The sequence below is a fragment of the Asterias rubens genome, chromosome 20 (genome assembly GCF_902459465.1).
Source record: "Asterias rubens chromosome 20, eAstRub1.3, whole genome shotgun sequence".
NCBI classification, from domain to species: Eukaryota; Metazoa; Echinodermata; class Asteroidea; order Forcipulatida; family Asteriidae; genus Asterias; species Asterias rubens.
In genome coordinates, this window is record NC_047081.1 from 1,970,336 (window position 1) to 2,187,972 (window position 217,637).

A 217,637-nucleotide genomic window follows, 5' to 3' on the forward strand; every position below is an offset into this window, starting at 1 on the left:
CGCACACAACTTTACAAGCTCCGGTTTCCACAAGAAATACATTAATTCTAAACTTACTTTTTGCATTTGCTTTGTGAGGACATGTCTTGCATTTCATAACTACCGTTTCTTTTTCAGGAAACGGTAAAATGGAGCCAAATTGCGGGCAAAATTCTCTTGAAGAAGCAAATGACTCCTCTCCGTCCATGTTTTTGAGAAATTCTAATCCAGCATGCGTTTCTGAATGGGCCGCGCGTGATTTGTCAAGCTGGACTTCATCCGAAAATTCAGCGTTGAATTTGGTTTAGGGTATCTGACTAGGTATTAAAATAGGAATCGCGTCCTCTGTTGGCGGATTGTAGAGTCTCCCGCGATCAATGTAGCCTGAACACCCGACGTCACACTAGCACACTCGTGTATGATAAAGACAGGGGACCAGTCTAATTAAAACCTGCAAGCCACCCCGTGACTACTTTGATATTCACTGCTCATGAATATTCATATTAGAATATCATAGTTCAAGTCAATGTATTTTACGCTTTGGGGATGGTTCAATTTTAAAATACAAATAAAATTCAACAATATGGAATTTAATGTTTGGAATGTTTGCACCCTTTTTCAGGCAAAACTGAAAAAGTACACATTTTCAGGCAAAATTTGATACACAAGGTTTCTAGTATATTTTGGGGGCAAAATTTGATAAAAATGCAATGCTATTTGTGTTTGCTAACTATTGTCAAAGACCATTATTCACACTTGGTGTGTCCCAACATATGCATCAAACAACAAACCTGTGAAAATTTGAACTCAATTGGTCATTGAAGTTGCAAGAAAATGATGAAAACACCCGTTGTACAAAATAGTGTGCTTTCAGATAGGAATAAAAGGCTTCTGGTCAGAAGTGTTTTCATTATTTTAGTGAGAAATTATCTCTTTCTCAAAAACTACGTTACTTCAGAGGGACAATGTTTGATACTATCAACAGCTCTCCTTTGCTCGCAACCAAGTAAGGTTTTATGCTAACATTTATTTTGATTAATTACCACTAGTGTCCACTGCCTTTAACACGTCTAGACTGATTTGGACATGGTCCCTAACTAAACTATTGGTTGCCAGTTAATTGATACCTCAAATTCTTCGGTCTGTGGGATTACATAAGCCCCCTTAAGTCAGATGGTCATTCAGTGAGACAAGTTAAAAATACTACAGACACTCCTACAAAAAAATCAAGTCAACACTTTAAACTTGTCATCTTCAACGTGGTCTTTATTTAGTCCTCATACTGACCCAGAATTACTATTACCTTTAACAATTTGAACGAACTTTGACCTTTCCAAGATCAAATCATAAGAATAAATTTGCATAATTCAGATAAAATAGCTATGTCTGATACAATAATGTGAACAATTTGTATTTTTTAAGATAACAAAATTATCAATGTTAAATTGATCAATAGTTTTTTAAATCTCACAAACTTATTTTTGTGATCTGTCAAGATATTGATTTTTAGGGTTATTGTCAAAGACCAGTATTCTCACTTGGTGTATCCCAACATATGCATAAAATAACAAACCTGTGAAAATTTGAATTCATTTTGTCGCCGAAGTTGCATGAAAATGTTGAAAGTAAAGACATCCTTGTTGCATAGAGTTGTTTGTGTTTGCCCGAGAAAGATTCAAATTTGTGGGTGAAAAGTTACCTCTTTCTCTAAAACTACATTACTTCTTTGTTAGAATCGGGCCTAATGCATGTGATCCTTTGTTCCTGTCGGGGCAAGGCAGTTTTCCTTAGCTTACTGGAACATTTCAAGGGGCATCAAGGCAATGACTGGGCATGGGGGCAATTGCCTCCAGGGCCTAATTTCATAGAGCTGCTAAACACAAAAATTTGCTTAGCATGACATGTCTTCCTCGATAAAAACAGGATTACCAACCAATTGCTTGTAACTGCTTATCCTGAGAATCACGTGAAAACTTGGGTGGTAATCTTGTTCTTATCAAGATAAAAATTTCATGCTAAACAAATTATTGTGCTAAGCAGCTCTTTGAAATTGGGCCCAGGAGGTATGCGAAATGCCCTGAGGTGTGCTGCACTTGTATAGGGAGAGGATCCCTTAACAAAGAAATCTCTCAAGTTTATCAACAAAATATTGGTGGCAGGTGCAATTCTTACGCAAGGCCGAATACTATGTGGGAGCACAAGACCAAAGAACAGAGTTACGGAGACATTCCAACAATCTCTGCTACTGTTGCTCAACGCAGAGTCCGCTTTGCTAGCCACTGCCATCCTGCTAAAGACCAGGTCATACCCGACATGTTATATTAGAGACTTCCGCGACCTAATAGAGGACGTAGACCTCTCAACTACATCGGCGTAGTTGATAGAGATATGGAGTCTGATATGAGGACTTTCCAACCATGATGAGGGATAAACACCTCTGGCTTGACATTGTGAATGGAATCTTGGTTGCGACCGCTAAATGATGACGATGATAAGGTTATCAGGTCGAATTGTCCAATCCAATAAGAACGCTACAAGCATTCTGACTTTTGAGACGCTCCCGTTGTTGTCTCCAATGTTTCATTTTGAAGCTGCTCCGGTGAGTTGTCTCCAATTGTTTTATTTCGAAGTTGCGGAAGTTCCTGGGAGGTGGAACTCTGGGTTATCAAAGATGAGCGATCGTTTCGGTGGTGAGCTCTCTTTCTCAGCTGTAAAGGCATCATGGTTAAGGGAAATGCACCAAGTCGCTTTTCACTGCATAGTCATTAACACTAAAGATTTATTAGGCTAAAGCCTGGTTCATACTTCCTACAAAACAAAATCCATGCAAATGCGCTACAAATTTTGACGTCACCCCCAACTGACCCACTCCACAAGCAGGGCACTGGGAGCTGACCTGGGTGAGCCCCTGGAATGACATCAAAGCTATTCGAACGCACCGACCGGGGGCAGACCAGGGTCGACCCAGGAAAGCTAATCGAACGCACCCAGTGTAAAGACTCTGCTAGGGTCAAAAACAAGTATAATTTTAGATAGAAGTCTGAGATTTCTCATCCCTCCTTTTTTTGACCATTGCGTACCTAATTTTGAGTTCAACGTCAGACCAGGGGTTGATTTCACAAAGCAATAAAATTCATCGCAAGACAATTGTCCGTATTACCATAGTGATTGGTATTGTGACATCACACTTTATCTAGCAACTACGATTGATTTGCAGTTAAATTCAATCTTAGCTCCTGGTTAAATCGACCCCAGAGCCATAAAATACTGTAAATAAATTTAAAGAAGACTTAGAAGAATCAAAGGATATTTATGAAGTAGTTTGAAGATTCCAGTCCCAATATTCATTGGAATTCCCATGATGATGCACTCACTAACACCTAGGATAAAAAAAACAAAACAAAATTAAGTCACTTTGACCGAGATAAATGTTACATTTAACTCAGAGCGTCAAAACACATTTATTGAAGAGCAGCTTGAACGAAAAATGGCTTGGATTAACGTGTCGGCGCTCTACCAACTGAGCTACATGTATCTAGCGTCAATGCTGCCAGTCTTCCTATTTTGTTAATCTTTGTTCAGGGTTGCTAGTCAGAAGCCATACAACTGTAACTGTCGCATAGCCAGGGATCAAACCCCAGTTAATGATACAAACTAAGATTGCACCAGCCTATGTGGGGTGTCATGGCCGAGAGGTTAAGAGCACCGAATTCAAACTCTGGTGTTTCTGATAAGTAGACGGTTGGTTTGAGTCCCAGCCCTGACACCTGTGACCTTAAGCGAGACACTTAACCAAGATGATTCGTCCTTCGGATGGGACGTGAAGCTGTTTGTCCCGTGTCTAGTGTAAAGAGAAGGGGTTCGTCCTGGTGTTCCTGGTTTGATTGGCAGCATATTGCGCGACAGTACCTTGTAAACCATTACATGGTGCTTTGTTAAGCAGTAGATCTCATAAATCAAAACAAAGTCCTAATTACCTTGCAGGAAAATACTTTATGTTAAATCGCCTTGAGCGTCATTGAGTGATGGATATGCACGCTATATAAGAAGCCAAATGTATTACTAGGACATTTTTTTTACTTACCACAAATGGAGTCTTTTTGTCCGTGATACGCTGCATCAAACAAATGATCAGCAGTTTTCTCAAACTATTCCACCAAAGACAACAATATCATAAAATTAGATTAAAAAATTCAATATTTTCAAAAGAGAATCAATCTGGAATATCAAACAAAAAATTTAATTAATAACCCCACCCCCCCATATTTTTTTCAACAAAGAAATATCTTAAAAACTTAAACTATCACCTGGGATAAAGAATATTATTTGGTGTTAACCCTACCCCCTTGCCCATCATCTCTGGCGACCCTGGTTCGAATCCAACCTCAGATCAGAGCCTGGCATGTGGATTGGGTTTCAGTCCATACCTGATGGCCTGGGTTTTCCCCTTTGGAGTTTTCCTCCCACATCTTTAAGAAACTAAACATTTCTTCTCAATTCCTATTCATCCTTGTGCTATTGGATGTGTTATCAATAAAAAAATATAAAAAATAAGTTATCAAAACCCCTTACCAAGAGTGGCTTCTAGCCGTGTTTGAGGCGAACTTGCATACAACAAAATCTAGAATCAAAGTTAGGTCTTACCGAAGCAAGCATCAGAACACTCTCTTTCATCTTAGCCAGACCGAAGCGCGTTATCCCAAGAACTTCACCCTGAAAGTACGGAAAAATAAAAGAAATGCAAACTAATTTATTAAAACCATAATTCTCAAGTATATTTGGCAAGAGAAGCCTTCCATACTATCACAAATATCCCAACTCTATAAGAACCAAACATAATATAATGTTGAACGCACAAGATGGGGATTTGGAGATCTAACTACTGCTGGATCGTGAAATTGGTGTCATGGCCATGGTTTAGAGCATCGGATGACAGTTGGATTTGGGTCGACAGCCCAAAACAAGTGTAGCCCTCACTTTAAGTGGCCATCCGGCCTTGTGATGGAGGCAATTTCTCCATAAAAGTTGTTTTAAAAAACTAGTGGAAATCGGTGCTCAAATAATAACACGGGAAACAGACTGGGAAAACATTTAATGATTTGGGGCTGAATAAAGAATGTTTATTTTTGTATGAAACTTCAAGGCAGACTCTGCTAGGGTTGAAATGAAACATCAGGCCATTAACTATTTTTTGGAAAGAAAAAAATTATAGAGCGGAATTTCAACTATCTACCTCCATAAAAACACTGAACTTGAGAGTTTGATTTGATATCCATACCTTGTAGGTCATGAGGTCAGCGAGTAGCATCACATGACGATGGTCAATACTCATTCCGTGACTCACCATCGTATACTCAATCTGCTCAATAATTGTACGCCTGTCAAAACAAAACGCAAATATTTTACACTCAAACTCAATAAATAACAGAGTCAACAACATACAACAACCATACCATTGCTTTACTTCGTCCTTCAGATGGGACATAAAGCCGTTGGTCCCATGTATTGTGTTAACCATGTAAAACAACCCAGTGCACTTAACGAAAAGAGAAGGGGTTCGCCCTGGTGTTCCTGTCTGTGGCTGCTGTATGTGCCGTAGCACCTTGTAAACCATTATAAGGTGCTAAATAATTGGGTCTAAGAATTCATCACTGCAATAACTTATCTTTCTTCTCAGCGCCTTGAGTACCTTGTTTGGTAGATATGTGCGCTATATAAGACTTCGATATTATAATTAAAAGCAGTCAAGTGGAAATAGATGAAAGAGATAAAAGTACACAGATAAAAAATTAACTATAAACAAAAATAGCAAGCTTGTGGGTACAACCAAGACCATTTTAGAGAATTTTTGTCAATAACTTACCGCGCTGCTTCTATACCTAATGTCTTCTCCATTTCATACGTGTTGTTGGACGTTGTAGAAGTTCCTTTCACACCTAAAATTAAATTTAACAAATTGATTTTTAGAAGAGTTTATTCCGAGAATTAATAATAATTATAACAGTGGCCTCTTATATAGCACTCAAATCTGTCACCCAGTGAGGCTTATGGCGCTCCAACGATATTTCCTTGGGTCACTGGGCCATTTATTTCATTTCTTAAACCATCTCAGCTCTCTTGGGAGTATACAGTCTGTGCTGCCAAACATGTAGCGCACCAAGCTTAATCAATCACAAGAATCACCTCTGTCCTTACAGGTCCCCATCATTTACCCCTGGGTGATAAGAAGCAATTATAGTTAAGTGTCGTGCTCAAGGGCATAAGTGTCATGACCGGGATTCGAACCAGAATTTGAGTCAATCAATCAACGCAGAGACAGCAAGGGTCCGTCGTGCCAATCTCCTATGTCCACGTCCGACAGCCTCACGCCATACGTGGTCGATTTTGCTAGGTCAGACAAGTTGTTGGGCCCAGGAAGATCGAGGGACGCCTCTCTGTCTCTTCTATCCAGGGGCCGGTGCTATGCCTCCCCTGGAGAATTTGAGTCCGATGCACTAATCCCGTCACCGCAACATGCATATTCATTACACAAAGTGGGACCGAACCTGGGACATGAAAGAGAATGTTGAAGTGTCTCACCCCTTGTTGCCACCACCGCTTGTAGATTGTCGCCCTCTACCAGTAACTTGTAGAGAGTTTTACTGCCTTTTTCATCGATGTGTATCACAGCACGAGAAACACTTGCTATACCCTAAGTAAATATAAAACATGTTCGTAGGAAGATTAAGATGTGATATAATGAAGCAATAAACAAACAGTGTTACACAAACATTCAAAAGTAATAATGAATTTGTTGTAAACAAAACAACCAATCATGGGATGTATTTTTCAAAGTGATATATTTCTCAAAACGCTTAATACTATCAAAAGCTGCTGTAAGTTTCTTACCAAAAGTTTTCAATGCCTTTGATTTTAAAGGTGATTACCAAAACGTATCCGCCTCTCTTAATATTCATGCTTGACGTCACCATTCTAACGCAAAACGAGGCCATCAGCGTAGCCACTGCAATCTGGATTGAGTAGTTGGTACTGGCTGATGGCCTCATTTTGGGTTAGAATGGTGCATAAGGAATGAATATTAAGAGAGGCATAAACCTTTCCGTTAATTAAGATCCAAACATCTTACCTGAATGACGACATCGGTTAGATTGTTCTTGAGGAACTGCAGAGCATAGTACATTGAGCTTTTACTAGTCTCCTGTGGAGTCACTGTTAGCATACTGGATGATAACACTTGCACGTTCTGAAAAAAAAACACAATCACACCAAGATTTGTTTTAATTTTTTTACACACCCAACAGCAAAAATAGCCCCAATAGATGGGTTGCAATACGCGTCATTGACTGCTATCTTTGATGTAAAACAATGGAAAATTGCACGGGTGTACGCGCTGCTCGTGACCCTTAGTCAATGGTAGCTCTTCACGCGTGCACAATTGATCAAATATTGCAGCTAATGACGCCTATTGCAATCCATCTATAGCAGAATGATTAGGAAACGAGAGTAGGTGTGCAGTTACTCATAGGTGAACAAAGAAAATATTACTTGAATCTTACCTGTGGTTTAACCTTGAGTCTGGAGGCACAGATGGACATACTGACAGAGTCAACGTTTACTTCAAGCTGTCGACAAAAGATATTAACAATCAACCAAACCAATCTAATTATACTTTTGGGAGATCTGGGTTAGACTTCATAAAGCTTGCTAAGCTGACATTTTCTGCTTAAAGCGGCCATTCAAAGAGTTTCTAGTTGTAGAAATACAACATAGCAAATCGAGTGACGACAAGTCCTTCACACTTGTTAGTGCATATAACAAAACAATTCTGTATTTAGGACTGAAACTTACCGGAAATGTTCACAAAAATGAGAATATAAGTTTTTGTTTCCAAAAATTGTGAATTTTGTTTTATGAGCGATGATCTCTTCTCTCTGGTGGTTGCTTGAGTTCTTTTTCAAGAATATTTTATGACTGAAGGAGATTTTTATCAAAATCCTGAAGTCAGGAAAAAAAAACACATGCATGAAATACATGTATGTATTTACCTTTAGTAGATTAATTCGATCCAGGTCTAGCTTGATGAGAATGAAGCAATCATCTGGGAGGAACACCTCTTCAATAAACTCAGACACCTGACAATCAAAACACAGCAGCAATCATAAAACCAGTAACATACATAGAGCAGTTAAACAAACTTAATGGCATTTAACTTCATGCCTGATGTGGTCGAGCGGTTTGCCGCCTCCGACTCAAGTTTTGATAACCGAGTGCATATATTGCTGTATTATTTGTATACATGTAGATTTGACTGTGAATCTCCATTTGAAATGAGGTCAAAGGTACATTAATACTGATCCTGACAAACGCTCAAGGCTGGTATCTGGAAAAATTTGAGAGCTTCGAAGTGTGACGCCAGATGTTCATCGTGGGTGCACTTGGGTTCCCTACATTTCAACACTATAGTTCAATTCCACATTTCTGACACAAGTTTGAGACAGGATTTGAACCTCGGCTCACAAAGTTACCACGTTCGTCTTACCTCTCCAAGTCTAGTCTTCTCCATCCGCCCCTTGACCAGCCTAGCAAAGTCGGCATTGTCCTCCACGTCAAGCAGGGCAGTGATGATTGGTGTGCTGATGTTTTTAGATGCGTTGATGATCTCTTTGATGCGGGGGACTCCCAAAGTGATATGTGTGCCGTGGTTAAGGAAAAATGCACCGGAAGGTTTGTAATTTGTTTCTGACCAGAGTCTCGCTGGAAGGGCTGCAGCAGCTCATGGAAATGTTATCCCCCTTTCCGGAGAAGATATTCTCTTTCGAAAATAATAATAATAAATAATAATTACAACATTTATAGAGCGCTAAATATGTTTCTAAGCGTTAATATAAAAGCTACCAGTTCATATTGAAAAAGTAATCTCATAATTCTGGGAAAAGCAAAAGTTAAGAATTTGTTTTAGTACGCGAAGCTTATGGTTTTATTGAACAGGAGATGCAACTACATAACAATTATTTTACCAAAAGTATACCCTGCCTTTTAGGCAGGATACAAGTTACACAGGATAAGAGTTACAAAAGGTACTTGTGGAATGTTGTGTTTTGGTAATAGTGTTCTTTAAGATATTTTGCCTACAGCTATTATTTAGGTTGATGAAGTAGTGTAAAAAGAACAGATTAATAACTGTGATTAATCTCTGTAAATATTATTGATTGATTCTTGTTATTTGTTAATGAATATAAAAAGAGAGAAAAAAAAGTGTTCAAAATGGCAAAGGTTTCAAATCAAAATCAGCAGAAAGTCTTGTAACTGTTTCAGAAAAAAAAAGTTTTTTTTAAAAGGATATTCATGGAGGCGACTCCGGCAAAATGAAAGGTCTTGAGTGTCATCTGAGTGCCCGGTTCCCCGATGCTCTGGGCACCAACCGCACCTACCGCCGTGCCTGGCTCAATACGCGCCCTCATGTGCTTCAATCTGCACATGCTCAGAAACTCCTTCACCTGGATTGGTGTGATGCGCTCGAGCTGGTACAAAACTGCAACGATCAAGAGCAACCAGATTCAAGATTAAAGGCAGTGGATACTATTGGTAATTACCCAAAATAGTTATTATCATATAATCTTACTTGATTACGAGTAATGGGGAGAGGTTGGTAGTTTAAAATATTGTGAGAAAAAGCTCCCTCTGAAGTGACGTAGTTTTCGAGAAAGAAATAATTGTCCATGAATTAGATTTTGAGACCTCAGATTTGATTTGTATGATTCCCCCATTCCCTTTGATAAAACAAGTTAACCAATCAATAAAACGAGCCAAATAACATAAAGTTGTTACCATTTCTCTCTTTCTGTACTTCACTCAGTCCGCACTGGAACCGACTGGTCCGAATGTTCTCACAAACTTTGTCAATGTAATCCCTGCAAACCAAAAAAAAAAACGTTTTTTAAAATAAAATACATATGGTTGGAACAATGTTTTAAAAGTAGAATACAATGATCCACACAAATTTGCCTAGAAATTGGGTGGTTTTCCTTTTACTGTGCGAACTAACACGGTCGTCCATTTATGGGAGTAAAAAATTTGACCCCCATAAATGGCCGACCGTGTTAGTCGACGAGGTAAAAGGAAAACCGTGCAATTTCGAGGTATGTTTGTGTAAATCATTGTATTCTACTTTTACAACATCTTTCTACCCATGTGCATTTTATAACAAGCGGTTACAAACCCTTTGCCAAGACCAACTCGACCGATCCAAGGCAACATGTTCCTTTAAGATCCTACTCTTCTTCAGGTAGAGTTTTCTTCTTGGAGTTGTCTGCAAGAAACTTCTCTCAATATTTGGCTCATACCAAAGCAAGACTATTCCTTAAATCTCAACCCCTTTAAGATGTTCTGGCCATGGCCCTCTCTCTCTCTGCAGGTGTTATAGCTTTAATAGAAACATTTCTAAAAAGCAGGAATATGATTTTTAGAAATGATAAATTTAAATGGTGAAGATACACCGTTTGATATCAAATATGTTTCCAACAAAATGTATAAAAATTACTTACTTGAGTTCTTGTCTGAATTCTGGACTGCACTTCTGAAACTCTTTGGAGTTGATGGTTTCATACGCTACAGATCGTAATGCACCACTGCTCATTGTAAAATTACCACGATCTGAGAACTTACTCTGTGTCAAAAATAAAACAAAGTTTAGGTCTTGCATTTCTTGTAAGTCCCATCCTCCTCTTTACCCTGATGTGATGTATCTCTCTATCAAAGTCAGCTTGTTTTTAGCATCCCTCCCTCAAGCCCAACCCCTCCCCTTCCTTACCCTGATGTGATGTAGCACCCTTTAGCCCTTTACATCCCCCAAGCCCAACCCATCCCTTCCCCAACCTGATGTGATATAGCACCAAATAGCCCTTCACATCCCACCCTCAAGCCCCACCCCTCCCTTACCCTGATGTGGTGCAGCACCCATTAGCCTTTTCCATCCCTCCCTCAAGCCCCACCCCCTCCCCTTCCTCACCCTGATGTGGTGTAGCATCCATTAGCCCTTTACATCTCTCCCCAAGCTCCACCCCTCCCCTCCCTTAACCTGATGTTGTGTAGCACCCATTACATCCCTCCCTCATGCCCCACCCCTCCCCTCCCTCACCCTGATGTGGTGTAGCACTTTATCAAACTCAGCTTGCTGAGCTTCCATGAGGGTACACCATTAGCCCTTAACATCCTTCCCCAAGCTCCACCCGTCCCCTCCCTTACCCTGATGTGATGTAGCACCCTATCAAAGTCAGCGGGCTTGTCCTTGGCTTCCATCATGGCTGGATCCAGTCCGTCGGCTCCATATACAAACTGGATGACGTCACTCATGGAGTTGCGCACAGTCGAGTCATAATGGGAGCACAGATCTTCCAAAGACTGTCAATAACAAAACAAAAATGAATAAATTAATGGTTTGGGCCAAAAACAAAAGAAGGCTGGACAGAGATATTTAGATCGAGTTCGGGCGGTGTGTTCTTGGATGCTCAAGAACACATAGGATCACTGTTCATATGAGCGATGATAATGTAGCGCCTTTTTGTTTGTTCTCGACTGATCCCTGCTGAAAGGTAGTGTGTGATGTGGTTCCGAGTGTATTATTCTCAGGTCATGTTCTCATCAATAGCGCACTCGGGCCAAGAACACACCGACAGAACTCACCCATAGTGTTTAGTGTTATTTCAGAGGGCACGAAGGGCAGTCATTATCAATAAGTCTTAATACAAAAGGCCCAATAGGTGACAGTATTTATCAGTTTCAAAAGGCTCAACAGAGGGCAGTATTTACCTTGACCAGCCTTCTCTGCATGTAGCCAGTCTCTGCAGTTTTAACAGCGGTATCCACCAGACCTAAATCAAAACAATTGAAATCTCTTATTCTCAATTTAATGAACATTTCACTTAACTTCCATAGATTTTGGGTTACTTTTTTATCTGCCCTTTTTTGTACCTAATCTTGCATCCACACCGAAGAGCACTTTTGTGCATACCGGCGCTACAGAAGACATCATTGTTCTTTTATTATTTGATGAGCAAATAAGACCAGCTTTGAGTTTTGGCAAACTGTCTCTAGTTTGTTGATGCCCCACAGAAACTCGTCTCTCACACCTCTGCTCACAATTTCGAACAGGGATCGATCCTACGTGAAAAGAGGTAATAGGAGTTGACTGGAGGCTATTTGAGACGCAGAGAATACGCAACATTTTGAGGGGCGGGAAGTGTGACTCAATCTCAATGCGTCTCACCATCCAATTCATTCACAATCCTTTGAGCCCCCAGAAATATAAAAAATTGAAATGAGACTTATAATAGATGTTAAAATTTGCATCGGGGATAATGAATATTCATTTATTTTTTTACTAATACACCGATGTGTTTTAGCAATGTAACCTCAGTACTTTCCCAAGTCCTGTGAAAAAATATAACAAGCATATTCTCGGGTGAGTTTCAAACCCAGGACCCTTGCAATTCTGAGATTGCCCGGTTATAAAAAATATTATTTTTTTGAATTTTTTATATTCTTTATCCCTGATGCAAATTTAACATCTATTATATTGTTGCGGTAACCGCTGCCAATACATAGGATTCAAACTGCCTCTAGCTAGCTACCGGCAATCTCAATACAGTGCACAAATGAGACTGATCTCTACTTACCTTCTCGTCCACCCATGGTATGAAAGAAAAACTCAGTTGGCGTCAGACCAGTGTAGAAGCTATTCTTGACAAAACCTTTAGCTGCCGGGATTTTAGCTGAAAAGATAATTCAAACAAAGTAACCATTAGTTTCATCTGCATAAAATACTTCTGGTTCAACAAAAAGAGACTTTCAGACACTTGGTAGCAGCAAAAATGAAAAAAATCAGGTTGTGTTTTATTTTTACGTTACGAAAGAGCTCCATTAAAGAAAGAAGCTAAAACCAAAACATCCTTTTCATCTGACAACTCACACCTGTTATCTCCATGTAATTCCTTTTCCAAACAGTGGACTAATAATTAGATCATGCACAAACCAATGGTGCTGCTGAATGCCCCAGGCAAATTATCCATTGAGTTTAATGACCCAAGTAATTCAATGTAAACACACTCACTGAAAGGAACGTTTACTTTCCGATTTTTCCTGGCCAAACTCGAAAACTCTTTAAAGAATGGAATACTTACAATGACGTTTGAAATGAGGTAGAGCCCGATCTTCAAATCCATTGGGAATTCGGTGACCACTAATGGCCTGCTGACCCACACAAGCAATCATCTGGGAAATATTGATGAATGACCCTAAAAAATAAATTAAAAAATAAACACATCATTCAGAAATATCCAAATCAATCTGCCTTTTCTTTTTGTATTACTTGTATCAGTTCAACATTGATGAGTAATCCTGAAAACAGCTGAATACTGTGTCTAGTTGTCGAGAAAACAGCAAAATCAACGTTGTGGTATTTTCACAAAAGCATTGAATCCATCCACACACAATAAAAGTCACCTGTGAAAGCTTCAGATGAATACAGAGTCTACTTGTTTACACAATACCTGTACTGGTATTTTCACAAGAACATCAAATCCATCCAGAAAGGTGACAGCTGGTACAATTGTATCTGTGGTCGCAGCATTCGCAGTGGACACCCACCGCTCAGCAATCTGAGAATTGATTCATGCATGAATTGTTTCTCAGATACAAATGTTGTTTTGGTTCTTTAATCAAATTACTTCAGATGAAATGATTTCACAGGATGCTTGCTACCGTTACAATCTTTGTAAGAAGTTTTACGACAAGGTGACAAAGTTAAATAATTTTGGAGTGATTTCTCGTTACCTTTTAGATCCACAGACGACCATAGTAAGAGGACTGTTACATGAATCCTTTCTCAGATTCAAGTGTTGTTATTGTTTTTAATCAAACTATTAAAATCAGAAGTAATTTCACATGATGCTTGCTACTATAACCATATTATATTTTAAGTTTTGTGATGTCAGAGAAATAGATTCAAAGTGATTTCTAGCTACCTTTGGATCCACAGACAGCCATGGTGAGTGGACTATTACTCTTATGGAGTTCTTTTAGGCAAGCGTTTCCGGCGTGGTCTCGAATCACAGATAGTTCCTTTAAAATCATCGCCTGTCAGATTGAGAATAATATTTGAATCTTTATAAACTAGAGTTAACTGGTCCTCGGTCTGGGAAGGTGATTGTGAAAGGCGATTAACTGGATAATTTGCCTACACAGATAAATATTAATAAATACAAATTTTAAATATAATACATGTGCATGTATGCATAATTAATGTAAGGTGCCCAATCAAACGTTTCAAAAGACTTTAAGATTTTTATGAATGAAAATGGCCTTGCCCTCTCAGAGATGACATTCCTGTCCTGGGCCCAATTTCATAGAGCTGCTAAGCACACAAATTTGCTTAGCATGAAATTTCTTCCTCGATAAAAACAGGATTACCAACCGAATTTCCACATGATTTTCAGGATAAGCAAACAACAGCTGAATACCGCTAACAAGCAATATGCAACAAACGGAAATTTGGTTGGTTATCCTGTTTTTATCAAAGAAGAAATTTTATGCTAAGCAAATTTGTGTGCTTAGCAACTCTATGAAATTGGGCCCTGTATGGAACAGACAACTTACCTCTAGTGTTTCTTCAGCCGTACAGCCTGCCTGAGTCTGTAAGTTCCCCTTCTCCAAATTGCTGATATACTCGTCACACATGGAGTATCTAGAGTGTAAACATAAACAACAACAGTAAACAAGAATGGTGTGTTGACAAACACAAACGGCCCGCTGACATTCATTCATCTTGAGATATTGTCAGACTCAGACAACATTTCTTTTGTTTTAGTTTGTTCCATTGTGTAAAAGACCCCACAAGGCCCCTTCGTTTTACCAGTTTGGAGGATTTGTTATTTTTTGGAACAGATTTGAAAAAGTGTTTTATGTTTTATTGTTTTAACATCGGGGGTGGGGGAAGGCAGGGTTCTCAAGAAGAAGTGTTTTTCCGCACCCCTCCGAAATTCTTAAAATACAAAATGCCCCGCTCAAAAATGTCTCGTTCAAAATCATCGAGCGCTCGGGCAAAATCGAGGAGCCCCAGGACAAAACTTCTTCATTAAAATTGCTAGTATTAATGGAAGATCGATCTTTGCTATGAAATAGTGTACAGCGGCTGGTACCCAGAAGTTACCTATTTTGTAATGGCATTTGTACTGGACAAACTTTAACCCTGTGGTAGCCCTTGCAGGGGGAAGTATTCGGACTCACCCTGCTTTGAGTAGATCCATCTTAGCACTAACCAACCCTTCCCCAGGGGTAACATCACCGATGCCGATGGAAAAACCACGATTACCTACAAAATGAAAAATAAATCTATAGTCACATCAAGAGTTACACCCCGATCACAGAGACACATTTGATATTATTAAACCCCCAAAAAGTTTCCTTTGTGGTTTATTACTTGAGATAAGAGATTTGTAACTTTTTCCCCACTTTTATGATGACTCAATCTATTCTCGACAGGTTTGCACCGTTAGAACATTTGAGCTGTTTGAGACTGCACTTTTGCTCCCAAGTCTTCACCAGGCCTTTAATAAGTAACAAACTCCCACTGAGCTAATTCTGATAAGACATTATACAAACAAGATCCACTGGTCCCACAAAAGCTTGCCCTGAATCATGTGAAATAGAAACTGTTTCTATAGACCGAAGAACTCAAGCATGTTATTGTACTAGACAATATCAAAATCAAACAAGCATATGGCTTTGACATCGGAGACCCTGTTCAACAAGTCGATTGCCCGTCACAGCTTACTGAGGAAGTATGGGCACAGCCTAGCCAATCGACTCATAGCATTGGCAGCGTAAGATTCCCCATAATCCCTCAAGAGGATGTAGAAGATGTTATTCTTGGATCCAGACCCAAGGACGCTCTTATCCATAGCTCCACACATCAGCTGACTATTATGGATCACAACGTCTGATAACAAAACAAAAATAACATCAGATAACAAAGTATGAAAACGAAGCACAGCCAAAGATCGAAAAAGGTTTGACTTTTTAGGAGGGAGGAAAACTGGAGGGTCCGGAGAAAAACCCTTGTGGCATAAGAGAACACCAACGCACAACTCTACTCAAATAGCCTTAGCGTGTTGTGGCAAGGCAGATAAGAACACCGGACTCCCGCTCTGGTGTTTCTGATCAGCAGAGTGTGGGTTCGAGTCAAAGTTGTGACACTTGTGTCCTTGAGCAAGACACCTAACTATTATTGCTACCCCTTTTGATGAGGATAAAGCCAAAGGCCCCATGTGTTTCCAGTGTTTCAGGTTTGATCGGCAGCATTAAGTGCCATGGCGCCTATACATGGTGCTATAAAGGAATTTTCAAAGCGTAGCTCGACAAACCTTGCAGGAAAAAAACTCTGAGCACTTTGATATAGAAACCCAGTATTATTAAACAAAGGCCACTTTGGAGAGAAGTTGCGCCATACGCACTAGCCACCAATGCCACTCAAAACAATCAGTATGAAACCGACGCACAGCCGTTAATCTTAGTAAAGCAAATAAACTAGTGGAGCAAGTGTAGGAAATCGGGTTTTCACTATTAAGGATTAGAGCTTACAGGAATCGTTGTAGCAGAGGTCCAACCCAATGCCGCAATAATTCTTGGCTTTGCTTCGTAGATTCATAATAATTCCACAGGCGTCGTTGGGTTTGATGATAGTGCTGAAGATCTGCTTGCCAGTCCACAGACATCTCGGCTGGAAGTAGACAATTTCATCAAGGTTTAAATGCACTGGAAAGTATTGGTAATTACTCAAAATAGTTGTTAGAATAAAAACTTACTTGGTAACGAGCATTGGAGAGCTGTTGATTGTGAGAAAAGGCTCCCTCTGAAGTAATGTAGCTTTTGAGAAGGAGGTAATTTCTCATTAAAATATTAAAAGACTTCAGGCCTGAAGCCATTTTTTAGGCATCTGAAAGTGCACAAATTTGTGCAACAAGGGTGTTTCTACTTTTACTATTCAGTGAGTTGCTTGTCGTGGCTGAGCAGTCTAGTTCACCGGAACCAAGCTTTGGAGCTGTCAGCAGCAGAGCTTTGGGCTCGAATCCCAGACAGCACACTTGGGCCTCTGAGCAAGGCACTTAACCATAATTGCTTCGTGGTAGATTCTGCTGTACCAGCCAGGCTCCTAGTGGATGCCTACATCCTTAAATGCACTGTGAAGGGGGTAACCCCGTTTCAGCCTCTGAGCAAGGCACTTAACCATAATTGCTTCACGGTAGATTCTGCTGTACCAGCCAGGCTCCTAGTGGATGCCTACATCCTTAAATGCACTGTGAAGGGGGTAACCCCGTTTCAGCCTCTGAGCAAGGCACTTAACCATAATTGCTTCGTGGTAGATTCTGCTGTACCAGCCAGGCTCCTAGTGGATGCCTACATCCTTAAATGCACCGTGAAGAGGATAACCCTGTTTCAGCCCCAGGAGTAGATGGGATTGTGCCCCTGGTGGCAATAGATTTGGGTCAACAGCCTAAATCAGTTAAGGGTAGCCCTCAACTTCAATTGGCCGACTGGCCTTGTGAGTTAGGCGATAGCTCATAAAAAAAAATAAAAATAATAATAATTGACACTGTGAACTAAAAATTCCTCTGTAAGGTTACCTTGAGAATAGCTGGAGCGGGTAGTTTAATGGATAGGTTCTCATCATCCTGGGATAGCATGCTGGCAATAATCTGACATGCTCTACTCCGATCAAAGAACACATCCTTCTGAGTCAACAGGTACGACCCTAAAAGAAAAAAAAAACAAATAACAATATTTAACAAGACGCCTTCAACAGCATATCTAGGATGGGCAAGGATAAAAACATCATTGTTAAATTTGAGTATTTCTGGAATTTTATATTAATTTTCTGAGAAAAAAGGAGTATTTTTTGATGAGATTTGTTTCTTACCTGTAATGAAGTCTTGTATAGCAGCAATCAGCGGCTCGCCATTTCTTGGTGTGACCAAATTGGACTTGACCTTTTTATATAGAAAAATATTTACAAAGATATTGACAAAATAGGGACACTGCTAATATACATGTAGGGCAAGATAGCTCAGTTGGTAGAGCGCTGGCACGTTAATCCGGAGGTCGTTGGTTCGAATCCCACTCTAGTCAACTCTTTGTTCAACCCCCAAAATCATTTAAAAATATCTGTGCGTAACTTACACCCATCCCCCCATGAGTATGAGTGCCTTTTTGAGGTCATTGAACCAATGTGAGTAAACAAATATATGTGAGTAACTTACAATCATGAGTTTGAGTACATATGTGAGTTAACTTAATTTATAACTTAAAGCAATGTGAATACAATTTCCAGTGACTAAATACACCCATCATCCATGAGTATGAGTGCCTTTTTGAGTAATGCAAGACTTGTGAGTAACTTACACCCATGAGTATGAGCGCCTCAGCTTTAGCCTCTTCAGTCTGTGGTAGATGTAAATTCATCTCATCTCCATCAAAGTCAGCATTGTAGGGAGTACAGACGCACTCATTGAAGCGGAATGTCCGATGGGGTTTCACACGAGCCTACAGGGAGTAGTAAAGGTCAGGTTAACTTTTTAAAACACCTTTTGGTGAAAACGATCCTAAGACAGATCTTACTTTACATTACAGAAAAACTCCACAAAACATTTTCCAAGTTTCACCTACAAAAACTCGGAAACTAAACATTCTTTTTCATCAGTTGGTGTGTTTACATTGGGTCCTGAAAATCGCTGAGCAGTTAGTCTGCCCTGATCAGTCAGTAGCCCTACTGGTTTGTGCATGACCCAATTAAATCCACTACGTGGAAGAGGAATTACATTGAGATAACAGGTGTTAGTTGCAAGATGAAAAGAGTGTTGTTGTTCAAGCCTCTTTCTTCAATGGAGCTTTCCTGTATTGGATGTCCTCCCTTACTCGATATAAGTAAAAACTTGACTTACAAAATGAGCCATGATGCTGAGTTTATGAAGGGAAGGCTGACGATTGAACAAGACGACGTCTCCATCCATCAAGTGACGCTCAACTGTATCACCATACTTCAAAAAGAAGAAAAAAAAGAGAAAAGAAATCACCAAAACAATTTCATGGTTGAAATTTGTGTTTATGTTGAAAATGCATGACATCGTTTAGGCTTGCCTTTATACTATTGCATTTATAGACATGCAGATAAGAACATTTGACTCTAGCTCTGGTGTTTCTGATCAGTGGGTTTAAATCCCGATGTTGACACTTGTTTTATAGATTTCAATTTGGTTGTAGAGTGTTTTTTGTTTACTACAAATTATTTTTTTGCAAACAAGTAAATGAAGTGATGTATGCCTATCTACTTGAAAAACTGAAGTATTTTAAATCCTTGTTTAATAAAGTTCTAGATACGGTATTTGAGTAATGAACAATTTTGAAGGCATGCTTGATTTGGTTTCAACTCGTTTCATTCCCTGATGGAACCAAAATTATTTTTCTGAATAATGTACCTTTAGTTCCTGAGCTGTCTTTTGTCTGTTTCCATACTTCAGAAATCTGGAAAGTTAAAACAGTGAAAGAGATAAGAACAGAAAGTTCAGATGATTAAACTTTTACGAATGATTTACACATGTGATGCGATCAGGCTATATGAGTCGTTTGTCCGAAATGTAAAAACATGATGTATGTGAAATGGAGTCACTTCAAAATAATACAAAATAAAACTAAATAACGAGCGTGCACTCAAAGGGAGCTAATCAAATTTTGTTTCTCAGTACATCCCTACCAGGGGTTAGTGACTAGAGGCATCAATACGGCTCGCTGCCCATGGTGGCAAGGCTGGCACCAGTCTGAACCAAGCCTCACTTTGGTTTTCGGTTTTCATAGATAAGTGTACTACAAAACCACATGAGTACCAGTCAGAACCAAGCCTCACTTTGGTTTTCATAGATTAATGTACTACAAAACCATATGAGTACCAAACCTAAACCGAGGCTTACTTTGATATCCATAGATTAATAGTATGCTACAAATCCGAATGAGCACCAAACCAAAACCAAGCCCCACTTTGGTTTCCAAAGAATAGTGTACTACGAAACCATATCAGTACCAAACCAAAAACGAGCCTCACTTTGATTTCCATAGATTAGTATGCTACAAATCCACATGAGCACCAGTCTGAACCAAGCCTCACTTTGGTTTCCATAGATAAGTGTACTACGAAGCAACAAGAGCACCAAACCAAAACCAAGCCTCACTTTGATTTCCATAGATTAGTATGCTACAAATCCACATGAGCACCAGTCTGAACCAAGCCTCACTTTGGTTTCCATAGATTAGTGTACTACAAATCCAAGATGGCAACTAAGACATACCTCTTATTGTTAGTGTGTCTTTGCTGGATGAGCACCAGTCTGAACCAAGCCTCACTTTGGTTTCCATAGATTAGTGTACTACAAATCCAAGATGGCAACTAAGACATACCTCTTATTGTTAGTGTGTCTTTGCTGGATGAAGTTTGCACCTGGATGGATGTCACAGCCGTTGATGACCAACTTCCTCATCAGACTCATATTGGCTCTGGTAACCTGCAGTAATTCATCATATCATTCTCATCAAATTATTATCATCACTAAAGGGTCTGGGTACTTAACACCAAGATTGACAGTCACTAGAAAAAAAAACTTTAAGACTACAAATACAATAGACAATAAAAAACATTACCTTCTCTGGATAAGTTAAAACCTTCGCTACATGTATAGGAACTGCAACCTACACAAAAAAGAGAACAAAAATTAAGACATTAAGTTTTTACGATGATGTGATGTTAAAGGAAAACACATTGTTTGAAAATCTCCCCAAAATTTGATACTTGGAGTTACTCCTTATCCTTTTTGAGAATTGTTCATGAACTAAACACACTTACAGGGGGTCAAGTCATCAGGGTGTGTGTACATATCAAACCATATTCATTTGGTCATGGCCGAGTGGTTAAAAGCATCGAATTCAAGTTCTGGTGCAGTCACCGGAGTGTGGGTTCAAATCTCGGTCGTGACACTTGTGTCCTTGAGCAAGATACTTTACTATAATTGCTTCTCTTCACCCAGGGGTAAATGGGTACCTGCGAGGGTAGAGGTCGTTAATGTGTATGAAAAAGCAACAAGCGCCTAAAAGGCAACTCAGGGCTGTATACTCCCAAGGGAGCTGAAAAACATTACAGGGATGTTATTGGCCCTATGACCAGGGCACTAATGTAAAGCGCATTGATACGGTTATTGTGAAGTGCACTATATAAGAATTTGTTGTTATTATTATTATTATTATTATTTAATAACAAACACACTTTTTTTAATGCACAATGCCTGAAGACACACAAGGCCTGTTGGCCACTGCAAGATGTGAGCTAAATTAACTATTTTACCAGAACCCATTGTCGCCTACTCCTGGGGCTGAAACAGCTCATACATATGTAGGCTTGGGTATCATCCACCAGAAGCCTGGCTGGTAGAGCAGAAAGCACTACCTCCCCAACTTAACAAAGCAATCATGGTTAAGTGTCTTGCTTCAGTGTCATGACCGGGACTCGAACCCACTCTCTCCTGATCAAACATCAGAGATTGAATACGGTGCTCTAAACCGCTAGGCCGTGGCACACCACAATCCAAAGGCAATGTGCCCCGTTACATTTTTTTTTCTAAATGATCTCTCGAAACTTTAGAATTCAAGGTTGCCGGTCCATTACCTCATCAATTCTAAGGTTAGGATCAGGCGAGATGACAGTTCGACTGGAGAAGTCAACTCTCTTTCCTGATAAGTTGCCGCGGAATCGTCCTTGCTTGCCTTTCAACCTTTGACAGAAGCCTCTCGTAGCTTTCTTGGGCTTAGAAATAAAAAGAAAAAAAAGTGAAACATTATGAACTGAAAACCAGATGACCTGTGACGTTGCTTCCTGTCAAATTCCGCACTTGCTGTCATCATTCTTCGTTTATTGACCCTTGCACGCTCGTCACATTAGGCAACGCTCACCATTTTGGTGGGCAAGAGGTTTACATGTAACTGCTGCGTTGTCTAAATAATGAACTTCACTGAATAACGCACAGACATTGCCAACCTGTCCTTTAGGTCTGTCTGTCTGTCTGTCTGGTTGTCTCGTTTTCTTGTCTGTCTAGCTTTTTTTTTTACAAGCTTATGCTTACCAAAAACGGCCCCATACTCGTATTTATTTATTAATGTTTACTCTTACTTAAAGAAATGTTTTGCTTTACTCCGTAAAACATGTATCTGTTGCTATTCTTTTTCTGAGAGTATGGAAATAAATGTATTTGAAAAAAAAAAAAAAATGTGGCGCATCCGAGATTATTCTGACGAGTACGTCAGGTGAATTGGGTAAACAGAGCAAGCACTAGAGAGGGATTTTCAGCACAATCTAAAAAAAAATACAATTTTTTTTTTTTTTTCCTTTTTTTTTTACATCTACATTTATAGACAGGCATACAACTGTGACTTCACCAAAAATGAGGAAATTACAAAATTTCAACGAGTTTGTTTAGTATTTTTAATTTTGAATGGTAAAACTGAGATTACCAAAAAAAAGGAAATCAGCTGATCCGAGGACAAGTTGCATGCCTGTAAATAGGGTGGAAACAGTTGAATGGCTCAAAATACCAAAGGTATACTTTGCCTTTAATCTATCATAAATTTCTCAGGAAACGGACAACAAAGTCTGGTTTTTCGTTTCTACCTGCATATTGACTGGAATCCCTGATGTTTCACTGTTAATGTACAAAGCACACTGGAGCTGCAAGAAGTCCCAATCTTCCTGTCAGATAAATGAGAAAAAAGAAAAAAAAAAATATTATGTGAAACGTTTAATAATAATAATAACATGCATTTATATAGTGCTTAGTACCATGTTCTAAGCGCTGCAACAAGAAGTGTATGGGGGAAAAAAAAAAAAGGAAAAAAAAAAAAAAAAAAAGACATGGGGGGGGGGGGGAATAATATGCTGAGGTTTGAGGTAGCACCATGGGTAAATCTCTTTTGAGTAGTGTTTTCTGAAATAAACCGGTGGTTGATACCTCAACACTTTGATCAGTATGCTCCGATTGTCTTCAGGAGAATGCTGGACTCTGTTACTAGATGCTGCTTAAAGGCAGTGGACACTATTGGTAATTACTCAAAATAATTATCAGCATAAAACCTCACTTGGTAACTAGTAATGGGGAGAGGTTGATAATATAAAACATTGTGAGAAACGGCTCCCTCTGAAGTAACAGAGTTTTCGAGAAAGAAGTAATTTTCCACGAATTGACTCCGAGACCTCAAGTTTAGAATTTGAGGTCTCGAAATCAAGCATCTGAAAGCACACAACTTCGGGTTGACAAGGGTGTTTTTTCTTTCATAGTTATCTCGCAACTCCGACGACCAATCAAGCTCAAATTTTGACAGGCTTGTTATTTTATGCAAATGTTGAGATACACTAACTGTGAAGGCTAGTCTTTGACAATTACCACTGCCTTGGATATAAACTGATGGTTTTCTCTTGTGATTTATTACTTGTTCTTAAATCAACAATGACTTTTTTGAACAGTGTGATATCGAACAGAAAAAAGTCTTGTATCTTGACTTCGCATAGGAGCTTCCTTACCATGATCATGGACATCTTAGCACCAGCTTGTTGATGTTTCTTGATGACATCGTTCAGGAAGATTATTTCTGTTAGTTTGACTGTCAGATCATCTTCGTTTCTAGTACCGAAAATAACCATAAATTTGAAATTAGAAACACACAAAAAAGCGGAACACAACACACAGGACCAACAGCTTCTTGTCATATCTCAAGGTTTATCAAGCAATAAAGGTTAAGTGTCTTGCTCAAGGACTGAAGTGTCCAGACAGGGACTCGAACACACACTCTGAAGATCAGAAAAACCAGAGCTTGAGTCCAATATGCTTGACCTCTCGGCACTGACACGCCAATTTAGATACATTGATAATTCTGAATCTGCTCTTAAAGGCACTGGACATCACTGTCATTGAAGTTGCAAGAAAAAGGAAGAAATAAAAATACACCCTTGTTTCTCAAAAACTACGTAACTTTACAGAGAGTCCTTTCTTACAAGGTTTTATACTTTCAACAGCTCTCCGTTGCTCATTACCACGTAAGGGTAACTACCCAAAGTGTCCAGTGTTTTTAAGTGCACATTTAAAAACCAGGAGGGCATTCTACAGTCATGACAGAAGAAAATATACAACTACTGATCAATTCTGCATTACCCAAAAAAGTTCTCACTTACGTTCCTGACTTGAGTTCCGATATGACGGAAGGTCTAATACACAGAGGTGGAACCAGTAGACGAGTCAAGATTAAATCTTGCGGACGACTACTGTCACTTTCCATCACCAACATTGGAATATCCTGCAGAGGAAAAGTAAACCCAGTCTCAAAATTAGTCAGCTCCGTCCTTTTTATTTGGCATGTTTATCCGGAGGACACAGGTTCAAATCCCACTCAAGCAGATTTTTCTTTCTTCAACCTTGAGTTCACCCGATCATTTTCCACTGCGGTTTATTATCTCTTGATTTACCTCTTGTGGGATTCTCTTGAAAAGGTTGAACACAGTCAGCGGATTCAAGCATTCCTGTGAGAAATAAGATAGGAACAAAATATTTAAAGTTACATATTATGTATACATGTATATAATGAGTAGGGTAGATGGCCTTAGCTTTCGATCCAAACCTGACCTTCTTCAGAGGCATAAAACAAGTAAAAACAAATACATATCCATTTATAGAAAAAGAGAGGGGAAAGGGATTAAGGGAAGGATCCAGAAAAAAAGCAGGAAAATTACAGCCAATCGAAGTTTCTATTTCAGAAACAATTGGTGGCTATGAACCAATAGGAGTAAAGTGTTGAGGACAAAGGATGTTTAGTATGAAAGGATGGATGTATATACAAAATCAAAATATCTTAATCTGGACCAGCCAGCCCGCAAGAAATAAGCAAAGGCAAAACAATAATAATAAAACTTATAAGAATAATAATAATTGATATTTATTTTGTGTACCGTCTGAACGTTACAAAAACATTGTAGTCGAGTGATTAATGTGTTTGTTCAATTAAAGAGAAGGCCATGGTGTCCACGGTACTTGAGAAGCTTGTGGTTCAATCATTAGGCTATCAAATTGCTACATAGCTGATCATTCATGATGCAATCAAGCAATATGGGTCATTTGTAAAATGTAATTTGTAATTTCTTCATTCATTTAAAAGGAGCATATTTTATACTTATATATAGTTCAGACCCCATATTGATATCACTTGATTCAAAAGTAGAAATAGTACGAGATAAAGGGGTTTTAGGTTGAGTTGTTTCCTGAAAAACGTTCACATTCGTTTCATTTCTAACTTCAACCCCTGCTTTTTCTAGTTATTAAATGAGCAAAGAAAATGTCAATATAAAATAAGCTATATTCTTGCATACAACATTACCACAGAAACATGTTTGTAGAACATTTCATTTAGTAAAAAAAGAAAGAAAAAAGAAAGAAAACATAATCATTTGAGAAAGGACAAGTTGGGGTTTATTGTGTACAATTAGTCCGACCTTATGGATAACGTACCATATTGTGGTTTTTATTTCTTGTCTGGTGAATCAATCATCGTTAAGATATGTCCATATGGTCCGACAAACTCATTAAAGTCTTTCACTGTGCATTGCTGAAATGCCATGCAAGCAATTTAGCAAACTCCTATCAAGCTTGCAGCAATTAAAGGGACATGTTGCCTTGAATCGGGTGATTTGGTCTATGAAAAAACTGTTGAAACCGTAATTATAAAATGCACGGTTCAAAAGATGTTTTAAAAGATAAAATATAATGATCCACATAAATATGCCACGACATTGCTTGGTTCTTCTTTCACTTTATGGTCCGCCTATTTGTGGAGTAACAAATTTGACTCCACAAATTGGCGTGCCATGTTAGTTCATAAGTGACGAGAGTACGCCACACGTATAAGGAAAACCATGCAGTCTCGAGGCATATTTGTGTGGACCATTACATTCTAGTTTTTAAACATCTTTCAAACCATACGTATTTCATAACAAACAGTTTCGAAACGCTTTTCAAAGACCAACTCGCCCGATCCAAGGCAACCTGTCCCTTTAAGCTGGCAGAAATTAATATTTCCAAGGTGAGCATTGCTGAATGAAATTGCAAAAGTGCACATTTGTATGAAGCGTTTTAATATAACACAAGGGGGATTCAAAGCACTAATTATTTCACCAACAATATCAAGAGCTATTCTGGCTTATTGAACCAATCCTGCACTTTTGACTTTAACTTTGAACTTAGCGAACCAGCACCCTTGAATGACATTTTTTTTGTCATTATTATTTGTATTATTATTATGTTCGTCTGAAGGATTGCTACTTGTAATTGCTTTATAATCTGTAATAAAAATAACAACAATGATAAGTTTTTATATGGCGCTTTTCACCCTCGCAGAGGGTCTCAAAGCATTTTCAACATCATTACCCCTAGTCACAGGGCTTAATTCATTCCTTAAACCATCTCAGCTTTCTGGGGAGTATACAGCCTGTGCAACATTTATGTGCCCTTCTCAGCTAAATTATAAAGATTTTAGACTCTACTGAGAACTGTTCCTTGTAGACCAATGCAGGGTGTACAAGGAGTAGGTCTCATACTTCAAATATAGTTTAACATACCTCGCAGGAAAATACTGAATGTTAAAGCGCCTTGAGCGTCAATGAGTGACGAATTTGAGCACTATTGACCATCTTCACCTGACGTCATCATGAATAATCTTGGAACCACCATACTGGTGGGCAACGTCACTGTATGTTATTTAGTGAAGTGCGCATTTTAGACGACGCGGCATTTACACGCTTACCTATTGACCACCAAAATGGTGAGCGTGGCACAGTTGCCGCATGTGTCGTGCATGCAAGGGATCATGTAAGAAGCCACTATTATTCTTCTTATTATTATTATTATAACATCAACTCTCTTACCTGGGCTTTGGACAGAAGTGGCTCAATGTCTTTATTATGTTTCTTCGCTGTACCAAGATCTGCTTGAAGTTGAACCAGGGCTGATTCCCTCCCTCGTCGAGTACTCTTAAATTTCTCATGGACTATCTTCAAGGTGCCACACTTCTTGACCTGACCTGTAATGAATATTCATGCAGGGTAATCTTATTAACATATATCGGTGTATGGGTAAAAACACAATCATATTCTTTACATGCTGCTAAAATTTAAAGTGCCTCTAGCCACAGGCTAGCTTGGTGGTTGAATGGTAGGACATCTTCTCCAGTATGGCAAAGGTTGTTGGTTCAAATCCCACCTGAGTAATATGAACGTAGATTTTCATTCACAGGACTCAGGTGAAAGTTCCGAGTATGCTCACCCACCAAGGTTTCACATGAAGCTTGACCAATAATTCATCAAATGATTTTAAAGGCCACCAAGGGTGAGCGGATCCACAAAATTGTTCATGTTTAAATATGGGGCCAATTGCTGAAAACTGCAAACTTCAGAATTTCAGAATGCCAGGTTTCCAAACTGTTTTGTGTTATCGGGGCAATTGCAATAACTTTGACATTGTTCTTCCTCTCTGTGACATTTGATACCCCTTATCATTAGCTGTGTCTCAGCTCAATGCACAGTGGACAATATTTTGATTGATTCTAGCGGAAATCTGTGCTGGGCGGCACAATTTTGCTCTGAGTGCTGGGCAAAAATTGTGAGTCCTGGACAGGCCCGCCTAGCACCGCCCACTGCGGCTACAAAACTGCCACCCACACATACACACAAACAAGGGAAATCGTAAGTGCCCCTTCGTCGGCAGGGCATAATTAACAATTTCAGAGTTTTTTTGGTACAAGCAACAAGTTATATTTCCGCTCACCATTAAACATTCCACATTTGAGGCAGATCTGCTGTTTGCGACACTTCTCGTTAATCTTCTTCCTTAATCCTTTACGCTGGAGATAAGTCAGCGTTGGCCTCCTCAGGGCATCGAGGAATGTCTGTCGTTCCGCTTGAGAGAGGAGACAACTCCCGCAACCCTAAAGATTTATAACAGAGACAGCAATCAAAATAAGTCATCTGAACTTGATGGGGAGTCAAAAGCTATTTCCTTGAGACAGAAATATTTCTCTGCAGGATTAGTAATAATTTGAAATTTACCATCAGTAAGCTCAATTCATGTACTTCCTGCGAGGGCGATTTTAATGTGGATGTCACAGCAAATGAACCGCAAGAGTTGAGCACAAGTCAATTGATGTGAGTTATTTGTTGCAAATTTGTGACGCAAAAATTTGTATTGCAGTCGTATTGGCAGGAAGTATGAACCAGGCTTTAGTTATTCAAGTTAAAGGCGTGTCATGGCCAAGCATATCGGCATTGGACTCAGCCCTTGGCCCATCTTCATAAAGCTGTTAAGCAGAAAATACCGCTTCAAGAATTTCTTTGCTTAGCAAACATTGAGTGGGGCACCAGTATCAACAATGTAAACTTCATGTAATTTTGGCTGGTACCTTTTTTCTGCTTACAGGCTTTATGAAATTTGGCCAATGTGTTTTTGATCAGCAGAGTCTTTGTCCTGGCTCTTGCGTCCTTGTTTTTGTTTTGACCTTTGTCTGTAAGCTCAGTCATGAACCTCACCTTACAAATGCATTGCAGAATACTGATAATCGACCTGAAGTATCCAATGTGGAACACTGGTAATTCAAGGTCAACGTAACCATAATGACCGAGGCAGTCTGCTAGCGGCTTGTGGCAGGTCAAACAAGGGTTGTCTTTCTCACTAGTTCCCTAAAAGAACAAACAAACAAATAAAGTTTAAACTGATGAGGTCTTTAGTCTCTAAAGGCACTGGACACTATTGGTAATTACTCAAGGTAATTGTTAGCATAAAAACTTACTTTGGTAACGAGCAATTTAGAGGTGTTTATAATGTAAAACATTGTGAGAAACGGCTCCCTCTGAAGTAATGAAGCTTTTGAGAAAGGTGTAATTTCTCACTCAAATAGAAGACTTTAGGCCCTTTTTAGGCATCTGAAAGCACACAAAAGGAAGCGGGCGGGGACGCTAATAACATGTTTTTTTGTTTACTTGGCCTTGTAATACAATGGAATTTTGTGGGTGTAGTGCAGAAATGTGAAGGGTAAACATAACTAGTTTACTTACCATGCGATGGTCTAGTACCCCGAACGGTATAGGTGTCCTTGTAGCATTCTCTGGCTGGTACAGATTCTTACTGACTACATGAATATGAGCTTGCTGACGGATCTGTTCCGGGGACATCAACCCAAAACAAACCTTGCCTCTGTGCGTGGAAAAGTTAATGTGGTAATCAATTGTTTGCGTCACTAATAAACCTATTTTTGTTTGATCTATGAATAAGAAATTGTCTAAAGACCAACAGATTAAAGGCAGTGGACACTATTGGTAATTGTCAAAGACCAGTCTTCTCACTTGGTGTATCTCAACATATACATAAAATAACAAACCTGTGAAAATTTGAGCTCAATCAGTCGTCGAAGTTGCGAGATAATAATGAAAGAAAATACACCCTTGTCACACGAAGTTGTGTGCTTTTAGATGGTTGATTTCGAGACCTCAAATTCTAAACTTGAAATCAAATTCAAGGAAAATTACGTCTTTCTCGAAAAACTATGTTGCTTCAGAGGGAGCCGTTTCTCACAATGTTTTTTACCATCAACCCTCTCCCCATTACTCATTACCAAGTAAAGTTTTATGCTAATAATTATTTTGAGTAATTACCAATAGTGTCCACTGCCTTTAAAGGATTCCTTGCTACCTCGTTCAACTAATTTAGAATTTTAAAATTTTAAGCTGAAGTGACTGTAGTTACGAATCGTAAACCTTGCATCATTCATTACTTAGAGAAGTTGGCGATAGCCATAACCTGAGATCCACCCGACTGTTGTAACGGCTTGCCCTTAAAGGCAGTGGACACTATTGGTAATTACTCAAAATAATTATTAGCATAAAACCTTTCTTGGTGACAAGTTAGGGGGGGAGGTTGGTGGTATAAAACATTGTGAGAAACAGCTCCCTCTGAAGTGCCATAGTTTTAGAGAAAGACGTAATTTTCCACGAATTTGATTTCAAGACATTTTTGAGGTCTCGAAATCAACCATCTAAACGCACACAACTTCGTGTGACAAGGGTGTTTTCTTCTTTAATTATTATCTCGCAACTTTGATGACCGATTGAGCTCAAATTTTCACAGGTTTGTTATTTTATGCATATGTTGAGATACAACAACTAATAGTGTCCACTGCCCTTAACCATTTTTAGTAACCAGCCAGCAGGATCAGGTTGGTTTTCTTATAAATGTTTTTCATCGTTCATACAGGATGCGATTCCACACTGAATTAGCCAACTGGACCACTTCATTGGAGGTAATTTTGACAGGTCTGCGGATGTTTTAACTAGCAATTGGATGGCCAGTGGACCCCAGTAAAGGGAGAGCTCTGCAAGTTGTAGTTCCGGATAACTTTCCGTATACCGCCAACACTTTTTCACTCATTTATACAAAAAGAGCTTTCTCATTGAGGTAATATAGATACTAGTTTATTATTTTATAGCGAATAAAAAAGTGGTGCCGCCATACAGAAACTTTTCCTAATCCGCACTTTGCCTATTTTGTTGCCCCTTTAAAAGCAATTTTAAAATGTAAAGCTTATATTATAATAATAAACTGTAAAGTTATATTTTTATTACTTAATTTAAATTTGCAATAGATGCCAAATTTGCCTACTTCAGTCTTCACTCGGAAAAGTTTCTGTAACTGTATCCGGTCACAAGTTTTTCTAAAGTTCGTTTTCAATATCATTATCAATCATGCATGAAATAAATAAACTCAAATTTACTCAAAACCAAATCAAATGAATGAGATACTTCTTTTATTAATTTTATTTTAGTAAAAATAGGTAAAAAGTGATGGCAGGATATTGACTCGGTAGTCACTGGGGATGACGCGCTGTGTAGTCGAAGTTGTTTATTTATTTATGATATTATTTTGTGCGTATCGTCATCATCGTGCGTTTCATCATCAACCATCCAAGTTCCCGTCCGTCACACACATTCACAATCGCATGTGATGTGTCACCTGTTTTTTGCTGCAAATTAAAAACAAGCAGATCAACTTACATTTTTTTGGCAACGTCTGTCTCTCTGAATTGTTCTTTCACCATGTTGCTTTCTTGTCTATCTCACAACACCATACAAATGAATGAAAAACGATGTTTATTGTGCTAAATGAAATCATTTTACAGCCTGCTGCACACAGGGGGCTGCCATGTTTTTTACAACTCAGTTGGTGACACGGTGTTAAATGTATATGTGTTTACACACGTTTCAAGGGTACCAGCGAAGTAAAGATAACTCAGTCTGGTACCCATCAACTTAAACTATACAAGCACATAAGAGTACGACTAGGTTGTATACACACACTTATTTAGTGATAATAAATCAGGATGCTGCGCTTCATGCGGCACGTTCTAAATCGAACTAAAAAGGGAAATTTTTGAGGATGGCAATTCAAAAAATTGCCGTCGGGGATACTAAAGAAAGGCGGAGAATGATATAAACTACAACCCCTTTGAAGATTCCCACTTTTGACAGCTTTGAACAATAAATTTATTGAGATCAATCACCGTCCCTCTCTGAAATTTTGCGTCTGCCTAATGCTCTTATGACGTTGGCTAGCCAATTGTGTTTGTAAGCATGTGTAAAAGCAAATTTTATCAAAAAGTCTATCATGATTTCAATACTCCGTTTGAAATTAACTGGCAGTCTATAACCACCAGAGGAAATAACATGAAACTCCTCGTTCCATCAACCCGCACAAGCTTACTGAAAGGCTCCCTCTTCAACTCTGGACGGCTTCAAGACCAGACTGAACAGTGTCACCTTCAGTTAGTTATCAAGCCCCCACACAAAATGCTTAAATGCTTTTACTTGCACAGAATGCGTATCTTTTTATGCCTTGAGTTTATGTCTGTACCTGCTAAGTTGCACCTCAACCAATGTGCGAGTATACTCCAGAGGAGGTTTCTGCACAGTATAGGAAGATGATGATGATGATGAACCAGCCCTTGAAGGTACTGGACACATTGGGTACAATTGCCATGGCAGTTCACTTGGTGTGTGTATACGTGTCCCACCACCAACATTATACATCCCATCACACATCCGTGAAAAAAAGATTTTGACTAAATTGGTCATCGAAGTTGGAAAGAGAACAACGAAAAAAAACCTTGATGCATAAATTATTCATGTGCTTTCAGATGCCTAATAAGAGGTTTCAGTCCCGAATTCTTTTAAAATTTTGAGTGAGAATTTACCTCATTGTCAAAAAACAAACAACAAATTTTTGATTTTGGGGTTTTATTGAAATTAGGATCCCACCCCTGGGCAAGGTAAATCATGATGCACCTTCAGAGGAAGCTGTTTCTTACAATGTTTTATATTAACAGCTATCCACATGTTGCCGACTGTCATCTCCTACCGATGGTGTATGCATGGAGGTAGATTCTACCTCCATGGTGTATGTATGTTGCTAATTGTTTTAATGTTTCTCTTACGTTTATTGGTTAATCTATAATTTATGCATAATGTCATATAAGGTCTTGTTTAGGGTGTGGCAGTTTTTATGCTAAGATTTTTTTTGAGGAATAAACAATAGTGTCCAGTGCCTTTAAACTTGAGTCATTTTTTTTGACAAGCAGTCCGGAACCTTCAAATAGTTACACTAAAAGAGTTTGAAGGCAGGGGTAGTAACCTCGTCCCGTCTTCTCCATACGACCTATTAGCTTTTACCGAGGCAGAACTCCAACAGTTTGTAAAAAATTGATTCGCCCGGCAGGTGGGCCAGCTGAGGATGATCTTTATTATTCAAACACGATTACTTCACTCCAAAAACAAGGACATCAATGACATTATCAAAGATATCCTTGTAACTTGAATACATTAGTTGGATACAAATGCTGTTATATTACCTCCCCCGATATTCAATTGAAAAAGATGTCATAATTCCGAGTGAGTGGTTTCTACATTCGACTGAGTAAGCTTTCAGGTATTCAAGGAGAAAAGCTCACATAAGGTTTTATTGTCCATCGTTGTTTCTGTGTAAACGGCTCGGCTGACCATAAGGCAGATGGCGAATGTAATTTAAGGTCACACTGCATTAGTTTATTATTGTTGTCTGATTTTCTGTTTTTAATGATGGTTTTTTTTTTTTTTTTTTTTTTTTTTTTAATTTTGACAGGTTGCTGTTTAAAAACGAAAAACGTAAAACAAGTTTTTGAATTTGAATCTTAATATCAAATAGTGACCTTAGGCTTCATGGATGATATGAAGTCACAATTTAGAGGGGACTCTAGCGGTCACGTTTATGAACAAGACGATTAGAATGTGTGCAATTTACATGGGCACATTTCTTATCGCTACATAACGGTGAGCAATTTTTCGTGCTAGCTATAACCGAGACAACTTTTTCTGATAAGGTTAAGTTTATTTCGGATAAAGTCAGCAATAAAATAGGGCAGCCAGCTTGCGCAGTCATCAATTATTTGGACTTACAAATTCATTTTAGCACAAACAGTAAGGTTGCATGCATTTTCGTGGTTTATGGTCTATGAAATGAACATCGCACTAAGCACAATATCAGCCGCTAAGCAGCTCTATGAAATTGCAACCCTGGAGCTAGTTCTGTACCAACTGATGTAATTTTATTGGGCTCCATAACCGCCTTATTCGGCGCTTCGTTGCAACTACTGTAATCAGATCACGTGTACACGTCTCCAATATATAAAGGTGTTTGGCTCGAGCTCCAATTCAAACTGCACTGAACATGAAAGCATGTAAATAATTTACGACTCCAAAACAACCAGTGATTCTTGTTTACATGTTGGTTATCGATTTCGGCCAGGGCATGCACACTTATAGCAGACAATCAAAATTAAAATTTAAAATAGTTTAAAACGAAAAATTCGAAAACTACTCCTGATACAAAGAACCTGTTACGATTTAGGCGTATCCGCTTCTAAAAAAGGACTGAATATATTAAAATAAATGTTTTATTTAACTAGAACTAAAACATGGGAGGTCGTATAATTCCGAAAGCACTCGTCTTTGGTCTGCTACTGAAGATAGCAATCGATTCCGATGAACTACGTGGAGTCCGAGGTGATGTGGCCACTCACCGTGACCCGGCAGGACGTCGTCGTCCCGTGTACATCGGCGGATTCTTCCCGATTGAGGTGCCCTACTTCGCCTCCCTCCCGTCGACTGTAGAAGCGGCCATAACTCACGTGAATAATTTGACGGGAATTCTGGATGGTTTTGAGCTAAGAATGCGATGGAATTGGACGCAGGTTAGAGTTTTATGTTAGAATTAGTTTTAAATAATTTTAAAGAGCAGTTCTACTTTCGTATGTTAGTTTTTTTTTTTAAGTGAAATTAAATCAACTGGTGGATTTAATCGACAAGGGTTTGCGCTCAATTAATTCCATGGCAATAACATGTTCATTGGAGATTCTTGTCACGGGGACATGGTGCTTGAGGGATGAGGTTGCATTTTACCACAGTACATTTCTATTTTGGTATACCGAAATACCAATTATCTCGCCTGGTGTATCTCAACATGCATAAAAAACAACCTGTGAAAAAATTGACTCAATTCAAAACTGCAAGAAAGAAGCGAAACATGATGAACAACAACAACAGAAAGTCTGGGGAAATGTGATGAACTGTGTTTTTCACCAGGAGCTCTGGTGAAATGGCGCCATTTCGCCCGAAGCCTTTCTCAAAATATTTGTGTGGGTGTGTGGAAAACTACATCTTCTCTAAAACTATACATTACTTCAAAGGGTGTCGTTTCTAACAACGTTACAACTCTCTAGAGCTTTTGGAGTAGAACTGCAACAGGGTAATACCCTCCCTTTAATAGACCATTCCGAGTAGGCCTTGTCCTGTTTGTTTAATCTTTCACAAACAATGTTAGTATAATTATAACAAAACAATGTTGGTGCAAAATAAACCACCTGGAATTGCAAGAGGGCTTTGGTGTAATATGTTACTGTATGGTTATACAGTATTATATAACACCCAAGCGGATCCTTGCCATTTGATTGGAGGATTGTCCGTCACGTGATAGCAAATAAAAGTACCATTGCACGCTGAGTCACTCGCCGTGCTTTTTCGTTCCATCCGAAAAGTACCATTGCACGCTGGCACGCTGCCAGCGTGCAATGGTACTTTTCGGATGGAACGAAAAAGCTGAGTAAAAACATCACTGCGTGCGCGTGTCTTTGGTAACGCAGCAGGTGTTACTGCAAGAAGGCATAGTAAAATTACTAGCATTCGGCTTCTACAGTTGAAATTGTTTGTTTTGAAAGTTGTTTCTTTCAATCAAAATGACAAAGTTCTACTTGGATGTTATATAAAACAAATAATGAATGTTTTTCATTCGTGCAATGGTGCGAATATGTTCATTCGTTGAAAGCTGGAATGTTCCATTCAACTCGGCTCCGCCTCGTTGAATAGAACATTCCATCTTTCAACTCATGAACATATTCGCACCATTGCACTCATAAACATTCATTATGTGTATATTAGCGAACCTTGTACGTACTCAAATAGACAGTGAATGTTAAAAGGGGATGGGGAGGGAGAAGACGAAAGTAATGATCACATTATACAACCACCACGGTTTCTAATAAATCAAATAAAGTACCGTTTCCTGTATTGGAACTCGGTAAAATGTTTCACTTGAACTTCATTCTGGTGCTATTTTGGGTGATGGAAATTAGATTGGCACGTGATTAAAAATTTTCAGGAACACAGTGCCTTGGAGCGTTTGTAACCGTTTGTTATAAAATGCATATGGTTAGAAATATATTGTAAATTCAAGTAGAATACAATGATCCACACTTAATATGCCTCAAAATTGCACAGTTTTCCTTTTACCTCGTCGACTAACACGGTCGGCTATTATTATGGGAGTCAAATTGTTGACACCCATAAATGCACATTGTTGACTCCCATAAATGGCCGACCATGTTTAGTTCGCAAAGTAAAAGAAAAACTACGCAATTTCGAGGCAAATTTGTGTGGATCATTGTATTCTACTTTTAAAATATTTTCCCAATCATATACATTTTATAACAAACGGTTACAAACACTTTTTATAGACCAACTCGTCCGATCCAAGGCAACGTTTTCCTTTAAAGGCAGTGGACAGCATTGGTAATTACTCAAAATAATTGTTAGCATAAAACCTTACTTGGTAATGAGTAATGGGGAGAGGTTGGTAATATAAAACATTGTGAGAAACGGCTCCCTCTGCAGTGGAGTAGATTTCGAGAAAGAAGTAATTTTTCACGAATTTGATTTCGAGACCTCAGATTTAGAATTTGAGGTCTCGAAATCAAGCATCTGAAAACGCACAACTTCGTGTGACAAGGGTGTTTATCTCGCAACTTCGTGTGACAAGGGTGTTTATCTCGCAACTTCGCTGACCGATTGAGCTCAAATTTGCACAGGTTTGTTTTTTATGCATATGTTGGAATATATACCAAGTGAGAAGACCGGTCTTTGAAAATTACCAATAGGGTCCAGTGTCTTTAAAGAGCAGACAAAAATACAATACAAACTCTTTTTCTCGCAGTTACTTCGGCCGGTCCAAAGACGGCACTGTCAAATGAATATATGAAGAGAATGTTCGGAATGAACAAATTCAGTTTCAAATCTCTTAGAACATTGTGTTATGAGATAAAACAACATAAAATGCTTTAACATGCACATGGACAAAATGATATTTGTTTATTAGGCACATCATGAATTTTTGTTTATTAACAGGTAACATGATTCTCTTTTTAAAACCCTCCAATTTAAAAACACTCATTGACACTGTCTCTCATCATGTTGCCGGTGGCTCCACCATCTTTTAATACAACCAAAATACAATGTGAAACTGCAGTTTGATTGCTTGATAATTGCTTGCAATTCGTTATTGACCTCATCCCTTCAACATTTCATGGTTGTGGCGCTATGAAGTGAGACAATGTCCCCATTTGCTAAGGACCTTTAACGAATCAAGTGAGTTCGGCTGCTGCTTATAATGTTGGCCTTTTGCATTACACTACCTTTGTGTCGTGCACTATATAGGGTGGGCACCCAATATTTATACCGAACATCTGCGCGTTCATACTTGGGCCTAGTTTCATGGAGCTGTGCCCAATTTCATAGAATTACTTAACGGTAAGCAGATTTTCGTGCTTACTGTAGCAAGCGTATTTCACAGGTTAGCAAGAAATTAGGCGGCCATCTTGCACTTACGTACCTGACGTGAACAAAATGGTTACTTCACGTTTGCTTAAAACGTGAGTTTTTTACAACATTTTCTGACGTTCACGTTTACGTTTTTGCTCACGTAACGTGCAGTTAAAACCCCTTCCTAATCATTGATAACGAACGTCATTATTTTTCTCTAAATCTCCAGGGTAAACCCGCCAACGCTCTACGGATTCTAAACGACTTTGTTCAAGATGGTCCACCAGTCTCGATTACTTGGGGCCCGATGTTTTCCAGCGTGGCTGTGGTGGTCAATGAAGTGTTACCGCGATATGATATCGTGCAGGTAAGATAACAAACCATAATAGGAGTGTATAGGCAGAACCGTCGGGCTAATTTCCCCTATATACAAGAAGACCACACTGTTCAATTTCATGATTCCAAGCCACGTATTTCGAAAAAATCAGAAACTCAGGGCATGTGAGGAAGGGCCACATAATTGAAATCTTTTCAAAACAAACTATACGAAACTGTAAAGGGACATGGAGAATTTCATTTTCTTTTTTTCCAAACGCGTACGTACGCCATATTACCGCACACTACGCCTCGTGTAACCCGTGCGTACACACCCTCCGACCCGTGCGTACGCCGTATGCTAGAGTTGACTCAAGTCCCAATCCCGTGCCATCCCCAGGAAACTACTGTGTTGTGATGCTCTGCATCCCCAAACCTGTGCCGCATTCTCGGGCCCACATTTTGACGGCGAGCGTACCCGTATGCTACGGGTTGTTTCAGTTGGAGTGGTAGCTTAGGGACCTCTCATACGAGAGGTGGGCTTGAATCAAGTCTAGCCGTATGTCAATCCATTAGGCACACATTAATTCTACCGCGTAGTACACGTATATACGCATAACCCGGGTTAATAATTATGGATGTTTAGCTGCACGTTACGCGAGCAAAACGTGAACGTGAACATCAGAAAATGTTGTTGTTGTCACCACTTTGGGCTTATTAGGGACTCTTCGTTTTCGGCGACGGATGGTTCTGCGACGGTTGTTCAGCGAAACGTTGTCGTTTTCAGCACAACGAAGATTCATCCCAAGTACTGTCGTAGAAATTGAGGGACGACCGTCCTCAAAGCCGACGCATGCGCAGATGACGCCAAATGTCATCTTTACCGTCGCAGAACCATCCGTCGTCGAAAACGAAAAGTCCCTATTTTATGCTCACGTACGACGTCTGCACATACGGGTTACATTGGGTGCGTTCGTTTAGCTTCCCTGGGTCGACCCCGATGTGTGGCGGTTTTTTTTTTCAGGACGAACAGGACGAATTATCTGCACACGATCGTCCTGGGAAAAAAAAACCGCCACACACCGGGGTCGACCCGGGGGAGCTAAACGAATGCACCCATTAAGAGTAGGCCTACGTATAGGCTACATTATTAGTTGGGCATGTCCTATGCAGCTTCGGTATACAGACTGAATCAATTCCGTAACATACATGTCTAAGGCAACGACATATTGTGAATTGCGGCTCATATCATGAGTTTTGTATAATTAATGTACTTTTCCCTGCTTGGCCCCAGTGCAGTAAATAAATAAATAAACCAGAATAATAATATCCAGTACGGACTTGTGATCATAAAAAGCCCTTTATCACGATTGTTTGTACAGACAGTAATCGCCTCTTCAGCTACGCTCAAAGACCGCTCCCGTTACCCATTAACAGTTCAAGTATCCGTCGACGAAGATCTCTTGAATCCCGGTAGAGTTGCGTTCATAAAACGGATGGGCTGGAAGAGGGTGGCCTTGATATTTGAAGACAACGAGTATTTCAGACAGGTATGAAGCCCTGACTGCTGTCACGGGCAGATTTCACAAAGCAACAAAATCCATTAGACAAATTGTTAGTATCACCATAGTAACTTGTACTGTGACATCACAATGCAGCAACTACGATTAATTTGCAGTTACGAACAATCTATTAGCTCCCTGTGAAATCCACCCAAGGTCTCTAATTTGCGAAGTGTAGAATAGTGGAAGTTTTGGTGATATAATAAGAACACTTGCTGAGTGTTTACGGTGGTTTTCGGCAGAACAGTTTAGTTATCGGTCGCCGAATCACGGCAGTAAGGTTCGATATAATTAAAAACGAAGCCACTTGACACAATTGGTAATTGGCAATGACCAGTTTTCTCACTTAGTGTATCCCAACATATTCCAAAAATAACATTTTATTATCTGTGAAAAAGTTGACTCAAGTGGTCATCGAAGTTGCAAGAGAATGATACAAAAATTAAAACAACCCTATTGCACAAAATGCGTGTGCTTTCAGATGCATAAAAAAGGCTTCGGGCCTGAAGTATTTTATTATGTGAGTGGTAAATTACCTCTTTCTCAAAAACTACTTCAAAGGGAGTAATGTTTTATACCAGAAACAGCTTCGCTCATTACCAAGCAAGTTTCTATGCTAATAATTATTTTGAGTTTAGTATCCATTGCCTTTTATGATGATGTTTTATGACTGTTTTCTGTTAGAACATGGCGAAGTTGACGGAGTTGTTAAAGATTAATAATATAACCGTCTTGGCTACGGAGGCTGTGACTGATGCAGACCGACCTGATGAACAGATCGAGAGCTTGCGGGTAATTCAGCATCTTATAATGATAATAATAATATCGAAGTCTTATATAGCGCACGTATCTACCGAACAAGGTACTCAAGGCGCTGAGTATATCCCTTTAGTCCCTGCACCGCCCGAGTTTGCTGAAAACCAATTTCTCAAGATTCTTGCAGTAAATTACTGGAATCGTAGTTCAAATTTTAAAAGATAGCCATGGCTTAATATGTATGCACAATTGTTTACCCTTTCGGTAATATTTGTATAAAAGTACAAGTTCTCATGGGAACAATAAATGCCTCTCGTTAATAACTGCGATATCATAGCCACATTGGCTGACAGGGGCACAGTGCCCATCCTTGGCCGTCTTGGCCCCTCAGGGTTCTACCTGAGAAATCACATCAAGAAATAACTTTGACGTAACATAAATTATACATTATGAAATTGTCAAATTTAGGCCTCTTCTTCAAACAACACGATAGCCACAGTGGCTCTCCAGGGCGAAAGCCCTACGTTGCCCTCATGGCACTTTAGAAAACGTTAGGATTTAATTTGAAATTTATTCTTACAATAACAAAGATTATCTTCTTGTTACAACATTATGAATTCCTTATCATATCACCATTATGGAATTTACATGAACTCAGCTTATCACAGCTTTTGACACTTCGAGACGTTTACTAATGTCCCTCTTCACATACCGATTTTTTGCGTTAACGGTCTTCCAACGACCATGTTGCAGTATTAAATCTTCAGAGATATTGTTTTGGGACAATCGGGTGGGCCCTCCCGGGTCAACCCCGCAGTGCTCACTCGGGTGAGCCCCTGACAGGAGAGCTAATCGAACGATCACACTCGCCCTCTCGTGGTGACGGCATGCTCCTCAGGTCACCCGAGTCACCCTCTAATTAGTGCACTGGGGGCTGACCCGAGTGAGCCCCGTCAAAACTGTTCCGACGTACCGGGGAGACCGGGGTCGACCCAGGGAAGCTAAACGAACGCACCCACAATATCAACTTCTACCCACGCAGGTACACATGCATACCCCTGGGTGAAGAGAAGCAATTAGAGTAAATTGCGCAAGGAGACACCTTTCGATTGAATCTATAAACCAACATATATGGCCCTACCTTCAATCATGGAGGAAGTTTCTTCCTCCATGATTTCAATACAACACAATGCAACAGAGCAATGGATGGGCTGAGTCACACGCGGCAACTGATGCCACGCTCACCATGTTGGTGGGCAGTTAGGTTTACTTTTATTAACCATTTAGCCGCTGGACCGCTAGCTTGTGTTTGTATAGAACAAAAGGAACATCAAAAGAATCCTCGATAGTCATTATAAAGCTAATGAAGCTCATGATGATGAAATAATTTAGCTATTACCCCAACAAAACGCTCATTAGTAAACACAAAGACACTGTATTTATATATCATTCATGATAATATTGTCGAAACTCACGCCTTCGCATGTAATTAGTATAATCATTGAGTCAGATAAAAGCCTTGAAAAGCTATTGTGTCCATTTTATCCTTACAAACAAATATTCGCCATAAAAATTACCGTAGCCGTTTAACGAGAGACATTTATTGTTTTCATGTGAACTTGGACTTTTATACAAATATCAAGGTTCAAATGGTGCATAAAAATTAAGCTGTGGCTATCTTTTAAAATTTGAACTACGATTCCAGTAATTAACTGCAAGAATCTTGAAATACTAGTTTTCAGCAAACTCGGGCGGTGCAGGGACTAGAGGGTTAACGCCGCGTCGCCTAAAATGCACACCTCACTGCATAACGCACGGCATAGAGTTGTTATATGAAAACGCACAGTGAAATTACCCACCAGTATGGCGCATTCAAGATTTTTTCTGATGATGACGTCAGGCGAAATGGGTCAATACTCAAAACCTAGCAGGATGGAGGCATAAAATTAAATTTCTTCAAACTTCAACTCGGTGCCTGACTATTCCAAAAACCCATTAGTCGTTGGTTGATGGGGCACAATTTCAGCGACTTAAAATATTAATATGACAAATATAAATTACAAGGGATTTTATTTTTTTTTACCTATGAAAGCCGCTGTACAACTTGTCTTCAGGCTAAGAAGCTTTCCCTTAATCCGAGGGCAAGAATGGGAAATTGCTTTTTGGACAAAACCCCTGCAAGATATTTTTTTTCTGAAATGGCATGAGCACTTAAATGCAGGGACATTAGTTGATTTGTGTCAACCTAATGCCGAGTCTAAATGCACAACTATAAAGAAAGCTTCAATAAAAGTCACATGTGAACAATTGACCTAAAAACAGTTTGTTAAGACTTCATAAAACAGCAAAACAAGGTCAAGGGTTTTATACAAGAACTTTGAATCGACCACGCGGTGTAATGTAAGGTAGCAGCATCCATATGTCGCAGCATTATTTGCGAACGGACAACAACCTTGCATTTTGTTTTGTTCGAGAAACGATTCATGCATGAGTTAATTGTTTCAGAGACTCAATATGTGTTTGGGTCCAAACAAACTATATTATTTTGAAGGGAATCTTGTCTACTAAAATGTAAATATGGAGGTTTCGTCATTATGACGTCATACGCTACTCTATTCGCTATCCGTTATACGTGCAGGCGACAGTGATATTCTGCTTGCTAACTCGTAAAGTAGGAAACGGAGATATCTAAACGTATGCGTATGCGTATCCGTTCGCGTGCGAAACCTCCCGTTCATATACAAACTGCTGCATACAGCCTGTCTTTAAAGCCATTGGACCCTTTCGGTAAACAGTATTGTCCAAGGCCCACACTTCGTGTACCACAACTTCTATATCAAATAACAAACCTGTGAAAATTTAGGCTCAATCGGTCATCGGAGTCGGGAGAAAATAACGGGAAAACCCACCCTTGTTTCCGCGCGTTTCGCCGTGTCATGACATGTGTTTAAAATAAATCCATAAAGAGAATTGATATTGTTTTGCTGTTTTCTCAAAAAGTAACGCATTTCATGGAATAATATTTCAAGAGAAGTCTTTCACCACTACCTTCTGCAAACCCTATAAGCTATTTGTAAATCTGTGAACTTTTTTTTGTCCTGAACCGAAAGGGTCCAATGGCTTTAACCAAGAGCCTGTCTTTTACCAAGTAATTGTTTTTGGTATTTTTTGGAGTATTTACATTCGTGAAGTTTCTGTCATTTTGTCTTAATGTTTGTCGTTTACTGTTTCTTGTACCCTAAGCCTATGATATAAAACTGTTAGTTTGTTAACAAATTTTGCCAGTGGAAATCGAATTTGTATCTATTATTAAAATGTGGACCAGGAGCCTTCCCCAGAGGTAAGGAAGATATGGTGCGATAATTATCATCAAATAAGTAGTTAATACTAGATAGAGCTGGAATGGGAAAATCACATGTGGGAGGGTCTTCACAAGCAGGGACATCAGCAGAGAAAACTGAAGTAAAATAAGTATTAAAAGCACAAGCTATTTCATGGGGTTGACTAGTGTATGGGCATCATGTTTAAAAGACAATAATATGGGGTAGGTGATCGTTTTCCAATTACGAACAAAAGATAAAAAACGTTTTTTGTTGTTGTTATCCTTTGATGAAAATAAAAGCAATCGAAATCGAATCTAACCATTACCTTTAAAATCTCGGGGGGATTTAACGCCGAGGAAACAAGTAGCAACCTAAGATTTATGATATCTTCGTTGGTTCCCAGAGGCATGATGCTAGAGTGATCTTCACGGGCTTCTACCCCGAAGTAGCCGTCAAGCTATTTTGTAAGGTAATCCTCCTTTTAGATCAATTCAGTCAATTAAATAGTTCACACCCTGGAGACATGAAACTGTCTACTCTAAAAACTCTACACGGATTTAGATCCCGTGTGGCCTACACATTTCTGTGTCAGGTCAGTTTCACAAAAGAACGATGTCAAAAAAATCCAGAAATAATTTAAACTGACGCAACAGAATCGTAGCAAAAGTCTCAGTTTGACCAGTTTCCTGGCAGCCTGACCCCAAAATGGTCAGCCCCACTGGGACCCGAGTTCTGTGTTTGTTCTCCTGTGTGATTCTTGTGAGTAGAGGCCATTTCCGAACTAGCGGCTACGTCTTCAATTGCAGCCGCCAATTAGTAAGCGGCCTTTGGTAGTATACTATCAGTTACTAGTCAGAACCCTTTTTTTGATAGTGATGTTCAATGATGATTATAATCATGCAGACAGGAAACATGACACAGAGGGTGGTACATCTCTTTGTAAAGATACATTCACTTTACGTGTATACGTTTGTGTTCATTCAAACCTACTTTATTTTCACAAAACAGCAAAAGAGACATACATGTTTTCAGCCCCTTTTTTATACTGCTTCGGGTTTAAATGTACAGCCCACATTTTCAACACAGGTGCCAAAGTTCATCTTCAGTTTCGCTGGGACAAATTTCGGCTAACACCCCTCCTCGCGGGTCGATTCCTCCCTTTTCAATACCAGGTTTTCAAAGCTAATCTCTACGGAGAAAAATACGTATGGATCTTACTGGGCTGGTACCCTGACGGCTGGTGGAGTGATGCATCCGACGTGCCTTGTACCAATGAGGAATTCCTATCGACGTTGGATCTGCATATCTCTTTTGACGGGGACCAGGCTATTGATGACGTAGCACTCATTGACTTCAACGGTGTGGTGAGTTTTGTTCTGTAATTTTCATACAATGAGATAACAGTTATAGTTTAGACGATGTGACCTCTGACGTCACACGGAAACCATAACATGATTCGCGCGCATACCGCCGGGCAAAACTCTTGTGTTTTGGCAGCCACCTAAAAAGTGTTATGCAATCTTACTATGACTACGTGTCTTTTTGCCCGGCGAAACATGACGTTTACAGTGTTTTTTCAACAGAGGGCGGTTTGAATGTAAACATAGGTCACATCGTCTGTAGAGATTTATTTAACTGCTAAATTTATTCCATGTTGAGCTTATTGGTACAAACTTCTTTCTTTTGTAATAAATTGAAACATACTAGGCCCTTTTCGAAACTCCGGCTACGGATTTTGGATTCGGCTCCAGGCTACCTGCTCTCGTTTGAAGCCCTGGGCACGTACGCAAATCACGCACCATAATAATTGTGAAAACAACCGCGGGGCCAAGCTAGCCTGAGCCGAATCTGGAGCGAAAGCCATGGTTTCGAAAAGGGCTTTTTATAGGCTGAGTGGTTTAAATGGTCTGGCCCATCTTACTGCAGTGTGAATCAGTACAAATCATGCGAATGAAGAAGAGAACGCGACAACATATTTTTGTTTTCTTTTTTAAATATTTTTTATTATTTTAGAAACCCTACCCGGAGCAGCTTCAATACCTGGAAGCCCTACATAACATGGAGGATAACTCACGTGACATCTACGCCTACGACTGTTTGATGACAATGGCTCTGGCACTCAATGCATCAATAGCTGATCTGGAGAAGCTGACTCCACCCAGAGGACTGGACGAGTTTAGCTACGGAGATGACGAAATGGCGGGAATTCTGTTGAGGAACGTTTTGAAGACAGAGTTTAATGGACTCACAGTAAGAATCGAAATGTATAACGTTGGCACTATTAACGCATGAGCATAGTTTCTCCAAATGAGTATAATTGAGTTACTCTCGGATCAACTGGGTCCTCTTGAGTTAAACACTCTCAAAACTCCTTGGTCAGAATTGACCTTAATTCCAGGGGATCTAATCCATGGCTGGGTCAGAATTGACCCGGGTCCCAAGAGATCTGACCCATGGCTGAGTCAGGCTGACCGGAAACAGATTGACAAAATTGGACAAAATTTGACAAATTTCCTTGAAATAATGACACATCAGAATCCGGGTTATGTTGAAACACAACAAAGGCGGACCTAATTGGGAATTAGGGTCAAATTTTTAAGGTGACGCCTGAACGAACCCGGTGGTGTCGCAATTCGACGTTTCAATCAATGTACTCTGAATGTCTTCCGGAGAAAAGTAGTATGTTTTTTTTCGCAGTTTGGATGTAAACAAGTAACTGTTTTGTACCCCATGAAGCACCGCAGAGAGTTTTGATTTTAACAATGATTTCAATGTTTTCATCCGGCCAGGATCACGTTGTGATTGGCGAAGAGGGGGTGCGTCACAGCATAGTTTACGTCGAACAATTCCAAGGTTTGTGCAAGGCTTCATTCAAAAAGGATCAAATGAAATTCGTTTCCATTGTGAAAAAGATTGTCTGTTTTGAAGAGACATATTGCATTCTGCAACTTCGATTACAAAATCGCCCCTTTACAAAGTCACCCCTTCGAAAGTCAACCCCTTGCAAAGTCACCCCCCTTACAAAGTCACCCCCTTACAAAGTCGCCCCCATGACAAAGTCACCAACTTACAAAGTCACCCCCTTACAAAGTCACCACTTCGAATTGAGCCCAAGTCTTCACAAGTTTGTTATTTTATATCATGGCATACACCAAATGAGAATACTGAACATTGACAATAATATTACAAAAGATGTCCCGTGCCTTAAATTGTCATTCTCATTCTAATTTCAGTTGGTCGACCAGTGCGAATCGCTATCCACAATGCCGAAGATGGTGAATATATCGAAGTCACCGACACGAACATTATCTGGAAAGGTTGAACTTTAATTATTCTCACAATACGGTAGCTCTGTAATAGACTTGTTCACGATGTGGCCATTTTGATTGTACTCCATTCCAACCAAGCTGAGGCTGGACGAAATAATAGTCTGGTGCCATGTTTGCGCGACGAATGTTAGCATTTTATTACTGTTATGGAAACAGTGAACATGACCAAGATGGTGACAGCGTGATGAAAGTCTATTAGCCTTGTCAGCAGTCAATAATGTTTTCAAAAATGATACCGCGGGTGTCATGGCCGAGTGATTTCATGGTCATGAGCAGCCGATGAAATTGGGCCCCGGTGGTTAAGTCTTCGGAGTGTGGGTTCGAATCCTGGTCGTGACACATGTGTACTTGAGCAAGCAATTCACTATTGTTTCACTGCACCAGAGGTATAAATGGGTATCTGCGAGGGTAGTTACTGATAATTATTGTGTATGAAAGGCATTTGGGCGACGCAACAGCCCGTTGCAGTGTCTTCCCCAGGGAGCTGAGAAAGATTTAAACAATGATATTGGACCAAGCAAAGGGCCATATACAAATGTCAGTGCATTGATATTTTATTGTATTAATGCGCTATATTAGAACTAGGTATTATTGTTATTATATGGAGACTGAATTTAAAATATTTGTTAACAAAAACAAAAGACTGTCATTTGTAATCTGAACAGACAAGAGAATCAACTCTGATATTTCAGCGGCATAAATAAATAAATAATAAAGTCTAGTTTAATCAGGTTCTTTAATCAATTAAATTTTTTAAGCCCACACGCAGGTCCAATATTGCCTTTTAATTTTGAGGGATGACTAAATAAAACGCAGTTTTCAAGCGAGTAATTCAAGGTAAAGATAGAATTTCTAAACATCATAAAAAAATTATTTAAAAAAACAGTTGTATTGTATATTTTTTCAAGGTCCTAACCGACCGGTTGATGGAAAGACGGAACTGCCGGAGATCGTTCGGATTTCGACCCCTTTCAAGGTTGCGATTTTCACCGTGGCTGGCGGAGGAGTTTTCCTTGCCTTGCTGTTTCTTGTGCTTAATGTAGCTTTACGAAATCGAAGGTTTGTTGAAACCCGTCCAAAATTACAATTTTGTTTGACTTGTGTTTGGGTTAAAATGTGCATTGTACCGTCTAGTCGAAACAATTCAGGGGATGTTCTCTTTGTGAGCATCAGTTATCAGAAGTTCAGTTTGCTTGTTTAAAACTAAATTTTATACCCTTACTCGTGTGAGCAGATGAGTACATAATTATTATGTTTGCTGACTTGATTACATTTTCTTTCAAAGGGCTGTGAAGATTTCAAGTCCACAGATCAACAATCTGATCGTCTTGGGCTGTCTTCTCCTCTATTCTTCGGTTTTTGTGTCTGGTGTGGACACACATGCCTTTTCAGACACAGTCTTTCTGATTCTTTGCCACGTAAGTAAAATCTAAACTTGTCAAGGTATCGTACGGTGTCTGTAAAGGCATGGGACATTAGTGGTAATATTACTCAAAATAGTTGTTAGCATAAAACCTAATTACTTGCTAATGTGTATTGGAGAGCTGTTGATAGTATAAACCATTGTGAGAATCGACTCCCTCTGAAGTATGGTAGTTTTCGAGAAAGAGGTAAGTTTCCACGAATTTAATTTCGGGAGACCTCAGATTTGAGGTCCCGTTATCAAGCATCTGAAAGCACACAACTTCGTATGACAAGGGTGTTTTTCTTTTTTTGTTATTATCTCGTAACTTCGACGACCAATTGAGTTCAAATTTTCGTAGGTTTATTATTTTGTGCAGATTTGAGATACACCAAGTGAGAAGACTGGTAATTGACAATTACCAAAGGTGTCCAGTGTCTTTAAAGAACACTTTAGAACGTTTATGCACTCTGATTGGTCGAAGACTAGTTAAGTGATATGTACTGTCCAATACGTTACCAACACCTTTAGTTTGAAAACTTACCCAAGTTGATGCATTAGGCCTGTCAGTACTAGTCCCGAGAGATTGCACCTTCCGGAAACAGCGCCACTTTGCCAGCCTGGAATTTGTAGTTTTCACAAAGCGAAGTTTTCACAAAATTAAAACAATGTTTTTTGGTTTTTACAGTTGAAAGTGGTGCTGGTGTGTGTTGGTATCTCCTTGTCATTTGGCTCGCTTCTTATGAAGACCTACCGAATCTTCGCCATCTTCCAGAAGGCTGTGGCGAAATTCAAGCAAATTGTGAGTGAAATTATTAGACCTTTATCATGGTGCAGCCATCTTGAATTTCTTCCGTTGATATCATTGTTATCGAACCGAGGCTGGAAGACTAATAAAATAGCCTGGTTCCTATTTGCAAAATAATTATAGCATTGATTATTGTTATTCGATACCAGGAACATGACCAAACTAGGAGGCAGCATGATAAAGGTCTATTAAACATTAACGGGAATTACGACAATAGAGGGCGCTAAATGGCTTTCAAGGGACGAAAACACCAGAGATATCAGAAATAACTGTCACCAAACTCACATTTTGAATAATGGAGTCTTCATCATAACTTTTGTATGTAAATCATTATTTTACAGGATCTGCCAGATAAAAAGTTGATAGGATTTGTAATGCTGCTAGTGTTGTTAGATGGCGTCATCATGACGTTATGGGCTGTCTTTGGACAGTTGACGGTGAATACGTTTCTGCTCGAACCAAAGGTAAGTTCTGCTGGTGTGGCAGGAGAGTCTGTTCCCCAGGAAATTCTGCCCCCCCCCCCATCCCCACCCATAGGGCAAACTGTGTACATTCTGATAGCGTCCTCTTTTGAATCATCCTACCCAGCCCATAGATTATTGTAAACATTATAGTAATTAACACACGATTCATAGCTTCAATTGCCGAATCCTTCTTTCAGCTCTCAGAAACCGCCAGTCCACAGAGTGAAATTTTCATCGTACCAAAATTGCGCCAGTGTGGCTCCGTGTACGACATCTATTTCAGTAGCGCCCTGTACGGCGTTAAGGGCTTTCTACTCGTCTTCGGTATTTTCTTGGCGTGGGAGACTAAGAATGTGAACGTTAAAGGACTGGATGACAGTAAGATTTGATTTTTGTTTTTAGAGCAGAGAGTTTTTATGATTGAATGCACCCACGAGGTGAAATAATAAATACAAAGTAATATTCTTATTGAAAATGTTCACATCATGGTGATTATTAATTGACTTTAGAAAATCTGTTAAATAAATTCAAGGAACATTCTCTTGCGTTCAAATGCCAATATTTTCCGAGTTTTTTTGTTTTGTTATGGTGTCGAGTAAAGAGGTATGTAATCTACAAAAGGAAAAAAGTGGGGCGGGCGTCTAAAGATTAAGTCCTGCCTGATTTCCCCCGATTTTATCAGCGTGTCTATGACCGTCTTGGGTCATTTGAAAGGGATGGTGTTCCCAACAAAAATGCACTACACGCTAAAAGTAAAACGGTCAGGAGACATCCGACGGTGTACGTTTGTGATTTTGTTTATTGCGTCACGGAAAAAAACAAAAAAAAAACAGCATTCACAATAATTGTTTGTAAACACTTTGTTAATCTGTTTTCAGGTAAATACATCGCCCTTTCAGTTTACGTGGTGGGTTTAACCATTGTCTTAGCTGTACCAACCCTACAAGTCTTCATTAACAATACGGACATACATTTCTGCATCTACGGAACCGCCGTAGTGTTCGCCAATACCGTCGTCTTGTGTTTGGTCTTTGTCCCCAAGGTATGACAATTTTTGCCCATTTCTATTTAGCTGTTCAGCTTGTTCAGCCTTGGAGAAAGACATTGCTAGGCTCAAAACGTCAGGCCATTTGCATTTTAACATTAAATTCTGGTTGATAATGGGAGACTTTGGGACGCTAGGTGGCAGCAGACTTACCAGGTAAGTTTCCATTGTTTATGTAGTTCTGCGCTTGCGCGCATGACCGAGAACAGTGGATTTTACTTGGTAAGTCTGCTGCCACCAAGTGTGCCAAAAGTCTCCCATTGTATACCAGCTGCAAATTAATGTGCATTTTATACTGAGTTGACCTTTCTCTTTGTCTTTCTATGTCATCATCAGTTTGCCCTTTGCTACACATCACGTGGGAGTCAGCTACGCATCAGCATGATGGACACAGCAGGCAGCAGCAGCGCCCATCAGTCTACCAATCTATCTTTGTATGCCTCTACCAGGGAGGACAGGAACCGCCTTGCCGACCTCCAGCGGACACTTGCAGAGGTATACAAATTATATGATACCAGAGTAATGTATCAATAGTGAAATAAAAAAACAATGCCATAAGGACTTGAAAGGTTTGTTTTCGGAAAACGTGACTTATTTTTGAAATCATTTATCACTTTCAGTAAAACTTACTGAAGCATTGTTATGTTAATTTGCTTTGTTTTGCAGAAGAGAGCGAGTCTTTCCAAGCTACTCCTCGAGTACCACGCATGCGCGAAATAACTACCACACACGTCCTAGTACCACACCACGCCCTCTGTTGATTATGCACCCGTAACAGTTTGAGAAACAACGTTCGTTGATAGGGATGCTGATGACGATCTGCAGTTTGGGATTTTTTTATGACCACGATCCTGCCATAACATTCTCATTAGATAATTAAAAGTCAATTATCAGGCAAACTATATGCAAATTGTATGCAGATTACAGTGTTTGTAAAACAGTTATAGTGTATAATCTCTTTCACAATTAAAGTCTGGACACTATTGGTAATTGTCAACGACTAGCCTTCACAGTTTGTGTATCTCAACATATGCATAAAAATAACAAACCTGTGAAAATTTGAGCTCAATCGGTCATCGAACTTGCGAGATAATAATGAAAGAAAAAACACCCTTGTCACTCAAAGTTGTGTGCGTTAATTAGATGGGTGATTTCGAGACCTCAAGTTCTAAATCTGAGGTCTCAAATGGTCATAATTTTATTTTCTTCCATATTTTAAATTATTAACAATTTCCATATTCTCCCATCCACTTCCATATTTCCAGATCCCTACTCACACAGAGCAATGCAAAAAACCCAACACACTATCTCAAACAAACCACGCCCACCCCAACACAAATTCAAAAAATATCTGTCATAACGCCATGGCCCATGGTCTAAAAACAGTTCACACTGTCACAGCTAGCTCGTCGGGCTCGTGCGTGTATTTCGAATTCACCGCCACGCCGGACGTTCAGTATTAACTGGACAGAAGTTTTGCTTTATTTGTACCGTTTTGAAAAGCCAGGAAGTCTTCTAGTGATGCTATAACTACTTATCAACTCACCTTAATCATTTTGCCGTCTTTTGTCCGCCAAAATTACCTTACAAATGCAGAAAACGGCAGAGCAAACACAAAGTCTTGGGCGGTCAGCCATTTTGTTTGTCATGTGGACATGCGCCAGGCACAGCCATAATAAATGGACACTCTGTATGGGGGAATTATTTGTTGTGTGTGAAGCAAAATAAAAAATAAAACAAATTTGTTGACGAGTTTGCATAACTTTTCGGGTTTAAATAATTGATTTGAATGATCTCTTCAAGATTGAAGACTTTGAAATGATGGTTGGGGAAAAAGTAGCTTTAAGATTCACTCGGCCCTTAGATGAACACCCCGTCAAAGAATGGAAGATACAACTCTTTCCTCCTCAGAGGAAAGGTCAGAGGTTGTGATAAATCAGTAATGTTATGTGAAGGGTTGCCCGGGAGAGCAGCAGGGGTTACTTTGGACAGGGAGTAGGGGCGTGCCCTTACCTTTGTGGGGTCGGACAACAACATAACAATAGGAGACTTTCCAACGCTAGGTGGCAGCAGACATACCGGGTAAATTTCCATTGTTTACGTAGTTCTGAACATGCGCATAATTCTGAGAACAATGGATTTACCCGGTAAGTCTGCTGCCCTCTATCGTCCCAGAAAGTCTCCCATTGAGCCACACAAAGCCAAGAACAAAGGACCCACAATGAAGGTCCTTAGAAAAGGGACCATAGGTTGCCCAATGCAGCCATGAATCCACAAACCCGATTTGCCGGTGTTTTTTTACTGTTGGGGCAGGGGATATTATTGTTATAGAAATACTGTGTTTATAATCATTCGACACTATAGAGCCCCAATTCATATAAAGCTGTTGTCGCTTAGCAAGAAGTGTGGTACCAATCACAGCAATGTAAACTGTCATATGATGTATTTTGGGTAGTAACCTCAGTATTTCTACTAAGCATATATATGTCTGTGCTTAATAGCAAGTGTTTATCTTAGATGGTTAAACAAATTGGGCCATGGTCGTGATTGAACCATAAGATTGTGTTTTACCAACGGAACCATTTTTAACCACTGGTCCCAAATTCAAATAAGCAGAAAATATTCCATAACAATGTTCAGCTAAGCGAACATGAGCAGGATACCAGTCACAAACTGTACATGTGACAATTAGGTATTTTGACTGGTAATCTTATTGAGCATAATTATGAAATTGGGTCGAGGTCTTGGAGCATTTTTGTTCCTATTAATGTTGTTGTTTTTATAATCATCATGTTCTGATTGGTTTAAACTTGATGACGTGTGGTGCTACAAAATATCAACGCCTCTCTCTGACTCAAAAGTAAATTATCACAAGTTTTACGCATAATTATACGTTAATATTGATGATCAGTCATCAATATCATTTATTCATGTACACATTGACTCCGCCCAAGATGAGGTATTCAACTCACTCACAGGCAAGATAAAAAACATTAAGCAAATACATTATTCATGAGCACCTTATAAATATGTATATGTTATTTGCATAATGGTACAGCTTTGCATAAGTCTGAACATCAGAAACAAAAACCTTAAAAAATACAAATTTCACTTCAGGGAACCCAGGGTCATTTCAAAGAGACTTAAACCTGCATTGCAGACTTACAAAATAAATACTGCCACAAAGTTCTTGCAGCTTGTTATGAAGTAAAATCCAATTTGACCCCCACCCCTAAAAAACACCCAGATATATAAAACAAAAACTTGTTACCAAATGTTAACTATTGAATGGAAAATTTGAAGGCAAACTTTAAGGATTTCCAACAAAATATTTTCTTTCCATCATAAAGGAAACAAATGGAAAAGAGCTCCCCCTCCCCCCCCAAAAAAAAAAATAAATAAATAAAAAAAAATAAAGAAAGAAAGAAAGAAATATTAATAAAAAATAAAAATAAAATAATAATAAATTAAATAAAAAAATAATAATAAAAAAGTAAAATGTTTAATTCTGATTATGTGCAAAGTTGGCATTAATCTCAATTCATATCGGGCATCATTTTCTGTATTTTTCATATCTTTACTACATGCAAAAATGGTCAATGTAATATACATGATACTATATGTATGTAAGTAATACACAATTATCTATACATATGTACATGTTCATACAAAGCCTACTGTTTTATAAATGATGCATAAAAGTTAATTTTATAGCATGATTTTAATAATATTAAAAATGACAACGGTCTTGCATTGGGGGTAATTTCAAAAATCCTCATTTGAAAACTTGGATTTCCGAACTAAAGTATCTATCTTCAAATGAAAATGTGACTTTCCCTTAAACTTCAGGCCCTTAAGAAAGTTTCAGTAAATAACAAACCAATTGTTTGCCATGCCACCAGTTATAAATAAAAAACTCTACAACAATAAATACGTTTACAGCCTCGTGCCCTGTAGCTACTATTTATATATTGAACGGCTGACTACAGAACAAATTATGATTGGAAACAAATTTCAGAAGTTTTCTCTTTTACGAAAATTGTTTTTTAAACGAATACTTCATACAAATTCCTGTGCATAAATATTTACAGCTTTATTATTGTCTATTAAAACAGATTTGTTTTTTAAAAATGTATTTAGCATTTTCATGATTTGCATTTTCAGTGTGGTAGCTGCATGCATCATATAGTCAAGTAAAACCTTGCTATCAATATTCATTGAAAAGCAGTGACCAATCCAATCATCCCTTTCCTCTTTTGAATATTCATGAGCAAATTTCAGCCAATAACAACATTGAAATTCATGTCATTGAGCGATCTGTTGTTCTTTCTATTTACACATTTTCCTAGGTCAGCTAAAACATATTCCAGATGGATATATAAGACACTAAAACAAGTCACCCTCTCCAGTTTAATTTCTACAATTAATTAAAAACAATCGATTAAAAAATAATAATACTTATTTGTTTACCCTTGCCAACAAAGAAGGCCGCAGAAACAACACTTGAAGACATTCTCGAACTGTCGATTCCCATTAACACAATAAAAGTTATAGAAACAGAAAACATAGCAAGGTGATTCAAACTTGTTTCAAAACTATCTTTAGACTCAGTATTTAGGGGATATAAAGAAAAACATTCATAATGGCCGTGGAAAACTCTAAAATTCCACACCAATCGACCAAATTGTTTTGATTAATAATTTGGGGCTAATATACCCAAAAGGGCCAAATTGCAAGGAGCTCCCCAGCAAGCTAGCGTGCCCTTTTCCTTGCTTATTACGCGGTTAGCAGTGTTTATAACATTTCTGCTTATGGCCACTTCGTAGGCAGAACAAATTCTGCATACAGGCTTTACACAATTGACCCACAACCAAGTAAAATTTACTTGGTCTTTAATGACAAGTCTTTCCCAACTGAAGCTTACAGACAAATGAGGTAAGTAGGTATGAGAGAAGCTGTGTCCAAAGATAAAATATGATTTCCCACATTTTTAACCTTCACAATTCAACTCTAAAAATTCCGGACTTCTCCCTCTTTCACACAACCAGGAAACGTCTCTCTCCGAATAGAATACAATAAAAAATATATAAACTTTTCATTATAAGTATTTTTTGTAATGGTTTTAAAAATTTTGTTTGTTTTTTACACTTTAATCTTAATATATCTGCTATATGTACAAATCCATATGGTATAGTACTAAAATGACGACTCTGGGACTTTTCTTGTTGCGTCGTGATCTTTTAAAATAAAATAGAGTATGCTCGATGACTTAACCCTAAGAAATAGTCCAGTTGTTTGTCCGTCAAGTGATTTCGTTTCCTACTATGGTTGGTAAAAGCAGCATTCTGGCAGAGGTAACCCGTTGGAACCCTACAAAAAACAAAAATATTTGAAATGACTTAAGAAAGATGGAAACACGTACATCGTAAGCATTTATGGTCACATTAAGTATGAACAGTTTGACATGCAAATTTGGAAAGATAATGTATGAACTAGAGATGTAAGCTTCTATTTCGAGGTTATTTTTTAAAAGTTTTCTTCAACTTAGCTCGGAGGCCAAGGCAGGGTCCTCCAAACCCGTAACAGAAATTGCCAAGTTGACAAGGCAAGGTATGGACTTGTCTGTGCTTATGGGAGCAAAGAAATCCACAGTAAACGCAATGGTTATTTAGCAAACCAGCTATCTTTACAGGGGCTGCCACATTTCGCTTGAGCACACACATACTTAGCCCCTTTCACACTACTGTATTCCCCACCCAGGGGAAAGCCCTGGGAATACTGATTGGCCCATTCACACTTGGATTGCTTGACCCATGATCTACCCCAGCAAAGGGCTTTGCTGATATTATTTTATTTGGTCTTTTTGTTTTGCCTTTTTAGTTTTTTATTGTTAGGAACACTGAGCAATCTTTGATTGATAATGCGCCTTATAAATGCTGTTTATTATTATTATTATTATTATTATTATACACCCAGGCAATAACCACCCCTGCCCTGGAGTAGGGGCAAGTGTTAAAAAAGACCTTGGGTATTCTCTTGAAACACGCAACTGAAACCTTGTGGAATAAGGATCTAGGAGAGGAAAGTGTGAAAGTGCCCGGATGTAACTCACAGGGCTAAGTATAGTTTGAAAAGAGCTCTTCATGTTTCTTATAGAAATTTGGCGCTAATCCTAAAAAGTAGAGAGTAGTGACCAAAAGCAAAGAATTATGCAGAAAGCAGAGTTATGAAATGTTGCCCTTTATCTACGGAGAGAAGGGAAAAGACAAATCAGAGGAGATTTCAATATGTGTTCATGCATGAGAGAGAGAAAGACTAAGTAACAGTGGCAGCCCAACATGTATGTAAAGAAAATGTTGTCAATGAACACTGTACATTGATGTCATTCCGCCTTGGTCTTAGAGGAAAAAGGATGATAGAACAATGGAAACGCGCAGCTATGTCTACACAGCGCACAGCATGGAGGCCTATCCTCCTGTTACCTGTAAGTGAGGGCGCCCTACTCGAATGACATCATATGCATCAGGGTTAAATTTCACAAAGCACTTAAGATTCAACGTAAGATGAATGGTCAATATCAACATCGTGATTTCTTTTTTGACACCGCAGTTTTCTTAACAATGACTCACCTCAGACAAATCTTTGCTCTTTGTAAAATTAAAACCTGCCACCGTTTTTCACGAAAACATACGCAATTGCTTAAGTCCCTTGCACAACATTTATTGCTTAGGTTTGTTTGTTTGTTTGTTTGTTTGTTTAGACGATCTTCCCAACAAGGGAACTAAGCAAACTCTCACAAGGGAATAAAAACACCAAGCTGGCACCAGCCAATCTCACTCATAATAGACATTGGTTTAACGTCTATGATTATGAAGTGCACAAATCAAGAAATTGTCATTCAGTAACTAAACGACGGTGCAAATGGACTTATGCAGTTGCATGAAGTTTCATAAAATCGGACACAGCCTTAAGGACAAGTCACATTGCAGTGCTAACAAAAACGATAACGATCACGACGCAAAGAGAACGCATTCTATTGGTTGAATGAGCGTGTGCGTATTCTGCGTGGAGCAATTCAACCAATAGAATGCGTTCTATTTGCGTCGTGATCATTATCGCTTTTGTTATCGCTGCAGTGTGACTCGGCCTTTAGAATGTATGAATTCCCTATCCCATCACCAGACTATAAATGAGGTAGTCACCAGACTGACAGGAGTACATACAACAAGAACAGAGAATGAAGGCTCAACAATGACAGTTAGTACAAAAGAGTTGATAGAGGTTTTTTGTTTTATGTGAAGTCACTAAACGGATCTGCCATATTGCCAGCCAGAGTTTGATCTTAATTGAATCTGATGAAACTAAACTGAAACTTTGATACTTAAAAGCAGTGGACACTATTGGTAATTGTCAAAGACTAGCCTTCACAGTTGTGTATCTCAATATAAGTATAAAATAACAAACCTGTGAAAATTTGAGCTCAATCGGTCATCGAACTTGCGAGATAATAACCAAAGAAAAAAAACACCCTTGTCACACGAAGTTGTGTGCGTTTAGATGGTTGATTTCGAGACCTCAAGTTCTAAATCTGAGGTCTCAAAAATCAAATTCGTGGCAAATCACTTCTTTCTCGAAAACTATGTCACTTCAAAGGGAGCTGTTTCTCACAATGTTAAAAATGGTTTGTGTAAAATGATAACTTGGCTGGTTACCTTATACTGGTAAGCATCATCGTGGTGTGCTTAGTGTGCTCTATGATTTTGAGCAGAGTGCGATTCGCAGGGAACTAAACAATGCTCAAGTGCAGCATGCGTATGGTTACATTTGTATTACCATTGTACCCAATGGTTTTAAAAAAAGATTTCAAACCGCCTCCTGTCACATGTTGTTCTCTAATAACCAGCTTTGGCGAGTAAAATAACTTCACTAAGGCTGTGGCTGATGCAGTAATCATACACTAGCCACAGCCGAACAAGATTGGCTGACAATATGGCATCTAAATGTTATTCCCACTTAGTGAGTTAAAAGTTTCTCTAAAAGTTTTTCATAGAGATTTGCCCTCAACCAGTGTCTACTTTACACGAAAAAAAATGTGCACAGCTCTAATTTTCTGGATTGTCACTTTGTTTAAAGTCCTCACAACTGTCACTGTAGATAACCCCCACTTCATCTGGTCCTGAGGCAACACTGCAGTGCGGAAACGCCTGGCCCACTCACCACAGGGACTGGAGCGTCCAGGCCGGGCGGTCCGGGGTCCCCAGGGGATCCCTTATACCCCCGCTTGCCTCGCCTTCCTTGTTCACCCTGGGGAGCAACAAGACAAAGGAGGAGAAAAGTTAAGCAAATGCTTAGAGAAAGAACAACAAGAATAATGGATTGGTAATCAAGGACAGGGGAAAAGAAAGGAAAAGAGGTGGACAGAGAAGAAGATGGAAAGGTGACTCCAGGGTATATGCAGGAGCAACATGGACCAGAACTGCAAGAGTTTAAAATGATTAGAGCCTAAGTGATGATGATGCAGAGAATGAAACCTTAACCTTCAGAGGCTATAAAGATGGAGAATAATCACAAAAAAACAAGACGACAGTGGTTTTTATTTGAGCTCTTTGTGAAAGTGCCCATCCCCTCCCATTTTGATGTAAACTAAACTGAAGAAATTTGTATGCCAGTTTGCCCGAAATAAGGCTAAGAGCCATTCTTGAGGGGCTACAAGAAGAATTTAAAGGCAGTGGACACTATTGGCATACTACTCAAAATAACTGTTAGCATAAAACCTCATTTGGTAACGAGTAATGAGGAGTGGTTGATAGTATAAAACAGTGTGAGAAACGACTCCCTCTGAAGTGACCTAGTTTTCGTGAAAGTATTTTTCCACGAATTTGATTTCGAGACCTCAAGTTTAGAATTTGAGGTCTCGAAAGCAAGCTTCTGAAAGCACAACACTTCAAGGGTGTTTTTTTCTTTCATAGTTATCTATTGCAACTCTGATGACCAATCAAGCTCAAATTTTCACAGGTTTGTTGTTTAAAGCTCATGTTTAGAGGTACCAAGTGAGAAGACTGGTCTTTGACAATTACCAATAGTGTCCAGTGTCTTTAAGTAACTGAGGGGAGCTGAAGGTTGGATTTCATATTCCCTTTAAAACAGTCTCGATAGTAGGTTGGAGGGAAACTTGCACGAGAGCAAGTAGAGAGTCTTGTTTTGAACTCATGGTGTCTTTGGTAAAAACACCATAAAAACTTCAACAAAAAGTTGAACTCATACATCTATTGGTTTAGCCTTCGAGAAAGACTCTGCTAGGGTTGAAACGTCAGGCCATTAACTACTTTTTTGCATCTGTTTGTTTATTTACCTTTTCACCTTCCGTCCCATCATCACCTCTGTCTCCCTTGGGACCCAACAATCCAGTAAAACCTGTATCACCCTATAACATAACACGACATCAATACAATAACGGAAATCAATACAAGAAAAAAATATCAAAATAAACACATTGTGACATTTTACTTCTTGAAGGTAGGGTCACACTTTGGTAAAGAGCACCCCCCTTCCAAAAGAAGGAGGTATTTTTTTCCAAAAGCTTACTTGTTATGAAGATGGTACAGTTGTATGTATCATACAAAACTATTTTATCTGAGAAAACCCTGTCGATTAGAAATCAATAACACCATTTGAATCTGAGAAATGATTCATGGGTGAATCAGTTCTCAGATAGCTGAGGGTTTGTGTTCATTTACGAATTCTGCCGACAGAGATGTGGTTGGAACCTGCTGTCACCTCGCTAAACATGACCTGATTTGACAAGCTTCTTAAAATATATATATATATATATATATATTTTTTTCCTCAGCAAGTAGACACTTTATTCAGCTGAAACTTCACATATTATGACTTTTATTATATCTGTCTTGATAATTGTCTCAAAACTTAAACATTATGTTGACAAAAACCAGTATATGACTCTACCTTAAAATAAATCAAAAATACTTCACAACAGCACAAATAATCGATATCATGCAGTAAAGTAAATACATTGATTTTCAAAATAGTTTTTCGCTAAGAATGATAATTGCAAAAACGCATGCTTATCAATTTAGAAACAAATTCATTTTTAAAATTAGGACTGGCTCAAGCATAAGCTTTGGAAGCTCAACAAAATTAAAGGCTTAAAATGTTAAGCCTGAATGAGCCGGAGCCTGAACTTAATCAGCTTAGTTTTAATAACACCGACAATTTATAGAAAGAAGAACAAAGCGAGAGCAACAAAAGGAGGGTTAACAATTGACAAATATCTTACCATATCGCCTTTTAATCCTGGTGGGCCCTGAAAGAAAGAACCAGGACAAAGAAAAAGCAGTTACTTTATAGAAATCTTACAATAAACATAGATCATGTTGCAGGGGAACAGCAAGGATTCTGAGTAAGACCTTTGAGATCTAAGGCTACAAGTTGACCCCGACTAAAGGAGTTATCTTTCTTTGTATGAAATGACAAAACAAAATAATAACAAAACATTCCTAAAGGCAGTGGACACTATTGGTAATTGTCAAAGACTAGCCTTCACAGTTGGTGTATCTCAACATATGCATAAAATAACAAACCGGTGAAAATTTGAGCTCAGTCGGTCATCGAAGTTGCGAGATAATAATGAAAGAAAAAAAACCTTGTCACACAAAGTTATGTGCGTTTCGAGACCTCAAGTTCTAAATCTGAGGTCTCGAAATCAAATTCATGGAAAATAACTTCTCTCTCGAAAACTATGGCACTTCAGAGGGAGCCGTTTCTCACAACGTTTTATACCATTAACCTCTCCCCATTACTCGTCACCAAGAAAGGTTTTATGCCAATAATTATTTTGAGTAATTACCAATAGTGTCCACCGCCTTTAATTTTGTACGGATATGTTTCAATTAGTTCCAGAGTCTTACCATATTTCCTTTAGGCCCATCTCTGCCAGCTTTCCCTGGATCACCAACCAAACCCTGTTAACAACAACAACAACAATGATCATAACCCAAGAAACCACTTGTTACACTTCTTACCCGAGCTCTCACCAAGTTCCAATCACAAAAAATACCAGTTATTGTACTTAGAATCAATAAGAACTCAAAATTGTTCCTTCTCTAACATCGAGATTTAACTTGTCTCAAGGGAGTTCAAGAAAGAACATTTTCTCATCATACTTCTTGCACGAGTTCACATTATTGAGTTGTCTCCGAACTACTCACCATACTTCCCTTTGGTCCGACCTCTCCCCTCTCTCCAATTTCACCCTTCGTTCCCTGGAAGAAGAAGACAAAAATTATTGCCAGATAGTTTGGAAAGCAAAAACATTAACTTTAAATCACAGCACTAAGAATGATAAATGTTGGCATAATGAATTGAAATCTAAGTACAAGCAGCTGTTGTTAATCACAAAAGAAAATGTCAGTAAAGAAAAACAAGATTTTGTTTAAGTTCTGAAAACATAAAGTGAGACTGTTGGTTAGTTGAAAAAGCTGGAGAAACTTTGTTAGTCAAGGAAAATGTTAGTACGGTTAGACAAAACTGATTAAAAAAGTTGTTGCTGCAAACGAAGGAACATAATTAAAAACATCATACCAGCATTTTTCTTTAGTGTTAGTACTTTATGACAATATAAACCACAAGGGAAACTGACTAGTTCTTTGTTCAACCCCAAAAATCAATACTTTATGACAACATAAACAAGTAAAGATAAAGAGGTTAACGCCTGTTTAAGATGGTTTTAAAAAGACTTTGGACACTATTGGTAATTGTCAAAGACCAGTCTTCTCACTTAGTGTATCTCAACATTTATGCATAAAATAACAAACCGTTTCTCACAAAGTTTTATACTAAAAACAGCTCCCCATTACTTGTTACCAATTAAGGTTTTATGCTAATAATTATTTTGAGTAATTACCAATAGTGTCCACTCGCTTTAGAGGGTGTTAGTTCTTTGTGTTAGTCCTAAATGAACAAAGTGAAGGCATTACGTACAGACAAACCCATTGGTCCAATAGTTCCCTTTTCACCCCTTGGCCCTTGAGGTCCATACTGGCCTGTTGGTCCTACCAGACCCGGGGGCCCTATCATACCCTTAATGCCCTGTGGAATAAATATTGTACAAGATGAATACATATTTTGTATAAAAGAAATTATATATATATATATTGACACTTCATTGGAATAAAAACAATGAAATAATATGCATCAAATTGATTTGACATAAACTTTTTGTGGTTTGCATTTGGCAATCAAGACATTTTATTTGAGTTTTGATCAGGGTTGAGAGAGTAATTGAATGATGTAAACAATATGAAGATTTAACTTTATCTTTAATTCTAGTTTGAGTTTCAGTTATGAATTCATTTTGTCTTTTGAATAAGGGAAACTTAATTTAACTTTCATCCCAAAAATATTATGGGTATAACTTCGACAGATCAAAGAAATTTGATAAAAAGGAGCCAAAAAGTCTGTTTGATGATTATTTCAAGAATATTGCAGAGTTGTCAAATCCACAGTTATACCTGTACACCAGCAATGCCTTGGGGTCCGATTTCACCCTGTAACCCAATCTCTCCCTTGTCACCTTTAGCACCCTGCAAACAAAATTATCAATTAATAATAAATATTTCTGAGCCAAATGATTCCATCTGTCAGCAGTACCCATTTGTACTCCTGGACGGAGAGTAGCAACTATGATAAAATGCCTTGCTCAATGTCACAGGGTCACGACTGACCAGGCCAGGATTTAAACACACATTCTGTACATTGCAGAACTTCAGCTCAGCCATGACACCCCATTGAAGTTATGTTTTCCAAAAGCCATCCACACAACTATTGACATATCTTTCCAAGACGAAAAGCTACTGATTTACAAACGACTAAGAAGTTGCAGTTGCTCTTTTAGGCTTCTTAAACCAATTATAAAACTAAAACTCCAACCATAAGAATCAGAAGCATAATTTTGACAATTCAAAAACTGTACAGCCATCATTAGCTGCTACACAGAATTAAGAAGAAAAAAAAAACTGGAAAAAAAGATTTATTATAAGTGAATAGTTCACCATGTCAACATGGCTACCTACAGCTATTCCCGTGGGTCCAATTTCACCAGGGCTTCCCTTCTCTCCTACACCTGGTGGTCCAGTCAGTCCGTCCATACCTGGCTGGCCAACCATTCCTTCTAATCCCTGCCAAATCAAAGCATCATAGCAACATTAGGAGTGTGGAACTGGGGAAAGTGTTCGTTCAACAATCGCAGCTGCAAGGTTCAATTGAGAAACGTGAAGCACTCCGTTCTCCAATCCAAGGTATAAATTCCAGTTGAAACCAGTTAAAAGTCAACTTGTTTAAACTGGAATAAACTGGTGTTCAACTGGTACCTGTTGGATTCAACTTGTAGTCCAACTGGTTGCAAAAGAAACTAGTTGAAACCAGTTCAAGGAAGTGGTGGCCAACTGGTAGATATTGTGGTGTGGCATCCACATGAACCAGTTCAATCCAGTTACAGATTTCCAGTTCAACTGGACCAGTTGGGACCAGTTTACACCAGTTGAACTGGTTTCAACTGGAGAGTTTTTTTTTACCTGGGAGACCATTTGCGTGTGAGATTTGAATACTGTCTGGTCATTCTAAATGGCAGATATTTGTTGTCTTTTGTCATCAGACAATTTAGCTTGAACGCATTTTGCGCAGTCCTTTAAAAATTTGGGAACAAAAAGCCTGAAAATATCAGAAACATTGCTTGTTAGTACATGAGGAAATAAACAATGTTGTTAGTAGCGAGAGGGTGTGAAGGCACACTGTAGTTTCAATGATCGTACCTGCATCCCTGGTAATCCGTCAGATCCCTGGTCACCCTTCTCTCCCCTATCACCTGTCTCTCCCTGTATAATGCAATAGTAATTGATTTAACAAATGAAACAATAGCACTTTCTTTGAAATAGTTTATATAAGTTTTGATGTAAAACAATTTGGGTTTGAACAAAGAAAAATTGTCTGGATGAGGAGCAAGATTTCAACCAACAACCTTCGGATGAACGTACCAGCGCTCTACCAACTGAGCTTCCCATACCTATGTCCTCTATTAGTCAATATCTTTGTTCGTGGTGCCAGTCGGAAGCCATTCAACCGTTAGTTACTGTTTAGCCAGGGATCACTCCCAAGTTTACAATACAACCTGGGAAGTGGCAGCCACGGGATCACCTTCATTTATTCAGTCGATGCACGTTGGTCTCCCATTGCTGTACGAACCATCCCGTTGCAGGTCAGCGTACTGTCACAAGTTGTCCACATAGATGGTCTGTGGTCTGTCACGGGAACAGGCTAGTGTCCTCGAGTATGGGACCACTTTAACGAGACGCTACTTTGTAACATTAGGAGTGACTTCTTACCTTTTCCCCAGGCGTTCCCGGTACACCCATATCTCCCATATTTCCTTTCATTCCTTCCAGACCCATCAATCCAGGAGTTCCGTCTTTACCATCTGTGCCATTCAAACCCTAAAAGACAAACATCCATCAAGTTATCAACTGCACTCAGGAACTTCTTATTCAATATAAACACCAGGTTCTGAAGAAAAAGGATTTTCAGAAAAGCGATACTAGCATAGAAACTCCATGGAGAGAAAGAAGACAAGGAGAAAAGTTTTAGTTTTAGTTGTGGGGAGGATTACCCCAGACCTTCAGGTATGGACTGAAAACCCAGTCCACATCGGAATTCAAACCGGGGACCTAGAGGTGGAAGGCGAGGAAAGACACAACCAGCCCACCAATCCCACCTTCGTGAAAAAAATGTTACAACCCAGAACATTTATCATGGAAGAGTAGGGGTTAACCTCAGTGTTTTGGGTTCACATAGCTACAGTGATAAACGTCACTTAAGGCATCCTTGGTTTCATTACCGGCAATCTAATAATACTAGAAGGCGACAGACACCAGGGAGCTGCTTAGCACAAATATTTGATTAGCATGACATTTCTTTCTTGATAAAAACAAGATTACCGACAAAATTTCTATTTGTTGCATATTGCTTGTTACTAGTAATCAGCTGTTGTTTGCTTATCCTGAAAATCACATGGAAATTTGGTTGGTAATCCTGTTGTTATCACGGCAGAAATGTCATGCTAAGCAAATTTTCGTGCTTAGCAGCTCTATGAAATTGGGCCCAGGTAAATTTCCAATGTTTACTTCATTCTGGTAATGCCCACATTCTAGTTATTTCCACATTTTTAAAACTTTATTCTGCAAATACTTTGAGGAAAGGTGAGCAAAAGGGCAGATAACTTGGTGTCCAACTGGTTGCTTGATTACTTGGCTGAGAGTGCACCTTTAATTAATAAGGTACTGTAATAGTAATCCTGCATGTTCTCTTATGGCAAATTTATAGTGGAGGTATATGAGAGGTCAAATTAATGTCAACACATAAGCTTGTCAACATGTGAGACAATTATTGCCCAGTCATTAGTAGCAAGATGCTCCGTTTGAAAACATGAAAAGGAAAATGGATCATCGTCTGATCTTCAATTTCCTCTTCTATCATAAAGTTGACATTTTTTCTTGGAAAAAAAAATGTGTCATCAGGTAGGAGGTAAACTATCAGGATGTTCAAACAATGTTTTCTAGACCAACAATCTGTTTTGCTTTTTTGAAAGCTTTTAGACATTGGGTGTTTGTGATTAAAACAAGTTGCTTGAAGTAATTCAAACTAATGAATTTGAGCGTTCTGTAATACTTTGAGGAAAGGTGAGTTTTCTGAAAACTCTTTCACATAAAGTGTTTGCGATAACAAGTTGCATGAAGTAATTAAAACTAACGATTTGAGCGTTCAATCTTTCAATAGATTGGGAGTTAACAAGAGACACCTGTTTGTGGTAAGCAGAATTGGTGGGGATAGAAACGCTGTTTAGATTTAGTCTAAAAGTGTACTGATTCAAAAGTTCATATTGGCAGCCTTTTCCGGGAAATTCCAAGTCATAATCGAAAGATGAAAAAAAGGGGTGTTTTCAGTTGTTACAACCAAAACTATTTAAAGACAATGTGTCTACATGCTGAAAATTGCGCACTTTAACAAAATATATATATATTGTTAAGTGTAGTTGATCATAGAAAACATGAACACACTCTGTGACTATTTTGTCAGTTCTACCTCTTCTGTACAACAATACTATATTTAATGTCTTCTCTCCTTTTTACTCAAACCCCAGGCCATGAATTTCAGGAAATGCCACTAAGGTTCCAGGATTCTGTTGCCCTGGTTTTGGACTTGGTGCCCTTTATGAAATGTGCCCATAGAACGTAATGGTAATGGAAAGTGGCCCTGTCCCATAAGAATTAAATACCTAAACGAAAACCTGAAATAAAATCAACTTCAGATAAGAACAACAGACACATGCAGAAAATAATAACAAATCTATGTTAAAGGAACACGTTGCCTTGGATCAGGCGAGTTGGTCTATTAAAAGCGTTTGAAACCGTTTGTTATGAAATGCATATGGTTAGAAAGATGTTTTAAAAGTAGAATATAATGATCTGTATAAGTTTTCCTTTTAACGTCACGGACTAACACAGCCTGCCATTTATGGGAGTCAAAAATTTGACTTCCATAAATGGCCGACTGTGTTAGTTGACGAGGGAAAAAGAAAACCACGCAATTTCGGGGCATATTTGTGTAGATCATTGTATTCTACTCTTATAACATCTTTCTACCCTTATGCATTTTATAACAAATGGTTACATAATGCTTTTCAAAGACCAACTCGACCGATCCAAGGCAACGTGTTCCTTTAATGTTTGTTGTGTAGAGTTATTAAAGGGGGGGGGGGGGGGTGTTGTATGTTTAAGATGAGCTGTCAGTTAACTTTCTACAGACAATCGTTAGACAAGTTGCAGAAAACAGACAATGAGGGCGCACTGCACAATAACTCTCCATGCCATGGTTTTGTTAACGCCTAAACTTGCTGTTAAAGCAGGATGCTGATGTTAATGTTTAATTAGTAAAAGTAAAGTCTAACTGGTACCCATTAGTACTTCTGTGTAAAGAGAAGCAATTCTGATAAAGTGCCTTGCTCGAGGACACAAGTGTCAAGTCTCCTTGGCAACTGAGAATATTTCTATTCCCCCTGGACAGGATACCAGTCAATTACAGCTCTCACCATTTGTACCCTTAAGAGAGAAGCAATTACGATAAAGTGCTTTGCAACTGACCAGGCCAGTATTCGAACCCACATTCTGTAAATACAATAAGATGAGCCCAACGCCCTAGACCACTTGGCCACGTCACTCCTAATGTTTATTTAGTTTGAGTGTTATATCCATCTTTTTGAGAGTAGTATTTTACTTCTTATTTGTATTGCTTTAATGTCAAACCAGTGTTTAACATTGATGAGAGGCTGAAAGGTAAAGGTAAGCAGTTCTTTTGACTTTTTAATCAAAAGAATAACTAATAATAACAACTAATGCTACTCAACAAATTTGATATCAACATTTAAATAGCTTAGCTTCCTCAGTAAAATATTTTATGAAATAACTATGTCTTCTTGTCCTACAAAGTTGCTTATGTCTAGTGAAAGCTTCTTACCACGAAAGTTTTGGTTAGTCCATAGCTCTCCAATTAATTTGTATTAAGTTAAATGCAGTTCAATTACTTTGTGTTATTGAGTTATGTAAACATTACTGGTTTGAGGGAATTATTGTCAACTGTAAACTACCTCGGTTGAGGTATGTGTAGATGCCCTCAATTGGGATATGACCATGTCCCAAAAGGACATCTGGTATAAAACACCTAATATTAATGCAAAGTAAATTGTTTGCCTAAGTTGAGCTGTTTTTGCCCAAATTGGAATGATTTCAAAGTGTCCGATGAAACTCAACTGCTGAATTCCCAATTTGTTTGCATTCCTAGTTGGGTTAATACGTTAGTTGACAATAACCCTGTGTTAAGTTAGCAGAGGGCATCAATGTCACTCAAAACAGTTCCTGATGATGGGTCTAATAATTACCCCAATTGGGCCTTTGGTACCCAATCAGGGTAACACTCTACCCCAATCAAGTGAGTTTGGTAACAATGATCCCAGTTAAAGCATACAATATTAGAGCATCAAAAATGAGATGTCACCCAAGAGTTTCTGAATGAAACAGTTTATACCCTCATCGGTGGCAATTATCACCAATCAGGGTATAAAAATCACCAAATTGGGATACATATATCCAAATTGGGATGCATGTATCCCAACTGGGATAATGTTTGGGTGACAGCATTTAAAAGGAGCGATATTAGAGTTGCGCAGTTCAGTGTGGCACACATGCTTCATAAGCCTGGCATGCTACCACGTACCCTCTTTCCCCTGCGCCCCGATTTGCCCCAGACTCCTTTCTGGCCACGCACACCGCGCATTCCCTACAATACGGCACAGACATGAAAAGATTTTAAGGACTGGAGACAAGTGGGGGGAAGAGCTGGTCAAAAACTAACACCTTTTAAAGTAGGATTTGAAACTCTGCATGGTGATAGTATAACTCGGTGAGGTAAAGATCTCTCTTAAGTAGTGTCAGTTCTACAAAAACAACTGTGGTTGACACCATTTTCTTCTGTTTTGGTAAAGATTCACCACATGATTTTTGGAAGATACTTAAAAAACTTATCTCTCTCTAAATGGTCTTTCAAGTCTTAAAACACCACTTGCGTTTCTTGATTTACAAAAGAAATGTCTCTCTCAAATTTCAGAGACTCACACAAGTTGATATCCCCAACCATCAATAGAGATCTCGACTTTAGAAAGCCAAAGTTGGAAATACTAAAAAGTTCCTGAATTTTAACAACTTTTGCAGAGAAAAGTTTTTTTTTTTCGCTGTGAATCTTATCCCCGGAGAAAGACCCCAAGTACAAGAGGGTATAAGAGCAGGATGGATAGAGATGACTGTTAACTAACATAACATTCCATCTTGTAGCTAAAAGCTTTTGATGAAGTTATAAATGTGCTGATGATAAAATGAAGTGATTAAAAGTGGAAGAATGGTGCAACTCTATTGCAAACTACACATGAATATAATATATATATATATTTATTATACAAAAGCTCTAAATAGAGTACTGCACGGCCAGTCTAAACAACTATACATAGACCTTTTCGCAAATACCGGGGCGCGCGCGTAAAGCTTGGAATTAGGTGCATTGTGGTCTAGCTGGTATCCAAATTTGATCCATATATATCCCACAATGCACCTCATTCAACAGTCTGCGCTTGCGCATTGGTATTTGCCATAAGGTCTATAGCAATAAGGGTGGTACACAATATAGCGCCCTCTATAGTTTGTCCATGGGAAGCTTTAAACCATTTTGCGTGTTAGAGTGTAATACTGTGTGGTCAATGAAGTGCTTAATCAAAAGTTACCAGTTAAATTGGAGCAATTTTGTTCATAGTTACATAAGAAACAAGCGCCAATTTACAGGCAACCAGTTCCAGGCAATCTCTAGGAAGAAAAAAAATGCATTCACATTTTTTTTTTAATAATCACATATTTTTGGGGATCATAGTTTTTGAAAAATGTGCTACCAGAGTGTTCCTGTAGCATGCACTGCAGCTGGTTGCCTCCAAGATGCCTGTAAAAGTTGCCTCGTTCGACAAGGCCCTAAGAAGCCATTTTGACTAAAAACGTCTCGATTTGTTCCCCTACACTGCAATATTGGTGTCTCTTTGCCAAACTATAGAGGGGGTAGTATTTTGAACCACACGTATTGATACAATCGATAAATTGCACATTATTTCAAGGCAAATGAACAGGAATTTGAGAGCTATATCATTTTGAATGTCATACAAACAGAAAAACAAGAAGAAAAGTAGAAATAAGACAAGCAAGGAATAGAAAAATAAATGACAATATGTATGGAGACTAAATAGTTGGAATGGGAAAGAAATGGGAGGAACATGGTTTTTAAGAAGTACATGCAAGCTTCAAGAACTATAAGACACTTCAAGACAACAGAAGGAGTATGATAAGTGACTTAATATCAAAGTAATACAATATTTAAAGTGAAAGAACAAGTATATTTAGGTTTAAAAAAAAAAATGTATCAAGATATCAATCACAATCATTTAAAAAAAATAAATAAATAAATAAGGTTCTTCCGCACGGTCGGATCCAACTTACAGGAAAGTTTTTTTTTTTTCCTCAATCAGTTTGGGATTTGACTGTTTTTTTTCATGACCAGTAAGCCTGTGTAAGTGTGATAAGATTTCAGACAAGTTTTGGCACAAGAAATAATTCTTGCCATCCATTATTACTTGAGGACTTTGAGTTGGTATGACATTGCCTCCCTTGGCACTGGTCAATGAGTTAAATTCTCATAATATATCAACAAAAAAGTACAGGAAACTCAAGAAAATCTCCCTTCTCAATAATCGTTTAGTTTTTAGGAAATGGTTTCGAGAATGACGTAGTTTAGGTTTGCCATTACCAATTATTCTAGAGTAACTTAGAACAAATTGAACAAATGTAACGATGGTTTGTAAACTCTTGGAGGGAAAAGACACTGATGGTTTCTGATGATAAAGAATTACTCAGTTCTAATTTGGCAAAAACCAAACAAAACCTTCAAAGTCACGTCGATCAAATTATAAACTTCTTCAATCACTATCATGTATTTAGAGGTTGTAGTGTGACTCAAATACGGGACCTGTCATGGTCAGCTTGTTCGTTTAACATGTTTAAAAACTCATGGATTGTGGGAATGAAACATTTAAACTTTGACATAATCAACTAGTTTCTTTCATTTTTAAACGACCCCGATTTCATGAAACTTTACCCATCTGCGTAAGTTCACTTTCGCATCATTTATTGCAAAAGTTGTGCACACATTTTTTGGGGGGTAGTGCATTCTGCTCTACCAGCCAGGCTCCTAGTGGATGATACCCATGCCTACATCCTTATAGACTGTGAATAGGGTAACCCTGCTTCAGCCCCAGGAGTAGGTGGCTCCTAGTGGATGATACCCATGCCTACATCCTAACAGACTGTGAATAGGGTAACCCTGTTTCAGCCCCAGGAGTAGGTGGCTCCTAGTGGATGATACCCATGCCTACATCCTTACGGACTGTGAAGGGGGTAACCCTGTTTCAGCCCCAGGAGTAGGTGGCTCCTAGTGGATGATACCCATGCCTACATCCTTAGGGACTGTGAAGGGGGTAACCCTGTTTCAGCCCTAGGAGTAGGTGGCTCCTAGTGGATGATACCCATGCCTACATCCTTACGGACTGTGAAGGGGGTAACCCTGTTTCAGCCCCAGGAGTAGGTGGCTCCTAGTGGATGATACCCATGCCTACATCCTTACGGACTGTGAAGGGGGTAACCCTGTTTCAGCCCTAGGAGTAGGTGGCAACGTGCCCCTGGTGGCAGTTGATTTGGGTCGATAGCCCAAATCAGTTCAGTGTAGACCTCAGTGGCCTTGTAATGCATGGCGATCTCTATAAAAAAAAACTTTTAAAAATAACTAACAAAAAGAAACTTGCACAAGCTGACAACGCAGCAGTTGTGTAAAGTTTCTAGAACGGGGCTGCCAAACCAGAATAAAGAAAAGTATTTGATAATTTATTCTGACTTTTTCAGGGGGAAAATGAAATTGATACCCTTTGTCAATTCTCTTCTAGGATTATAGAAGAATCAATAGATTTATTTGTCGTAGCGTTTTGGACCTCTCCGGAGAGGATATTTCAATCATTATCGAGGAAGAGGTAATTTTGTGCCGGCAGTGTCCAGAATCACTCACAGGAAGTCTCAAATGTACGACACAGTTTCGATACTTTATCAAAAAGTCACCACCGGTCAAAGCATAACTGAATAAATTTCAAGACTTTTTCAGAATTTTCATACAAGAAATGTACTCGCTGATCATAAAAAAGGCAAGCGTGTATTTTTAAGTTTCTAAGAAAAAGTTGAAATCAAGGACTTTTTGCCTGCAGGGCTATTGTACTATTATGTATCTTGAAAAGTTAAGAGTGAAAAGTAGTGCCAGAAGGAAACAAACGGAGAAAAAAGAAAGAAAAAACGAACAAACAACCAAACAAACAAACAAACAAACACGGACAAGATGGTAGACATTTTCTCTCAAGGTACACATAAAAAAGTTTTGTTACTGAGAAACACATTTATAAGTCTTACAGGTTGTCCACGTTCCCCTGGTAATCCCAGATCACCCATGTCTCCTTTGTCGCCTGGTGGTCCCTGTTAGGAATTAAACAAGAAAACTATGATGAGAAAATTTAGCGCAATATTAACTTTGTAGCGGTAACACCATGTGTATGTATCTACTTGCTGGGTAGATTATGTTCTCTTAAGAACTTGTCTTGCTTTATATCGGGCATGTGGGTAACTATCCATGACAAAAGAGGAAACCAGGGAAGGAAAAAAGAGGAAAAGAGAACATTCCTATATACTTTTGTACACAGAAAGTGAAGAAACAAGAGGAAATCAGATGAAAAGAGGAAGTCTCACATGCCTGTATAATATTCAACTAGCACGGAGTATATCTTTTTAGGAATTTGTGAAACTTCTCTAGGATTCGAACTGCCTCTAGCTGCCGGGCAACCTCGGTAGTCCAGTTGGTAAGACACTGCTCTAGAATTGCAAGGGTCGTGGGTTCGAATCCCACCCGAGTAACATGCCTGTGATATTTTTTCACAGGACTCGGGAAAGTACTGAGTATACAGTGCTTATCACACATCGGTGTATGGGTAAAAACCAAAATTAATATTCTTTATCCCCGATGCAAATTTAACATCTATTAGAAACTTCTCTAGTACCCTTTTGGGGGGATTTGGGTGATTTCTCAGCTCTAAAAAGAGCCGTCTTAATGAGGGGACTCCTAGGTGTTAAATTAACTACCGAGGTGTGAGTTCTTAATTGGTCACAACGCTTTGACTAGTTTACTCTAAGTCATCGTCGGGAAATTAGCTGTCCAACAAACGAGCTTCTGTCAAGTCAGAAGGCTGCCTCATTATAACTAAATACACTTTACAAAAACTCAAATAAATACACAACAATCTATTTATTCTGTTCAAAATTGAATTAACATTAAAATAGTTTGTCTGTTTGGATGCAGCTTGAACACATTTTTTTAAAATAAATGTAAGTAAACAGCACTTCATGCTACAAGACATAAAACAGTATCAGAGACAGCATCCACACCAGGACTAAAATGAAACTCTTTTATCTGACACCATACGGCTATTTCATGCATGTTTCTACACCTCACCTGCATTATTCCAAACTGACTGACTATAGGGCCAGCACTACCCCTTTCTCCCTTTACGAGAGCATGAAACAGACATCAAATCTTTTAACAACTTTTATACAATTATTGTTCCATCTAATCGTCTTCAGATATCTGCTAAGCTTGAACTTGAGACTTTGTCTTGGCAATGTTATACAGTATACCTGTTAGTTTTGTTTAGATGATGTTCCCGTCAAGGGAACTCCGCAAACTCCAACAACGCCAAGCTGGCAACAGCCAAGCTCAAACATTGGTCTAATGTCTGGTTTAACGTCTATGATTATGAATTTCACAAATCAAGAAATTGTGATCCAGTAACTAGATGACAATACTTATTCTAGTCATTGTGAAATCGGCGGTTAGATTGGCGGATTCGAACCTACAACAGAGTGACTGCAAGTCCGGCAATCTAACCACTTGACCATAGTAATAGGAGACTTTCCAACGCTAGGTGGCAGCAGACATACCGGGTAAATTTCCATTGTTTACGTAGTTCTGAACATGCGCATAATTCTGAGAACAATGGATTTACCCGGTAAGTCTGCTGCCCTCTATCGTCCCAGAAAGTCTCCCATTGTGTTGTGTTCTCATTTAGCCTCCAAGAAAAGACTTTACTAGGGTTGAAACATCAGGCCATAAACTATTTTTTTTTGCGCTGATACCTTAGATAATTTTTGTTGGTGGGCAGTTTGCATAAGTTCATTATATTTTCTGAGCATTTGTTTCTGCTGAACAACTTTCTGCACTTGAATTCTGAACAAATTGAAATTAAAAAATCAATCAGTCAATCAATCAAAGGTCATTTGTAGGGCGCCAAAATCAAGAGTTTATTCTAAGGCGCTGAGGCACAGTTGAATGGTTAGTAAGCCTGCTGGAACAGGTGAGCTTTAAGGATTGTCTTGAATGAGGTGAGTGCACTGGCAATTCTGATCTGTGTAGGAAACTTATTCCACATTTTGGGGTCAGAGAAGGATCTCTCTTAAAATGTTGAATAGCGAGTTCTTGGCATAAATAAGTTGATATTGAATTTTGAATGTGAGGTAACAGTTGCATTTTAAGTTTTGACCATCATACAGGGTTTCTTGACCCTAAATATTTGAACTTGAAGTAAAATGTTTTTTTTTTTACAAAATTAAATTCAAGGTTCACCTTGCTTCCTTCAACACCTTGTGGACCTGCCTTCCCTGGGGTGCCAGCCGCTCCCGAATCACCCTGAGACAAAATATGTGAGACATCAGTGAAACTTAATTAACTGTAAAGGTGTTTAACAGGAGTGGTGAAGTTGACAAAATAGTTGCAGACAGTTTTTTTTTTGGTGATAAACCATAAAGATAAACCATGAAGATGAAATAACAAACCTGTGAAAATTGTTGGCTAATTCTGTGAGTTAAGCGAAAATAGTATAAAACCATGTACAATTTTGAGCATGTAATAACATTTTCCCTAACTTATTAATTTGAAGTATGAGACCTTTTCCCTTTAAATATAGCACCATGTAATGTTTTTTTTTTTTTCAGGGTGCTGTGACACACCATGCAGCCAATAAAACCAGGAACACTGGGGCAAACCCCTTTCTCTTTTCGATAAGTGCACCAGGTCCTTCCTAAAAGGCAATTCTGAGGAAAATGCGGGGATATTAATTTTGGTGTACCAACTTACACCGATGAGAGTAAAACCAACATTGATATTCTTCATACCCGATGCGCATTTCCATCTATTACAGATGCGAGGAGTCGAATGATAATTAATACATACCTTTTGTCCCATGAGTCCTGGGTCGCCAGGCGGGCCCTGTGGACCAGCAGGTCCCGGTAACCCTTGTGTTAATTCTCCGCTGTCTCCCGCCTCACCCTTCTGACCCTGTGATGAGGGAAAAAAAGACGACCAAATGAGCGACGTTTCAATGGTCAACATTGGAATCAAGAAGGGTTAATACCAATAATAACTAGTTCTTATATAGCACCATTTTGAGATGACCTTTGTATCAATGCGGTTTACATCAGTGGCCTGGGATCGGTTTCACAAAGATAGTCCTAACTTAGGACTAGTCCTAACTTAGGACTAGTCCTAAGTTAGGACGAGTAACTCATCCTAGCTCGAGATAAGACTAATCTTAACTATTTGTGAAATCCACCCTGGTCATTAAGCCAAAATATTCCTGTAATCTTCCTCAGCTCACTGGGGAGTACACAGCCCTGAGCTGCCGTGGTGCTTCGAATGGCCCCTTTAAACACAACAACAACCTCATACCCTTGCAGCCACCCATTCAGTCCCCTAGGTGAAAGGAAGTGTCTTGCTCAAGGACGCAAGTGTCATGACCGGGATTCCAACCCACACCCCTGTGTCTTAACCACCAAAACTTGCACAGCTTTTCATTAAAAATAAATTCCTTGAAACTCACCCTGTCTCCTGGCAGTCCCGGGAATCCTTGCATGCCTTTAATGCCCTGCAAAAACATTTATAAACAATGTCTTTGATTAAACTCAATCTAATCTTGGTGTTTCCCAGGTCAAAATTCCAGTTGAACCTAGTTAACTGGGGTCAACTGGTTCAACTGGATAGTGACCAAACTCGTCCATTTTCCATACAAGTTTGGACTAGGTTTAACTGTGTTCAACTAGGTTGAAATTATAAACCAGTTGGTTTCTGTCCATTTCCCATATTAAACCAAATGGTTTTAACTGTGTTTAACTAGTTTATCAACTGGTTTTCAACTAGTTCCAGTTAAACCCAGTTTAACTAGGTTCAACTGGAATTTTGACCCGGGCTCAACAATTTGTCACGGACGCCCATTAATAAATTACACCAGAAACCAAGACTATACTCACCATTTGCCCGACAGCGCCAGAATCACCTTTCTCCCCTTTCATACCCTGAAAATAGGCAAAAAACTCATTTCAAAATCTAAACAAAATTGGAACCTTCATGTACCGTAATTTCAGACAAACTTGTTTCATGACAACACCAATCAATACAAAATGTTATGAACTGTTATGAACATAACTACGAAAGTAAAATTAAAGAAGCTTAACTCCAGGGTATTGCTCGATAATACAAATATAGAAATTGAAAAATTAACAGAAGGTCACAGTACAATCGCTCAACGACACTTAAGTTCATTGACTGAGGCCTGGTTACAAAACTATTTTAATTGTGTCACTTTTTGTCAGCAATAAACGTCAACTTTAAGTCAACAAGAAAAAAAGTACATGAAATAAAAGCAAACCTAGTCCTAACAGGAACCTCAGACACCTGCAGAGTGGTGGTTTATTGGCCCAGCCCGGTGCCAAATGATTTACAATGTCAGTTTTTATGACTAAGAAAACAACGAACTGTCCACGAAATGTAAAGCTTGGCAGTGACATATATAACCCTGTCTGACCAGGTGTGAATTAATTGCATTGCGATGGAAAATTACAAATTGGACCAAAGTCAAAGACCTCCAATTGCATTTTTTTTAACAGGGCCTCGATTACGGCTTCATGAGCCTTTGTTTGAAGTGGCTTCATAAGCCATTGTGTAAGTGGCTTCATTAGCTATTAAAGAGTCATTGTGAAGCCATTTTCAATCAGCTTTGTTAGTTTTAATATATAATTTATCCCTTTGAAGACCACAGTGGCCAGAAATGGCTTGCACCAAAATGCCTATAGTGGACGCAAACCTATAGTTCACTTACCTACTGACATTTTCAAAAATTTCCCATGTTAATATAGTATCTTTATTTCTAAAACAAAACCAATCTTCTATTCCATGGTGTGTTTTTTTCAGAAAGTTTTTTAAAGAAAAAAGTTGTGTTAAAAATTCAAATGGATGAACTCTAAAAGGTTAAGCTTAGAGCTAAGTCAAATTTGTTAGGGAACCAGTCAATCACAGTTTACATCACAAAACAATTTAGCTGGTGACCTGATTCTGCTAAAGCATGCCTTAAATCCCTCACCGGTGACCCAGTCTTGCCGTCCCTTCCATCCATCCCATTGAAGCCGGGCATTCCATCCGTTCCATTGAAACCATCGTTCCCTGGCGACCCGTCACGACCAGACAAGCCTTGTGGCCCTCGCAGCCCTGAATCCCCCTTCTCACCCTACACGAGGGAAAAAATACAAAATTAAATGTTTAAAATGGACAAATCCTGCTTGGGGCACTACAATGTAAATGGATTAGGTTTCAGTCCCTTCCTGGCTACATTGGAATAGTCCTTTGGAAAAGTTCTCTGGGGTTTTCCTCTCAAATCTCGTTGCCTTGGATCGGATGAGTTGTTCTCTGAAAAGTGTTTATAACCGTTTGTTATGAAATGCATCTGATTAGAAAGATATTTTAAAAATAGAGTATAATGATCCCACACAAGTATCACTCGAAATTGCGTGGTTTTCCTGGTACTCGTCGACTAACACGGCCGTCCATCCCATGTTAGTTCGCAAAGTAAAAGGAAAACCGCGCAATTTCAAGGCAAATTTGTGTGAATCATTGTACTCTACTATTAGAACATCTTTCTAACCATATGCATTTTGTAACAAAAGGTTAAAACTGCTTTTCAAAGACCAACTCGACCGATCCAAGGCAACGTGTTCCTTTAAGTTCGATTTTCTGAGAGTCCTTGGCTTAACAACCAGAATAAATTAAATGAAATGACTTTTTATCAACTACACATTGCCTTCACCCCCACACCCCGCTTGTGTTCTTCTCTTCGTTTACTATAGTTTCCCCGAGCAGAACTCGACTTCTCGGGTAAGATCCAGAACTTACTTTGATTGTCCTAACGTGCATGTTGTTGTCTGGGTCAAAACTGTCCCCTGGTGTACCAGCAGGTCCCATTGGTCCAACCTCACCCTGTAAAGAAATGCAGGTTCAAATCGTTCCGATGGCTATGAAATACAACAACCAGTACAAAACAGTACAAAATATATTGAAATGTTGTACACGTACATGTAGGTGTTATTTTGTTGTCTTTTGTAAAGCTAATGTTTGTTTTGTTTGTTTGTTTGTTTGTTTGAATGATCTTCCCATCAAGAGAACTCGGCAAACTCTCACAAAGGGATATAAACACCTAGCTGGCAACAGCCAATCTCTCTCATACAAACATTGGTTTAACATCTATGATTATGAATTACACAAATCAACAAAGAAATTGGATTCATTAACTAGACGACAATAATTATTCTAGTCATTGTGAAATCAGTAGTTAGCTGGGGATTCGAACCCGCAACCTTCTAATTGCAAGTTCGGCAGTCTAACCACTTGACCACGGTGTCATAGGCTGTTCCTCGACCACAAGACCCAGTTGTTGGAATGGCCCTCCACATTTATGTATATTGGCTGTAATTCTTTTTCTTCTTCTTGACGATGCTATGTGGAAATAACTGTTGCTTTGAATTGAATCGAGTCGATAATGAGTTGGATAATTTAAAACAGACACTAACCTCCATTCCAGGCTCTCCCATAAGCCCCTCTTGGCCCTGCACATTGTAAAAGAAAAAAAGAAGGAAAACAAAAGTGAAAGATTTTGTCACCCAGAAGGCGCCACATAGGAAACGAGAAAACGTGTCAAAATCGTGATGGCTTAAAACCTAAGCTCTTGCACTTTCCCAAGTTGAGTACAAATCAAGAGTTAATTAATCTTTTCCAGCGATTACACAATGTGAAGACGAACAGGAATTCATGATTGAGCGACGGGACGTGTGAGTCTTCTTGAGCACTCGTGATTTATAACATATTGTGAGATCAATTTGCTCTAATTTGCTCTAAACAATAAAATTGTGAACAAGTTTGTACAGAACTTGACAACTTTACGACAACAGATTCCAAAAGGGTGGAAGTTCCTGAATTTGTCGAGATCTCATAATGTATATTTAGTCGGCATTCAAGCGCATTCTTTTCCTATATTACAATTTGCTAAAACATTTTTAATATTTACCTTTTGACCTTTCATTCCTCGCTCACCCTGTTTGAAAATAAACAAAAGAAACATTCTAATGAGTTACAAACATTTTACAGTACTCTCACCCCTACTTTTCCATTGTTTTGGTTAAACTGTTCTTAAGACGACAACTTTTTGCACAAAATTGATCTTGTCCGTCTTCCTGAAGGCATGAACTGGAAGTCACATAAGTACCTGGTAAACAGTCCAGCTCATGTATAATTCATGTATGTTATATAATCACTAACGTTCAGCAAATCCAATTGGGGCACTGCACTGGCAAACTGTCTAGCTCATGAATAATTCATGTATGGTTATCACAAAACTTTCAGCAAATCACTTTTGTGGTACAGCATTTCTCTCATAAACTTAATATGAATCGCATAAGTACCTGGCAAACAGTCTAGCTCATGAATAATTCATAATATGCTAAACACAAACTATCAGCAAATCCAATTTTGGGCACTACACTAGCAAACAGTCTAGCTCATGAATAATTCATATGCTAAACACAAACTTTCAGCACATCACTTTTAGGGCACAGCATTTATCTCTTAAAGCTGAATCATGAATCACACAAGAACCTGGCAAACTTTCAAGCTACACTCATACATCATTAGTTAACAGGTTGTTGAACACTGAAACAAAAACTACATGAATGCATCACCACACAGTCATAACACGTGTCAAAATACTTCAACACTACTCTGCATTGTGCTCCATTTTTTGTTGGAAATGTGTAGAGTGATGTTTCAAATCATTACTTTGTTGCATTTCATTGTTGAGACCTTCTGTATTCAATTAAATTCAGCTAGTTTGTTTGTGTTGGGATTATAGGACTTTTTTGCAACAGCTCCCATTGGTCTGTTCACACTTTCAAACTGGGTACCTATAAAAACCCAGCCCGGGGCCCTGATGTCGTCTTTTGCTATAGGTCCCCGGTTTAACTTTGTATACCCAACCACACCCACACATCTGTGTTGCAGATAAGTCAACATTCCTTTGTTATTTACACTTCATATTCTTTAACACTGTAAAAACACTATGTGGACTGGTGTGAGTCCACAGAGTGTTTGAAGTCCCTTCATTATGTGGACCTCTCTTGTCAGTGCTCCACACTTCGTGTGTGGCATTAAAAAAAAGTCCACACCAGTCTAAACTAACTGCGGGTTTAAAGACATTTCATCAGACAGTTTCACCGTTGTTTAAAACTCAAACAAGAAGCTGCTAATTTGTCGCACTTACTAAACGGTCACCAGTGAATTGTCAGAATAACGAACACGTGAGGTCCTTACCCTCTCTAGAGGGCAACCACTCCCTCAAAAATTTAAGAAGTACAGAGCATTTTCTATTCTTGAGTCTCTCCGAGGAATTCGAGAAACACCTCACCTCCTTGGAGGTATTTACAGAAGAAACAGACAAGCTGGCGCTTTCCGCACGCTATCTTGAAGAGGGGGTACAGTTGTGGGAATTCTCCGCTTCACCAGACTCCCACGAGGGGTCTTCGACAGAAATGTTTCACACTTTGCGGTGTACTGTTTCAGAACAAGGGAAAACGTGTTCTACCCTAGTGGCGTTTTCAGAGTAAGCGATAGCTCCGTTTCCACCCCACAAATTAACCAAACTGTCTGTGACTCTAGGGGGTAGGTGGACCCTGTTGAGAGTACGACTCAGAAGTTGGTAAGAATGACACGAACCGAAACGTAACAAGTATCAAGATGCTCTTATGAATTCGGACAAATTATCTTCCCAGGGTCCTTATTAATGCAATTCTAAGCCTATTAAGTATAATTTACAGCAACTTATTTGTTAGGTTTTCCATCTTATTCCCAACTGTGGGGAAACCCCAAAGCTGTATCTGAAAATACCTGCATTTTTTTCTCCTGGACATGAGTAAGTCCAGGGGAAGAAAAATAAGGTTTGCCCTTTTGCACTGTTTTAGTGACTGGACAAACAGGATAAGCCTCTCTTGTCATGTTTGCAGCTTCGTAAGCCTTTTCACAAATGTATAGCATAAATGAAACAAGGATGCTTTCAAACGCTGAACTAGCTAGTCAGTAGAAAACTTTAGGTGAAGTTTGACTGGTCATCGGGTGTTTTAGCTGGCGTCTGGCCAGCAGACCACTGTTAAGGGAGTCTGCTGATGAAGTCACCCCCATTGATCCAGACTACTTTAAACGTAATTGGCCAACTGTCTACAACTCTGTGGTTAAAGTAGACACCCCCCCTACCTTGAGAGAGAAGTAGAGGTACCTGAAAAAAAGTAGGCTCTAGATTTTTCTCCAGATTTAGTGGAAGACGTCTTATATAAGCATCCTCGCAGGTGTTTTGAAAGCAAGCAGGCTGGGAATTTTCACGGTTATTAAAAGGCCATCCAGCAATTGAAGGGGGGATGTAGGTATTCTTTATGCCCCCCGTTGATGATTGGCGGGGAGGGAGGGGAGGTGGGGCGGGGGGTTGTCCCTGAAGGCGGGAAGAACAGAAGAGGATTTAGATAATAGAGTGTCAATTGAGATGGAAGGTGCCCTACTTCCTTGCCCAAACCCCACTCATTTCCAAGATACCTTCCTGCGTGAAGAGATTTTAACCAGACCTTTGTCTTGTGCCCTGTATGTGGTCCTTGTAATATTATACCGATTCTTATTAGATAAAAAGTAGAGCCACGCTATACCTCCAAGACAAAACCAAGATGGCAGCACTGTGTTAAAAATCAAATAATTGTCTTTAAGACAGAGAAATTCCTCTGTAGAAAAAGTTCCCTCCAAAAACATTTCCATGTGACAAGGGCCTCAAAGAGTGAGCATTGTTCGCAGGCCTCAAACTTTTCTCTTGAAGGGGGACAGCAACTTTCCTCTGGTAAGGGGCAACTCTACGAGAAACTTGTACAGGAACCTTGCACCACAGCAAAAGCACAGGGCAACACAGCAAAAGCACAGGGCACCACAGCAAAAGCACAGGGCACCACAGCAAAAGCACAGGGCACCACAGCAAAAGCACAGGGCACCACAGCAAAAGATCAGGGCACCACAGCAATTGCTTAGGGAGCTGTGGGTTATTTCCAGGTCTGGATGTACAGTGTACTGTAGTCACTGCCTATAGCAGGCTTTTCTTCAACAAGGAAAGTTCTGGAAATGAGTAGTCAAATCATGGAACTTTCCTCCGACAAAAAAACAAACCCACGATCCGCCATTATGAATAATCCTTTCCTCAGATTTAATCTGAAAACCTGACATTTACACCAAAAAACACATGATACAGTGACAAACTGTATGTGTTTGTAACACTGCCTTTCAGCACCCTCGTACACACATTTAATGTTTGCTCACAGGGACAGTGACTAACGCTCACTTACTGCAAAACGACCTTCATTCCTTTCACAGGGCCCTAAGATCCTAACATCACAACGTTCATCTTGATAAACACCCCCATCGTTAGCGAAAAGATTCACAAATCGTCTTATTGATAAGCGTGATAATTAAGTGATCCAGAACTCCAAGTACACGCAAAGCATTTCACAAACACACGTAGTTTCCTCCCACATCATGGGGTAACACAAATCTTCAAACCGGATGAATTAAGGGACTTGATAAATGATTAGGTATCGCTATGTTTATTGACAGAGAGATGTTTGTGACACTGCACTCTTTTAGACAAAGTTGAGAAACAAAGTTGCACTTTATAAGAAGGGGCTCAGATTGAGTGGAAAAGTGGAACTGCACACTGTATATATGTACTAATAGTGACTTCTTATATAGCGCATATATACGTCCCTCAGTGTTGCTCCTGGCTCTGTCACATGTACAGTGTTTCTTGCAAGGTATGTGGGACTACATTTGAAATATGAGACTTAAACCGTAGCACCATGCATTGGTTTACAAGGTGCTGTGTCGTAATATGCTGCCAACCAAACCAGGAACATCGGGACGAGCCCCTTCTAATTTCAATAAGTGCACTTGGTTCTTTATCGTGCGTTACACAATACACGGGACCAACATAGTGGTAGAGGGTTTTGAGATTTGGAAAGTGAGAGATGTAGATTCAAAAATTTGTTAAGCCTCTTACCATTCTTCCGGATTGACCTTCAGGGCCCTGCAACACAAAATGAAAACAAAATATTTAAAAAGCACGATCTGCAGTTCGTAAAATATTATATGATTTTCTGATGAGATGGTATGGAAATTTAAAGATTTAAGAATTTCTCCTTGGTGTTGGTACATCATTTTAAATATATATCTCAAGTTCTGGACTCGATTTCATACAGATGCTTAAAAGCAGAAAAAATGCTTAGTAATTGTCTACTTAGCAGAAATGAACAAGATACTAGTCACAAGATGAACATGTTGACATAGCTCTGCTGGTAACCTTATTCTGCTTAGAAATCCCTGCTTAGCAATGATGACCTAGCTGGACCCAATTTCATAGAGCCTGTAAGCACAAACATTTGCTTAGCATGAAATTTCTTCCTTAATAAAAATAAACAGGATTACCTACCAAATTTCCACGTGATTTTCAGGATAAGCAAACAACAGCTGAATGCCAGTAACAAGCAATAAGCAACAAATTAAAATTTGGTAGGTAATATTGTTTTTATCAAGGAATAAATTTCATGCTAAGCAATTTTGTGTGCTTACAGGCTTTATGAAATTATGGGCCCAGGATGCCAGTCACAAAGTTTACATTCTACCTAGCTGGTAACCTTATTCTGGTTAGCATAATTATGTTGTGCTTGGCTACTTTTTGTGCTTAAGCAGCTATATGAAATTGGTCTCTGTGTTGGCAAGTTTGCCTCTTTCAAGATAATCTGAAGGAACTGAAAGATCAGTGAAGAATCCTGACAAATCACAGGCCTATTCTGAAGAGGCTCAGAGAAAATTGTCCCTTATGAATAAATAAATCAAGTAGGATATAAAAAACAACAACCAAAACAAGAAGAAGGAAAAACAAGTCAAAATGTGACAAAAATCGTCCATTTTCATTAACAAGTGTGAGCATTCTGAAAGTTGTTTTGCAAGTTTGTTTGCAGGACTTTCAGTTTTCCGCCAATGTCAGGATAAAAACAAATTATATTCTTTATCCCCTTACACATAATACAGGATTTGAACTGCCTCTAGATACTGGGCTAGCTCTGCGGTTTAGTGGTAGGACATCTGCTCTATCAATGCAAAGGGTGTGGGTTTGAATACCATCCGATTCATTTGCCTGAGGATTTTTTTCACAGAAGTCGGGAAAGCACTTAGAATGCAGTGCTTAATGCTCGTCGTTGTTAGGGTAAAAACAAATAATAAACACTATTGTAACGTTAGTTTTACTTACCCTTGGACCGACCATTCCTTCTGGACCTGTATCGCCAATACTTCCCTTGTCACCCTAAAAACAACAATAAACAACCACTGTATCAAACAATTCCACCACTTTCTAAAAGAAAATCATGAACTCAATTGTTGAACAAAACATTTTGGATTTTGGGGGGCTGAAATGATTATTTTTCAAAAGCGGTGTTCAGAAAGAGCTTTATTGCAGAGGCTGAAATTTTCACACAATCTACGGTTCTGATTCGTACCTTCTGTCCTGGTTTTCCCATAATGCCCGGCTCACCATCAAAACCCTGTAAAACAAACAAAACACATTTATTATAGAGCCAACTAAAAAAAAATAATAATTTGTCAGCACTAAGTTATCAAAATTTGTCCATGCAACAGAAGAATAATCTTGTAATTCAAACCTGATTTTAAATTTTTTTAAGAAGGAAATATTTCTGCGGGAGGAACTATTTTATTAGAGTCTTGATTGCACCACAAACCTGCCAAATGTTTTTTTTCTCTATATGATCTATCAGGAAGAACTAGTTCATCATGTGGAACTAGTTTCCCTGAATTCAATTGATGTGATTTAATTGATCAAAGAGTCAGAGAATTTTAAGACGGAATTCATCTGTCAGTTGACATGATTTGGTTAAGAGAAGGATCTCCGTTGTTTTCTTGATCTAATTTGGAAGTTGGTCCTATTTCCCTGTAAAAGTTTCAGCTTCATTTAGTGGTCAAGTTTTTAAGAATCAAAAAATCACAGAGCAATGTGATAGGGAGAGTGGCGTAAATCTGTTGTACATGCAAACAAATTGTTTTACTAATTTCTCAAAAACTACTGCACCTCAGCAAGTATTTCAAGGGAAGCTTTCTACCATCAGTATCTTTAAACCTTCTAAGTTTAATGTCAAATCTGTAGATTTGGGGTTTTGTGTCGCACAAAAAAATACCCAAACCCTTAAAAAATTTCTGCAAATAAAACCACAATTTTATCAAAACTGGTTCCTTGAACTTACCGGTCTTCCATCCACACCGAAATCACCCTAAAACAGAGAAGAAAATAAACCTTAAGTGAACACAATCACATTGAAAAATTGAAAACAAAATATGGAATTAAACCAAACAAAACATCTGTTTACTCCCGAGTTCTTTCCTGATTCCGGTAAAAGAAATCCTATTGGCAGGATGATTCAAACCCACAACTTTTGCTACTAGGCTGCCTGGAGGCAATTAGAATCATAAAGCGCTCAACAAATTCATTCATATAATAAAAATCACAAATAATAATAACTAGTTCTTCCATCGTGCATTTCACAAATGCTAGGATTTTATCCTATCTTGAGTTAGGACAAGTAACCCGTCCTAACTTAGGATAGGTTCAATGCGTTCTAACGTCTATGGATAGGGAACTTAACTTGTCCTAAGTCCTGGGATTAATCCTAATTAAGGAAAAGTTTGGTGAAATCGACGGCTGGTCAAGGTAGTCCTAACTTAGGACTAGTCCTAACTTAGGACCAATCCTATCTCTTAGCATTGCCTGGGACTAGTCCTAAGTTAGGACTACCTTTGTGAAATCCACCCCCGAGCTGCCATGGCGCTCCAGTGGCTTTTTCATAGACACAAAATTAACCTCTACCTTCGAAAACAAACTAGCAGGAAACCGATCCTATTAATTTAAATTTCATGGTATTTCGGCCAGTAACTTTGTTTGTTGATGAGTTCTACCACAGTGGTTACTTCGGAGTTGTGACTGTTGCGTTGATGAACCATTTCCCACAGTAAACTGACCAAAATCAACCTTAATGTATTTATTCAATTTCCTTAGTAGTGACACCATACTTCCCTGACGATGACCAGAGAAAACGGCGCAAAGTGAAAAAAAAGAAAGCCGAGCCACCTTAGAATCTAAAAAGAGCTGTCCCTTGCAACACAAGGCAAATTACAGGCAACAAATTACAGGCAATCTCAAAGAAGAAAAGCCATTGACTTTTCAATGTTCACCTGTTTCTCTTGTGGATCTAAAACCAATGCTAACAAATTTACTCATGTGCTACCAAAGTGGTCTTGTTTCATACACTCTAAGTTGCCTGTAAAAGGTGCCTCATGTGACAAAGCCCTTGGGTTTTATATCGAAGCAGGGATACGTTACCAGCCAAAGTAACATAAGATGAATAGTGTTTGTAACTGGTTCCCTGTAGTCAGTAATGCTGAGCAAAATAATTTGTCAACTACTTCTTTTCCTTGCTAAGTACAGTTATAAAATTGGAGTCCACTAACCAGTCGAATACTTCCCATCTGAAAGTCATTCCATTGATGAATGTATTCCAACGACAAACACTAATCCGTTTGTTTAGGACTTTGCCATAAACAAACCATCCCCTCAATCCACCCATCATCGGCTGAAAAAGTCACCCGCGAGTTTCTCACCTTTTCACCCTTCTTACCCGGGTCCCCGGGCGTTCCTGGTGGACCAGGGGGACCGATGAGGCCGCTAGATCCCAAATCACCCTTAAAGCCCGGATCGCCTCTCTGACCAATAGGTCCTGGCATCCCTGGAAGACCCTATCAGAGAAAAAAAATGGAGATACATTTACAAAGAATGTCGGCATTTTGATTGACTTTTAAATTGTGTCCGGAGGAGTTTTAAATGTGTTTATAAGCAGCTAGCTAGCATGCAACACTGAAAATATTGCTTAACAGTTTTCTGCTAAGCAGAATTGAGCAATATACCAGTCAAATTTGTTACCTGTGACATGGTATTTTGCCTGGTGACCTCATTCTGGTAAGCTACTTTTTGTGCTTAAGCAGCTCTATGAAATTGGGCACAGGGGCTACCTTCATAGAGTTGCTTAAGCACAACAAAGTGGCTAAGCAACCACAATTATGCTTACCACAACATGGTAACCTGCCAAACTGCCAATTACAAATAGTGTCCAGTGTCTTTAATCCAAACAAAAACCCTGTCAACAATAATCACATACAAGCATCCTGCAGCCTATTCCCAACACAAACAGGAATGGCACATGTTTATGCCAGGAGCTTTTTTCCTTATAACATCTCTTCCAAATTTCGTTTGCAGCACCCACCTCCGACCGGGCCCCCCTGTTCCAAAGGGGAGGTAGTTTTTATAATGGATTTTTCAGGTCAGGTGAAAATACCACAGGTAAGATATGTTGGAAAGAAAATTATTTCCGAAAACCAACACCCGCGCCGGCTACGTGTTTGAGTTACAAATCCCAAATGTAATCATAGATATTGAAAGAAGTAGGTACATGTATGGCTAGTGCTAAGTGAGCTGGCAGAAATTGGGGGGGGGGTATTTATAGGTAGGGTGCCTTGCTTGTTTTATTTTATTTTAATATTTTAATATTTGGTTTGTGCTTACACCATGTGTGTGTCTATTTGCCAGGTAGATTATGTTCTTTGGAGAACTGTCTTACTTTATATTGTTCTATCACAGAGTAGATTTTCGGAATTCAGGAGACTTCTCAGTTCTGTAAAGAACTGTCCTGCTTTTTAACTACTGCCTGGGCGGAACAAAATCGGCTGGGACTACAACTCTAGCTTTTAATAGATCGTTGTTAACTTCACTACCACGGAGGGAGTTCGTAATTGGTCTCAAAGTTTTGACTAGATTGCTCTAGGTGTCATAGTCAGGAGATAATTTTGTTTGTTGAGGTTTTCATTATTTTACTAACCTGGCCACCTACACCACCAGTCTCTCCTTTTAATCCAATCGGACCCTGTCGAGATATAAAACAAGTTAAAAACCACAAGGACAAATATACCTCGTTTATATTTAGTTACTAAGAAAAATATACTGGATCAAAGCGTGTTGAATCGGTTTTCAACTAGTGGTTTAAACCCGCCGAGGCCTGGTTCTTGATAATTTACCTCAACTTTGTCGCTGTAAAATTATCAAGAACCAGGCCTCGTTGGGATTAAACCACTAGTTGAAAACCTCTTCACCACACATTGACTCCCTTATTAAAATGAATTGAGTTGAACCAAGGACCTCTGAATTAACATGACAGTGCTCTACCAGTCAAAATTGAACGCCACCGGAACAGAGATATTGATTGACTAATAATAATAGAGGGACAAGAGACAGCCAACATAGGGATGGAAAGCTCAGACGGTAAAGCACCGGTATGTTGATTCGGAGGTCTTTGGTTCAAGTGCCACTCCAGTCAATTTGTCTTTGTTCAAACCTTTGTTTAGAAGATAACAGTACAAAAATACAGACACAAATCAATAAGTAGGATAGAAATGGGTTAGTTTTATTAAAGGGAAGGTACACGTTTGGTTATTGTCAAAGACCAGTGTTCTCACATAGTGTATACCACCGTAGGCATAAAATAACATGCCTGTGAAAATTTGGGCTCAATTGGTCATGTACTTTCCCTTTAAATAACAATAATTATGAATTAATTATTTATCCAAATGAGTTCAGCTTTCACCTCACTTTATTATGATGTGATTTGGTGATAAGATCTACAAAGAAGCCCTCAGATCATTTCTACTAAGGGAGAGGAATAGACTCAGAACAAGTAGTTTTAGCAAATTGTACAAATCTCTGTGTGTCCTCAATGAAGACCACACTCCAAAATTTACATTTTGATTTAAATCAAATTTCATCTTCCCAGTTACTGTCCTTTACGTTCGTTTTAAGTGTAACGTTTTTTCTTGCAAAAAATTGCTTTTTATCATGTTTTGATGTCCTTGTTGTTTGGTATGTAATATCACCTTTGTTCATTGTCTTTCAACTAGCCTCTTTTATCCTTAATGTATTGATCTAACAGTATGTGTCAATGTTCCATTGAAGATGTTTGTACTTTGTTTTTACTGGAGATGAACAAACGGAGTCTTAGAGCTCCACTCAAAAGAAGAAGAAAAAGAAAGTAGACACATAACCAATACTTACAGGGAACCCTGCAGTACCTGTAAAGAAACAGAAAACAATCAGTGTTAATACCACAAGTTTTAGATTATATGAAACTCCAAACTATGTTATGGTTCTTAAGGAACAAAACAGATTATGGTTCTTAGGGAACCAACTATATTATGGTTCTTATAACGAACAAACTGTGTTATGGTTTGTAGTGAACAAACTAAATAATATAGTTTTTAGTTAAACTATATTATGGTTCTAGGTGAACAAGTTATCATGGTTCTTGGTTAACTATTTCATGGTGAACAATTTGTATTGTTCTGTTTAGTCAGGTATGAAGTTATGGTTCTTAGTTCCAACTGTTATCAAGGTTATTTTGCATACACAAAATCAAGATAAAAACTATTTGTTATGTTTGCGTGATCAAACAACATTTATGTTTGTTATAAAGCTAGAATATATCAAGTGATCGAACAGTGAAACTTATAGCAAGCAATATTAATTGGGTGCAGTTTTACCAGAAGTGCAATTTAAAGGTCAAAATTAACAAATGAATATTCTTTTAATCTTACTAAGAACTTTTGTTCTTATAGGAAAGTTTTGTCTTGTTGTTTTAAATAACTTAAGGAACAACGACTACTCATTCCCATGAACAAAATGGTTGGACAGCAAAATATCTCTGCAAAAAGCACTTTTTTTAGTACAAAGATAAGCATAGTTGGGGTGGAGTTAGTAGCAGTACAAAATTTCCTGAGAAATCAGTCTTTTTTATTTTGTATCGTGTACATTGATAATGTGCTTCGTCTGTCATATGGTTGGGTAACCCTGTTTCAACCCCAAGAATAGGTGACAACGTGCCTCTGGTGAAATTTGAATTGGGTCGAAAGCCAACATCAGTTTAGTGTAGCCCTCACTTAAGCCACTTTCACACGAGAGCAATTTAGCAAGGGTTCCTTGCTAAATTATAGCAAGGTTGTTAAATATTACAAAATGTATCTCGTTTGACAGGACAACAATTGTTTCTACTGTCCTCTTGAAAAAATCTTGTCAAACATTGCTACATTTTTACAACCATGCTAAAATTAAGCAAGGGACCCCAGTTATATTGTTGTCGTGTGAATAGCACTTTTGAAGTGGCCTTCCAGCCTTGTGATGTTAGCTAATCTCTCAGAAAATAGAATTAGCTGTTGCAAACAACTTACCAACCAAATGGACCGAGAGTATAAATGCAAAAAATAGTTAATGGCCTGACGTTTCGACCCTAGCAGAGTCTAATCTCTCATTAAGTTTTGTTAAATTTTGACTGTTCCTTGGAAACGGGAAAGCTCATTTTAAGTTTCTCTAAAAAGCAAAAATTTCCAAAGTTTCTTGTAAATGATTTGAAATCCAAAACCCAATGTTTAATGACTCATAATGGATGCTCCGTTCAGGAAAATCTTAAGATTTGTTTCCAAATCCAAGGACATCACTAATTAGCTCAGGGAGACTGCTAATTAACGGAGAGGATAGGGGATATTAACAGGCAATGTGTTGTGTAAGTGAATATAAATCAAATATCGCAAGGTTAGGATTAATTAATTACTTTCCATTTGAGTGAGAGAGTAATGTATCAATCATAACTAGCTTCCGTTTGGGAAAAGTAACAAAAAAATGCACCCTTGACTTTGTTTCCCTCCCAAATAAGTATGTCCGATTGCCAAGTTGTGGAGCTGAATTTGTTTGTAACTAATGCTTAAGTGACAGTAGAGGTCTACATTCTGCCAAAGATTGGCCGATTTGGGCTGTAAAAAAGTAAATATAGAAATGAATAAGGTTGGAAAAATTTGTAAACCCATAACTGCCGACCCTACATAATAATCCGTAGCAAAACAAATTGCTACAAACGCGGGCCCTCGTGATCTTCCGTAGCATATTTTGTGCTTTTCACTGACATCATTGGAAAGCCCCTTTGGACTATTTTTAGACCAGAAATGTATCCCACTATCCTTTGCTTTAATGGACGCTAAAGTTTTATGTTAGTAGTTTAAAAACTGGTAACCAGTTGTTCTACAGTTGAAGAAGAAAGTATACTGGTACCCGGCCAGTGTGATACTTTGTGCATTATGTGCAAAAACTCAGACGAACTAAAAACAATCAGTGCATGTGCAAAGCTCAGATGAAAGCAAAACAGTTAGTGCATGAAGCAGAAATGATTAAAAGAAAGAGGAAAGAGTTCTTTGGAAACGACTCAAAAAAAAAATGAGAAAAAAAAAAACACACAGGATTGAGCGGACCTTGTTCACCTTTTTTACCTCTCCTGCCTTTCTCACCAGGGGGACCGATATCGCCGGGGGAACCAGGGGGTCCTGAAGTAAACAAAGAACAACAAACAACAACAACAAATAAACAAAATATCACAACACGTCATGCAACCATTGTTTACCGTTTACAAAAATAAACTTGTAACATTCCAGAAATTCTCAGATTCAAAAAGTAGTATCAATTTTTATTTTTTTTCACATAAAGACAAAACTACTTCAAAAGAATGGTACAATAGACAGTATAGACTAACAGACCCATTGCACAACGGGCAGCACACTTACCTGTGCTTCTCTGTCTGTCATTTGGGGGGTGAGGGGGTGGGGGGGGGTCAACACCTTGCATGAAGGAATTGACTCCCAAAATTATGGATATGGTGGACATTCTTAGGAGGAGTGTTCTGTGTTGTGCAAGGGGTCTAGATACCATATCGGTAGTTTTACAAGAAGTGCATTTTAAAAATAAATACATTTTGAAATCAACAAAATCATGCAAATTACCACCTGAAACAAAATATTTAAACCACATAAATGCATTGGATCAGGCATGAGATTTTATAGCTGTATAAGCTTTCTTGAAAATGGCTTGCTGGCCTGGGTTCCCCTAATTCTAGACCAGAACCCTCCCAAATGTTACGATTCATGATGTTTAAAAGACCCATGCATCGCTAGAAATACAAAACTACCGGTTCAGACACAATGTGGACTATTTTTTCTCCCAACGGTGACTGCTTTACTGTCAGCCAGGCCTCTCAGATTCAAATTTTGGGCAACAAAAACTGATTTCCATAACCACATTACTTCAAAAGGAACTGAATCTCAGAATACCTTTTACTATCGAAAAGCTGCTGCACTGTCAATTCTTTGTTCAACCCCCAAAATCAAGTAAGTTTTGATCACCTTTAATTTTAAAAGAGTGATTACCAAATATACAGCTTCCCTTTAACCACTTTAAAGCTTTGACTTGAGCATGGTGGATCCTTCTAGATTCTAATCATAAATCGTAAATTTCGATCCGGCGGTTTACCACCAAGATCCCCAGACCCAGATTCCATCTCTCTGTGTGTTTGCATAGGGATAGACTGTGGTAAACCAGACTAAAATAACACCGTAGCCAAATAAACAAAATATTCGTAATGGCCACAGAAAACGAAGAAGACATTTTCATAAAATGCTCTCAAAATACGTTTTTGTATAGTTCTGGTCTTGGTTTTCAACTTTGAAAGGGCAATGAAGGGGCAATAAGGCCAATCAGGGCAACGGATGGCCTCCATGTCAAGCATGTAATTCCAGGCCTGAAATTTCTGCCTCAAGGAAATCTAACATTTCTACAAGATGAGACACTTGAACATGAAAGTGTGGTGTCACAATCAATATTGTAGCCACGGTGTGCCATGATTGGCAGCCCAGCGCAGGACTAACAATTGTTGCCCCAGCACCCTGAGCAAAACACTTTGTGTGCACAGATTTCAAAATATTGTCCCCTGTGTATTGATCTAAGACGCAGCTATTTGATAAGGAGTATCAAATGTCACAGAGAAAGATTCTTCGCGGTACAAAATGCCACTCATCAACTGATTGCACGGCTCTGTACACGATCAGTTTGGAAACCTGGCCCAACTTCAGCAATAACTGTCCCTACAGTTATTACAACTCAAATAATTTTGTTGGTCTGCTTGCCTTTGGCGGATTTCGAAAAAATACTGGATTGCCCACTAAAATTGGTCTAGCTACATACAACCCTGGTCACAAAACAAATCACAATGGAAATACTGACAGTTTGTATTGGAATTTTATTTCTTTGTGAAATGGAGCCCAGGGCCCAACTTCATAGCGCTGCTAAGCACAAAAATTTGCTTAGCATGAAATTTCATCCTTGATGAAAACAGGATTACCGACCGAATATCCACGTGATTTTCAGGATAAGCAAACAACAGCTGAATACCAGTAACAAGCAGTATGCAACAAATGGAAATTTGGTTGGTAATCCTGTGTTTATCAAAGAAGAAATTTCATGCTAAGCAAATTTGTCTGCTTAGCAACTCTATGAAATTGGCCCATGGTCCTGCCAGCTAGTTACTGGAAAAGTTAAGGGCAAACCAATACGGTTCTCAGATTCAAGGGATTGCTATTGTCTTACAGATCCCCCGGGTCGCTTTCTCCTCACAGTTCACATGGTTCCGAGAGGAAGGGGTTGGAATATTTCGACGAGGGTGTGGTTTCCGACTCACTGGTCACATGGTTCATGGAGAGAGAATATTATGGCGTGTTGATGTTTAGAGATAAGCTGTATAAGATTCTGAAGGATCTTTCTTCATAACCAATAAATCAGCATAACACAGACAAAGACCAATTCACGATGACTCTACCTGCAAAAGCACTGGACACGATTGGTAATTACTCAAAATAATTGTTAGCATAAAAACTTAATTGGTAACAAGCAATTGAGAGCTATTGATAGTATAAAACATTATGAGAAACGGCTCCCTCTGAAGTAAAATAGTTTTTGAGAAAGACTAATTTCTCACGAAAATAATTGAGTTGAATTTGAAACCTCAGCTAAAGTCTCAAATTCAAGGCGTCTGAAAGCACACAACTTGTGCGACAAGGGTGCTTTTTCTTTCATTTTTTCTCTAGCAACTTCAACGACCAATTGAGTTGGTCAAATTGACAAAATTTTCATAGGTTTACTATTATATGTTGAGATACACCAACTGAGAAGACTGGTCTTTGATAATCACCAGAGGTGTCCAGCCGTCGATTTCACCAAACTCTTGCTAACGTAGGATTAATCTTAAGACTTAGGACAAGTACAACTCCGTATCCGAAGATATTAGAACGCATTGAATCCATCCTAAGTTAGGCTGGGTTACTCGTCCCAACTCGAGATAGGATTAATCCTAGTGTTTCGTGAAATCGGCTGCAATGCCTTTAAGCAGATAAAAACCTAAGATGAACTCTTGCCGACGACAAGGGAGTACATCAATAAGCTCATTCTCAATTTACTTAGCAACTCGTACATCAAGGGAAAGCAATTTCACAGCATGAGCAATGAAAATAAAGGCAGCTTTTAATGGAGTCACTCTTAGAAGATTTTGAGTTGACTTTAGTAATAATAATTATAGTGGCTTCTGATATAGCAATCATGACCGTCACTCAGTGACGCTCATGGCGCTTCAACATAATATTACCCCTGGCCTCTGTGAAATTTCCATAGCGACTCTTTGAGTACACAGAGTCTAATGCCACAATAACAAATGGCAGTGGATTGTTTATTAAGGGTTACAAAGAAACGGGTTTCACTGTCCAATTGGTTATGAACACACACATCTAAGATATGACACTAAGATATATTCTGTACTTTGACAAGGGAGCGACTTATAAATTGGTTTCTTTCTAGGCGCAAAAGAACATTCCTATTCCTGATCAAAGAATTTCATCTTTGAGATGGCAAGGCCATTTTCATTTCCAAAGGGCACTTTCATTGGAAAATCTTAAAAATCTATGGAAAACATTTGATGAAGGGGCACCAAGGCAGACCAAGGGCAACATAGGGCATGGCCATTGTGGCCTTCATGTAATTGCAGGCGTGCTGTATATTATCTTCCTCATCCAAGAACCACACATCCATGGAGGATGGCCTGATACTTCACGGAGGCAACAAATGCAATTGCCTCCATGCCCCCTGGGCATTGCCTTGGTGCCCTTGAAATGCTCTAATTTACAGTTTCTTCATAGGGTGACCTTTACCAAGGAGAAGATGCCTTGGTGCCCTTACCTTTTCAAAAATGAAGCATACAGGCATCAGGAGGTATTCTTACTCCTCTAAGACACAACCAACCATCAATCTCCATTGCCTCCTTAAAGATCGCCATCCTCTCACTTCAATACCTCCCACAGCAAGACTTAAAGATAACAATCACCACCCCTCTCAAAATCCACCACATCTGGCATCCCCCCCTCTCGGTCCCGTCCAAGTGACTCGGGGAATGACAGCAGCCCCTCCCCTCTATGCAACCGACGACAACCGATAGCTCAGTCAATTTGCACAGGAAAATAAAAGCAGGTTGCCGTGGACTTGATCTCTTGCTCAGGTGACATGCCCACCTGTCCATGAGGAAGCTGCTCATATTGGGTACAGGCCGACTGACTGACAGAACCATCATACTGGGAATACCGCTCAGCGACTACCGGACTGATCTCAAGCAGACGGTACGTGACAGACAAGCTTCTCCCTCAACTGCTCTTTAAGACTCACGTTAATTAGACACGAACCATTCACTTTGAAATAGGATCTTTCAATGTTCCCCAAGCAATATTTGGTCATATTTCCCCCCCAATACACACGATAGGTGATACCCCAGACATATCTCATCGCATAAACCATATGCTGACGCGTGTTAATGGACGAAAATTCTTACACACCATAGTTGGAGGGGACACTTGTTTAACAGGTTCTTAAGCTGGATGTGTTTTCAATCGAACCTCCATCTTTCCTTCTCACATTTGCAGACAATATGGCTGTGTTTGAATTGGCTACAGCTACGGCTTGATCGCTGCGTCATCATGCATTAAAGTATAGGACGTCCTTACGAGATTTGCCCTTAAACTTTTATTGACTGGCCAGCAGGACCAGTTAACTTGTCATTTCACTAGTCTCTAAGCTTGGGCGATATCGATTTATTTTATTCACGATATATCGCCGACAATATATCGCGATATTCGATATAATCGTGATTAGTTAAATTTGACATCATCAGTGTTCAAACTCCAAGTGAAAGTTGTAGAAGAGACAGTCACAGCATAAGAGAGGTGTTTTAATGACCTATTCTGCTGGTTTTACTCAAAACCTATGGGGTGCAAGATGTCTCAGCTAGCAAATACATCCCGATATTGCGATATTTAATCGATATCGCGTATCGATATTTCGATAAAAACCAAATCGATCCGATATCGAAATCGTTTCCAAGTTAGTATCGCGATATTCGATAATATCGTGATATCGCCCAAGCTTACTAGTCTCTCAGCTTTTCCACTGGTCCAAAACTCAAAAGAAACAGGGATGCTCTCCAGACCTGATACTTACGGAGGCAACAAAGGCGATTGCCTCCCCCTAGTCACTGCCTCGGTGCCCTTAAAAGCTCCAGTAAGAGTTTACAGTTTCCTCATAGGTTGCCCTTTACCAAGGAGAAAAAAGCCTTGGTGCCCTTGCCCTTTTCGAAACCGCAGCATACAGGCATGGCTCTTCAACACTGGGCTCAGGACAACCCGGAGAGAAATTGTGACTGGTCCTAAGGTTCTTAACCGGCATTTGGCAAAGGATTCCCTTCGAAGTAAGATGGTTTGGAACAATTCTCACCAACAAAACAGTTGATTCATGAATGGTTTCTAGGATTACTGGGGGTTGGTGTCTGTTCACATGCTGCTGGCAAAATTTTGAATGCAGTTGGTACCCGCTGTCAACTCTCTAAACGCAGATGGATTTGACGTGTTAGAATACAGGGAAATGTTTTAGCTGTTTTGTCAGCAATTTAGACACTGCTTTCAGCAGAAACTTTCACATGTAACTTTTTTTGTAAAAATCATCATTACATTGACAAAAAAATCAATAATTACGTGATAAAAACCAATCATTACGTTGACACAAACCAATCTATGACTCTAACTTTTACTTGGTTTTCATTTTAGTCGGCAATCACTTTACCGCCTACAATTATGTCAGAGAAAGAAAAAAAGCTTGTACCAGCCACATGTGATGTGTCAGAATGATTTAACTTCGTAAAGGTCTTAATCAGACACAGCTCTGATAAGTTAGGATCTTGTATTTTCAACCGTACCCCGAGAATACTTTTTGGTTTAGAAAATGTTTCACTGTCTGAAAGGTTTTCCTGAAAGTCGTCAAACGGTTCAGAGAAACACATGTTTAGTTTAAAGGGAAAGTATACTGTTAGTTTATGAGTTAATGGCTTATAAAGCTATTGCCATTCAGCCAGATATTGCTTGATGAAATTCTCTGCAGAGCAAAATTAAGCTGGGAACCAGCCACAAACTGAACACATTACATAGCACTTCGACTGGTAAAGTAAGTAAGATTTGTCAACGCCAAGCAAAAATGTCAGCCCTTCAATGGAATGTATACCGTTGGTTTTTTGGAGCCAGCTGATTGTTTTAATCCTTACAGAAATGTAGATTTAAAGGCAGTGGACACCATTGGTAATTACTCAAAATAGTTGTTTTCATAAAACCTTACTTGGTAACGAGTAATGGGGAGAGGTTGATGGTATAAAACATTATGAGAAACGGCTCCCTCTGAAGTGACATAGTTTCCGAGAAAGAAATAATTTTCCACGAGGTCTCGAAACCAAGCATCTGAAAGCACACAACTTCATGTGATAAGGGTGTTTTTTTAGTTATCTCTCTCCGACGACCAATCAAGCTCAAATTTTCAGAGCTTTGTTATTTTATGCATATGTTGAGATACAGCAAGTAAGAAGACTGGTCTTTGACAATTACCAATAGTGTCCAGTGTCTTTAAATTTTCCCACCACATGAAAGTTAGGAAGGCCAGCCGTTTCTTTTAGTGCATGACTGCTTCCTCACCCATTGCTGACTAACAAGAGGAGTTAATCCTCAAGTCCGTAGTAAAACATAAGGAACTTATTAACTCAAGATTGATCAATTAGAACTCTAAGGGAACCATGGGATTGGGGTGTTCCTTCCAGTTCCTTTCAGGATTACGAACGAAAGTGATACAGGATTACGGCAGTTGTCATGGGATTTTGAAAAGCAAGGTTAATACCCGACATAGGAATGCCTAGCCGCCTGCAACAATTGGGATTTACGTCTTAAGAGAATCTCTTTCTTCAAAGATAGACTCTTATAAAGATCGCCCGAGGGCAGGGCACAGAGCATCCGACAAGTCTTAGGAGTGTCTTATAGGAGTGTCACAATTGTTGAGGTTTCATCAGATAAGCTTCGGAAGATAACGTCAGACGATAAACCGCATCCTGACTTCAATAAAAGATGGAACTGACGGACTGTATTTGCCCGACAAGTTTAGTGGTCGACCACTAACACTTTCTTAGGGGTTGAATAAGTGTTAGTCACACCTGTGCCTGGTCTCACTTAGCCTTGAAAACTAATACAGTACACTACACTGTATATCTAAACACTCCTGGAACATTTTAGACTGACCCCTAAGTGACCTCGGTTGACCCAGATTTTGACTCTCTATCCTATGGAATCCACCTCTCCCAATGACCTTCGACATCTCATCGTGAATCATCCTTTTTTTTTTTAATCATACTGGTTGAGTTAAGAGAGCGGCAACCAAAACTGTGCTTGTTTCCCCCGGTTAGGAACCTCAACTTCTCGGGCAAAAGTTGAAATTGTGCTAAGAGAAAACCCTGAGTCACAAGATATCAAAATTGTGTAACTTAATACCAAATGTGGATCACAATAAAGAATTTTTTCAAACTGACTTGTTGAAAGGCAGGGTAAACTTTGGGAATTACTGTTCAAGTTAAAAAGTTACTTGATAAAGAGCTCCAGAGAGCTTTTGATATTATAAAACATTGTTATAAACCCCGCCTGGACTATGTAGTTTTAGAGAAAGAGGTTATTTTCACCCCCAAAATTTAAATCTGAGAAAGGCTTCAGGCATGAAGCCTTCAGGTGTGAGGCCTTCAGGCATCAGAGTTATTTTATGCAGTGGCACCAAACATAAATACATTCAAAGGTCCTATAATGGTGGCAAACTGAACTCCCAGGGAAAGATTTCCAGACACAAATCATAGTTTTTTTTTTCCATTCCGCTAAAAGGTTGCAGGTTGAAAACTCTCAGAATGTGAAACCACAGAGTAAATATAAACCCCAAAATAAAGTACATCGTCAACCATTTTTGTTATGTCAGGTCAACCCACACTGTATTATTGTAACTGAACGGTGGCATTCCCAAATTGAATATTTTATCGCTGGTGTCGTGTTTGTGTTAACATAACTTGCTGGTCGAAAAGGGTACCTCATCTATGGTTAGAAGGGAAAGAGAGTGCAAGATGGGTTGATAAATGAACTTGTGATGACAAGATGAGTCTAACTTGCGGAAATGCCTGCGGGTTTTTTATTCAAAATGATTTCTAGGAGCCACAAGTTTGTGGTTTAAATTAACAGGCCGTACCCGGTACAATGTGCAGCAATCTGGTTTTGGCATCAGTATTGGTCTTGATTGGCAATGTTCATTTTGTTAACAAATTACTGCAGAAGAGATATCTGCATCACACAAACATCTACTTGTGATGACAATATGAGTCTAACTTGCGGAACTGCTGTGGGTTTTAATTCAAAATGATTTCTAGGAGCCCAAGTAAGTTTGTGGTTTTAACAGACCGTACCCGGTACATGTGTGTCAATCTGGTTTTGGCATCAGTATTAGTGACTGGCGATGTTCGTTTTGTTAAAAACTTACTGCAGAAGAGATATGTGTATCACACAAACATCTACTTGCGGTGACAAGATGAGTCTAATTTGCGGAAATGCCAGTGGGTTTTTATGCAAAATGATTTCTAGGAGGCACAAGTTTGTGTTTTAACTCCTAAGCTGTTGCCGGTACATCTGCGACAATCTGGTTTTGGACATCAGTATTTGTCTTGACTGGCAATGTTTGTTTTGTTAAACATAGTCGCCGATATGATGATGTGAATTACTGGAGAAGAGACATCTGTATCACACAAACATCTGTTTCAATCCAGATTCATAGAATTTTCTGAGCCAGTTGATGTTGCGCCATTGAGTTAAATTTTCAAGTGTCTAATTTCATAGAATTGCTTAAGCACTCAATATAGCTACGCACAACAATGTTTACCAGAATGAGGTTACCAACCAAAATACCATGTTACATTTACCATCTGTCACTGGTATCCTGCTTGTTATTTGCTTAGCAGAAAGTTTTTTAAAGCCATTATACACTTTCGGTAAACAGTATTGTCCAAGTCCCACACTTCGTGTATCACAACTTATATATAAAACAACAATCCTGTGGAAATTTAGGCTCAATCGGTCATCGGAGTCGGGAGAAAATAACAGGAAAACCCACTCCTGTTTTCCCGCGTTTCGCCGTGTCATGACATGTGTTTATAACAAATCCGTAATTCTCGCTAATGAGAATTTATATTGTTTTTACCGTTTTCTCAAAAAGCAAAGCATTTCATGGACTAATATTTCAAGAGAAGTCTTTCACCATTACCTTCTGTAAACCCTGTAAATTATTTGTAAATCTGTGAACTTTTTTCTTTTTTTTCTGTACCGAAAGGGTCCAATGGCTTAATTTATTTTCTACTTCAGCAACTTGTGTCATGGTCGAGCGGTTTTGCGCTCCAAATTCAGGAAATGTTGCTCATGAAAGGCAAACCCACTGTGAAGTTTTAAAAAAAAGGGAAGACCAATCAGATAATCTGGTCGTATGGGAACATTTACTTTTGCAGCCGTGGCAATGACCTGTGCAACATTCCAGCCCTAAATACTCGATGGACCAGATGGACGCAACATTTCAATACCTTACCCAACCCTCTCGTTCCCTTTACAACCGAAAGCACGCCGCTTGCGCAACTGTTATCAATTGTGTCACGTACACCAATAACAAGTTACACTTCAGTCCAAACATTTTCCAGCGGAAAAAAAGAAGAAAAAAAAACACTCCAAAACCCTTGAGTCTTACAAAAAATCACATCCGACTGGTGGGTGTCTTTCAGCACCTCGTATCAGGGGTGGCAGAACATAAAATGCAGGTATCGCAAGCATAAATTTGGTCCAATAAAACAAACTAATGAATCTTGGTTACTGTGTGGTTGTATGAAGGGAAGGTTTTAGCCTTCGAGGATGTGCAACAGTAATTCTTTCTGAGCGGTGACCAAAGATTGAGCCTCCGATGGTGACCCCGACGACCCCAGAGGTCATTGACCTGGTAAACAAACGCTACCCCAAGTTATTCCGAGTGGTAAAAGTTCATCTTTGTTGTGGAAGGCCTTGAGGGGAAAATGTGGGCCTCATGTTTTTTTTTCTTCCCTTTTGGGGGGGGGGGGGGTTCACAAAATATTGCTTAAAGTCATATTATAGGCCTATACAGGATTGGTTGGGATAATAACAACATTGTTTACTTTTAGTCTGAAAACTTATTGATTATGAAGTTCATAATTATTCGAAGAGCAAAGTTTTCTGTGAAATATTTCTCTCTGTAATGAAGTCATATGCAAGAAAACTGCATCTGTAAAACCTACTTTAAAAAAGGCAACAGCTGATTTCGGTTGTTACAACCAAAATTAAGGACAATGTGTTTTAGATGCTGAAAATTAAGCATGGTTTTCATTATTTTCTCATGACTAACACAGAATTAAGCCAAAATATTCACACGTTTTATTATTTTGTGTATTATGGTTGATCAGACAAAACTAAAACTATGACTATTTTGTCAGCTCTACAAATCCTGTACCTTTAAGCTAGATGAAGGCTGTGGAAGCCCATGGCAGGCCATGTTTGTTTAATTGAAACAACATGCGCATTAGTGAATAATTATTTCCAGTTCATCTGGTCCTCTAAATTAATTGTATTGCAATGTATTGCAACAGAATCGAAAATGTTCGTGCGAAGAACATATTTTAAAGGAAGGATTTTAGATTAGTTTTTGTCAGCTGATTAAAACAGCCTATCCAGACAAAAGTATCAAGAAAGTTTTGATTAATAGCTGACAAAACAGCAATAAACTGTCACAGTATTTTCACATGAGCGTCAAACCTGTCCACATTTAGTGAGGTGACTGCAAGTACCAACCAAATCTCTGGTCACAGCAACATCAAATGGACACCAACCCCAAGGAATCTCATGCATGCATCTGCCAACTTTTAGAGAGTTAACAGCAGCTAACAAACGAGTCTCTGGCCACAGCATTCACGAATGGACACAAACGCTCAGAAATCTGAGAAATGATTCAGGCACGAATCGCTTCTCAGATTAAAAAGTTTATGAGTGACAAATTATCAAAACCATATTACTTTGAAGAGAAACCTTTCTCAGGTAGTTTGAGAAGCAGTCCTGGCTTCTCGCCAAGTAAGTCCTTACGGTAATTAAGTTTTGAAGTATTTACAAATTCATTGACCATACCTATAATAAGATTGTTGTGTGAGAACATTTTAATGTGATCCAGGAAAACTTTCAGTACATTATCCAGAAGGAATAATGTTCAATTTAATTTACTTATTCTGACATGTTCACTTCCAGCTAAAATAACCAACATCCGCATTTTAGTAATAATAATTCCACAAAAACTCATAAATTCACCACCTCCCAAGGAAGTCAACAAGACCTGACGGTAAACCTGAAGATATTGTCAAATTTAATTGCGCTCACTTAATTCTTGATTTCTAATTTCACCATTTGTGGAACACGCAATGATACACACGCCAAGGAAGTTTGCAATTAGTGTAAAACATTTTGTAAAGTACTTGCAAAAAGGAACCAAGTTCTTCATCTGTAGGTCAGGTGTCATCAATCTGTATTTGATTCCTGAAGTGACAAAGTTGCTTCCAGCCAAGTGAAGAGAACTACAGCATTTTAGAGAACCTAGTGCACTTATCAAAAAGAGAAAGGGTTAGCCTCGGTGTTCCTGGTTTGATTGGCTGAATATTACGCCACAGCACCTTGTAAAAAGGAGTAGGTCTCATAATTCAAAACATACTTAAAAAACGTAGCCCCGCATACTTCGCAGGAAAATACTGAATGTTTAAAGCCATTTCGGTAAACAGTATTGTCCAAAGGCCCACACTTCGTGTATCACAACTGATATAAAAAAAACAACAAACCTGGCTCAATCGGTCATCGGAGTCGGGAGAAAATAACGGGGAAATCTCACCCTTGTTTCCGCACGTTTCGCCGTGTCATGACATGTGTTTAAAATAAATCCGTAATTCTCGACAATGAGAATTGATAATTGTTTTAATGTTTTCTCGAAAAGTAAAGCATTTCATGGAATAATATTTCAAGAGATGTCTTTCACCATTAACTTCTGTAAACCCTGTGAGTGATTTGTAAATCTATGAACTTTTTTTTTTTTTCTGTGCCGAAAGTGTATAATGGCTTTAAGCGCCTTGAGCATCACTGAGTGACGGATATGAGCGATATAAGAAGCCAAGATTATTATTAGAAGTTGTGACGGGAGACAATATTTGGACAAATTATTCCTTGTGATTTAATGACATTAGGAACCTCTTGTCACCCCGCTATATAAACGGATGGATTTGACATTTTTTATGAAAATATCGTGACAGTTTTTTGCCGTTTGCTCAATAACTAGACACTGTTTTCAGCTAACACTTTCCGGGGGATGACTGTTATTGTATCTTTCTTGATAATTTTCTTAATCAATTATAAGTTGACAAAAACCAATTTAAGGACCTACCTTTAAGAAAATAAAAAGCAAAAACAGGAAAAGATTCAGTTTATAGTTGAATCAATTAACTTGACGTGGATGTTACAATCTCCTGAGATTAATTGGGACTATCTGCGACTTCATAGTGGCAAGGGCTGTAATGTTACGTTCAAAACCATTAAGAAAAAAAGACTGCGCACCTCCACTCAATAAAACCTTCCATGAAATTCTAATTGAAAGCAGTGGACACTATTGGTAACTACTCAAAATAATTGTTAGCTTAAAAACTTACTTGTTAACGAGTAATGGTGAGCTGTTGATAGTATAAAACAGTGTGAGAAATGGCTCCCTCCGAAGTAATGTAGTTTACAAGAAAGAAGTAATTTTCCACGAATTTGATTTCAAGACCTCAGAATTAGATTTTGAGGTCTCGAAATTTCAAGACCTCAGAATTACATTTTGAGGTCTCGAAATCAAGCATCTGAACGCACACATTTTAAGTGTGACACAGGGTGTTTTTTTCTTTCATTATTTTCTCGCAATTTCGACAGCCAATTGAGCTAAAATTTTCACAGGTTTGTTTGTTTGTGCATATGTTGACATACATCAAGTGAGAAGACTGGTCTTTGACAATTACCAATAGTGTCTTTAAATTCTAATTAAGAAGGCGTTATAGTGACATGTTGTGTCAGTGACAGACTCAAGCTGTGGTGTTTCTGTTTAGCAGAGTGTGGGTTCGAGTCCTGATCGCGGCACTTGTGACTTTAAAGCAAGACACTTAAGCGTCCTTGGGATGGGACCCCGTTGGTCAAGTGTTTTTGGTAATGCACATAAAATAACCCAGTGCATTTATCAAAAAGATAAGAAGTTCCCCATGATGTTCCTGGTTTGATTGGCTGAATTTGTGTACAGATGTTCACAGGGATTGCCACTCATAATTGGTCGCCCACACTTTTAAAACACCTTCCCACACAACTGTCATTGACAAAACTCTTTTGCATTAGTAAGGTTTTTGGTATGATATTGTTTTACAAAAAAATAACCCTATAGTCAATTTGAGAATGTATGTCAATCATGACACCAACTACATGTTCCACGACACGTTCTACTGATCCCCTTTTTCTGACGCAAGGGCAATAAACAAAGCAAAGTCTCCCCAAATACACAAGACTCCTCTGTGATATTTTCTCTAGCATTCCTTCAGTACAACACTCGACCAGCTGTGGCAGTCTGATGACAAAAATGGATTATTTTCGTCAGCTAACTTGTGGTCAAAGAATGCCATAAAGGAAATCCGTTGTGATGGAAATGCGAACGGAGCTGTCTAAAACAGCTTTACTTGCATTGCTGTCGTTTATCAAGTTGATCAAATGTTTTTTAACCTAAACAAATTCTCCTCTAGCTATAAGACGATCTAGTCAACACAGAATAGACGAGAAACCATATTTAAAATTCAGGCATTTGTTCCTTGAGAAAAAGTTATAGGAACATTTGATTGAGTAGGCCTACTATAGACACTTCAGGTTATTTATTTACAATTTTGACAAATTTAAAAGGAATAATACTGTGCCATTTCTACATATGTGAAACTTCAGCTCTGGACATTTGTCTGTGAATCCTTTTAAGTTTGCAACGGGCAATTTTAAGAATCTACAGGCACCGAGGCCTAGACAAGGGGCAACAACACCCCTATGGCCTCTGTGGAATTCCAGACCCGTTAACTTTTCCCAGAAGATCCCAAAACTGGGTCAGTTCACATCATTTGATTGGTCACTTGAGGGTAAAACTCAGACTGTCAAACTCCCCCCAAGAAAGACATCTTGTGTTAGCCGACCCCTTGCAAAGTACAACTAAGGGTCGGATCATCGACCATTAATAACCTTTGAGAAAAATAGAACCGATAATGAATCACAGCTAAGGGTCATCTTCTCTGAGCGGGATAGGCCGTGATTTTCGCTCTTAAGCATGATGGCTTTTAATTTTAGGGGACGATGATTCAGTTCTTGCCTTAGGAACAGTCATTGTCATTGGCCATGACATCATCGTTGTCATCATTATTTGTCATTGTCATCTACTGGGAATGCTGGGTTGAGAAGCAGTTCAAGTCACACATGTTTTCTGAAACTGTCCGCTGGTGTAGTATTTGAATACAAAGTCATTATGCGTGTCATTTTTGACATTCAGCGAGGCAACATAAAGTCTGGGCAGACAGAGTTTTGTTTAAGTTTGGGCAAGCATTGAGTTTAGGCAAAGTTTTAAGTGTTTGCCATCGAAGGGAAGACAAGGTAAGAAGTTTCAGTTTATAGATGTGGGTGGAAAGCGCAAGAGAGAATTATTCCAGGGGGAACCCGTGCAAACATGGCCCAATTTCATGGCTCTGCTTACCGCTGAATTCTGTGCTTACGATCACGATTCCCCGCTTGCGTGCAAGCGCTTAATTTCTGCACTAGCCTTGTAAGCGTAGAATGGCCTAGTCCAGTGTTGAAAAGCATCCATATTATATTTGAAATAGGGACGAGTGAAAAAGCTGTGGACTAGTGAAATAACAAGCTAATTGGTCCTGCTGGCCAGTCACTAAAAAAAAAGTTCAGGGCAAACATTTATGACCCTCCTTCACAGAATTCACTTGAAGTGCGTCAACCCTATAAATCTAAAAAACTGTTTATCCCATAATTTTACCCTGATGCCCATAAGCCTAATCTTAAAATAAACCTATGAATAAGCACCCAGTATTTAGGACAAATCAATCAAGTTGCCATGGCAATACAACTCCTCTGTAATTGGTGTTGAGATCACTTTGGATCCAAACCTACGGGGGGAACAAGTGAGAAATTACTTCTTTCTCAAAAACTTTGCTATTTCAGAGGGAGCTGTTTCTCACAATGTTTTTATACTATCAACAGCTCTCCATTGTACATTACCAAGTAAATTTGTATGCTAACAATTATTTTGAGTAATTACCAATAGTGTCCAGTGCCATTAAGATAGCTATACTCCATGGAATTGAACCCCTCTTTTTGCTGTATTGGCCCCTCATCGCTTTCCTGTATTATTCAGAATGCTATTAAACCTTATCAGTTGACAGCAGAGTCCCCCGTGTGAACAAAAGTAAAACCTTTCCAGTGAAATAAGTAATTGATGCTGATCCTATGTAATTAATAAAACGTATACTCGCGTGGGAAACTGTTCCTTTTATTCCAAGGTCGCTCAGATTTCACATCAACTTTTTTATTTCTCTCGTCAAACAGATTAAATCTTTTTCTTGGGACGTTTTCATGGGAAGAAACAGTCATGACGGGTTGTGAGCTCAAACAGGAGATTTGTGGCTTTTCGTTGGAACAGATTTTCCAATCTTAACAGGTGGGGAGTCATAAGTCTTAAGATCCCTTAGACATGAGTCTTGTTGAGGGGGGGGGAGTAGCAATGGCCACAGGCTACTGCTTGTTTTAGGTTAGGTCGCATACCCCTAGGTCAAGTCTTCCTGTTGAGTATAGACTCCTTTCAAACAGACAGCTTTAAAAATGAAAGGCACTGGAAACTATTGGTTATTACCCCAAACAAATTTGTAGCATAAAAACTAACTTGTTAACAAGCAATGGAGAGCTGTTGATAGTATAAAACATTGTGAGAAACGGCTCCCTCTGAAGTAATGTAGTTCTTGAGGAAGAAGTGATTGCTCACTAAAATATTTGAATTGAATTTGCTGAGGTCTCAAACTCAAGCATACGAAAACACACAGGTTTGGCAATTACCAAAGGTGTCCAGTGCCTTTAAGATCCTTTAGGCTTGAGTCTTGTTTCCGGGGTAAGTAGCAATGGCCGCAGGCTACTGCTTGCTTTAGGTTAGGTCGCATACCCCCAGGTCAAGTCGTCCAACTGTTTGGTATAGCCACATTATGCCTTGACCTTCACTCTTGAACGGACACAGGGATTTCTTTGTGATAAGGGGCATTTTTTTATGAGGAAAATGTATTATTTGTATTGGAACTTCGCAAAGGGCACCACGGCAGAAGCACAGGGCATCGCTGCAGAAGCACAGGGCACCACGGCAGAAGCACAGGGCATCGCTGCAGTTGCTGTGGTGTCAAGGGTTACTTCATGGCCTGCCTTTTCAAAACAGAAAGCTGTAAAAAAGAGACTGTGACTAAAACCACATCGATGTTTAAACAGGGTGGACAGGGGGGGGGATGGGAAAGTTTAGGATGTCTTTCTGACTGGAAGATCAAGTTCCATTTTCTTATTAATATGGTCTTTGTGGTAGGCTTTTTCGAGTTAAAATTTGTTTCAATATTCTTAAATGATGTTTCAATATTCTTTTTAAATGATTAGTTTTTCTGATAAAGTTTGGAAAGGGGCAGCCAGTGGATCACCTAAGAGGGAGGCAACTTAAAAAAATCTTTTTCTGTCTGTTATAATCTACAAATTTTCCTCAAATTCATAAACAAACAAAACAACGAAGAGAACAAATCATGCTCGAGTTTTCCCCCTGCCACACCAGGAATCCGGACAGAAATAAATGACAAGTGACTCGAACGAGAATTTAATGGGCACCGGCCAAGTCCATGGACACCAGTAGTCAGTTCCAACCGCCAACGACACGACTCTCCCATGCTCCTACCCCACTACCCTCCACCCCTCCACTTCTGATAGCACCGTAAGTAGCCAATTATCAAACAAAAACAGCTCCCAGTGGGGTACGTGCTCCATCAGACCAGGCCAAGAGGAATCCCTAAGGGCTGGTATTTACAAAATATTAAGACTGGACAAATCTACACAACTGTTTTTTTTTAATGGCGCGACTCCAGTGTCACTGTCAGCAGATTTTGCACTTGAACTTGCTTATGAACGATTTCATGGTGTTTTATTAGACTCAGATTCATATGTTTGTGGGTGAAAAAATATATCCAAATCATTACTTTGAAGCAAATCCTTTCTCAAAAAAATAGTTTACACTCATCAACAGCTGCAGTACTGTCACCAAATAAAATGTTATGGTCTTTAAATTGTTGACTTTTTTATTAATCTATGACCCTATCTGTACCAACAAAAACACCGTACAGCAAGATTACTTTAAAAAGAATCCAATCTGAAAACCACATCCTCAAGTACATCAAGTGTACAAAAGAAAGGTCTATAACAGGAGGGTCAAGCCATTTTCATTTTACAGTGGGCAGTTCCATTTGCTAATCTTAAAGTCTGAGAGAAACTTCTCATGGGGCACCAAGGCCACAACCAGGGCAACCGAAACCATGGCCTCTGTGGTCTTCATGTACTTTCAGGCCTGTAACACCTTGTATACAAGGTTTCTTCAGGTACAAACAGACCGGTTCTGCCCCAACTGAATGGGCACTTCCATTGGAAAATCTTTAAGGCAGTGGACACTTTTGGTAATTACTCAAAATATTTATTAGCAAAAACCTTACTTGGTAACGAGTAATGGGTAGAGGTTGATAGTATAAAACATTGTGAGAAACGGCTCCCTCTGAAGTGACGTAGTTTTCGAGAAAGAAGTAATTGTCCACGAATTTGATTTTGAGACCTCAACTTTAGAATTTGAGGTCTCGAAATCAAGCATCTGAAAGCACAAAACTTTGTGTGACAAGGGTGTTTTTTTATTTCATTCATATCTCGCAACTTCGACGACCAATTGAGCTCAAAGTTTCACAGGTTTGCTATTTTATGCATGTGTTTAGATACACCAAGTGAGCAGACTGGTCTTTGACAATTACCAAAAGTGTCCACTGTCTTTGAAGTCTGCGCGAAGTTTTTATTTGGGCACCAAGGCTATGACCAGGGCAGCATGCAGAGGGCATGGCCTTAGTGGCCTTCACGTCAGTTCAGGCCTGCTATTTAAAGGTTCCTTACGGTACATGTACATCTACACACCGCTTCGGCTTCAACCGAATTTCCAGACATCTCACTCAGCGAATTTCAGGAAAATTGCTTACTTATAAAGCGGCATCAAACGGATTATCAAAGCCCCTGCTCCTTGACCATAAAAAAAGTGAAAATAGTTCAGTTGCACGTCTTCTTTGTCATTTCCTACCCTCTTCATTCACCCCCTTCCTTCCCCATCACTCATCTCCGAGCTTTTCCTCCAAGCAGTAGCCTCGCTAGAGACGGAGTCCATCAACAAGATACCCCTAACTGAATCAAACAATTTTCACCGAGAAGAATTGCGGCCTTCCACCTTTTATTAAGGTTGAGATTCAGTTAATCTACTTCCTGCGCTCAAAACAAATTAATTGACAAAATGAGGCGGCCGTACAATATCAATTTTTTAAAGGAAACAAAATGCACTAAGCCCCGCCCCCAAGAAAACATGAAAATGATGACCAAGAAAATATAAAAACTTGAGCATTAGTTTAACTTCAGCGACAGTTCCTGAATGGAAATACATCATCTAAATATAAATTAATTGACAAATTGAAGCAGTCGTGAAACACCTGTACAATATCAACTTTTAAATCAAACAAAAAATCAACATGCACCGCCCCGGGAAAGTATGAAAACGATGATGAAGTTTTACTTCCACAACAGTTCCTGAATGGAAATACATCATCGTCAAAACATTTTTTTCTTCTACTAAAGAAGACAAGTTCTTCTATTTGACTTTCTTTCCTGTCTTTCATTTCCAACCCTCACATCAATCTATCTTTCATTCCTTACTCCCCCACCCCCCCCCAATAAATCCCATCACAAACTTGTTTCCAAGTCTCGCTCTGATTCTACCATTAAAAACCAATCATCACTTCACTAATAAAGTCACCAGACACCAAAAGCAATAAACCATCTGGAATTTGTCAAAAACACAACCAAAAATTTGGAAATTCATTGCTTCCTATAATCATTGCACAATAAAAACAGAACACTTTTTTTCCCCCAAGGTTTTTGGGGAAACTGGAAAGCTAGAGGTCGTGGCGGGGTCAAATTAAGTATGGAATACCAGCACCCAAACACCCATAAATCATTTGCAATTGCCCCATTCATTGAATAATTACCCAGCAATAATGCTATTACCAATGGCCTTAGAGTCCTGTTACTGCCACTAACTATCCGCCTATCAAAGTGCCTGCATTCTGGCACCAATTTGCACAGTCTCCTGACGATGACTAGAGCAAGCTAGTCGAAACGTTGAGACCAATTTCAGAACTGACTCCGCGGCAGTACAGTTAATTACGATCCTATAAGCTAAAGTAGTAGTCCAGTCTAATTTCTATACCATCCGCCCTGGTAATAGTTGAAAAGCAGGACAGTTCTTTTCAGAACTGAGAAGTCTCCCGAACCTCCGATTATCTACTCCACGGCAGTAGAATAAAGCAAGACAGTTCCCTAAGAACAACTCTACCTGGCAAGTAGATACACACATGGTGTTACCGCAAACCAAATATACAAATATACAAATTTGAACAGTGCTAGAATGTTTTAAAAAACATTGTTAAGACTGTACAGGACTTGAATTTGGGATAACATTTCGGCAAGACGACATGACTTGTAGATCAAATTGTTTACTGGACCAGAATCAAGAAAAAAACTTTCTTCAAGGTAACATTATAACTATTTATATTTGAACTTCAAGCACTATGAGAGAAGATAAGTCTCTTTTTGTTATATGGGAAAGTATAGTACTTCAATTCTCAAAAAGAATTGAAAGATATTTATCTGACCTAAAGTCAAACATGTGAAAAAAATAAGGTAATAATTCTCAATTAAAAATCACAAGCCCACCGGACTTGTCCAAGCATGGTTTTACTGGCAAAAATGCTGAAGTCACCAACCTTGATGGGCCTGGAGTGGATTAAGTCTAGTCTTATCTCAAGTTAGGACGAGTAACTGCTCCTAACTTAGGACTATTCGTACATTGTTGATATCTCCACGGACTAGTCCTGAGCTAGGACTAGTCCTAACTCTTTAAGAAATCGACCCTGGGGTCCAGTTTAAAATTCGAACCTTTACTTTCTTTACAACTTGAGGTATACAAGGACAGTAGACTGTGCAAGTCTCTTGCCTGTTTGAACATTGAGACCTGTTAAAGAGCATAAATTTGTTTCCCAAGTCCCGAAAAAGTTCCAATACGCATATGAGCTTTTCTCGGCCAATTCAAAGTCCAGTTCTTGTTTTTTGTTTCAGCTTGATTGTGGGGATCCAATATCCCCCAACCCATTTTCAAAATTACAACTCAAAAATCAAATTAGCCAAATTGCCTAAATCAGTGTCAGTTTACAACGCACAGGGTTTCACCCTTGCACTGCAATGCAAACCCCCATACCACGTTAAACTTAAAACCCCATCATTAAAGTCACGCTACTCAGCGGGTCACCAGTTTGTCACCGGTCCCCCCGTGGAGTGATCTAGACATTGTATACAGGCACCACTGATTAAGAGCTTCCGATAACAACGACATCTTCGGTGTGCCCCTCGCCAAAACTTCACCTCCGAAAAGAAAATTCTGTCCCAGCTGCTGACAACTGCTTGGGATTCCTGTTTGTAATCAAACAGTTGCAAGTCCACTTTGTACATGTAAGGATTAAACAGTTTGAGTAAGAAGAGGCAGAATTAGGTCAGAGTGGAATACTATGAACCTTGTGGTGTAGGTTGAAGGACTGTGGAGGAGAGGGTAAGGGACTACAACTCTATGACTGATTCAAAGCTCAGTAGATTCTACTCTATGCAAGTAATAAAAGTTAACAAACCAGCCGTCGATTTCACAAAAAGTTAGGACTTGTCTTATCTCGAGTTAGGACAAGTAACTCGTCCTTACTGACGAGTAACTCGTCCTTACTTAGGATTAATCTTAAGGTCTGCATGCTACAGTGCAGGGTTGGGACTCGTCTTAAGTCCTAAGATTAGTCTTAATTTAGGAAGAGTTTTGTGAAATCGACAGCAGACCCCATTCACCAAGAGCTCTTTAACAGTGTTTTAATCTGGGTTATCTACTGGTGCAGAGATATCAACGGAAAGTAGACTATTTAGGTTACTTAAACTAAACATAGTCTGCCTTTGTAATATGCAACAGGAAGAAGTCACAACACTATTTGAAGTAACTGTCAAAGAAATAAGGAGAGAGTAGTTCAGTGTCTGATTAGTGCAATCTAGTTACTGATTAGAAAACGGCAACAAAACCTTTGGTTGAAAAGGTTAACTCCTCCATGCTTAAAGACACTGGACACTATTGGTAATTGTCAAACACCAGTCTTCTCACTTGGTGTATCTCAACATATGCATAAAATAACAAACCTGTGGAAATTTGAGCTCATTTGGTCGTCAAAGTTGCGAGATAATAATGAAAGAAAAAACACCTTTGTTACACGAAGTTGTGTGCGTTTAGATGGTTGATTTCAAGACCTCAAATTCTAAATCTGAGGTCTCGAAATCGAATTTGTGGAAAATTACTTCTTTCTCAAAAACTACTCCACTTCAGAGGGAGCCGTTTCTCACAATGTTTTATACTATCAACCTCTCCCAATTACTCATCGCCAAGTAAGGTTTTATGCTAATAATAATTTTGAGTAATTACCAATAGTGTCCACTGCCTTGAAAAGGAATCTGGATTATTTTCTGTGTAAAGATTCATCTTCTAAAGTTCTACTAAAGACTGGCGGTGCATGGTGCATTATGCCTTTACTCCTAGCCCCTCCTCCCATAACCTTCCAAATCCCAACCCCGCCCCGGCTCATAGCCCCTCTTAGCCTGCAGTGCCCTGCAGTACTCTGCCCTACCCTCCTCCAAGCCCCTACTCCTGCCACTCCTCCTAGCCCCCCCTTCTCATCTCTCCCGCCCTCCCATTCCATATAGCCAAGGACACCATGAAACTTGGTGGATGGTACTCTTTTAACTTCTGTCTTGAACAAACCTTAACAACAATTTTGAGAAACTAACACAAAAAGTCATATTCTTGTTCACAACTTCAACCAGAGAATGTCCTATAAACCACCATCATTTTCCCCTAATACCTTAACAATCAATTGAACTAATTATGGCCTGAACTTTCATGCAGTCAAACAGAGCAATTAAGTCATGTCAAGAGTAAAGACTGTCTCACCAAGTTTTTTCCATCAAAGGACCATTGCACAACTATTCACACCGCCAACCTGTTCATCAACATTTTTTTCTTTCTTTACTTTTTTTTCCTTAACTTACAAAATTGCCCGAGGGAAGTTCCGGTAAAGTATCCGTGATGTTTTCAATCAGCGGTTTCACCATGCACGCTACATAGGTATCAGCGCCTCAAGTCACATTTGTTTTAGAAATTAATTTGAGTATGTGACCTCCAACTTGCTACAAAAAAACACCTGTGGAAATATGAACAGCTCTTCAAATAGAAGCTCACATGTTTTGTTTCAATAGGGCTTTATCGGGGACCGGCCTTCTTGATTCTCTTGCTCAATCAAATGTGTTGACGCTAGAAGGACACAAAATAGTCTGGTACACTTTGTCTGTACCTTTTGGGCATGTTGTGAATCCATATTAATAGCGACTTCAGAGTACAAAGAACTTGACAGACATGCCCGTAAATACTACACTCCTGTTTGATAATTTTGAACGTTGTACTTTTAGCAAGTTTTACCTTCCTCTTAAACCATGAATCAGACTAAGGTATAGCAGAGGTCGGTGTACTTTTCATCTCACAAAAAAAACAGAGAAGATGGTGATTTACGTTTTGTAACACACAGTTGCCCGTTATGAGTCAATACTGAGTGAACTTTCAAGGGAAGCTAATTACCAGGGACCATAAGCAGTTTTGCTTAGCAAGAAATATTATCAAGTAAACTACTCTGTTATAATGTCATGTTTATAACCGGTTCCCTGCTAAGCTTTGCTTAGGGATCTTTAAAGGGAAGCTAATTACCAGTGACCAAAAGCAGTTTTGCTTAGCAGAAACATTACCAGCTAAACCAACATGTTATAATGTGGTATTTATGACCGGTTCCCTGTTAAGCTTTGCTTAGCGGACAATTCTTTGCCGGGCAGGTCTTAGAGATTTCCACCCAGGGGACTGGCGGCAATTGTCTTTGATGAATCGAAGTTCAAGGTCTTTTGAGTTAAACGGTTTTGGGTAAAATTCATTCGCTTCACCTGTGCTTAACTCATCAATTACTCACTTAAATCAAACTTAGTTTTGAAAAAGTTTGACCTGGTTTTTCCCCAAAGTCAGACAAGTTTGTATGTTGGTCCTTGGAGTAAGATTACATGATGAGATCCTACAGTGCTTAAAGGATAAACAGAATTAACAAAACAGTTGCTGGCAGTGTAAGCACTTTATGTAATCCACCATAAACACACAAACTGACAAACCTGTAGAGATTTGAAATCGATTGATCATTCTAGGTTACAAGAAATTAGTGAAAAACTGATTACACATTTTGCATGACTTTGATTACCAAAAGAAAAGAATAAAACACTCTCTGAGCGATATACTCCGGAACATGAAATTAGTTTTACTTATTTCTCATCAAATAAGACATTACAGACACGAATATTTCAAGAGATGTTTTCTACTATCATCATCACAAGTTTCATGTAAATCTGTGATCTTACACAAGTTTTTTTTTCTAACCAATTGTGTAATCTTCCTTTAAACAGAAATGTTTGCTTAACATTTGTTAACAGAAATGAGCAGGATACCAGTCACTGGCTGTACAGGTGACATGTTATTTTGGCTGGTAACCTCATTCTGGTAAGCATAATTTTTGTCGTGCTCAGCTACTTTTTGTGTTATGAAATTGTGCCCTGCATGTTAGGGGTCGGGGGGGGGGGGGGGTGGGGGGGAGGGTTACGCCTCGCTGCCCCCATGTACAACTACAAGTAAGATCCTTGTTCTAAGGTTCAATCTCCAATCAACTCAATGCAACTGATTGATCCCTCACTGCATTCCACTTAAGGTGAAGGAGACATCAAGGCGACACAAGAAACCCCTTCTACCTGCCCCCTTTCAGCAGTGCTTTGGGTGAAGGGGTGGGGTGGGGGTTACTCCGGTACCCCCCACCTGCCCCGCACCTATCCTTCACCCACAACTGATTTGAAACACAACCCAGTGAAACAACAACTTCACTCAGTACCCATCCCCAGCCCTGACAGTGCGGACTTAGGCCAAGTAAAAACAAAAACTCGTTAAGCGTCCCCCGCCCAGTCCCTTTTTTAGGGGCTGCCTCCTTGGGTTTTTTTTTTGTTTTTTACGAAAACAAAAGACTACATTTTAATGATCTCACATGACAACAATTAATTTTGAAAAATAGCCGAGCGGGTGTTTTTGAAAATGAGTGTGTCGGGCAGCTATTTTGACCACCAAAATAAAGGCCCTCCACCTTCCGTTTTTCAAAAGGCAGGACGCTAAACTGGTTTTTGATTTTTATTCGGCCTTTTAACCTATATCGTAATCTGCTCGGATTACATTTCCCCTCTTGCTAAGGAGCCAGCTAGACACTCAGTCCTGCCACATCATGGCAAACCTGCTGGATCCGTCAAGAGAGAACCTCAAGAAGATCATGAATGTGATTGAAGTGTCCATCCATTAAAGACCGTCATAGAATCAGCAGTAAATGCTTGTTACCGTCGGATAAATGATGAGTCGAGTACCTTATATGAGGAGTACTTTGATGTTGCTTTTTTAACAATTATCACCCCTTCAAACTTTCACTGGCACACCATCCTCTCAACTTAGGAAAATTCCTTCAAATTTAGTGGCAACATTTAGGCATGGAATTACTCGCAGGTCACAGAAGCCATGGCCTTCGCTGACCCTGGTCTTGGCCTTGGTGCCCGTCGAAAAGTCCCCCCTCCTCCTCCCTCACATTGCAAAATGAAAATGGCCTTGCCCTTTCAACATTTTCAAATATGAAATTCCAGGCCTGAAAGTTTTGTCACTGTTTTCACGAAGAGGCAGTTCTTAAAAACAAATATTACAGTTTGAAACCATACTAATCATGGATCTTGTGTGCTAAGTTCAAACCTGACTTAGACTTGTGGACAAGTCGTTAATGGTCCCACACGGTGAGATAGTCGAGTTGTGGCGGTGCTCTCGCTCGGGGAGAGTCTGAACGCTATCACTGCGACAGACATTTAACGACTTGTCCACAAGTATACATCTGACTTTTCCTTTAACAGTGTATAAACCAGCTGATACTGTCACCCAATTACACAACAGATGACCAGCGCATATGACAAACAAACAAGAGTGAATGCCTGTCAACTAAAGCCCACAATGAATGAAAACTTGAAAAGTGAGTCACTCAGTTTGACAGGCCAAAGCTAGGGAGTAGCACTTTACATTTTCTAAAACACACTAGGGCCCATTTTCATAAACCCTGTAAGCACAAAAATGTGCTATGCAAAGAAAAGTATTGCTTAACAGAAGCGGGTTATCAGCCAAAATGACACTATATTAACATGGTTGTGACTGGTGGCCCACTAAATCTTTGCTTTGTAAAAGAAATTTGTCAAGCAGTATCTTCTGCTTAACAGCTTGCCGTTCCTTTAGGAAGTCTTTCTACCGCGAAGGGAAACAAAATAACCATTTGTAAAGTCTCTTTAAAATGAAGCAGCGTTTAACAGTTTCCTAAATTGCGAAACCAATCAATTATCCCACAATAAATTTTGTCCCGCATTTCCCGAAAACCTTAAAGCGATTTATTGTCAGCTAGACCCGGCTGAGTCACTTCTTGTTGGGTGGGGTCATATTCAGGGCAACCCGTGGGCTTCACTGTACAACATCCACAAACGATTGACAACAAGTCGACACGAATCAAACTAAGTAAACATCAATGATTGTTTTATCATACACCCAAGACCCCACTGGACCCCGCATTGATCTCCCAATTCGAGAAAAGGGGCGATCAAAGAGAAATAAGCTCCAGTGGGAACGCGAGGGCGATCAGGATCTGACCGTAAAATTTTGATCCTCCTCAGGAATAGGATTAAAGCAGGATCTGATCGCCCTGGTGGATTAATGGGCGATCAAAAGTCTAGTGGGAATGCAAAGGGCGATCAGACCACGCAATTTGCTAGCGAAACAGTGTTCTTTTGAACCCACTTCCGTTCACAAAAAGGGGGATCAATGCGAGATCATACCCAAGTAGGAACGCGATCGCGATTTCACGCCTGCAGCTAATCTTGTTGCGGGATCCCAATCTCGCAATTGTGGATCCAGTGGGAACGCGGTCCCAGCTTCACACTAATAAAGCAATTGTTAAAGGTACTAAAGAGTTTTTATACCTTTTGCAGATCAAGTTTACCGCCATGGCATGAATCCCTACTCACTGTGAACGAAGATGTATGTAATATAATTAACCTGTAGAATCATGTAGAAGTTTCAGCTTCATAAGTTATCACGTTTTTGAGACAACAACAAAATCACAAACAATGTTTTTAGAGAGTTGCCTATATCCGTCGTCAGGCTAAAATAATTGTTGTGAACTTGTCTACTTTCTCAAAAAATTCAGCACCTCAGCAATTCATATTTCAAGGTAAACTTTCTACTATCACAATCTTCAAACTGTGTAAGTTTATTGTAAACATGTGGACATTTGTGTTTTGTGTCATACAAAAAGTACTTTATCCCCACGCCACATCCATACATGACAACTTACAACTAATTCCAGTAACTGTTATTGTCTTTCTCTTTATCCCTCCACCTCAATATTCACATCAAAAAACCTATAAATAGATCCCTCTGCCCTCCTACAACCCTTCACCCAGACACAATCAATTAATTCCGAACCATCTGAAGCCAAACACTACATTTCCTTCACCAATAAAAAATATAAATAACTCCATGGTTCCCTTATAAGCCTGTCAGATGAAATGCCAATTATACCATGCCAGTCTAAACAAACAAATAGCAGGCAATCCTATTAATTGATTCAAATTTTTTAACGACCCAACAGGGACCCCCTAATTAATGGAGCAGGTTTTAGCTAACAAACTGTAGCAGTGGTATTGTTTTTGTGTGCAGACTGGAAGGGGAATGATGGCCAGCACATGCCCTCCTGCGTTTGATTATAGGCACAGGTTACAATGTCAATATCAGTCTGAGTGATGAGACACCTGTTTCCATTGGGCTGACCCCAGTCCTAGCTCTATGCTGAGACGCACCTGTTGGGAAATGACTCTCAACCCTTGCTGTTAGGAAACAACCCTTGTGTATAAGGAACAACACAACAATCCAAGACAAAGCAAAGTTTGGGTGATTACTTAGAGTTGTGGACAAGTCATGATAGGGTAATACAGTCAATAGCTAGCTCTCCATGACAGGACTAGGTCCCATTTCATTACTCTGCTTACCGCCGAATTCTGCGCTTACAGTCACCAAATCTCCGCTTGCAGGACTAGCGCCGAATTTCTGCGCTAGCCTAAATCCATGAAATACGCTTGAAGTTAACGCACAATTCCCTGCTCCAACAAGTGCCCATTCTTTGATTATATGATACTCAGATCGAGCCATGAAATTGGGCCCCACTCTCGCGAGATATCTGCTCTCACGCGGGGCTCCTGGCTTTCCTGAATGGTCTATAAGAGCGCAGCCACAAGAGTAGTAGTCTAGCGAGGACAGCAGTTTTTTGAGAGCGTCGCCAGTGTTGCGAGTATCGTGGAGAGAGTAAGACCACTATCATTGCGTCAAACAACGGTTTTTCAATTCAGGTTTTTTTTTTTTTTAGATCATCAGCACTTCGACAATAATCTGTCCTGATGCAGCACACTTGTAATGAATTAAAGGCAGTGGACACTATTGGTAATTGTCAAAAACTAGCCTTCATAGTTGGTGTATCTCAACATGTACAAAAAATAACAAACCTGTGAAAATTTGAGCTCGATAGGTCATCGAACTTGCGAGATATGAATGAAAAAAAAAACACCCTTGTCACACCATAGAGTAAGGACAGCTCTATGGTCACACGAAGGTGTGTGCGTTTAGATGGTTGATTTCGAGACCTCAAGTTCTAAATCTGAGGTCTCGAAATCAAATTCGTGGAAAATTACTTCTTTCTCGGAAACTATGGCACTTCAGAGGCAGCCGTTTCTCACAATGTTTTATACAATCAACCTCTCCCTATTAATTGTCACCAAGAAAGGTATTATGCTAATAATTATTTTGAGTAATTACCAATAGTGTCCACTGCCTTTAAAGAAATAAAGTATCATTTCAAGTGTTAAGTTAATTTCATAATCAGGTGAAGTTAGAAAAAAATACCTTTCCTTTTCAACCTTAATGGGGAAACCACAATGCGATGCTATCACGGTTTACGGTGGACACGACCAGGATATTACCTCAATTGGAAGAGCGCCAGAATTCCAAGCGACACGAACTACGCAAGCAAATTGGGTTGGATGGGATTTAGCTATCAGGAAACCGGCTTAAAAATAAAAGAGTTCTGGGTTGGGAAGTTCCCCAGTAACTTCGCCAAAGGTAGGCTTCTAAATTTAGAAGGGGAACGTTTTCAATTTGGAGATTTTTTTTTGTTTATACTTAGAGGCTTCCTAATTAATTGGGAGTTTTTGACTTGGCCAGATTTATCTAGCGGCATTATCTGCTGTAATTATCAATCAGAAGTTAAATCGGTTAATCCGAATGGATCAGCAAGGCACTGCAAAGTCGCTCTGAAAGTCGCCCTTGTCTACACACAAAGACCTTTAGCTGGAATTTGGACATCATGGTGTAATTTGTATGAGCCGCAATGTACATAGAAAAACCATTTATCCAGGGACCGAAGTGCTGTTTTATGGCTCATCACAAGGGCTCCAACTTGAGGGAAAATCTATAAGACTGCAGCCGTCGATTTCACCAAACTCTTCCTAACTTAGGAATCATCTTAGGACTTAGGACGGGTTCAATAGGAGACTTTCCAACGCTAGGTGGCAGCAGACATACCGGGTAAATTTCCATTGTTTACGTAGTTCTGAACATGCGCATAATTCTGAGAACAATGGATTTACCCGGTAAGTCTGCTGCCCTCTATCGTCCCAGAAAGTCTCCTATTCCGTATCCAAATACGTAGGACGCATTGAACCCATCCTAAGTTAGGACGGGTTACTCGTCCTAACTTGAGATAGAATTCGGCCGCAGGGATCTGGGCCCAATTTCATAGAGCCTTTCAAGAACAAAAAGTAGCTAAGCACAACAAAATGATGCTTACCAGAATACAGTTACCAGCCAAACTACCTCGTCACACATACAATCTGTGGCTGGTTTCCTGGTCATATCTACTAAGCAGAAATTGTTAAAGCAATATTTTGTGCTTTTAAGCAGGCTCTTTGAAATTTTGGACCTGTAGCTCAACATTTTTACTGCCCCAGAATTCCTTTTGCAAGACCAGATTCAAAATGAGTTGAACAATATAAGGTCACTGTGGTCCAGTGGTTAAACTGCAGGACTTGCAATCACAAGGTTGTGGGTTCAAATCCTACCAAGCTAACCGCTGATTTCAAACGACTAGAATAAGTATTGTTGTCCAGTTACTGAATCACAATTTCTTGATTAGTGCAGTTCAATATCATAGATGTTAGACCAACATTTGTATGAGAGAAGTTTTTGTCGTTGCCAGCTATGTGTTTATGTCCCCTTGTGGGAGTTTGCCGAGTTCGTTTGACAGGAAAATCATCCAAACAAGTACTATAATTCTAAAAAGGTCTATCTCATTTGTCCTACTACTTCCAATAAACTCAAATGGATATTGAAAGAAATATCAGACTCATTGTCAACCAGGCTGGTCCAAAAAGTCAAATAGTGAAGTCCAACCATCGTCGGCTAGACAGAGTTTCGGTCAAATCAGTCGATCTGTGGTCATCGATAATTCTTGTGCGAACTTGGCCGATATATTGCCCTAAGCAACTCCATGAAAATCTGATACCCCGTGTTAAAAAATCACCGGAACTTGTAGCAGACATGCTCGCTAACGCTAAACAGATAAACTCCATCAATAGACAGATGTACCATTGTGTTAAACGCGTCGCTACGTCCGTCAACGTGAGTCTGATCTGGGAGCTCTATCTGTGCCTTGTCAAAAGATGAGGCTGACACGTTCCAATAAATGTGTCATATTCCACAGTATAGAGTTGTCAGTCAAGATTAAGATTTGTTTTTATCTTTCAAAGACAGAAACAACCAATATTGAAACTGGCAAATAAAAATCCGGCCTGTATGCTTCGTTTGAAAATTATCAAGGGCACGAAGACATTTTCTACTTTGTAATGGGCACCCTATGAATAAATTGTAATTTTCTACTGGAACATTTCAAGGGCACCAAGTCAATGACCATGGGGCATGGAGGCAATCGCCTAAGTATCGGACCTAAAACAATGATTAAACTTGAATTTGAATGATTCCACTTTCTTGTTTTGCCAGATTATTAAAGACATCATGAACTCACAGTGAAAGAATCTTTAACCTTGTGGAAATTTTGTTGTAAAAACCTATGCGCAACGCCGGGTGCAAACGCATTGGTACGCCGTCAACTTCAAATTTCATTTTCACATCCTGATTTCTTTTGTACACACCCTTTTCCACTGATTCAGCCTAAAACCTTTCGGCTATCAAAATACTAGATTTACATACCCACCCAACTTCCATCTGAAACCACTCCAACGTGTGGACATTTAAACGCTGCTGGATTTAAAGACACTGGACACTATTACCAATTACTCAAAATAATTGTTAGCATAAAAACTTACGTGGTAACAAGCAATGGAGAGCTGTTGATAGTATAAAATATTGGGAGAAACGGCTTCCTCTGAAGTAACGCAGTTTTGAGGAAGAGGTAATATCTCATTAAATTAATAAAAAACTTCAGGCCTGAAGCCTTTTATTAGGCATCTGAAAGCACATCAATAATTTTGTGCAGCAAGGGTGTTTTTTCTTTCACTATTCTTTTGCAACTTTGATGACCAATTGAGTAAAAAAATTTGACAGATTTGTTATTTTATGCATTTGTTGGGATCGACCAAACGAGAATACTGGTCCTTGACAATTACTAAACAAACAAACGTGTCCAGTGCCTTTAAGCTCAAGCAGACGTCCTTTCTGGATTTTGTATTTTGCAAACTCACTGATTGTCTGGAACCATGCTTAGGGCATGACTCAATGAGAAGACAATTTTACTCTAGCCGTGCATGAACCCGCCGCGGAAAGGGAAGCGGGGCGTGAGGATGTGAGCGTGTGAACACATTTGATCTTGAAGATGGAGACATTAATGTTGAAGACAATCTAGAGTCTTTAGATGCACCATGAAGAAGGTTGCTGACAGATGGCTGCCGAGATTCTAATCGGCAGCTTGAGAGAAGAAGGAGATACAATAACCCTCTTCACACTACTCGATTCCCCAGGGTTGCCCCGGGAATAACGACAAGCCTTTTCACCCTACGATCACTTTACCCCCGGTCTGCCCCAGCAAATGAGCATACACCGGGGAATAGCTCCCACCCTTACTCTGGAGAAGGGGTAAGCGGGAAAATAAATAAATCAAGACAAAACTGACAACCAGCCAAACAAAACGTCTAACCACATTGATGAGACTGGTGTCCAGCTGTTTTTAAATTTGAATCTTGGTAAATAAAGCTGTTAAGCAATACTTGTGGCCCGTCTTCTTTCGAGTCCATCATCTACTCTAATTCAAGTGTTTGGCCAGGATTGGGCGCATTTCACATCCCTCTCGAGATAGATAGAGCATGGTAAAATGCCCCTTTCACACGAGAGCAATTTAGCAAGGGTCCCTTGCTAAATTGTAACATGGTTGTTAAAAATCTACAAAATGTACCTAGTCTGAAAGGACAACAATTGTTTCTACTGTCAAAATCCTCTCGCAAAATATTGTCAAATATTGCTACATTTCACAACCATGCTTAGGCACGGGACCCCAGTTAAATTGCTGTCGTGTGAAGGTCTTCCAGTTAATTTCATCAATCAACTGAACTCGCATCTTCTCAGTAAAGTAATTCCAACTGCGTCATCTTTTATCTGGACAGCGACACCTCTATGATATTCAACTTTGGTTACACAGTGAATGCCAGGGATGCCTGTGGTAAATGATGAGTGACCTGGACTCAGTGACCCCTGAACAGTGTGTGTTTGGAGAAGCCAGAGTTTGCCCTAACTTGGACTTGGGTTGTTTCTTGTCGTCCGTACCACCACCGTGGCTAAAGACGTGTCATGAGAAGGTTCCACAGTCAACCTCATCAGCTAAGAAAACAAACTCTTTCAAAGTCACTTTTTGATCAATGATAAGGGATTTCTATATCATCAACATTTTCTTTAAACTCAAGGAAGATTTATACAGGTCAAATGTTGTGGACACTTTTACAGTGAATGGATGTTGCAGGCCTGGGGTCGATTTCACAAAGAGTTAAGACTAGTCCTGAAGGAGATATTAATAACAAATGTCCTAAGTTAGGGCGAGTAACGCATCCTAACTTGAGATGAGATTAGTCCTAATTCTTCGTGAAACCCACGCCTGGAATTACACGAAGGCCCTCTGTTGCCCCTGGCCTTGATGCACCTTCAAACTTGCCCTCTCAAAGATGAAATTCCACGCATGTTGTTGAAAAGTTAACAAAAGTTTATACAGAATCAACCAGTTTGGCGAGAGTCACATTTTTGGGAGAAAAACTGCAAGTTGTAGATTTTTTTTTCCAAAATTTGTCGGAGAGCAATAACACTTCACCACTCCTGCCATCTCAAATGGTACCACTACACTAGTAACAAACCTGTGAAAAAGTTGGCAATTCTTTAAGCAAGATTTTAAACTCCTGCCAAACTGTTTAATCGCTATTTTAGGAGAAACAACATTTATGCTCGGATATTACCAAATTTGAATACAAGTTTTTATTAGATTTTAGGTTGCGTAATGTTAATATTAGTTATAAGTTAGTTAAGCAATTTTAACACCTCTATTTAAAGTCCATGCACAGCGTCCAACAAAAATGTGGAATCATTTATTCTCCAAGATCTGGTTTTAAAACGAGTGCTTTATCACACCAACTCCACCCTAAACCACAAACCCATCACAGGAAAGTAAGGCTGAAACCCCCCCCCCCCCTCATGGATTTCCTTAGTCGACCTTGTCCACGTATGATAAACTAGACCAGGAGACAAATTTGATAGCTGTCAAACATCCCAAAAGTGAGTCTGTCTAGTAGAATTAGAATCTTAAGTTATTTTGACATGGATGACTCAAAGATTCTCCTAAGAAACACAAGACGAGGCTGGGATGAAAAATTGAGTGCGGCTTAAATTACACAAGGATGATTTGACCATTTGGTAAAGATATTTTAAAGGGATGAGGCTGGATTTACAACAGTTCAGGCCTGATGCATCGGCAACGAAGGCGATTGCCTGCATGCCCCCTGGTCATTGCCTTGGTGCCCCTGTAATATTCCAGTAGAAATTTACAATTTCCTCAAAGGGTGCCCTTTACCAAGGAGAAAAAATCCTTGGTGCCCTTGCCCTTTCAAAAACGAAGCATACAGACCTGCTAAATCCAACCCAAAAGCTATACATTTACAAACCTATAGTCCATTGCCTCCATGCCCCCCTGGAGCCTTGGTGCCCTTGAAATGCTCCAATAGAAATTGACAGTTTCCTCATAGGTGCCCTTTAATAAGGAGAAAAATCCTTGGTGCCCCTGCCCTTTCAAAAGTGAAGCATACAGGCCTGCTAAATGCAATCCAAAAGCTATAAATCTGACTTATATTCTAAATTTTGATGTGTCAGTTCACACACTTGGTACCTCCTATAAAACCCTGATGTAACCCTCTTACACAAAAACAAAAGTAAATGTGTAACTAAATGATCTGTTTTTAGCTGTTTAACAGGCTAAGTAAGTTCTGACTTGCAACTATTTTATTTTCTGATGTATCAGTTGACATTGTATGGCTTCTAAATCTTGTGTGATAACATTTGTAAAATCAAAGTAAAATGAATGCAGCCCCAATAAAGGAAGCCGACGGGACACTAAACATGTTTTTTTTTACTTCGCCTAGAGTGAGGTGAAAAGAATATGGCCTTATTAAGAACAAGCTAAACGCCAGCCTTATTGTATCCGCAATTAAACGAAGATGATGCCACAAATTCTGCAACGTCATGACTGATAATATGATTCCATCATAACTTTATCAAAATATCCCGCCTCGTCTGGAATTACGCACATATGCTAAGACCTGCACGTCATTAACAACTCCGACTGCGGGTGTAAAAATTCCACGAGATATCGCCAGAAACAACAAACATGGAGCTGAGATTGTCCCAAGGAAAACAAAGTCTGGATAGGGAAGTTTGGACAAAGTGAAGTCCATTCCATAATTCTAAAGTGGGGGGGGGGGGGGGGGGGTCGCGGACATTGCCCGTTTATTTGTTTTGACAATATGGACAGAGGAGCAGACAATTGGTACTGTACTTTTTCCAACTTCATTTCTGGGAATACCAATTACTTTTATCCTGGAAGATCAACTGTTTATTCTGTTTGGATTCTGGCCGCATTATTTTCAAGGTTTTATGAGTGCTTACCGAGAAACTCGGAAAAACCACAATCATAAAGCCCCCATCACTGATTATGAACATGAATGCTCACTGAAGGATCCAGTAGGAAAAGCTATTGGTAATTACTCAAAATAATTATTAGCATAAAACCTTTCTTGGTGACGGGTAATGGGGAGAGGCTGATGGTATAAAACATTGTGAGAAAAGGCTCCCTCTGAAGTGCCATAGTTTTCGAGAAAGAAGTAATTTTCCACGAATTTGATTTTGAGACTTAAGATTTAGAACTTGACGTCTCGAAATCAACCATCTAAACGCACACAACTTCGTGTGACAAGGTGTTTTTTCTTTCATTATTATCTCGCAACTTCGATGACCGATTGAGCTCAAATTCTCACAGGTTTGTTATTTTACGCATATGTTGAGACACACCAATGGTAAAGGCTAGTCTTTGACAATTACCAATAGTGTCCAGGGCCTTTAAGCACCCTCTTTACAACAAGGCCCCAGGCTAAAGACACAGGGGCCATGGCTTCCTTGTAATTCAAGACCTAATCGTAATGCTACATTGCAGTGATGTATGCTTCGTTTTTCAAAGGGCAAGGGCACTAAGGCATGTTCTCCTCGGTAAAGGGCACCATAATAATTATGAGGAAAATTGTAAATGTCTACTGGAGCAGGGGCATGGAGGCAATTGCCTTTGTTGCCTCCGTGAAGTATCAGGCCTGCATTGGCATGGCCAGCATGGGCAAAGTGGCCTTTTTTTTTTAAAGCTGGCAACACATGCTTTCTAGAGAAGCACCTTCCAGCCACTACAAGTTACAACCGTGGTGGTAATTGTGTACAGACAGATACAATCTTAATGCTGACATCCTACTGTCAATATGAACAGAGAAATCTTGATCCGAAATCAGTTTGCAGACCTCTTAAAAAATATACTGAATGTGTTTGCTCAACGGAAACACTGTGTGTACATGTGAAGTGCACCCACTCTCCCGAAATACCACGCACATTTAGAAGTCAGAGGTCATGACCATGTTCATCTATGTTGGTGCATATTTCACCAGACTGGACATTATCCCTACCCACTAAGTAACAACTTCCAACACCATCACCAAATTTTATAAAATACTAATTAAATATTTTCCTAAAGATAATGAACACCTTCGGTGATTGTCAAAGACCAGTGTTCTTATTGGTGTATCCAAATGCATGCATAAAATACCAAATCTGTGAAATTTGGGATCAATAGGTCATTGAAGTTGCAAGAAAATAATTCAAGGAAAAACATCCTTGTTGCATAAATTTGTCTGCTCTCAGATGCCTGAGAATTTGTTTGTGAGGAATTTAAACTCTTTCTAAAAAACTACGTTACTTCAGAGGGAGTCATTTCTCATGGTTTTACTCGTTTCCCAAAAACTACAGCTCCTCAGCACGTAATGTTTTCAGGGAAGCTTTCTACTATCATTATCTTCAAACTGTGTAAGTTTAGTGTAAATCTGTGGACATTGTGTTTTTTTTGTCCTACAAAAAGTACATACACCCTTTAAAGACCCCAGATACACACGAACACACAAAAAGGGGAAATCTCAACTGTTTTGATTTGGAAATCCTTGGCATTGACTCTGAGAAAGAACTATTTATTTTTCCACACCGACCTTCATTGACCACCAAATAGTAAATTCTCGGTTTTATCTGTAATAAATTAGAAGCCATCAAGGTGTTAAAAATGTGGTCATAAATCCACACACCGGTGGACAAAGACAGGGGTAATATTTTAAATGTTTGTCATCATGTCAATGCAGACAACGTCATAAAAATCTACCAGGGCTAAATGTGTTGAACAGGTAAATAAACGAGGTGCTTTGGTCGTTAATAGATGGGCCTGCTTCATATCATTTTATTTATAAAAAAAAAAAAAAAAAAAACATTTGCCTTGGCCCTGCAATCCAGTGATAACTTCTAGTCCTGATCTTTTTCGGGGTTATTTTTGATACAGTCCTCATTTAATTGTATAACGTTTGGAGGGCCCGGCTCGTAGTGCAAAAGAAATTACCCGGACGACAATTAAGCAGAGAATACTTTCAACAAAATAACATTAAATAGAACAGAACTTTGCCAGGCCTGTATGCTTCGTTTTTGAAAGGGCAAGGGCACCAATGCATTTTTCTCCTTGGTAATTGTAAATTTCTACCAGAGCATTTCAAGGGCAACAAGGCAATGGCTTGGGGGGGTGGGGGGGGGCGTGGAGGCAAATGCCTTTGTTGCCTCAGTGAAGTACAGGCCTGCTTTGCCTCTTCAACTCTGTTTACTTTTTGCAGAAAGACACAAAAGCCAACAAACTTTGCACAAAACAAATCAAAAGCACAAAATCTGTAACCAATAAAAACATAAACCTGTCCTTTCAGATGTCAACTCAAAAAATTGATTCTGACATACGACTGCCAATCTAGTCTCCTGTGTTTCTCCATCTCTTTCAAATAATAAAAGAAAACGTTGCTCCACAATCAAAAAATCTGTTTCCGATAAAAACCACAACCTGCCAGCTATAATTGTTCGGCTCAAAGTCAAGCGACATTTAACTCCCAAACTCATGATCCAATGGGAGTCATGGAAAGAAAAACAAAACACTGCTTCAAAAAAAATCTGCAACCGATAAAAAACAATCTTCCAGTTCAGGAGTTTAGGCAAATATTGCGTTTGACAGACTGATTCCCTATGGCAGGACTCCCTTGATTATACACCACGCATACCCATACCCCTTCTGGAATGCTTAGAGTCACAAATGGCCGTTCTGATCAGTCAATCCATCACCATCAAACAAGCCAGAAACAAGATTTGTTTAAAGGAAGAGTGCAGCCAAGAAACTGAAGGGAAAAAAACAACCATTCCTAATTGTCTGCAGTTCCACTGATTGTGTTTTAAAGTTACTGTCTTCGACCAGGGCCCAATTTCATAGAACTGCTTACATGTAATCATAAAAAACCCGCTAAGCACAACTAAATTATGCTCACTAGAATAAGGTTACCAGCCAGAATACCATGTCTCATGTATAATTTTGTCTGGTATCCTGCTCATGTCTGCTTAGCAAGCAATTATTAAGCAATATTGTCGGCTTCAGCAGATCTATGACATTGCGCCCTAAGTTGTTAGAGCTGGCAAAACATTCGCAGACATATTGTTCATGTTTTGTGTGATCATCCATACGTATGAAATAACAAATATAACTTAGGCTTAATCAGTTTTAATCTTAATTTTGATTTTAACAACCAAAATTCGCTGTTGCGTTTTATACAGTTTTTCTTGAACATGACTTCATTTCGAAGAGAAATAATTCACAGAAAAAATGGCGCTGTAGCTCAGAAGGAACTATACTTACATGCTGTGTTTCGCTGTTTTTATATTGTTTGTTTGCTACTTTCGCAGTAGCAACTGTGGTTACATACACAGGGAACGAAACACCGAAACAAAACTAAGTCCTAACCCTAAAATATTCAACATATTTTTTTTTTAACTGCAATAAATCTTCATTGCAGAGATGCCATTGCTCGAGGCATTAAATATCTCGTATTCCTCACACATTATTTCATTAGTAATGTCTTAGTTATTCTCGCAAAAGTGAACGACCAATAAATCTCACTCCAGCCCAGGTGACCTATCTCATATCAGGAATACAGTCTGTTATAATTGGTCATGACAGAACATAAAACGAGACCAGTCTTCTAAGAATATTAGGAAAACTGTTGCAATCTCTGGTGGGATAAAAACGGGAAAACTTGCAAGACTCTTGAGGTAAAATCTTTGTGCAGAGACCTGGCATGAAATTTGGTCCTTGGACAATATTTCGGGGTACAATAATTTACATACATGTACTTGTTCATATGGTGGACGCTTTTTCAGGCTACTCAAACAGTTTCGTTTTATTTCCGAGGACAAAACAAAATTGGAAATCAAAGTAGGATAATTATTATGCCTAACATACCCATCACTAAAAACAGTTGCAATGTTTGTTGCTGTATAAGGCAAAATGTTGTTACTACAAGAAATGAGCATTCCCCCCCCCCCCCCCCCCCCCCCGGAATCTTTTTTTCAAACAATATAAAGTGTTCACAACAGTAAAGACAAGTGACACAGAAGCAGTGCTCCCTGGTGAAAACCTATTCAAACTTCTGCTAAGCAACTCTCAAAGATTCCTTTCAAAAAAATTCATAAGTCAAGGTTAAATTTCCACACAGACTTTCAGGTTTACTGGGTAGCAAACATGATCTAGCGTATACCAATTACTAATAATCAAGTCACAATACTTTTTGTCCAAAGTTCAACAGCAACTCCACCCTAAATTAAATTACAATTCCCCCCCCCCTCTCGCAACCCACTCCCTCCTAAGTAACCCAGACAGGCTTTATCAGTTCAAACTCATTTATTGTCACCAATCATGTACTTACGATAAGGGTAGTTAGCAAAGGGGTACTGACGGGGGACCCAGTTAGCGTGCGCTCCGAGGTATTAAGGCACACCCCAATGTCAAGAATGATCGGTATGGCCTGCCTGTGGAGATCGCTCCGAATGATATAAGATGTTTCACCCAGATCAACGCGAGTTCATCACGCTATGAAACATGAACCGATATCTACCCATTTTCAGAGACAACTTTTTCCAAACCAAAACAGCTAGGAATTGACAAAAAGGGATAGGGGCCCTACCGGCCTGTATGCTCCGAGGCATTTTCTCCTTGGTAAAGGGCACCCATTATTGTACATTTCTACTGGAGCATTTCAAGGGCACCAAGGCAATGACCAGGGGTGGATTTCACAAAGGTAGTCCTAACTTAGGACTAGTCCTAGGCAATGCTAAGAGATAGGACTAGTCCTAAGTTAGGACCAGTAACTCATCCTAACTTAGGACTGGTCCTATCTCTTAGCATTGCCTAGGACTACCTTTGTGAAATCCACCCCAGGAGGCATAACCCATGGCACACACAACAATTGACGTGGTGCCCTGTGTTTTTCCTATGGTGCCCTGTGCATGGTTCCTGTGCAAATCTACATTTTCCTCATAAAAGGTGTCCCTTATCAGATGTGAATTGCTTCCCCTTTTTCAGAAACAGCTTTCAAACCAAAACAGCTAGGAAATCACAAAAGGTACAGGCCTGTATGCTACGTTTTTTGAAAAGGGCAAGGGCACCAAGGCATTTACTCTTTTGGTAAAGGGCGCCCTATGAGGAAATTGAGCAGGGGGCATAGGCATGGAGGCAATTGCCTTCATTGCTTCCGTAAAGTATCAGGCCTGGGTTTAAGCAGGCCTCGAAATAACGCACGGCACCTGCAGCAATTGCCTTGGTGCGCTGTGCTTTGATCCTCTCGGCCCTGTACATGGTTCTGTTACAAATCTCCGTTTTCCTAATAGAGTTGCACCTTAACAGAGGGAAATTGCTGTGCCCCTTCAAAAGAGTGAAGTTTAAGGTCTTTATGAAAACATTTATGAGGTTTGAAGAAGTAGGTCTGCCTTTTTGGGACGGCTGGTACCTCGTTATAGCCACCATCTTGTGTATCTTACAAGGGAATTGGCCGGCTGAAACAGCACATTATCATACAGTATGTGTTATTATAAAACATTGTATTGAGGAAATATTTATTACCCCGCCCCAGTCGGAATGTACCTCTCTAAAGGTTTTATGAATGTAGAAACTAGGGAAGTAGGTTCGGCAGTAAATCATGTTGTCTGGGAGAGAGAACTTGCTGTACCCCATGAGAGCCTTCAGTTGGACCATGTTGGAGTTTTGTTTGGTCGAAACTGAAGTCTTCAGTTGTAAGTTCTGCACAATTTGATTTCAGATTTTTCCGTAAATATCTCTCTGTGAATAAGCTCAACTTCAAAGGGGAATGCAGGCCTGATATTTCAGGGAGGCAACAAAGGCGATTGCCTCCATGCCCCCTGGTCATTGCCTTGGTGCCCTTGAAATGCTCCAGTAGAAAGGTACAATTTCCTCATAGGGTGCCCTTTACCAAGGAGAAAATGCCTTGGTGCCCTTGTCCTTTCAAAAACGAACATTAAAGGGAATGGTTTAAGCACCCTCCTTTTTCTTAGGTAGTGCACCTCCATGGGTAGTGTAACCATTTTTGTTCAAGACCTGAATTCTACAGTTGTAAATTGTGCTCAGTTTGAGTACGTTTTTCCTTAAATATCTCTGTGTGAGCTTAGAGGGGGATGGTTTGGTTTATGCACCCATCCTTTTTCTCGTCAGTATAGGGCCAGTTTTGTTCAAGAGTCATTAAATCCTTGCATTACAGTGGGCCACATTGTGTAAGCCTGCCAACAAGTAATAGTCAAGTGGCCATCAGTTGAGTGTTCAGCAGGACCAACAATAGCGCCCGAAGAATAGATTCTTAAGTCCCCAGTTTTTCATCCCTTGTCCAGGTGACACAAAGGGGTCTATTTACCCCCATTGTACGCCATTGTGTCACCTCTTTCTCTTTGGGTGTGCAAACCTGCTTGTTTACAAAATGCTCTTTCTTAAGGGTGGGTGGATGTGGCCCAGGGGGGTAGCAAAACCCTTTGAGGGATTTCGGGGTTTCTTTGTTGTGTGTTTGGAGCAGGAGTATGGGTAGTGTCAACTTTTATTGTACTCCTAAAATAGTTACCTTAGGGCTATTATATGAAGGATTTACATGGGCTGGTAACAATGACTCTGCTGAGGTAATAATTGAACAGTTACATGGTAATTCACAGGGCTGTTCAGGCATTAACACATTATTGATGCATTCTTGGTTGGGACAGATCCAAGAATGAATCCGAAGACGTTACACAAATCAAGAACTGATGCACTAGAACCACCAACATTCTACTGAGATATTTGCGGTAGAAACAAAGGGACAATCAGTCAATGAATTTAAAGGGAAGGTATACGTTTGGTAATCACTCTTCAAATTAAAGGCAGTGGACACTATTGGTAATTACACAAAATAATTATTAGCATAAAACCTTACTTGGTAACGAGTAATGGGGAGAGGTTGATGGAATCAATTTTTGTGAGAAACGGCTCCCTCTGAAATGCCATAGTTTTCGAGAAAAAGTAATTTTCCACGAATTTGATTTCGAGACCTTATATTTAGAACTTGAGGTCTCGAAATCAACCATCTAATCGCACACAACATCATGGTGTTTCTTTCATTATTATCTCGCAACTTCGATGACCGATTGAGCTCAAATTTTCACAGGTTAGTTATTTTATATGCGTGTTGAGATACACCAACTGTGATGGCTAGTCTTTGACAATTACCAATAGTGTCCACTGCCTTTAAAGTGAATGACTACCCATGTTAAACTGTACAAGTACAGCAAAATGCTACACAAAATGTACCAGTTGCTACTCATAAATCATCGTTTGCTATGTTAGCATTAAAGGCACTGGACAGGTATGGTAGATACTCAAAATATATATTAGCATGAAGCCGAGCAATGGAGAGCTGTGAATAGTGTAAAACATCGTGAGAAATTGTGTTCATTGTGAGGACAGTCTGAAGCAACGTCATTCATGATAAAGAGGTAATTTCTCACTCAAATAATAAAAGACTTCAGCTGAAGCCTTTTATTATGCATCTGAAAATTTTCGGAACAAGGGTGTTTTTTCTTTCACTTATTCTCTTGCAACTTTGATCACCAATTGAGTCAAAATTGTCTCAGATGTGTTATGCATGTTGGGATAAACACCAAATGAGAATTACCGGTCTTTGACAATATTTTTACGAAACGTGTCAATTGCCTTGAAATCTGAAAAAAAAAATGGGAATTCCCTTGAAGGACAGAGGATGAAAAGTGCATTGACCAAGTCTTTATGAACTAATACAGACCGGATGAGGCGGTCATTGTTTTTAACCGACCTTGAAAACTTGTATCCCTGCAAGGGAAACTCAGTGAATTTTGAACTATTTTACCCCGTCAGTTTTTCCTTGTAGTTTATTACTCAATATTAAAAATTCAGAATAACACACTACAAGACAAAAACCTCTCCTCCCACTAGACATTCACCGCCATAAATATATAACATCCACTATTTATAATTTATGTTCAACACCTCACTCCACACCCAACTGGCAGAAATATTCATTGCAAATGAATAAAAACCAAATTATCGTTACTAAATATACGCGTGAACGCTTTTCCCCCATGGTGTAATGGAATTATTTCCGGACACTTCCCCAGCGGTCACACACCACCGCTTTGCAAGATTGAAATTGTTTTTTCTTCAGATTGAGGTACTAATACCATTGTGTTTTCCCTGATGAGTTGGTTTGTACTTCGGCTGGACCTGTAAGCGAAGGTAACTGAATACGTCAGGGTAATTCGTGTTTACTCACATTACAACCAACCCAGATAGAAGAAATCGGATCTTCGGACCAATTTTCTTGAGGTTTCTATTCGAAATAGTGACTATATTGACACATTGAGACAAAAGCCAAAGTCAGAAACAGGGAAACTGCATATCTACTCGGCTGAGTAAAGAATTGAGAAAACTTTTCTGTGTCTTTAGGCCATGTCCCCTGAGGAATTTCGAGGCAACCAGTTCCAGCCACTCTCCAAAGTGAAACTCATTTGCAAGTTTTTCTCATTATTTTCTTGGGGTAGTGAGCTACAGCATGGAGCAAGCTCGAGTGTGCACAATGGTTAACTAAAGGTTGACCAGTGGCACCTCGAACCCAGGCTGGTCGACCACTGGTTAACTAGTGTGGTCGGCCATTTGGAACCACTCTCTAGCCCATGGTTTCTTCACTGGTCCCAACAGCATGTTCCATTCTAACACGTGTAAAGCGCAAGAAGGGAACCAGTGACAGTGTAGCGAAAAGGCAGGCGGAAGGTTGACTAGACTTCCAAAGTAAGTCGTTCGAGTGAGTGCGTCACTGCGCATGTACGTTGCTAGTCAGTGGTCAATCAAGGGTCGACTAAATGTGCCCACTCCAACTTGCTCATAGAGCTATAAGGTCCATGGTTACAGCTAGAAGTATGTCTCTTGAATGTTTCTTGTGCTTGCATTACAAGTAGTTGCAACCAAGCTTCTCCAAGCTGCCTGAAACAATTTGGCCCATGTTGAAAGATTTGTATGGTTGATGTAACATCATCACAGAATCGATTAACATTAAACAAGAAGAACGGGCACATCATCAACCCAACACCTTAAAAAGCTTAACTTTCTTTTAAACCAGTCCCCTCAAAAACCATCACTTTAAATCCCTTCAGAAATAAATCTATATGCCATGCCATAGAGAGGTGCAATCCTTCTACTAACCTTACTTATAAATAACCCTAAAGTCCACACAACTTTTCTTGGATTTCCTCCTACAAAAATTAGTGGGCTGTCACCTCGCTGAATTCCACCACAGGATGGCATATCTATTAAGGCACCTTTTAACTTTTATGAGTCAAGGACCCAAACAGCTTTAGACTGATCAAATCCTTGGGGAAATTTTACAGATTGACCTGTTGCTCTTTTAGTTTAACAATACAAGACTCTTGGGACGGTTCTGGGTACCAGACCAGCCGTGGTCTCCCGAATTCACATTGGGTGAGACACTACACGTGCTGATGACGCTCCATGGGAATAGAGGAATTGCAATAGAAACTGTCGCCTTTGCGAAAGTAAACAAACATTTTTTCTGCAATTAAAGCCATTGGACACTTTCAGAACAGATTTTTTTTTTTAAGTTCACAGATTTACAAATAACTTGCAGGGTTTACAGAAGGAAATGATGAAAGACTTCTCTTAAAGTATTACTCCATGAAATGCTTTACTTTTTGAGAAAACATTAATACAATATCAATTCTCTTGCTCAAAACTCATCTTCCGGTAACTGAATATGTATGAAGTATAGTAAAACAAATATAACACGGTTTATTTCGGGTGACTAGTCGATATCAAAGTTATATTTGTGTATTAGACCACCCCTTCATAGAAAACAATGGTAAGTCAATTAGAGCTTTTCCCATTGACAAGTCCTTGGCCTTATTATTACCAGAGGCACTCTGTAGAACCCAAGGCAAAACTTCCAAAATGTCAAAATTATGAGGGGTGAGTGGGTAGAGATGTCCTTCGCTTCAACCACAGGTTAAAAAAAACATCCTTTTTCACAGTTATCTAAAACGCGGGGGTGGATTAGGTATGGAAACTGTGCACTCCATCCCATTGGTACAAAACAGTTTTCTCCTTTCAACCATGAAGAATGGCGTGTTGTGCCCGAGTAGCGGGTAGCCATGGTGAGCGGTGCTGGGCGGGCTTCCCGGAATAACAAAATTTCGTCCAACACGTTGAGTAGTTGAGCAACAACAACAAAATGTGCTGCAAAGGACAGATTGCCCCCAGATTGCACTTTTCAGCAATGATGACCCAATAGCTTATAAACATGAATAATTTTGTTGAACCTCTCAATCTTGGTGGATTAAATTGGATTTAGAGCCCACCACTAAAGTTGGTCTCACTAAATACAACACTGATTAATAGCACCAGACTTGGGCTCTGGTGTTTCGGATCAGCAGAGAGTGGGTTCGAGTCCCAGTCATGGCACTTGTGTGCTTGAGCACGGTACCTACCCGGACTCAAGATTCTGATCAGCACAAAAAGTTTGAGAATTTTTTTTTTAGAGCCCAAGTATATTTAAACACACTCCTTGCGAGGAAAAACACTGGTGTCAACTTTGATGTAGCCATTCGTTTTAAATCACACAAAATAAAAAACAAAATCAGAAACTGTTGCCCAATGTCTAACAATTTAACCTCAATTTCAAACGAATTTACTCATTTTCACAAGTGCCAAGTTTCACCCAAAAACACACAACAAGCCAAGCTGGGGAAGAAAAAAACAAATACACCCAGCCCCTCAAAAAAAAACAAGCGAGTAAAATTAAAGTGAATTGCACCAATCCCAAGGTTCAGGCAATTGAACACAATTTGATCACTGATGTTGTTCCGGTACCAACTGACAAATCTCAAATCACCAAAGTTAACCTTTCCAGTGGTGACCAATTTGATTTGGGGGGAAATAAGAAAACCTCCCACGCACACACGACCAACGGCATGAAGGGAACCACAGCCCTAACTAGCTTAGCTCGAACCCCCACCACACCAACTTGATCTGAGGTCCCACTGCGAATGTTGTTAAAGGTACTGATGTTTATTGTCAAAGACTAGTATTCTCACGTGGTGTATCCCAACATATGTAACAAATCTGTGAAAACTTGGATTCAATTGGTCATCGAAGTTGCAAGAAAATAATGAGAGAAAAACACCCTTGTTTTACAAAGGATTCTCATCAAAGTAATATGGTAATATGGAAACTTTCTCACCCCATAACATTTGAATGTTAAAATTGATTTGTACTTGATTTGAGCTTGAAGGGGACCTTGACCTTTGACCTTTGACCTTGTAATATTTTCTGTTTGATTGGTGACTCAATAGTACATGGCACCTTCTTAATCACTCGCACATAACTTGTACTTTCTTGCTTCATGTTTGAACCTTATCCAAGTCAACTGTGCAGACTTGCTTCAGTGACTCAATATTTTCTCACCCTAATTCAAAGGTTCTTCTTTGCTTCAAACGCACAACTTCTTAAAAACATCAAATTATTAACACAACAATTGGTCAGGTTGTTGGCGTAGTGGCATATTTCCTTTGCATTCAACCTCTAGGCCCCCGGTTTAAATGCCTTTAACTGTCAAACACTGTTAAAGCCATTGGACCCTTTCAGTACAGAAAAAAAAAAAAAAAGTTCACAGATTTACAAATAATTTACAGGGTTTACAGAAGGTAATGGTGAAAGACTTCTCTTGAAATATTAGTCCATGAAATGCTTTACTTTTTGAGAAAACGGTAAAACAATATAAATTCTCATTAGCGAGAATTACGGATTTATTTTAAACACATGTCATGACACGGCGAAACGCGCGGAAACAAGAGTGGGTTTTCCCGTTATTTTCTCCCGACTCCGATGACCGATTGAGCCTAAATTTTCACAGGTTTGTTGTTTTATAAATAAGTTGTGATACACGAAGTGTGGTACTTGGACAATACTGTTTACCGAAAGTGTATAATGGCTTTAAAGTTTTGAGCTCTCAATTTTAAGGAGTCCTATAACAATGTGTGTTTTCAGATGCCTGAGATATCAAATTGTGATATTTCAGGGGGAAATTACCTCTGACTCAAAAACTACGATGCTTCAGAGGGAGCCATTTCTCACTCTCACAATGTTTTTTACTCAGCTCTCCGTTGCTAGTTACCAAGTAAGTTTTGGTGTCCAGTGCCTTTAACTGTCAAACACAGTTACTGTTTTTAGCTCTAAATGTAGAGAGTCATAAAGCATGTCTCAAACTCCATCCGTCACTTCTCCTACCAACGTCCTTGTCTACCAAGGATGAGCTTTCATCCAGCTAGTCCTCAATAACTTGTTCTCAATTTGTTCTCATTAAACCTAACATGATCATGTACACCATTCTTTTATTTCTCAGTCTGGCATACATCTTAAAACATTAAACCCACTTTCTGAGGACTATCGGTTTCACCTCTTGAAAGCTAAAACCATCAACTATGGCCCGTTTGAAATCTGACAGGTTGACATCAGACTAGAGATCATAAACACCATCTTAGGGCGACCAGTTGTAAGTCTTAGTCTTCCAAACACCTGTTTTTAAGTTCCAAATAGATCAGGCTTGGAATGTTCCAAGATACTCTACCTCCTCTCCCACCGTAAAAACATCACTTACGTTTAGCAAATTAACCAGCAATATTTGTTGAATCAACATTGTTATGGCAGGCCTATATGCTTAATTTTTGAAAGGGCAGGGGCACAAAGGCATTTTCTCCTATGGGGAAATTGTAAATTTCTACTGGAGCATTACAAAGGAACAAGGAGGCATGGAGGCATGGAGGCAATCACCTTTGTTGCCGCTGTGACGTATCAGGCCTATTATGAACAGGTTCATGCCAATACAATCAATTGATTTTAGCTATGAAAAGATTTGATTGCTTTATACACCAAACCTATGAGCAGTCTAATGAAAACATCAGAAGACCAGTTAAACGAGAAACACATAACTTGCCCAACTGGCATGTGAGCGCACACAAAGCAATATGACTACAGTCTTGTGGTGTTGTATATATGAACGCAGCCCTTTCCCTTGTTACCCTAACAGCGGTCCGCTGACCAAATGCAAGTTAAAACACAGGAGGACTAGTAGGATTTAAAACTTTGCATGGTGGAAATAAGATATAGAAGAGTTTGCGGTAACACCATGTAATAACAATCTCTAAATGAGTTGGGGTGGTTCTGAAAAGAACCGTTGGATTAACTCGACGTTTCGATCAGTATGCTCTGATCGTCTTCTGGAGAATGGAGGACTAGTCAAAATGAAGGCCTGGATTTACCTGGAATCTACGGAGGCCTCTGTTGCCCCTGGCCTTGTTGCCCCTTCAAAACATTCTCAAAGACTTTAAGATTTTCCAATTGAAGCGCCCTTTGCCGAACTAAAAGGGCCTTGCCCTCTCAAAGATGAAATTCCAGGTCTGCACTATCATCAACTATTTCTCCATCAGTCAGCAAGATTGATATAAAAGTTATTCCACATTCTTATCTGGATAAACATCGCCCCAGATGGATGTGAAGGAATGACTTTATCAGGGTGAGAAAGTACATTGGAAAGTACATTACTTGACTTTGCCTCGACCCCAGTACTACAAGACAACTGTAGTGGTTTACACGTGTTTGATATGAAAACATGATGGAGAATCTTGGTCCAACACTACAGAGCTGCTTTTAAAATGATCAGCAACTGTGCTTATACAGTTGTTTCACGTTTTAAGAACACTGAAGATGGGGTAGACAATTGATGGAAAAAATAATTATTTTGTACACATTTATATTTAGTTATTTAAAGGCAGTGGACACTATTGGTAATTACTCAAAACAATTATTAGCATACAATGTACCGTCCTAAGTTCCATATCAACACTTGAGGCCAACGACCGATTGATCGAGTGCATGGTTTACTGTTCAAATTGGACCTTTTTTCTATTTTTAGTCGAAAAATGTGTTTAAATTTAATCATAACCATCCCCATGGAAAGAACCAGCGGATTTGGGATCAGCCTGGCTACAAACTGTGCACCAAACTATTGGGCCCTTTGTTACTGGCAGGAAGAACAATTTCTGACTCCCGCGGTTTCCGTCAAATTATCCCAAAATGGCCCCCATCTTGTGAACTCTAAAGAGTGACCAAGGGTAATTCTTCCCCCATCCACGTCTGTTCCATGCTGGGAGAGTTTAAGGGATTTATACCAGATGCCTTGGTACTGTGTTTGCCACATGTACACGTGTGTGCATGGTGGACGTTTCTTCCAAAGTTGATTTTCACAATTTTAGAAACTTCGGATGTGAGGTCGTGGCCGTGACAGTAAACATTGTTGTTTCAAAATTTATTCTGAGAATTTGAGGAAAGTCGCAAGATGTGCACGTCAATCTTGAAGACACATTTTGCAAAAATATGACACTCATACTGCTTCTTTTGTCTGGATTGATCGGCCAGGGAGGAAGTGGATTTGTCTACTCGAAACTTTTTCTTCGGGAGGCAAACTACAGCCCATCAATCTTGAAAAACTTGTGTCAATAATGTCTAAGAAACTCACGTCAATCAATTACTGACAATGTCGCGTGCTGGAGATTGTGCCTTTCGAGTCGCTGCTTCCCAACTGTGGAATTCCCTTCCGCGGGAATCTCCGTCAGGGAAGCCAACACACTCCAGCTCTTCAAAAATAGACTCCAAAACCATTTGTTTTTAGAACCATGCTATTTTGTTCCTATTTGTACAGTTTATATATGTATCAATGCCTTATTTGTTTGTATCTTTATTTGTATGGCAGCTTTCAGCATCTCCCTGAAAGACACTGGACACCTTCGGTAATTGTCAAAGACCACTCTTCTCACTTGGTGTATCTCAACATATGCACAAAACAACAAACCCTTTGAAAGTTTGAACTCAATTCGTCGTCGAATTTGTGAGATAATAATGGGAAAAAACACCCTTGTCACACCAAGTTGTGTGCTTTCAGATGCTTGATTTCAGGACCTCAAAATCTAATTCTGAGGTCTCGAAATCCAATTCGTGGAAAATTACTTCTTTCTAGAAACTTTCTGTTACTTCAGAGGGAGCCGTTTCTCACAATATTTTATACTAACAACAACTCTCAGTTGCTTGTTACCAAGTAAGTTTTAATGCTAACAATTATTTTGAGTAATTACCAAAAGTATCCAATGCCTTCAAAATGAATCAAAAAGATACCCTTCTTTATAAATGCTACACTGTTGTAAAAACTCGTGAACCGTTTGCAAAAAGAAGGTGAGTCCATTCACTCAGTGAGTGATCACTCACCTTCCATCCAACCCCAATTGCAATAATTTCAGGACCTCACCAATAAAAACAAAATCAGGACAAAGAAAGTCGGCCAGTACCTTCGCCACCAAAAAACATCCGATGAAAAAGTGCAACCGTCCCCCAACTCCCGAATGGAGACAAACCAAAGACTTGCACAAACACAGTCTGTAGTGACAACTTTGTGCCTCGCTTGGCCCCCTAAATTCGGGCACCTGTTGGTTAGCTGGGCATGGTCCCCTAAAACAAACAAGTGGAATTCTTTGAGTTGTCCAGACGATCATGAATGCCCACCAGCGGGTTCGGGCTTATTTTCTTTATTTGACACAAAATAAACAGAGGCAACTTTCCCTGATTGGGCTGTTCAACGCTCTGTGTTAAGTGTGTCAAAAAAAATCCCCCCCCCCCCCACCCAACACTGCTGCAATTTCATTTCATAACCAAATATTGTTTCAAAAATCAAATGAAAATACCACACTGACTTTTCTGGTGGTGTTTCAATTGAATGTGTAAATATTATCATTTGGTACTTGCCACAGGTACCCCTTGAGTTATGGGCGAGTTGCCCACCCCTATACCCCGTACCGTAAAGGGTGACTACCCTAACAAAAATATTACTGACATTTTCTTGACACCAATTTCAAGTGTTATTCTTTCTTATCAAGGTTTTGGAGTACCAATGACACGCTGTGGTTACCATTCATCAACTTCCTGTCTGTCTACCAGTCTCTGAAAAAAAACTTCGCAGCCTGGGGTCCCTTTCTTATTCTAGACCAGCCGTCGATTTCACAAAACTCGTCCTAACTTAAGACTAATCTTAGGAATTAGGACGAGTCCCAACCCTGCACTGTAGCATGCAGACCTTAAAAGTTACTCAGCCTAACTTTGCATACTCTGTGTAGCGCCAGAAATACAATAATACGCAATGTGGTCAATTCATCTCTTCTTTTGGTGATAGCTTTCATTAGGCTTGCAATTACATGCAGGACATGGCCTATTTTGCCCTGGTTTTAGCCTTGGTGCCCCTTCCAAACATTTCCCCATTGACCATAAGGCTTTCCAATGGAAGTGCCCTTTGCAAAATTAAAATGGCCTTGCCGCTTTCAAAGATTAAACTCCTTGCCTGGGCTTTTCAACATTTACTTCTTTCAAGAAAGGCTCAAGGTTTTAGAAAACACTGGGAAATCATTTGCCTGGAAGAATGGCGAACAGAATGAGTCTGAAACATCACCCAGCTAACACAGACAGGCCTGGCTCCAACCAGTGCCACCAGTGCGTGTCTTTAATTCTCTCTGTGGTGACCGCTTTCAAGAAGGGTAAAGATTTGAGAAAATCCTGGGAAATCATTTGCCTGGAAGTTTGGCCACCAGAAGGAATCTCAAGAATCACCTTATAAATCCCAGCTAACACAGACAGGCCAAGCTCAAAGAGCCATTAGTGCGTCTCTTCGTCTAAATATTGACCTCTGAATACCTTCCACACCTCTATTATACATGTCTCTTTATAAACACAAAGAAACCGCAGCGAAAAGTGTAAAAAATATCAACATCGGACTCCCCCAATCTCGGACACTTGGCTGTCATCCAATTCAACTGACCCCCGACCCACATCGGTGTCTTTGATGGATGCGCCACAAATTTACTGGGCCGCCGTTGACATGATGCTCCCTATATTTCAAGCCCATCTGCTTTCTGGAAGGTGCAGTTGATGTGACTTAGCGGCAATAAACCCTGAACCTGGCTACCCCTTCTGTTTACCAATCGTCTACCTGTGAGGCAGTTATAGGTGACAGATTAACAACCCAGTGCCTTTGTTTTAAATCACACCTCTGGAGGACACCTGGCAATGAGCTGAGGGGTGGGGTAGGGGAGACAATTAAAACATCCTTGAATTTAAAGGCACTGGACACTATTGGTAATTACTCAAAATAATTATTGGCATAAAAAACTTACTTGGTAACGAGTAGGGCCTATTAACGAGCATGTTGATAGTATACAAACATTATGAGAAATGGCTCCCTTTGAAGTTAATTAGTTATTTAGAGGTAATTTCTCACTAAAATATTTAAATCTGAGAAGGTCGTCAGGCCTGAAGCCTTTCTCAAGCGTCTGAAAGCACAAATATTTGTGCAACAAGGGTGTTTTTCTTTTCATGATTCTCTTGCAACTTCAATGACCAATTGAGTCAAAAGTTTCACAGATTGGTGTATTTTTCCCCAGTTTGCTCCTCCCCAATAGAACAAAAAGAACATTACAATCTGTCTATCGTGAAACCCCAAAAACTTAATGTGATGGAAAAACACAACTGGTCCAGCTGTAGAACTTCTTTTTTTGGGGACAAAAGTTCTGACTTGTTTGCGTGAACTCCTTAACCTAGTAGTCACCCTCCTATTGTCAAGAAATCAACATGGTTTTGTAGCATTTCTTGACCTTTGGAAGGTCAGGGTTAAATAGAATAAGGTCTGGTGAGACCACAATCTGCAATTTGAAAGGGCTTTGAGGAAAAAAGGGGAAATCAAACCAAGGCCTTATACTTCACGGAGGCAACGAAGGCGGCAATTGCCTCCATTACCCCAACATTTCCTTGGTGCCCTTGCAATGCTCCAGTAGAAATTTACAATTTCCATCATAGGGTGCCCTTTACCAAGGTGAAAATGCCTTGGTGCCCTTGCCCTTTCAAAAAACGAAGCAGACAGGCCTGCGTGTTAAGATTGGTTTATTTTTAAGGAACTTTCTGCAGAATCAGGTAGAGTTGGCAGGTCTCTGTATTAAGGCCGAGTCACACTGCAGCGATAACGAGAACGATAACGATAACGAGGCACAGAGGACGAATTGTATTGGTTGAATTGCTCCACGCAGGATACGCACATGCTCATTCAACCAATGGAACCGTCTCTCTCTTTGCGCCGTTATCGTTCTCGTTCTCGTTATCGCTGCAGTGGGACCGGGCCTTTATGATGCATAGTGTCAATGTAGATACCAAAACGTGACAGTTATCCACCATCATCATAAATGTATCTAATATTTCTGCTCCGCAGAATGGAAGAGGGGATACAAAATAAATGTCAGTTGGGGGGGGGGGGGGTCTAACAAATGTTCTGCGCCTCCAAGGTTGAACAAAAAGAGTGATGAAGCAATCAAAATTTACAGTCAGCCATGACATTATCTGTTTTAACCGAAACAAATATTGCATGCAGAGGTTTTTTACTACAAGCTTGACTGAAACAAGCCATGGTATCAACTTCCATCATCACGCCTTCACGTCGTATTTCTATCATTTTTTTTAATTTATGAAAGTACCCAGACGTTGTGACCTGTCTTCTTCGTCTTCAAAGCTAACAATTTTTTCCGTGGGTGTTAATCTATCTCCAGACTGCCCCGTGGACAGGAATGTCATAGATATATCTCCGCATTTCATAAGATTAAAGGGTGTCACCACTACTGAGCAAAACTTACATCTGAAATAATTTTAAAGACAAATATCGTATAGATGTTTTCTTGGTGCTCTTCCCCTTGGCCTTGGTGCTATTCAAAATGTGCACCTATATTGTAGGCGCTAAATAAACCTTTCCCTAACTCCAGGGCCCAATTTGATAAAGTAGGTTAGCAAAGCAAAACATTACTATGTCACATGTACAATTTGTGACTGGTATCCTTTTCATTTCTGCTAAGTAGAAATTATTAACTAACTTTGATCGGGAAAAAAAATTAATGGCGAATATATTTTGAATACTGCAGTAGTTTCCCTTTAATTGGTAAGAGGCCGCCTCAATTTTTCATCTCCAAAAATGTTTACATGATCCAACTGTGATGGATGATACGTTTTTATGCCTGTCATACCACCAAAGGCAGGGTATATTGGACGTGAGCCGTAACACTATGTGGTCCTTTGACACCTTCGCTATCGGTTGAAGATCCTTTATATCTCTCAAGCGGTTGGGCTCTTAAAGGTGCTGGACACTAATGGTAATTACTCAAAATAATTGTTAGTATAAAACCTTACTTGGTAACGAGCAATGGAGATCTGATGACAGTATAAAACATTGTGAGAAGTAACGTATGAAGTAACATAGTTTTTGAGAAAGAAACTATGTCTCACTAAAATATTTAAATTGAATTCTAGACCTCAGCTGATGTCTCAAATTCAAGGCATCTGAAAGATTGTGCGCACAGCGTGTGCGACAAGGGTGTATTTTCTTCCATTATTCTCTCGCAACTTCGAAGACCAATATTGAGCTCAAATTTTCACAGGTTTGTTATTTTATGCATATGTTGAGATACACCAAGTGAGAAGACTGGTCTTAGACAATTACCAATAGTGTTCAACGCTTTAAATTGTTCATCCTCTAATGAATTTGATAACACAGTTGGGACAGTACACTTGTTAGGGTTGCACATTTTTTTTGCGGGTATGCGAGAAAGATTTAGCACAGTCAACCTCCACCCCTGGAGATCTATTTTCAGGACAGTCACAAATGTCTGTCTGATTATTCTTGGGTATCTAACGGCAGCTGCCCTAGAACTGAGAGGGAAAATGGGGTAATTCATTTATCAAGAGAGACTATCATTCAGCCGGTAAGAGAATTGTATTTGTAAGAAGAATAAATCATTTAGTTACCCACTGCTAACACATAGGACTCCAACTGTCTGTAGCCACTGGGCAAGCCTCGGCCAAATTTCATAGAGCTGCTAAGCACAACAATTTACTTAGCATTAATTTCTTTCCTGATAAAAAACAGGATTACCAACCAAATTTCCATTTGTTGCATATTGCTTGTTTATACTTGTATTCAGCTGTGGAAATTTGTGGAAATTTTGTTGGTAATCCTGTTTTTATCAAGGAATAAAAAATTAATGGTAAGCAATTTTTTGTGCTTTGGGCCCTGGTGGTAAATTGGTTAGACATCTGCTCTAGTAATGCAAAGGTCCTGGGTTCGAATCCCCAGCCGAGTGATTTGCTTGAAGATTTCTCTCACAGAGCTCAGGAAAGTACTGAGGATTTTCTTCGTACAATGCTTAAAAGTTTTCTTCACCATGTAGACGTCGAAAAAGTCTTAATTCAGCTAAAAGTCTGAAATTCCTCAATCCTGTTACAAACAGATGGTGACCATGTTCAACAAATCACCATTTGGCCATCAGGGGACTCCAAAGTTTCAAAACCATCCTCCTCTGCGTTTTATTATCACTTGTTCAATATCTCAAAAGGAAACTGAAAGTGATTGCATTTTATCCATCAATCAATAATAATTTTATGTCTTCAGAATTTTTTTTTGAAAAGTTATACAAACACAACTAGGATCACCTGGAAGATTTGTGGGGGAGATAAACGTCAGGCCCTGGGATGCGCATGGGTCACGCATTGGCCCCGAGGTCACACATTGACCCCGAGGTCACATGATCACCTCCGGGTCCTTCAGATTTGCCAGTCAAAATTGAAATTACCAGACAAGAAGACAGGTTTGGGATTGTCAAGTAACAGACTAACAAATTAGGGGGTACTGACCTTTTGTGGAATCAATTTAAAAAGCTGGTGACAGATAAAAGTTGGAGAAACACAATTTTAGGCATTAAGGGAGAAATCTGATGACGAACATTGCGGTAAATCATTACCACATGCTGTGGTGCTCTTTATCTTAGTCAAGTACTAGACTTAACTATCTTTTCTGTCCCCAACAAAAATCAAAAAGGTATGATTTGATGGACTGACATAAAAAGTGCCGCCTCAACAAAAAAAATTACAAACCTGTGTCGCTTCTTACTCATTGATTATACTTGTTATATGTTAATATGATTTTTGAAACTTCCTGCTTGAGGAATTCTCACTACATTAAATACATGAACAGTTTTAAGATCTATGTACCAGTGTCCCAACACAAACAAACTTAACAGTACAAATAATATTATTATTAAGGATGGTCACATATGATATCGATCCCCCACCCTTGCCCTGTACCCCCCCCCCCATTACAATTTTCAAAACAAACCTTGTCAACCATCTACTAATCTTCAAACAACTCCCAACACACCAGCCAAATCCCAAAATCCCCCACCCCCACCCACCCACCCAGACAACCCTGCCATCTCCCAAAGTTCGCCAAAGTTGTAGACAACCTCAAAATTGGAAATAACATAAGTACAACATCATACTTCCCTACCAGTGCATTATGAATTAAACACTTAACATATTACCCCCCTCCTAAATCCCGTAATTACAACCATAGCTGGTTAATGGACACTAGATCCCTATGGAATCTAAATAATTACTCCGGGATGTGTTACTGATTGGTCGTTAAGTGCTGCTAAATGATGTGTAGCAAACAGACCTTGGGGTTGGGGTGTGTGAACGCAAAATACTATACAGGCCCTTCTTCCACAAGGAGTACCCGTGTTAAAGGCAGTGGACACTATTGGTAATTCTCCTAGTAGAACTCGTGCCATTACAAGGGTCCTTGATTTTGGCACAGTCATTGTTTCTCACTACAATCGCTATAATGTGGCTATTTTTAACAGAGGTCCACTCTGTTGAAAGTAACCAGGTTCCTTAGTTTATATTCAACAATAATTTTGTTTAATGATTTTGAAAAATAAATAAAAAATAACCAAAACATGATGACTGTTTAGCACCATGTGTGAGGTAGGCTCACTTTCTACTACACAAGGCAAATTTTATTCAGAGTTGGATTCAGTGTTATTATAAAAAGGGAAATGTTTAGAGTTGTAGCTAAAGGGAAATTCCATTCATACAAAATTGACACTTCCTTCACTGGTATTTCTTTTCAAATCTGTTTCCCCTTAGATAATTGATGGAGGAATTATTTGTAGCACAATAACGCGACAGGTGTAAAACGTTCCTGTTTTGTATGGAAATACCAGCGAACATTTGGTCATTCATCAAAAAGGGGAATTCTTCAAACATTTTTGGAATATTAACAAGGTAAATCAAGGGCAATGAGTCAATCCAATTTCCACTGGAAAATGTTCCCATTGTGACGGCAGACAATACAAATATGCGCACATAAAAGCCATAAATGAAATTTTCGAAGAACGAAACCAAATTCGTCAAGCCTGTCTCATAACAAAACTCCCAAAACTTTCCACTTGTATTGTACTACTTTCATACAGTTATAAGCTACTGGCATTGTCATAGTTGAAATTGTTACAAATTTTAACGGCACTGGACACGTTTGGTAAATGTTTAAGACCTGTATTTTCACTTGGTGTATCCTAACATGCATCAAATAGCACACCTGTGACAATTTGGGCTCAATTGGTCATCTAAGTTGCGTGAAATTAATGCTCCATTGTTGCACAAATTTGTGTACTTTCAGATGTCTGAGAAAGGCCTTAGACCTAAAGTCTTCCTAAGATTCAAATATTCCAGTGAGAAATAAGCTCTTTCATTCTCAAGAACTACATTACTTCATTCAGAGGGAGCCGTTTCTCACAAGGTTTCATACTATCAACAGCTCTCCGTTGCATATTACCAAAGTCTATGCCAATAGGCCTACATATTTTGTAGTAATTACCAAACATGTTCAGTGTCTTTAAATTTGTTAGCCTAAATTTTGAAGGACTAAATGAAGAGTAGACAAAACACAGTGATAACAAGATTAGGGGCAGGGGAAATATGATTGTCAGGAAATGAGGGATCCCCCCCCCCTCCAAATTAAAATGGAGGGTTGTCACTAATTGTATTTTGACTTGCTTGTCTGCTCTCTTCTTTAGGGGCAGCCTTAGGTACTCATTTGAAATTCCAGTTTTTACCAAAATTTCAGTTGACAAATTTTTCCAAAGATTTGTTGTCATTTAGAAAACTGTATTAAGAATAATTTGGGTTTTGTCTTAAGCTTGAAGCTTTCATATATTTAGCAAAGGGATGTTGCTAAGCACTAATTTCTAGTTGACAGCTTTCTTGGGCTCTGTAAGCATAAAAACCTGCTAAGCACAGACAAATCTTGCTTAATAAAAACAAACGGTTACCAGCCAAAATTCCATAAACCTTGCTTTGTCGCAACTGGTGCCCACTAAGAAATTTCATAAAGCGATTAAGCAGTACTTTCTGCTTAACAGCTTTCTGAAATTGGTCGCATGTGCTTACTCATCAAAGCATCTGTTATTTTCAAAGAGACAGGTGGCTTAAAGGGCAGTAGGTGCCTCTGTTGGTCAAGGAATAAGTGCCTTGCGGTAAACCATCATCCGCATGAAACTGAACGTGACAATTTATCTGCGTTGATGGACGCTTATAATTTTGCAGAGTATGATGTAGGGCCTGATCTTCACCATTGGATCATTGGATTACACCAAACCATGCAGATAGGAATGACTCAAGAGTCTGCGAGAGTCACAGCAAGTCATATTTAATCTCGCAAATTTGACAAGGGTTCATAAAACTGTGAAGGACGTGGCTACAATAGGAATCTTAAACAGCCAGCCACAACGACCAAAAAGTTTGTGTCAATTAAAGGAGAGAACCATCGCACAGCTTAAAGGATCTATGTACTTTTTCCTAACACAAAACACAATGTCCACAAATTTACATTAAACGTACACAGTTTGAAGATTATGATTGTAGAAAGCTTCCCTTGAAATTTTACTCACTGAGGTGTTGTAGTTTTTGAGAAACGAGTAAAACAAAAAATTTAAAGTCAATCCATACTTGGTGAAATTGTCTTCGCTGTCAAGACCAGACAGTGCCCAGAGATTCCAGGGTCTCACAAAGCCCCTCAAACCACAGCCAAGAAGAAGCCTCGAAACAAACTCGCTACCACACATCAACCACTCCCATCCCAAAATACCCTCCAATATCATCCCAGGAAAGTTGGGCTGGGCCGTCGTGATCATCCCCCTCGCTCGACAAATTAAAAAGCTCATCCTTATACAGATCCCTTGTTTCTTATTCTTGAAGAAAAAAAGTCTGAGTCAGGAAGGAAGTATGCACGGTAGGGAGGCATCATCATCTCGATCCTACACAATAAGATGCCCAGTGTAAGAGGAAGGGCATAATGAGAAGGATTGTTCCTGGGCCAGTCCAAGACAAGGGGAGGAAAGCCACTGGGATATCCGAATGATGATATATTGGTAAACCGCATGGAGTGCCTGAATCTTAAAGGCACTGAACCCCTTTCAGCAATTGTCAAAGACCAGTATTCTCACATGGTGTATCCCAACATATGCATAAAATAACAAATCTGTAAACATTTTGTCTCAATTGGTCATCGAAGTTGCAAGAGAATGATAAAAGAAAACAAACCTTGTTGCACATAATGTGTGTGCTCAAAGGCTTCAGGCCTGCAGTCTTTTAATATTTGAGTGAGAATTTACATCTTTCTCAATAACTACGTTACTTCAGAGGGAGCCGTTTCTCACAATGTTTTATGCTATCAACAGCTCTCCATTGCTCGTTACCAAGTAAGTTTATATGCCAACAATTATTTTGAGTAACTAGCAATAGTGTCCACTGCCTTTAAGACAAATCTTCACAGTGAGGTGGTTGGTGACATGGGTAAGAAAGGCGTGAGGTAGTCAGTGGCAAGTGTCCCTTCAAAGAGAAGCATCACAAAGGTTTCTACGCTAATCTCACCAAACAGACTCCAGAGGATTTCTGCGAGTAAACGGTTGGTTTAATTTGGGAAGCCCAATGACATAGGAGCGCAAATAGAGACCCAGGCAAATGGCTCCTAATAGTTTACCATGGTTCACCTGGGATAAATTCGCCACTGCTGAATAATACGCAATGTCAAATTAAGCTGTGCGTTCACGCTTCAAGCCTGGAACTACATGGAGACCAGGGGTGTTGCTGACAGGTTTTTTTTTTAAGAACAACTTTCATTTTAAGTAGGTGGACACCTGTTTCAGAGTTACTCATATAAATATTGCATTCTGTAAGCTGTCTGGAATTGGAATTGGAAACGATTAATGACATAGTCGATTTCATTTTATCAATCGTCAAAACTAATACTAACAGTGGGAAGTTAACTTGACTCACACGAGTTGAATGTTGTAGGTAAAGGTAATGGAAAACATGATTGCAACATGATTTGCTGGCTGAACTTAAAGTAACATTACAGAATTGGTGAACAAAACTCAGCTAAGATTACAGATTTACATAAAACTTGCATAATGATGACAGTAGAAAACATCCCTTGAATCAATTCTGTCTGAAATGTCATACTTGATGAGAAATAAATAATACTAGTTTCCCATTTGGAGAGTATCGCTCAGTGGGCATTTTATTCTTATTTTTTAAATCACTGTAATGCAAATGTGTAGTTGGTTTTTCACTATTTTGTTGTGACCCAGATGGTCGATCGATCTCAAACTTCTACAGGTTTGTCAGTTTGAGTCTATGGTGGATTACACAAAGTGCTTACACTGCCAGCCACTGGTTTGTTAATAGCAAAAACCAGTTCTGTAATGTTCCTTTAAGAATTCTATTCAGTTATTTATCTATACATCTGTCGATCAATCGGCAGAGTTGGTAGTACGTTCTTGATTTGGAATTTCCGTACCATTTCCTTGCCAGGTCTAGCACAACTATATTAATTCTTCCCCCGGGGACGCTTCAACACTCCGTTATCCAAGAATATACAAGCCCTACCCTCGCCCCTCTTACAACTGAACGTGATCGGCTTCAATTTCATGCTCCCCGTCTGCGCTGCTAATTACCATATATAACAGATTTCCTGCAGATGTTCCCACCCCACCCATGGCTGACAAGCGAGGGCGCCGCCTAAAATCGTAAAAAAACTATGAACCAGAGCCAACCCTCCCAAGTGTATCGCCCATCTGGACGTGGTCTGTGCACCACGCCAGGAGAACGCCTCGACGACTCTAATAAGCAGGAAATGAACGCTACCTGTGTATTTTGTTCATTCCGTTTCAGCATGTGTTTAAATTTTTTTACCTGAACTTAAAAGTCGTCTTGGGAAAGGGGGAAACAACTAACCCCACTGAAAGACCCCCGCAAAAACTGACATCTGTTGGCACTCTGTCTACCGTGCAAATTTCTCTAATCCTGCGTTTGTTCCGCAAGATACCTGGGCAGGATGAGCAGTGAGTTTCCCAAGGTTCTTAAATTTAGATTAGAGATATTGCTGCTTCATTTCCTTCGTACCTTGTTCCGAAGACAGAGATGCCTTCATCAAAGATCTTGGATGATAATTTTTTTTTTTTTTTAGGGAGGTGGTGATGTTGGAATCTTCGTGCCTGGACATCTGTTACGAGTTAAGGACCCCTTGTAAGAACCTGCTGGATCTTGTAAGATCCCTCAAGATTACTGTGTGAAGTGAGCATGGATGATGGTTAGGGTGGAACCGGAGACTTGTCCTCTGGCAGTGACTGTCATCAAATTAGGACCTAACCCCTCAAGATGTCTACCAAATTAGCCCACCCTCGAAATAACGTTTTTATACTAAATTAAGAAAATGTCCCCACAAAGAGTCTAGGAAATAAAGCACAGTTACAAAAAAAGTTGTTAATTTTTGAGTTCCGCATTTCTACATTTTAAGACCACTCCTATGTATTATATTAAACCAGGGAGGAGGGAAGTTTAACTATGAAATCTTCCTTAAAATAATTGGTCAAGGTTGGTCCCAGGAGGTGCAGAGACCTGGAATTTCATCTTTGAGAGGGCAAGGCCATTCTCCAATAAGGGCACTTCCATTGGAAAATCTCGGGTTGGGGAAATTTTTGAAGGGGCACCAAGGCCAAGACCAGGGGAAACAGACTGGCCCCGAATTTCATCTTTGAGAGAACAATGCCATTTTCTTTTTGCAAAGGGCACTTCAATTGGAAAATCTCAAACTCTAATGGTGGTAACTTTGGAAGGGAACCAAGGCCAAGATCAGGGGCAACAGACAGGCCTGGAATGTCATCTTTGAGAGGACAATGCCATTTTCGTTTTGCATAGGGCACTTCAGTTGGAAAATCTTACAGTCTAAAGAAACTTTTGAAGGGGCACCAAGGCCAAGAACAAGGGCAACAGACAGGCCCCGAAATTCATATTTGAGAGTTAAAGGCAAATTTCCTTTTGCAAAAAGCCCTTCAAATTGGAAAGTCTATAACAAAACTTGTGAGGGGGCACAAAGGCCAACCTTCAGTGGTTTTTTGTTTCTGCTTGGAGTTTTATTGTTATGAAATAAACCATTTTAAAAAAAACAGCAGTATCATTTACAGTCAAAAGTGACAAAGCACTAGGCTTAGACCCCTGTGGGCTTAGTGGCTATGTGGCATTACTAAGTGCAGTGAACCAAGCATCCTTTATCCTTCATATACCAAGGATGTTAAATAGGAAACCATTGAAGGATTTAGGCCTTAAGCCCTGTTTGCGCAGCATTTAACACCATGTAAGATAATATACCAAGCTTGTTTTAAGTATTTCATTGTTTATCCGTTAAACACATTGGCTTGATTTATTAAGCAGGAAACATTTAACTTAATTGCTAAGTATAGATTAGTGGGGAAACCAGTTCACATACAATAATAGATACCACAAGCTGGTAACCATGCTTATTACCAAGTATAGATTAGTAGATTACCAGTTAACACACATTATAAACATACTGTACAATGTACAAGCTGGTAAACATGGTTCAGTGTAGCTGAATCTACCTACTGTCATAAATAGGGAATATTTTACTTCATCTACATTTCGTAAAATTCTAGAGATTCGCCTTTTCCCATGTTAGTTGCTTTCACATGCGCTATGATCTTGATGGATTAGAGCCTTATAAATGTTAATTGTTATGTTATGTTATGTTATGCCAACATCCCACTATCCCAGCATATGCATAAAATAACAAATCTGTGAACATTTGGACTCAACAGCTCTCCATTGCTCGTTACCAAGTAGTTTGTTATGCTAAGAATTATTTCAAATAGTTGCCAATAGTGTCTAGTGCCTTTAAAGGCAGTGGACACTATTGGTAATTGTCAAAGACCAGTCTTCTCACTTGGTGTATCTCAACATAATGCACAAAATAACAAACCTGTGAAAATTTGAACTCAATTGGTCATCGAAGTTGCGAGATAATAATTGAAGAAAAAACACCCTTGTCACACGAGAATCTAATTCTGAGGTCTCAAAATCAAATTCGTGGCAGATTACTTCTTTCTCAAAAACTATGTTACTTCAGAGGGAGCCATCTCTCACAATGCTTTATACTATCAAATCAACAGCTCTCTATTGCTCATTACCAAGTAAGTTTTTATGCTAAGAATTATTTTGAGCAATTACCAATAGTGTCCAGTGCCTTTAAATGTAAACACAGTGGTAGAGGTGTTCAGCATGTGGGCCCTTCATGTTCATGCAAAGTTTATTTTTGTTTGCTTTGGCTGTAATTGTTTCTTGAGGTGACCCATGATGTAACAATTACGTCTTGTAAATGACCACCTCATTTGAGCAATAACTTCCGCTATAGTCTGGCCACCCATCCCCAGCCCAGCAGAAACTCCAGGTGTCCAGCCAGGGAGTTCAATAGGTAGAGGCAACGGTCCAGACATCCCTGCAGCCATATCCAGCCTTTACACTCTGTCCAGTACAACACCTGCCCATGTGCACCCAATTAGAAAACACTTAATGCTTTAACAAAACTGCTGATTAATTGCAGCATAATCGAGCGTCTAGCCTGTGCAAATTAAGGACCACCTATTGGTGGGTTTTGGGTGTAGCTAGTAGCATGGCTATTTCTACCTCCATGCTAGTAGTTACACAGGCCCACCCACACATCAAAGGCAAAGATCTGCTTGCTCACCCAGACTACCCAACTTTATAACAAAATATCTTTCTTTCTTTGACTTTATTTCATTTCAAAACAAGACATGAACAGAAATGTTTGGTTTTAAGCCTTTACAACCGATACATGTGCATTAGACGGCAGTGGACACTATTGGTAATTACTCAAAATAATTATCAGCATAAAACCTTACTTGGTAACGAGTAATGGGGAGAGGTTGGTAGTATAAAACATTGTGAGAAACGGCTCCCTCTGAAGTGACATAGTTTTTGAGAAAAAAAGTAGTTTTTCATGAATTTGATTTCGAGACCTCAGATTTAGAACTTGAGGCCACGAAATCAACCATCTAAGCGCACACAACTTTGTGTGACAAGGGTGTTTTTTCTTTCATTATTATCTCGCACCTTTGACGACCAATTGAGCTCAAATTTTCACAGGTTTGTTATTTTTATGCATATGTTGAGATACACCAAGTGAGATGGTACACTCTAGTACTTTCCCGAGCGAGTATTTCCTTGCAGGAAGAATACATTGGAAAACACAATCTGAGCAGTGGAGGTGTACTTTTACCTCCATGATCTGCGCATAGGGCTTATACGAGAAACGTTTCATGCATTCAAACACTTCTCAGATTGACTTTTGTTTCTTTTCTAAAACCACACTCCTTAGAAGTAAAGGGAAACATTTCTCAAGATGTTAGAGGCCTAAATGATCAACAGCTGCAGTGCTTGTTACTTTACTTAGTAACTTTTAAGGTAATTTTATTTTTTTATTTTTCGTAAAATACCTTTTAAACTCTTGTGTTTTGGAAAGATCAGTAGTGCACTATAGGAAGACTCCCACTATAAGTAATGTGCATAGGGGTATGTAGCTTTTGAACGACCTGATCACTAGGAAAAATTGACGACACTTATGGACTATTTCTGTCAAAGGAACGGGATCTAGACCTCTCAATCAAACTAAACCATACCGTGACAAACAAATGCCTCGCCAATAAAAAAAATACACCTGAGCGTCTTTTATCTGATAAAGGACAATGGAAATGGCCCGCAGGGGGCACTTTCAGCCAAACAGTAATGGCAACAAAATAGTCAATAAGAACAAGCGTTGTTTCCAAACAACTAAAACATCACTCCGTCCTGTTAATCAATCAACTAACAAAATATTGATCATTTCTTTTTTGCTCGGGAGCCATTCAGGAGCAATAAGCTTGAGCGCCTTGTCTTCCATCATCCACGACGAATCGTACTGAATGCTTGTGACGGTTCGCTTTAATGCGCTAACAGGTAACACTGAATTTTTCATGAGGGCAGTTTCAAGAGGGTGGGGGTGGGGTTAAACTGAGGGTGGCTGAGGGAGAATGACTGGGCCCCCCCCCCCTTTCCCTTAAAAACAAAAAAAGTAGTTCCGTGGGTTTTTTAGAGTGTATCGAACCGGCACAGTGGGATGTTCAGTGTGACTTCTGGCAAATCAAGGGGGTCAATGTACTTGAGAGCAGTCAACTCTGGATACTCCAGAAACTGCTAACCTTGGGAAGTATCTAGATAGAAGTAAACTATAGGATGATACCGACTACATAAAGAAAACTCCCTAAAGAGGGCCCGGGATGCAAAAGCTTTGTCCCAATCAACTAAGAGCTCAGCTGCATTTAAGAAACCTGTCCTGGACAATCTTTTTTGTGTGTGTTGTCATTATCTCTCGGAGTCTGAGAAAGATTATTCTAGGGACAAAAATGTTGGGCCATTAACTATTTTTGCATTTATACCATAGGTCCTTTTGGGTGGTATCAGTTTGCAACAGCTAACTCAATTTTCTCATAATTTGCTAAGAACAGAAGATGGGTTATCAGCCGAAATATCATGTAAAGTTTTGCTATGAGAGTGACCGGTTCTCTGCAGTTTGTTTTTTGCTCCGCAAAAAAAAATTACACGGTCTCTCCTAAGACAGTTGTGGTTAATTTGTGGTTGGCACTGGGGTTAAAACGCCTTTGAGAGGGCAAGGCCGTTTTCATTTTTGCAAAGCTTGGCACTTCCGTTGGAACTTCGTAAAGTCTTTGGGAAAGTCTATGGGGCACCAAGGCCAAGACCAGGGGCAACAGAGTTCATGGCCTCTGTGACCTCACTTCTAATGATTTACATTTTTTGAAACTCAAAACTGCTACGGATAAAATTATAAAAATTGTCATGGTACGGTAGCTGCCTAAAGCTTTAACTGAATGCTGATCTTTGAACAGAGGAAATCGGTGAATAGTTTATTGGAGAATCCACACTGTGAGCCCTCTCATTCATCGGGAACAAGGGGGAGCAGATTAAGGCCAGACAATGCCCCCAACAAGGGGGGCTGTATGGAGGTAAACAGAGTCAATTACACCAGGCTCAAAAAGGGGGTGAGGGCATAGGTAGGGTGTGAGGTACCCGTATTGTCATGGGGCAAATGGAGTGATGAATCGGGTGACAAGGGGTAGGTAGGCAACCTGAATACGATGACAACAAAAGGAAAGCAGGGATGTTTCTATTCAGGTGCCAATCAGGTTGATCGGATAATACTAAAAGACTGAAAGGGGGTACTCCTGGGTCCCGAGGGGGGATGGGGACATGCTAAGGTTTTGTCCCAGGCTGAGGAAGATTAATTGATGGGTTTGGAAGAGGAACAGAACTATTTTAAAACACAGGTGTCTGTGATAGGAGTTTTAGCTAACTATCTGTGAAAGATTTGCAAAAATGTTGTACTTTCGGTTTTCGGTAACGCCAAGTGCATGTTATTTCCTTTGCTGTATGGATTTTGTTCTTTGGGAACTTGTCATACTATTTATTCAAATGCGGCAGAGTAGAATTCAGAAGACTACTTTCACTTGGAAGTAATGTGGTTTAGGCCTATGTAAAAGGTATCTGTTTTATGCCCCAAAATTTGAATCTGAAAACACTACTCTTTTGGGATTCATATTTGCTACCGATTTCCACTGATATAAAAAAAATTAAAAAAACGTGGCAAATTTTTGAAATGAAATGTTCACAAGGGGACGTGTTGCCTTGAAAAAGATTTCTTCCAAATTGAGCTTCAAAAGTTACTCACCCCTTAGAATTCTCAGCACAGACAGTGTCTAGGTCCTGCTGTCAGTACACATTAGATGACATTAAGCTGTAAAATTGTTAGCATTAACTCAAGTGGAAAGAATCCTCCATCTATTGGGCTCTTGATAGTATAATGCTTGATCACTTGCCAGGTTCTTAAAGTGGTGGACACAATTGGTAATTATTCAATTGTTAGCATAACAAACTGACTTGGTATCGGGCAATGGAGAGCTGTTGATAGTATAAAACAGTGTGAGAAACAGCTCCCTCTGAAGTAAAAGAGTTTTAGGGGTTTTCTCAGTCAAATAATAAAAGACTACAGGCCTGAAGCCTTTTATAAGTCATCTGAAAGCACACAATTTTTGTAACGAGGGTGTTTTTTTGCTTTCCTTTTTGACTTGTAACTTCGATGACCCACCGAGTACAAAATTTCACAGATTTGTTTTGCTTACGTTGGGATACACCAAGTAAGAACACTGGTCTTTGACAATTACCAAAGGTGTCCAACCGTTGATTTCACCAAACTCTTCCTAAACGTAGAATTTATCTGAGAACTTTGGACGAGATAAGTTCTATATCCATAGACGTTTAGGCCGCTTGAACCCATCCTAAGTTACTCGTCCCAACTTGAGATAGGATAAATCCTAGTGTTTTGAGAAACCACTGGCTGTGCCTTTAAAAACCTCCCCTGCCCCCGTAAAAAAGGAAGCCCTGGAACGCTCTTTTTTTTTCAAAGGAAGAATCCTTACAGGTCGGACTTTCTTATCTCTAGCTGCCCTGTGTGTGTGTCTCACATCAGTCTAAGTCACCCACGGTTCTGTACCCTGTCCACTTTTATTTCCAGGTTGGTACGTTTTCCCGAGTTTTTCAAAGTGAGTCAGTTACCTGTGAAGGTCATTAACGACGGTGAACGTGATCCAAGATGGATGGGAGCGCAATGGTGCATAAATAAGAACCTTATTGAAGTAGGGTGGAGACTGAGGGTAGAGACGTAACTGAAGGGGGCACGGGGAGCCTCTGTGCACACAGCTTCTGTCCGTGCTCCCGGTAGTGTTCGCCAGAGGGGTGTTCTTTGGACACCCTGTTTTTAAATTGAGGCATTTAAATATTATTTTTTTAAAGTGAATCATTTGGACGCCCAAGTTTTTAAACTTCCAGCAAATTTGGACATCCTTTTGCCAAATCCTGGCTTAACCCTTAATGCCCCCCACCCTCCTGTTTGAAATCTGGACATTTTATATAATTTGATAAATTTGATAAAATTGTTAACATACAGATAAAGCAATTATTTTTTTAACAATAACTATGGGTTAACCAGGCCTCGGCTAACATCGTTTAAGGCAGCCCTTTTCAACACACCAAAACTTATACAGCCATTTATGGCAACTTTTCAAGTTTTTTTTGTGGCCAACGCTGGTGGCGCATCAGTTTATTATAACCTTGACATCGTGATGACAAATTGGCTCAAACTTTAATATACAGCCAGCCGCGCACCTTGTGTCAACGGAATTGTGACTTTTCATTGTACTGTTGCCAAGTCCTGCGTTTCTGAAACATGTCTTAACTCAACCAGTCAGAGATGCCCTGACAAATCAACCGGCCGTGTAGTTACTGTTAAATTATTCCCACCAGGACTGATGACAGATTATCAACAGAGTTTCCTAGACAAATGAGAAGCAAGCCTAGGACACAGTCACATATTGGCAATGAGAAGAATATGTCCTTATTACCCACAGATTGCAGGCCTGATAGTTCACGAAGGCAATTGCCTCGATGCCCCATGGTCATTGCCTTGGTGCCATAGAAATTTCCTCATAGGGTGCCCTCAAGGAGTAAATGCCTTGGTGCCCTAGACCTTTCATGTCTGGTCATTAGCAAAGTTTGACCCAACCTTAAAAGAATTGAAACGATTGCCACAGCCATATTACCAAACCGACTTAGCATGGGTTGACATTGAGAGTGCTCTCTCTCCACGCGATCAAAAAACTTCCTCGATGTGGGATTTTCTAATTAGACCATCAGTCGTTCTTAAAACAAAAATCCCACCAAAAACTGTTCACATCCGAGGCTGTCTGACATTCCCTCAGAAAAAAAAGGTAAACCCCGTTCCGATTGAGACGTGGAGGAGCCTCAATTACCTCGGACTCGAGAGATGTCTCCCAACGGGGAACCCAATTTGTGTGATTCATCGCCGGAGGCAGAAAGTACGCCCCTCCTTTTTTTTGAGAAAGTCAACATAGCGTGTCCGCCCGAGATGGGCTACCCCCATTCTCAAGAGGACTGCGGTTTTATGTTGCAGGGGGCTGCGGTAGTTTTTACCAGGGTAGTAGTGCGGGGGATTGTCATCGAGAGATGGAGTGTTTTTGGAAGTGTGCCCATAGTTTAACATTGTGAGGTCTGTGTACTGAGTCAGTTTTTTGGTAACTTACTTGTGGGTTTGATCGCAATGCCTACTTGAGTTTGGTTTGTCATTGCTCAGTCTGGGTGTACTGGATACAGAGAATAGGAAACACACAGCCAAATGTCTGCAAAAATGCAAAAGAAATTATCCAAGGCAAACCTGTAGATTTTGCCAATGGTGATTTTTCCCTTGTTTCTTTTTACTTGCAAAGTAACCATTTTTTTATTTTAAATAAGCAAATGGGCACTTTCATACCTTGGGTGAAGGGGCACGAGAGCCAAGTCAAAGGGCGACAGAGGCCATGGTCTCTGTATAACTACAGGCATGGGGGTGGTCATTCCACCCTTGCAAAAACCAAAAGAGAAACAAAATTTGCAACTTGGTACAGAATAATAAAATGCCCGTTTCCAATCACAAAAAACCTGTGCAGCAACACACAATAGGACCTTTTTTAAGGGGCACCAAGGCCAAGATCAAGACACGGAACAACCGGGGCTATGTCCTCCTGGTAATGTCAGACTTACAGTGTACGCCAATTGACATGGCGACTGTTAAAAAGATAATCTGGATTATAGTACTCTTACAATATCATACTTTTATTACTCTTTAATTTTTTTTTAAGGTTTGACCTTTTCATCGTCAGAGACTATGATGGATCTTTATGCAGAGTATCACTCTGGATTATCGACCATTATCTGATAAATACCACACTTCACTGGCCTATCCAATCATCCAACTAAGTTAACCAGACCACAATCCCGCTAACTCTGAAAACCTTATCCCACAAACGGGGGGGGGGGGGGGGGGGGGGGTGTATGACTGGGCCCAGTCAGCCCCTTTCCTTCAATTCCCCCCAAGGCTCCAGGGGGATAACCCTTCCTCACAAAAAAACTCCCCCGTTTAGCGTCAGCCCTTGAGTTTTGATTCAGTCCAGGGTCCAATTTCGTTGAGCTGATTTTAAAGCCCAAAGCTTTACCCAAAAAAATCATTTCGTAGTCAAATTAAATTACCGGCCAAGACTCCACTCAATTGTTATGCTAGTTATAAGTAAACATCAGCTAAATACCAGTCAGAAGCAATGTATATGGCATAGAATTTCGGCCAGCAACATGTGTAAAAAATAAGCAAGCTATTTTCGTACTTAAGGTTATTTTGTGCTTAAGCAGCTCTATGAAATTGGCCCCAAGGTGGCCGAGCAGTTCAACAGGAGAAGATGTTTACTACCGGGAAATCCAACATATCCCACTTGAAATCTTGAAGAGGGTGTTGGAGTGGTGAGTATGAAGGGGTGAAGGGTGCTGTTTACGGGTGTCCCTATTATAGAAGACAGGGTGGGTTCCACTTGAACTAGCGGTGGGTATACGTGGTTCTATGGATGAAAGTAAGACCGTACCAGTCCCCTTGCAATCAGTGGTTAAACCAAACCATAGAGAGTAAGTCTTTCTTTTAAATCCTCTTCAATCCAAGCTAATCACCGACTGCTAATCTCAAACCACTCCAAAATCCAAACCAACCAAGACTCAAATCCAGCATTGTTTGGTTGCAATTCAGAATTCAGTATGCCCCCCAAAAAACAAGTAGCAACCGAGCTTTATTTTGACAGAGATCTTTACAAACTCTTTTGCATATTAGTATTACAGGTTCATTCCAGACATGAAATAGTACGCAAAGAAAATGCGCTATGTATGGTCATCCCAACAAGTTCTGAATATATTTAATGAGCACATTGATGGCGCTGTGTCTGAAGAGAGAGGAAATCCCAGGTCATGATAATCTAGACACTATCGTTTTCTACCTTTCAGTCCAAATACCTGTTTTAAAAAAAACAGGACAGTAAGTTCTTTTCAAAACTGAGAAGCTTCCAAAACTCTAAAAATCTACTATGAGCTAGTGGAATATAAAGCAACACAATCCTCCAAAGAACAAACTCTCATATAGGGTGCGTTCGATAAGCTTCCCTGGGTCGACCCCGCAGTGCTCACTCGGGTGAGCCCCTGACGAGAGCTAATCGAACGATCACACTCGCCCTCTCATGGTGACGGCATGCACCTCAGGTCACCCCCAAGTGACCAACTCAACAAGCAGGGCACTGGGGGCTGACCCGGGTGAGCCCCCTGGAATGACGTCAAAGCTATTCGATCGTACTGGGGCAGACCGGGGTTGACCCAGGAAGCTAAACGAACGCACCCATAGATACACATGGTGTTACCGCAAACCAAATATAAATTGATACCTCTTCACTCACTATGCAATGCCTCCAATCCCCTATAGACAGAGTATTCCAACATTACACCATACAACTATGCACTACCAAAGTGGCCCTGACCATTAGGTGAATCAGAGGTGAAACGCGTTTAGCTACTTAAGTGGCCACCACTACAAGCTTCAAACAGGAAGCTAATCTTTGCTCCAAACAATCCCAGGTCGCAAATAACATAAGCTGGTCTAGACGTACCCTGATGTCTTGCATAATTTCACTTTAAACAAACGAACCACCCACACACAACACAAGCAATCATTCCTACAAGTATGTACATAAAACCCTTTCCTGAATGATACGACCATGCATTATTTGAAAGGCCTGTAGGACCTACATTGTGTTTGAAATTGAAACAGCATATTAAAGTTGTTTTAAATTGAAAAACAGCTATGACGGCATCCACTGAAAGATTTCCCTTGTATTGACCCAATTCACCTGACGTCATCATCAGAAAAATCTTGAATGCGACATACTGGTGGGCAATTTCACTGTGCGTTTTTTTTATATATAACGCTATGATGTAAACCTAACTGCCCACCAACATGGTGAGTGTGGCATCAGTCGCAATGCAAGGGGTCAATAGCAGAGCAAATTGTCTTAGTTGCTACTAATGACTTGCTACTTACAAATCATCATTTGGTAGTCAATTTTTGTGTATTCATTGTGCATAAAACATTCAAGTGAAAATGTTTTGCTATTCAAAATTAATGGAAGAAATATGCCTTGGTGCCCTTTCTAAAACGAAGAGCGTACAGGCATGTCTGATGGGGGTAGAGTGCACTCTTTAAAGGCAGTGGACACTATTGGTAATTACTCAAAATAATTATCGGCATAAAACCTCATTTGGTAACGAGTAATGGGGAGAGGTCGATAGTATAAAATATTGTGTGAAACGGCTCCCTCTGAAGTGACGTAGTTTTCAAGAAAGAAGTAAATTTCCACAAGTTTGATTTTGAGACCTCAAGTTTAGAATCTGAAAGCACACAACTTTGTGTGATAAGGGTGTTTTTTCTTTCATAATTATCTCGCAATTTTGAAGACCAAATGAGCTCAAATTTTCACAGGTTTGTTATTTTATGCATGTGTTGAGATACACCAAGTATGAAGACTGGTATTTGACAATCACCAATAGTGTCCAGTGTCTTTAAAGGCTGTCTGAAAAAAGACAGAAAGAAAAGACCCAGTCTGTTTGATACGCAAAACTGCACACTTGTGAGCATGCTAACTCAGGCCTGTACACATCATTTTTGAAAGGGCAAGGGCACTGAGGCATCTTCCTCCATGGTAAAGGGCACCCTATGAGGAAATTGTACATTTCTACTGGAGCATTTCAAGGGCACCAAGGCAATGAACAGGGGGCATGGAGGCAATCGCCTTCGTTGCTTCTGTGAAATATCAGACCTGCTTTGAGGTGTGATGCAAAATTGCAACATAGTTGCCACCGTTGCACTGACGACCACCAAGGTAGTACACGGCCTTTAAAACATGGTCCGATAAATGGCTTGTCCAGGACTCCAGATTAAGACCTTCATGCGCCATAATACATCACCACACAATGAACCTCACTTCCTATTTAAAGCAGCTTAAAGAATAACAGCCTATAATTTAGAGAAGACCAAGTCTTTGCTCTGGCCTCATAAAAAAAAAGTTGTTGGTCTTGCTTGGCATGGAAGTAGAAATACCTCCATGGTCTTGGTAAGTGTCATTTTTTGAAACTATCACAGATGAGAGGGAATTCCCCCCAAAAAGCCAAGCTAGATTATGATCTATCAAACTTATGTACGTTGTTTTAAGTTGGGTAATGACATTATAATGGCCGTCCAAACCTAAAACTGAAAAAAAAGGTAGGCGATTGTTTCCTACCCAGTGTTTCGTTTCAGTTAAAGGCAGTGTAAACTATTGGTAATTACTCAAAATATTTATTAGCATAAAACCTTACTTGGTAACGAGTAATGGCGAGAGGTTGATAGTCTAAAACAGTGTGAGAAACAGCTCCCTCTGAAGAAAAGTAGTTTTCGAGAGAAGTTATTTTCCACAAATTTGATTTCGAGCCCTCAGATTTAGAATTTGAGGTTTCGAAATCAAGCATCTGAAAGCACACAACTTTGTGTGACAAGGGTGTTATTTCTTTCATTATTATCTCGCAACTTCGACAACCAGATGAGCTCAAATTTTCACAGGTTTGTTACTTTATGCATATTGTTGAGATACACCAGGTCAGTGAGAAGACTAGTCTTTGACAATTACCAAGCGTCCACTGTCTTTAATTGAAAAAGCAGAAAATTTTGCTTGTTTCTGGGCCTTTGTACACAAGATGTCAATTGACTTTGCTTCATCAGTAGTTATCGCCTCTCTTTTTTCACTTTCTTTTAAAGCGACTGCATCATTGATTCCAAAAAATAATTTCTGTGGATTTTGTTATAGACAGTGGAGACCATACCCAAGTCTTTTTTTTGTGCATGGCCAAGTGGTGGTATAATCCAGAAGTGGATGATCTGTTAATTCCTGTTTCTAACACATTGATTGGTGGTAAGACTTTCTTGCTAGTTGGCCATGCAACTGCATTGTTTGTTTGCCATGGCTGAATTTAGGATTATTTGGTTGTGTGGGGTGAAACCACAGCCACCACATGGATCTTTGGGGAGACTTTATCTGCCCCTAATTGTAGTTGAAAATAAAAGGTCCCCACATGCTAAATACTTTCTTGAGCACAAATTCCCCATAAGTATTAGATTTCAAGCATTGCTTCAAATTTACTAGAGATGGTGATCGACCTAATGTCAATCCCGCTTCAAATGCCTGGCAACCTTTTTTCACTGGTAGCCCTTCCTCACATAAAGGGTTGACTGTAGAACTACTGAACTGGGTTTCCATTAACCTTTTCAGTGACCAGCCTGGGGACCAGTTACATGTAGCTTGTAATTTCACCTGTCTGTCAGCTTTTTTCACTGGTCTATGTTTTATGGTTCCCGCTAAGCAATATAAACAACCACTGATTTACATGTAGAAGCTCAATAAACTAGTCAGCCAAAATAGTTAGACAGAATTTTGACTGGTCCCTGGCCATTTTGACGGGCATTTGGCCAGTGCTGACATTTGGCCAGTGGCCCACTGTTAGGAGAGAACACTGACTGATCAAAGTCAAACAAGAAGAAACAAGAATACTAGTGGCTTCCTTATTAGCGAATATCCGTCACTCAGAGACAATCAAGGCGTTTTAACATACACTATTTCCCTGCAAGGTATGTGGGACTACTTTGAGTTGGAAGAAATACATTTACCTGCAAAATCATGAACTTAGCATCAACTTACAGGTTACAAGGGAAGTTTAACACCACTGTCAGAAAACTACTTTAAAACTTGTACAAACCCCAAAATTTAATCCTCTGCCAAATCTGTCGCTTGCAATCCATTAAATCAACTGGTATTGTCGAATGGCTACCATTTGTTTGTAAACCATAAATTAACAAAAGCAGACATCGTATACGAACTGTGAATATTTGGCGTAGTCACAGTTTCACAGAACCAAAACACATTGCCAGAGGTACTTTTTAACTAGACTGAATTTCCTGCTGAATCTTAACGCCTGAAGAGCTATTTCCGAGACACAGCTCTCTAAAATCACAAGATCAAAGCTTCGACTTCTTTTTTACAGCTCAAGAAATGCCCTCTAGAGACCAGGGGTCATCCGACATGCCCGCCAGTGCCTTCCAAAGGAAATTAATTAGTACATTATGTACTATTGAGAAAATAAATTGAACACGTAGTTCTTGGGTATAGGACAGGGTATAAGTGGAGAGACTTCAAAGCATGTCTGGGTGGGATTGCTATAAAAAAAAACAGGGGTTCAGGGTCCAAGACAGGTAAACCCTCAATGGTAACTTGTTGTTTTAAGTTCTATTTTTATGTTTTGGATGAAAATGAGGGGAAAAGTCCAGGGGAAAGTCTGGTACCTGTACAAGGCCGTGTGTTCAAATCAGGGTGTGGCTGTGGCTTGATCGTCATGGGAACAAGCGTTGACACATATTATGCCCATAGCACTACTCTTAGCAACAGCCAGAGCCGGCCATTCCAAATCGGCCTAAATTTTTGACAGAACTAATAAAGTGCAGCTGACTGAGCCAACCTATATCTCGAGCTAGAAAGAGTTACTCATTCCTTGTTCTATGCTCATTCTAACTTATAGAATATAGCCTTTAGCTTGTAATAACTCCTCGGACAAGTCCTAGTGTAAGGACTTTAATCTTTGTGAAATCCACCCCGGTACTCCTACAACTATGCACACTGTGGTTTAAACCCTACTGTGATAGCATGTCTTCTAATTAGCCATTTATCAGAAAGTACACGCAGCCATGGGCTTTAAAGTGTATTAAGCAATGGATTTCCCCTTTGCACATGATATCTATACTCTAGACGCTTGTTCTATTTTGGGCCGCGCGATGACCCCAGCCCCCCTCGTATTTACAGCGAAGCCTGTACCAAACCTTCATTGGTCAATTAATGAACTAGTTGACACATGGGGCACTGTCCAGTATAGTCAACGTCACAGTGACTGTCTTAGGTCAACCGTTGAAGACTTCAGAAGGAGAAATCTCCTCAAGTTACGCTAGGCAAACCAGCTTCAATCAAAAGTCCAGGCCTCCACAATGTGACTTATTTGTTAACAAATTACCTTCCAAGTTTAGGGTCAACTATGGCCAGGGAGACTTAAAGTTATGTTATGCGGACTTTTAAAAACTCAAACTTCAGTGGCGAGGAAGAAAACATTTTTACTAAGGAAAAAAAGACAGCTTTAAATTAAGTTATGTGAACTAAAAAATCCCACAAAATATCACAACTGTACTACACATAGGTTAACCCTACAATGTTGCAAATGAAACTTTTTGTGAAAACTTTGCCGAATTATAAAACTTGGCCAAATTTTTGAAGACATGATCTTTGATAGTTTGGGCTGCTTACACTATTCCCAATTACTAGTTCCTGCCCATTCCCACAGAAAGCACCAGAAAAGTACCGGAAATTTATGATGAAGGAAAACAAAAACCTCACAAACAAACAGCAATAAATCCAGACCAACATTTCCCATTATAAACAATTTTCAACACAGCAAGAGAAAAATTAAGTCAGAATTAACGTTCCAAGACAGGAAATTGTTGTAAATTTTAAAGTCAACATTCTCGTCATAGGAAAACCTCGTTAGCATGACCCGGGTCAATTGCTTGAAACATAACATCAACAAAACAAATCTGATGTAAGGCCAAACAAACCAAGATCATGTTTAGCGTCCTCCCTTTTTGAAAAAAAGAACCGTAGGAGAATTTTTTTTAATGACTGCCAGTTCTTTTACACAAATGTCTGGGCTATTTTTCAAAACCTATTTATTTTGCTGAGATCAATTAAATATATAGTAATCTTTTTTCATAAAAAAATCATAAAAAAATAAAATTATTATTAAAAAATTATTGTTTTGTTAAAGAGGCGACGGCCTCTGAAAAGGAAGCGGTAGCGACGCTTAACATGTTTTAACTTTTGTTTGGCCTTATGGCGAAATGAAAATCCTTGAGAATTTGGAGAAGCTGAACTTACCTGGTGGGCACATACAGTTATCCAGGCTTCGTTCTACTCTTCTCTCCACGTGGGCGTTGAGTCTCTGCAGAGGGGAGAAACAGATAAATATCCACCATTAGTACAAGACTGGGTCGGTATTTAAAGGGGTTAACTTTCAATTTATTTTGAGAAAAAATTCTTGAAAAATTATATGACTTATAAAATCCCCTTTTGAAAAATTACTAGATTCTAGTGATCACGATGGCAGAGACCTTGAATAATGTTTTTGAAGGGGCACAGCAATATTTCTCTGGTTAGCATATTGAGTTGATTGTCTCATTCCTTAACGTGACTGGCAACAGAGGGCGCCATCACTTTGCACAATTTCACTGTTGCGCAGAAGTGTGCGTGTGCATTAAATCACATAATAGAGATTGCACTCCGCGATTCCTGTGAGACCAGCGTGTGATGACAAACTTCGGAGGTATTTGGCCACAAAGGGCCATTCAAAACAAGTTGCCTAAGGGCCCTTTCAAGGCCATTGGTAAAGCGTGGAGATCGCATAAAACGTGTATCCTGAACTTTATCGACACAAGTACCTGTATGGAATTGACACCAAATTGCCCAATTTTTTGACGAGACAATCTTGAATATATGTAGAATCCTATAGATAGATACCAAGTGAACAAATTGTGCAGACTATTCCCTCTCGTCACAGTTCGACTAACAACGCTGTGATGATGACTGCGCCCATATAATTGTACATGCCTTTCCTACTCCTGCCGATAGGTGGCGCTCTAATGAGACATTTCAACTCAATATGGAGCACTTCTATGGGGACAATATAAATTTGTATTTGGGCATCACAGCAAAAACATCAAGCCTGTGATGGACTTCATCATTGTTACCAACAAACCATTGAATAATAAATAGATGAGTTTGAATAAACAATGCTTTTTTGTAAAAGGACTCCCGAAAAGTATTTTTCCATTTTTGAGGTGTAGCTTTTTGGGGGTCAAAATAATTTTAAAATCTTGTTTTGCTGCGCGAGATGCACTATAAAAACAAAACAATGCACTTTTAATAGGCCTGCACTGAATGCACATAATTTTCTTTTGTCACAGCTGGTCTTATAAAGGTTGGTTGCCTTAGGTACGGATTTTGAGAACAAGAAATCTGACAAGAGAACTCCTTCATATGTACAGTACCTTTAAGTTTTTACCATTACTTTAACAACGAGTTAATACAAACACAGCACATTTCATTAAAACTATACCCTGCCTTTAAAACTTTAAAGATACCCTGCAAGACCCAAACCCAGCATGCAGCAGCGCTGGCTCCATGCTGCCCATGTGAACTTCAGCTGCTTATAGTTAGCCCTGGGTACAACTGGTTACCTGTGGGCCGCTGTGCACCCATGACTGGGGTAACCTTGAAGGCGACTTGTGTAACACAAGTTGCGTGCAAATGAGAAGCAGAAAGTATTTCTTCTGTTTACAACCTGTCTGCCAGTCACGAGACCGGAATGAACATGTTGGATTTTAAAAACTCAGTTTTGGTTTTGTTGCGGGGGAATATCGATCGAATGTGTTTAATAAAGATGTAGATCCTGTGGATTGATTGGTATAACAAACAGTGATTTTGAAGCAGGTTTTGCAAGCGAAGTTAAGGCACTGGTCAACAAAATTAAGTGAAAAGGAAACACTATCGGATTGGTGTGCACAATGGAGAGATATTGTTCCTAGATTTAGGGATGTCACTACCCGTAGCCTTTTTAGAATTATTGTATCATGTACATTATTTTGACAAGACGATAAAAACAGTATCTTTAATGTTTTCAAAATGACTAATGACTTATGGAAGGGGGGGGGGGGGTGAGTAAAGGGCCTATAGACCTTCATCATGGTGCAGCCAGCTTGGTATTCTCCCATTCAAATCAATGCAACCAAACTGAGGCTGGGAGGGAAAAGTACATCTTAATTTTCTCTTAAAGGCAGTGGACACTCAAATAAATTATCAGCATAAAACCTCACTTGGTAACGAGTAATGGGGAGAGGTTGACAGTATAAAACATTGGCTCCCTCTGAAGTGACGTAGTTTTCGAGAAAGAAGTAATTTTCCACGAATTTGATTTCGAGACCTCAAGTTTAGAATTTGAGGTCTCGAAATTAAGCATCTGGAAACTTCGACGACCAATTGAGCTCGAATGAACTGTAAAGACTAGTCTTTGTCAATTACCAATAGTGTCCAGTGTCTTTTACATGCTGAAGATACAAATTTTTCGCAATGTTCTCCCACTCCATGGTTCTCCTAACTCACACAAAACATGAACACAGCCGAGACCATTTTGCCAGCTGTAGCAATTCTGCACAACTTTTGCCTATTGATTAAACAAAACTACATAACCCTTCAGTAACTAGGCTAGTATCATTACTGCACTTGATAAAAAAGCAAATATTTCACAAGTCATTTTGGCTTTCAAAATACACAATAAACCCACGAAGGTAGGGATAAACCCAAACACACAGGCTAGCTACTTCAACCCAGCTAGGGCCAATAAAACAACCACTGGAGTTTTAAGTAAACCATGGGGTGTAAATTACACCACAGGTAATTCGATAAAATAAATGTCAAAGTTACATTCAAGCTTCTTTAGAGCTGATACCCTAACTTCGCTTCAACCTTGTGTGTCACAACAGCTGAGCCCAAGTGACTTAATACACCAAGTTGTAACCTTGGATGTGTACAGAAAGAACCGGGGAAATAAAAGGTGATTCACAACTGCAAAAGGAAATTGAGGCAGAAGCCTTTTTAGTACAGCGCACGTCAGCTGTGGGGTATGGTTATGTAACAATTCAAACAGTACAGTGGTATAATATACACACTACGCTACAATGGGGGATCTAGTGTATTAAAAAGCCAGACTAGAAATAGAATACATTTGGGGCCGCTGTGTGGAGATTGAGGTTTGTATGGTGGAGGGGGGTTAACAAAACCACACATTGTACCCCCGGACATAAACCGATTCAGGTCTTAAGACACGTATTAGCACTCCGGTGAAGAGAAGAGAAAAAAAAAGCATAGAATGAGAAAAACGGAGACGGGTTCTTTGATGGACAAAATAGAGAAAAGCATTCCGGTAGACAGGTTAAATAAGAGTAATACAACGGGACTGAATCGATGAAGGGTGCTTTGGCGCGGTGAATGCCCGGGCAGCTACACTGAAGACCGCTACCGAGTTAAGCCCCGGTCATGGACGAGCAATCGACGGCGTAACACGCCGGCCTAGCCACGGTGACCTAGTAATCTAGCTACCGTAAAAACCATGACAAATTTTACTTACTTGTTCCACCAACCTATTCACCTCTTTCTCGACGTATTTTTCCACCCATTCCTGTATTCTCTCCTCGTGATTGCTTTGCCCTCGTGAGAAGTCCAACTCCACATATGAAATCCTGTGATACAGCAGCGAACAGCACAGCACAGACCCAACGCTAAAAACAGTAACAGTTAATCCCCACACTAAAGCTGCAAAAGAACACCTTCGCTGAGCTCCTGTAGCATCCACCGAGTTCTTTCCGTTTTCCATGGTCCTTTTTTTTAATCAAGATGTCAAAATCACTAGAAGAAATAATCCTGGTGACGTGAGTACATCCTTCAGAAGAAAACCTTTGCTGTATACTTGATGCCGGTGAATGTAATGATTAGCTAGGTACGGTGTGGTTGAATGAAACTGTTTGAGACCCACGTGCGTGTGTTGTTATACGTCGTTGCATCCACACCAAGTCGCTGATGCGAAATGAACCCCATTGACTTACTGCCAACTATACGACATGGGATTTGATCCACGCACGCAGTATCCATCCGCAGTAGTTGAAGGGTCTACATTTCTGCTTATAAGGAAGGGGGTGGGTACAAGAACACACAAGTCCCTCTACACACAACATCCATGTAAGTTTATCCATACCCAAGGAAGGATGTTACAAATTCAATCAAACGATGAGGAAATTGATGTTTTGTCATGAGACAGCGGATTAACAAGCATGAAGTGACGGGGGTGACGCGCCGCGAAGGAGCTGTCAAAACTTTCCCATGTACCCATCCAATGCCCCGGGAGCGTGACTTTGGCGTTTCGAGCCCATCACCCACAAAATCAAGATCGCAGAACATGCTTAAAGAAACAAACATACTTGTATGTTTATACCACCACTTCGTACAAGGCTGTCACTGTCATGGTCTGATTAGGCGAGCCAGAAAAGGGCACCCGTTGTGGTAGACTTGACTCAAGTCCCAATCCCGTGCCATCGCTAGAAAACTGCTCTGCATTCCCCCAAAACCTGTTCTCTCGGGACCACTATAATAGCTTAGGGACCTCTCGCACGAGAACGGGACTTGAATCAAGTCTACAGTTGTGGTGGTGTGAAGGTGAAGATTATAATACATCATTTTGGGGGGTTTAACGCGGTAGGCCGATGCGGTCAGTTGAAAGCTGTGGCCCGTCCATGCCAAATGGATTGAACTTTCATCGGTTTAATGAATTGTTTATAAACTATCATGGAGTTCTAACATTCCAGTCATAGAGCTGATGGGGATAACCTTTAAAAAAGTAACAGTAAAGCCTGTGCACAAAAACTTGCTAAGCGCAGAACAGTCTTACTTCGCAGAAACAATATGTTAGTTAGCAAAGATTCCATAAAGTTTCCATTATTGTGACAGTTGGCCCACCCAATAATGTATACCTATGAAATAAATTGGGCGAGCATCATTTTTTGATAAACAGCTTTATCAAATTGGGCCAAGATCTCATTAATGTTACGAATGAACGGCTAACTTTCCCTGGCAAGAGACTCCATCAAAGGGCTGGGCCCACATTCCCAAAGCCTGTATAAGCAAACGAAACTTGTTAAAGGGAAGGTACACGTTTGGTAATTGTCAAAGACCAGTCTTCTCACTTGGTGTATCCCAACACAAGCATAGAATAACAAGTGAAGATTTGAGGTAAATTGGTCATCGAAGTGGCGAGAAAATTATGAGAGAAAAAACATCCTAGTTGGACGAATTTGTGTGCTTTCAGATAAGAATAAAAGACTTCTAGCTAGAAGTCTTTTATTATTTTAGTGGGAATTTACCTCTTTCTCAAAATCTATGCTACTTCAGAGGGAGCCGTTTCTCACAATAATATACTATCAACAGCTCTCCAATGCTCATTACCAAGTCAGGTTTTAAGTTAATATTAACTATTTTGAGTAATTACCAAACGTGTACCTTCTTTAAGCACAGCAAAAATATTGCTTTAACAGAAACTGGTTGCCAGCCAAAATTCCATTAAGTTTACGTTGTTGCAACCGGTGCCCCATTCACTTTATGCTTAACAAAGAAATTTGCGAAGATTATATGAAAATGGGACTTGTTGTCGAAACCACCGCGGCTTAGCGCTTGGGCTATATCCACCGGTCCGACGTCCCGTACCATAAGCAATATTTTCAAAATAACTGACACAGCCCACGTCGGTAGCCCAAGGCCCCAGCCGTCGTACTGGGCCCCTCTGTTTTCAAATAGAGGTACCAGACTATTCTTTACACCCGGACTCGACTTGGTTACGAGTGCAGTAAAAACTAAGTTGGACGCCCTCTGTTGATCCATATTGAGTCAAGCATGACGTCCAGTGCGCGGCCACAGCATGGCACATTTAAACTGGACTAATTTGTAGTGACTAATTTGAAGTTTAGTCATTAATTAGTGGACATTAAAAACGTCTTAAAATAAACGGTTTTAAACTGAACATCTGTTGATTTGAACACGAGGGGATGAATGTTGTTTTTAAGACCAAAACGTACAGTCATAGAATAATCTTGGTACAGTATTTCTTAAAGCGCAATTAAACATGTATTGGAAGGCACTGGACACTACTGCCAATTACTTCAAATAATTGTTAGCATAAAACCTTACTTGTTAACGAGCAATGGAGAGCTGTTGATAGTATAAAACATTGTGAGAAATTGCTCCCTCTGTAGTACAGTAACGTAGTTTTGAGAAAGAGGTAATATTTCTCACTCAATATTAAAAGACACACACATTTATTTTGTGCAACAAGGGTGTTTTTCGTTCACTATTCTCTTAAAACTTCAATGATCAATATTATTGAGTCCAAATTTTCACAGATTTGTTATTTTATTCACTGTGTCTACTGCCTTTGAATAAGTGCAACAAATTGATTTGTGTGTCTAGTGATGACGAATAGTTCAAGTGAATTTGTTTACCATGTGCGAGTTGATCAAAACACAGGAAGAGCTTTAATCGGTCAGTTTGTTGTGGTGGTCAATATCCCATGTGATAACCTCTGATGGTATTGCGTAAAAGGCATTTCCCACGGGGTTGTAATAATGGGTGATCTTGAAGTTGTATAATGGCACAGCTATCGTGCAGTGATCGAGGTCCTCTGGTTATTATAAGCCCTTTTCGAAACCACGGCTTCGGCTCCAGATTCAGGCTCAGGCTAGCTTGGCACCGCAGTGGTTTTGACAATATTGTGCGTGCTTTGCGTACGTGCTCAGGGCTTCAGACGAGAGAACGGTGCCTGCGCCGAAGCCATGGATTCGAAAAGGGCCATAGTGCATGCAAAGTTGTTCAGTTCTGAATACTATGTGCAGAACCCATGAGTCCCCATCGACGATGTTACCATTCGGCAGATACCACTAAAAAATAATGGCCTTAAAGGCAGTGGACACTATTGGTAATTGCTCAAAATAATTATTAGCATAAAACCTTTCTTGGTGACGAGTATAATGGGGAGAGGTTGATAGTAAGTATAAAACATTGTGAGAAACGGCTCCCTCTGAAGTGTCATTGTTTTCGAGAAAGAAGGATTTTTTCACGAATTTGATTTCGAGACCTCAGATTTAGAAATCAACCATCTAAAAGCACACAACTTCGTGTGACAAGGGTGTTTTTCATTCATTATTATCTCGCAAGTTCGATGACCGATTGAGCTCAAATTTCCACTGGTTTGTTATTTTATGCATATGTTGAGATACACCAACTGTGATATGAAGGCTAGTCTTTGACAATTACAAATAGTGTAGTATGGACACTTGTGGTAATTAATCAAAATAATTGTCAGCATACAAACTTACTTGGTAACGAGCAACGGAGACATGTCATAACGGCTCCCTCTGGAAGTAACGTAGTTTTTGAAAAAGAAATAATTACTCACTCAAATATGAAAAGACTTCAGGCCCCTTTCAAGACCCTCTTCGGGCATCTGAAGGACATTGGTTTGATCCATTTCCATTTCATTATTAATTTTGTCACAATTTATTGTTTTTCTCGACCAGCTCTTGATTGTCCTCGACTTAAATTATTGTTCTAAACTTATTTATTGTTCTCCTTTTTTGTTTACCAATATTGAAATAAATGTTGACCTGAATTGAATTGATTTGGAATGCACAAGGTGACTCTTCTGTAAACAAAAGGTTATACACGGTCAAGAGTTGTGTACATTTTCTTAAAGACACTGGACACTATTGGTTGTCAAAGACCAGTCTTCTCACTTGGTGTATCTCAACATATGCATAAAATAACAAACCTGTGAAAGTTTGAACTCAAATGGTCGTCGAAGTTGCGAGATAATAATAGGGAAAAAACACCATTGTCACACGAACTTGTGTGCTTTCAGATGCTTGATTTCGGACCTACAAATTTAATTCTGAGGTATCGAAATCAAATTCAAACATTTTAGTGAAAAATGATTTCTTTCTCGAAAATTAATGATAAGTTACTTCCGAGGGAGCCGTTTCTGTTTTTGATTTCAATACATTTATTTCAATAAAGTTACATTTGTGTACATCATTAATACATGATAATGAATAAATAGTGGCAAACCACAGATGTAGTAACGACAATAACAATTTACACGGAAGTTGAGTAAATAATGACAAACAGGACAACATCAAGGCAAAGCGTGAAGCAAGGCTTTTGTTCCCGTACCTCTCCGGACAGACAAAAAAACGAACAAACAAACAAACACACCAACAGACTATCACAACACTGACATACATAGAAAACATGCTTTTATACTATCAACAGCTCTCCATTGATCGTTAACAAGTTTTCGCCAACAATTATTTTGAGTAATTACCAATAGTGTCCAGTGCCTTTGAGGTAAGGCAGCAAGCAGTTTTGCCAACGTCACCCATTCTCCATGTTTGTGTTCGGGTGTAGTTAGGCCGAGATTAGGCGCGTTGATCCCTCTGAAATCCTACTTGTGTAGTTCATGGACAAAATGATGAATGTAAACTTCCATTCTTTAGTCCCTGTGATTGAACATGGTCGGAAACATTGGATTAGACTTGAAGATTATTACTTTGTCTCTCAAAGACAGGTGTTCTAGTTTGTATCATCATTTATCATTGCTCAGCCTGTTGGGCGGGTACCTTACCCGAGTGTGATGGTTGATGTTGTGTTTGGATGTTGTTTTTTTGATGTTGGATTATCTGTTCTTACCATGTCTTCCTTTTTGCCAAACCAAGAGCTTTGATGAACACTACTTTTGCATGGAGGCCAGGGTTGAACATGACTAGTCACAATTATGTTCGTTATTTCAGACCTGAATGCTTTGTTTTTGAAAGAACAAGGGCATCAAGGCATTTTCTCCTCGGTTAGGGGCAACTTATGGGGAAATTGTAAATTTCTACTGGAGCATTTCACACCAAGTATATAGGATTAAAACACTCCAACGGTTCCAAAAACCAAAGTTATACCTTGCCCTTAATGAAATTGCAGACCCTGGATTTTTTTTCCTCAACACCCCCTCATTTTACCCAATATAATAGCCTCTTTTGAGAATTCCATTGTACCATTAGAGGAAACAGACGAGCCAAATGCAACGCTGCAATGGGATATAGGTGGGCTGGAAACGGGAAGTAATTCTCACAAAAACCGGAAGGGAATGGATGGGTCTGTTTACTCGTTGTACAATTGGTGTCTCATTTAGTGTGTATGTTCGAGGAAATAGTTAGACTTGTGGCCATCAGTTCGCGCGAGAGCAGTAATAGCTAATGAGGAGTCGAAATCGGGGAGCCATCAGTTCGCGCGAGAGCAGTGATCTCGCGAGAGTACTATCTCAGCGTGTGGGGCCGATTTAACGACTTGTCCACAAGTCTAAGAAATAGTATGAATTCGTTCAAGGCACTCATAGACACAATATTGGTAATTACTCAGAAAAAGTTTCAGCATAAAAGTTAGTTTTGTAACGAGCAGTGGATAGCTTTTGACAATATAAAACATCCTGAGACGGCTCACTCGAAGTAAAAAAGAGGTTATTTCTCACTCAAATATTTAAAGACTTTTATTAGGCCTATAGGCATCTGAGAGACCACGAATGTGTGCATCATGTGTGCATTTTCTTTCATTATTCTCTCGCAACTTCGGTTTGGGTCAACATTTGCACAGGTATGTTATTGATGCGTATCAACTGGATCTTTGACCATTATCAAAGGTGTCCAGTGCCGTATGTCTCTGAATGCACTGGGAGACGTTGAGGCGCTAGGTGGCAGCAGACATAACAGGTAAATTTCCATTGTTTACGTGGTTCTGTGCATGCGCACATTACCGAGAACAATGGATTTTACCTGGAAAGTCTGCTGCCACCAAGCGTCCTGAAAATCTCCTATTGAATTATTTTAATAAAGCAGCAACCGTGGAGAATAGTGCAATTGTGTTGTCAGTTTTTACAATTTATTGAGCAGTGCAGACTAAATAAAAGCCCATCGTCCAAACTCGTCCGTCTTTTTCAGTCAATAACAGTCATCAATTACAGCCGAGGTCAATCTTCGTCCATCACCATCCTGGCGGTCAGTCAAAATGTTTGTCTGATAAGAGGGTATTTTAGGCCGTTTTCGAAACTACGGCTTTTGACGGGGCTTGAACACAGGCTCCGTCAGAAAACGTGTGCTTTTGTTATAGAGCTTCAAAGAGCCACGCGAAGCCTACAGCCAAAGCCCACGCCTCGATCCTTGGTTTCCAATCCAATACCACCCACTTTATATAATCATAGGCACCTAATTGTAAATAAATGTAAAACAAAACAAAACGATAACAAATTACCGAGTAGTTGCAGGAACACAAAGCCATAAAATAAAACAAGCAAAACACAAGTAAAATGAAAATTTGACAACATCAAACCAGTGAGCAACAAGAAGAGGGTTGCGAAAGTTGTGCACAAAACTGTGTAGGTGAGAGATGATCATTTCACCATAAAACATCGAGGACAACCCAATGTCAACTCTTGGAGACAACGCAAATAAACACTGCCGCGGGGGCCCAGATGCATTCCCGCACATCCCAAGAAAACACGCAACCTTTGACTGATCACTGATGCCCCCCCCCCCACCCACTCCCCCCCAACTCGATGGAAAATGCTGAGCAAATGGAGTCAAAATAAATAGAACGCAGTGACCTCAGCCCTAACTGTGGTCATAGCTGGGATCTTCCTACAAAGACAAACGGAGAAATTGATGTATCATTCAAAATCAAGTCTCTTGCACTTTCTCTTTTTTTTTTTAAATGAAAACTTTGACTGATTCGGAGCCCCCCAAAAGGCATACATGGGGATTATTTAAAGAACAACACTACACAACAACACACACGGTGTTTGTTTGTGAGTGGAGAGCGGAACAAAGGTTCACCCGCCAGTGCCCTTGGGGTTGCCCCTTTAAAGCATTCTGAAGTTGTGAATGTTAATTGGTTTATGCTTGTTCTACCTCAATGGTTTTGCAAACCACGCACACACGTCAACACAAACACAAACACAAACACCTTTCACCCCCACCCCCGCCCCCTACGTCAAGGCCTGGGCCCAACTTCAGAGCTGCTTATGGACAGACAATATTGCTCAGCAATTGTCTGCTAAGCAGAAAGGAACAGGGCACCAGTCACAAACCTAATTTATTTTTGCCGGGTTAGCATAATTGTCGTTTAGCTTAGCTCCCTTTGCTCGTTTTGCTTAGCTCGTTTTGCTTATGAAATTGGGCACTGAAACCAAGACTTTGCCCCAACCCCCAAGTTCACACCATGTATGTTGGGACACAGTATAAATTCAGTTAGTACTCAAATTGAACTCCAACACCTTCAGATAGAATTCAACATAAAAAAAAGTCCGGACTGAAGAGAGAAAAAATGACCATTCATAAAAACTCCTATCTCCATCTCCTGAGGAGAACAATTACAGACTCAATTTGATAACCCAAACACCCTGGGCCTGGACCCTGTTCTTCAAGCTTGGGGTAGTTGAGAATCCCAGGGCCACTTAAGTCTGTCATCGTGTGGTCTTAGCAGAAAGAAAAATCAGGGCAAATATGTACCAGCGGTGGTGTAGATTAAGGGAGGCCGACACCTTGGCTCAAGATCTGGGACACGGGTATTCTTTGATCTCCACATCTCATCTCACATACGCCAGAGATATAGGAGGCAATTGCACGAGTTGCTCCTTGTTTTTGGCCTTGATGCCCCGTCAAAATAGTCCCTTTAGAATGCCTTTTACGAAATGAAAATGTCCCGGCCCCGACATTCTTAGCCCTTTTTATATGCATAAGTTTCGAGTCTAACTATGACTTCATTGCAAAAAAGTAATAGTGCGTTTGCAGCGATTTTAAAAGCTGTTGGTGGTACGAGAAGTGAATGCCAGTCAACTCGCCCCAAGCAAAGTCGCCCACTACAGAGTTATCCATATAAAATTAGGGGCGACTTTGTAATAGGCGAATTTGTTGGGGGCGAGTTGACTGGTTTCTGCGAGATGCAACGTGTTCATTTTTAGCCGTATCTCTTTTCACGGCCTCAACCGTAGTGAGTAAATAAAACGCGGGTTAAAAATATACCGCCTCACCATGGGGGGACGAAGCGCTCAAAATCTCCCGTACAGTCCCCACGGCTACACGCCACTTGCTTTGATAACTGCCCGGTGAACCGAACGCCGAACAAGATAAAAATTGGTGCGGATTAATTTTTGTATTAGGTGTTGAGAAAAGCGATCGCGGCAGACATGCGGTTCGACCATCGGGCTGCAATTTTCCTTTTAAGTACATCGAAATTGGCACTGTCGTGGTGCTTTTCAAAATCAATGGGGATTTTTGTTTATCTTAATCGATCCAAAAAAGGGAATCCTTAAAAATTAGGAAACTTTTTGAGCATGGCAATCCTGATGTTCAGATACAAAAATTGCCATTGGGTCTACATATAATTTTTATGCTGGTCAGTTACTGAAGCCGTTGGCATGATGATGGTATCCCTAAAGTTTTGTTTCGGCCGTGTAAGATGAAAAACATGACAATTTTTGCACAGACAAATACCATGGCCGTATTATTGTCTGTTTCCCAATGCGCTATAAGGATGACTGGACTATTAATTGATTAAGAGGGGGCCAGACTGGTGGCACTTCTGGTTTGATTGAGTTTTGGCATGTGTGGCAAGTGAAACAAAATGGCCGCGCCTCAATTGGCTAAACGTTTGTCTCTATCAGAGCATCGGCTATCACTCTGGCCTGTAATGCTTCGTTTTTTGAAAGGGCAAGGGCACTATGGCATTTTCTCTTTAGTTAAAGGGCATCAATGAGGAAATTGTAAATGTTTTTCAAGGGCACCAAGGCAATAAGTATCAATTGCTCTCCATGCCTCCGTGAAACATCAGGCATGCACGATCAGAAAATACGGCTTCTTACCTGATAACTTAATTTAAGACCGCTTTTGGAAGGTGCCCCTCTCTTCTCTGGAAATTTGAACGAATATTATTGAACTGAACGTGTTTGGCAATTGCAAGAAAACGAAATGACCGCACCTCCATGCGATTTGAGCTAATAGTTTGTCTTTCTATCAAAGTATCGACGAAAGATACATGTTATACTTTTTAACATAAGATAATGCTTCTCTCTGGATAACTCAATTTAAAGGAACACGTTGCCTTGGATCGGACGAGTTGGTCTATAAAAAGCGTTTGTAACCCTTTTTTACAAAATGCATTTGGTTGGAAAGATGTTTTAAAAGTAGAATATAATGATCCACACAAGTTTGCCTCGAAATTGCGTGGTTTTCCTTTTACTGTGCGAACTAACACGGTCGGCCATTTATGGGAGTCAAAAATTTGACTCCCATATGTCCGACCGTGTTAGTCGACGAGGTAAAAGGAAAACCGTGCAACTTCGAGACATGTTTGTGTGGATCATTGTATTCTACTTTTACAACATCTTTCCAACCATATGCATTTTATAAAAAACGGTTACAAACGTTTTTCCAAACCAACTCGACCGATCCAAGGCAACGTGTTCCTTTAAGACCGCTTTGGGAGGGTCCCCCCCCCTCCTCCCTCCTCCCTGAAAATCTTAACCACTCCTTGGGCACTGCGAGCTTAAACTGACACAACGACCCTGAATGCTCCTCAAGTCACTATTCTTGTGATATCTTACACACCCCTCTCCTCCTAGAGACGTGACCCCGAGGTCAAGTTCCCTAATCCACGGGTCACCCACGGTCGGCCTCGGAGGACCACCGAAGAACAATATTTTCATAGTTCCGAGGTGACAGCGGGGACCCCACGTTGCGGGGAGGGTGCTAGGCGGTTGACTTCTGCCCGCCGACCCTTGGGGCCACGGGTCGCTTGACGTCAAGTCCCCGGTCTTTTTTTCTTTTCTTCGGTGTGTCTATACACGCTGCTGACACTTACGGGACTTATGCTTTCAAATTGTAATTTGATTAGATGATGATAACAAGTTGCCAGATTGGGCCCAATTTCATAATGCAGTATGCTTAACACCTTTCTGCTCAGCAAAAATAAGCATGATACCAGACACAAAGTGAACATGTGACATGGTGTTTGGCTAGTAAATCTTTTTCTAGGAATTAGCATAATTTTGTTGCGCTGAGGTACTTTGTGTGCTTAGGCAGCTCTCATGAAGCTGGTACGCAGAAAATTCTTGCAAATTTCTTTGCTAAGTCAAACTATGAGTGAGGCACCAGTTGCAACAATGTAAACTTTATGGAAAATTAGCTACATGAACCAGTTCCTGTTAAGCAAGCTTTGTATGTGCATATCAATTGATTGTTAAACCATCACCAGTCCCACCCTCAATTGGTCCCAGCTCTACGAACAATTTCTCATTATTTACACGTCCGGGACTCAAATTTCTCAACTTGTTAGAGTCTTTGTTTTCGAATGAACAAATAAAAACATTATAGACGTGCCCTTACATAGTGAGACAGGGGGGGGGGGACACTTGTAAACAAACTACTTCTTGAACTGAAACGAAGAGGACACATGCTGAGGACTCGGCGTTAAGCAGTCTGCAGACTGAAACTTGTCTATTATATGGTGGAGCTTTACTACCTATTGTTCTAAACACACCGGCACTGCCAACAGTTGCATCGTTCAATTAGGGAGATTTTGTGCAACACGCAGGAAGATATTTAGAATGACATCTAACATAATAAAGAACAAGTTTCCACAATCATGGATATTTACAAATGTTGGCCATCGGAACGGAAAGATTGTTTTTTATCAGGGAACTTTCTGCAGAATCGGGGAGAGTTGGCAACTCTGGCTTCGAATGAATGAAATTTAATTGCAAAACTATTATTATTAATGGGATTATAGGCATTGCATGGTGAGGTATCAATATATATTTGGTTTGCGGTAACACCATGTGTGTATCTACTTGCCAGGTAGAGTTTTACTGTCTTGCTGTATATTCTAAATAGTACTAGTCCTACCGCGGAGTAGATTTATCTGATTTTGGGGAAAGACTTTTTCTCACCTGGCGGAAGGTAGAAAATTGGCTGGGATTACTACTTTAGCTTATTGGATCATTAGTTACTGCACTACCATGGAGTGAGTTCTTAATTGGTCTCAACGTTTCCACTAGCTTGCTCTTGGTGGAAAAAAAATACTGAATTGTATCTAATTTGGCTATCGATACAAAGTTAAGAATAAATGCTTACATTCTGTCTCAATTGATTAAGGGGAATGAAATATCGCTGGTAACCGACCACCCTTGTAACGATTTGACGCCCTAGTGAACTCTCCCTGATATCACAAAACCGTCGCTTTCGATTTGGACGTTTCTGAGCTACTGGTAAAGTGCTGCATGATTTTGGTACAGCGAAAGCACCAGGTTCAATGACCGGGATTCAATTAAACCCTAGACTTGTTCATGTCGGCTGAGCGGAACAGCGAAAAACCCTACGTAGTGGGTTTCCCCATCGATGCGTTGGTTAGGGTGCGCCCCACTTGATAAGTAGAAAACAAGAGCGTTGCGCTCATTTTATACAGGCCCTCAACAAATTCTTTATTAGACAGATTTGAGAACACAAGAAAAGGGATACAGTGTACAAATGTTGCCCAATATTTCGACCTGGGGTTGTTGACTTCCAACTATTTTGGATGACTTGACATGGGCCCTGAAATTAATGGTCCTATTTGGCGTGCGGGACTCAGGGAAATATTTTTCAAGATTGATGCTCGGACGTTTGGATAAATTACACTGGTTTAGAGGTGTTTTTGTTTGGAGGGGGATTAACTAGACTGGCACTGGGACTCTCCATATTAAAGTGAGCAGTGCATAATTTTCCATTTGCTGTAAAAAGATGTGAGACTTCTACGTATTTTTCGTGTATTCTTGAATATTCAGCATTTTGTACTGTTAGCTATGGGAGTTTATTGGGGTGCACCCTTGTGCCGGTGTCGCATGCAATTATGTCCTCTATGCAACCTGGCCGGAGGACATTATTGCATATGCAATAATGTCCGCCGGACGGTTTTGCATAGGCAATCGTGTCCGCCCTGACGCTGATGCATAATGCAGTGTGTCCGCCCGGACACATTTGTGTGCAGTTGAGTTGTGTCCGCCCCCGTGCGAAACCGTCCTTGCAGCAAATTAAACGCCCTTAATCGACGGACCACGTTCGCCATTTTTTTTTACAAGCTATTAGTGCATGTCATGAATGACATGGGAAATGTTCGGTCGTTGGGTATTCGCTGCAATCATAAAATACGGGAACATTTATGCTCGCTTACGCGCGCACATACATGTACATGTCCGCCGGACGATTTTTGCATAGCCCCGGACACGATCGCATGTGCAAAAGTGTCCGGAGCGGACAGTATTGCATGGCGGACACAATTGCATCTGACACCGGCCACACTTGTCGGTTGTGGGTGAGCAGGATGTTCAAAATGAGGTCTACCCACCCATGACAAAACAGTGGCGAGACACTATTGTTTTGATAATCGCGGTGACAGGACGATATAACAATATTGATAAACCAGAAAACCATTTAATCACTGCCATTGTTAAACAAAATGAAAAACAGGAATTCCCAACATTAAATCATGATTTGTATTTGTATACAGGAAGATTGAAGGGGACTTGTTCAACTTCGCATTTTGTGGAACCATGGAGTTCCTTCCTCCATGGTGGAACTAAATAATTATTATTTTAGTAAACTTGTGGGCAAATGTTGATCCTGAAAAGAACCGATGTAATCTCGACGATTCTAAGTAAACTTTGTTCGTCCCCAGGAGAAGAAACTGAACAAACATTAGACGAACTATATTTAGTAAACTTGTGGGCCAAACCAAGTTTTAGGAAAATTGTTGACCCTGAAAAGAACCGACGTGGTCTCGTAGTTTCGAACAGTTTACTCTGACCTTGCCCCCCCCCCCGAGAAAAAATACTGTTCGAGATGCTCGAAATAACGCAGACCTTGATTCATTTTTGAACATGTTGAAAGGACAAGGCCATTTTTCATCTTGAAGATGGCACTTCCATTGGAAAATCTTAGAGTCAATGGGAAACTGTTAAAGGGCACCGAGGCCAATACCAGGGGCGACGGGGGCATGGCCTCCGTAGCCTGCGTGTAATTCCAGGCGGGATGTCACCGTTAGTTTGTAAAGTCTTTGAAGTGTCTCTGTGGCCCGTGCCAGTGCTTACAACATCAGCAGATCTCAACGGTTTTTTTTTAGTTGGTTTAGACGACCCAGGGTCCACAACAGAGGCTTAAAAAAAATTAATAACTTGGGACCCAGTCTTTCGAAATCGGACTAAAAGGGAGTACGCGGTGGTACCACAGAAAGAGTGGACCCGCGGATCCGGTTCTCAATTTGGAACCAGGTAGAACCGGTAAGAACCTGGTAGAACCGGATAAAACGTCCAAGCTTATTCTGTATCATCATAAACGCGGCCTGCCCAATAATACCTATAGCAGGTGGATGTTTCAGTTTCACGTACGTTAGCTTTTTCTGGCTTGCAAAGTCTACCATCATTAGCAAAGAACCCACTGTGTATAGGTATACCCAATGTACCTACCGTTTATTTATTGGTGTGTATTGTCATAATTGTTATAATAATTTACATGGCGTGTTTCACGCCAGGTGGCCGCCCGGCTGTCTGGGCCCGAGTGCCCGGTGCTTCCATGGTGCCAACGGCGGCCATGCAGTGATAGGCCTACTCGTCTGTGCGGTCGGCACTTTCGGTAATTTATATCCAATTTTCAACGACCGACTTTTTTTCGTCAAATAGTCAGATTCTAGATTTTTCAACTGAAATAAGGATCCACAACTTAATGGTAGGAATCTCTAGACTGGACATCAGTTCTGATATTCTTTGAACTTGAACCAATGAAACGCATGAGGGCGCTAACACCAAAGTACACCCAGAGCCGAACACGGCTCCGAGTAAAGTCGCACATATCGAGTTAACGTGGCATGGTGCAGATAACCGCGAGTCTATAGCCCACAAGTCACGGTCCGTATACATTTCTCAGTGTCATCTCAAGTGTCACGAAGTTCTACTCCACTCTCACACCATTTTTTGTTTTACACCTTGAAGACACCTAACACTATTGGTCACCATGACCAATATAAGCCAAAATGTACAAAGGCAGTTATTTTTACGTATGTTGCGATATTGAATTCGATACCTCAGCTGATGTCTCGAATTCAAGGCATCTGAAAGCACACAACTTGTGCTACAAGGGTGTTTTGGTTTTTTCTTCCATTATCATCTCGCAACTTCGACGACCAAAATGAGTTCACATTTTCACAGGTTTGTTATTTTATACATTATGTTGAGATACACCAAGTGAGAAGACTGGTCTTTGACAATAACCAAAAGTGTCCAGTGCCGTAAAGAAACTTAATACGGGTCTTATGCACAAGTCTACGATATAAACTTATAAAGATGTAGGTTATTCTGTGTCGAGTGTGAACAATAGTCATCGTAATGACCAGGGACAAACGAAGTGTCAACCCCCAACCCCCAAGCGGGTCGATGCCTCTCAAGGCCCCGTATGACCCTTTTGTATCCAGCTTGAGTTTGGGATTCCCACCGGAAGAGAACCTGTTAAAAACCAACCCCAGTGTTCGATAGTATCGATTATCTATCAGTAGATACTTTTTTTTTATTAAGATGATGAGAAATGTCAGAAAGCTGAGCACAGAAAAGTATTGCGTAACGCCAGAAACAGGATACCAGCCAATATTCTACAAACAACAAGTGTGTAATATGCGTTCTAGGCTGGCTCCATGTAAATTCTGAACAGGGTCAAATTCTGTAAAAAAATTCTGAACAGGGTCAAGTTTCTTAGCTTAGCAGAAATGTTTCACAATTTTCTGCTAAGAATGTAGCTGGATAGCAGTCAACAACTGTACTTGAGACATGCTTAAAGGCAGTGGACACTATTGGTAATTACTCAAAATAGTTATTGGCATAAAACCTTTCTTGGTGGCGAGTAATGGGGAGAGGTTGATGGTATAAAACATTGTGAGAAACGGCTCTCTCTGAAGTGACATAGTTTTCGAGAAAGAAGTAATTTTCCACGAATTTGATTTCGAGACCTCAGATTTAGAACTTGAGGTCTCGAAACCAACCATCTAAACGCACAAAACTTCGTTTGACTAGTGTTCTTTTTCTTTCATTATTACCTCGCAACTTCGATGACCGTTTGAGCTCAAATTTTCACAGGTTGTTTTGCATATATTGAGATACACCAACGGTGAAGGCTAGTCTTTGACAATTACCAATAGTGTCCACTGTATTTAAGCAACTCTATGAACTTGGGCCCGGAACATCCAAATGCCTGTAATGACTGCGAGTGCACGAGCGAATGTGTAATAATGATTTCATTTTTACGGCCATCAGAATGTGAAGCATTTTCCGAGTTAGGTGCGGTGAACACCTGCGGGGATAATTTATCTAACAACGGGTCGAGGGAAGATAGATTTACGCAAACTATAAAAAAAAAATACTTTGAAAGTTTGAAACAAGTTGCTCCGAAATGAGCAGCAAGTCTGCCCTTGATTGATAATGTTTCAGGTGCTATAAATACGTCGGCGAGGTTAAAATGGAAATAATGAGGTTTTAAATAATTTGGGGTTGGATTTTGATAATAATATTTAAACATTTCCGAATAGTCATTGAACTGCGGGCAAAAATTAAATGTAATATACACAGCGATTAATCATAAATGGCTTTAAAGTAAACATTTGTTGTTTCACGAATGTTTTGTTTCATGAACCGATGGCAGAAAGTACTAGAAACGAAACCGGGAGTACTTTGACCTAGATTTGACCAGGGGCGTTCACGCTTTCCCAGAGATGGAGGATGATTCAAGAGAGGGCGCTCTATCAAAGGATTGTACACAGTTTGGCAAATGGGGTGATGAGGCAGAATCTCTGTTGGATAGGGGCGCACCAGACTAAAATCCCAAAGCAAACTTACTTGGTAACTAGCAATGAGGAGCTGTTGACGGCATAAAACATAGTTAGGAAAGGCCCCCATTCACCTATTTTATTTTATTTTTAGAAAGAGGTAATTTCTCAACTAAATAATAAAAGACTTCAGCTGAAGCATTTTATTATGCACCTGAAAGCACACAAAGTTGAGATACACAAAGTAAGAATATTGACCTTTGACAATTACCGAACGTGTACAGTGCCTTTAATGCCAATAATCCAAAATTACTATAAAAAAATTACTTTAAAATCCCTCAGCCTCTTGAAACCGATCATTTTTACTTAAGACTTCTTTTTGATTTTTGACAGGTCAGTTGTTAAAATTGCTATAAAGTAGACTCTACCCTTCATACACAAACAGTAAACTAAAAACGACAACCAAATGATTTTTGTATGGCTTTTGATTAAATAAAACATTGAAATTCCATAAAACATGAACAATTTAATGATATGACTCATTATTTTATTGAAGCCAATCACAAAAATATGTATAAATTAAAATACCTATTTATAAATTATAATAATTATTGCACATTCAGAAATTTGCTTTAAAACCCATTTGTTTTTTAAAGCACAATCCTATGAGTTGCCAACTAACTGAATTATACACTATTTCACTCTGGCAGTAGAAATTACAATTTTTTTGACTATTATATACTTCCCTATCCTAGTTCCAAAAACTACAATATGTACAATCAAATATAATAAACAAGAAATTACAATTTCTTTAACAATGCATTTTACACATTATTTTGTTGACTTTAAAATAAAAATCCAAACTAACCTGAAAGGCTTTCAATTAAATTTCCTGTCCGTACAATGAAAGGTTTTAAACCTGATTGCTGGAGCTGACAAAATAGTCGCACAGATTGTGTTCACTGTTCATGTTTGTGTGACCAACCACACATGACAAAAACAAAATGTATACTTTTTATTTGGGCTTAATCTGTACAGTCAAGAATATTTGAAAACAATGCAAAATGTGCCCCTTGTAAACATATTGCCCTTAAAGGCAGTGGACACTATTCGTAATTACTCAAAATAATTATTAGCATAAAACCTTTCTTGGTAACAAGTAATGGGGAGAGGTTGGTATAGTATAAAACTTTGTGAGAAACGGCTCCCTCTGAAGTGGTGTAGTTTCCGAGAAATAAGTAATTTTCCACAAATTTGATTTCGAGACCTCAGGTTTAGAATTTGAGGTCTCGAAATCAAGCATCTGAAAGCACAACTTAGCTCCATGGTGTGGCAAGGGTGTTTTTCCTTTCATAGTTATCTCGCAACTCCGACAACCAATTGAGCTCCAATTTTATTTTATGCATATGTTGAGATACACCAAGTGAGAAGACTGGTCTTTGACATTTACCAATAGTGTCCACTGGCTTTAACTTTGGTTGTAACAACTGAAATTCTGTTGCTTTTTAAAGGTATTCAAATGCAGTTTTCTTGATTAATTATTACTTCATTTCAGATGGAAATATTTATCATAAAAAAATATAGCATAGGCCTAAGTTCTTGTAAAGAACTTCCTAATGAGATTTATTTAAGACTAACGTTTTTTTTATCTTTGTATAACACCTTTATAAGGGTGCACTGTTGTTATTATCATAATCAAAGCTGTATATGGAATTTATAAACCTAATCAAGTTATTGTGCACCCTCAACAGATTAGACACTTGGAAGGGGGGGGGCATACAAAGCACAGCCTGTCAGGTTAGTTGTGATTATATCAGCCATGATATCAAGAAAATTTGAGAGAATATTGTTAGAATCACAAGTTATGAATTATTTATGAAAAGAGCTGGGCAGTAGGCCTATAGATGAAATAATAACTAAAGTAATAAACTCCTTTTTGCACCTTTAAACCACCTGACCTTTGACACCAACAGTGCACATCTGCAATCATAGGGTAGGCTGGAAAAGCACAGAACTTACGATCTTGCTTTGCAGAACAATGACTTCCCGACCTCTGAACGATGAATCTTGAACAAGTCTTGCAAAATTGTACACCCCCACCAATTATTGTAAAACGAATACCCACTCCACACGCATTGATTTGTCTTTATCCAGTTTGGTGGTATCCTTTAGTTAGTGCCGTTGGTGGAAAGATCTACGACCGGTGTGGCGGTTTCAACTTTCCGCCGTGTTCAGTTTTCCGAATGACCAAATACGGTAACATTACGTCATGCGATGCCTGCGCACAGCAAGCAAAAGTAGTCAATTTTTAGTGCTGTATTGAGTCATCCGTGTTACTCTCTGGTAGCTGTAGTCATGGCGGCGTCCACGAGTACAACGAGCGGCGAACGCGTTGATCGTATGAGAGAATTTGGTGTGGCACAAGCAGTGTGACCTGCTTACAGCTGTACGCATGAATACGTGAAAAGATGGGGCAAGAGAATGTGACTAAACAGAAAAGAATCGCGGCTGTATTTTTGTCTGGCTATACGTCACCCGGAAAACTGAACACGCCGGAAAGCTTAAACCGTTCCAACAACGTGGTATAATGTCCGGCTACGTCACCCGGAAAACTGAACACGGCGGAAAACTGAAACCGCCACACCGGGCTCGGAGGCAAAGCTGTCGGCTTTGACTGCTGGAGGATTGGTATGGCGCCCCCAATTGTCGATTGCTGGTCAATCTTGCTCTTCTACTGGGATGGCCACAGCGACTTGAATGCTCAATTCCGCGCCCCCAAAAAACTTCTTCTCATCACGCCTTTATCTCCATAATAAAAAATAATTACCTACAAATTCCAGAATAAGTAGAACCCACTGGAGCTCAGCGTAGTCCTATAGTTTCCATATATCAACAGAAATGTTTGTATAGAGCGCGTGAAGTTCTATGTTCTGCAATTTGTACTCCAAGTTTTTCAGACCGTCATTCTTGAGCCGTAGTCCTGCGTCCCTAAGTAATTTGTGTCTGCAAAGGAAATAACATAAGCTTTAGTACGATTGATTTGTTAAACTAAGTGCTTTACAGAGTCCTGTTAGAAAAGACCGAGTACAAATACAGTGAATACTTGCAAAACCCTTCCAAAATGGCGGCCATTTTGTAATAGACGAAAAGGAAACACAGAGAACCAGCAGAACCCAATTCCATAGCGCAGCTTTAACGTCAGCAAATCTCGGTGCTTACTGTTTTTATTCGCAAGGATAAAGTCAGGTACTTGCTTGTTTAGAACCAGTGATTTCATTGCATACAATGATTTTATTTGATTAACGCGCAGTGACGTTAAGCTTTCTCTATCTGTGTTTTAATTGGTCGGAGTTGATGTGGGTGGTGCAAGCTTCGGACCAATCAAAACACGGATATGGAAAGCGTACTTTTGGTCGTCTGCTGCATGCAGTGACTTGCTTGTTTGTTGGTGTGCAAGTTGAATGCGTAATCTCTACGTGAAATGAATGTTGTTGGAAGAAAAGTGATTATGGATGGGGATTGATGCACGCTAGAGGCCACTCTCTGGCGTTTACTAACTAGCATCGATGTGTGAGACAGGGCCCAATTCCAAAGCGCTGCTTCGGTAATAAGCACATAATTTATTCGTGATAATCGGTAGCAGAAAAATTTGCTAAGGTGCAAGCGTATTTTCACAGGTTAGCAGAAATATTGGGCAGCCATACTCGCGTTTACCATGGATTTGTATTGTGACGTCATATATTTTAGTGCGGTAAGCACCGTACGGTAAGTATGCCTGTTCGTATGCTTACGGTTAGCAGCGCTATAAAATGTAAATCGCCCCATAAGCACAAACTCGACCGCTAGGTAGCGCTTTCACATTGGGCCCACCTATTCAAGCTACGGTTAGCAGCGCTATACAGTATGCACAATTTTGGCCGTTACAGGCAGCTCTACGAGACTGAGCCCAGAAGGACCCCCCCCCCCCGAACAAAAAAAAAGACAACAAGAGTACAAGTGCTGCCTTACCTTTCAGGCTGTTTAGGCGCACTGTCATGGTGGTGTTTAATCACATTATAATATCCTATTTTTCCTCTGGCGTAGTGAACTTTAATGTCGGCTATTTTAAGACGTTTTAGGATGTCGTCATCCTCTCCTCCCCAGCCCCAATAGACGTTTGGAAAACCATTGATTTGTTGAATGTTTTCTTTTGTTAATCCAGTAACAGCTCCGAAGAAAGACGGATACTCAAGGCTTTTGCAGGAAAGAAAAAGAAGATTTTTGTTACATTACAAAAAATCAACCAGTTGAATAAGTCCAATTTGTTTGATTTTAGTCTAAAGGCTTACTGACTTCGAAGTTCACACTAAAACACATTTTTTTCTGTGAAATAATCTTCCTAAACTAAAGTTATTACATACAAAATAAAACAAAACATTCTCAATTATTTTATTGTGCAAGGTTTTCCCTAGTGACTCACACAATGGATTTAAAGGCACTGGACAGTATTGGTAATTAATCAAAATAGTTTAGGATAAAAGCTTCTTAGAGATCAGTGGTTGTGCTATGATTTTAGGCCACAAATGGCGTCCAGCAAGCACGTAATCGATTTCACAAAGATATTATAGACCTAACTTAGGACTGTAGACCTACGAGTTTTAAAAAAGATTTAAGGCTAGTCTTAAAGGAACGTTTCAGAATTGGTAAGAAACAAAAATCGCGAGGATCACAGACAACATAAAACTTACACGGTCTAATGATAATGATAGTTGAAAACACCCCTTGAAATATTTCTGTCTAGAATGTCATTTTTGATGAGAAATGAATAATCTAACTTCGCGTTTGGAGTTTATCTCTCATTGAGCGTTTTATTCACTTTAATTTTGGCATAGATGGAATGCAAAATTTGTTTTTTTCACTATTCTCTCGTGACCATGATGACCGATCGATCTCAAACTTCTACAGGTTTTTCAGTTAATGTATATGCTGGATAACATAAAGTGCTTACACTGCCAGTAACTGTTTTGTTAGCAAAAAAACAATTCTGTAATGTTCCTTTAAGTTAGGACGAAGGTAGGGTAACTCGAAACAAGACTAGTCTCAAATCTTTGTGAAATCTACCCCTGGTCCCTCTCTCTAACTCGCTATTCAGTATTCTCTTAATGCACATCTTTGTTGACAAGGTACCTGTAGTTCCACCTGTCTGCTCCAGAGATTAGTCTTCTTGGCATGTTTTCGCAGCCGTAATTATTTATTTCACTCAGGGGCACGTGGTCCACATCGTGCAGGATGAAACAATCCCACTCGTCATACTTGAGAGATTCGAGGTAACCCACATTCAGCAACATGGCACGGTTAAATAGTAACGAATTACCCTTGAAAATCAAAGAGAGGAATAATTGGGTTGATTATTCAATTCATCAATTCAATTCAATTTAATTTTATCGTCGTATTTTTGACCACCCCAAACTATTAATTAAATTGGACTATAAAACAGTAATAGTAAGGAAATATTTGTCCATTTTGATTTTGATGACGTTGTAAAATAATATCAGATGATACTTACAGTCGCTTAATCACGTGGAACATTGTCTGTAAACACTTTATAGTCAATGTGGGAGACTTTGGAACGCTAGGTGGCAGCAGACTTACCAGGTAAATTTCCATTGTTTACGTAGTTCTAAGCATGCGCACATTACCAAGAACAATGGATTTTACCTGGCAAGTCTGCTGCCACCAAGAGTCCCAAAAGTCCCATATTGTTTGTGTTACCTGATTGATTATGAAGAAAGCAAATGAGAGCAATTGTTTTTGAAGCAATGGTATCAAATAGCGTAGAACAATGGGGACATGATGAGCTCGATCCCTGTACGGTATCAGTATGGCAACCTGCAAAAAATAAATAAAAAAACTAAGACAAAATATGAACCAGACATATTTAGTCGATAATTCCAAGAATTTTAAAGAAATACTGTGGGAATACAAAACCTCAGCATATAAATGAATTCCCACAGTTGCATTACCAAGCATTACCTGACTCAATTTCATGGAGCTGCTTACAAGCAACACAATTTGCTTAAGCACGAAAATACCTTGCTTATTTTACACAATGTTACGGGGCGATTTGTCATGCCTTGAGTGGAGTCATTGCCGGTAATCTGATTTTACTAAGCAAGGATTATTTTGCTTCAAGCAAACTGTTGTGCTTAAGCAGCTTAAGATGATGCTTAAGCAGCTTAAGATGATGCAACCATGCAGTTTCTACTGTTTTGTTTTGTACCATTATCAATGACACAATAGACGTTTGATACGTCACCAATATCGACGACTAACACAAAAGAAAAATCAGCCAACTGCTGCGCTCAAAATGAGTGTGTCCATGAGAAGTGGATGTACAGCAAAGACACAAATCAATCAATCAATAAAAATCACAATTCATTAACGAACCTTTGAACTTTGCGTATCTGGGTGAAAATACTGTTGTTAACAGCACGCTCCACAACAAGGGTCAGTTATTGGTTTTTGTCCACTTTATGCTTACTAATTGAAAGGGTGTTTATACAATATTAGTAAGAATGAAAATAAAAATGTTCACAGATTTACACATGGTATAAAGATGGTCGTGTTGGACAAAATCCCCTTGAATAGTTTTGCCTGAAATGCCATAGTTTTAAGGGAATTGGTAAAATAATAGTCGTAAAACTTAAGGATAAATTCAGATGTTTGAAAATAAGCAAAATTACCTATATATATTTTTTCCCCACTTTTTTTCTCATGACTCCGAAGACCGATTTAGCTTAAACTTTCACATGTTTGTTATTTCCTGTTATATTATGTTGGTTCATCTTTAGCAAATACATAATGTTGTGCACACCCTTTAAAAATAAAAGTATCACGAAATATACAATAAAACTTAAAAGTCACATGTGATAGCTTTAGGTGAATAAAGTGTCTTCTTGCATGAGAAAAAAAACCAGCAAAGAACTGTCATGACATGTTTTATTTATTTACCTTCCATCTTGCTTTACAGTTCGCTGGTTGCCAGATTCCTCCGGGAAACCAGCGGTATTTACCAACAGTTTTGCCGTACGCCGAGAGACTCTCCATGTAGTTTTTACCCGTAGAGTTGAACCTAGCTCTGTGGTGAATCAGACTTGTGCTTCCATTCACGGCTTGCTGGATACTGCTTAGTTCTGTTCCCATAATGATATTTTCTGCGTTGCTTATTTGCAGTTCTTCACTTAGATTCATAGTTCTTTTTTTAACTGCAGACAAAAAAAATATTATTTTGTTTGAACGAAAATTACAAAATTACGCCTTACCAACGACGAAGTACCACTACTAGATGCCTTGAGCGTTGGTTAAAGGAACACGTTGCCTTGGATCGGACGAGTTGGTCTATAAAAAGCGTTTTGTTACCATTTGTTATAAAATGCATATGGTTGGAAAGATGTAAAAGTAGAATACAATGATCCACACATATTTGCCTCGAAATTGCGTGGTTTTCCTTTAACTTTGTGAAATAACACGGTCGGCCATTTATGGGAGTCAAAACATGGCCGACCGTGTTTGACGACGAGGTAAGAGGAAAACCACGCAGTTTCGAGTGATACTTGCGTGGATCATTATATTCTACTTTTAAAATATCTTTCTAATCATAATGTGCATTTTAGAACAAACAGTTACAAACGCTTTTCAAAGACCAACTCGACCGATCCAAGGCAACGTATTTCCTTTAATCAGTCTCAGAACTCCCTTAGCAGTCGTCAAGTTAACTGTGCGTTCTTATTAATTTGCCAAAATGTGTGCAAAAAAAGTGTCATAGCCTAGCGGTTTAGAGCACCTACTCTGTTTTTGTTTAAAGAACCAATCGCACTTATCGAAAAGAGAAGGTGTTCGCCATGGTGAACCTTGTTAGATTTGGCATCATATTGCGCCACACCACCTTGCAAATCAAAACATAGTGCTGTAAAGGTAGTATGTCTCATAATTCAAACGTAGTCCCACATACCTTGCAGAAAAATATTCGTGTTATAGGAACACGTTGCCTTGGATCGGTCGGCCATTTTGTGGAGTAAAAATTCTGACTCCATAAAAATGGCCGACTTTGTTAGTTCGCGAGTCATACTTGTGTGGATCATTATATTCTACTTTTAAAATTATCTATCTTACCATTAGCATTTTATATAACAAACGGTTCCAAACTGATTTCAAATACCAACTCGACCGATCCAAGGCAACGTGTTCCTAGCGCCTTTAAGTTACTGAGTGACGGATAATTATGCGAGCTATACATCATTAATTTATATTTTGCAATCATTCGCCATCTTCAGATCGAGAGAAATAAAAACAAGAGTGTAAAGTACTCACTGAGGCTGGGTATGTCTGACAGCTGCGGACATGGCAGAATCTCTTTCGGTTTTTTCGTCAATGGTTTGCTTATGATAACTGGTACGGGTGTTTTGGAAGAATTGTTCACTGCAACGTCAACGAAAATAAGAACAACTAAACAACAACAACAACTATGACAAAAATAATGTTACCATTAGGGATAATTGCGGAAGAACTGAACAACATTTCAGATCAAAGGAAATTACCGACAAACGGCAAGGCGAGATTGATCATCACCCATGGGAAGGAAAGAAGAATTTGAAACTTTGCATGGTGGAAATACGATATACAAAGGTTTGCGGAAACACCATGTAATGACTATCTCTAATGAGTTGGGGTGGTTATGAAAAGAACCGTTGGTTTCAACTATCATGGGAAGGACGTTGAACTATGCGTATGTCTCAGATAAAACTAATGATACAATGAGGGACTTTGGAACGCTTGGTGGCAGCAGACTTACCATGTCAATTTACATTGATTACGTAATTCTGAGCAACCGCACATTGCTTTAGAACGGTGGATTTACCTGGGAAGTCTGCTGCCACATAGCCTTGCTCAAGGCAGTCGAATTATTCACTCCGAAAAAAGACCGCCGCTGTATAAAAACCCACCCGTGTACACTGTGCGTAAAATGTGTGTAAACCTCATCGTACGACACGATGCCCCCCGTACGCGGCTATCCGCATGCGGGTTAGTGGTACGAATTCGGATGACTTGTGCACAGTAGTCATACGGTGTGTGTGCGTTGATGAGCGATGTGAAGGGGGTCGTGCGGTGTGAATACACACAGGAAGCACAGTGTAAACAGGTGGGTTGACAGCGGCGTCTTTTCGGAGTGAATAATGCGACTGCCTTGAGCAAGGCTACCTGCCACATAGCGTTCGAAATGCCCCAATTGGTATAGCCATTGGTGATCAGACTCTTTAGCTGTGCTTTGATGCCATGGTCTGATGTGATGTTAGTGCAGCTCGCAAACAATACATCCGACCAATCAAAACACAGATATGACTTTCGGTCGTCTGCATGTTGTGTGCACGTTGTGTGCGTATGAGTACAGCACATGTACTTTGCATACTATATGATTTGACTGCGTATCTCCATGTGAAATGAATGTAGGTGAAAGGTTAAGATGGACGGGGACTGATGCAGGCTGGAGGCCACTCTCTGGCGTGTAATTCACGAGGCTTGAAATGTGACGTCAGACGTTTAGGGTACGTATAAATGGGACCTTTCCATCGTAACCCACAGACTATAGTCTGGCTAACGATCGCAGGCAGGCAGGTTGTTACATTGCTGATTGTCTTACCTGGCCTTGGTTTGTTCTATCAACAGATGGAGTGACCCTAATGACACCTTTAACTAATATCACGCGCAATTCAACAGAAACAATAGGATTCAATGACAAAGCAGTTTTGTTTCAAAGCACTAGACACCTTTGACACTTTTTAAAGTATTCTCACTGAAGCCCGGCTCATACTTCCTGCGAATGCGAAGCGAATTTTGACGTCACAAATTTGCAACGAATAATTCGCAGGAGTTGCTCGATGCTCGAATCACTTGCGAATATCGTTGCGAGAGGAGGGTTGCCCCGTCAAATATTTTTGCTTCGCATTCGCAATCGCAGGAAGTATGAACCGGGCGTAAGTGTATCCCAACAACATGCATAAAATAAGAAATCTGTTAATTATTGGTCACCGCAGTTGCAAGAACATGAAAGAAAAATCAACCCTGTTGCACAAATTTAGTGTGCTTTCAGATGCCTAAAATGTCTCCAGGTCTAGTTCTTATCTTAGGCAGTGGACACTATTCGTAATTGCTCAAAATAATTATTAGCATAAAACCATACTTGGTAACAAGTAATGGGGAGAGTATAAAGTAGTATACAACATTGTGAGAAACGGCTCCCTCTGAAGTGACATAGTTTTCGAGAAAGAAGTAATTTTCCAAGAATTTGATTTCGAGACTTCAGATTTAGAATTTGAGGTCTCGAAATCAACCATCTAAAAGCACACAACTTTGTGTGACCAGGGTGTTTTTTCTTTCATTATTATCTCGCAACTTCGACGACCAGTTGAGCTAAATTATTCACAGGTTTGTTATTTTATGCATATGTTGAGATAAACCAAGTGAGAAGACTAGTCTTTGACAATTACCAATAGTGTCCAGAGTCTTTAATTACCTCTTTCTCAAAAACTATAGGTTACTTCAGAGGGAGCTGTTTCCCACAGTGTTTTATACTACCAACAACTTTCCATTGCTCGTTAAGTAAGTTTTCTGCTGACAATTGTTTTGAGTAATCACAAATAGTTTCCAGTGTCTTTATTTTATTGCTGATTTAAAACCTTGTAAATGCTATATACGTACCTGTAATGTTGGCAGACTTCATCACGGGCATTGTAATATTCTGGCGTGAAAAACTTGAGGATAATCCTTGTTTCACTTGCTTCACTAAAACACAGAAAAATTAGAAAATAAAATTGTGTAAACGTTACCAAATACCAGGGTCTGTAAAATATTACAACTGGTTTTTGGAACCCCTCTAGATGTTACAATCCTATACAAATGTGGGTTTGTAATAATAATAATAATAATAATAATAGATATATTATTGTTATGATGGTTGTTATTATACAAACAGGACATTAATTGAAAAGTTAACGACAAAATGGAGAAAAAACCACAGAGTTACACAGCCCTTTATGATTTCAATGGTCCCGGTAAACATATTTAATTTTGTAATATGCCTCATGGATATTGATATTAGTATTCTGGTCTGAAATGTTTGTCAAAAACCATATTAAAGACCCTACCTTTAAATACCAACATAAAACAAGAGTATACTTTGAAATGTTTTTTTTTTACCTTTAATAGTACGATGTGTAGGCCTATTCCTGATGTCTGCAGAAAAAAAAAGATGGAAACCGAACAACTTAAAAAAGTACTGATGGTAGGAGATAAGTTATTTTCGTGGCATTGTTTTACGCATTTTGTCAAAAACTAAAGCACATCGAAAGTAATATTTTAAGGGAAGCTTTCTACTATCTTCAAACTGTGTTTACCAAACGTGTTCAGTGCCTGTAAGAGAAAGGGAGGGGTGGTATAGACATTATAGGAACACGTTGCCTTGGATCGGTCGAGTTGGTCTTTGAAAAGCGTTCTGTAACCGTTTGTTATAGAATCGATATGGTTAGAAAGATGTTGTAAAAGTAGAATGCAATGATCTACACAAAATATGCCTCATATTGCGTGGTTTTCTTTTTACCTCGTCGACTAACACATAAATGGCCGACCGTGTTAGTTCGCGACCTAAAATGAAAACCGTGCAATTTTGAGTGATACTTGTGTGGATCATTATATTCTACTTTTAAAACATCTTTCTAACCATATGCATTTCATAACAACGGTTTCAAACTCTTTTTATAGACCACCTCGACCGATCCAAGGCAACGTGTTCCTTTAATATCATAAAATGTTTACCTGCGACTGCATATTCACCGTGGTACCAAGTCCACACGGACGTCGTTACTGCAACCACACACAAAAAGCAGAACAGACATTTAAAGTTTTTGGCGTGTTTGCGACGTGGCGGAGCGATGACGGACATCTTGCCTGGTATCTCCATGATTGTTTCACAGAGTTGACGGCGAGAGCATAATGCTGATATCGCTTTATTTATTGGAGGCCAGGTTTCATTGTAGATAGACCCTCCTCATAGACTTATGAACGTTTTGTTTCCGAAAATTGGTTGGCGAGACTCGAAGTTTGCGAGATGACGTTTCGTCACGGAATCGGTAGTTAGTGGCACGGTACGCACCGTGTACAGCAACACAGAGTGGTGAAAAAGCACCGTTCTTAATTATAAGTTGATTGGCACCACAGAAGAAAGCAATGCAAACACTTTGTCACATGTTGATGATGTTAATTATTATGAGCATTAAAACATCAATCAAGGGGTTGAATGGTTTTGTCAGTGTAAATATGACATTCCCAATATGCGGTACGTATATAGTGATGGCATCGCAAATGTGCTGTACTGAGTCCACTACGAATGAATCTGGTGGGATGTTGCACCGGTAGTTAGTGTCACTGGGCATTAGAGCGCTATAATAACCCATGATATGCTATATGAACTGTATTGATTTGAGTGCGTTGTACCAGGTGACACCCGACGTTCATTTTTGTAGCACACTTTTTAAAGGCATGGACACTATTGGTAAGTACTCAAAATAATTGTTAGCAAAACAACTTACTTGGTAACGAGCAATGGAGAGATAAAACATGTGAGAAACGAATCCCTCTGAAGTAACGTATAGTATTCGAGAAGGAACTAATTTCCACTAAAATATTTGAATTTGATTTAGAGACCTCATAATTAGATTTTGAGGTCCTGAGAGCATAATAAGCACACAACTTCGTTTTTTTTCTTCCATCATTATCTCGCAACTTCGTAGGTAGCACGTGGCAAGGCGCGGGAGAATTTTTTTTTCCCCAGGACAGATGAGGCCACTTATAGCGGGCGTGTTTTACCTATTTTTGGGTCTGTGTAGGACAGATGAGGCCACTCAGCATATATGGGAAGTGGCCTCATCCATTCTGAAAAAAAAAAAAAAACGCGGCCCGTCTGAGCAGCTTGCAACTGACTCACACACATACTGGGATCGAGGATGTGTGTACCGTCCCCGTAACTACACCGCTTAACAATTTATATCGACTTTATTTCAAGACTAGTCGTCTGCATGCAGCTTGCATCATGTGTGTACGTACATATACTTAAGATTTAACTGCAAATCGCCATGTGAAATATCAAGACCTTAGTGCATTTTAACGATATACATTGTACGATTGCAAACATTGTTCAAGCACAAATCGTATAACCTACACTATAGTGTATTTACATGTATTTTCTTCATAGGAAAGTAAAATTATTGAACGTAAGTGTGTTTTCTTTACTTCAAAACACGCTTTTGAGTGTCATGGGTTGTGTACATACAAACTAAACGCGCAGTAATTTATGTCATGGTGGCGTCGTCCGTCAACTTTATGACAGTTAATAGTATGCAACAAGTATTTAAATCCTATGGGATTTTGACGGATGAAAATTGTATAAAGAAGAAAAGGAGAAAAAGTATAACAAATACAAACTCTTGACGAGAACATTAGCTGTTCCGACTAAAAGGTCGGAACAGATAACAACACCATTTCAAATAATAACATTGCAAGTATACCAAATTTCGGACTGGCAACATTTAATTATAAGAAAACACAAAATAACACTCAGCCATTATATCCCAGACCATTACAGTCAAAATATACTTCTTATTTAAAAATTATTCACTGTAAAAACAAAAGAAAAAAATTAGAGAGCCATTCGAAAGAAAAGACAAAGGAACTGCTGGCAGTGTAAGCACTCTATGTAATCAACTATACATAAACTGACAAACCTGTAGAAGTTCGAGATCGATCGGCCATCTGGGTCACGAGACAATAGTGAAAAACCGATTACAAATTTTCCGTTGCATCGATGCCAACAAAATAAATGAATAAAACGCTCTCATCAAATATGAAATTTCAGACAGAAATATTTCGAGGGATGTTTTTTAGCATCATCATTAGACCATGTAAGTTTTATGTAAATCTGTGATCTTCACGATTTTGTGTTTCTTACCAATTCTGTAACGTTCCTTTAATTGAACTCATCTAATATTAGCTTTGGTTTCTTTACCCTTCACCGATTTGTGTTGACACTAGAATAGATCAGTGTGGTTGGTAAGATACTTCCCTAGAATTGCACAGGTCGTTGTGTTCGAATCCCACCCGGGAAATAATATGCCTGTGATTTCCCCCCCCCCACATAACTCGGAAAAGTACTGAGTATACAGAGCTAACACACATCGGTGTAAGGGTACAACTTTTACATTGAATTATTTCGAGTTATTTGTTTCAATAATTATTGTAACAAAAATGTGTACAATTATTATTTAAATGACGTTAATATTTATGTGATAATTATTGCTGGGCGTTACTGATGCTTACTACACACTAACTCGAAACACACACACAAAATCCTTTCTACTATTGTCCTATATAGGTTTGCATCAATACTAATCAGGCCATTTATTCCATACGGTGTTCGATTATACGAAAACAATGCATTGCTAGTTTTTTTGGGCCATGCTTTGTTCTCTATGCACGTCAATAACTCATTCACACATGCGTGTGACGTCATTTAAGTAGGGCGCCCTCAGTATAAAGAAGGTAGACTGGTCCCTTCGCCCATCCCCAGCGCGCCTTGCCTTAACCAAAGGCGTGGGGATGGGCAAACGTTTCAAGCAAGCTCATTGGTCTATCCAAAAATTCTCAGTCCCATCATGCATCAAACTCACACTGCAAAATATATACACTGCACGCATTTTTTTTCGTACCACACGCTGGCCATCGCATACACGCATAAGGTATGGGCGCTTTCTCGGACCTCTTCACTGTTAGTCAACCCCGTGGCCAGCGTGAGGGTACGAAAGAAAATCGCACACTGCACGTATGACGTACTTCAAGAATCCAGGGCCCAATTTCTTAGAGCTGCTAAGCACCAAAATTTGCTTAGCATGAAATTTCTGCCTCGATAAAAAGAGGATTACCAACCAAATTTCCACATGATTTTCCAGATGAGCAGGCAACAGCTGAACACCAGTAACAAGCAATATATGCAACAAATGGAAATTTGGTTGGTAATCCTCAAGGAAGAAACTTCATGCTTAGCAAATTTTTGTGCTTAGCAGCTCTATGAAATTGGGCCCTGGCCGCTGGGGCCAAGCGAAACAGGTCCCCTGTCTTTATCCGCAAGACGGGCACTGACTGATCTTCAGTTTTTGTACACCACGTAGTATCTTTGTATTTAAAGGCAATGGAAACTGTTGGTAATTACTCAAAATAATTGTTAAGCAAATATAAGCAGGATACCAGCGACCGATGGTACATGTGACACGTGTTTTGGCTGCCAACCATTTTCTGGAAAGCACATTATCAATTTGTGCTAGCTCCTTTTATGCCTAAGCAGCTCTATAAAATTAGGGCACTGGTTGCCAATCTGACGTCATCAGGACATTCCATAGCGTTCCTTTAGCTTTTTCTCAAGTACGGAGGCCAGTAAGTGACACATCTCAAAATGAAGTTGCTGTATTCTGTGGATTATAAGAAAAGAAAAACAAAGATGGCGGCTGTAAACTTTTGATTACGATGAAACAAACGTCGTCAATGACAATGAATTACATTGGAATATATGTAACTGGAATTCAACAGGGTTATTTTGAGTTTAAGCCGTGTCTAATGGGCAATTCGCTGTGCATCTGCACGTTTATCCAATGAAATCATTGCGTTAAATGAAATCAATGCGCATGTAATACCAGGGGTTGATTTCACAAATAGTTAAGACTAGTCTTATCTCGAGTTAGGACGAGTAACTCGTCCTAACTTAGGACTAGCCACACGTTTTGTATATCTCCTAGGACTAGTCCTAAGTTAGGACTCGTCCCAACTCTTTGTGAAATCGACCCCAGTGCCTGTCGTCATCCAAGACAGGGGACTGGGACCAGTCTAATAACTTATTGGCTGATACAGCACGTACACGCATGCCCTTTCGAAACCGCGTCTTGGTCTTGTACTCAGCGCTTCGGCTCATTGGAGATCGTCGACATTGAAGCCCCCCGTGCCCGAGCCCGAGGTCCCAAGCAGTGGTTTTCGAAAAGGGCTATTGCTATATACGTACATAATATGCCTACCTGTACGTTGTGTTATCTTGGTACTCCATTGACGTAATGTACGTCTCCAACCAGGTCAAGTTGGTGGCCAGGTCAACGGAGACGACGTAATCATCATGACGTAACGTACTTTGAAATTCTTTCACCATGTCATGGAAGTTCTTATAGTGGCCACGATTCTGTATTCACAAAAACCACAAGAAATCTAAAAACACAGACACAAGACCCCAAAACAAGAAGAGTAACGGGGAACTTTTGGGACGCTTGGTGGCAGCAGACTTACCAGGTTGTTCCATTTTTTACGTAGTTCTGAGCATGTGCACATTAGCGAGAACGATGGATTCACCTGGGGTTGATCTTTTTATTTATTTTTCTGTTATGCAAGTTCGCCCCAAACAAGGCTTAAATACCCTGGACACTATTGGTAATTGTCAAAGACCAGTCTTCTCACTTGCTGTATCTCAACATGCATAAAATAACAAACCTGTGAAAATTTGAGCTGAATTGCGAGATAATAATGAAAGAAAAATCACCTTATCGATATTTGTCATAGAAGTATGGAAATAAATGTGTATCTGAATTGGAAGTATTTTTTAGAGTGCATTTACCTGTTTCTCAAGCATCTGTCGGACCTCATTGTGCTGTCTTTGTATCATATATTCCTTCTTGCGTTGGACGACCTGTTATCAATTTAAGAAAAACAGTCGATACTTTATTTAATTTTAATAATAATAATCATCATTTATATAGCGCCATCTATCTAGACAACTAATCCGAGCTATGGAGAGGAAAATAAACCGAAACGAAGAAGTTTATAAAAAGAAAATGATCAAAAGTTCCTTGGAATCTATGCTCTATTCCTTCTCGCTCCTACAATATTCTTGCGTGTGATTGGCTGAAATCGGGTGCTGTGGCAATTATAATGGACAAAAGAAGAAAGAAAAAACTCCGGTAAAGCAAAATCAAAGTCTATTTTACGTTTTCGGTAAACCGGAATCGATACTCTCCCCTCACCTCTTAGCTTTCTAGCTCCTGCTCGCGCCGATAAGCATCGGTACCCTAATGAATATTCATGATGATCATTCTAATGAATACATTAGATAAACACCTCTTCTCCCTAGCTCCTGCTCGCGCCGATAGGCATGGGTAGCCTCATAAATATTCATAATGATCATTCCAATGAATACATTAGATACCCACCTCTTCTCTCTCTAGCTCCTGCTCGCGCCGATAGGCCTCCGTAGCCTCATGAATATTCATGATGATCATTCCAATGAATACATTAGTGAATATGAAATGACCGAGGAATATGAAGGCGATGGTGTAGTAGCGACTTCCGGTCATGTGACGCTTGTCCAGCTCTGCCTGAAGGTCTGTCCATCCTTCCACCTTTGACAAAAAAAGAAAATGGAGAGAAAAAGGAGTGAATTATTTTGAGGAAGGGTCATATACATTTGCAAATTATCAAACATTTAATGAACCCATGGTGCAGTAATCCCCCCCCCCCCCATTAATAACAATGTAACCAAACCGAGCCTGAAAGAGGGAGGCAGCAAGATACTCACCGTGACATAACTGAATAAGGTGAGCATTGCAGAGCCAAGATCACCCCAGTGTTCTTTATCACTGCCCTCCCAGCAACCAAAGAAGTAGTACCCCATGATGGCGAAGAGGAACATCATGAGCAACAGAAGCAGAACCACATTGAGAACTGAGTTACGAATTGTATCCAAAAGTGCCGTCACCAGAACCTTGGGGAGAAATAGACAATGTCCTTGTAAGAGGACTATGTAAGGGAAAATTGTAGTAGACTCAAGCATTTTGGGCTCCCCAATAAAGTATGTAGCTTGTTGTCAAGGCCTTAGTAGAAAGGACTGCTTCGTAAAGCCGCGATCCCAAGCGACTGCAAGAGGAGACTACGCGACGAGTGGCGGCAGCTTTGCCACTTGACTCGCCCGAGTGGTCTCCCCTACCAGTCGCTTGACATCACGGCACCAGCGACGGAGCTGTCCACGCCACGAACGACTTGACAAAAGGCTACTCAATAATGTGGCACTGGTGCCCATGTGGCAGGAGATAATGTTCGCAAATTTAGTATCTAATACACATGAACATACCTACCTGTAGTCCGCGAACAAATGAAACGGTGCGAAGTGTCCGCAGCGTTCGAAGAGCCCTCAACGTCCGAAGTGCGTTTAAGTTAGTCTGGCCTCCGGTAAATTGAACAAGCAGAACCTTTAAAGTGTAAACACCAGGAAAGATTAATAGTCATGTTCATTATGCCAAAAGAAGACGTTACATCATTCATATTCATGACGTGTACTGACCTGTATGTATGACATCAGCAACACCAAAAGGTCAAACAAGTTATAGCTGCTGTAGAAATAGCGCACCGGCTCAGCGTAAATCTTCATCAAGAACTCCAGAGTGTAGATACCGAGGAAAAACTCATCGAGGATCGCGAAGGCTGTGCGGAACCTCGACTATAATGAGAGACAAACATACCTTTATCCTCAAGCCAAGACATTTAAACAAAATTATCACATTTTGTTGTATTGTGTTAAAGGCAGTGGACACTACTGGTAATTGTCAAAGACTAGCCTTCACAGATGGTGTATCTCAACATATGCATAACAAACCTGTGAAAATTTGAGCTCAAACGGTCATCGAAGTTGTGAGGTAATAATGAAAGAAAAATAACACTAGTCAAACGAAGTTTTGTGCGTTTAGATGGTTGGTTTCGAGACCTCAAGTTCTAAATCTGAGGTCTCGAAATCAAATTCGTGGAAAATTACTTCTTTCTCGAAAAATAAGGCACTTCAGAGGGAGACGTTTCTCACAATGTTTTATACCATCAACCTCTTCCCATTACTCATTACCAAGAAAGGTTTTATGCCGATAATTATGTTGAGTAATTACCAATAGTGTCCACTGCCTTTAAACAAAATTATCAGATTTTGTTTTGTTAATACTTCTATATAATTTGTAGTTCTAACTAAGCTGGCACTGGGTCAAATTACATAGCCATGATAGCTGGCAAATTAATGCTTACAAAGTATCTGCTTGGCAGAATGAGCAAGATAATGCTACTCTACTGTACTAGCCACAACAAGAAAAAAATGTGACTCGGCCCTTGGTATTTTGGCTGCTGTTTTGTAGTATCATTCTGGTGATTATTGTAGTGCTTAGAGTTCTATGAAATTGGGCCGAGGTGATGGGACGTCAATCTCTGTAGTCCGTGGTTCAGGATGGGTTACCGTTACCGTGGTGGGGTTTATTACGTTTTTAATTTTTAATAAAAGAATTCAAAATGTTCATCAACGTATCCTGGTGTCATGTGTTTTCAGTAGGATAACAGGAAAATTGTTCACAATCAAAAACTAAATATGTTTTTTCCCAATCATCTATCCAATTTTTTAACAATAACACTTTCACTTCATGGTGTGTTGAAATTTTTAAAGTTTTGGTTTTACGTTGCGAGAGACAGCCCGCCAACAGTGCTTATGCATGCACGACATTGGAGCAACGTCATATATTTTCACACCTTTCATTGGTTGGTATTTTATTGAGTATTCAGAAGCTAGTATGGCGTGCAGTAATTGTGAGAAAAGATCTGTTTTACTGTTGTCAAAATATCCTTTGGATAGCTGTAATTACCTTGAGAGTGAAGTCCGTCTCCAGAGCCATTGCAATAGCATTGAGCACAATGGTGAACATGATAATAGCATTGAAAGCGGTCGACTCTGTGATTTTCACGACAAAGCGGTGAAACGCCAAATCGCACCGGACCCAGCGACGCTCTGGCCCCTCATCGTCTATGATCAGGTCACTGCCCGTGTCCGAGACAATACTCTCTTCCGACATGTTTCAAAACTACGGTACTACACTAAACAGCGGACTCCAACACTAAATAACAAGTCGTTTTGATCAATTCTTGTCCGTGTGTATTTGTAATTTGTCATCGAGCGAATCCAAATTTTCTGCTGAATTAATAAACGTACGTTTCATCATTCACTGTTTGAATGCTCAAGCGTACATGACGCGCTCTTCTGCCGAGCACGCTCTGCGTCCGCTGGGGTGCCAGGCGCATTTCAGTACGATTGGTGCATGTTTCGGGTAGACATTCACTGTACAAACCTATGGGAATGTACAATATCCAATATCGATGTATAAGGTAGACATTCACTGTACAAACCTACGGAAATGTCCAATATCCAATATTGATGTGAATGTTCAAAATAAAATACCAAACTAACTTAACCGTCATCTCAAAAGAGAACATATTCGTTGTGCTATACAGCCAACCCCACCAAATTATCTAGGCATATGCAACCAAGTTAATACGGAAACAAGCTAAAACATTACTGTTTATAAAGTGGGGTTCTTGTCACCTATTTCGATGTCAACTTTGAAGAAAAGTTTAATAATATATTAAATAATTTAATGAATCTATTTCAACTATTATATCTATCTAAATCTATTTAAATCTATGAACGACCTGGCAGGGTCATATCTAAAAGAATATATTAAAAATGACACTTCGAGGCAAAGCAACTAGTAGCGACACCAGACTAAAATGGAGACGGTTTTCCAATGAGGCAAAAGGACACATTGTTTGTTGTTTGTTTGAATGATCTTCCCATCAAGGGAACTCGGCAAACTCTCACAAGGGATATAAACACCAAGCTGGCAACATCTAATCTCTCTCACAAATTATGAATTACGCGAATCAAGAAATTGTGATTCATTAAACTAGACGACTATATTTATTCTAGTCATTGTGAAATCAGCGGTTAGCTGGGAAATTCGAACCCACAACCTTGTGATTGCAAGTCCGGCAGTCTAACCACTTGACCACGGTGACATACTTGTTCCAAGCAGCCATTAGGACGGATGGAAATATGTTTGATATTGCCCAATAATTTGACGTCATACAGACTCCTGTGACTAAATAATTCATTTCAAGAAACCCATATCAGTTAAAGGCAGTGGACACTATTGGTAATAGTCCAAGACTGGTCTTCACATTTGGTGTATCTCAACATATGCATAAAATAACTAACCTGTGAACATTTTAGCTCAATCGGTCATCAAAGTTGCGAGATAATAATGAAAGAAGACAACACCCTTGTCATACGAAGTTGTGTGCGTTTATATGGTTGATTTCGAGACCTCAAGTTCTAAACTTGAGGTCTCGAAATCAAACTAGTAGAAAAATTACTTCTTTCTCGAAAACTATGGCACTTTAGAGGGAGCCGTTTCTCACAATGTTTTATACCATCAACCTCTCCCCATTACTCGTCACCAAGAAAGGTTTTATGAGTAATTATTATTTTGAGTAATTACCAATAGTGTCCACTGCCTTTAAGCAGCGGATATTTTTGTTTGCAAACCTAAGAAGCCAAGGACGGGTAGAAATCTGTTTGATATTGCCCAATAATCTGACGTCATTCCGAATCTTATGACCAAACAATTAATAAGTAGCGGATATTTTGTGCAAACCCAAGAAGCGTAGCATAACTCGATACTTCTTATCGGCCTAAGTCCTTTTTATTTTTGAGTGACACCCCTCGTCGGAGAGGATCAGAAACCAGAAAATAGCCCAGGTTATTTCCTTTGTCATTTCTGCAAATAACCTTTTCCCTCCAAATGGAAGTACAATATAGCCATCTAATCCACTCTCAGTAGAAGAAAGTCCGAGGTTTACCATGTAATGGATTTTGAGAGGCCTTCGCTTGGGGGGAAAAGAGAAGCATCATTACCCACGGAGTCTCTTACTTTTGAAACCTATACGCGGTTTGAAGATAATCGGTTCTTTGGGTGAACGGGAGCACCGCCATTGTGAGCGGGCAAGGCAGAAACACACCGCCGCCCGAACGCGTGAGTGCCCAGCGGGTCGCTCATTCCAAACGCATAGACGCCGTTAAGCCTTTAAACACCGTGGTGGACTTTGAAGGTGCCGATGCATTCAAGTGGTACGGCGCGCATGATTGGTTGGGCGTGGATAGACTTGCCCTGTCACGGCGAATCAAATCACTTGTCAATGACGTCTTTTGTTGGCTGCTCTGATACTTCTAGAAGATAGACGTTCTTTCATCATCAGTTTCAACTCGGGCTTCAAGTCGACAACATCTCATCAAAACGATCCTTAGGGAATTTACATCTACTGCTTATAATTATTCTTGCTAGTTTCTTGTTAATCTGCCATCATGTATGCCGGATGGATTTTCCACTTCATTCTATCGATGTCTTTGCTGGCTGCGATTGGAGGACAGTTGTTTGACCGTGGGTGGTAAGTACCTTTAAATTTTTAGATTTAATTTAATTTTGCTAATTAAATATACAGCACGGCACTTGCCGAACTTTTTTACCTTTTAACTGAACGGATCATCAACTTTTTCAGAAAGCAATCATGTTTTAATGAAGCAAGATGGAATTTCTTATTTAAAACATTTGTACAAAGTTCCAACAAAAATTGAACACACACGCACATAATTATTGTGACTCATTATCACATTTTAGTCCGAATCTTACTGATCATAGAGTTGACACAAGAAAATTTTCTTTGGTGGAGAAAACTGTAGGCCCTATTTGTAAATCAAAAACTTATTTCGGTTGTTTCAACCAAGATAACGGACAAGATTTCAACATGCTGATTATATTTTCCTGCGACTCACACCACAACGGATTGAGCCCCAAAAATATTGTTAAAGTCATTATGGTTTCCTATGGTCCATGACACCATAGAGCAAACAGGAATTCTTTCTGCGACTAAGTTTGTCAGTTTCCGCCAACCTGTACAGCCATTACAAATTAAGGTTTTTGTTAATCATCGGACGGAAACGAAGACACTATGTAAACACCAATTTAACTTCAATCATCTTCCTTTTTAAAATTCCAGGTCGCCCGCCAGCAACCTCCTCATCTCCGGTTCCAAAGTAAGTAACAAAAATATTCTCAAAATTTCGTGTCACGTCCTTTCCATTTTTGTTCTACCTCCATGGTTCAACCGAAAGAGCTTCTAAAAACCCTTACACTGGGTCCTGCTCTTCACTTAAACAAATCCATAGTGTTCCTTTGAAATGTTGTGTGTTTGGTTTTTCTCTTGAAATCTCATCTTCATTTCCCCTCGAGGTAAGATTTAAGGACAGTACTCTAAACCTGACAGGATGTGACATGTTCCCCAAGGATGGCCTCTTTTGTCCTCTAATGTGTCTATTTTTCTCAGGCATTTCAAGACGGTGTTTGACCCCCCTCAGCACCCACTCAAAAAGACTTTCTTGAAGAATTTAAGACTGTAGAATCAATCTCAAAGGCAAAGTTTAGAGCACTACCCGTGACTCATTTTTATAAACCCATCTCATAAACCGATCACAACAAAACTTCACTCAAACCCCCTATACCAAAATGAACATCCCTTTACACAAGGTTTGTATTAACCTCCCCCAGCGTGGGGTCATGTTTTTTTTCAATAAGATTATTTGTAAACCGGGGGTGGAACTTTAACAAGTTTCCAAACAACCTTTTACTTTTATTGTCCACCTCCTCTTTACAAGGGTCAGTTAATTAATACTCTGTTGAAAAGGAAACATCAATCATTTACTACCACCCACCCGACAGGTTCAAAACCGATCGGGTAATACGTTGTGGTGGCGGTCCAAAGATCTTTAGTAATCAGTAAATTAGCTGACCCTACTGGCAAAATAAGGGCTTTGTTTGGCCTGGTTGGATTGGGTGGGGATTAAGTCATTGAACCATGGGTTTCTTCATGTCGCGGTGAGTCAAAGGTTCCAAGCCTGGCATTCTGGCTTCGTATTCACCATAGAGGAGAGACCCACAGTCCCTTTCTCTATGGTTTGACATTACTCATCAACCAGTGTGGACTTAATGCTGTAATTGAATCCAATTTAGGAAAAGAGCGCCAAGGAATTTCCCTTTTATGGCAACGAACTTTTTTTAGACAGAACTTTCTTCAAGAGACGATTTTGTCATTACACATTTTCGCGGTTTCTACGAAATAAGAACGTAAATCACACAGATAGTTCAGACTGGCGTCTGGGTTAGTTTTGTAATTTTACAAAAACGTAGCAAAGACAAGTTAGTATTGGTTAGTCTTCGAGTGTCAAAGCGTCATTCCAAATCGTTTGCATTTTATATATTGGTCATTTTGGCTGGTAATCTGTTCGCAATGATCATCGTTGGCAACGTCAGTTATTTGTTTGAGCAAACGAAATCCCCTCTTTTTAAAACTTATCTTAATCGTGTATTTTCTTTGTTTTTTCCAACCAGAGTATTCAGCGATACATCACGTACTCCGACAGCGTGAGTGCCGGGGCAGTCACAGCCATGAAGGAGTGCCGTCGAAGGTTCCTTTGGGACCGGTGGAACTGCCCAGAGGGATCGCTAGCTCTCCTTAACGAACCACTCCGTAAGTACGCTCAGATTTTTAAGTAAATGAGTTTTCCCATACATTTTTGAAAGACCACCGAACGAGAAGGGCAATAATGGAATGAAAATAAAACCTTTTGCACAATTATATTGTGTGTGCTTTCAGGTGCTTGAAATAGGCTCTTCATATTTAAATATAAGAGAGAAAATACCTCTTTCTATCTCGTTTCTCAAAATGTTTTACACTAGTCAAAGGCTTCCTCGTTTCCAGATAAAGCTTCAAGTGAAGTTGCCAAGCCAAACTCCAAGAAGTCATGTTTTAACTCAGTTTTGTATTTACCGTTCTTCATTTGCAGCGACCAGAGAGATGTCTTTCGTCCACGCCATTAGCTCGGCAGGGGTGATGTACTCGCTGACCCGGAACTGCTCCTTGGGTAACTTCGAAAACTGCGGCTGTGACGAGGCTAAGAGAGGGGGCAAAGAAGGTAAGGGTTGTTAAGTCAAATGGTCTAAAAGCCGTAAAACAAATGCTTTTCCATTGCTGGGCCATCTCTTTGGAACAGCTTTCAACTTTAGTCAAGCAGATAACGGTGGTTGTTTTTGTGTGTATTGTTTTTTTGTTTTTTTTTACGCGACACACATGACGCCCTAAAAATCTTTTTTTTTCAGATAAAATTTAGTTCACAAGCATGTTGGATTCCCTTCTTAAAGGGACGCTTATGTAAGTTTGGTGCTTACTTTTAACATTTATGGCATAAATAAGCTACATCAGCTTTCTATTAATCATTTTGAAGCCCCTCTTACGACTGACGTAAGATTGTTGTCAATGTAATGCCCTCTATATCAGCAAAAGATAAAGCTAAATTTTCAAGGACCTAACTTTTTGATCGATTGATCAGATCGAAATGTATTGCCAATGTAGAAAAACCAACTCATCGGGCCTATAAGCAATTGTTTATATCACCCCCATTACAGATTTGTTTCCATTTCCTGTGATGTATATTTTGTTGACTAGATTTTTAAACTCCTAATTGTTTCCTCCAGGTGGTGATGGTTGGCAGTGGGGTGGCTGCAGTGACAACATCAAGTTTGGCGAGAGGATCTCAAAGGTGTTCGTAGATGGGATGGAGCAGGGGGAGGATGCGCTGGCCTTGATGAATCTGCACAACAATGACATCGGCCGAAAGGTAAGACTCGTTTCAGTCCCTTTGCGAAAAAACCCTGTTGTCTGCAGTGAACTCCAGGCTTTCTATTTCCAATGGCCCAAAATTGTTGAACGAATGGCATATGGGTTTAAATCTAAGCTCCTCTCGTTCGTGAACATTTGTTTTTATACTTTGGAGGCCCTGGTAAGTGGGGCTTAGTGATCAAAATTGGTCATTGGCTGCTCCGAATTGAGTAATAAGCAACGTGCAAGCAAATAAACAACTTTTACCGACCGTAATTTGACATATTTTCTTCGTAAACACTTGCTGAAGTATTTAAATGAATATCAGTTATTGCTGAGTATTGGTTGTTAGCAAAAGGCAAGCAAGCAAACAAAGTTTTATAGTATTATTAATTTTTGGCTGTGACTAATTTTATCCACTTTTTTTCCTTATCACAGGCTGTTCGTCAGACCCTCAACCGTCGCTGTAAATGTCATGGTGTCTCCGGTAGTTGCTCCATCCAGACCTGCTGGGACCAACTCGGCGCCTTCGACATCATCGGCGAGGCCCTTCGCAAACGCTACGAAACGGCTGTGTTGGTAGACTACATCAACGGCAACCTCTTCCCCACCGACATCAAACCCAAGGAAGCCAAGGACTCCGAACCTGTAGACAAGAGTGACCTAGTCTTCCTCGAGCTGTCGCCTAACTACTGTCAGCTCAACTCTACCATCGGTGCTGTAGGGACCGTAGACCGGGAATGCTTGCGTGGACGAGGAGGTGATGAAGTGACTGAATGGGAGGCTAGAAGCTGCAAGCGGCTCTGTACATCGTGCGGACTTGGTGTGAGGCGGACGAAAGTCGTAGTCTCGTCCAGTTGTAACTGTAAATTCCATTGGTGTTGTGAGGTTCAGTGCGAGACATGCACGCGGGAAGTCACCAAGCTGACATGCGCACGGAAGAGCGAGACTAGAACCAGACGTTAGCGCCCTCTTGTGGCAAAGAACTCTTAGGATTTGCCAACTTTATTTTTTTGATTAACTCAATGTTATTATGGAGCCTCCAGTTCTGGTACATTATTGATTTTTGTAAATATGTACATTTTTATAGACCGATTAATTACTATTAAATGTAAACAACTCCTGTGGATATTCCGTTAGGAAAATGTTACGTTCGCATGACCACAAATTCATTCTTCATAAGTTAAACTTTTAAAAGTATATATACATTGAAACTGTAATTACATTTTTTTTTTCAAAGCAAATATTAATTTTGTTTTTTTACCCATACACCGATGTGTATACTCAGTACTTTTCCAAAGCAAAAATATCTTAACAACTTTTCAAGACTTTTAAAGTAAACATTCACTTTAAAATTTCATTGTTGTGCACGTGTATTGTTGTTTACAATAAAATGTTAGAAAACAAAGTCAGTTTCGCTTGTTATTATTATGTTTTAAAAGGGGGTTTCCTTAAAGTTTAGGTTGTAGGAACTTGGGCAAATACACGTACAATATACAATTTTTGGTAGATAGTTTGGCATTTCTACAAGACTCTGGTTTAAGATGCTACTACACACCGGTTATGTACGTAGTTGGGCATTATTACAATGCGACGGTTTTGTGTACATAGTTAGGCATTTCTATACGACGGTTATGGGTTCCAAGTTGGGCATTACTACCCACCGGTTATGGGTTCCTAGTTGGGCATTACTACCCACCGGTTATGGGTTCCTAGTTGGGCATTACTACCCACCGGTTATGGGTTCCTAGTTGGGCATTACTACCCACCGGTTATGGCTACCTGTCGGGCATTAAATGTACACACCGGTTGTGGGTAACTAGTTGGGCATTACTACCCACCAACGGTTATGGGTTCCTAGTTGGGCATTACTTGTAAAGATGTGGGGTGTTTAAACGGTTGATAATACCTCAATATTTAGAACACGCTATGCGAATACTGATGTGGTGTGGATCTTTTGTTTTGGTTGTCACTATAGCTGTCAACTTTTAGTGTAACTTCTTATCGTGTCCACACACATAATAGATATTGTGCTTCAGCTATCACTGTATTCTGCAAGGTCCACAATCTTGCATTCTTGCTCCAGTAGGAGGCATCTCAGAAAGTGATCCATAGTTTGTGGCTCTGTCTTATGCAGGTCGTCTTCCATGCGGCACAAATGATATCCGAAAACAACCGGTTATAAACAGTTCCAGCTGGGCCCAATTTCATAGAGCTGCTTAAGCACAAAATTTTGCTTCAGCAAAAAATTCATTGCTTAGTAAAATCAGATTACCGGCCAAGACTCCACTCAATTGTTATGCTAAGTAAACAACAGCTAAATACTAGTCATAAGCAATGTATATGGCATGAAATTTTGGCCAGTAACATGTTTAAAATAAGCGAGTAAAATAAGCGAGCTATTTTTGTGCTTAAGCAAATTTTGTGCTTAAGCAGCTCTATGAAATTGGCCCAAGTCATTATCAACACCCCACGTGACGCGCTCTCCACCAATAGGAATAGCGAAACTGCCTGACGTATTTATGAATATTAAATCACACCTTCTCGTTTAATGGCAGAGGTTTAAGTTTTTTTTTTTTATTAAGAACCAACTTCAGTTTGATTAAGACACTACTTTCTGATATATTTCAACAAAAATCATTCTATATTTAGCAGGGTTAATACTAAATTTCGTTATAGAAATTTGATTGCTCTGCCGTATCAACATTCAGAAACGAACTTGAATGAGAAGACAGAAATAATATTTCAAAACGCAATTTAATGTAATACAAGAAAGCACTGAATAAGAAATGGACTTTGAAGGGAATAATGCATGAATTTAAATTCAAGATTTGCAAGGAAAACCTAAAAGAAAAATTCTTATAAGGCAAAGTTCAAGTCTGGTTTTTGGACCTGTTCGATTTGGTCACAATTTTCATCGCCGGAAATCCACAGGAAGAATAAACCCTATAGGAATGCACAATCTGGG

At 39.6% G+C, this 217,637-nt stretch overlaps 7 protein-coding genes across 7 annotated transcripts; 2 read left to right on the top strand and 5 right to left on the bottom strand.

The window, feature by feature from the left end:
* Window positions 1-1,843: 1,843 nt before the first annotated feature.
* LOC117303748 (DNA-directed RNA polymerase III subunit RPC1-like) lies at window positions 1,844-31,379 on the bottom strand. Its single transcript, XM_033788070.1, has 40 exons — window positions 31,202-31,379; window positions 29,210-29,348; window positions 28,685-28,834; window positions 27,927-28,086; window positions 27,029-27,183; window positions 24,581-24,634; window positions 24,290-24,411; window positions 23,642-23,741; window positions 22,736-22,813; window positions 21,737-21,874; window positions 20,719-20,766; window positions 20,479-20,582; window positions 19,506-19,551; window positions 18,972-19,067; window positions 18,433-18,573; window positions 17,951-18,020; window positions 17,658-17,785; window positions 16,615-16,753; window positions 15,809-15,973; window positions 15,262-15,346; window positions 14,632-14,719; window positions 14,001-14,112; window positions 13,158-13,271; window positions 12,654-12,749; window positions 11,788-11,849; window positions 11,224-11,379; window positions 10,524-10,645; window positions 9,808-9,890; window positions 9,323-9,511; window positions 8,519-8,670; window positions 8,025-8,111; window positions 7,536-7,601; window positions 7,106-7,222; window positions 6,559-6,670; window positions 5,843-5,915; window positions 5,258-5,357; window positions 4,624-4,692; window positions 4,064-4,127; window positions 3,290-3,359; window positions 1,844-2,689 (listed from the first exon to the last, which is right to left on the bottom strand). The coding sequence occupies exons 1-40, from the start codon at window positions 31,243-31,245 to the stop codon at window positions 2,599-2,601; spliced, it is 4,185 nt and encodes a 1,394-aa protein (XP_033643961.1). The 5' UTR covers window positions 31,246-31,379; the 3' UTR covers window positions 1,844-2,598.
* A 2,773-nt stretch (window positions 31,380-34,152) lies between these two features.
* On the top strand, window positions 34,153-51,264 carry LOC117303941 (gamma-aminobutyric acid type B receptor subunit 2-like). The gene is made up of 17 exons (XM_033788409.1): window positions 34,153-34,428; window positions 37,557-37,694; window positions 39,025-39,192; window positions 39,889-39,996; window positions 43,687-43,752; window positions 44,456-44,647; window positions 45,297-45,533; window positions 46,073-46,136; window positions 46,517-46,600; window positions 47,521-47,671; window positions 47,898-48,030; window positions 48,703-48,816; window positions 49,164-49,286; window positions 49,484-49,664; window positions 50,165-50,328; window positions 50,668-50,826; window positions 50,998-51,264. Exons 1-17 carry the CDS (start codon window positions 34,153-34,155, stop codon window positions 51,049-51,051), a joined length of 2,412 nt encoding a protein of 803 aa, XP_033644300.1. The 3' UTR covers window positions 51,052-51,264.
* Window positions 51,265-53,218: 1,954 nt separating this feature from the next.
* LOC117303942 (collagen alpha-2(V) chain-like) lies at window positions 53,219-89,800 on the bottom strand. The gene is made up of 28 exons (XM_033788410.1): window positions 89,744-89,800; window positions 88,518-88,562; window positions 87,247-87,381; window positions 85,836-85,862; window positions 85,077-85,121; window positions 84,830-84,883; window positions 83,579-83,605; window positions 79,514-79,540; window positions 79,020-79,055; window positions 78,346-78,429; window positions 77,540-77,683; window positions 76,431-76,475; window positions 76,004-76,048; window positions 75,358-75,462; window positions 74,752-74,814; window positions 73,585-73,635; window positions 72,492-72,554; window positions 64,731-64,838; window positions 64,161-64,223; window positions 63,423-63,527; window positions 62,862-62,933; window positions 62,332-62,439; window positions 61,560-61,613; window positions 61,260-61,313; window positions 60,629-60,655; window positions 59,684-59,755; window positions 58,549-58,635; window positions 53,219-55,701 (listed from the first exon to the last, which is right to left on the bottom strand). The coding sequence occupies exons 3-28, from the start codon at window positions 87,367-87,369 to the stop codon at window positions 55,654-55,656; spliced, it is 1,737 nt and encodes a 578-aa protein (XP_033644301.1). The 5' UTR covers window positions 87,370-87,381; window positions 88,518-88,562; window positions 89,744-89,800; the 3' UTR covers window positions 53,219-55,653.
* On the bottom strand, window positions 89,699-173,163 carry LOC117303943 (collagen alpha-1(XXIII) chain-like). The gene is made up of 4 exons (XM_033788411.1): window positions 172,644-173,163; window positions 169,340-169,403; window positions 92,002-92,055; window positions 89,699-89,760 (listed from the first exon to the last, which is right to left on the bottom strand). Exons 1-4 carry the CDS (start codon window positions 172,887-172,889, stop codon window positions 89,699-89,701), a joined length of 426 nt encoding a protein of 141 aa, XP_033644302.1. The 5' UTR covers window positions 172,890-173,163.
* An 18,462-nt stretch (window positions 173,164-191,625) lies between these two features.
* LOC117303878 (beta-1,4-galactosyltransferase 6-like) lies at window positions 191,626-201,367 on the bottom strand. The gene is made up of 9 exons (XM_033788281.1): window positions 200,837-201,367; window positions 200,222-200,257; window positions 199,724-199,807; window positions 197,339-197,446; window positions 195,980-196,233; window positions 194,741-194,857; window positions 194,156-194,343; window positions 192,998-193,222; window positions 191,626-191,992 (listed from the first exon to the last, which is right to left on the bottom strand). The coding sequence occupies exons 1-9, from the start codon at window positions 200,979-200,981 to the stop codon at window positions 191,863-191,865; spliced, it is 1,287 nt and encodes a 428-aa protein (XP_033644172.1). The 5' UTR covers window positions 200,982-201,367; the 3' UTR covers window positions 191,626-191,862.
* Window positions 201,368-204,136: 2,769 nt separating this feature from the next.
* LOC117303880 (cation channel sperm-associated protein 3-like) lies at window positions 204,137-209,073 on the bottom strand. The gene is made up of 8 exons (XM_033788284.1): window positions 208,771-209,073; window positions 207,441-207,596; window positions 207,235-207,348; window positions 206,679-206,864; window positions 206,314-206,502; window positions 205,722-205,793; window positions 205,135-205,292; window positions 204,137-204,537 (listed from the first exon to the last, which is right to left on the bottom strand). Exons 1-8 carry the CDS (start codon window positions 208,975-208,977, stop codon window positions 204,453-204,455), a joined length of 1,167 nt encoding a protein of 388 aa, XP_033644175.1. The 5' UTR covers window positions 208,978-209,073; the 3' UTR covers window positions 204,137-204,452.
* A 2,135-nt stretch (window positions 209,074-211,208) lies between these two features.
* LOC117303881 (protein Wnt-8-like) lies at window positions 211,209-216,249 on the top strand. The gene is made up of 6 exons (XM_033788285.1): window positions 211,209-211,405; window positions 212,015-212,051; window positions 213,403-213,541; window positions 213,858-213,986; window positions 214,546-214,688; window positions 215,108-216,249. Exons 1-6 carry the CDS (start codon window positions 211,323-211,325, stop codon window positions 215,633-215,635), a joined length of 1,059 nt encoding a protein of 352 aa, XP_033644176.1. The 5' UTR covers window positions 211,209-211,322; the 3' UTR covers window positions 215,636-216,249.
* The last annotated feature ends 1,388 nt before the right edge of the window (window positions 216,250-217,637 follow it).

Bases quoted from the DNA above. Each gene is read 5' to 3' on its own strand.
- LOC117303748 (XM_033788070.1), bottom strand. From the start codon at position 31,245: ATGGTGAAAGAACAATTCAGAGAGACAGACGTTGCCAAAAAAAT. The intron at 20,767-21,736 runs GTAATGGACCGG...TTTTTTGTGTAG, and splicing joins CTAACCTTAGAATTGATGAG to GTTGCAGTTCCTATACATGT. The intron at 19,068-19,505 runs GTACATTATTCA...TTCTTTTTGAAG, and splicing joins AGACAGCTCAGGAACTAAAG to TATGGTGATACAGTTGAGCG.
- LOC117303941 (XM_033788409.1), top strand. From the start codon at position 34,153: ATGGGAGGTCGTATAATTCCGAAAGCACTCGTCTTTGGTCTGCTACTG. The intron at 39,997-43,686 runs GTAATTCAGCAT...GTTGGTTCCCAG, and splicing joins AACAGATCGAGAGCTTGCGG to AGGCATGATGCTAGAGTGAT. The intron at 47,672-47,897 runs GTTTGTTGAAAC...TTTCTTTCAAAG, and splicing joins GTAGCTTTACGAAATCGAAG to GGCTGTGAAGATTTCAAGTC.
- LOC117303942 (XM_033788410.1), bottom strand. From the start codon at position 87,369: ATGCCAGGACCTATTGGTCAGAGAGGCGATCCGGGCTTTAAGGGTGAT. The intron at 79,541-83,578 runs GTAAGAGGCTTA...ATTTTCAAACAG, and splicing joins AAGGTCAATCCGGAAGAATG to GGTGAGCGAGGAATGAAAGG. The intron at 62,934-63,422 runs GTAGGTAGCCAT...TTTTGTTTGCAG, and splicing joins TTGGACCCACGGGAATAGCT to GGTGCTAAAGGTGACAAGGG.
- LOC117303943 (XM_033788411.1), bottom strand. From the start codon at position 172,889: ATGGAAAACGGAAAGAACTCGGTGGATGCTACAGGAGCTCAGCGAAGG. The intron at 169,404-172,643 runs GTAAGTAAAATT...TCCCCTCTGCAG, and splicing joins TGAATAGGTTGGTGGAACAA to AGACTCAACGCCCACGTGGA. The intron at 89,761-92,001 runs GTAAAAAAGGTG...GTTTCTTTACAG, and splicing joins TGGTGAGAAAGGCAGGAGAG to GTACTGCAGGGTTCCCTGTA.
- LOC117303878 (XM_033788281.1), bottom strand. From the start codon at position 200,981: ATGGAGATACCAGGCAAGATGTCCGTCATCGCTCCGCCACGTCGCAAA. The intron at 197,447-199,723 runs GTACGTATATAG...TTGACGTTGCAG, and splicing joins GAAGTCTGCCAACATTACAG to TGAACAATTCTTCCAAAACA. The intron at 196,234-197,338 runs GTGAGTACTTTA...TTTTGTCTGCAG, and splicing joins GTCAGACATACCCAGCCTCA to TTAAAAAAAGAACTATGAAT.
- LOC117303880 (XM_033788284.1), bottom strand. From the start codon at position 208,977: ATGTCGGAAGAGAGTATTGTCTCGGACACGGGCAGTGACCTGATCATA. The intron at 206,865-207,234 runs GTAGGTATGTTC...TTTCTCCCCAAG, and splicing joins CATTTGTTCGCGGACTACAG to GTTCTGGTGACGGCACTTTT. The intron at 204,538-205,134 runs GTAGGCATATTA...TATAATCCACAG, and splicing joins CAAGATAACACAACGTACAG to AATACAGCAACTTCATTTTG.
- LOC117303881 (XM_033788285.1), top strand. From the start codon at position 211,323: ATGTATGCCGGATGGATTTTCCACTTCATTCTATCGATGTCTTTGCTG. The intron at 212,052-213,402 runs GTAAGTAACAAA...TTTTCCAACCAG, and splicing joins TCCTCATCTCCGGTTCCAAA to AGTATTCAGCGATACATCAC. The intron at 213,542-213,857 runs GTAAGTACGCTC...CTTCATTTGCAG, and splicing joins TCTCCTTAACGAACCACTCC to CGACCAGAGAGATGTCTTTC.